Source organism: Nycticebus coucang, chromosome 16 (genome assembly GCF_027406575.1).
Source record: "Nycticebus coucang isolate mNycCou1 chromosome 16, mNycCou1.pri, whole genome shotgun sequence".
Taxonomy (NCBI): Eukaryota; Metazoa; Chordata; class Mammalia; order Primates; family Lorisidae; genus Nycticebus; species Nycticebus coucang.
The window spans coordinates 46,442,680-46,731,037 of NC_069795.1; the positions used below are offsets into that span (position 1 = coordinate 46,442,680).

The 288,358-nt window shown below is 38.1% G+C and overlaps 4 protein-coding genes and 2 pseudogenes across 9 annotated transcripts; 4 read left to right on the forward strand and 2 right to left on the reverse strand.

The window, feature by feature from the left end:
- The first annotated feature begins 22,801 nt into the window (after positions 1–22,801).
- CRYBG3 (crystallin beta-gamma domain containing 3) lies at positions 22,802–129,012 on the forward strand. The gene is made up of 22 exons (XM_053565001.1): positions 22,802–23,090; positions 43,393–43,459; positions 55,878–56,308; positions 64,156–70,327; positions 71,646–71,690; positions 71,929–72,044; positions 72,995–73,142; positions 77,980–78,116; positions 79,425–79,539; positions 80,667–80,702; positions 83,113–83,246; positions 86,269–86,395; positions 93,342–93,484; positions 93,592–93,718; positions 95,186–95,218; positions 102,451–102,560; positions 106,912–107,038; positions 118,873–119,012; positions 122,722–122,845; positions 126,847–127,005; positions 127,966–128,125; positions 128,879–129,012. The coding sequence occupies exons 1-22, from the start codon at positions 22,942–22,944 to the stop codon at positions 128,965–128,967; spliced, it is 8,889 nt and encodes a 2,962-aa protein (XP_053420976.1). The 5' UTR covers positions 22,802–22,941; the 3' UTR covers positions 128,968–129,012.
- A 10-nt stretch (positions 129,013–129,022) lies between these two features.
- On the reverse strand, positions 129,023–156,715 carry RIOX2 (ribosomal oxygenase 2). Of its 6 annotated transcripts, none has more exons than XM_053565007.1 (11): positions 156,107–156,618; positions 152,359–152,454; positions 151,070–151,540; positions 146,616–146,735; positions 144,058–144,186; positions 139,368–139,471; positions 136,076–136,178; positions 135,142–135,313; positions 132,890–132,978; positions 131,388–131,477; positions 129,027–130,920 (listed from the first exon to the last, which is right to left on the reverse strand). In XM_053565007.1, exons 3-11 carry the CDS (start codon positions 151,499–151,501, stop codon positions 130,762–130,764), a joined length of 1,398 nt encoding a protein of 465 aa, XP_053420982.1. In that variant the 5' UTR covers positions 151,502–151,540; positions 152,359–152,454; positions 156,107–156,618; the 3' UTR covers positions 129,027–130,761. The 6 variants fall into 6 exon arrangements, with proteins under 6 accessions (XP_053420983.1, XP_053420982.1, XP_053420981.1 ...); XM_053565006.1 differs by having other exon boundaries at positions 152,359–152,497; XM_053565008.1 differs by lacking the exon at positions 156,107–156,618 and having other exon boundaries at positions 129,023–130,920; positions 135,142–135,310; positions 152,359–156,097.
- A 24,064-nt stretch (positions 156,716–180,779) lies between these two features.
- Positions 180,780–227,843, reverse strand: GABRR3 (gamma-aminobutyric acid type A receptor subunit rho3). Its single transcript, XM_053565534.1, has 9 exons — positions 227,719–227,843; positions 217,194–217,306; positions 209,900–209,967; positions 205,470–205,693; positions 202,377–202,459; positions 201,227–201,367; positions 195,249–195,401; positions 185,749–185,945; positions 180,780–181,073 (listed from the first exon to the last, which is right to left on the reverse strand). Exons 1-9 carry the CDS (start codon positions 227,841–227,843, stop codon positions 180,780–180,782), a joined length of 1,398 nt encoding a protein of 465 aa, XP_053421509.1.
- An 8,194-nt stretch (positions 227,844–236,037) lies between these two features.
- LOC128567413 (casein kinase I-like) lies at positions 236,038–242,914 on the forward strand (annotated as a pseudogene).
- A 17,421-nt stretch (positions 242,915–260,335) lies between these two features.
- LOC128567191 (olfactory receptor 5AC1-like) lies at positions 260,336–261,202 on the forward strand (annotated as a pseudogene).
- A 19,733-nt stretch (positions 261,203–280,935) lies between these two features.
- On the forward strand, positions 280,936–281,886 carry LOC128567913 (olfactory receptor 5H8-like). Its single transcript, XM_053565526.1, has one exon. It carries the CDS (start codon positions 280,957–280,959, stop codon positions 281,884–281,886), a length of 930 nt encoding a protein of 309 aa, XP_053421501.1. The 5' UTR covers positions 280,936–280,956.
- The last annotated feature ends 6,472 nt before the right edge of the window (positions 281,887–288,358 follow it).

The following is a 288,358-nucleotide window of genomic DNA, read 5'->3' on the forward strand; positions in this document are numbered from 1 at the left end:
GGTGTAATCCCACCAATCACCCTCCCTCTGCCCATCCTCCCCCTTCCCTTCCCTCCCTCTCCCCCTTCCCCCTATTCTTAGGTTATAAGTGGGTTATAGCTTTCATGTGAAACCCATAAATAAGTTTCATACTGGGGCTGAGTACATTGGATACTTTTTCTTCCATTCTTGAGACACTTTACTAAGAAGAATATGTTCCAGCTCCATCCATGTAAACATGAAAGAGGTAAAGTCTCCATCTTTCTTTAATGCTGCATAATATTCCATGGTGTACAAATACCACAATTTATTAATCCATTCGTGGATCAATGGGCACTTGGGCTTTATCCATGACTTAGCAATTATGCATGGGCTGCAATAAACATTCTGGTACAAATATCTTTGTTATGATGTGATTTGTGGTCTTCTGGGTATATACCTAGTAGAGGAATTATAGGATTGAATGGCAGATCTATATTTAGATCTCTAAGTGTTCTCCAAACATCTTTCCAAATGGAATGTATTAATTTGCATTCCCACCAGCAGTGTAGAAGTGTTCCCTTTTCTCCACATCCACGCCAACATCTCTGGTCTTGGGATTTTATGATATGGGCTAATCTTATTGGAGTTAGATGATATCTCAAAGTAGTTTTGGTTTGCATTTCTCTGATGATTAAAGATGATGAGCAGTTTTTCATATGTCTGTAGGCCGAGTGCCTGTCTTCTTCAGAGAAGTTTCCCTTCAAGTCCCTTGCCCAGCCTGAGATGGGATCACTTGTTCTTTTCTTGCTTATATGTTTGAGTTCTCCTTGGATTCTGGTTATTAAACCTTTGTCGGAGACATAACCTGCAAATATCTTCTCCCATTCTGAGGGCTGTTTGCTTGTTTTACTTACTGTGTTCTTGGCTGTGCAAAAGCTTTTTGGTTTTATCAGGTCCCAGTAGTGTATTTTTGAAGCTGCTTCAATTGCCCAGGGCGTCCTCCTCATAAAATACTCGTCCAGACCGATTTCTTCAAGGGTTTTCCCTGCACTCTCTTCTAGTATTTTTATAGTTTGGTGTCTTAAGTTTAAATCTTTAATCCAGTGAGAGTCTATCTTAGTTAATGGTGAAAGGTGTGGGTCCAGTTTCAGTCTTCTACAGGTTGCCAGCCAGTTCACCCAGCACCATTTGTTAAATAGGGAATCTTTTCCCCACTGAATGTTTTTAACTGGATTGTCAAAGATCAAATAATGGTAAGTACCTGGGTTCATCTCTTGATTATCTATTCTGTTCCAGACATCCACTTCTCTGTTTTTGTGCCAGTACCATGCTGTTTTGATCACTATCGATTTATAGTATAGTCTGAGGTCTGGTAGTGTGATTCCTCCTGCTTTGTTTTTATTTCTGAGTAATGTCTTGTCTATTTGAATTTTTTTCTGATTCCATATAAAACGAAGTATTATTTTTTCAAGATCTTTACAGTATGACAGTGGAGCTTTAATAGGAATTGCATTAAAATTTTATATTGCTTTGGGTAGTATGGACATTTTAACAATGTTGAGTCTTCCCAGCCATGAGCATGGTATGTTTGTCCCTTTGTTAACATCTTCGGCTATTTCTTTTCTTAGAGTTTCATAGTTCTCTTTATAGAGATCTTTCACGTCATTTGTGCGATAAACTCCCAAATATTTCATCTTCTTTGGCACTACTGTGAATGGAATAGAGTCCTTACCTGTTTTTTCAGCTTGACCATTGTTGGTATATATAAAGGTGACCGATTTATGAATGTTGATTTTGTAAACTGAGATGCTGCTGTATTCCTTGATCACTTCCAAGAGTTTTGTAGTAGAATCCCTGGTGTTTTCCAGATATACAGTCGTATCATCTGCAAAGAATGAAAGTTTGAACACTTCTGACCCCTATAGGGATACACTTGACGGCCTTTTCTTCCCTAATTGGGGTGGCTAAAACTTCCATTACGTAGTTAAAGAGCAGTGGAGACAATGGGCAGCCTTGTCTGGTTTCTGATCTGAGTGGAAATGATTTCAATTTAACTCCATTCAATACGATATTGGCTGTGGGTTTGCTGTCGATTGCCTTTATCAGTTTAAGAAATGTCTCTTCTATACCAATTTTCTTAAGTGTTCTGGTCATGAAGGGATGCTGGATATTATCAAAAGCTTTTTCTGCATCAATTGAGAGAATAATATGGTTTTTGTTTTTTAATTTGTTTATGTGCTGAATTATACTTATCGATTTATGTATATTGAACCAGCCTTGAGACCCTGAGATAAAACCAACTTGGTCATGATGTATAATTTGTTTGATATGTTGCTGGATTCTGTTTGTTAGGATCTTGTTGAATATTTTTGCATCTATATTCATTAGTGATACTGGTCTATAATTTTCTTTTCTTGTTGGGTCTTTTCCAGGTTTGGGGATCAGGGTGATGTTTGCTTCATAGAACATGTTGGGTAGTCTTCCTTCTTTTTCTGTATTTTGGAGCAGGTTGAATAATATAGGTTCTAGTTCCTCTTTAAAGGTTTGGTAGAATTCTGACGTGAAGCCATCTGGTCCCGGGCTTTTCTTTTTAAGGAGATTTTGTATGGTTGATGCTATTTCAGAACTTGATATAGGCCTGTTCAACATTTCCACTTGATTCTGGCTAAGTCTTGCAAGGTGACGTGCTTCCACGTATTGGTCATTTTTCTTCAGATTTTCATATTTCTGAGAATACAGTTTCTTGTAATATTTATTAAGGATTTTTTGAATTTCTGAGGAGTCTTTTGTTATTTTGTCTTTGTCATTTCTGATTGATGAGATTAGAGATTTTACTCTTTTTTTCCTGGTTAGGTTAGCCAAAGGTTTATCTATTTTATTGACCTTTTCAAAAAACCAACTTTTTGATTAATTGATCTGTTGTATAATTCTTTTGTTTTCAATTTCATTTAATTCTGCTCTAATTTTAATTCAACTCCAATTTAATTCAACTCTAATCAAGTGGCTCATGTCTGTTATTTCTTTTCTTTTACTTGGTTTGGGGTTGGAATCTTCTTCCTTTACCAGTTGCTTGAGATGTCCCGTTAACTTGTTAACTTTCTCTCTTTCCATTCTCTTGAGGAAGGCTTGCAGTGCTGTAAATTTCCCTCTTAGGACTGACTTTGTGGTATCCCAGAGGTTCTGATAATTTGTGTGTTCATTGTCATTTTGTTCCAAAAATCTGGCAATTTCCTTCTTAATCTCATCTCTGACCCAGCTATCATTCAGCATAAGGTTATTTAACTTCTATGTTTTTGTATGAGTATGCAGATTCCTGTTGTTACTGAGTTCAACTTTTATGCTATGGTGGTCCGAGAAGATGCAAGGAATAATTTCTATTCCTTTAAATTTACTGAGGTTAGACTTGTGACCTAAGATGTGATCAATTTTGGAGTGTGTTCCATGGGCTAATGAGAAGTATGTGTATTCAGTTTTGTTTGGATGAAATGTTCTGTAAATGTCTTTTAAATCCAAATGTTGGATGGTTATGTTTAAATCAAAAATTTCTTTGCTCAGCTTCTTATTGGAGGATCTATCCAAGACAGCAAAAGGAGTCCTAAAATCTTCGACTATTATGGAGCTGGAGGAAATCAAGTTGCTCATGTCTGCTAAAGTTTCTCTTATAAATTGAAGTGCATTCTGGTTGGGTGCATAAATATTAATAATTGAAATCTCATCATATTGAGTATTACCCTTAACAAATATGAAGTGACCATTCTTATGCTTCTTTACTTTTGTTGGTTTAAACCCTATTGTGTCTGCAAATAGAATTGCAACACCTGCTTTTTTCTGATTACCATTTGCCTGAAATATAGTCGACCATCCTTTCACCCTAAGTTTATATTTATCTTTTAAGGTAAAATGTGACTCTTGTATGCAGCAAATATCTGGCCTGAGTTTTTATATCCAGTCAGCTAACCTTTGCCTCTTTAGAGGACAGTTGAAGCTGTTCACATTAATGGAGAATATTGATAAGTTTGGTAACATTTTGGCTATCAGGTTTTTTGAAATTCCAGTGGACATTTTTAATCCTTTTGCCACTGTGGAAGTTGGAGTTTGATCGAAAGTTTCTGAGTGAGTTTACTTTTGTGGTAGAGGATTAGTCTGGTCATTATGGAAGATCGTTCTGAGACTATCCTGAAGAGCTGCTTTGGTTATGACAAATTTCTTCGACATATGAATGTCATTAAAGTACTTAATTTCTCCATCATATATGAAACTCAGTTTAGCTGGATACAGGATCTGGGGTTGATAGTTATTTTGCTTTAGGAGATTAAAAGTCAATGACCACACTCTTCGGGCTTGAAAAGTTTCAGCAGAGAGTCTGCAGTCATTCTAATATTCTTCCCTTTGTAGGTAATGGATTTCTTACGTCTGGCTGCTTTCAGAATTTTCTCCTTCATATTAACTTTAGTAAAGTTAATTGTGATATGAGTGGGGGATATCTTATTCGGATTAAGTCATGCTGGGGTTTTGAAACTGTCTGCTATCTAAATTTCAGAATCTCTTGGCATGTCTGAAAATTCTCTTTCATAATTTCATGATGAAGGGCCTCTGTGCCTTGCGAGGCAACTTCATCACTTTCAGGGATTCCAATGAGGCAGATATTAGCCTTCTTCAAATTATCGCAGAGCTCTCTGAGGGACTGATCCATTTTTGCTCTCCATTTCTCTTCCTCTTTAAGAGTTTGGGAGCATTCAAAGGCTTTGTCTTCAATGTCATAAATCCTTTCTTCTGCTTGCTCCACTCTGTTACTGAGGGATTCTGCTGTATTTTTCAGATCTTTGAGGGCTGCAAATTCTTGCTTCATTGCGTCAAAATCTTTGGTGGTTTGATCTTTAAATTCGTTAAATTCTTGAGACAACTTTTGAATTTCTAATTCCGAATTTTGAATTGCTCCTTGAATTTCTAATTCCAAATTTTCCTCCATTCTATTAATCTTGTTTGCAATCCAAATTCTGAATTTGATTTCTGACATCTCGGTCAGTTGTTTATGAATGGGATCTTCAGTTACATCTGCTATATCTTTCCTTAGGGGTGGGGGGTGATCTATTCTGGTTATTCATGTTACCAGAATTTTTCTACTGATTCCGCCCCATGATTGTTTTACACCATTTGATTTTTCCCCTGGAGCTTTGTTGAGGACCCATACAGTGCTATGTCCTGAGAAACTGGGGTCCTGTTTGGTGTGGTGGAGCTAAGTGGTTCTGTCTTGTTTTCAGCTGGTCTCTGTTTGACCCTAGTGAAACGGTTACTCCGGGTTGAAGTCTCAGCTGTGGAGAAATACCAGCAATTAAGTCGCCCCCGCCCCCCCCCCCCCACAGGCACCAGTTGGAAAAGTTATATCAAACCTTCTTACAACCACACACCCAGGGCACCGCGTGAATATTCCACAGGCAATTGGCTCAGTTCTAAAGGTCCAAATCAATTTTCTCAGTCAGCACCTGTCTCAGTTGGGAGAGTTTAAAAGGTCTCTGGCAACTGGATCGCAGGGGTCTCCTGACAACTCAGATATGGCTTGCTCTGGTGCTCTGTGGAGTTAGGAGGACCCACCCAGCAAATAGATTTGTCTGGGAAGGTTGATGCCTCCTTCTCGACCTTGCACCTCTGTCACACACAGTCACTGATTTCCCGGCCAGGCTGTGACCTAGTTGCCTATAGTGAACAGATATTCCAGGGGTTTGCACCTGCCTGGATCACAAGGAAATCCATTTCTGCTCAGCCAGGCTGCTGTGCTCTGCCTCTATCCAGCAGGGTGAGGTGAGGCCTGACAACCTCGTGCACTTGATGAAGGCTGGGGATGTTCACTCAGTTCCTGCCCTGCCCCAGATAGATGTTACAGACAGAAGAGAACAGAACAACTTTGGGGGAATTTTTTCTGTCCCTGCAAAATTCCCCTGCAGAAGAGAAGCTGTTTTTAGTTCCCAGAGCCTGCTCCTCAGGCCCTGTCTTTGCTCCTGCAGGTTTGTGTTCGGTTAGCTGTCAGTTCTAGCCTCCTGCCTTCCTTTGTCTATAGGCTGATGATCCACTGAAGGCCGGGTACGTCTTAGGCTCAGTAAAGCAGTCAGCAGTCATCTGGGTCAACCCCGCCCTGGGAACTTCCCGGCTCTGCACTTGCGTTTCTAGTCCTCACCCTCCACCCAGGCCAGTACCGCCTCAGGCAAACCCTTTACTCACGGGACCTGCATTTCCGTCCCAGGTCTGTTCTGCGGTGGTTGCCTCCTGATTAGATGCCCGGCCTTCTCTGGTTGCCTAGGGATACAGGTGTGTGGCTTCAGAATATCTGGGAGTGAGCCCTATTATTGCCAAAAATGGCTGCTGCTCTGTGCCTCGGGGCACCGCTGCTCTGGTGTGATTCCCTCTCAGCCGATGACTGTCCTCTCCTCCTGTGCCGCAGAATCAGCACTGACCATCTACAGTCTAGGCCCTGTCCAGGGGGTGACCCCTCAAGAAATCACCCAAGAATCTGGACTCCTGTGGGACAGGCCTCCAGACCTCAGAGTGAGAGTTGAGGGGAGTGCTGGGAGCTCAGAATTGCAGGTAGAGAATATGTACAGTTTTGTACAGTTTTATGCCTCACAGGAGAACGTCATGGCACCCTAGTAGGGGAGGTAGGTCCAGTTTTTAGGGTCTGTCCTGTGGAGTGTAGTGGGAGGACCTTTGAACTCTGCTCGTTTGTTTGTGGGTCACTGTGAGCCGTTGTCATGGTGGAGGGGATCCTGTCCGCTTGGTGATGGATTTTGTATCTTTTGTTTGTATCCTTGGGGTCTCAGCTCACCTCAGCAGGGTTGATATGCGTTCTTCAACCTTCTCTCTTGGTGCAGCTCTAATCCACCAGGTTACTTGCTAAATTTCTGTCCTTTAACTGTACTTCTGGATGGGAGCCTCTTTAACTTGCTCAGAACACCGCTCTCTGGCCTTTTCTCTCATCATTTTAGGGATAGAAACATCTTTTTGACATGTCTAAGATGCTGGTCTGCGGGGTCAAGGGCCATCTCAGCCGGCAGAGAACAAGGAAACCAGTGGCAACTCTGGGACAGGGGGCGGGGAGAGGTGGAATAAGTTTTAAAAACCGGGTTCAAACCCAGCCCCTGCCAAACTGCAACAAAAAAAAATAGTCGGGTGTTGTGGCGGGCTCCTGTGGTCCCAGCTGCTCGGGAGGCTGAGGCAAGAGAATCGCTTAAGCCCAGAAGTTGGAGGTTGCTGTGAGCCGTGTGACGTATGTCATGGCACTCTCCCCAAGGGCAGTACAGTGAGACTCTTGTCTCTACAAAAAAAAAAAAAAAAACCCAACCTCCTACAAATGTTAGCTGTTAACTCCAGAAAACAACAAAAGATTCAACTACCTGAAGGATCTTCAGATTGAACAAAAACAGTCATATTTTCGAGGGGAGCTGAAACTTGGTTGGAGTTATAGAATAGAGTTGGTTTTCCAATTCTGAGCCTGTAGCTTGAAGGCAGACCACAGTCCTAGCACAGGGGCTAAAATCTGACACTGAACCTATTTCTTTTTCCTGAAGAGAAAAGGACAGTTCATGGAACACGCAAAGCCACTGGAGAGTGAAGTGAGGTGGATACACTAAAGAAGAGAGCCAAAGAATGTAAATGGTAAGTATAAACATCCTGAGTCTCTGGCCGAGGCACAAACAGTGTACAGACAGGGCAGACTCAAAGGAGTTTTCAGCTAAGAGTTAACAAACTCAGGTTTCACTGATGTCTACTACTGGCAAAGTGAAATTTTTAGTTTGAATTTAACCAGTTTAATTTCCTTATGAAACAAAATAGCAATACTCTTTGAAGTTATATAATCCACACTCTCCAGAGCTTAATAATCAAAATGCCCAAGATACAACCTAAAAATACTTGAAATAGGAAAGAAAACCCATTTTTGAAGGAAAAAATAATTAATGGAAGCTAACACTGAGAGAATGTAATGAGGAACTGAGGGCTTTATGGCAGCTATCATAATTCTGATTAATGAGGTAAAGAGAAATATATTAAATTAGGAGGTAGGAATTCTCAGCAGAAAAACAGAAAATAAAATATAGAAAGAACCAAAAGGAAATTACAGAAGTGGAAACAATGATACCTGACATTATAGGTATAATAGAATGAAAATCAGTAGAAATTTTCCTATCTGGAGAAGAGAGAGAAATATTGAAAAAAAATGAACAGAACCTCGGGATTCTGTGTGATAATATAAAAAAAGGCATATGGCAGAATAAGTTCCTGAAGAAATAATGGCTGAAAACTTCCCAGATTGAATGAAAGTCATAATTTATAGATTTAAAAAGCTTGAACTATAAATAAAGGAAATACAAAATAAATGTACATATATTAAAGTAAATTGCTGAAAATCAAAGGAAATAAGAAAAACATCCAGGGGAAATAACCTTATATACAGAATAACAGTGATAAAATATGTAGATTTTTTATCAGAAACTATGCCGATACAGCAGCATAGCATTTATTTAAAAAAAAAAAATCTGAAAGATAAAATAAAAATCTCTAAATAAATATAGTCCAGAATTCTAAGATAAAAAAATTCTGCAGTCTAAAGGGAAATGACACTAAATGGAAAAAATAATTTTCAAGAGGCAATGAAATGATAAATACCTGGGTAAATACAAAAGACTTTTTTCTTTAACACCCACAAAATACATGTAAATGTGTATGCAAAAAGCACAACATACTTTAAAAAAAAAAGTCTTTAACATTATAAAAAAAAATACAGCATACTCTTGTGGGGTTTATAATGCATGTAGATGTAATATAAGTGACATATGACAATTACAATAAAATGGATAAAGGAGGTGATAAAGGTGATAAAGGACCTGCCTAAATAGTTGTATAACTTCTACATTTTATAAGAAGTGATACAATATTAACTTTAATAGTGTAAATTAAAATATATAATCCCCAGAGCAACTATTAAAAGGTATGTAGGAAGTATATTAGAAAGCCAACAAATTAAAATGGAATTTAAGAAATATTCAAACAATCCACATAATAATGAAAGGAGGAACAAAGAGACAAAATACCAAAGGGAAAAATACCCTGTTTCCCTGAAAATAAGATATCCTCCGAAAATAAGACCTACTTACAGGAAAGATAAGACGTCCCCTGAAAATAAGACCTAACGCATCTTTGGGAGCACACTGTCTTATTTTCGGGGAAACAGGGTAGCTCTCAATACTACTATAGCAATATTCAGAATTTATGTAATTAAATTCTCCAATTAAAAACAGAAATAATCAGAATGGATTTTTTTAAAAAGCATGACTCTACCTGCTTTCTATAAGAAATGCCTTTCATATATAAAGATACAGCTAGTTTTAAGCAAATGTGTATCAAAGGGTGTTTTGTGGAAGCAGCAAGTGTAAGAAGGTTTGAGTGTCTATCGTAATATAAAATAAAATAGACTTCAAGACAAAGAGCATTAATAGAAATAAAAAATATTTTATTATGATTCATTAAGGAGCACAGATGTGTGTGCACCCAAAAACAAAGTTTCAGAATAGATAAAGCAAAAACTGACAGATGAAAGGAGAAATATATAAATCCACAGTTGTGGCAGATTTTAATACCTTTTTCTTAGCAATTGATAAAATAATGACAACAAAAATTAGGAGACACAGACGATCTGAATCTAAACAGTCAACAAAATTGACCCTACTGATTTATAGAACACTTCTCCCAACAACTTCAGATTCTTCCAAGTGTATGACAATCCAATTTTTAAAAATGGAAAACAAGCTACAAATATTTACAATACATACTCATCAATGAACATATTCATCAATTCTAACAATGAACTTGTGTCAATAAAAAGCCAACAACAATAAAAAAAATGAGTGAAACACTTGACATGCTCAATACAGGAAAAGACGCTCAACATCATTAGTCATGGGAATGATGCTAATTAAAACTGTGATTAGTTACCACTGTACACCCACTAAAATCGTTACAATTTTTTTAATAAGAGAACTATTTATTTCCAAATACCATGTGCATGGGGAGAATCACAAGAGTGACTACCCAATATCTCAAGGATCATCAGATATTTTTGAAGGGAGGAGGAAGATAAGGAGTATAGCTGCAATAAGTGGTTGCTAGTGTTTACAAAACTAGCAATACCCAGTGTTTGGCAAGAATACAAAACCATTGGAATTCTCATACAGTGCTGGTGGATAATGTAAAATGATATAATCATTAAAAAAACTGTTCTATAGTTCTGTAAAAAGTTAAATTTACAACTACCATACGACTCAGCCTTTCTATTCCTATTTATTCGTTGAAGAGAAATAAATATATCACTTGTACAAACATGTTCATATCAACTTTACTCACAGTCATCAAAGACTGGAAACAACTCAAATGTCCATCTACTGGTGAATAGATAAACAAATTCTGGAACATCCATATAAAAGAATGATACTCAGCAACAGAAAACAATGAACTATTGATACAGCCACATGGGTGAATTCCAAAATTATAGAATTGGAAGAAGGCAGGCACAAAAAAATACATACTGTAGAATGCCACGTATATAAAATCAAGGAAACGCTAATGTAGACTGGGAGAAAGCAGGTAAGTTGTTGCCTGAAAGGTAAGGATAGAAGGACTGCAAAATGGCCTGAGAAAACTGTTTGGGGAACAGGCGTTGCTATGGCATTGTCTTTTACTAGTAAATGGCTTTGTCAAAATTAATCAAATTTACCCTTTAAATGGTTACCATTCATTAATTTGTTCATTAAAAAGTAAGTATGGTTTTTGCCTACCTGCTGGCTTTCCTTTCTGAACATATCAGTTCAAAAGCCATTTTGTGGGACCAGACAAGGTAGGCATCCTTGCAGGGAGGCATTGGTAGAGCAGCAGGTAGCTTAGCACCAATTGTTGGAACCCAAGTAGAATGATGAAGGTGTCCACACCGGGTGGGATGGGATGTTGGAGTTCAAGAAGGGTGTGGAGGACTTCTGCACCAGATGTCAAGGGATGCAGTAGTGGTGAAAAGAGATCAATAACATATAGCAGGGTAATCATCCAATAAGTTAACATTATGAATAATGGGAGCCAACTTTCTTAATGTAAGAGAAGGGAGTTACAGCTATGGAAAGAAAGAAAACAAACTAGAGGGTACCCGAGATTCTTGAATTACAACTGGAGATATTGTTGTGAGCTCAGAGTTTATATGTGTGTATATGTTTTTTATGTTATATACATACACACACATATATATGGGGGGAGAAAGAGACTCCAATAACAATGAGCACAGCTGGCACCCAGATATCAGTATTTGGCTCTATTCTCCACTAAAAAGAACAAAGTCTCTTTGGGAAAATGGCTGATTTCAAGACTGAGCAGATAAAATACAAAGTGAGCCTGGAACATTTTCTTTCTCTAGAAAGAAAGAATATTCTCAAAGATCAATGTAGTTTATGAAAAACAGACAAGAGAGCTTGAAGGGGCTTTTAACTGGCCACATCTGTGACATTTTGAACATCAAAATGAATAAAAATAGTAATGGATTATAACTCATTGAATAAAAATTAATGCATGCATATTATATATTAAATGAATAAATGGGGAGATAACAGTAGACTACCTATAAATAAATGTAGAAAGTGATGAAATAAAAAATTTTTAAACTATCATACTAATAAATTCAGTCTAGAACCATCAAAATAATGATGAAATGTTGTCAAGGAAAGGGATATTTACATGCTTTCAAACTACCTCTCCAGAAAATACTCATTAATTACAGAGAGGGAAAAAAAGAACTTTACAATGGAGAAAGCTTGCAGACATCCCCGTAATCAAATGATCCAATTTAGCATCATTCATAATGGGGCAAATCAAAATCATGTACCACCTGACACAATGGGAATATACATTACTTTTGGGATATTTTTGCCAAAAATGCATAGCCTGAATATATCCATAAGAAAACACCAAAAATACTCAAATAGTGGGACATCCTGCTTCCCCCAAAATGTAGCTTGTACCATTCAAAAGTATCACAGTCATGAAAGCCAAGGAAAGAGGAATTTTTACACAATGTGGAGACTAAAGTGATATGACAATTCTGGACTGGACCAACTTATACAGGGCATTAACAAAACAACTGACAAAACTTAAAAAGGGTCTGAGGATAAAATGGTAAAATGTGTCAAAATTAGTTTCTTGATTATGAGAGTTGTATTACAGTTAGGATTTTAGGGGAATGGTCATGCTTCAAAAGCCACACATCAAAGTAATCAGGTGTGTTAGAACATTATTTTTACAACATACATTCAAATGGCTCAGGGAATAAAGGAGATTATTTTTCTCTTCTTGTAATTTTTCACTAAATTTGATACAATTACAAACTGAAAATTATATTTACATAAGAAAATTTATATGAAAGAGTAATATGGAGAAAATAGTATTTTATATATTGAAGAACTAGAATAGTATACAATAAATAAATAATTTATCTTCAAAGAAAAATGCATAATTTATTTTCAGAAAAGCAATTTATTTTCAAAAGAGAATATTTGCATGCTATACATCTGATAAAGGGCTAATAACAGAATCTACAAAAAACTCATGCAAATCAGCAAGAAGACGTCAAACAACCCCATTAAAATTAAAAAGAATGCCAAACACACAGAAGCTTTTCAAAAGAAAATACACATGAAAAAATGGTCAATGTCTCGAAATATCAGGGAAATCCAAATCAAACCACAATGAGAAAGATATCACCTAACTCCAGCCAAAAAGGCTTTTATATGAAAGTCCCAAAACAACAAATGTTGATGTGGAGGCAGAGAGAAAGAAGCACATATACACTGTTGTTGGGCCCACAAACTACTACAACCACTATGGAAAGTAGTATAAAGAAACCTTAAAGAGCTAAAAGTAGATCTACCATTTGATTCAGCAACTGCTGGGAAAAAAAATTCTATAAAAAAGGATACTTGGCCCAAAGGAAAAAAAGACATTCTATAAAAAAGGACACTTGGCCCTAAATGTTCAAAACAGCACCATTCACCGTCACAAAGATGTGGAATTAACCCAACTCTTCATCAATACATAAGTGAACTAATAAAATGTGGTATAATGTATACCATGGAGTATTAGCCATAAAAATGATGAGTTACTACCTTTTGTAACAACCTAAATGGAACTGGACACGTCCTCCTAAGTGAAGTACCACAGGGACGGAAAACAAAGACTACATGTGCTCACCTTTACATTGGGACTGAATGATCAAATGCATGTGTACAAATGGTAATAAAATTAAATGGAAACCAAGCAGGTGGGATGGGGAGGTGGGAATGGTTAAATTCACACTTAACAGGTATAATGTGCATTATCTGGGGGATGGACACAATTATTACTTTGACTCAAACTGTACAAATAATGCATGTAACCCAAACATTTGTACCCCTGTAACCTTCTGAAATAAAATTTAAAAAAAGAAAAAGGATGTCTGAAATAGTAAAACTCATTAAAAAAATCAAATGCCTGAATATGTTGATAATTTTAACCAATATGGGAATGCGAGTATAACTATATGAATTGCAGAACTCTTGAAATTTGTAGATATAATAATAGGAAGTACAGTACTGCTACTGATTTTTTAAAAACCCACTTTTACAACTTATTATAAACATGGACTAAGTGCCTTTCTGGATTTCACAATAGTAATACTGTCAACTTGCGTTCCAGGCAATAACTGTGAGAAAGCAATTCATATAATGCCAAATAGCTGTCAAACTGTTTGATTCTTGTGTATACTTGATTTTAGCTCTAAATTAGATATGTGGCTATTAGTAAGACTTCTGCCTGATTCACTGGTCTAACCTGTCTCAAGAAATAATTGGCAGCTGTAAACTCAAATTATGCAGGGTGCAACAGTTTCTCTATCTGCATATTTCTCATACCTTATCGTTGTCATTTACTTTATAATTATGCAATTATTTTGAAGGAGGTCAAAAAGAATGTAGCAAAGAGTTCACTTAAAGGTAGTTTCATATTAACATTCCAAAGTCCTTGTATGTCCTTGTGTTATACATAGTATTTGATGATTCATAGTGTGGTAGCATTCATTTACCATCATATTTCCTCACAAAATCAGACAGCAAGCAAATATTAATTGTATGTATATGGTTGGCCTAGTATTGTGTGCTCTCCTATTGATCCTTGATACTGCTTTTTGAATAGTGTGACATTCCTAATATAAATCTGTTACAATGATTCAAAATCTGGTAGTGTTTTTGTTTTTGTCTCACTTTCTTGCACCCAGTAAAGTGCTGTGACGTCACAGCTCATAGCAACCTCAAACTCTTAGGCTCAAGTGATCCTCCTGCCTCAGCCTCCCAAGTAGCTGGGTCTACTGGCACCTGCCACAATGCCCAGCTATTTTTTTTAGAGATGGGCTCTTGCTATTGCTCAGGCTGGTCTCAAACTAATGAACTCAAGCAATCTACCCGCCTCGGCCTCCCAGAGTGTTGGGATTACAGGTGTGAGCCACTGTGCCTGGCCCCATCAAAATCTGGTAGTGTTTTAACTGGGTTCTAGTTGTAAGAGTTTTCCACTCATGCTTCTACAGCTGTGATTTATGAGATCTGTCCCAGAACCTAAGCACAGTTTCCTAAATCATACAACTAGTGACTCTCTGCTCCCTGTTTTCACGTACAGGCATACCTTGGAGATATGGATTCAGCTCCAGGCCGCCACAGTAAAATGAACATAAACATAAATAAGCCACATGAATTTCTGATTTCCCAATGAATACAAAAGTTATATTTATACAATGCTGTAGTCTGTTAAATGTGCATTATCATTATTTATTTTTAAAAAGTACATACCTTAATTTAAAAATTTCTTATTGCTAAAAAAACTTTAATGATCATCTGAGACTTCAGTTAGTTGTAATAATTTTGTGAGGGAAAGGTCTCGCCTTCATGTTGATGGCCGCTGACTGATCAGGGTGCTAAAGGTTGGGGTGGCTGTGGCCATTTCTTAAAATAAGACCACAGTGAAGTTTGCCACATCTTACTTTTGCTGCTGCTTGATAGCATTTTAACCACAGTAGAATTTCTTTCCAAATATAGGGTCAATTATCCCAAACCCTGCCACTGTATTGTTAATTAAATTTATGTAATATTCTAAATTTTTTGATGTCATTTCAGTAGTTTTCTCACAGCATCAAAAACAAGACTAGATTCCATCTCAAATAACCACTTTTTCTTGCTCAATCATGAAAAGCAACTCCTCATCCATTTTAGTTTTATTGTGAGATTGCAACTGTTGAGTCACTTCTTCAGGCTCTGCTTTTAATTGTAGTTCTCATGCTATTTTCTGCCACAATGGCAGTAACTTCCTCCGCTGGAGTCTTAAACCACCCAAAGTCATCCCATGAGGATTGGAATCAACTTATTCCAAATTCCTGCTAATGTTTATATTTTGACCTTCTCACATGAGTCACGAATATTCTTAATGGCATCTAGTATGGTGAATCCTTTCCAGGTTTTTGATTACTTCACCCAGCTCTATCACAGAATTCACAACTGTTGCAGCCGTAGCCTTAAAAATGTATTTCTTAAATAAAAAGACTTGAAAGTTGGAATTAGTCATTTATCCAGGAGCTGCAGAATGAATATTTTATTAGCAGGCATGAAAACAACAATCATCACCTTGTACAATTAGAGCTTCAACTTAAAGTTGCCAGGTGCATTAGCTCCTAGCAAGAGAGTTAACTTATCCTTTGAAGCTTTGAAGCCAGACATTGACTTTTCCTCTCTAGTTATAAAGGTCTTAAATGTCATCTTTTTCCGGTGTAGGACTGTTGAATCCACATTTAAAATCTGTTGTTTAATGGCGACTTTCATCAGTGAGCTTAGCTAGATCTTCTGGAACATTTGCTGCAGCTTCCACATCAGGACTGGCTGCTTCACCATGAATTATGTTATGGAGAGGGCATCTTTCCTTAAACCTTATTAACTAACCTAAACTTTAGCCTCCAACCAAGCTAATTAAGCTAGTTTCAAACTTTTCTTCTGTAGCTTCCTCACCTCTCTTAGCTTTCATAGAATTAAAGAGAGTTAAAATCTTGTTCTGGATTTAGGGTTTCACCTAGAGGAATGTTGTGGCTGGTTTGATCTTATATTAGGACCACTAAAAAAAAAAAATTCTCCCCATCATCAGTAAAGCTGTTTCACTTTCTTATCATTCATGTATTCACTGAAATAGCACTTCAGAACTCAAAAAGTTTGTTTCCATTTCCCTCTGGCTGCATTATGGCTGACATTTTTACAGAGACAGATCTACTGTGATGTGGTCTGCTACTTCGTTTGATGATGTACCCAACTGATCATTGAAGTGGAGTTCCTGTTAAACCAGAGGAATAAGTAATCATCATTCTAATTTTTTGAATTATTTAAAGTTAATAGTAGCTGTGAAGTTTATAAAAAACAATTTGTACATTTAATTGTATTCCAGACTTGTTAATTCAAAGTAATATGTGAATACATTAATGTATAAGAAGTAAACCAAATGAGCTATTTGGAAACCGACTACCTAGAAGTACTTATTTGGAGAAATCCAAATAAAAATAAAATAGAACATAGAAATAAATGAAAGTTTTAGAGTCCTTATTAATATGAAATCAATTGAGAATTATCTTTTTACTTTGATATTTGAGTCAAAATATTTCTATTGAAAGTTTAGGAAAAATATTATTCCTTTTGCATATTGTCTTTTGCTAAACAGAATGCTTCTGCAGCACATAATCAAATCTCATCATCATGGGGTTTTCAATAAAATTACTATCCTCTAGGAGTCAAGTTCCCAATATCTTTCCCAGTCATTTTAAAGTGAGAAATAATTGTGAAAGGTGTGTAAAGTAACATTAAGTGATATTTATTGCCTATTTTCATGTTGATTAGAAAAATTTGTTTGATATTAACAAAATGCATTTTAGTATCCCCAGCCTCATTCATGAAATTTCAGAGGGCAAGAGGGCAGAAATGTCCACTAACGGGCAAAACTTTCCATTAGGGAAAAAACCATAGAACCTAACTTCTCGTCCTCCATTTCTCTTGATAGTTAACTTCTTTTTTCCTTTACCAATGAAAAGCTCACTAGAAGAGAAGTGAGGAAATAATTCAATTGGTAGGATAGAATGATGAAAATATTTGATGTCTGGTGCTTTTTTCATTATTTCCAAAGCCAGTTAGGTTATAGTTAAATTTTCTAAAAAGAAAACAGAATGAGAAATGTAGTTGCCACATTTCTTTTAAAATCCAAAATTATATCATCCACTATTAGCACTTGGAATTATAAACTCCATATTAATTTATTGTTACTAAATTTAGCTGTATTTCAAAATGAAACTTTCTGAAAGTTTGTTAATGATACTAAGAATGGAATAATATTTCCATAAGTAAGTCTGTCAAGAATATATTCACCATTATATTCATTACTTCATCGCTCCAGATTATAATCAAAATGAGTAGATTTCTATTCTATGCAAAGAAAGCTCATGTAAGGGAAATAATGTTAATCTCGATTTTGATTAGGTAGGATCCCCATATGAAAACAGTAGTTTGTCTTCTATGACAGCATGTAGCATTTCCAGCTGCCTTCTCTCCCTAATCAAAACATTTGCTTATAATAGCAGCTGCTTCTATGCTTTGTTTTTAAACAATTTGCAACAAATCAAATTGGGAACAAAGTGTCCATAAAAGGGATCTCGGGCTTCTGGGACACGCATGTTATAAAATGTCAAATTAAGGTAGGAAAAGGAAGCCAATTCACAAGCCAGTTTTAAATTTTTACTGTAAAGCTTTGTTTTCTGAAACCCTAAGAAACAAAATTTATAATCAACACTAAGATAGTACAGTTAAAAATTTATAAATAATTATTCTTTATAGAGTAGATCTATTTAAAGTTGTATGTTAGAAATTCATAACACAGTTCATAGCCTACATATTCAGATGAAATATTTTGGGGAAAAAAAGAGGCCAAATTTCTCATCTAATAGTAAATTATAATTTGTAATCTTTATGTCACACTTATGAAGCTACATGAATAAAAGTTAATATTGTGCATGTGACTTTATATGTCAGGTTGCATTTGGCTTAGATGAAAGACACACCAAACTGAATTAGTGTGAACAACTATTTTGGAATATATTTTATAATATGTGCTTGCCTAAGACATCCTACTACTATGTATATACTTTTAAGAGCACATTTCAATATTAGTAAATTTTGCACTATTTGAAAAGTATATATAATTTTTAATGTTAATGTTATATCTTTTTAAAGAATTTATTTCTCTTTGTATCATATAGTGAAGGGAGAAAAGTGTGTAAGTGTAATTTAGGTCAGACTAGCACATCTTACTTAATTTAAGCACTGAAAATGTATATTTGAAAGATCTTAATCTCCACATGTTCTGCAGATAAAACCAGAAAAACAATGCAATAAAACGTCATGCATCTCATAGAAGTTGGAATAACCATTTACTTAAAAATTTACCATCTGTTCTCATTGAAGCAAAAAGACAGCCATTTATTACCCTGCCTTATAAACCCTGATGATCAGAAAGTAACAGAAATAAATGCTAATATCATTTTCCCCTTTTCTTATTTGCTATAGTGGTTCTTAATGAAAATTTGGGTATACAAAGGAAAGGGGAGGCTATTCCCCCACCCATCTCTTAATTGAGTGGCTATATTCAGTAATAGCTTTTTTCTGCCCTAGGCAGCATGACATTACCTCATTTGGCTACCACAGCTATTATTCTAGGAGGCAGCTAGTGAAGTGCCCCAGTCCATCTGCTTGGTTTTTCTCGGGCTGGTGCTTTCCTTGATGTTGACAGCTGTCTTAATATTCCTGGGCCACCTGCCACACAATAAATACTCTCCTCTAAGATATATACAGAAGTTATCCCTCTACTGGACTTTTCAAAACAGAAAAACTTAACATTTCTTTTTTTTTTTTTTGAGACAGAGTCTCACTTTATCACCCTGGGTAGAATGCCATGGCATCATTATAGCTCACTGCAGCCTCAAGCTCTTGGGTTCAAACAATTTTCTTGCTTCAGCTTTTCTATTTTTAATAGAGACAGGTTCTCGTTCATGCTAAGGCTGGTCTCTGAACTCTTTTTTTTTTTAAATTTATTTTTATTGTTAAATCATAGGTGTGTACATTAGCGCAATCAAGGGGTACAATGTGCTGGTTTCATATACAATCTGAAATATTCTCATCAAACTGTTCAACGTAGCCTTCATGGCATTTTCTTAGTTACTGTATGTAGGCATTTGTATTCTGCATTTAGTAAGTTTCGCCTGTACCCATTCTAAGATGCATGGTAGGTGTGGCCCCACCCAGAACCCTCCCTCCACCCTGACCTCCCCCCTCCCTTCCCCTTCCTCAGATTGGGCAATCCACCTGCCCCAGCCTCCCAGAGTGCTAGGATTACAGGCATGAGCCCCTGTGCTAGGCCAAAACTTAGCATTTCTATATCATATTTGCATTCTAGTTTAAATGCTTTAAGGCTCGGCACTTTCAGTTTATTCTCATACTTTTGAAGAATATAGTACTTATGCTTGGGGAATGGCAATTCAGTTACAGTGTTGACCAACTTAAAGTTTTTTCATATATCACATAAATTATTGAATTATAGTCTTTTTGTGGAAGTCAGGTGGTCACAAGAGGCAGAGAAAAGAACATATTGACAATTATCTCCTCTAGTGAGCTCTCCAGGAAACTTAGTCTAGATTACGTTGAGGATATTTGCCAGTAAATGCCCCTGTCTAACCTTATTTGCACATCTGTTTCCTCCATCAGACTTACTCTTTGAGGGCAAACACTTGGTTCTTATCGATCACTGGATTACTACTTGTGAGAATGAGCATGTAACTGATACACAGCGGGTACCTGAGGACAGAACCAGATTTTGTAGGTTCTGAAGTTTTATAATCTGTGGGGACCCTATTTAAAGAAAAAGGATTTAATAATGGGAATAACAAGTAGATTAAAATTAATATTTATATAGAGTGAAAACATAAATCATGCATATCACCATTTTCAAAGATTGACTACTATAAATGTTACAGTCTAGAAAAACAATATATTTTTTATTAACAGTCTGGCTCTGGTTTACTTGATCTTTATTACCACATACAGTTTGTGGTACTGCTACAGGTTTGTTCCCTACAAACAGGACTTCTGATATATTCCATTTTATGCAGTTTACATCAAAAAGAAAGAAACGTTTGGTGCATTTACACTTATAAAAATAATATATACTACATTATTGAACTCATATTACTGTTATGAGAGAAATCACATCAATCAGAGATAATTCCTCCTCTTGCAACTTCCTCTGCTGTACATTGCAAATCTTGTTTTACCTCTGCTACCTACATATTTTCAGAGTCACGAGTTACAGAATATGTTCATGTCCTGACCTGAAAATCTCTGGCCCTGCATCATGGGTGTAATGAATGCTTAGTGAGTTGCACAATGGAAAAAAAATGAAATTTAAGAAATAACTTAATTATACTTTAGAGAGGCCGAAAATCACACAAATATATCCCACAATCCAAACTAAATGTATTCCCAACTTCAATTCCCCAGCAGGTTCCCAAATTTTCCCAACTCTAACACCAATTAACTGGAAAAGTGTCATGGAGGAAAACTATGAATGAAAAGAGATTGTGATATTAATCATCTTAATTGCATTAAATATTTACTTTTCGTAAATGCTGTAAAACATGTGACCATGGATCACATTGCTGAGTTCACCCTGGAAGAGACTGTGCCAATGAGGAGCTGTGAAACATGAGCTTCCTCAACGTCACAGTAAATGTGCTTCTCCTGTAGGCACTCCCCAAATGTCCAGGAGATAACTGGATGAACTAAAGAATAAAGACAACATGCTAAATTAGCATTTCTAAGATCCTTATAACTCCAAAATTTAACATTTTTATGGTCTTCCTCATGAAATCTTGGAATTTAGTACAATAGAGCCTCCATGTTGACCACCTTTCTGTATTAACCATCTCCTTATGTTGACTTTATTTTCTCTTTTAAAAAAATTTATTTGTTATTTTCGCTTAGTATGAGGGTACACACATTAGGTCGCATTGTTTGCATTTGTAAAGTCCAAGTTGCAGTGAGTCCTTCACCCAGGAAGTGTGCCATATACCCTTATATTGTACCTGTTAGGAACTTATCACACTCCCTCCCCACAACTCCCCTTCTTGAATTTGTGTTTTCTCTCATGTGGGCCAGTAGTTGTTGATCTGCTAGTTTCAGATTGGTACTGAGTACATGGTATGTTTACTTTGCTATTCTTGAGATGCTTTGCTTAGGAGAATGTTCTCCAAATCCATCCGGGTAACTACAAAAGATGCAATTTCCATCTTTTTATGGCTGAATAGTATTCCATGGTATACATATACCATAGTGTATTAATCCATTCACGGTTTATGGGCACTTGGGTGGGCACTTTGCTTTCTTATTCTAGTATATTATCCTACCCTTTTCTTAAATTTGCAGACCTACAGAGAAGTAGGAAATTTTTGGAAACAAGTAAAAAAGGGTTAATCTTGAGGGATAGTCTAAGATGAACCCACCTGAAGAAAACTGAGCAAATTGAACTTTGATGGGTTCAATACAGCCAGAACAGATAGAATGCCTTGGCTCTGATGCAATTAGTGGGAGCTGGAGGTTGTAGGAGGAGGCCTGGGGTGGCAGGGAGACTGAACAATCAGTCACCAGCTGGTGCTGCCCTGGGTCTGTAGGGGCACAATCCACTTATGAGCAACTGTCTCCTCCAGCGCCCCAAAGCCAGAAGGAAATAACGCCTCCAAGATTCCCCTCTATCTAGGACGTTTCATTTTTTAGCTTGTTTACTTGTATAACATTTTTAGTGACCAAAGGCCATTTCACTTCCTTGATTTCTAGGGATAGCTCAGCTTTAAACAAGCAAAAGCTAAACACCTTGGTGAACAGGCCTCTCCATGTTTTCTACACCAGCTGCTAGGGGATAAACAACTAAGAAAATGCATATTATTGTGTTCAGACACTTATTTAAAGCAAGCTTTAAGGACCTTTTGGTTTCCGTATTTCAGTCATGTCCATGTAACGGCTACAGAACATCTGTTGCGGCCTTTTCAAGTTTGAATGATACTTGTTTTTTATCGGTGTCATTTTTTAAAGAGCTGGAGGAGCCATGTGTAGAGTGTGAGTTCAGAGCATGGCTGAGCTGGGAAAACGTACTCGCAGGAAAGCAGAACAAGACCCGGGTTGGCGACCACTTGTCAGGTACCAGCTCCCACTCCCTCCGCCTCGGAATCTCCGACCCGACCCGGGGTAAACGCGTCTCCCGGTTAAAGCCGTCTAGGCTGGCTGTTAGCAAAGCAGTCCAGGGCGCCCCGTACTGCAGTTTACGAGGTATATTCACAAACCTTAGTTTGTAAACCTTTTCAAAAGTTTGAAAACTTTTTCTGTGCCTTGACTGTAGAATAGAAAACAATAACAAAGTACTTGAAAGCCAAAGCCAAAGCCTGGAGCCCCGCGTGGCTCTCAGAGAGGTCGTCCCCACGCCCTGCGACCCGCACCTCGCGGGGACCCGCACCCGGCCACGGTGGCGGCGGCGCGGTGCTGGGGGCGGGGCGGCGGCCGCTGGCTCCTCCCGGGGGCGGGCCGCGCCGGGCCAGGGCAGGAGGAGGAGCGGCCCCCGCGGCGCGAGGGGCAGTCGCTCGGGGAGGGAGCGCGTAGCCCCCGCGCCTCTCCGGCTCGGGATGGACTGAGCCGCGTTGGCGGCTCGCGCCCTGTCAGTCCTGCCTTCGCCGGGATCCGCGGCGCCCGGCCGGGCTTCGTGTCCTGAGCACCACCTAGTCCGCTTCCCGCGGGCTGCCCCTGCCGCGCCAGGGAGATGTCCGGCGGCCGCAGGAAGGGCAGCGCCCCTTGGCACAGCTTCTCCCGGTTCTTCGCTCCCCGAAGCCCTTCCCGGGACAAGGAAGAGGAAGAGGAGGAGAGGCCGGGGACGAGCCAGCCTCCCGCCCCCGGCCGGGGCGATGCCAGGTGGGAGCCTCGGGCGGGGGCGTCGGGGACCCTGCGCGCACCCGCCGGACGGGGCTCCGGGCCCGCGGCGAGCCGCAGTCGGGCCGGGCTGCAGTTCCCTCGCTACTTTCTTTTCTCCCTCCTCCATTGCTGAAGTTTCTTCCTTGTCGCCCAGTCACCCGTGCCTCATCGCTCCCTTTCCCTGGCGCGTTAAGTCCGGACGAAGTTCCAGCGCGGGGGCCGGGTGCATTCCCGAGCCCAGCCTCGCTCCCACCTCCCCTGGGCCGACGTGATTCGGTTCCCGTCCCACATGCGCTCTGCTCTACAAGCGCTGTGCAAAAGCAACTCCCCGGCTTTCCGCCGCGGTAATGGGAAACACTTGTGAGCCCAGCGGAACCGTCGGCCTGGGGGACGAGGGCGCGATCCAAAACAAGACCACTTACGCGGCAGTAGATGGTGCCAAAGTGGAGAAAGGTAAAGCTTGGGGCGTCACCGATTTCTCTTGAGATGCGAATGGCGCAAGTTCCCAGAGTCTGGAAAGGAAGATTCCAGCTGTCTTGGTTTCAGTAACCAAAACATGCCCTTTCTCCTCCGTCACCTCCACCGGACCAAAAAGTAATTTTTAAAAAGATATCTTATTAAAACGACTATTTCTGAGGTTTTTCCTCCATTCTGAAGGAAATAGAGGGGTTAAATGAAATGCAACTCGTCTTGAATTTTTCACGAGAAGTGCTCTCTAGCTCTTTAGTTGCACTAGAAGCGTGTTACCCTGTCATTGGAAGGATGCGCTCCAGAAAATGGTGTTTACTTCAAACACAAGAGTTCCTGGTGGGATTCAAGGAAAACACGGATAAGAAACTATGACTGAGCTGATTCCATTACTATTCAGGTTTTGACATTTGATTTTAATCACACGTGTTCCTCAGTTTCCCTACTTGTGAAATATTTCCATTTCCACCATCTGTTAAGATGACCACATTTTTCCAAGAAAGTTTTTACTATAATTAACTGGTTATTTTCCTGGGGTGCTTCAGCTATTATTGCCCTGACTGTTGAACGTTTAAAATTCAAAGTTGCACGGAAGTTAAAAATAGTTTTGAAGTCTGACAGATCTCAACCAGGATGTCAGATAGTTCTGCTGGTGTGGACAGACAGCTTACAATTCCTGCCGTTACTGGAACAGCACTTACAGTCTTGGATAAAGTGAAAGCAGTCTGTAAAAAAAAATCCCATGTGTAGACTTAGCAGAAGTTGGTAACTTGAGAGTCAGTGTTAGAAGGAGTAAGCAGGCCAATTTCAGGTTTCTGTCAGTATTGTCCTGAAATCATGCCTCCCTCTCTGCCCTATTTTGGCTTTTGAAAGCACTTCTCATTTCTGATTTCTTTTATGACTGGGAACTGACCACTCTAGCAGCTAGTTCCTTGTCTACCTAGCACTTCTCTATTCTGGTCATACCCAGTTAGTCATAGACTGCAACTTTTTGACAATGAAAATTTTAATTGTGCTTATGTGAACACTAATTTTGTCTTTATCTTTTTTTGAACTTGCCAGATGTTAAGGGGATAACAGATAATCCTTTGTGTGGGTGTTCTACTGTTTTAAATGAGCTTAAATCTTTCATTTCAAGGGTATAAACAAACACAAAGCCTTTATTGAAAGTTTAATGAAACAAATGGAAACGCTTAGTAGTACCGAATGTCCTAGTAACACTACACCCTGGTGTTAACATGATTGGAAACAGAATTACAATTTGTCACTGTGATCTTATTTCAAGATGGAGGGCTTTTTTGGGCTGTTTTTCTCTAGCTGTAAAAACTTTCAGTCTTAATGAGAACCCACTTTACCTTTTGTAGTGGTGGTTTTAGATTCAGAGGAGTCAATTCATTGGCCAGATGGGCTTGGGTGTGATAGGGTTGTAAAGATGAGTGAGAAAAGGGCTATGAGAGGCTGAGAAAACCACGTGAAAACAGTAATATGAGCACCTATTATATGTCTACTACTTACCAAGTACCTTCAATAATGTTATTGACAAACCCATATTATCAGTAACCCTATTTTACTGTAAAAAAACAGGGTTAAAGAAACTTGCCCAAAGTCACATAGCTAGCTTTTACTCAGTGAACATATGGCGAGTCCTGCCCTGTGCCTGTAGCTCTGAACATACAGTAAGGGTTACTGTCAGAATTCTGGTTTTTCAGCATCCTTAAAATGAAATGCATTCCCTCAAATGCGTCCTATACAGTCTTCTCTTCTGCCCTCCCAATGTAAATTTACATGAATTTTATCATATAGCTTACACATGTACAAATAGAAAGTGGGACTTAAAGTTCTGTTAAAATCAGAATTCCTTAACAATTTGTTAAGGACAGAATTAAAAATTAAACTCATGTAATTAGGAGACCAATAAAAGGCAAATTTATAGCATGATCTGTTCAATTGTATTTTGGCTACTAACAAAACGCAGGGTCTTCAAGGGAGTGGCCATGACTGCACTTCTGTGCCTCATGCCCTGATGCAGGTCTTCTGATATTTCCCTATTTTGAATCACAGGAAAGCTTTTGTTTTTAGGGTGTGCTGTGAGTTATGTGAGCTTCACTTGGTGTGAACATATCATTGGTGTATTGAGTTTGCTGCAGTTCTGATCTCATTAACCTTCCATAATTAAAAAAAACTCGTGTCCACATCACAACACTGGTGTATATTCAGACTTAGGCGTAGACAGTCAAATTGCTTGACAGCACTCCTGACTACTACCAGGAAATTCTTACATTAATTTATTTTGCTTTATATAGAAACAAAAACTGCAATTGAAGTTTTCATAGGATACTCAAGAACTCCCAGAGAATCATTGCAGCAGTGTTAAGCCCAGTTTATGAACACACAGTAATAGAGTCATTGGAAGTGTGGGAGATGGAAGGGGGACCAGGGCAGACTTCACAGTGGAAGTGATTTTATTTAATAATTGACCTTCAAAGGATGGGTGGTATTTCTGTAGGCAGAGACCTTAGCCAGGAAGAGCGGAGCAGGGAATTGGTATTCTAGGCTGAATAAAGGCCTGAAGGGGTCTATAATCTATTAGGAGCTGTATACATTAGAGGGACAGAGTAAAAGGGGCAGTAAGAAAATTAGGTTAGAGCTGGGTCTCTAGACAAAAGGTTTGGCTATTGATTTAAAGTTCAGAAAATTTTTGCAAAAGTCTGTTAAACCGATACCGCTGAAATGTGAAACTTGGAGGGAGGGATATCTTATTTTTATCTGATTTGAGACAGTGATTGCTCAACTTTTTTTTTTTTTTTTTTGCTGTATTATGCACGATAGACCTGTTTAAAATGAGCGGGATAAAAGGTTTGTAATTTGGAAGGGAGATAGTAAGGTGGGAGCAGCCTTTACCAAGGGCTGACTGTATACTCCTGGGCTAGGTGCTTTTATTTGCAGCATTTTATTTAAACTTCACACTCAGCCTGAAAAGTTGGTACACTTACCACCATCTGCAATTGAGGAAACTGATGGCAGGGGAGTGCTTAGTAGTGGATGCTATAGACATTTTTGGTGCAACAGTTCCTTGAACTGGAATTTTTTATCTATTGCAAGAATTTTGGTGTCCACGACCTCACCTATTAATTGCTAGTAGCCTTCACTGGTCACTGGGATAACTTAAAATACCTACTCCCTGGTGGTTGGGGGAGACAGTGGTACCACTCTCAGTGGAGAATGATTTACCCAAATCATGGTTTGGAGGAATAAGAGGAATCATGAGAGGAATAAGTTTTAGGGGTGAGGTTTGAACTTAGGTCTCTAACTGCCTCCAACGCTCTGCTTCTTTCTTTCGACATCACCTGTCCACCACCCTTCTGAACTCTGTTCCTTCAAACACTTTTGAATATGCAAGTCAATGGGACCATTCCTTCCTCTGTTCCATAATGGGTGACAGTTTGGCTCATTTCAGGTATATTTCTTTTGGCTGTTACCTAGAGTGACCCAATATAGTGTCATTTATAGAAAGAAGGTAAGACTGGATCACTAGACACAAAGGCGTGGGCTGTGTCTTATTCATCTTTGTATCCCCTTTACTTAATTCAGATGAAGACTGAATCTGTGTTTCATGATTGGAACATTAAAGTGCTTATCAGTGACTTTTGGCTAAGAGTAGTCCACTCCCCTGCTAGTGGGCTTTTAGAAACATGAGGATTGTTTTGCTTGTCACCATGGCTGGAAGTGTTGAGAGGTTGGGGCGAGAGTGCTAATGGGTTGTAGTATGGGAGGTCCTCTCATAAAAACTGTCAATAGTACCCCTGATGACAAGCAGGAGAGCTGTTGGTCTTCAGGTTAAACCACCAGAGTTGATCATAGCATCCATTATGTGAGGAAAGGGAGCTTTATTCTCTTAATTGTCATGGTGATTTTATTTGTACTGATTTGAAGCACTATTGAAGATGATTGGTAATTAGTTTGTTGAATAGGAGATTCCTGTGCCACACTGACACTTTGTACTTACAGTAGTAAAGATAACTGGCAAGTTCCAAAAGTCCTCGGTGGCGTGTATTTCATCCGAATTTTGGATTCCCAGGTTAACTCAAAGCAAGAATAGAAGTATTCTTTGGTAGTGTAGAAATATAAGCTGTTTTAAGGTGTCAAAACCCTATGTTTTTCGAGTGATTTCATCTCTTGGGTTTAACAGAGTGTCTACCACATGGCTAATTTTGGGAATTCTATTTCTTGCCGTGTACATTATTGGGAAATGGACTAAAAATTGTGATTGCAGGCCAACTACCACAAATTGACCTGCAACAAATTTACATAATCTGAAATTTGAACTTTACTGAAGAGTGATAACATTATATAGAATGTAACATTGTAAACAATTTCGAAGTTCTGATGAAATGCACTGAAGCCCAGACATAGCAGAAATGCAAGATAAAACTAAGGTAACAAGAAACTAGAGGTTGATGTAAATTTAAACTAAGGAAAATAGTCCAGACTATATGCTGAAAAGAGAGACTCAATATAAAATAAAAATTAAAGAATTAATACTTACTTTGAATCTGTTCAGTCCATAAATTGAGCAGCTAATATACGTCCAGCGGATGTGCTCTCAAAGAGTTCATAAATAATGCAGGAGATAAATGTGTACATCGACATTCTTAAAATGAGCTTACTTAAGCTGAACATGTCTTTGGAATATGTGTCGTATGTTATATGAGAACTTTCATTGGGCTGCCGAATATCTTTTCGTATTATTCACTTTTCTCTGAGCATGATTTGGTTAGGATTCTTCCCAAGCCAGCCCAGTGGGCAGATGTGATGGTAGCTGGACCAGCAAGGTGAATAGAAATGCTTTTCCTCGGTGCCTTTTCTTCCCTAAAGGCTCGCCAGAAAGCGCATCCTTTCAGGAAGCAACATTGCAAATGAGTGGAAAAGGGCTTGCTGTTGATAGGGAACAAGTTGAAATTTTACAACCAGAAATAATTCATTCTTAATATTTATTTGGCAGTTTTAAATGGCCAAGTAATGGTACAATTATGTTTAACTCTCGGAATTATTTAACTGAAATATCCTAAAGCATTGAAATAACTGTTTGCTTAGCCAACTTTTTTTTTTTTTTTTCTTTTTTCCTCAACCAGATTAGTGTTGACAAAACTGAGGCCCTACTCAGACCTAAGCCCTGTGCTTGGGACTACTTTAAATGTATAAATTCACTTAATCCTCAGAGCACATTTGTAGGGATCTTTACTCCATCCTACAGATGTGTAAGTTAAGGCTTTGGAAGTTCGGTAGCTAATCTGTGTAGTGAAATTCTCCAGCTTGAATTCAAAGCCTGCAGCATTATGTGACAGTTTTCTCTATTTAAATTGGGAAGACCATAAAAGAAGGCTGGCCTTAGAAAGTGGTTTTGAATGGAAATAAAAGACAAAGGCATGCAGCTGGACGTCTGCCTGGTTGGGCAGGGTCAGTGCTTTGTACAGTCAAGAATTTGTAATCCTGACAATAGAGAAGAAAATAAATGTGTACATTTATATAAATTATAAATTTATATTTAAATGAATAAAAATGGGTCAATTTCCTTCACAAGTGAGATTCAAATTAAACCCATAAAAAGATACCATTTCTACCTATTTGATAAATAAAACTCCAGTTCTATGTGGGGAAACTGGAAGTCTTGTACATTATTGGTGGGAGCATAAGTTGATACAGTACTTTGGAGGAAAATTTGACAAATCCTGTCAAGATTACAGATTAACATATTCAGCAGTTCCCCTCTGGGAATTGCAGCAGAAACATAAAGTTTGCAAACAGGCCAAAAGTTGCCTACACAGATTCAGTCATTACAGCATTGTTTTAATGGAAATGATGAAAAATTAGTTCAATTGTAGACTAATTGATAAATTATTGTATATCTATATAATGAAATATTATGTACCTGTCAAAACAATGAGAAAGCTGTTTATGTACTGACAAGGAAATATCTCCAGGATACATAAAGTAAAAAAAAAAAGGTGCTGACCATTGTATGTTATAGTAGGTTCCTACTTGTCTATTTGTCTACAGTAGACTGTCTACTGTCTTCCTGTTCCTATTTGTCTACTATATATGTGTAGTATGTTCCTATTTGTCTATAGAAGGGAGAGTATGAAGTAAATCTGTTACTAATGTTGTATTACCTGTTTTAGGGGTGATGGGGACTGAGGGAAGGGATGAGGGGCAGGAAGGAAACTCTTCATCTTATACCTTTTACACTTAAAACATGTGAAATATCTATTTTTGAGATAAAGACAAAAAATGGATTAAAACGGTAAAGGAAAAGGAAAAAAATGGATTAAAATGATAAAGAAAAAGGAAAAAAGCCAACAGAATTTGTGATCTCAAGTTCGTAAAAGGTCTCCAAATGGAGTATGGACTACATTAACTTGTTCAAGTGAGAAAAGTTGTGATTAATAAATGTTCTTAATAAAACATAATACAAAATTCTTAAAAATGTAGTATTTATTATAAACAGTGATTTCATATTTTGACTTTTTTTATAAATATGGCTGAGGCTGATATATAATTAATCTGTAATGTGAAATTGGGTGGAGTTAACAGTTAAAGCAACAGAATTTTATCAACTCATTTTTATAAAGTCACTTACCATCCAGGGTGACCTGCTGTGTGACTCCGGACAGACTTTACCTTCTCAGTTTTTAGTTATAAAGTGAGAGGCAGGTTCTCATCTCTAAGGTCTCTCCCTGCTTTTGCTTACCTGCCAGAACTCCAGGGGATATGAAGTATTTACAGTATGAATATACCTTATAGATTAGGAAGACTTAGATTTTATTAGAAAAGACTTTGCTCTTGACCTCTGGGGCTTCCTTTAATTTGTATAACCTGAAAGTTCTTGAGTTTGCTGCATTGATCTCTTCTACTCAACCCTGTAGTAGAGCCCCTATTTCTGGATGTCACGTAGTCTTCTTTCTTAGTTAACGCCTTTTTTTTTTTTTTTGTATATCCAATAAGAAAGAGTGCATGTGAGATAATCTTTTTTCAGTCTTTGCATTTCTGAAAGTACCTTTTTCTACTCTTTTAAATGATAGTTTGGGTATAAATTTATAGGGTCAAAATTATTTGCTCTCAAGGTTTTGAAGACATTTCTCTCTCCCTCTCTTTCTTTTTTCTTTTTTTTTTTCATTTTGTATGGTTGAGAAGTCTGATGCTAGTCTCATCTCTGGACCTGTTTCTGTGATACATTCATTCTTTGTGAATTTTGAGAGTATTAAAATCACGTTTTAATCCAGACTCAACTGCACAGTAATAGGCCGTACGTGGACCTTTCTCCTTCATTTTGCTGAGCAGTTGGCAGAATTTTTCATTTGCATGACTTACATCTTCCATTTAGGGGGGAGAGTTTTGCTCAAGCTCCCTGTTTGTGGTCCGTGCTTTGTATACTTCTAATATTCTTGGTATTCCAGGTAATTCTTTCTAAAAAATTTTCAGTCTCCTGTGAAATGTCTGTCTAATTATTTAATTTGGGGGTATGAGTTGGGGTGTGGGTTAACAGACATTCTACTAGTCCCCATTTCCAGCCACGTGCCTCATTACCTACTTGGGCCTCCAAGTCTGACATTTTTCTGGAGTTGTGTCAGGATACCCTGGAATGACAGTTTCCTCTTTTGCATCAGTTTACATTTCAATTTTATCTATTATTTTTTATTGATCCATATAATTGTACATATTTATGGGGTACATGTGATATTTTTGTTACATGTGTGTGCACTGGGCAAGGGAAAACTTCCCTTTCGCTTTCTGTAGGTTTGCAGAAAAATCAACTGATGTAAGGCAGATTAATGGGAGAAACGACATCTTCTGGGGGATCACAGAGTGATAATCCATTATCCCAGAAGGGTAGAGATGTTTCTATACTCTACTTCATAGTAGAAAGGGAGATGGGGAAATGTGAATGATTTAGTAAATGATTTTTAGGGGAATTCTGTGAACTTCAAGAATTACAATGGCCTGGAACGAAGTCCACTGGGCCTGTACAGCAAGCAGTGATTTGTGACAGAAGTCTGTTGAAGTGTGTGGACAGACTTTAGTCTTTCTTCTTTGTGATATGAGTTCAGATAATTGAAAACTCAAGAAACCAGGTATAATTGTTGCCTTCTTTGGCAGGTGCAGACTTTAGGGAAGATAAAGGAACTTGGGAGAAGAACCTCATTCTGTTCTTTATGAGAGGCACAGGGTTGGAGAGGGGACTGTCCCCTGCTTCTTCAGTTCAGCATGTCAGAGCACCATATTTTGGTGTATTGGTTTCTGAGTTTTATCTACTTTTAAAAATGTTTATTGATACATAATTATACATATTTATGGGGTACATGTGGTATTTTATTACATGCATACACTATGTAATGATCAAATCAGGGTATTTAAGATATCCATTACGTGGTGCTTGATAGAACAACAGCAGGGTGACTATAGTTAAAAATAGTATATTATATATTTAAAGATGAGTAGAAGATTTGAAATGTTCCCAGCACAAATCAATGAGGACAGTTTTATCTATTCCAAATCATTCTTCTGCCCGCTTCTCTCTTCAGAAATCTATCACGTGAGTGCTTTTACTCTTCTTGTTACATAGTAGCTCAGTTCTTCCTACTTCCTGCTTTATTGTCATTTTAGTGAGATTTTTTGATGCAAAGGAGGTAAACATGTTTAACTCCTCTGCTTTTTCCTGAACTAGCTGAAAATCATTCCAAATATCATTGTTGCCAAACTTTGTATTCTTTGAAGACAAATTTATTCTATAACCTAATCTCTCCACAGTGGCTATTAGTGCATAATTGCTGAAAGATTATAAAACAGAGGTTTCTTCCTCTCTTATTCTGTTTTCTGTCTTTATAAAGGAATGCCAGAGGCTGAGTAATTTATAAATAAAAAGAGTTTATTAGGCTATGATTTTGATGGCTGGAAAGTTAAGATTGGTGTCTGCGTCTGATGGAGAGCCTCAGGGAAGGCAAAGGGGAGCTGGCATATGCAGAGATCACATAGCAAGAAAGGAAACAGAGGTGTGTGTGTGTGTGTGTGTGTGTGTGTGTCTTTTTAATAGCCAATTCTGGAGGAACTAATAGAATGAAAAAGCACCACTGCCCCATGGAGGTCTTTAATCTATTTGTGGGGGGTCCACTCCCATGATCTAAATACCTCCCACTAGACCCCACCTCTAAAATTGGGAATTTTGTTTCAACATAGGGTTAAGAGGGGGCAAACATCCAAACCATAGCACATGCATATTTATAAAATCAGGTATTATGCTGTGTGTGCTAATATCAAATAGTCTGTTGGAACAAAAATATAACCCACTGTGACAGGCAGAGTTTGAAGATGGACCCCAACATATTTATAAAAAAGATTTGTTTGTTTGTTTGAGACAGAGTCTCATTCTTTCACCCTGGGTAGAGTGCTATGGCATCATAGCTCACAGCAACTTCAAATTCTTGGGCTTGAGCAATTCTCTTGCCTCAGCCTCCTGAGGAGCTAGGACTACAGGCGTGCAGATGGGGTCTTACTTTTATTCAGTGTAGTCCTTATTAAAGCACCAAGGAGCATACCTGGGCTGGGAGAGTGGCTTCCTGCTATTTGTTCGTCAAAGTTGAAAAGGTGAACTGTAGTAATTCTGTTTCCTTGTTCTGTGGAGACAACAAAGACTCGTATTTGGCAATGCTGTATATATTATGATACAAAGAAATTACCATTATGAAATACTTGTCCTATTAGTATTTTGTTATTTAAATTTATTGTTTGCATTTTTTTCCCTCACTTTCTTTTACAAATCAACTTCACTTCTTTGTACTTCTTTGTCTTTATGATAGCAGTATGTGCTTTTGCAAAACAGATAGGGAATTATAAGAGAATCAAAAAGAAAAAGCACTCATGACTCTGCCCACTCAGAGACATGTACAGTTCTTTCAAACCATTTCCTCTGTGTATGTATAAATATGCTCATGTCACATGTCTAAATGTTTTTTACAAAAAGTGAAAGTTCTCTTCAGAATTTTTAAACTTGAATTTTTTCACTTAACAATAGTGCTTTATACAAATTATAAAAGATGGAAAATTTAACTATTTTTTTGTTATTGTTGTTTTGTGTGGTCCTGGGTAGAGTGCTATGGCATCATAGCTCACAGCAACTTCAAACTCCTGAGATCCTCTTGCCTCAGAGTCTCAAGTAGCTGGGACTACAGACACCCACCACAACGCCCGACTAGTTTTTCTATTTTTTTTTCTTTGTAGTACAGATGGGGTCTTGCTCTTGCTCAGGTTGGTCTTAAACTCCTGAACTCAAGCAATCCACCTGCCTCAGCCTCCCAGAGTGCTAGGCTTACAGGTGTGAGCCATTGCACCCAGCTGTAAAATTTAATACTTTTTAAAAAAATTAGGTGTGTCATCACCTTTCTGCATCTGGTTTGAATATCTAATGTGTCTCTGCTTACATAATCCTTATATTCTAATGTTGGAGGGCAGAAAATAAATGATATAAATGAATATGTAACATGCTTCAAAGTAAAAATAAAAGCAGGGTGAGAGAGTGGGACACAAGGGAAGTGGTGAGTCTAGGCAGGTTACGGTGTAGACAAGATAGTCATAAAAGGCCTCTCTATTAAGTAACGTTTCAGCAGTGAACTGGATGATATCTGGGAGTGTGGTATGAACTCACCCAGGGAGGGAGCTTTCCAAGCACAGGTAACGAGCATTTCAAAATCTAAGGGCAGGATCATGTGGCACAAATGCCAGTGTGCACAGAGAAAGAGTGGAAGGAAGAGCAGGTCTCTGTGATGTGGGAAAGGGAGCTGGCACTAGATGGGTGGGACCGGGTGGGCCATAGAAAAGAGTTGAAATGGTGAATTTACTTTTTGAAAGTATCACTTGGGCATAGGTTTATATGTATGTGTGTGTATCTTTCTTAAACTCACATGTATGTTATCTTTGTCTGGAAGAATGTGCAGAGGAGGAAGGATTTGAGCTGGAGATGAGGTCAGCCAAGGTCAATATCTGGGGAACTCTGGGGAGGCAGGATCTTGAGTGTCTCCAGTGCCTTTTGCTCAGGACAGTTTGTTGAATGATGCACGAATGAATGTCGCATTGTAGAAAGCAGCTGGGATACCTTTTTGGGTTCACATCCCAGCAAAATATTCAGGGCATTGATTCTTGTGAGGTGGGTCATAAACATTCAGAAGCTGAAGGGCATGAGTTGCATGGAGGACTTTGGGGCGGGTAGAGCAGTCACTCATGACATGTATATGGTAGACAGCTCGGACACATCAGACATACTGAGATTGTCACTTTGTAGCCTGAGATTGAACTGTAATTATGGGTCTTGTTTTGGGGATGTGAGATGGGAGAACAGGAAATGTAGCTTCAAGGTGGATACATAAATTACAGAAGAGGGCTGACATTATGGAGAAAGGAGTGTCATAAGTCTTTGATTGCAAAGCCACAGAACCACATAATTATGTCTTCCATTCCCTTCTCCTCCTGATTTTTCTCCAGAGTTTTGAAATCATTCAAATGCCAGATGTTTGAACTAAAGTACATGCTGTTTGAATGCCTGAAATTGCAGCTTGTAGTTACCTTTTAATTTGAAGCCCAGAAATAGTGCCATACCACCTGTTTTATATTCTGTTAATGGTCATTAAAAAATGCAAGTACCACTCTTTTGCTTATAGTCATTGCTTATGAATGGACAGCTTTCCAGATGGTTGTTTGTAAATCGTTGGTGTGGAACTCTGTCTTTTTCCCCATAGCATTGTACCTACTGGGTGGGGCTGGTGCAAAGTCAATTTAATCCATAACATAATTACAGCATAACATCAAATAAAGAGAACTACAGAGCTTGTCATGTGAAGTGTTTCTAAGGAAAATATCCCATCGGTAATGTATGTGACCCCCATGGTGTGAGTGAGAGCTGTGAGGATGGAGTCCAAGGAATAAAGGGCAGCCCCCAGAAGGAACACCAGCGACTTTGAAATAAGGGACAGTAGACAGTTTTGTCCTGTTATAATGGTAACGGTAATGGTAATGGTAATGGTCTTTCTCTTGGTAATGGTCTTTCTCTTCCTTTGCCACAGAAGCCTCAGGGTTAGTCTGTCTGTTCCTTTTCCCACTCATCCTCCTATTATAGATCACAGCAGCATGGGACTTCACATCTGGCAGAGGTCTCATATCAACTGGTCTGACCTTCCTATTTACATAATTGTAAATTCAGGTCCAGAAAGAAGGTGCATTTTGACTAGAGTGTATTTTGTCCCTACTGGCTATCCTTGAAATAGACAAATGTCCATTCTGAGTTTTTGCAAAGCATTTTATTTACTGACAGTGGGAGAAGGATTAGGTAGGTAAAGATCCCTTCTTGATGTTCTGTATTTTTTCATTTAATCCCAGGGAAAGTCTCACCTGGAGGACTGAAATGTGGTTTGATCACATTTCAAGGAGAGGCAGGATTCTGGCTGCTACAAGGGTTTCACAATAGGAGTTGGGGCAGGTGGGCTCTGAAATGGGCACAACATTCCAGGAAGGGAAGGCCGAATGAAGTTTTGGTAAAGGTGGAGATGCTGCTTAGTGGACTAGGCTTCTGGAACAAGCAGAGTTTTATATTAGTGGGGGAAGAAAAAAATGGAGAGATTTGCCCTGATTCTCTGTCCCTGTCGTCAACAATAGTGCTGGTTCCTGTACTGTAGACAGCACCTTGTGCAGTGGAAGTGAAAGTCTCGAGCAGGAAGATAATTTCAGGTAGCATCAGGCTGAATAACGTGGAGAGGAAGGAGAGAAGGGATATCTTCCGTGGAGGACCCAGAAAATGGTGAAATGTCTTCAGCCATTTGAGGTGTCGTTTAGATATAAGGGCATTCTAATACCAGGAACTACCTTATGTCACGTGACCTTGTGTTTGGGGACGCTCTGAATTACCGTCAGTGATGTCATTAGCACCAAAGATTGCCTCATCTCTGCAAACGGCAAGCAGTCGTCCACTCCAGCATCCAGGGAGGAGTAGGCAAGGTTCTGGAAGGTGGTGATGGAAGCTATTCAGGTCTTTAACATTTCTAGATTTTTCTGATGAAGCCATGGTTTTGGGAAGTATGAGAAAAAAGGCATAGGAGGAGGAGGCACCCAAGGTGTGTTTTGCAGGCGGGGGAGGAGTGAATAGCTTGACTCTCCCTCACGGGGCCTTTGCAGCTCTCCACCCCAGTGTTCCTGTGAGCCCATCCGGCTGGCCGGGAAGTTGCTTTCTTACTACGTGAGGAGCTGGGAAGGGCCCAGCAGTTCCCATGTTAGTACAGACTGAAAGGGGGAATTACTTTCCTGACCGTGTGTTTCCAGTGCTTCACGTGCTCATTAGGTCGTCTTACTGTGTGCCTCCAATGCTTCACGTGTTCATTAAGGCTCTTTTCCAGGGCCGGGAGCTCTGCTGAGCAGTAATGTGGAAAGTAGATAGTGTCCCATGTGAGTCAGTTTCTAAATAATTGTTACCTACGCTTTAAGTATCAATACCTGATACATTCAAATAATGTTAAATGGAGATCCTCCTATCCCAATTTTTCACTTCTTTATAAAACTCTCAGTTGTTGGTTTCAGCAGAATGTATAGAGAGTCACTTACATATTGTTTATCAAAAATGTGGTCAAGGGATGACCTGCATTGGAACAACCTGGGAAGGGGGTTGGTACCTGAAAATGGTAGTAGATTCCTCCCCTCCACTCCAATTGGATTCCTTGACAGGTCAAGAAGTGTTTTAGAAACAGTTTGCCCAGTTCCAAATCTACATCTACTCTCATGCATGTAGATGTAGATTTGGAAGGAGTGAGGGCAAGGACTTTGTCTGGTTCACTCATTGCTCACACCCAGCACCAGGAAGGGTGCCTCATGAAGTGTGAACGGCACAGCTGTTCAGTGGGTGAGTTCTTATCTCCTATTGGTTAGGGAATCTTGTTAGGATATATCATGCTTATTAGTATCAAATTCTAAGTGACAGGTGAGGAAGTCATCTCTATGTAAATCACTTGAAATTTGGAATGTTAAAGTGACCTATTTTGTTCAGGGTCCAGAGGTTTGTTTTATTTTCTCTCTGGTACCAAGTACATAAATGCTAAGTGGCTATAAGTTGGATTTCTCCTTTTCAGCAATGGTCAAAATAAAGTTGCTTAAAAAATGAGGCTTCTGGGCTCAGCGCCTGTAGCTCAAGTCGCTAAGGCGCCAGCCACATACACCAGAGCTGGTGGGTTCGAACCCAGCCCACCCTGCCAAACAACAATGACAGCTACAACCAAAAAATGGCGGAACATTGTGGTGGGTGCCTGTAGTCTCAGCTACTTGGGAGGCTGAGGCAAGAGAATTGCTTGAGCCAGAGTTGGGGGTTGTTGTGAGTGAGCTATGATGCCAGGGCACTCTACCCAGGGTGACTGCTTGAGGCTGTCTCAAAAAAATAAATAAATAAAAAGATGAGGATTTGTGTTATATTGACCTTCACATTTGAACTATTTTGAAAGATTAATCCCCAAATTTCTCTTAGCTAAGTAAGCTGAGGTTGTTTAGAACAAGGTAGTTTTATTTGTGCCTATGTGTGATTGTGATGCCTGCCCCTCACCCCCTGCTGTGAGAAAAATGTGGGCTTTCTAAAAATACTCCTATTGAAATTTCCCTGGGTCCCAGGGGGTTAAATTGTAAGCAAACAATAGGAAAGGACTGCTGTTTTTCATGAAGTTTGAGACGAACACGTTTCTCTTTCCCCCATTTATTTTTGAGTCTGAAAGTATAGTTATAAACCTTTTGAGTCTTTTCTGTTATTTATTTTTTTACTAAGTAGACATCTATGTAAATGTGCAGTGTTTTAAGTACTTTTAGCTACTGTGTTCTCATTTTTTTGTTTTATTCTTAAATCAATAGAAAATGATCTTGTTCGTATTAAGTCATTTTTTCCCACCAGCCCCACTCCCTGCTTTGTCTTTAGAGAAAAATGATTCATAATAGCAATGGCTGGCATATTCTTTCAAGAGACTTATATACTATCTTTTAAGCAAAAAAGATGAATGTGTATTATTACATTGTTCCAATGAAACAGTGTTTTCTGATGAAGCTGAGTAGGCACAAGTAGAAATCAATTACAGATTTATTCCTTTTAAAAATGATAACAACATGAACAGAAACTTTTCAAAAGAAGATAGTCTAATAGACAACAAACACATGAAAAATGCTCAATGTCTCTAATCATCAGAGAAATGTAAATCAAAACCACAATGAGATATCACCTAATTTGGGTGAGAGTGGCTCTAATCAAAAAGACCAAAAATCACTTTATAAAAAATATTTGCACCAGAATGTTTATTGCAGCCCAATTCATAATTGCTAAGTCATGGAAGAAGCCCAAGTGCCCATTGACCCATGAATGGGTTAATGAATTGTGGTATATGTACACCATGGAATATTATGCAGCCTTAAAAAAGATGGAGACTTTACCTCTTTCATGTTTACATGGATGGAGCTGAAACAGTCTCTTCTCAGCAAAGTATCTCAAGAATGGAAGAAAAAGTATCCAATGTACTCTGCCCTAGTATGAAACCAATTTATAAACACCCACACTTCCATATGAAAACTATAACCCAACTACAGCCCAAGATGAAAGGGACAGAGAAGGGGGAAGGGAAGGGAGAGGGGAGGATGGGTGGAGGGAGGGTACCTTACGGTGCATTTCACAAGGGTACAGGTTAAATCTACTAAGCATAGAATATAAATGTCTTAACACAATAACTAAGAAAATGAGGTGAAGGCTATGTTAACCAGTTTGATGAAACTATTTCAAAATGTATATAAAACCAGCACATTGTACCCCATAAATGTATTAATGTACACAGCTATGATTCAATTTTTAAAAAAAAGCAAAAAAAAGAAACAAACAAAAAAGTTCCAAAACAGCAAGTGCTGGTGTGGATGCAGAGAAAAAGAAATACTTAACACATTGATTGTAGGACCTCAAACTAATACAATCTGTGTGGAAAGCCCGATGGAGATCCCTCAGAGAACTGAATGTAGACCTACCATTTGATCCAACAGTCCTACTACTAGGTATTTATCCAAAGGAAAAAAAGACCTTTTGTGAAAAAAAGACCTTTGCACTAGAATGTTTGTAAGCACATAATTCACTATTGCAAAGATGTGGAAACAACCCAAGTGTCCATCAATACATGAGTAGATGAATAAATGTAGTATTGGTATACCATGGAGTACTACTCAGCCATAAAAATGATGATCTACTATCTTTTGTAACAACCTGAATGGAACTGGAAGCCATTCTTCTAAGTGAAATGTGGCAAAAATGGAAACAACGAACACCACATTACATAATACTAAATTGGAACTAGTTTGTCAACACTTATGTGTCCATGTGGAAGTAAAAGTCATCGAAAATCAAAGGTGGGAGAGGGGGAGGTGGGGTTGGGCAATTTCACACCTAAATGGTACAATGCACACTATCTGGGTGAAGGGCATACTTAAAACTTTACGTAAAATGTACAAAAGCAAATTATACAGCCAAAATGTGTGTACTCCAGTAATATTCTTAAATGATTTTTAAAAATGATATTTGAGTGCCTTTACAGGGCCAGGCATAGTGGTAGGCTTTGGGACACAGACATGAATTTTAAACAGCAGTCAATGTAGGAGAAGAATTGCTGGGTGTAGTGGGAGCACACACAGGCACACACACACATACCACAGTAAAGCTAGAACTCAGTGGTAAAGGATGAAGAGTTGGTTAGGGTGCAGAAGGATGTTTTTTAGGCAGGAGAACAAAGTGGCTTGCTGGACTGTGAAACTGGCATGTATTTGCATTGTCAAGTGGTTCTATGTGACAAGTGCATCTGGATCCAGAGTAACTGGTCATATTTATGCTGAGCACTCCTCATTCTATTCATCAACTGACAAAGATTTGCTGAAGGATTTTTGAACCCAGGATTATCCTGATTATGTTATGTCTGGCTTTGACAGCCACTTGGAGAATGGAGGGAAGTAGGGCAATTTCAAAGATAGTTAAGACCAGTTAAGAAGGGAGTCTAATGATGTAGAAAAAAGTGTTGAAATTGTTATTTAGGAATTATTTTTATCACTAAACCAAAATTACAAAATGTGTTGTTTTGCTTTAAAACTGAACACATTTAAAACTTTTGGTTTAGCAAATAATAATCATGGAACTTAAACATAGTTTCAAAGTTTTAAGTGTCAGTGTTTCTTTTGGTGATTTTTAGCTTTAAATTCCTTTATTGTTAAATACTTATGTGCTAATTTACTACTATGTTTTTTTCTGGAATTTTTCTTTTTTTCCCCAGATATTGTCTCTGCTGCTCTAGCTAGAGTGTAGTGGTGTCAGCCTGTATCTCATAGCAACCTCCTGCCTCAGCATTCCCCATAGGTAGGACTACAGGCACCTGCCACAAAGCCTTGCTACTTTTTTCTATTTTTAGTAGAGACGGGGTCTCACTCTTGCTCAGACGGTTGTCGAACTCCTGAGCTCCAGCAATCCACCTGCCTCTGCCTCCCAGCATGCTAGGATTATAGGTGTGAGCCATTTTTCTGGAATTTTTGGTGGGTTTGTAGTGTGTACTTGGAAGTAATTATAGCTTCTGGAAGAGACTGAGTTGTGCCTTAATTCCATGAACTCAGCTGCATTTTCTGCAGAGCTTTTAACATTTTACCATTTTCATTTACAATCTCTGGCAGTATGTTTATAGAAAGCTCTGGGAACACCTTAAATGAAGTAGAATTTTGGGAATCTTGAAGCAAGATTCTACTCGTAAACTAAAATTAAATGGTGGTTGTATGTTTGCATTGTTTTTAGGTAGATTATTCAAAGTAGATTGTAGTTAGGGAATTCACTTATGAAGTTTTCAAGGTCAGTATTATTCTTAAATAAGCTTAAATAGACCAGTATCAATTCACATTTAATTTTCAAAAAAGCTGAAATTGTAGACAACATTGTGGCAAAAGACAAGTAAAATGGAAATAAAAAAAAAAGAACCCACTCATTTCTAAAATAGCAACCACTAAGATATTCATGTGTGTGTATGTATGGGTTATAATACTATATTGTACAGTATGGTTTTTACTTTTGTCCTCTGATTTTTTCCTGTTGAATTTTTCCTGTGTTTATTTGTTCTTACATGCTTGCTTTTCCTATTGACATTTGAGAAGTGTTAGGGCCTAGCCCTCTGTCATTGGTCCATATGTTTCTACATAAAGTCTGACAGTTAATGACATCTTAATCCATTGTGTTCTCCTTGTCTACATGATTTGTCTTCTGCTCCTATCTTTTTTTTTTTTTTATTGTTGGGGATTCATTGAGGGTACAATAAGCCAGGTTACACTGATTGCATTTGTTGGTAAAGTCCCTCTTGCAATCATGTCTTGCCCCCAGAAGGTGTGGCACACACCAAGGCCCCTCCCCTCTCCTTCCTTCCCTCTCTTCTACTCCTATCTTGATGCTCTGAATAATAGCAGTGGACCTTCTGGATTGAAGATCTAAGTACCATAAGTCCTGTCCTCTCTTTCCATCCCATCTGCTTTGGACTTTCCCTGATTTGAGCTGTGGACATTTCCTTCTTTACAGTCCGTCACCACCAGTGAGCACAACTCCACATCTTGTCCGTTCTCAGTCACCTTCCTGCTCATGCTTGTCCCTTGCCTGAAGACTTTGAAGGTTTCCCCACTGCCTGTTGGACAAAGATCAGATACTGTAATGGGTCGAACTGGTTTTTTGTAATCTGGCACCTGCTAACCTCTGGTCTCGTTCTCATCTCTTGCAGGGTTACCTTTGCTTGTCACAAGTTCTATGCTCCACTCTTACGTTAAAAACAAAATCTGGTTTTACAAAAATGCCATACTTTCCATTGCCCCTTGCCTTACCCTCCCTTGGGGGCACTTGACTGGGTAGGCAAAATCATTTGTTCCTTATTTCTTCTACGCTCCACAGTATTTTAGTCATTCAGCAGTTATAAGTCATACCAAACAATATCATTAAAAGTTTGTGTATCAGTTTCCCCAGCTAGATTTAGTTTTGGAAAGACCCTGACCTACTCACTTTTATGTTCTTAAGGCCAATCACAGTCCATGACACGTGGTAGACAGTCAGGATAGTGTAGAGTTCTTCGTGTATCCTGGATCATGAAAGCATGAAAATGAGGTAACATATAAACACAGAGTAAATATTTAGATATAAAATGAGTTATGTGCCAATTAGCAAAATAGTTTATGATGACATATCATAAGGCATCTGTGAATGCATTCCAGACAAAGTATAATTAAAAGTCACTATCTGGGAATCAGATTTTTAAATTTCCATCTGGAACACACTTAAGGATAGATACGCCTGCATCTATTTTTGACTATTCCCCAAAACTTACTAGTTGAACCTGTATGTTCATAATGATTTATGAATAACACTCAACTTTTTTAAGCCATTAAAAAAGTTCAGGCTGTGGAGAACTTTAAATAAAATCTCAGAGTGCTAGCATTTTCCGTATGATAATCATACGCTTGTGTTTCTTTGTTCAGATGCATCTGACTGTAATGCTAATTATCAATATGGTAAAATGTGAGGAATAATGATTTCACAAAAATTTCTAATGCCTGGATAAGCATTTTTGAATGTGCTTTTCAATTTTAGAGATTCAGATCAATATATGCTTAATTTTCTTTATGAATCTTTGGGCATTTTTGCCAATAATGGGCCTTTAAATTTTTTGTTTACAGGAACTGTGAGTTTAGTAATTCCTTTTTAATTTCAAAAGAAAATGTGGTTTTTATTTTTCAGTGTTGAAAATGAACCCATGAGCACAAGTCAGAAAAAGGAAAATGTACTTTCATCAGAAACAATAAAGGTACAGTTTTAAGTTAATATATATTAATATCATTTATGCAAAGTAAATATCTTTAATTTTTGTTCATTCTTCATTTCAGATTCCATTATCTTATTTTACATTTCAAAAAGAACACCGTATTATTACTTTATGTGGAAATCTAGCCCAGCTCTTTGGGATACTTGCATCATGAGGTGGGGAGAGGGCAAAAGGGAGACGGGCGTGTGCCGAGCGGGCTCCTTGGCTCTGCCATTTACCAGCGGTGTGATGTTTAACTTCTTTGTGCCTTGGTTTTCTAATCCGTGAATGGATCCCCCGACCCCACAGTCTTTCCCCTGCTGAGTTCCACCATTTATGTCCTATTTTCTGAAATGCTTTAGATAGCTAATAGTAGTTCACAGGGGGTGGAAGTTAATAACATGTTCCCATATGTCCCTGCTGTGTTGGATGTGTTTGGTCAGCTCACATATAAAGTGTCCTTGGCTTCTATAGGACAAGCATATAAAGTGTATAATCTACACACCTACCTAGACAATTATCCCCAAGTAGTTGAAAATTCTTGAAAATCACTAAACCGGGCTGGGCGTGGTGTCTCACACCTGTAATCCCAGCACTTGGGAGGCCGAGGGGGTTCCACGGGTTCAAGACCACCTGAGCCAGAGCAAGACTTCCTCTCTAAAAATAGCCAGGCGTTGTGGTGGCACCTGTAGTCTCAGCTACTTGGGACGCTGAGGCAAGAGAATCGCATAGCTCAAGAGTTGGAAGTTGCTGTGAGCTATGATGCCATAGCACTCTACCAAGGGTAAGAAAGTGAGACTCAGTCGCAAAAAAAAAAAAAAAAAAAAAAAAAGGCAAAATCACCAAGCCTTGCAAGCTCTTTTTTTATTCGTACGTGGTTTTCTAGAAATTGGATGTTTCCAATTTCTAGGTAAGGTTTCTAGAATCTGATTGTGTAAAAGCCCGTAATTGTGGCTTTTTGTCTCACCTGCTTTCTTGTAACATGATTTGTGACAACCAGGCAAGGAGAAACTTTGTACTTGTTACGGATTTCAGGGTAAATTAGCTTGATCAGTGGAAAGACCAAAAAATCATCTGAATTTTTCACTACTGATATGGCCACTTATTAAACCAAATAAAGTCTTTATTAAACCAAATAAAGTCTAAGTGCATTAAATGTGGTAAAGATAAAGTTGTTTTCATTCTTTTTTTTTTTTCTGCCTTTCCCATCATAGTAAAACATATAACATTTACTTTACTTAGAGAAAAAAAAAAAACCAAGGATCACCTTACTTCCTTCTCCTTTGTCAGGGAGGCTTCTAAATTCTGTTACCAGTGGTTTTGTATCTCTCACCTCCTCTTTTGCAGCCGGATTGTTGGCCAGCCTGCTGGTTTATCGTTGTGTAGGCTCCACAGCTCCTTCCTCATCTTCAGTTTTTGTTTGCCTTGAGTTGTGCAATATTTTTCACTTCTAATGTTTTGTATGAAACTTTGCCCTTGGGTTGTTTCGAGGGAAGGCTGCTACTTCTGAGATCTCAGACTCGGATGTTTCCTTGGTTAATAGTTTCTGTCATTCTATCTCTTAATCCTTTATTGCCTTTCAGCTCATTCTTGACCTTCCCCAAACCTTCCTGCTTTCCTTGCTCCCTTATCTTGGTCTCTGCTTGTTTCCCTCGTCAGCACAAACCTACTATTCTACTGTTTTAACTATACTTTCTCTAAAAATAAATAAATAAATAAAAAGCTTCAGTCTTCAAAGTTGGATGAATTCAACCTCTTATTTCTAAAAGTCATATTTTTTACCTACAGAGATTTGCTTCAGAAGGTCAGATCTTTGTGGATTCAGGAAATACACATGTAGTAGCAAATACAGTGGTTGGGCTGTCATGCTAACAGTCTTCCTTATCCATTCTTAGTATCTTGGTCTTGACAATAACCTTTTCTTTTTCTTCCTTTTTTTTTTAGAGACTGAGTCTCACTTTGTCACCCTTGGTAGAGTGCTGTGGTATCACAGCTCACAGCAACCTCCAGCTCTTGGGCTTAGGCGATTCTCTTGCCTTAGCCTCCCGAGTAGCTGGGACTACAGGTGCCCACCACAACGCCTGGCTATTTTTTTTTTTTAATTGCAGTTTGTCCAGGGCCGGGTTCAAACCTGCCACCCTCAGTATATGAGGCCGGCGCCCTACTCACTGAGCCACAGGCACCATCCGATAACAACCTTTTCTATTCATTCTGAGTATCTTAGTTCTGAGTATCCAGGATAATTTCATTTAGGGGTTTCAGACCCTACATATTAATAAATACTACCCACAGTCATAAGATTGTTTCTCTTATGTTTGGACATACAGACTTATAGATACATGGACACTCTGGTTAGCCCGTAATAGAAAGGGCACCATGGCACTCTCTTGAGGGGTAGCATGAGCATTTGGCCCATATATGTTTTTCTTCCTCAGTGTTCTAAAAATGACTAGAATGATTTCTTCGACCTAGCCATGCAGAAGCAGTTGTTCAGGGATGGCTGCTACCACGCATCAAAACAAGTGTGTACTTTGGTAATGCCAACATTCAGCCCCATGCCCTTTAAAAAAAAAATATGTTAGCAATAACTCTTATTATTCTTGCTATTTTGAACAATCTCAATTGAAGAGTTTTCATGTAGCAAGTGGTGTAAAGCATGCCATTTATTTTCTTTCTAATGAAGAGTTTTCTGAGACAACATTTTAGTCCAATTTGACATTTATCAGCATGCTTCTTGTTAACCTGAATTTTATATGCTTTCTGTGATAAGAAGGAAAAAAAATGCAGCATTTTCCCTCTCGAGTCTCTATCATAGCAGATTTATTTATAATAAATGCATCCTTTTGTATTTGACCTTGCAATACTAAATCCAGATGTCAGAGTTGTTGGTTGTAAGTTTGAGCTACAAAAATTAATAGTCTTCTTAAATAATTAGAAACTAATTTTATATTCTTTGGACATCACCAAATTCTTGATTATTAAAATACTACCTATATGCTACACAAATTTTGCTGTTTTGCTAAGATTGGTGGCTACTTTTTTTTGAATGCTTAGATCGGTTTTTCTAACGGAGTATATATTAGGTTTTTATTTCAAGCTGGAGAAGCTTCCAAATCGTTAGTCCACATTCTGTCCTTGTCCTACAGCTTTAGACTCTTGCTGCATTCACATTCACTTTTATTTAAAAGTGAGGGAAAAGGGAAGACATGTTGTTACGTCCTGCTCTTTTTTACACATTTCAGAGAAACATTTATCTCTTTCTTCTTTCCGAGTCTTAACTCTCTGATGCCCCAACCCCAGCCTCCCCTGTACCAGCGGCGTTGGTGTCCTTACTTCCGGCCTCCCCTCACGCCTTGCTTTAACTGCTCCCATCCTTCCATCTTCACTGGCGTCTTCCCATTTGCCTCAGAGCTACCTGTTTCTCTCACTATATAATATTAAAATCAATGTTTTCTTTTCTTTTTGTGGGTCTGATTTCCTTTCCTTTCAGTCCTTCATTCCACTTCACTGCTTTTACCCAAAAATTTCTTACGAAAATCTGTCTTAAGCACTGTTCAATTCTAATGCTTTCTGATGTGATTCCTGTTTCTCTCTAGTTCCCTCTGACGTGGGAAGCCTAGAACGGTGCCTGGCACACGTGTCATGGTCGCTCAATAAATAGTCATTGAATGAATGAAAGCCAACCATGAATCCAGTACATTCAAGGTCACCAGTGACCTCTTGCTGACCACATTAAGTGGCCTTGCCTTAATTCTTATCCCATTTAACCAGTTGAAACACTTTATCTCCCAAGTCTCACTCTGTCTTTCAACAACTTTCCTTCTTACCTCTGGCTATTTCCTGCTCTGTTTCCTTCATTGATTGTCTTCTGGATAAACAAATTACCATGTAAATGTGGCAAAGTTGCACACTAATTTCCAGTTTGGGGAGTCTATTTACAGACCTAGGCTAGAAATCATGAATTGTTGGTGTGTGAATCTGCACAGCTCTGCAAACATCTGCAGATTTTTAAAACAAGACCCATTGACCTACGTGGAAAAAAATAAACTGGAGTTTTTCTAGGGTGGGATGACTCAGGATTAGAAAAAGAAACTTGGAGATTATTGGCCATATTTGAGAGATGGATCAAGAAGATAGGAACATTTTGGGAACTGAGAGGACAGTAAGAATCGGAGGACAGAAGATATGAAGAGGTGGGAGAACTGGTATGATGGGTAACCTGGGACAGTGGGGTGGAGGAGCTGGAAAGAGGAGCAGGTTTGAACTCTGAAAAATGACTGAAATTCAGAGTCATAGGTGAGGCAGTTAGGAGTAAAGGCCAAGGCCAGGGTTAGCCAACAGTGAGAATAGGGTGCAAGGGGAGGTCATTGGAGATGAGGGTGCTAAGGAACCAGGGTGTGGGGAGTCAGGGTGTTCTCAAGAATTGTCCTTGTTATGCACAGTGGAGGCAGCACCTGGGGCAGAAAGGCGGAACAAGCCCGGTGCTGGAGACCTAGAGTCGCCTGACCTTTCCCTGTTTTCCATTTAGACTCCTTTAAAATTTTTTTTAAAATTGATGCATAATAATTGTACATATTTCAGGTGGTGCCTGTGGCTCAAAGGAGTAGGGCGCCAGCCCCATATGCCAGAGGTGGCGGGTTCAAACCCAGCCCCAGCCAGAAACTGAAAAAAAAAAAAAAAAAAAAAGTTGACTGTCTTAATTTTGATCAGTTTATTTTGTGGCATTGTATTTAGTCATACACATTGTAATTGGTGCTACTGTAATTTAGAAACTATTCTGAAAAAAAAAATTGTATATATTTGTATGTTATAGAGTGATAACCAATTCGGGTCTATGTGATAATCCAATCAGGATAATTAGTATATCCATCATCTCAAACATATTTCTTTTTGTTGGGAGTATTCAAAATCATCTCTTCCAGCTATTTAAAAATATATAATAAATTTTTGTTAACTGTAGTGACCCTAAAGTGCTATAGAACATTAGAATATATTCTTCCTATGTAGCTGTAATAGTGTATCCATTAACCAACATCTCCTTTTTTCTCCCCCCACCCTTCCCAGCTTCTGGTAATCATTATTCTAATACCTACTTCTGTGAGTTCAACTTTTTTAGCTTTCACACATAAATAAGAACATTAAGTGTTTACTTTTTTATGCCTGGCTTATTTCACTCAATGGAATATTCCAGTCTCATTCATATCACTGTGAAATGAAAGGGTTTCATTATTTTTTATGGCTGAGTAGTATCTCATTATTTTTATATATATGATATATATACTTACACCACACTTTACCTCTTCATCTCTCGGACACTTAGGTTAATTCTATATCTTGGCTATTTTGCAATAAACATAAGAGTACAGGTGTCTCTTTGACATACTCATTTCTTTCCTTTGGATATAGACCTAGTGGGGAGATTGCTGCGTCATATGGTAGTTTTATTTTTAGATCTTTGAGGAAGTTCCATACTGTTTTCCATAATGGCTGTGCCAATTTACATTCACATTAACAGTGTATAAGAGTTCCCTTTTCTCCTCATCCTTACTATCATTCATTATTTTTTATCTTTTTTTTGAGGCAGAGTTTTACTATGTCACCCTCGGTAGAGTGCTGGCATCACAGCTCACAGCAACCTCAAACTCTTGGGCTTAAGTGATTCTCTTGCCTCAGCCTCCCAAGTAGTTGGGACTATAGGTGCCCACCACAACACCTGGCTATTTTTTGGTTGCAATTGTTATTATTGTTTAGCAGGCCCAGGCTGGGCTTATTAATAAGTGAAGACTCAATCTTGTCATTTTATTGTTTTCTGGTTGTTTTGTATATCCCTTTTCCTTTCTTCCTCTCTTATTTTTTATCTTTGGGGGTTTTCTGTTGTGGTGAGGTTTAATTACTTTGTCTTATTTGTGTTTTTGCTTTATCAGTGAGTTTTATACTTTTGCAGTTTCATGGTGGTATTTATTGTCATCTTGTTTCTAGATGTAGGGTACCCTTAAGCATGTCTTTAAAGTCTGTCTAATGATGATGGATTCTTTCCATTTTTTCTGTCTGAGACTTTATTTTACCTTCATTTATAGCATCCCATTCTCTGGCCACTAAGGTTTCAGCTGAGGTACCTGCTGTTAGTCTGATGGAGATCCTCTTATATGTAACTTAATACTTTTCCTGTTTTCTTTGTCATTGACATCTAACAGTTTGACTATAATGTGACTTAAAAAAGATCTTGAGTTGAATCCATTTGGGTACCTTTAAGCTTGCTTAATCAATATTCATATTAGTTCTAAGACTTGGAAAGTTTTTAGCTATTATTTTATTAAATAGGGTTCCTGTGGCTTTTCCCATCTTTTTTCCTTCTGAAACTTTCAAAATGCTTACATAGGTGAACCTCTGTAAATTGACTACCCAAGGGACTGTAACAAACTGGTCAACATATAGGAGATGTCAACGTAAAGAACTAGGTCCACTGTACTGATACTTGTGTGTGATGTATGTGTGGTTTATGAAAATTAGTTCATAACCAGGTGTTGTGGTGGGTGCCTGTAGACCCAGCTAATGAGGACACTGAGGCAAGAGAGTCACCTAAGCCCAAGAGCTGGAAGTTGCTGTGAGCTGTGATGCCACGGCAGTCTACCGAGGGCGGCAAAATGAATCTCTGTCTCTTAAAAAAAAAAAAAAAAGAAAGAAAGAAAATTAGTTCAACTTAAGGAGAAGGTCAATGTAGGGAGGTGGTCAACTATGGAGGTTCTACTGTATTTGTTCTTTTAATGGTATTCCATAGGTTCCATGGGTTTTATTTTTCTTTCTTACTTGCTTTCTTTTTTTGTTCTGACTGGGTTATTTCAAAAGACCTATCTTCAAGTTCAGAATCCTTTCTTTGGCTTGATCTACTCTATTGTTGAAACTCTCGATTATATTTTTAATTTTATTCATTGAACTTTTCAGCCCCAAGACTTTTGTTTGGTTCTTTGTATCTGTCTCTTTAGGTTTCTCATTTGTATCTTTTTGATTTTTATTCCATTGAATTGTCTATATTCTTTCATATCTTACTGAATTTCTTGAGATTATTATTTTGAATTCCTTTTTAGGCATTTCACAAGTTTTTTTTTCCTTTGGGTCTTATAGCTGGAGAATTTTTGTTTTCCTTGGAAGTGTCTTGTTTCCTTTTTCATGTTACTTGTGTGCCTGCATTGATGTCTGCACACCTGGTGGAACCTCTTCTAAATTTATGAAGTAGCATTCACAGGGACTTTTTCTTGTATATGTGATCTATAGTGCTAGTTAGTTAGGGTGCTTTGGCTTTGGTTCTGGATGAGAACCTAGTGGAGTCTCCGTGTGATTTCACTGGCTGAAATCAACACTTATGAGTACCCCAGTGCCCAAGATTGCATGTTTGTTGAGGCAGTGGTGTGGCTTTACTGCGGTGACGTTGCTGGTTGTGATGGGCATTGGTGGCTGTCCTTGGGTGCTGGGGAGGGGCATACATGACAGCAATAGTGTCATGCTAAGGCAGAGGGGGCAAGGCAAAATTCTCTACACCTTGACCTTGTTCACTAAGCTAATCATCACATTGGTACAGCACCTATCACTTCTTACAGGCCGCTCGAAGAAGTGACAAAATTATGCTGATTAGTTTTGTAAACCAAAGTTCTTACATCACTAGACTGTAGGTTCCATGAAAACCAGGACTTGGCTGTATTTTTCTCTGTTGCATCTAAACCCCTAGAAGAGTGTCTTGAGTTCATTATTTATTGAATGAATACTTTAAGGTTTGCATTGACCCTGACCGCTACTTATCTTACATGGTTTTAGCCTATTGCTGATTTGGGGTTGATTCCTCAGAAATAGTCATCCGGATTTTCTCTAATTTTGGAACCCTATATCCCAGATCCACCTCTGTATTTCCCCTTCAGCTTATTAAATAAATCCTCTCATTTTATTGATCTCAGATCCCCTTACTGGACCTTACTTATTGTTTTGTCACTTACAGAATTTTCAGACATTAGCCACTCTTCTTCCCACTTTACTTGAAAGAAGAAATGTCCTTACTTCTCTCCAAGGCTAATATCTTCCCTTTAATAGAAGTATTAATGACTGTATTTGTCACTGTAGCTTATCTTCTGCCTTTCCTTTTAGAACCTATCATCCATTTCTCTTATAAAGTAGTCACTCCCTTTCTAGCAAGTGTATAGCTGATCTTAAAACATGGATAAAAACTATTTCTTCTGTCTTGGAACTTAAAACGTCATCTTTTGTATTTACTTCTTTCTGGTTAAAGATCGCTCAGAAGGGTTCCTTTCTATTTGTGACCATTCCTGTTTCCTTGTGACCTACTTACTGCTTAACCCCTTGAGTTTGGAATGGGACTTAATGAATTTCTAAACTGTTCTAACTATTTTTCATGCATTCCCAGGGCTTTTCTATTGTCCTCATTTCTTCATTTATTAATATCACAAATACTGCAATGAATACAGCAAGGAAAGTCTCTGTCCTTGGGGATTTTACATTCTAAACTGGGAAGAAACAGACAATAAATGTTTCAGAGGTGGTGTAGGGGTGTGTGCATGTATGTGTGTATTTACACACATGTATGTATGAAAGGAGAAAAATAAAACAGAAGGAGAATAGGCAGCTTTAGAAAGCTCGCTATTTTAGATAGCGACGAGAATTTTCAGTGAGGAGATGATTTTTATGTAGAAGTCTGAAGGAGGTGAAGGGGGTGTAAGTCACATAGCTATCTAGGGGAAGAATATTCTAAGCAGAGAGAAGAGCAAATCCAAAATTCCCAGGGTAGGAGTCCACCTAATGGTCCTGAGGACCGGTGAGGACGATAATCTTCAGCTCACAATGGCTTGTGACATTCTTTAATCCCTTCTACTTTTGGGCGTGCTCTTTTTATCTTTGTCTTTGAGACCAGTATTCTGAAGGGAATGACCTGATCTGACTTTTGCCTTTTCCATCTCTTTCCCTGATTTCCTCTCTCCTTTGTGTTTGCTTTTTAATCACTTTTACCTTAGGAATCTTTTGTTAGTCTTTCTTTTTCCCCTGCATGTGCCGTTTGTTGCCAGTTTGCATTTTTTAGAGCTTCTGACTGCCTCTCAGATACCTCAGTTGTATGCCACCAAGGAAGCAAGAATTGAACGTGTTTGACATCTAAATATTTTGTTATTCTACTTCCTTCTTCTCTTCCCCACACCCTAATCCTTTCTTATTTCTCCTAACCATTTTTGGCTTGGCTACCCAAATTGTGGCTCACTTTAAAGAACCTAGTTACCTATGCCTATTATTCTTTACTCTCTACTTCTAACTGGTCATCTTATGAACCTCTTTTTCTATGGGTGCTCTGGTGTTCTCCGGCCACACTCCTGCCATAGTAAGCATCACGCTTGCTCGTCTTTGTGCATACCACACCTCAATCGAGAATGCTCTTCTCAGCCTAGGAGCAAGCTCCAATGTCACCTCCTCTTTGCAGTGGTTTCTTGCCATCCCTAGTCTAGTTAATCGTGTCTTCCATTGTGTACATTCCTCTTCTGAGTCCCACTCTGTGATATAATAATGAGGATCTTGATAGACCGCAAGCCCCTTGAAGGCTGCAGCTAAATCTTATCCGTGTGCATAATGCATTCCTGTGTGTCCCTGTATTGGGCGCATAACAAAGAGAGGAGACAGATGAATGAATTTGGTCTCAGCATACTGCATTACATATGGAATGTGAAGGGAAAAAACTGAAAATTCCTATGATAACAAATGCCTTTGTTATGTTATATGCAGAGTATCAACATCTTTGAGGGCAACTGAGATTAGTATTTTGTTAGTGCTTGCTTGAGTCCTGAGTGCGTTTGTTCTGCTGCCTTGTTGGCAGGCAGACACAGGCACCCAGTGAGGGCCTGCAGCAGGCTGAACTTGCTCGTGTGTAGGCCTAGGGTGAAGAACAGCTGCTTTAGAGTGAACATAAAATTTTAATTATATAAATGCATAATTTATTGTAGGTGTTTACTTTGTATAGTAGTGTTCTTTTCTGTTAGTTTTTGTTTCTAAATTCAGAAACATTTTCTTTTCCTTGTTGAAGGTATTTTAATTACTGGTATAAGTTTCTGATAAGATTACAGAAACTAAGACACTTAAGGAAACTAAAAACTGCTCTTCAGTAAATTTATGACATAGGTTTTCTGAAATAGCAAAGAAGCTGACAATTGAGGGGAAAGGTAGTAAGTGATTTTTTAAAAAAATATATAGCTTTGAGAGGCTGAGGGAGGAGCATTACTTGAGGTCAGAAGTTCAAGATAAGTCTGGGCAGGATAGTGAGATCTCATCTCTACCAAAAATATAAAAAAATAGCTAGGCACAGTGGGGTGCACCTGTATTCCTAGCTATGCGGGAGGACTGCTTCAGCCCAGGAGTTTGAGGTTGTAGTGAGTTATGATTGGCCACTCCTCTCTATCACAGACAACAGAGTGAGACCTTGTCTCTGGAGAAAAAAAATATATATAGAAGAGAGAGAGAGAGAGGAAAAGAAAGAAAAGAATTGTATAGAAGTTAAAGTTTAAATATAAAGGCTTTTATTAGTTTAGTAAATGTGTCTTTTTCATTTGAGAAGCAACCTATTATGCTTTGAAAGGAATGGTCAAGTAAAAGTAGTAATTAAGTCAGTGCAATAAGTACTATTTGGACAAAAATTATTTTAAAGTTATTTAAAAATTATGTCAAAACTGTGATCTCCTTTTTCTCTTGATTTGCCTTCTTTTATATCATTGCCCCAATTTTATGAGTCTCTAAAGCATTTTAAGGACATGTATGATGATTTAATGAGTGGCCCATGGTTCATTTTCTTCTTGTGATTATGTAAGGTGAGGTTCATTTATTTTAGCTATAGAAGAGAATTAATCACTATTCTTCTCATGTTACAGTGGTAGTTCATTTTGACCCAGGGAGAAATACTGTGGCTAGAAATTACAGCATGGACTAAAGAACAAAAAAGGCATGTCTTTTATAAAAGTGAGCATTTTCAAATAGTCCACTAGCATGTCTTCTACTACCAAACTGAGAAGCCACTTATGCTGTGTACGTGAGGAGGGGGCACAGGAACTCCCAGTGCCACTCTCAGAATGAGCAGAAGGTTGGACGGGAGAAGTGGAGACAGGTGGAATCAAGGTGCAGTTGAAACCCGTGAAAGGTGAGACTTATAGTGACCCTGGAAGGCTAGTGATGGTCTAGCTGTAGAAGTTCACACATTATATTAATTAAGTTCTAGTATGTAGAAAAATGCTCTTTCGCATCTAAAATCGAACAAACCTATGAGTATTGTTTGCTTGCAGTCAGTTTTCTGGGTTAATAGGTTCTAAACATTTTCTCAACCTTTCATATGCTAAATTTTCTTAGCAGTTAGTGAAATGTTCCTGTAAACTACTTTGAACTTAGATTAAAACATGGAATGTAGTGAACAATTGAAATAAGTGTGATGCTCTTGCTTTCTGGGGGATCAGCTTCTTACAAAACTTTGTCGTGTGAATCTAAAGTGCCTGGAGGTGGTTTTGCCTTTGTGTTCTGATCCTTTCTGACTCACTGGAGCTTTCTTTTTATATGGGCGAGTGAGCAGAACAGATGACAGATCCTGTCAGACGTGCATTCCTTTTACAAGTACCCAGGCAAGCGTGTTTGGAAGGCAGGGTGAGTTGGCACATTGGCCTAAAGTTTTGGAATCTTGGAAGTGGGTGAGCTGGACTGCCAGCTCATACACAGAGAATGAATGAATGTGAGTTTGCTTTACCAGTAATTTATTTATGAGCAAGTAAAATGCACCTGGGGAAGCGTTTAATGTCTGTCCAGTTTCCATGTATGCGTTAGGACATCGTGTTTCACCAGGAAGGGGTTATGGTGGGATATTGCTGAATGGAAGGACCATGTGACTCTCTTTCCTCTTGTACTTGAGGAATAGTTTTACATGGTGTGACAGCTTCATGGTTTAATGTAGTGCTCAAATAATGTGTTTTATTTAGGAGGGTTCAACCTGCTACTTGCGGCTGCATGCAGATTATTTGAAGACTGTCATCTTAATTCCCTTAGGAGCTGAGACCTCGATCAGCACACACATACACAGAGATGCATAAACGTCATGTAGTTACTTTTTCTGCCCCCTCTCAGAAGCACCACGCTACGTCTCCTCTGCTGGCCCAATCTGGACTAATTACTCCCATTCTGGGTTCCAATATGTTCTGAACATCTCCCCTCACAAGCGTTAGCTCCCAGACAGCTTTGTTGAGGCCACGCTGTGTTCTTTAGTAGATTAACTGCCCAAAGGAACAGAAGCCATCAGCCTTATTCACATGTCTCCCTGGTGTCCAGCACAGCGTCTGTCTTGTAACAGCTTATCAATCTATTTTACTTTTTAAATGATGATGCTTATTTTTCTGTTTTGTTTTCAAAGATCCCCCAAAGCGAGAACAAAAGGAACCACAGTGAGAAGCCAATAACTTTTCCAACACAAGAAGATCTCAAAAAGCCAAATGATTTTTCCAGTGCTTCTTCAGAAACCAAAACTGGAGAAAGTGATAGACAGCCAAAAGAAAGCTTTTTTCACTTTCTCGGTAACCTATTCAATATCTCTGGAAAATCATCTTTAGTGGAACCTAAACATTGTTCTTTCAAAGATGACCATGATAAAACTGAGAAGGATTTACAGCATCCCAGTGCCCATCACAAGGAATCCACCAAAAGGGGGAGGGAGGTGCCCCCTGGCTCCCTGGGAACACAGACACTTGCAGCAGAAGACCAAGAGTCCAGCTCAACCGAACTCTCAGATGCACTTCCTCTGGACACAACACAGGACAGTGAGCAGGAAGCCAGTGATGAGCTAAAGTAAGTTTAAAACTTAATTGAGCCAGAAAAAAATTGAGCTTTGGGATCTAGCTTTTGAGCCTCAGTTCTAGTCCTGTTAATTGAGGGGTTGGATAAAGTATTCTCTATTGTTCCTACTAGTAGATAAAAAGCTATATTCTGTGTACCATATAGGTAATCTTGGGCCTATTGAGCTATTTTAGGGGGTGGTGCTAAGATTTTTTAGGTGCTATATTTATCTTAGTATAAGATTTATTTCTTCCTTGCCTGGGAGTGTTTTTTGTTGTCTGAATTCCTCTTATATTAGTACAGGCTATGTCTTCAATATGTGCATGTCATGATCCAAAGTGGTAGTAAAATATGTGTTCCCATTCTAGCAATATCTTTTCTTTGTGGAATCCAATTAAATGGGTCAAGAAAGCAATTAAATAGACTGTATTCATGAAACTGGCTTTATGAACCTTTTACACAGATCTGAGAAACTAAAATCTTACACAAATTTAAGGAGGATTTTACTACCCTCTTTTTCTTTCTTTGATTAATGAACACATATCGATTTGTTTTTCCTTTAAGTGAGCTAGAAGGAGTGTTTTCTCTCCAAGAAATGTTTGCAAGTGTTGAATTCACTAGACATCTTTTGTAATATAAAAGTTTTCATTTGTAACTAATAAGGTTGTGTTGAATTCATTTTAATTTTACCTCTACCTGAGAATTTATTTGATGAAGAGGTCACTGATCATACTGTAGTCAGATATAAAGGGTAATTTCTCGTTCCATAGTTCTGTGTAGTTTCACATTTTATGCATATGGATGCTTTCCGTTAAATCCTCTTAGCAGCTGTATGAGATAGGCACAGACCCATCTTAGATTTTGAGAACTGAGAACCAAACAGATTATAGTTTGCCCATCAAGAGTGATGTGGTGGGACTTGCTCTCCCAGGTGTTAAAGTGTACTGATAAAGTGATGGCATTTGATGTAATATGTGCTAGATATTTAAGTGGAACAGGATAGACAATACACATAGTGGACCTTCAGCTTTGTGATTTGAACCCTTGAATGTGATGGCATCGCCTATTCTGGAAGAAAAGAAGTGTCGTTGGGGAAAATTTGTAAAAAAAAAAAAAAATGAAACATTTCTTGGATAGAAAATACTCCTTCTAGCTCATTTAAATTAAAGGAAAAACAAGTTGGTACTTGTTTATTAATTGAAGAAATAAAAAAAGGGCAGTAAAATCTTCCTTAAATTCATGCAAGATACTTACCTCATTTTTATATTAAAATAACATATATTTATATCATATGTTTTATAGACCAAAAAATTAAAAAAACAACATCAGTAAATGTGAATTATTTATGTGAGAAATGACTTTGTAAGCTTAATAGCAATGGAAGGTATTAGGCAAGAGCTGGATAGATTAGATTCCTCCCAGTTTTCAAAATCCTTTATGTCAAATAACATAAACAATAATAAACTTAACTGACAAATGAGAAAATTATATGCAAAATTTATGACAGAGAATGCTTTAACCAGTAAGCAGTTTGAACCAATTGGCAATATATATCAAGAGCCTTAAAAGCCTTAAAAAGCAGCTGCTCAGGAGGCTGAGGCAAGAGAATCGCGTAAGCCCAGAAGTTAGAGGTTGCTGTGAGCTGTGTGACCTCATGGTACTCTACCCGAGGGCGGTACAGTAGAGACTCAAAACAAAAAGTCCTAAAAAGATTATACATTGTTTCTGATGATGTACAAAGGTATTTATTGAAACATTATCGATAGGAACATATATTTGGAAACAGATGTTCAGTAGCAGAAAAGTCGTAAATTGTGGTGCATTTATAATACAAGATTGTCAAAGGGAGGGCTGTTAGTCATAACGTGGTCCTTGCAGCAGAGACAGCACCTGGGAGCTCATGAGAAAGGCAGCCTACCTGCTTCTCATCCACTGAATCGGAATCTCTGGTAGTGGAGCCCAGCAATCTTCTGCTTGTATCTGAGATCCAGCATTTTAAAGTAAATTAAAATGGTGGGAATTTTGAAGCTGTTATGCAGGAATTGGGTAGAAAGGAAAGTTGGTCCTTTTTATCCTTTGGTTTTAATTGGTTTGGTCAGGTTTATTTCTTTGTTAACTAGACAAAAAAAAAAAAAAAAAAGAGAAAATACTGTTCCCCTTATTTCTTGTTTCTGAAGCTCTCCTATGAATAGAATAATTGCTTCAGGCAATTCTTCAGAACCACCTCAGCAAAGAATGGTGATTCTTGATTTAGAAGGAGAAAAAAAGACCACTGGACTCACAGTTTGACTGAGATACTGGTTTCTTTCAGGCGTGGCTTTGGAAATCTAACAGTTTATCAGGCTTACAATTATATAGTTTTAGTAACTTTCCATTAACAATTGTCTATTTGCCTAAGAATTATAATTTAGAAGTTGAATACCATTTGGTAATAGTTTGACAGTATGATTAAGGACTCCTCACAACAGATTTTAGATGTTATTTAAATAATAGGTATATCTAGATAATTATTTGCCAATAATTTTTAGTGTCTCTGTGATATGAGTTTATTAAAAGCAAGAATATATTTAATGTGTTTATTCAGATCATGAGAATATTTCAAATACAAAATGTTACTTTAAAAGCCTATATGGAGAGGATGGTTAATGGATACAAAATTTCAGCGAGATAGGAGGAATACATTTTAGTGCTTGGTAGCATTATAGGATGACTGTAGTTAGCAATCATTTATTGTATATTTTCAAACAGAAGATAAGATTTTGAATGTTCCTAACACAAACGAATTATAAATGTTTGTGTTACATTGATTATTACACATGTATATATGTATCAAAATATCACTGTACCCCATAAATTTGTACAATTATTACATGTCAGTTAAAATAAATACTTTTTTAAAATAAAGAGCCTATACTTTTGAACATGCTAGGAGTTTTTAGTTTCACTTAGAAAAATTGCAATTTTATTTTTGTATAGAGAGGAATAACTTAACTGAAGGTTTTACATTGCCTTTATCATGCAGAAATGCTTTTTTTTTTAAATACATCATGATAATCAGGGTGCATTAATAGTCCCAAATTAATGGGGATATGAGAGTAGGGGGGTAGGAGGATAAGGGATATGTGAAAACAAACCATCCTTGAGGCGTCCCCTGCCCATTAGTAGGTGTATAGAAGAAAGAATTAATGGCTCCATTTAGACAATTTTATAACTTACTATACTACTAAACATACTTTTGATGATTGCCATTAGTACAGTTTTCAAAGTTTAGACATGTTATTACAGGTTGAGTATTTCGTTTCCAAACTTCTTAGGACTGGAAGTATTTTGAATGTTTTTATGATTTTGGAATATTTGCATATACACAATGAGATATTTTGGGATAGGACTCAAGTCTAAAAATGAAATTTATTTATGTTTTCTATGTACCTTACATACATGGCCTGAAGATAATTTTATACAATATTTTTATTAATTTTGTGCATGAAACAAAGCTTGTGTACATCGAACCATCACAAAGCAAGGTGTCAGGTGTTAATTTTCAACTTGGGGTGTCTTGTTGACATTCAATAAGTTTTACATTTGGGAGCGTTTTAGATTTCAGATTTTCAGATTAGGGACACTCAACCTGTAAATATTATGTAAAGTAAATTAAAGAAAATCTTCATCAAAAGACACTGTAAATGCTGTCATTTTCACTTAATTAAAAATAACAAACAGCTCTGTAATTGTTTTTACAAAGTTGACTGTTCAAATTTTATTTTCGACATAAAACTATTAGGAAAACCTGTTGGCAATAGGTAACATTTTTAAGATTGTTTTCTGTACTTTACTTGTGCTTCTGGTGTACTTTATGTAGGAAGTTACTTTATTATTGGGTTAAATTTTTTTTCAAGTTCTGTTATAATTCTTACATTTTTGACATGTTATATTCATCATAATGAGAAATTCTTCTGAGCTCTTGTGTACTTTTTTTTTAATTTGCTGGTTTTGCAGTTTTTTGGTTTTTTTTTTACATAGAAAACTTAAATACTTGTGCATTATGAGAGAAGGTACTATATAGTTTGAAAGAAAATAAATCCTATTGGTAAAAAAGTAGGTCAGTCAAATTTGAATACGTAATTGAGTACATAATTGAATTAAGTTCTTTTGCTATAAGGTAGCTTTTATGTTTAGGCTGCTATTACAGAATTTTCTTTGTGGAATGATGCATCTTTGGTTGACTTTGTAGTATGGACTGTTTCACATTCACTCAGAATAGAGTATAGCCAGATGTAGTGCATAGAGATTTAATAAACCTTCCTTTGCTGAGTAATGTCATGGGCTGAAATCCATAAGACCTTTCAAATTTTAATACATATACCTATTAAATATTGAAAATTTCAAGACATTTTACTTTTTTCTGAGTATTATTTGGATTACATACCTTTAGTATATAGCATAAGGTATAAATCCCATGTACAATTACATACTCCATAAAATCAGTACTTGCTTTTTCCTGTTCAGCTTGTGATGATACACCTTTGTAATTTTCCATCTTCAGCTTACCTTTAAAGTTTTATGTTTTGGGCATTTCTATTTTATTTAGTAGGAAAAAAATTAAAAACTTAGGACAGTTTTAAGTTGTTAATATTATCCAATTTGGGTACTTAACTGCAACCCAAGAAAGAATGAAGCATAAAATAGACAATGTGGAAATGACCAGTCTATTAAACAGTAGGATTGTATTTCATCAGTACCTGAAGGACTAGTAGTAATACCTGGAGCTCAGCTTGCAACGTCCATGTTCTGTGCTTTAAACATGATAATGACAATATAGCTGTTTAATATAAAGATATGTATTTTAGCTATAAGTATATAAATATATGACATTTCCACCACAAGTGCTGTAGGAGTTTAAGATAATGCATACAAATCAATTTAATTATTTTAGTTGAAAATACTCAGAAGTCTTAAAAAAAAAGTCAAATAGCAGCAGCACCTGTGGCTCAAAGGAGTAGGGCGCTGGCCCCATATGCCTGAGGTTAGAACCTGGTCAGAACCTGCAAAAAAAAAAAAAAAAAGAAAGTCAAATAGCAATCCTCCAAAAGGCTCTAAAACTATCAAAAGTCTTTGTTATAAGTAGTTAAAAGATAGTGGTCTTTTCTCCGTGGTTTATTTTAGTAGAAGTCCTTTCAGACTCAAAGCTTCATTGATCCAGGATGAAATGTTCTCAGATCTCTTTAGATACTCGGTAGTTACTGAGAGGACCTAAGTTTATCATGTTTAAAAAAAAAAAAGTCTCGTCCTTTTTCTCTTCTTATTTCTGTTGACATCATGAACATTTCTTTGAATATTCATTTATTCAAAATTCTTTTAGTAATCTTTTGGGGGAAAAAAACATGGCAGCCCCTTGATAGTAGGTAGTAGGTTTTAGGTGTTGTAAATATTAAAACTTAAAAAAAATTCTGTTATTTATTGACACCACTGGATCTTCCTATGTTGTTCTGATAGGCTTTTATAGTTTATGAATAACTTATGTATTTTGATATGAGATTTCAAAAATAACATTAATTTACCCGTGTGTATTTTTCTCATGTATAGCTTTATGGACAGGTTGACTTACTCAACTTATTCGTCATTATTTATTTTTTAATTTTTTTCATTATTTGTTTTATATATCCATTTATTCATTTGTTTTTTTTTTTTTTTGGAACTTACAAATTAAATCTGTAATCTTATTACCATGTGTACTTTGAGTAAAACATGACAAATTATCAAAAGTGGCATGAAATATCACCACATAATTGGGTACAAAACCTTTCACAAATTTTGCATAACCATCAGAGGATTTAATGGACACATTGCACTTAGTTTTTTGACACATACAAGTTGTTCCATTTTTATTAAATATTTGTATCATGAAGTTGCCTCTTTATAAAATGCTTACATAGATTAATAAAACAATCCACTGTACCTTGCCCTCAAAAGGATTAGATTTTTTAAAAATATCAATAAACAAAGATCCAAATGCCAAATGATAGTGCCTCATCCAACTTTTGTCTTTGCTCTAACCTGAAACTCTGATCTAACCAGCAACTAAAACCATTTTTATAAGGCAGAGGTTTTCTCTGCATCTCTCCTTTAGCTGCTTTATGATGGACACTGAAAATAAATGAACATAACTAACACAATAGTGGTATGTTAGTATTTTAGGGCCCAGCGGTTATACAGGTTGAGATGATCTATTTCTGATAAAATTAAGGAAGTAGGTAAGAGTCATGGTTGATGACATTTTTGTGCATCAAAGTACATTTACTGTCTGTTTTTATGATTTAGAAAAATCTAGCATTCTTAAATGTTATTGCTCTAAAGTTGGTGATAAAATGTTTTTTTTTTTTTAGATATATCCTGATAAATGGATTTCTTATTGGTTCATATGGACTCCATAGTAATGTTTTGGTTAACAACATGTTTAATCTGAAATCAAGTAGAACACACATTGGATTTTTCTACCATATGTTTTTATAGTTAGAACATTAAAATGTAATTAGAGTTCAGAATTGAAAACACTGTGATATCATGGGTAAGAATTAAAATATTAGTCTGAAATAGATTACTTAGCATTTAGGATCATTGCTTTACTTGGTGCTTCATAATTCACAAAAGGATATTATACCACTTGCCAAGTCTTGTGTGGGAAACTTAAAAATACAAAGATGATTACGGTTGGTTGGGAAAATAAATAAATGAATAAATATTATTTAAAAAGGCAAGTGCTGTCTGTGTATCTACAGATCAGAAGCCATCTAGCTGTCTTAGTAGTAGAGGGATTGATGTGCAGTGGGGTTGATTTGTGAGCTGCGTCTTAGAGGACAGCACAGCTTCTCTCTGATGCTGGAATTGAAGGACAGAGAATGGTGTGTGAAGGGCCACAGGGCAGCGTGACATGGCATGAGAACTCCCAGGAGTAGATTCTCCAGAGGAAGTTGGGTGCTGAGATCATAGGAACTTTGGACTGGGGGTAGTTGTCTCCTTTTTCCTAGAAATTCTTTTTGATTTCTACATTTACCAAGAAGTTTAATACTCACTACACTAATTGAATATTTGAAGAACTGAACACAAGAGAGAAATTTAAAGGCAATTCTGTCATTTATTGAATTAACAAGTACACAGCAAGTGCTTACTGTGAGCTAGACAGACCTCTTGCCATGTGTTTTCCTGTAAAACTTGAAATTCCCATCTAAGAGTATAGCCATAGAAGCTAGCTATGATGCTCTGATGTGGAGAAATCAGAGATGTATCCATAAACTTGTGCCCATGTGAGGCACAAAGTCCCTCCTCAGAGACTCCTTTGAGGTTAGAAGTAGCACTCAAGCCATGGGCTCGTCACGCCATTGTCCTCTTTGTTAACCGTGGTCAGAGACAAGTGTGTAATCAGGTAAGAAGGAGCAGTTCTAAGGAACACAGACTTTCTTTATGCTGCCCTGACATCCATGGGCTGCTCATCAGTCTATTATTATTTTTAATCAAGATTAGGTTACCCAGCCCCAGCCAAACTGCAACAAAAAAAATAGCCGGGCATTGGGGCGCGCGCCTGTAGTCCCAGCTGCTCAGGAGGCTGAGGCAAGTGAATCACGTAAGCCCAAGAGTTAGAGGTTGCTGTGAGCTGTGTGATGTCATGGCACTCTACCCGAGGGCGGTACAGTGAGACTCTGTCTCTACAAAAAAAAAAAAAAAAGATTAGGTTAAAGCATTCTCGTCAAATTAGTATATATTAAGAGAAGTGGTGTTTGAACGACATGTTTTACCACAGTGGCTGGGACTGCTAATATAGGTCTTTATATTTCCTGATATTCTCATGCTGTTTCTTTTTACAGACAAATTGATGGCAAAGCAGAGAGGCCCTCAGTAACATATGCAACATATCGAGGCCCCAGACAAATTAAGAAATATTTAAGGCAGCAGACCGTGTTGGCACTTGTGAACTCTGACTCCAGTTCACACACACACACTGGCCCTGTAAGTGAGACTGAGGCTGGGGAGTTGCCATCATCGTCATCTACCAGCACAGACTCGTCTACAAAAGGATATTTGTCTGGAGGCCCACTAGAAGATGCAGCTAGTAGCAAAATAAGTCTCAACACAGAAAGCCCCCACACAGACAACCCAGAACTGCAGAATACTGAGTCTTCCCAGGGTCGTTTAAATCTGCACGATCCCGGGGGCCCTGAGGGGAGTAGATCATCCCCTTCCTCCGCGACTGACTCCAGCTGTGCCATTGAAGAATCTTTCTCACAGCAGACGTTAAGTTGTGGACCAGTTTCTCAGTCTGACATAAATTTGGTATATTCCACACTGTTTACGGGAAGTAACAGTAGCAAAGTCCCTGGTAGTCCAGACTTGGACAGGCAAATTACAACTGAAAATGTGATAAAAGAAAGCAGCCCTGTGATGAATAGCAGGGCATTGGTGCAGACTGAAGAGCACGGTAAGCCCCAGAGCTTGACTGTTTCTGACTTCTATTCTAGTAAATCTGATGGGATTGACACTACTGAACAAGAAAACACAAATTTGCCAAGTCCAAATAAATCAATTAGGCAAGAAGATCTGCACTTGCCAGAGAGTGAGTGTTCTGACAAGCAAACTGTAGATAACTCATCAAGGCAGTCTGCCAATCACACCAGTGCCATTTCTCTTCAGAGACATGCTGTGACAGACACAGAACTTGTAAATGAAAGAAAGAGGTTGTCTGCCCTAGACTTAAAGAAAAATTTAGCTGTTACAGAAATCAGGCAAGAAACAAAAAGTGCCTCTGCTAGTAAACCTGTAACTTCAAGTCACGTAAAAGAAGGTAGAATTGAGTTATCAGCCAAAGATACTGACCAATTGTTTAAAACAGAAGCCAAAAATCTTGATTTGAGGCCATGTGACAAAAATTCACACATTATTAAGAAGAATCAAAAGGACCCAGCCTCTGTAAAATACATCAGTGAATCGACAGCGGCAGCATGCTTAGAAAGTAAAATAGCACCTGCGTTGAATTTTGAACTAAGTAGAATTCACATTTCAGAATCTCCTCTTGACTCTGAGAGTTTTCAACAAGCCAAAATATCACCTGATGTGAAAACACCTCTTACCCTGGATTGTAAGAAATCAAATTTCCATACTTCACTTCCTACCTTTGTTTCTGGAGTTGGGATGTTGAGCAAGTTAGATATTCCTGTTTTAAAGAATGAGGGTTCTTCTGTGTTCAGTGAAACTGGGGATGTCAACACTGTAGGCATTTCCTGTCAGCCTACTGAGTGTCAAGAAGAAAATGTGACAAATCCAGGGAAGAGCCCTCCTCCTCTGCTTCACCGGGAGCGTGCATCTGCAATTCTTGATTCTGAAGAAGTTCTTGATAGTGAAAAATGCCAGGTTCCTCTAGGCCTTCAAGCCAGTGGCACTTACTTAATTGGGACGGACCCACTGAACTTCGAGTCTGGAAGCCTCTCTAAGGATCATAGTTCTACATCATCTCAAGATGCTAAGAAGACAGAGTTATTGCCTTCAAACATTAACGCAAGTAAGAACACAATAGAGAAGTTGGATTCTTTGTCCTTGGAAACCCAAACTGATAACATTGTTGAAATTTTATCAAAAACTGAAGTTGATGGTCAGAAGGGTGTTCCTATTGAATCTCAGTCTGGAAAAGGAAAAATGATACCCTTGTCTAAGACATCTGTTTCCCAAAAAGAGCCCAAAGATATTTCTCAGGATAAATTTTTTTCTTCTCCATTTGAAATTGCAGATGATCCACAAAAACCTATTTTATCAGAATTAGCTTCCCTAGAGGTTGAAAAGTGCAAAAGTTTCCAACCAATGTATGATAAGGGGATTAAAGAGAAATCTTCAAGTTCTAGCTTTAAAGAGAATTGCCAAGCTGAAGTTCCCCCTCTTGCCTCCAAATATCAAGGTATGCAGGAAACAGAGGTAGGCACCTTAACCTGTCCTCCTGCTGTCCTTGAAAATAGTATATCTGGGATTTTATCACCTGTTCATGATGCGAAAATCATTAAGCATATAGCACAGAATTGTGCTAACACTTGTACAATTCATCAATCTTCGGATATTTGTGGGACTAAAACAATTTCTGGATGCTCAGAAATGGCAGAACTCAGCTTAACTAATATTTTCCCCAAATTCCAGGAAACTGACAGCATAAAAGTAAATTTCCCTTTTCTAAGTTCTGGTATCAGTTTGGAAAATAATGCTTTTGCACCTGAGGATTCAGGCTTTCTTAATGTACCTTCTGCATTGAGATCAGAAAAGAAAGACTCATCTCACGGAGAGAGCGAGAATACTCATTTTCTGAGTAGTGGTGTTGACAGTGTGTCTTCTTCCTCCAGTCACTCTGAAGAAGTTAATATGGTTATAAATTCACATAAACCCCCAAATAATTTTGATTCTGTACAAGTCACCAAAGATCTCACACGTGAAGGTACCTCTTTAACTAACCTCCTGTATCCTAACAGCTCTTATTTAGAATTTGAAACACCTGTCTCGGTAGGGGCAGATGTAGCCCCATTTCAGGAACGTTTTGGGATTTGTACTGGGAAGGTGTCTCTTGATTTCCCCACCATGGCCCAGTTTGACAATCCCATAGAAGCAAAGACAGGAGCAGTTGCTGGGGCTCCAGTGTCAGTTAACAGCTCAAGCCAGCAGTGTTCTGAAGCATCTGCTGAATGCATAGAAGCTAGGAGAGGAGCACATGACCAGCTTTTGTACCTCCAAAGTGGTTTACTCAAAAAGGCTAATACATTGATTGATGAGATTTTCACTTCTGTCAGAGAAGAACTAAAATCCAAGTACACAGTTGATACCTGCCAGGAGCAAATAGCCACAGACGGTATAATGAATCCAGACACCCTGAAAGAAGGCGTCCCTGAGAAAAAGCCATCAGAAGTGATGCTCAGAGGGGTCCAACTGACAGAGAGTTTGGAAGGGCAGGCCATGGAGAACGTGTCAGGAGTCAAGGAGGAGAAGGCCTGTGTTTCATCTACAGCTGGTGAGAAAACGCTCCTTTTTGATTCTGATCGAATGAATGTATCTTGTTTGTTAGAAGATCAAGCAAGGGAATTAGTCAATGAGATTATTTATGCAGCCCAAGAAAATTTGATAAGTGATGATTTTGAAGATATGGAGGATACCTGGGATTCTGAACTTCAAGCTCATACTTCAAAAATTCTGAATAGTGATAGTGTTAAGCCACATGGTATAGTTAGGAAATTATTGGTATCAGAACAGGCAGTAAATCAAAGCACACATGAAATTAGTGAAAATAAAATATTAACTAGACTCTTCTCTGTAAGTAACTTAGTTAGTGGCCCAGAGTCAATTAAAGGAAGAGAAATTGTTCTCTACCAAAAATTCCCAATTTCAGGGAATGAAGCTGGACAGTCTGATAGTATAAATTTGCAGAAATCAGAGACTGTTTTACTAGCTAAAGACATGCCACATAAGGGGATAGATGATAGGGTAAAAACACATTTGTTTTGCCGTGAGGATTCTAAAGAAACAATGGGAGTAGAGTATGTGGATAATCACAAAACTCGGACAGAGGATGCGAGAACTCTTCTATTAAATTTCAAATGGCCTCCTTTGGTGAATGATGACATCCATGTACCCAGTACATCCAAAAGCAGTTTTTCTGACAGTCTTGTGTGTATATCTGATAAAAGCTCGCCAGGACATAGTAAAAACACACCTCTTGCAGTATCAGAAATAGGGAAAGTACACAAAAAGGATAATGAAGCAAATATAGGAAAAATTAAACTTATACCTCCCATGTTAGAAATGGGAAAAACAAGTAAGAAGGATGGTGAATTGAATCCTATGAAATATAAGACCACCCCTCTGATGTTAGAGATGGGGAAAGCACACAAAACAAATGTGGAATTAAATATCACAAAAACTGAGCCAAGAGCTGATGTTTTTAAGATGGGAAAACCACATCAAATGGATGCTGAGAGGTGCATTGAAAAAACTGAGGAATTACTTGGTAGTTTAGAGAAGGAAAAGGCTTATAACATGAAGGCTATTGAAGGGGATATTGGCAAAACGGAGTTGATGCCTGTTACGTCAGAAGTGAAAAATACCTACCAAAAGGATGCTGAAGGGGATATTGCAAAGAAGGAGGTGACATCCCTTACAGTTGAAATGGAAAGTACTTACCAAAAGCACGCTGAAGGGGATGTTGGCAAGACTGGGGTGACAGTCATGTCAGAAGCAGAACATTTCTACCAAAAAGATGGTGAGGGAATTACTGAAAACATTGACATGCTGCCTCTTCCATTAGAGATGGAAGATACTTATCAACATGATGCTGAAGGGGATGGTGCAAAGACAGAAGTGACACCTGTGAACTTAGAAATGGAAACTACTTACCCAAATTATACTAAAAGAGATAGTGACAAAACTGAGATGCTGCCTGTTAGGTTAGAAGTGGTAAGCATTTACCCCCCAAATGCTAAAGGGATTACAGGAAAGACTGGGAGACCTATGTTGGAAATGCAAACTGCCCACCAGAAGGATGCTGGGGTGGTCATTAGGAATACTGAAGTGGGACCATTTGTGGTAGAAGTGAAAGAATCACACAAGAAGGCAACACCCTCCTCCATAGAAATGGGAAAACCATGCAAGAAGAATGCAAAAATGACTATTGGAACGGTTCCGTCCATGTCCTCCTCTATGATAGAAATGGAAAGAACATCCCCAGAAGATTCTGGTGGGAATACTGAGAAGCACAGTGTGTTACCCACAGGGGTAGATGTTGAGAAAACACAAAGAACAAGATTGGAATTGGCCATTACACAAGCAGAGGCCCTACCACCCACACTGGGAACTGAAAAGGCAGCCCCAGGGGATGCTGAAGATAGCGTTGGAGAAAAGAAGGAAGAACCCACTGACGTAAAGGAAGGCATGATAGCTCATGACAGTAGACTCGCTTCCCATTTCAGGGGGTACGAGCCACCCACATTGAGTAAGGACTATGAGGGCTATCCAGCCCTGGCAGTGCCCAGTTTCCAACCTGAGGGTACTGTCATAAGACTAGACAAGAAAATGCCTGTTCCTGCAGTACATGACAAGAGAGATCTAGATGACGGTGATGAAAAAGAACATGATCTCGCTTTCGTTTGTCAGGATGAACAAGAGCATCCTTCCTTTACTATATTATACGAAGAGCCCCTTCAAGAGGAGGACAGGTATGCTTCTGCAGAAGTGAGACGGGCACCGTCTGCCTCGGATCCCAATGCGTCCCCTGACAGCATGCCTGTTCTGGCATGCGAGAGGTCAGAGAGTAGAACCGACCTTGTCCATCACTTTGAAAAAGATGCTAAATTAGGCGAGATGTTTGACAGTGATAGTTCAGAAATGTTCTTATCCGTGGAGGCCAAAAGGTACAAAATTTACCCTTTAGCTTTGTCTCCCATTTATGAGGATGACAGCTCACAGGAGGACATTCTGTCCAGCGAGGTCTCACCTGGTCACCATGGCTCCACGAAATCCAGAGAGAGTGAAAACCAGTCATCTTCTGTTTTATCACTTCTCCAGTCTGTGTCAGAGCGTTTAAAGATGAATTTTGATGAGGACGACAGACAGGCAGCTGAGGAGGAGGACGAGGTTGAGACAGCATTGCATAAAGGCGGCCTGAGAGCTCGAAGGAGGGAACATGTCGCCTTCCAGTTGCCGGATCCTGCCAGCCCATTTTACCTTGAGGAAGACCAAGAAAGCACTGGGGTTTCTAAGAATTTATATGTTACGTCAAATGAACCTACTACCTCCAGTCTACAGGTTGGTCTGTGGCCAGAAAAGACCTTATTTCTGCAAAAATCTGACCTTTCTTCTAAACTACATTCTTCTTTAAAAAGTGCTTATCACCAGTATTTGCAGATGGCCAAAACTCATTCCTCAGAAAAAGGAGCCAGATTTGGTGGGATTTTTCAGGAACCAGTGTCAAAGTATTTCCGTGTTCAAGACAACTCAGGAGGATTGAGCCCATTTATAGAGGTAAGTTATTCTGTTTATTAACAAGTGAAGCAAAGCTTTGAGTCTTGAAGTTATATGAAAGCTTATTAAGACAATCAGTGTTTTGAGGTTGTACAAAGTTTATTTTTTAAAAAATACTAGATACATTTTTTGTTGACGTATATTGTAATTCATGCATGTTAGTGGGCTGTTACATTGGGCAAACAAAATTGGTCAGAATTTAACAAGTGTAATAGACAAGCAAGTTCTTTTACAATCCATTGCTAATTTTTTGCGAACTAAATTATATGACAACATCCTGAATTTCTCAAAGTATTCGTGTGGGAAAATTGTCAATTTCCAGTTAGCTTATGTGTCTCTTGAAAGTATTTCTGCTGCAATTTTTTTAAACTGGAAATTGTCAATTTATATATCTCTTGAAAGTGTTTCTGCTGTAAAATTTGTAAGCATGTAGTAGTTGCTGTAGTTGCTGATACTTTTTTGTTCATGCAAAAACAGGATAGTAAACTGCTTAATCTGAACAAAAGGTTGAAAACACTATATAATTGTGTTCTAACACTATGAATGTTTAGAAATTTATTTACTTTTTTAAGAAATGTAAATGTTTAATATAGCATATATATTGAACTTGGTATTTCCGAGATCATGGTACCTTTTGGAGAATTCTCAAGGTCTGTATCTTTACCTTGAATAGTCTTAGTAGCAAATAGTAATACTTGAATACCAACCAGGACCGTGCAAAGCAAAGTCATTTTAGAAGAAATGATGGGATGTGAAGAAACGTTTCTTTTATGGTTCCCCATTGCCTACCAAATCAAGTGGAATGTAAGTCCTCATCTCCCCCAGGATGCAGTTACGTACTCTGCTTCCTACAACTGTACTTTTCCCCAGGATGGTGGTTCTCTTCCTGGAATTTCTTTATCTGCTATCCCCACCAGATTTTTTTCACTCACTGAAATCCTGTTATTTAAGATTTTCTCAATACCCCTTCGTCAGAAAAGCCCCCTCTGAAGCTCCTCTTGCCATTGCCTCTCCTCCAGGCAGATGCCATTTCCATAACCTAACATCTCCTTTGTATTTTACCTGCGGGTACCCCACTTAGAAGAATCACACGAGTTGTGATCATTTATTTCCCTTTTCCAAGCTATACACTTCTTGAAGACAAAGATAGCATTTTCCTGTATATTAGCATTTATATTCCTTGTATCTAGAGAAACACCTTGCTCATAATGGTCATAGGTAAATACGTGATGAATTGGATTTATGACTGATAAGAAAATGAATTATGTATCTTTCCACCGATGTTCTTAAGTCTTCCTTTCTACTTTTATTATTCCAGCATGTTGACAAACAAACTCTCAGATGTAACCCAAGACCTGGGAAGGTAAGCATCACTTTCTCAGGTAGACTAAGATAAAAGGTGAAAAGTGATTACTTTGGGGCTTGGTGAGTTTAAAATAAATACATGCAGCTGACTTAGTCTTCATTTTACTCAAGGATTTAACATCTAAAGTAATATTTACTTTTATGTATTCAGGATATTTTTCTATATTGTAGGACATTTTAGAATTTACGATATATTCTGAAAATTAGTTATTGTGCCTACTTGCTGTATGTTGCAGATGGTTATCTATGATCTACATCGAAGTAAATATAAACAAGAGATTTACTGTAATATTCCTGATGCTACATCATGGTCCTTTCCGAATGGGGTTCTAATAAAAGTTGTAAGGGGCTGGTAAGAAATCTCTTAAAATTTTATAGCATATTTTCTGAAATTAAGTTTGTCTTCTTGCTGTTTATGCTTTTTGTATTTTTTAAAATTAAACTCATATTATCTTTCCTCTAGTTTTTGAAACAACATTGCTGTTTTATAACTTAATTGTTCTCTTGTTTTACTATGGCAGAAACTATTTTTAGTGCATAAAGTCAGCAGTTAAGTTGTGAGATGTTAGTATATGCAATCTGTACAATTGATACCATTGTGTAAATGCATTATTAGTAGGATAAATTTGACAGGACAAGTTGGTTGCTTCCATTGAATGAAACATAGCTTTGAAGATGACTTGAGAATGTGTGGGATTCTAAGGGATGTGGCAGCCACACAGCTAAAGTCACTTGTACGGTTGACATGCTCCAGAAGTGAAGGAGCCTTTTTATGGCTAACAGTGAGGGGAAAATGTTATTTATTATTATGGACCATCTCTCTTGGACATGCTGGAGCCAGAATTTCCTTATCCAATGTTTAGGTTACCCCGTGGTCAGTGTGGTGTAGGGTTGTCTTTGTATAATAAAATGCGGTATATGTCTGTATTATCCAGCATTAGAAAGATTAGGGCAGGAGTGTAATTTGGAATTATTACTGTTGTTTTAATATAAATGTACAGCTTTGTGTATGTAGTATCTGTGACGAACATGTATACATATAGACACAGGCATGTATTGTGGTACTATGTTCAGAAAGTATTTTTATTTCCAGTCGTATGTGCTTTCATTTTTTTCATTACTTTTACTTTTTGTCTATTCCTCTATCGTTTCAAAAACAGGATTATATGCTAATAGTGGAACCTAACTCAGCTTTTAAAAACTTAACTAGATAAAATGGTCTGTGATCCTAGGAATCATTTGTTTTATGCCTCATTTCTTAGAAGTTAGATGTAACTGATCACTGCATTTATATTTGTTTAGCTGGATTTTATATGAGAAACCTCATTTCCAAGGTCAGAAATGTGTGTTAGAAGAAGGGGAAAAGGTGCTAAATCGTGACTGGGTTCTTCAGAACAGAAGGCATCCACAAAGAAACTTTGTATTAGGTTCTATCAAACGTGTGTTAAAGGTAACAGCTATTGATTTCTTCCATGTTTTTTATTTTATTTTGTCATATAGTAAAGTTATGCTATGGCCTAGCAGGGTTTAGAAGTGGTTGCTAACATTTATGCTGATGTTATTAATTTTCATTATCATTGATAATCTTTTGATTTATATATATAAAGTGTAAGAGTGAATGCTAGTTAAAATACTATAATCTGGTTCATAAAATGGTATGTGAAGTATTATATATTTTTAAAAAATAAAATTAAGAGTTTACCATTCAGGAATCTTTAGGAAAAAATTGATATTTCCAAATTTATCTTTGGTGTAGAGTGCTACCTCTTGGTGTGTGTGTGTGTGTATTAGGGAAAGTTAAAGGAGGATGAGGAGAGGAAGGGAAGATACTGGTTTTTATTTTCTATTTAGAAAATATTTATTTTCTTTTTTGAAGCTTATATTCATCACAAAAAATCACCTTCACACACATAAGAAAGGACTTCCAATATAGAACTTTTCGTAAGAAGTTCTGTGATTTAGAAGAGAGGTGCATTTGTGTCAAGGACAGAATTTTCCCACGTATTCTCAAAACTTCCTTCAGCAATGATGCAATGCGTGCATGGAGCAGTGCAATTGCTCATGTGATAGTCATGGATATATATATTTTTCAAGTTAGGGAGATTTTGTTTATATACTTAAAAAATATAAGTGGAGGTGGCCCTTATTATAATGGTTTGGACCAACATTATTAAACTCTTGATAGTAGCACATAGCATACAGGAAAACTCAAGTTATCATAAAAGATTACCTGCACGTAGTTTATGTGAGTTAATACTTTCTGAAAAACTGTAAATATTTGTATATCTAACAAATATTTGGTCTGCTTTTGGACCCAATACTGTAGTTAGCACTGTGAGGTATGGTCCTTCAGGTTGCTTAATAATAGTCACATACCAATGCAGGGGTCAGGGACATGTGAAAGTGAATGGTCCCTACTCTCCCTCTCCACTGGTATGCGACTGTGAAGTCTGGGGGAGAAAGCTGAGTCACATGACCAGATGATGTGAGAAGTGCTCTACAGGCACTTCTATGTGCTTCTGTGTGCACATAGAAGAGGCACCTCATTTGGAGGAGGGGACACCTGATTGGAATCTTGCAAGGATAAACAGAAGTAAGGCAGCTGGAGAGATAGGAGGGGGAGTTCCTGGCAGATCAGAGGTGAGCACTGATGGCTTGGTTATACTTCAAGAAGAATGAAGCAGAGAGAACAGTATCCATTTTCATGGAAAGCTTTAACTGTAGCCAGTTCAATTCTGCCAGCAGCATTCACTTAGCTAACTCATTGGAAATTTCTTGAAATGAATAGTTTGTCACTTCAGTCCCCTGAGGTTACTATGACTTGTGGTTTTGTGCCTTCCTTGTGAATTCAAGCACCACACCAGGCCTAGGGGGGAAAAATGAATAATATATAGTAAACAATCACTTCCCTAATCCCCCCAAAATCAACAGTAAAATCATATTTAATCCAGTGAGCATGAATGTTTGTACATCCACCATTTGCTCAGAATGTATTGTGAGAGAGAATAAATCATGCTTGCACTTTTTTCCTCCTTCCATTGTTCTTAGAATCATTTATTATTTGCAGTGTTAACACCCATGTGTGTTGGACAGGCTAGCAACTTTTAGTGAGGAAGGAAAATAAAACTATTGAATGTTGAACAGAAAAGACAGTAACATTGTTCTAAGTATTTTACAAAGCAGTAATCGGACATCAAACTGCTTCCTTTTCCCAAACTGGTCAAAAATTCTGCCTTTTGATAGTTTCACTTCCATGGTGGTTGTTTCCGTGCTACATTGACCCAGGCCTGTGCCAACTTTATCTTGTTTCATCATCTTAACTTCAGTTGCTCTCATCTGTGCAGTCAAAACTTCAATGTCTTTTAAAGATAATTCTTTCATGATGTCTTTATTTGTTGTGAACAGGTAACAGCAGATATGCTCAGTTATCAGCAATTGTAGATTCCACTCAAAGGTCACCTTTGTCCCCAGTGAGGGGACATTAAGGGTGAGGGTAGGAATGCAGTGAATCTTCACCGACGTGCTTTGTTTCTCAAATTAGAATTAACGAGTCTTGTAAATTACTATGTTCACTATGTATTTAATACTCTTTTTTAAAGGGATGACATTTTTCTTATGGTCAGAAGTTACTTAGGTTATGTTCTTGTTCATGAGCCAAGAAGAGAGAGATCTGTTGTTAGATCCGGGAGTGAAGGTATCTTTTATGTAGGGTAGAGATAAATTGATTTTCTTACTTATTTTATTAACTGTAGATCATTGCTACCCTATTTCTCTCCTATAACTTTCTCCCCACTCCAACTAATTGCCATAGTAGTCTAAGCTTACAAATTTCACAAGTATATTTGAAAAGTGTAGCCTGACTAGAAAAGTCTGGGAGGAAGCCATGTAAACTGTTGTTGCTAGGTTACTATGAGGCACCCCCAAACTTCTAGTGTTTGACTGCTTCTGTTTGTTAAGAACCTAACAATTGCAATCAGTGTAACCTGGCTTATTGTACCCTCAATGAATCCCCAACAATAAAAAAAGAAAAAGAAAAAAAAAAGAATTATACAAATCTTATAATAATGCTATTTCTGGGAATAGCCACCATGAAGAAGATAGAACTTATTAGTGAAATCTTTTTCAGTCAACTAGAGCAAAAAATTAGGTTTCTGGTAAAGATAGCTGAGAACATATGCCTTCTCATTTTTGTTTATTTTCATTTTTTTTTTTTTAGCAATCATACTTTTGCTGTTTCCTTTTGTGTTGTTGTAGACTTGAATGCTTTTTCCTTTTAGTGTACACCACCCAAAACATTGTTTGTATAATACAATGCAAAGGAAATTTGTTTGTGTGAGACACTTAGTTATGTATTCTGTTACTGAACCTCATATCCCTAGGGGAACATTAATATGGCAGTATTTGAAATAATGTTGTTATTATTTCAAGGCATGCAAAAGGGCCCTGAAGATTGACAGATGATGGTTCTGGACATTTTTTGGCTATTCTTGAGCTAAAACTTAGTAGAAAATATACTATTATACTTTAAAGAATATTTTAGATTATTCTTTTTTAGCATATTGCGTTTTAGAACTAATTTTCTGAAAATGAGACATATGAATTTTCTTGATTTTACATGTTAATAAGAATAAAAATTCACTTTAGGGAAAGGTTGAAAAGTCAGAACATTTTAGTTTTAGAAATATAAAACTTATAATAAAAAATACAGTTGTTCTTCAATAAATGTCACTTCTGTTTGTAATTGCATTTACCTATTTTATTAAAGCATATTCATTGGAATTTCACAATTTCATAAGTGAGAAATGTTACTAAAGTTTAAATTGTGTATTTAAGCACCCAGGAATAGATTGTGTGTTTAGACAGAAGCGAGTCTGTGATTTCAGAGAATAGAAAAATAATCGTGATTTTTCATTCCCTAAAAAAGAATGAGTCTTTTTTGAGTTAGAACTCAACTGTCGTAAGAAATTTTTATAAATGAGATTACAGGTAATTCTTCAGTTGGGCTGGGAGAAACATGTGTGAAGCTTACAGAGGCCAGAGTGGGAGTGTAGATAGCATCAGGACCAGTATGACTACATAACTGTGGTCCGTTAGTATGGATCTCTGGTTTGGTTCCATGTCGTAGAAAGATAAAAAGAAGTATGAGTTTGATGTGACTGGGTCTTAAGCCAAGGAGTGTCATAAGGAAAGTGGCATTAGATTTCAAAGTCTAATGAACTCAGCTGTTGAAAGAGTAGCCAGTGCTTCACTGGCGGTTGTGGGTAGGCCCATAAGCAAAGCCTGGGCCTGATCAAGGGCTGTGATGGTGGATGTAAATAAGTGTTAATACACAAGTGAGCTTTTTAAAGGAAGATTGAGAAGACCTGGTGACAGTAGGTGCATAATTTTTTAAACGTTTAAAGGAGTGTAGGTCAAATTTCATAATGCTTTTTTTTTTTTTTTATTGTTGGGGATTCATTGAGGGTACAATAAGCCAGGTTACACTGATTGCAATTGTTAAGTCCCTCTTGCAATCATGTCTTGCCCCCATAAAGTGTGACACACACCAAGGCCCCACCCACCTCCCTCCTTCCCTCATAATGCTTTTCTTTTTCAAACCAACTTGCACTAACAAAAAAAAAAAAAAAATAGAATCCTACAAGTAGGAAAACAGATTTCCTTTACCCTCACCTCTAATTCCTACTTCTTTTGTCAATGTAAATTAGATAAACACACTGAAGGGGCTAGCGCCACTCTATTTATTTTTTATGTTCCCCGTGAGATCAACTTTTATTTAACTCCCTTCCTCCTTTATGGCTTTGTTATGTTTCTAAGAAGGAAGGCTTACAGACCTTTGGCACTCAAATAGTAGTTTGGTAAATCTGAACATTGCTTAATGGAATAAGCCTTTAAAAAAACAAAGTAGAAAAGTTGGGACAATAATTTTTCTATTAATAACATTTATAATTTTTATATTATTAACAAAATTCCTTAGGAAAACCTATTTTTTAAAAATAGGCAAGGAAAAACAGTATTTCCTTGATTTTTATGCAGAAATTCAACTGAGCAATGAGAATAATTGTAACTGTGTGTCCAGGACATTGAGAATACTACCCTGTTTCCCCGAAAATAAGACATCCTCCGAAAATAAGACCTACTCACAGGAAAGATAGGACGTCCCTAGAAAATAAGACCTAGCGCATCTTTGGGAGCACACCTTAATATAAGACACTGTCTTATTTTCGGGGAAACAGGGTAGACAGTGTGTCTCTAGATGATTTCAAAGCCAAAACAATTGTTTTTTCCAGGATTGTGGCATTCCAGAGATAGAGCTTTGCCTGCAGTCTGACCCAGCATGTTGTCCTGTCTACATACAGCGGGCGGTCCCTAATTTGGAAGAACTGAATGTCCCCAAATCTGTGTCCTTCACTGTGAAGTCAGGAGTGTACGTATTAATTTTTCTTTATGATAGTGATTGGCAGCCACCAAAGTTAACTTTTTGTTTTATATTTCAGTAGCTAACGTATGTATTTTGGAAGTTTTTAGTTAATTTTGTTTATACTCCCAGATATCCAAGAAAAACTACTATAGGGATTAAAATTGATTCTGTCTTTGGATCCAGTTAAGGCTTTGATGTATGACTCACAGGAGCAGATATGGAATTCTCAGGTGTGGTTCTCAAGAGATGGATCCATTCGTTAACTTTTCATCCAACACTTTTTGCAATTGAGAAATAAAAACATATTCTTGGCTACATTCTGAGAAATGTTATTAGGAAAAAATAAAAAACAACAAACAAAACAGAACCAAAGCATGTCCCTGGCCTAAAACTTGAGAAGAGCCTGACCTGTTTCTGGAAGATCTACATGCTAATAGCTTTTGCATGCCCCTGCTTTTCATTACTCCTCTATTCCTGCAAAGCAGGTAATGTTACCCTCCTGTTATAAATGAGTTATTTGTCCCAGGCTCCTTTGTGGTAAGCATGGATTTAATATAAGTCCTCTCTGAATCCAAGGTATCAGTAGGACTGTAGGGCCTGAGTTCAGTCTAAATTCAATCCCAGATTGGCTTGAGTCACAAAAGCCCACAGATAACCGGCTGCATGTAGATTCTTCTTCTCTCCTTCACTGTTTTTATTTATTCAGATGATGGTTGGTGTACAATTTGGGGATTGCTGTATGACATCATTTTTTGTCCTCCACTCCCCAACCATGAATTAGAACTCTTGAGCTAGCCCAGTAATTGGCCCTGTCCATGAGAAATGTCTGTAATTATCAAGTTTAGCTGGAAGATAAGGTGGGTGTTTTAGGAATCTTATTTCAAATACTATTCCTTAGGCTGCTGATAGAACTGATATCAATTCTAAAAATGTGGATCAAATGTAAAATGCCTGTTGTAATCTCTGTCTCTTGTTGCCTCAGTTTAAAATAGAATGAGATATAGTTGAATGGTTTTGGTTTTTTAATTATATCCTGCTAGAATTAAAGGTACCACAACCACATGGTTTAGATGTTGGAAAATTATAAGAAAATTAGGGCCTAGCACTTGAAAAATATGTTAGACTTATTATAATGTGTGAAGGTAAATACCTAATAACATGTTAACTCTTGTTATATACGCCCTGTGTAATCACTTTGAGTGAGGTTTACTTGGGTACCTCTGTGAAGAAGAGTCTTTTTTTGGTAGCCCTTTTTATAGAAACAGACTGAGGTATTACTTTTATCCTTTAACTGACCACCTATTTTTTATTTAGTTGGCTTGCCTACCCGGATATTAATTTTAAGGGGCAAGCTACAGTTTTGGAGGAAGACCATGGGCTCTTTGAGATTTCTGCAGCAGAAATGAAATCATTGCATCCACTTCAAATGGTAAGAACATTTAAAAATAAGTGTTCCTTTTCCCCAGTATCAATGTGTCCAAAATTAAACAGCCGTGATGATTGCTTATGCATCTCAATCTCAAGAAATGAATTAGTCCTATCAAATTGGCAAACTATTCACATGTTGTTTTTCTGTTTCTTTATATTGTTAAGAATGCATTGAACGTGTCTGGATTTACTTTGTATTGTACCAAGTTTATCAAAATACATGTAGTTTCTTTACGAATATTCTGTGAAAATTCTGAGTATTTAACAAAGCTCTGAATTTGCTTTGTAGATGATTATTAGAAAATTGTAGTAAATTAAACTATTTCACTGCAATGTTGAAGGATAACACTCAGCATTAATAATAAACGGGCAGTCCCGTCAATGTTACTTTCTCAAAAATAATTTCCTACAGCATTTGTATTCTTTTTGTTGCAGATATTTTTATTCAAGGGGCAATTATTCATTGTGATAAACCATTTCTGGTTGTTCTTTGCCCTTTTAAAAATTAGAAACCAAGGCAAATTGAAAAATTTTAATAAATATCACAATGTAGCATAGCATTTGATACTAGAATATTACATAATTATAATTTTTGTAAGAAGGGGGTTACTTTTTATGCTGTACAACATTGAGGTCCCAAGGACATTTTAATAAAAACTATTGGTAGACGTTAGAAGAGGAAATGTGCTTATTGAGCTCAATGCTCTAACATTGAGTAAGCCCAATTTAGTAGGGAAGACATTTGGATTAATTGGCTAAGAAATCTGCTCTGCCAAATGAGATTCTAAATCTACTAGCATTTCCATTCTTCTTTTTGGGACACTCTATGGTGGAATTAAATCTTAACTGGTCATGTGTGCTCAAGGACTAAAGCGCAATTTCCTTCCTCGCACTAGTAATTATCTGGAAAGCAGCTCTTAAGATTTCTTGCCTCTTGATATAGAAGCAGTTTAACTTGGTTTTGCATTCTGCACTTAAAATTTTAAAGTTACCACAACCTAAATTTGACTGGGATGTCATATTTACTGATCAGATTTTTAGGTGACCTACATATGTCACTTTCAATTGTTGTTTTTAAATATTTTAAATATTTACATATCTAAAATTAAAATATCTTATTTTATTAAGGGTGGACTGAAAGTGGAAATGCCTATGAACTTAAAGGTAAGTCTGGAACAGACTTTTGTGATAGGCTGAAAAGTCTGAGTATTAATCTTTAAGTCTTCTGAACTATTAGACTAAAACAATTACCTCAGTATATGATAATCCCTAGCTAATGGATGTTGTGTGGGAATGAGTATGCAGAATGTTTGCTGAGGGCACACCTGGGCTGTGAATGTGGACTGGGGTTAGTCTACAACGATGGAAGTCTGTAGTTACAACCCCGTCACACCCACTGTGTGTCTACTACAGCATGGAAAGACGATAGGCTCAATTTTTGTTTGGCAGGTCTTGAGAGAGCAGCTAGATATTCAGGTAGAGATATCTAGCAGGTATTTGGAAGCGATGTTCAGGAAAGGAGATGAAGGGTGATCAGAAGAAGATACAGGTAGCTCTGATTAGGTAGATGTCAGTTTATAGGTATGAGTATTTGAAGGAGAGAATAGAGAGCAGTGAACAGTGAGGTTGCAGTGGTGCCAGGATCAAGCAGATGTGGGGAAAGAAAGGAGGAAATACAATTACAAAAAATGTGTGTGAATTAAAAATAGGAGGAAAACTGGTGCAGTGATCCAAGATGCAAATAGACCTTGTAAAGAGGCTACAGCGCCTCCAGAGACACGTGTGGAAATAGAGATTCATCCATCCTTTTCCTCTCCTCCAAAACAAGACACAACTCCTCCAACCCTCCCATTTTTGGGTGCCCTAACTTGTGGAATTGACTACCATTCTCTTGATCACATAGATGGAGTCTGAAGAATCATACCTATTAAAGTTTTTAAAAATAGTTAGGTCTGGGTTTCACTCTCTGAGATACTATTTTGATTTAGGGTGTGGCCAACATTTTTCAAAAATCTCTAGGTGATTCTAGCATACAGTCAAGGTTGCATCTCTTAGATCTCTATTGATCTGAGAGGTGTAGAATTAGCTGTCACACTCAGTAACTGCTGTCTTAGTCTCCCAGTGTGGTGAATTGCAACTTCATTTGTGATCGGCTGAGTCTTCCTTTTAGGGTGTAGGAGTATTTGAATGGATTGATTATCATAGAAAAATCACAATTTGCAAGTTGTTAGATATCATTTTATGGCTTGTAAAATAATTATTACTTCTTAGTTTGGATATTGTCAGCATACAAAATGTGTCTTATATAAACCCAATTAAAACTTGATCACTTCAAATACAGCATGCAATGAAAATGTAATCTGTAGAAAACAGTGGGAACAGTACTATGTATTTTTTTTTTTTTTTTTTGTAGAGACAGAGTCTCACTTTATGGCCCTCAGTAGAGTGCCATGGCATCACACAGCTCACAGCAACTTCCAACTCCTTAAGCGATTCTCGCTTAAGCGATTCTCTTGCCTCAGCCTTCCGAGTAGCTGGGACTACAGGTGCCCGCCACAACTCCCGGCTATTTTTTGGTTGCAGTTTGGCCGGGGCCGGGTTTGAACCTGCCACCCTCGGTATATGGGGCCGGCACCTTACCAACTGAGCCAAAGGTGCCACCCCTATGTATTTTTTTTAGTCTGTGTAATGTTACCTGTTTTTAGAAATGGAGAAGCTGTAACTTTTTGATTTAGTGTGTTTAAATGTGGGGTCTTATTTACCAAGTTCTTGGGTTGCCAGTTGTGCACAAATTATTTCACGTACTACAAGTAGGCCCGAGTGACAGAGTGTGGATGGGTTAATGCTGTTAGCACTTCATCACTTCCCCATAGTTAGGGCAGCTGGTACTTGAGAAGTAAAGAGCAAAGGAGAAGAAAAATACTGTTCCCTGCAACACTCCCTAGAAATTTGTTCCCTACAACACTCATTGCTCCTCCCCCTAGTTTGAATCAAATATCCAATGTTAAAAATCATAACTTTTCAATTATTTCTTGTTTTTGGAAACTCTTTTATTCAAAAATTTGCATGTCTCTTTTTGTCCCTCAATGAATAGTAAAGACCATAGGAACAGTTAGTGTTGTGAGAAACAGTTATTTATTTTTTCAAATCAATAGGTAATTTATTGTTATATTCTGGGATCTCAAGGAAGTGTTTTTTTTATAGAGGATATTCAGTGATTAGAAGGCAGGTCTGTATTAAATTCCAAGCACAGGGGTGAACTTATAAGATATTTCAAGCATAAGAGATAAGATAGTTTATGAGATGACCCTAGGATTTGGGTGACCAGAACAATGTAATCATACTCAAGTGTATTAATATGAGAGGAACATATTATTAACATATCATTTTATCTTTATGATGATAAGGACTCACATACTCCTTGTGAATGTCAGACACTGTGCTATGTTCTAAGTATGTATTAATGAAAAAACAGTGATCCCTATTCATGTGGTAGTCTTAAGTGGCTCTTACGTGTCAGTGTGTATGTGTTCTAAAATATGGGCATGTTAAATAATTTTTTCATATTTTTCAGGTTATTATTTATGAAAAACCTCACTTCTATGGACAGGCCAAAGAGTTCAGTGAACATATAGATTCTGTCCCTAATTTTTTAAAACATACCGAAGACTTCCATGGAATCGGCTCAATCCGTGTCATCGGTGGAGTGTGAGTATCGTATTTGCAATATTTGATATAGTACTCTATTTTTAAAGATCATCAGAAAAAAAAAATGCACTAAGAAGAGAAAAAGCAACCTCCCTGTTTAAATCTAAAAATATATATACCTTCTGTAATGTGGAAAGTAAAAAATGAGAGTTACTAACAGCTTTCTGTAAACTCTGGTTGGTATTAAAGATTTTAAGATAGATTAAATGTAGGAAATGGTTTCTCAAACTTCAACACTTAGTATTTCTCGAATACCATATAGAACACAACAACTGCAAGGTGAAATTATGTTTTCTCGGGTTACAAACATGAATGAGAGCTCCAGTTTTTATTGTCTATTCTCTTGGTCTTAGTTTATGTGCCAAAAACCTTGGCAATGAGCCCTCACTGATTGAAGTAGTAGTCTGGGTTAAGCGTTTTCAAAGTCAAGGGTTTTTGACATCGGTTGCCCTCTGGCCCTAACCTGCTTTTGAGGAGCTCTGGGCATAAACCCAATTGTAACCATCATTGCTACCATACCAGTCTCAGTCAGCAGTTACTGGGACAGAAACCCCAGGAAATCTGTGACCAGGCTAAATTGTACCTTTATATTAAAACCATGGAGGAGAAACATTGTTACCAGAATTCCTCCAGGAACATTCTGTGTCTCTATTGATACATTGGTTATTTTAGGATGTTTGTTTAATTTAGGCATCAGTCTCTCTCCTTTTCTTTTACTTTAATTTTTAAATTTCAAAATATTAAGGGAATACAAATGTTTCTGTTACATGGGTAGCTTTGTAATCCTTTAGGCAGGGCTACACACGTGCCCATCATCTGAATATTGTTCGTCGTGCTTGTTAGGTAGGTTTTTACCCTCCCCTTTCTCTTCTGTCCCTCCTCCTTGATTTCCAATGATTTTTACTTCTTTCTGTACCCTTGCCTGCCCACCAATTAGTTCAAAATTATTAGTATCTCTTAGTGTTCTCAGTAGCATCATGTAACTTATTAATACTATTCTAGCAAGAGATGTTACTAAAATATTTTATTCACAGAAGTTAAATAACTTGTCTAAGATCACTCAAGGGTCTATTTTTAGTGACGTAGACTTTGCAATTTCTGTCAATAAATTAAGTGATAGCCATACCAGCCTAAATGTAAATGTAAGAGAATGCAATAGACTAGATATGTAGGTCCTATTAATTATTAGTCTGACATACTGATAATCATATAATTCCTTGTCTTTGAATTTTGAAAATTTATCTGAGGTTTGAAGAATAAATATGGTTTGGATAAAGACATTTTTATTGTGTTTATTTACATAATTGTGTTGTTTGTGAACACACATGCTTCTTGTTAATCCTGCTGTAAAATATTTTTGCCTTTTCCTCTTTTGGGGATCTAAATGTTTTTCGTATTAACGAAATAGATTTAAAACTACTTTTCTGCTTCGTAAGAAATCATCTGCCAAAATTCAGTGTGATGTACACATTTGTACCCTATTTTTACAGCTATTTCATAAAAATCTCAAGAAAATATGGTTTGTAATGCAACATAACACCCTTTTGTTTTATATGACATTGTGGGGAAAAATGCATTGTCCCCATTTAAAGATAAACAGATGACTTCATTACTTTTTTCACCATTTCTACCATGTTTTAGGTTAGCTGTTTAATTTTATCTTTAGGTAGCATGGACTCTTCCTCCTTCCTGTCTCAGCTCAGGGAATCTGAGGAAAGTGAAGTTGATGTTTCTTGATTTTTCTCAAATAATAACTATTTTAAAATATCACAGATGAATATATAAACTGAATCTTAATCAAAAATTAATATATCAATAAAAACTGGGCAGGTTTTTGAACTGTCCTTATGGAATAGATATGCTTATCATAATCTGCCCCTAGCAGTAAGATCTTCCATACCTTTTGTTCTTTTTCTCCTTTGGGTATAATTAGAAGCACATTTTGAGTAGCCATATTTATACAAAAGAAAGCTTAGTATTTGAAAGTTGTTTTTTGAAACGTATTAATGTTTCTTTACATTATTATATGCTAAGATGTATAAATGGGTTTATAGATTTATTTCAACTTTTGTAGGTCCCCCACCCCCGTCATAAATACACATGGAACCAAGGAGGGATTAATGATTATTGAATGGCTAGCTGTTACTTTGTGTCATTATAAAAATAATTTTTTTTAGAATGATTTTTATGTTTTTACAACTGTTGTAGAAAAAACAGTAGTAGGCAGTCCTCATAGGCTTTATTTCGTGGAGCTCCTGGATTCCAGTCTCCAACCCTGGATCTCAGAATACTCATCCTTGGACTTTGCCCAATTGGAGGGGGCCTTCCCTAACTATGCAGTGCAGCTAAAGGCAGATTTAAGCATGTTGCCTTATTTTATGAACGATCTTTGCCCACATTGCATTACATACTATGGACTGCTCCGTACAAAAATAAGTTTCATCGAAGAGCTTAACAACTGTAATTTTTAGGTTAGAAGTCAAGGTGGTGGGACTACATTTCCTACCCGTAAGTGTTTACAGCATTGCCCAGTTCTGTTTTGCTGATCTGAAGCCTGGTGAGAGGTTCCCTTAGTTTAAATACTGAATAAATATTTAATATAAAAGTCATTATCTGGCTCCAGAAGGGCTTAATCAGTAAAATAAAACTGTCTATCTTTGGATCTCAGTGTGGCTTTGTAACCATTGTCATTGGCTACGTATGCTTTCTGTTATTTGTACTTGGAAAACCATCCTGTAAGCACATTGAGCTATAGTTGCAAGTCACACCACGAACATTTGATAAACATTGCTCTATTTCACTTCAGCAATTAACCTTTTATTGGGCAACCCTTTAAACTATAAAAACTTATGATACACAAAGCATACATCAATTGTCTATGTTTGTAAATGGTAGCAAAACATAAGTGTTGCTTTTTAGACTATGGAGAAGAGACACTAAGAGCTGTATCACTATTTTCTCTCTTTTCCTTCCTTGCTTAAGTTTTATAAATGGCTCAGTTGGGTGTCCTCTGTATTTCTAGGTGGGTTGCCTATGAAAAAGAACATTTTAAAGGTCAGCAATTCCTGCTTGAAGAAGGAGACTTTGAAGATAGTAACGCTTGTGGGGCATTAAGTGGCCCCATCTTGTCTTTCCGGTACTTACAAGCTGTGAGTTCTTTTCTTTTTCTTGATTTTCTCCCTGTTTTACCTGTTCATGAAAATTGATAGTTTATGAGGCTATAAAATGTTTCTAACACCCAAGAACATTAACCTGAAGTGCCTATAAGACTTGCCTGGCATTGTTTTTTGTTTTTGTTTTTCCTTGTTTAGCTGCTGTATTAGAGAATATTTATTTTTACTTTTCATCCATTGTCATTTTTTAGTACTTGTTTTGTTAGGTGTATTGTGGTAGGTCAGGAGATGTACTGGCCAGAGGCTTAGTCCCAACAGTCACAGAGCAGGCAGTCTGGTAGGGAAAATAGTACTTATATGAACGTTTGGTATCATTTGACTATGATTGGATTAAGTATAGAGCACTCAGGTATCCAGAGAAAGGTCAATTGGCTATTTACTCCCACTTAGAGTAGAGAGGGCTTTGCGGAAAAGATGACAGTTTCATATAAATATCACGTTCAAGAAAGGGTTAACCCAAGTGGAAAATTCCAAGCACAGGGTGAAGGAAAAAATTAGGCTCTGTTTGGCAAGAAATTAACACATGTTAAGGTGTGAAGTAGGGCTCTAACCCATTGATTCTCAGCTGGGCATGGTTTTACCCATAGGGGGCATTTGTCAGTATCTGGAGACATTTTGGATCCTCAAGTCTGGGGGGTGCTGTGCTACTGACTTCTGGCCAGTGGAGGCAAAGGATTCTTCTACAAGGTGAAGAACAGCATCCAAGAACAAAGAAAACAGTTCAAAATGCTAAGAGTGCTAAGGTTGAGAAAGCCGCCTATAGATAAAACTGTGGTGTGATTGGGGTAGTATGGTTAAGTTGGAAGGTTGGGGAGAACTTTGAGAAGATGGGTCCAGAGCCAGATAATAAAGGGCACTGTGCCACGTTAAGGAGATTTGGAACTGTTGATGGATTTGGGGGGGCCCCTGAGTATGATTACATTAATGGTTTAGAAAGGTCTTTTTGGCACCTATATCAAGTGAGTTAGCCCACAGAAAATTAGGCACTGGGATTGATGAGCAATGTATAAATAACTTTTGAAATGTTTAGTCCATAATCCTGCTACACAAGGCTGCAGATTTTCTTTACTTAGCCATGTCTTACTTGACCACTAAACAAGAAAAACAAGACAAAATAAGAGACTTCTTTATTTTTTAGGTCATTTTGGCCACATTCATTGAGGAAACCTCGGGTCATGATTCAAAAGTATTGTCCTCCCTAGTACTCATTAACTTAAACATTTTCTCATATTTTAAAAATAGACTTGTGTGGGGGCATGGCTGATGCTAGAAAGGTTTAGCAACCAGTGTGTGATGGTATCTCCCAAAGATGATTGTGACTAAAAACAAGTAAACAAAACACAAAACTCCAAGTCCCTGGTTGGAATCTCCCAGTAGAAGAAAATGTGAAAAGTTGTAAATATTGTTACTACATAGCTAAATAATTAGGAGATATTTGATATAGAATATAGCCAGGGTTGCTAATATACAGTAGAAAAATTGGCATGTTAATTACTGCTACACACAAAAGTTTTGGCATGACAAAAGTGGTACAATTTTGTTAGATATAAGTAAAAATGCCTTCCAAAGAAAATCTTCTATTCTCTTTAGATTTTTAAAAAATTAAAATATTGGTTGTTAGTTTGTAGTTAATGATTTATCATAGTTCTTATTATAATAATACTGACATTTGGAAGGTGCTTACTGTTGGCTTTACATGTGTATTTGCAGTGACCTTCCCAAAGACTGTGAAGATCTAAGAGGTTAGGTACTGTGCTCAAGCGTGAAGCTGTGATTTCAGGGCAAGTCTGCCTTACTCTCACGTCATAATAACCATTTTCCATTGCTGCAAAATGCTTAGACTAAAAAGTACCTTAACAGTGGAAAACTGGATTTTAATCAGTTGAAGGCATATGAGCATTCTGTTTATAGCTATAAATACAGGATCACATTATAGACCAGTGTACACACATAACAAATAAGTGCTTGTTTTTTCAGACACTTTATCATTTAAATTTAAATTTCTGTTCACTGACATATTTTCAGGTGAAATATGCTAAAAAAGCTATACATATTTAGGAAATATAAAATATATGTATGTATTCTGAAAATGCTTTACAAACTTGCTTATCAAGTTATACTTAGAAAAATTCCATCTGCCCAGACATGGCGTGTAATTGGGAAGGAGTTCTTAAAGCTCATGTGATGGTGGCAGCCCTGCATGAGTTAATTGGCACAGCTGATGGGAGATATCGTTTCCCCAGACTCTCAGATGTCTCCCACCTGGGAAAAAATGAAGTACTACATTTAAGATCGCCATGGAAACAACATAAAATAAGTAGGAGGATAGAGAAAAGAGCTGCAGAATATGATGAAAGTTGCAAATATCCTGGCTCCAGTGTCCAGAACGCCATGGATCTCCTCAGGTCAAATACCGGACATGTTCCTTAGGGATAACGTGATCTGTGTCCTGGAGTGCTTTGGAGAGGACAACCAGAAATGTGTTCCTAATTCCAAATGAGTCACTCAGATACACAGACTTGGAGTTTATTATTATTATTATTTTTTAAGGAGAGGACCAAAAGGAATGTACCATACTTAGGCTCCAAGGATTAAGGAATTTTTATTCCTTGGCTTCCTGTGTAGAGCCTTCCTAGTGTGCTCATTTTGCCCTCAGTTTTATAGGAGCTTAACTTTTAGGTTTGCTTTTGTTATGACTTTCAGACTGTAGGATTCTTTTCAGACCTCCAAAACCAGGCAGTATACAGTGGAGGCCATTATTTCTCCTAAGTTAATGGATATATCGGGTCTCCAGTGGTGTCTCATATCACTATACCCACTGGGGACTATGATGCAAAAACTTAGTAGAGTGCTGTTATGGCACTGAAAAGTATTCAAATTACTGATCCTTAAAAATTATCTTTGGGCATAAACCAATTGCTTATTAGTTTTCTCTAAAGTAGGGAGTATTATATCTGAGACTCTACTAACCTGTCCAAGTGCTTTAGAATATAAAATGCAATACCGTTTATCAGATTGTTCCAGCATTGTTCATTCTTCTCAGGCAGAAGTGCTCCACTTTTTACTCTGTGTGACTTTCAAAGTTACTTAAATATGCCTAGAAAAGTAGGGATGATAGTAACCTGGTAACCTCATAGGGCTTCCTCTTGACATGACTTGAGTACCTATTCTGGTTACTTCCTCAGAGAGGTAGTTAGAAGTTTTTTGTTTTGTGATTTTTTTTTTTTTTTGCATATTTTTTCCCCATGCATTGTACCTGTGACCCCGGGAGTTTTTATTCCTGGGCAATTAGACCCAGAGCTGGCCTGTGACCCTGAGCACAGCAGTTGGCTTAGAGTGAGAGCTCTGCCCAGCAGGGACACCATATTGAGGGCAACTAATTAACTAGATTAGCTATGGTATATATGTAGGCTTGAGAGAAAAATACAGAGAGGGACAAAACCAGGAGCATGGCTCAGAAGGGTAGAGGTATATGGAAAAAGATGGAAGGCAAAAGCCAAAAGGCTGAAGAGCCATGACTAAACCAACATGGAAGATGGAAAGAGCAGGGTGATGCCACTTTGGAGAATCCATGACCCTTGGCCAGGTCCCTCCCTATGCTAGACAGTGTAGGAAGAACACAAACTCCAGCCACGTGAGTAAATTTACTCGTGAACCCATATGCTGCCTGCACCTGTCTTTTGGCAGCGGGCCCAGTGCCAACAGGCCCGTCCTGCTCTGCTTCTCTCCAGCTGCCTTGTTGCCGGTGGCCCGGACCTCCAGCCTGTTTGTCAGCTCAGCGTCCTCAGTGCGCTTCTCCCTGACAACCCACACAATGTGATTTATGCCAATCACTGCTCAAGGAAGGTACATCTCAGTGTAACCTAAGTTAAATGATGGGGTACACACAGCACACGGGCCTCTATCTGTATTTATATTGCTCCATCCATGTCCTGTTTTACTCCAGCATACAACAGTGATGATGACATATGTCGCCTTATCCCTGCTCTTACATTCTCACAAATCTAGCAGGAAGTAGGAACAAGTAGATGCCAAGGACACAGAAGCGGAGACAGTTCATTTGAGAATCACCAGAGTGGAAGAGGCGAGGTCCCTGTAATTGAGAGCTGTTGAGGGGCCTTCCCTTTATGGCTGGGTCTGACTTTGTTGGTGATTGATACTGGTCCTGACCAGGACCCAAACTGTGCTCCCGTGAGGCATCCTCATCACATCATATCCTCACAGTGACCTTGAGCTTGTTAATATACTTATAGATTGCAAGAAACCGAGAGGCATGTTCAGGTTCCCAGGCTGGTAGAGGCTTATGTTGTCAATATATATAATCAAGTTTGTTGATGGTGGCCCCCATGTTGTAAATCATAGACCAATCGGGAAGCTGGTTTGGGGGATCTCAAGGCTATTAACACCCCAATTTCCTCATCTGGAAAATGGCATATTGTATGTGTGTGTGTGTAAAATCAGAAATTAGGAGAGCTCAAAAAAGGGCTCAACTACAATTTGAACTTTACCTTAGCAATGAAAACAATATAATCTAAACATTTGTACCATCATATTCATCTGAAATTAAAAAAAATAAAAACAAATGTGAAAGGGTTATGAAAACAAAGTGTTATCTTAATAAAAAGGGTGGATGGTGATAATGATCAAGCATAAATCTGTGAGCTCACAGTTTTTAAGGACCATGTGAAAGTAAGGAAGGGGGCAAGTATAGTTAGGTTCCAAAGGTTTATTTTCAAGAAGGCATTCAGAACACAGTTACGGTTAGAAAGTATTTTATAATAAAAATCTCGGGTAAAAAAGACGTTACCTTTTATCCTTAAAGTTTCAAGTGAAATTTGACCCAACTATGTCAGCAATCTTAAAGTTTATGAAAAGTGACAAGTCGTATATGCAAGAGAATTTTTTAAAACACATTTCTCTCTCTCCTTATAGATGCCGTTCTTTTTTTGGATTCTATTTCGCTTATTCATATAAGATGTGTTTACCTAGAAGTCTCATATACTGAGATTATAATGTATAATTATAATGTATAGCTGTTAATATTTCCTATTGGTCTAAGATTTGATTTATGAACAGTGAAGTGGGGGGAGAGGTTTTTGAAAAAAATGTATTCTATATTCTATCATTTTAATATACATGATATAAATTAGAAAAATATGTAGGGTAAAATTGTTTAACTTTCCTGTACCCCCAAATAGCCACTTTTGATTTTTAAAAATTTCTTAATCTTATTTTTGTGGATAAACATTTTTTTTACATCTTTCTAATCTTACAAGTTTGAATTTTTGTTCTGTTCTTTCATCCTCGCGTTATATCTGACAGTGATTAAAAGCTTAGAGTAGATAAATAGATAGCCTTGGACTTGAATTGAGTCTTTGCCCCTCACTAGTTATGTGACCTCTGGCAAATTGCTCGATTTCCTTCGCTGTAAAATAGGATTGATAGGACGAGGTGGTTCATGTCTGTAATCCTAGCACTCTGGGAGATCCACATGGGAGGATCACTTAAGGGTCAGAGTTTGGGAAATGAGGCAGAGAAAGAGCCCCTTCCAAAAATAGATGAATTGGCCAGTTGTGGTGGAGTGCACCTGTAGACCCAGCTACTTAGCTGGCTGAGGCAGGAGAATCTCTTGGGCCCGGTAGTCTGAGGCTATGGTGAGCTGTGGTGACACCATTGCTTTCTAGCCAAGGCAACAGAGTGAGACTCTGTCTCAAAACAAAAACAAAACCAAAAAACAACCAAAACCAGTAGGATTGATAGTGGTATAATCTTGTGTGGTAGCAATTTTGAAAGGAATGCGCATAAAGCTCTGATTGGTAGTAAATGTGTTGAACATATTTAATTATTGGGTTGTTAAATACTCAATTATATTTAGTGGCTATCAAATAATCTTTTGGACATTTGTGTTGTTTATAGTTTTTCACTATTCTGACCAATGTATCCTTGCATATAAATTACAAACCATGTATTTCCTTTAGGAAAAAACATTATAAAAATTTATCTTCTTAATTGAATTTTAAAAAGCGCAAATTTTATCTAATTGTTTTCATTTGAATTTAATTTCCTAGTGAAATTAGATATTTGCATTTTTGTTTTTATTATTATTTTTGTTATTATTTTCTTTTCTGAACTGTCTGTGCCTTTTGCTAATTTATCTATTTGGGTCTTAGCAGCATTTTTCTAAGATATTTTTGTTAAAAATGTTGACCCACTATAAATTTTTTTTTTTTTCTGCAGTTTTTGTCCAGAGCCGGGTTTGAACCCACCACCTGAGGTATATGGGGCCAGTGCCCTACTCCTTGAGCCACGAGTGCCGCCCTTTTTTTTTTTTTTTTGTGGTTTTTGGCCAGGGCTGGGTTTGAACCCACCACCTTTGGTATATGGGGCCGGCACCCTACTCCTTGAGCCACAGACACCACCCTATAAAATTATTTTTAATTTCCTATCCTATTTTGTTTTTTTAGTAAACAGTTTTTTTGGTGAGCAGATTGTATCTGTTTTTTTTTTTTTTGTTTGTTTGTGACATTTAAGCTCATAGAATCTTCTTCCACATTGTCCACAGAACATTGAGTATTCACTTTGTTTTATATAGTTTCTGTTCCTTCGGCACACATGAGATTAGTTTCTGTAACAATTAGTGTTGTGAGTATAATAGCCTATAATGCTCAATAGTTTACCAATATTTGGCTAATTTCCATTTATATAAAAATGTTTCATCTTCCTGATTTAATTCAGGCATATTTTTTCCTTTAAACTACATGGGAGTGGTGACTATAAAACTGTTTCCTCTGCCATTTAAAATTCTTTCTGGAATTATTTGAGTGAAAATAATCCCACAAGTATGTGAACTTGTGCTAAGATAATAGCAGTCCCTAAAACAAAATGCGTGTTTTCCTAAACTTTCCTCTCTTCCTTTTTTTAGAATTTTATAGAATCTTCTATCACATTGTTTGAGTCTGACCTAGAAAGTGGGAAGTTTATTGACATTACAAATCAGGAAATTTCTGACTTGGAAGAAATTGGCTTTGGCAGTGAAACAAGATCCATTCATGTTAAAAGTGGAGTGTAAGTTGTCCCCTAATCTAAGAATCTTGAGAGATTTTTTGGTGATTAAAATTGTTGTTTGCTTCATTGTACATCACCTCTGTTCTTTTCTCTTTCTCCCCCACTAGATGGGTAGCCTACCAGCAGAAGTTCTTCTGTGGAGAACAATACATTTTAGAGAAAGGGACATACAAATGCTTTTTTGACTGGGGAGGATCAAATAATATAATCATGTCCATACGACCTGTCCAACTGGTGAGTGGAATGTGAAGATGACCAGTGCCAGTGGCCTGTAATAATATGTAACTGAACAAGTGAGGAGCACCTTTTTTTTTTTTTTTACCATTTACCTCAGCAATTTTTTTAATTGACAAGTAGTAATTGTACATATTCATGGGGTACATAGTGATGTTTTGATACCCATAATGGATAGGATCAGGTAATTAGCATACCCATCATTGTAAATATTTGTTATTTCATTGTGCTGGGAACATTCAATGTCCCCCTCTTACCCATTTGAAACCATAAAATATTGTTAATTACAGCTGTTCTACTGTGGTGAGGAACATTGGAACTTATTCCAAGTATAAAAAAACAGCTTTTTTTTTTTTTTTTACCATTTACCATGACAATTTTTTTTTTTTTTTTTTTTGCAGTTTCTGGCTGGGGCTGGGTTTGAACCTACCACCTCCAGCATATGGGGCCAGCACCCTACCCCTTTGAGCCACAGGCGCTGCCCACCATGACAATTTTTTTTAATTGACAGTAATAATTATATATATTCATGGGGTACATAGTGATGTTTTGATACACATAATGGATAGTAATCAGATCGGGGTAATTAGCATACCCATCATTGTAAATATTTGTCATTTCTTATTCCTCCTATCGAGCTATAATTGGGTATCTTTTCACACTTTTTTAGAGTGCAATTTTTTCATTATGTGTGTGTACGTAGAGAATAAAACAGCACATGAATTTCTATAGACTGCGTAGGGGACTAGTGGATACTAACACATGAATGAGATGACTCCATGATTTGATCAGTTCACTTATTCAACAGAGTTTATTTAGGGCCTCTGGTATGTTGGACATTATGTTGATCACTGGAGATAAAAGATGAATAAGACTGGCCTGATGGGTATCGGTCTCTCAGGGCAGTTAGATGTTGGGGCAGTTAATTATAGTACCATGAGTGAGAAAATTAAGTGTGTAGGCTGTGTTGGGGGCAGAGGAAGAGAGCAATCAATGCCTGGGGATTTAGGGACCTTTCCACAGAAGAGGATGTGTTGAATGATAGCTTAAGGGATAAAAGCAATTTTTCCAGACAGTAAGGGCATTTCACAAAGAAGGAATAATCTCCTTGTGTGCAAAGTCATGAAGTTGATGAAAGAATGTGGCCAGTTTGGATAATAACCAAGATCACAGCACAGTAAGAGTCTCCGTGAAACAATGGCCAGAGATTCACACTTTATCTTTGTAATGGACATTGGGGCACAATTTTCTTTCAGCTACAGTATCATTCAAAATGAATTAGTTATAGATACTAAAATTTTTATAAGAAAATTCAATAGCTTATATGAAGATGTTATAGCCAGTTCAAATAATCTAGTAAATTGGCCAATTAAATTTTTTTTTCCCAAAGGATATTTTCAACACATTCAAATAGGCAACTAAGATTATGTGATTACATATTAAAACGTGTTTTAATATATTTTTCAGGAACCACTTGGGATAAATGAACCTCCACATTTGGTATGTTTAAAAATATTCTTAACTTGTAATTGTTAAATTATTTGCTGAAAATGTTAGTTTTTCTTCTCTCAAACCCATCTGTTTCCCTCAGATAACTTTTCTGTGTCTGTAAGGCTGAGCAGTTTACATTGCACTTGGTACCTGGGGGCAGAAGAGCACCCATTTTTGTTAGTGATTGTTTTGGCCTGGGTTTGTCTCCATTTCTTTCATTTCAGCTGACAGAGCTGCAACTCTGACCTTTTTAGGGTCATTTTGAATCTCTGCCTTCTTTCTTTCCTATTGCCCACTCTTTCTTCAGTATTATGTTTTTATTCAGCCCAGCAAATTAAGTTGTCTTGAGAGGGGCAGACCTATCTTGGAGAAAACACTGTCTTGCCATGTTTATTATGTACATGTGTTTCTCTTACTTACATCAGATGTTTTTTAAAATGAGCTAGTGAAGTTGAAACCCTACATTTTCATTTCTAGTGTGTTAATTATTTGAAACATCTGGAGCCTGATGTTTGCCTAATATCTATTGAGGCCTAGAAATCATGGCTTCAAATTACTCTGCGAGGTCACTATTGATCGTATTTACAGACAAGAAAGTCAAGATTCAGAATTTCGTAAGTTCCATATCATATAACTAGAAGTAGAAATATAGACATTTCTGGCATCTGGCTCCAGTTGACAAAACCACATTTTCGGGGTTTTACATCAAAGAATATAATGATATGACCAGTGCAACTGTAGAAGGAAGGGGGAGGTAAGAGACTTTGCTTTCTTTGTTTCAATTTAAATAACAAATTTTTAAAAATTGCTATCAAAAAGCCCATTATAGTGGTTGATTTTTTTTTTTTTTTTTTTGGCCCTGGCCAGGTTTGAACCACCACCTCTGGTACATGGGGCCGGCACCTTACTCCTTAAGCCACAGGCGCCGCCCTATAGTAATTGATTTTATATAGTTAGCACTCAGTACCTTTATGTAACGTGTCATCATTTTTTCTGAATGTGTATGTTTTTCCTATTCATGTCAATGTTTATATATTTTATACCAGCTGGTTTAACCATGTTGTCATTCACAGTGCTTTCAGGTTTTATTATTCTATTTTCTGATTACCTCAGGCCTGTTGGGAACATTTCCTTTCTGAATATAATTGGTTGTTGTGCTTAAGAGATGCTTCCTGCCAGATCTTTATTTTGAGTTTCTGAAAACACTCAACTGTGGGTTTTTAAAGCATTCTTTGAATCACGAATCAAAATAACATGAGTTGATTAAAAGTTAAGCAGGAGTAATTTCAAACTGTACATTTTCGGGATTTTAATTACAGATAAAAAAATCCCATTCTTTTAAACTGTTTCTTACCTGCTCCTGCTCACTGTTCCTTTTTTTTTATGGACTCCCTTGTTTGGGGCAGATTGCTGGGAGGATTTTCTTGATAGTATTTCCAGTACAACTCGAAAAGAGAACAAGCCGCAGAAAGCGCCCAGTGAAATCAGCCCTACTTCATTTTGCTGGGTATGGCTCAGTTACTGCGTTGTGAAATAAATGTTTTTGACAGGTATATGATAGCTGGATATTTACTAACACATGAACAAAGGCTTCTTTGTTCACCCAGTGTCAAAGCTCTTGTTATTTTCAGTGGACCAAATTTGGGGGCATTTTTCTTATTTATACTTACCTAAACATAAACGGTCTTGGCTGACATACTGGTTCTAGAGAGTTACTAGGAAGCATTTTCTCCTTCACAGATAGTTATGATGGAGTGGCAACATGGATGCTGTGTTCAGATGGAATACTTATGTGCTTATTGTCCCTGTCTGAGGAATAAGGAAGAAATTACATCTCAGAGTTTAAATCAAAGAGGAATTATTATTATTTTTTTTTTATGCTGGGAGTTTTAAGGGATACTCAACTTAAAAGAGGAAAAGCCAGAAAATATATGTGTATGAGATTAATATACATATGTATCATGACAGTTATAATAATAAAATATGGTTGCTGATTGCTCGGTAAGCAAGTTACGATGAGGCATGCCTTATTTGGGATGCTTGTAGAAAACCACCTTTTCTAGAGAAGATTGTTTTTCTCCTAAGGCTGAAGTTCAGTCACTAAGTCCAGTCACCAACTCAGGATATACAGGATCATTGTGGAGATTTTCATTATTAGCAGGAGGTATTTTATTTTTAAAATTGCTTCCTCAAACAAAATAAAAACTGAAGAGAATGTGGATTATCCTCCTAGTGTCATCATTATCATCATCTCTCTCTCTTAGCAAGTCCTGAATATCAGAAATCTGACTAGGTTGAATCTTTTGAAAGTAAATTTAATTTTTAGCTCATGTGGTAGTCAGGCATGATTCTCTAGCAGTGCTAATGAGTTACCCCCTTTAACTCAGCCATGTACCTGTGTTTATGGAATCTTTTTTATAATTAAAAGCCTGGATTTCTTTAAATATTGAGCCACTGTTCCATTTTATCCATGAGTCTAGCCAAGAAAAGCAACTGGATAGTTTCTTATATTAGATAAGTTAGCCTCACTCAGTGAATTTTAAAATAGTCACAGGTTCTGTAATAGTTGTGCTTATAGGAAAATCACTGTCTTAGGCAACTATCAGTAAGATTCAAGCGCAATAAAGAGAAACTACATCTTTGTGGCACTAATTTCAAATCATTTTTATCTGACCCACACCACAGAAGTACTTTGGAGGAGTTATTTAAGCAAGTGAAATCTTTTATGATTGATAAGGGAAATAAAATTATTATAGAAAATGTAATTGTGTGAGAAGTACGTAACACAACATGAGAAAGGTGTAATGTAACAGAAGAATGGAAATAAGACTTTTCTTTAACAATCGGTGTGTTTGTATGAGGACGGTCCAAGGGGCTGGATAGAGGCTGATTTAGACATGGAAAAAATTTCTTCAGGGAAATCATTTTAGTATTAGAGTAAAAAAAATTACATTAAAAATAATTTATAGAATAAATTAAGTGAGCACAACTTCTGTGTTTGGTCAGTAGTTAAGTGTGTGCATTTTTAGTTTGTCATATTAAAGACCTATTGCCACATATTATTCACGTATGTCACAAGTCAAGTTTTACATAGAAAAAAGCATTTCTACAAAACCTTCCATCATAAAGTGGTAATAATTTCTTCCTCAAAGGGTAGTTCTAATGAAGAAATACAATAATATACATATATGGAAAACCAGCCGTGTGCTTTTTTTCCCCCCTACTTCCATACACTTCCCTGTGTGGAGCGGAGAGGGATTGGGGCGTGCCCACATGGCACAGAGGGATGGGGGCAGTTTGAAAAAAACTTGTCTCTTGTTCATCTGTTTGTCTAGGTTCTAAGCATCTGTCTAAGGTATGTGTTTATTTTCTGTTGATCAGGAAAGGAAACCCACATAGCGATTTATCCAGCTGGTTTTCCTCAGGACTTAATTTCTGCAAGGCTTAATTTCACCAAGAGTAGAAACCACAATTTAATTACAGTAGAACCTCTCTAAGTTGACCACCCAGGGGACTGTAACAAAGTGGTCAACATACAGAGGTGTTCAACATAAGGAACTAGGTCTGCTGTACTGATACATACGTGTAGTGCATATCCAATCTATGGAAATTAGGTCAACTTGAGGTCAGTGTAGGGAGATGGTCAAGTATGGAGGTTCTATTGTAATTATATGCAGATTTGGTTTCTGTATGGACGATGCTCAGAATATGATTATGAGAGTTGTCCTGTTCTGAGGCATTTATAAGGTGATCAAAATGAGGTATTACTTTGGTAGGAATGGTCTAATTGGGTGAACCATATATGATATCATTTTTTGGATTAAAAATAAACTCTGATAAGCATTGAACCCAATTTTTTAAGTTTGGCCAGGGAATATTTTAACCCATCAAATTAAAAGGATGTTTAATGAAAGATTATTTCTCTGTATATTAATGAACTTTAATTAATTTTGGGGGGTGTAAAGACTGAGACAAAAAAAGTAGAGGTGTGGCTCGGTGCCTGTAGCTCAGCAGCTAGGACTCCAGCTATATACACCAGAGCTAGTGGGTTTGAATCCAGCCCGGGCCTGCCAAACAGCAATGACAACTACAACTGAAAAATAGCCAGGTGTTGTGGCGGGTGCCTGTAGTCCCAACTACTAGGGAGGCTGAGGCAAGAGAATCGCTTAAGCCCAAGAGTTGGAGGTTGTTGTGAGCTGTGACACCATGGCATTCTTCTGAGGGCAATAAAGTGAGACTCTGTCTCAAAAAAAAAAAAAGAGAGGTGGCCGCTATGTGCGCATATGCTCAGCTTGCATTGTCAGTAGTCTAGGATGTGATGTTTCATGGTAAAATGTTGAAGTGTAAATCTTAAACTTAGTAATATGAAATTAATTTGTTCAACAAGCTGAAAATAAAGTAATAAGACAGTAATGTTCTCTGTTCTCATGTGGCTTTTCTTATTTTTAATATGAACTAAGATAATATTTGCATGCAGGAGAAATTTCTCTACATTTTTGGAGGTTAAACATGATTTGATGTTTTAGCTTCATGTTTTTGAAATATTTAAATGTAAAAAGCATAAGTCTGGGGTGGCGCCTGTGGCTCAAAGGAGTAGGGCGCTGACCCCATATGCTGGAGGTGGTGGGTTCAAACCCAGCCCCGGCCAAAAAAAAAAAAAAAAAGCATAAGTCTGTCTTGTTTTGGACTTTTTTCTTGTTATGGACTCTATCTATGAAAAGTCTGATAGAAAGTTGCAGAAACTTATCTCAAAACTTGCTGTTTTTGATGGGTGAACTGGCTGGCAACCTGTAGAAGACTGAAACTGGACCCACACCTCTCACCATTAACTAAGATAGACTCTCACTGGATAAAAGATTTAAACTTAAGACATGAAACTATAAAAATACTAGAAGAAAGTGCAGGGAAAACTCTTGAAGGAATCGGCCTGGGTGAATATTTTATGAGGAGGACTCCCTAGGCAATTGAAGCAGTATCAAAAATACACTACTGGGACCTGATCAAACTAAAAAGCTTCTGCACAGCCAAGAACATAGTAAGTAAAGCAAGCAAACAGCCCTCAGAAGGGGAGAAGATATTTGCAGGTTATACCTCCAACAAACGTTTAATAACCAGAATCCACGGAGAACTCAAATGTATTAGCAAGAAAAGAACAAGTGATCCCATCTCCGGCTGGGCAAAGGACTTGAGGAGAAACTTCTCTAAAGAAGACAGGTGCACAGCCTACAGACACATGAAAAAATGCTCATCATCCTTAATCATCAGAGAAATGCAAATCAAAACTATTTTGATATATCACCTAACTCCACTAAGATTAGCCCACATAACAAAATCCCAAAACCAGAGATGTTGGCGTGGATGTGGAGGAAAGGGCACACTTCTACACTGCTGGTGAGAATGCACACTAAGACATTCCTTTTGGAAGGATGTTTGGAGAATACTTAGAGATATAAAAATAGACCTGCCATTCAATCCTATAATTCCTTTACTAGGTTTATACCCGGAAGACCAAAAATCACAATATAACAAAGACATCTGTACCAGAATGTTTATTGCAGCCCAATTCATAATTGCTAAGTCATGGAAGAAGCCCAAGTGCCCATTGACCCACGAATGGATTAATAAATTGTGGTACATGTACACCATGGAATATTATGCAGCCTTAAAGAAAGATGGAGACTTTACCTCTTTCATGTTTACATGGATGGAGCTGGAACATATTCTTCTTAGCACAGTATCTCAAGAATGGAAGAAAAAGTATCCAATGTACTCAGCCCTACTATGAAGCTAATTTATAGCTTTCATATGAAGGCTATAACCCAACCTATAGCACAAGAATATGGGGAAAGGGCCAAGGGATGGGAGGGGAGGGGGAAGGTTGGGGTGCAGGGAGGGTAACTGGTGAGGCCACACCTATGGTGCATCTTAGAATGGGTACAGGTGAAACTTACTAAATGTCTTCATACAACAACTAAGAAAATGCCATGAAGGCTATATTAAACAGTTTGATGAAAAAAAAAAAAACTTGCTGTTTTAATGCTCCAGATATCACGTGATATCACAGTTGGAAGGATGTCGTACAAGCCACAGTTGGTCTGGGGGGAATTGGTTCCCTCACGTCCCTGTTTTTGGGTGATCTTTGATATCAGAACAAGTAAGGTCAGAGCAGAATGATACAGCCAGTAATGATACAGCCTCTCTTCCAAGAGAGGACCCCTGGGAGGACAAAGGAGGTGAATCAATGTTGGCTGCTCAGAGATTCCTTTTTCTGGAAGACAGCATTAGCAGAGCAAAGGGTGATGCTGGGGAGTGTTCATTAGGATGCATCCGCTGCCCCCGCGCAGGCCCGTCAGAGCTGGGTGGACCTATGGGCCATGCTATGTCAAGTCTCCAGTGTATTGTGAAATATTTATAGGGCTCATTAATTTTTTTCTTTCTTATTATAGATCCAAGGCCACTAGAGTTGCTGATTATTATATCTCTGGTCTGAAGGGAATTATAGTTGAGATTTCATGGATTTTTCTTGACAAAAAAAGACTAAAATAGAAATGTAGTTGTATGCAATTGTAAGCTATACGTTTAAGGTCTTCTTATCAGAAAACTGAAGCCTATAAGCTGAAATACCTGACACAAACATCTCTCTTCCCTCACCATAAATCTTCCACTAATCCCATCGTTATCATCTTCTCTGCCATCTGCTCTGGTGCTGGCCAGGCGTTCTCCTGGGCATGTGCACATTCTCTCTTCTCTCCTTTATTAACTGTGGATCAGGAAGGGGAGAGAACAGGCGTTACCATCTATCCCCATTCTAATCTGAACCCCTTTCATGTTTAGCACTCAATTGCTTGTTGTTTTATATATCTGTGCTCACCAGAGGGCCTAATAAATGTTTGATATAATGGACAAGGACCACATTTTTGTGGGGGAGAGATTCTCATTTACTCTTACTAGAAAAGTTGTTTTCTAAGCTTCTGTGACCATAATTTGGTGCAAAAGATAGATGAACATGGTAAATACATGGTGACATTTCATTCTTAGAAAGATGTTTTTTAAAAAACTAGTTTAAGGAGAATGTTGTCATTCTTAACATGAATTTAGTGATAATGGATAAAACACAAATCTAATGTTTTGTTGAATGTTGAATGTTTAAATATGTGAAATTAAAGGTTTTTATTTGCTTGCAATGACGTCCAACAGTTGTTCTCTGTTTAATTATTGTTGTGTTATTATTGTTCTTATAGCTCAAAGCATTCAGTAAATCAGGTTTCCAAGGCGAATGTATAGATTTTACAAAAGAAATATGTAATTTGACTTCATTCATGCCATCTTCTTTTAAAGTTCTTCGGGGATGGTAAGTATGCTTGTTGAGTGTTTTCTGTTGTTATTTAAAGACTGAATTTTTTCTAGGTTTACAGAGATTTAGCTCATTTTTATTTTTTGCATGCACAATAAATTTTTAAGATTTTTCATTTAAAAATGAATTTGTTAGCTGTTAACTAGGAGATATTAATTTTGCTGATTTTTTTTTTGAATTTTTATAGAATACAGAAAAACAGAGCACTGGTTAATAAACTTTGGGAACCTCTTGTGGTTTGTTTCTCACTGTTAGGTTGTTTTCCAAATATTTTTAATGTTTCTATTGTATTTTTACTAAATAGCACAACAGAATGCTATAAAAAATAACTAGTGTTTTTATTCACGTACGGTGTATTACTCCTAAATTTATTTTGTTTACTTTTTGTTTGTTTAGGTATTTATTATCCTCATTTCACAGGTGAGGAAACCAATTAAAAGTTAGGGTTTCCAAGAGTTTGAAGTTTCTGTGAGTTATGATGATACCATGGCACTCTACCCAGGGCAACAGAGTGAGGCTGTGTCTCGAAATCAAAATTAAACTAGATTAGATTAGATTAAGATGAAAATATACATCATGAATGTCTTAGATTCATCTTAAGTTTCAATGGTGCACTTAAAAAGTAAACAGTGCCCAACCTAACGGTCCAAACTTAAAAAAAAAAAGTTTCCCAAGCCAAGATCACATATCAAATGTCAGACCCAGGTTTGCTATAGTCATTTTTTGAACCATTTTTGTTTTTGCTTTGAATCTTATATTCTTCTAACTGCAACAACATGCTGGATCTTTCTCATAGGTCTATGAAATTGTATGTAATTTTGAAAGCTAAAATATATTCTGTCATTTTTTTTATTGTGGTAAAATGTACATAACAAGTTTATCATTTAACATTTTTAAGTGTACAGTTCAGTGGCATCTCTGTGTACCATATGTCTGCTTAACAAGCGATCATAAAGTCTGTCTATTCTTTCTTCAGAATGTCTTATGTTTTCTTTCTTGTACTCTGAGAGAACTAGATCTTCTGTTTTTCATTGGGGGAACATCAGTCTCTTCATCATCCCCTGTTCTCTTTATTTTCTTATTTCCAGTGCTTACTGGCAACCATAGGCCAATTATTTGTCCTCAAATCCAGTTTAGTATTTTTAGGGATTTAGTATTGGTAGGGATCTGATTTGATCCCTACCATCATTCTCTGGTATCAGTCCAGTCAAGTTCAAACTCTTTTTCCAGGTTTTCCCGTCAACTGGTCTCATTCCCTGTCCCTCTCCAGCCTGTCCTCATACGGTCCCCTCTCTTCCCTTGCCCTCTGCTCACATTTGCTCAGCCATTTGTGTTCTTCACCCTCTCTACCAGGGGTCAGCAAACTATATAAAGGGCCTGATGGTCAATTTTCGATTTTGCTAGTGAATAAGTCAAGCAGGTTTTTCCCCCTCACATTTCCTAAGCCCTTCTGAAGTTCACAATTACAAAGCTGTCATTGTTTTGTTGTTATTGGACTGCCATTGTGTATAGCTCTGTAAAAAAGCAGCTGTAGACAGAGCACAGACGAGCAGGCATGGCTGTGTTCCAATGCAACATTATTTGTGGACATTGAAATTTGAATTGTATGTATATATGTGTGTATGTGTGTGTATACATAAATATATATATATATTTTTTTTTTTTTGGGAGGGGGGACAGAGTCTCACTCTGTTGCCCCAGGCTAGAATGCTGTGATGTTGTAGCTCACAGCAACCTTACACTTCTAGGCTCAGGTTATCCTCTTGCTTCAGCCTTCTGAGTAGCTGGGACTACAGATGTGCACCACCACATTCAGCTAGTTTGTTCTATGTTTATTTTTATTTATTTATTTTTTTAAGACAGAGTCTCACTTCGTCACCCTCAGTAGAGTGTCTTTATTTTTAGAGACAGGTCTCCCTCTGGTTCAGGCTGAGCTCAAGCAATCCACCTGCCTTGGCCTCCCAAGTGCTAGGATTACAGGCGCAAGCCACTGCACTTGGCATGCATATATTTACATGTCATGAGACAGTCTTAATTTTTTGAAACCCTTTAAAAAATGTGAAAACCAGCTTTAGATTATGGGCATGTGAAAATAGGCAGTGGGGCAGCTTTGGCCCACATGCTGTAGTTTGCTAACCTCTGCTTCATACCAAAGGTCACAGGTCTAATCTACATCTAGCCAGCAGATGTCATTTGTTTGACCTATGTGCTGAGTTAAAAAAAAATTTGTATCGATACTTACTTTTAGGATATATTCCAGGAGAATCTGTTTTTACCTTCCCTTTAAAAATCAGTAAATTGGAAGACTTTTGGAAAGCTTTTGCCTTTGTCAGTAATTACTGAATTGAGCAGAGCATGGACGTTCTCCCCAGTGTACCTGGTCACTGCCATTCCCAGTTCTTTTTACCCGGTACACAACTCATTTGTATCACCTGTCTGGTCTCCTGTGGTTATGTAGGCTTGTGAGCCCTGCTTAATACTAATCCAGTTATATCCTTTAAGATTCCCTCTACCCTCATTCTTTCTGTTAACCTTCTTGATCCTAAATCAAGCAGTCTTTTCCCTCCCATATTTTCTGTAGCTTTTCAAGCCTCTTTGTATTTGTTAAGTGTTTGAATACTTACCTCCAAAAAGGATATGAAAGTTTATAACATTAAAACAGGTCACCAAAGTTAAATAGATTGTTTCCAAGTCTTTGGTAAGAGAGAAATACATGTGTCAAGGACCTTTTGTTACCGTTAACTTGGCTCTGAGTTTCTCTCCACTAAGATAAAAGAAAGTATTTTGCAAGATTTAGATTCATTTGTTTTAATATGAAGCATTGAAATTTTTCTGGAGGAAAATATGTTTCTCCTAATACTTAAGTCTAGGACAAATTAGTCACAGATGTCTTATACAACTAATGTTTAATAAAACAATACAAGAACCTCGGAGAATGTGTAAACACCTGGAATGCTCCAGAGACCTGAATCTGAGCCCACCATTTCCTAGCTGTGTAACTGAGGCTGATTGGGTCGTCTCTCTGAACCTCAGCTTCCTCATCTGGAGAGGAGGATAATAGGACCTACCTCAAAGGATTCTTTTAACAACTAAGTACAATAGTATACGTGAAGGGCTTAGCTTCATGCCTGGCACTTTGAAAACATTTGATAATTATTGGCTATAAAATGCTTATTACATGAAATACATGTCAGTAAATTATAATGTCACAGAGCATTTCTCTGGTTATCCAAAGTTAAGCTGGTATAGCTAGTGTACAGTCCCAGTGATCTTAAATTATAGAACTAGAACTTAAATACCCCAAAACTAAAGTAACAGTAGCCAATTAATTTCTCCTTTTGGTTCCTTTTCAAAAGGGCATTTTTTTTTTTTTTTTATTTTGAGACAGTTGCACTCTTGTCTCCCTGGGTACAGTGACATGGCATCAGAGGTCACAGCAACCCCAAATCCTTGGACTCAAGCAATCCTCTGACCTCAGCTTGCCATGTAGCTGGGACTATAGGCACCTGCCACAATGCCTGGTTAGTTTTTCTGTTTTTAATAGAGAGATGGGATGGGGTCTCACTCTTGCTCAGGCTCGTCCTGAACTCCTGAGCTCAAGTAATCCTCTCATCTTGGCCTCCTAGAGTATTAAGATTACAGGAGTGAGCCACCGCACCTGGCCTTAAAAGGACATTTATTAACTGAGCTTTAGTTGAATGCTTTATTGAGCTTAACTCACCATCAAAGATTTCTAAAAGACTTTTAAAAACTTTCCATTAGTTAGTGGATGTCAGGTGACAGATTTTATATGCCCTCCTGTGATTTAAAAATCCACCTCCTATTACCCAGACTGAATACAAGCTCATCATTAAATAAGGGTATAAACTATTATTGGGGGGTTCTTGTAGAGGTTCCCAAAAAGGACTTCTAATCGTTCAAGTACTTAATAATCACCATAATTTGATCCCAAAGGTTTATAATTAAAGACACTAGAAGAAAGAATGTCTTTAACTTAAAGCGGATGTCTTCTTATTTTTAATTTCAGCTCTATCGTTTAATAGTTGGGGGAACCTTGGGCAAATCACTGCATCTTTCTAGTCCTTAGTTGTGTTACCTGTGAAAAGGATACACTTTTCTGACTCCCAGAATTATTGACAGCACAGTGAAATAGTGTATGTGAAGGGCCTTGCCTGATGCCTGACGCCTGGTGGGCGGGCAGTGAATGACAGCAGCAGCTGTTTTTTGCTGGTGTTGGTCAGCATCACGTCTTCTATGCCCCGCGCCCACCTGGGTTCCACAGCACGATGATGACCCTGCACTGCCAACTGAATGCGATTGACCGACTGTCTTACTGCTTGGCTTTTAGCTGGCTCCTGTTTTACCAAGAGAACATTTCTGACAACCAGTGTGTATTAGAAGAAGGCCTCTATTCTGACCTTACTTCCTGTGGCTGCCCAGCGTCTAGAGTCAAATCTCTCAAGCCCATTGATTATGTGAGTACTTGGCTCAGAGCATGTTTGCGATTCTTTTTCTTGTCCAGTTTAATTACCACAGATGATGATGTAAAGTTGGAAGAAATGATACAAAGGGAAATGTTAAACTATCAAAAATAGGAATAACCTATTTATCAGTTGTAAAATTGAGGTTCACTCACCATATCCAACCAAAATATAAGACTGCTATTTTTCTTTTCCTTTTTGTAATTAGAGGTACAGACTCAACACCTAGAGTAATGTAGGTTTTGGCTTAAATCCCAGTTTGATACTTCAACCAACTCAGCGAAGTTACTTGGTTTCCTTACCAAGTAATTTATACAATTTATCGGTAGCCATTGTGTGGGTTTTTCACAAGAAGATTAATAAAGACTTTTCATGTGGGAAAAAAAAGAAAAGAAATACATTCATTTGTGATTAAAAATGAAGAGAAAGGAAAAGGTTATGCTGAAAAAGAAAAAATAAAGTACTTAGAAAGTAGAAAGTACTACTTGTAAGGCTACTGGGACATTAAATAAGATGATGTTTGTAAAATGTCCAACATGTGGTGAGCATTCAATCATATGAGCTGTTAATACTATGGATATTACTGTCATAGCTTCTAAAATACAAAAATAATAACTTGACCATCATATAATTCTATTAGATAAGTCACATAACAATTTATCTGCTACTCAGGTTTACAGTGTCATTTTAAGTCATGGATCACCTCTGGTATTGATTTCAAACCTTGTTTGGGGGAACCAAGGCTTTCTTCCTGGTGTGTGCAGAATTATCTGGGTTACCTTGGAGGCCCATGTTTATAAAGGAAGTATGTTCTCCGTTTCAACACATTTATTCAGAATTTTACACGTAAGAAAAATAGGATCACTGCTCTAGGACATCAGTTCTGAGCTCCTGATGAATTGGGTCTATGCAGAAGAAGGAGCGAAGATCTAGGGTATTTCCAAGATATCTAGTTATGGCAGTTTTCTAGGGACATGTTTGGTCAAAGCCTGAGTTTTACACAGAGCCGATAAGAGGTCCTCCGTAATACTAGGAACGACTCAGACTTTTTGGCCAGAGCTGACTCCAGGGATTATGGTAACACCCAGGGTCTTTGATCTCAACCTAAGCAATGTATTCTTGTTGTCAAAAGCACAAGGGTATTTTGGTCTATGTCCAGTTGCTCATCACAAAAAATCCAATTACTAAGACAATGAGGATGGCCAAGGAAGAACAGAATCTTCAATATGACAGATGTCTTGTTGGGAGAATAAGGGAAGCTGCCTCAAATCTGTCTCTCCAACTTAGGGATATCACGGACTTTGAAAGGAGGCAGAATGTAGAGCATCTCGCAAGGGGTTACATGCATTGGTGACAGCTTATGGGGAATGGTGAATCTTGGCATCAGGAAGTCTACCCTGGCACCTTCAGAATCGCAGCTTCTTTGTCTTACAGCAAATCTATCATTTTAGGCTGAGTATGGTGGCTCATGCCTATAATCCCAGCACTTTGGGAGGCTGAGGTGGAATGATAACTTGAGGCCAGGAGTTTAAGTCTATGGTTTCTGAGAAACAACTCAAAGGCTCAAGTAGTTAAGGGAGATAAAATCATATAGGGGTTCATTAAGCTGGTTACAGTACTATTTCACAAGGCATTCCTGGGTAAAGTATTCTTGGTATCAGGCTAAGAATAGAGTCTTGGCTGAGGAACAGGAATAGAAATAGAGTCCTGGGTCTCTCTCAGTAGCTTTATAGATACCAACTTGGAAAAAATAAGTGGCTACCGATGGTTTCTGTCTGTAGGAGGAAAACTGGTTAAAAAAAAGAAAAGAATGTGGTTGGTAAGTCTCACAGGTTTTGATGATGCTGAAAAAAAGGCTTTGAAAAATAGTCCACATTTTCTGGGAAGGGAATTTTCTTAGCAATTTTTGTGGCTAAATCAACAGATGATATTTGTTTGGTATTAAACAAAAGATATAGGTCTAAATATGAAAGTATATGTAGGACTCTTGAAAGGATTTTGTAGGACTCTTACTTCAATAAACTAAACTAACCAATTTTTTAGGGAGGGCATTTTAGAAACAGGGTCAAAAGTAATGAGCATTATTATTTTTCTTCGAAGAGTTCTAATTTCTTTATATTCATGAAGTATGAAATGAATAGTTATGACCAGAAGTGAAAATGTGCAGAAGGAAAGATCTTTGTTGAAGACATGTTAGGGCAACAAGTTTGGTGTTGGAGTGGAAGTCGCATGAGATAAGGTTAGGTAACCCAGCAAACATCCAGATTGACCATGAAGAGGCCTCAGCAGGCAGTGCCTTGGTGCATCACCTGGGAGGCCCCAAGGTTCTGAGTTGACAGGACCTAGAAAGAATACGTAAACCAGTGGTCAATTTAGTAATTTGTACTTAGTAGATTCTGGTGATTGGAATGCTTCACAGTTCTGTCCTGAGCATTTTTTTGCCTCTCTGGAAGAATGGAAGAAACTGAATTATTCATTAGAAGGTTATTTATTGAGCCTAATAATTGGGTAAAATAAGATATACATCTTGAACATTCCATGCTCTTTCTACCCGTTGCGAAAGAGTCTCCTGCCACTCTCCAGGCCCGGTCACTCATGTGCTCCAGATTCTGGATGTCCTTTCCCCATGCAGTGCTAGACACGCTGTGCCTGTTCTGCATCTGTGATTCCTTCTGCATCCTCTCTCCCCTCACTCTTTTCTTACTCAGGGATTGATATGCCTTTTTCTATAGGTTTGTTAATACTATTGCCTATGCCACTATCTAGTGGGATTCTGGATTTGTTCTAGGAAATGTTTCTGTCAACTGGAGTTTGACTTCATGTATGTATGAGCTGATCTTTTGATTTTAGTAAAAACTGAAGAATTCTAAAGGAGCTTCCTATAGTTTACATCCCAAGACATGCAGGGAGTTGTGCTTAAGTGTCAATGTGGTATAATATTAAGGAGTCTTAAGACTTTAACTTCATACAAGATCAGTTATATCTTGCAAGTGATCGGTTGTTCCAGGCTGACTTCTGTTGGTGCAAATTGCTGTTACATTCAGGAGGTCCATGGGTGCATGATTTGCAGTCTTGCAGTCAATTCCTGTGAAAGGAGCTGAGAGCATAGTTTATAGTTCTGCTTCTCACTAATATGACCTTGGAAAAATCTTTTAATTTATTTGGGCTTTGATTAACTCATCTGTAAAGAAACTGTTTTGTAATAGGTATTTCCAAATTATGGACAACCTTCATTTCTGTTATAAATAAGTGGCCTAGTCATATTTCTAACTTGACGTGAAAAAGAATCCATCTAGCCTGAAGATTCACATGCTCAGAGGGAATGAGATCATGTGTAAGCATTTACAGTGGTCCCCAGAATCTCAGTGGTTTGTAACAAAAGATGCTTTTTTTTTCCATATCTTGTCTCAGCAACTGCAGGATGGTTGCTTGGCCTCCATTCTGGGAGGAGTGGGCTGTAAGTTAGTTTCAGATACACTTTTGGTACATATTTTGTTTTGGCACCAGGCTATTGAGCACCTTAGGTGGAGACATGCCTGTTTTCATGATAGTGAAAAGGAGGAATAGAGGCCCTAGCTGCCGAATCACATTTGAAGCTTCTGCTTGGCTATGACACCACTGTTCCCCTTCACATTCTATTGCTAAAAGCAAGTCATGAGACCAAGCACAGCATCAGTGGGGTGCATAAGTGATCAGATTCCTCATCCTCCTCCATGGGCAGGAGTGCAGTTGACAGAGTAAATATATTCAAACAATAATGCAAACTACCAGAGATGTATCATCTCACAGAAGTGTTCCCTGTTACTAGATTTTTGGGGAAATCAAATTTGAATAATTTTGTGTATATTATTCTCTCTGTCATCATAACAGACCTGGTTTCCTTTAAAAAAAAAAAAAAGGTTATTGTTCAGGTTCATTTTTAGTGACAGACTGGAGGTGGTTTAGTGGCTGTCAAATGAAGGGTATGGTAGACAAGTAGAAACTACCTCAAAATATGGTCCCAAGGTCCCTTTTAGAATTCATTTAGAATTCTAAAATCATAGGTAATTTAATATTGAGAAATCTAATTTAACCACACCAAGATGATTCTGTTTAAGCATTTGAAAAAAATAGGTGGCCTAGTGTTGGGAAAGTGAAGCAATGCCCAGGACTTTCATCAGGTTCTTTATAAGATGTATTTCTGAAAAAACTGTGTGTCTGATAATACATGTGAATATCTATTTCAAACCATAATGAATGAGTTTCTATTGATTTGTTTCTTGTTATGATTTTCTGCAACCTTGTTTGGTAAGTTTGATTGTTCAACTGTGATTACAAAACCTTTTCAGATGAAAGGGATTGATATAAGGCTTAACAGAGCTTAAGTGTTATGCTGGGGCTTCTATATTTAGAAATAGTCATAAGGTGTGAAAGAGCAACAAGATGACAAAAAGGCTAAAGCTGATGATTGGGGCACTAGGTGTTGGTTCTATGAATACAAAACACAACTGATAAGAAATTTTGTATAAGAAAGCTGAAAAGTATTCTATTTCACTTTGATCAAAGAAAAAGACGTAAAGTAGCTGAGTTGTTGTGCAGTGTTTGTAATTATATAATGTGTGGCATTTGTGACATTTCACAGTGTTGCTGAATATGCATTTTAGATTTATTTATTCGACATAAATGTTTAACACTTAACTATGTACCAAATATCATGCTAAGTACTGAATATGAATGAAAAAAAAAATTAGATAACATAGCAAACTTTTGTCAACAAATTCAAATGTCATTTTCCTCCTGGCCCCTCAAGTGTGGATGTTTCCCAGAGATCTGTCTCTTGTCCTTGGAATTTTCCATTGTCATAACTTCAGGCTCTCACCTCCATCAATGAAGATGATTCCCAAATCTTTAGAGTAAGCAGGAGTGTATTATTCCCTGAGTTCCATTCCCAGATTCCACATGGGCCTTTGTCAGCGTGCTCCACCAGCAACACCTTTCTCCTCCTAGACTTGTTCTTCTTTTATTCCCAATTGATTTATGCTGAAAGATATCATCATTAACCCCTGTCATCTAGTCTTACAAATAGTCTTTAGCTTTGATTTTCCTTCATGATTTCCAATATTCAGTCACTATTAGCTATTTTACCCTATGACATATCTTTATTTCTTTTTTATTTGTACATATTCATGGAGTACAAACATAATTTTGCTACATTGACACACTGCATTGTGGTGAAAACAGGGCCTTCTTTGAATCTATCACTGAAGCAACAATACACACTGTACTCACCAAAAACATCTCCTGACCTCCTTCCAATTCCCCAGCACTCTACGTCTCCAATGTCTATTATTTCACACTCTTCTTTCATGTGAACATATACTTAGCTCCTACTTATAAGCCAGAATATGGGGTATTTGTCTTTGAATATCTGAGTGGCTTCACTTAGGATAATGGCCTCCAGTTCCGTTCATGTTGCTGACAAAGATATGATTTCATTCCTTTTTCTGGCTGAATAGTATTCCATTGTGTATGTATACCACATTGTCTTGAACCCTCTGCTGATGGAAATTTAGGTTGATATCATATATTTGCTATTGTGAATAGTGCTTTGATACATGAGTGCAAATAATTTTTTTATATAGGTATTTCTTTTCCTTTGAGTAAGATACTGAGAAGTGGGATTGCTATGGTAGTTCTATTTTTAGTCCTTTGAGAGATATCCATGCTGGTTTTCATAGAGTTTGTACTGTTTACATTTCCACTGATAGTGTATAAGCTTTGCCTTTTCTCTGCATCCTCACCAATAGATCTGTTAATTTTTGTCTTTTCAATAATAGCCATTCTGATTGGTGTAAGATATCTCACTGTGGTTTTAATTTGCATTTACCTGATGATTTATGATGTTGAACATTTTTATATGCTTTTCTTTGCCATTTGTTTGTCATCTTGAAATATCTACTCATGTGCTTAGCCCACTTTTTAATAAGGTTAATTGCTTTTTCATTGTTGTTGAGTTCATTTCCTCCTAAATATTAGATACTAGTTCCCTGTTGGATGTACAGTTTGCAAATACTTTCTCTCATTCTGTACCTTGTTTGTTCACTCCGTTGGTTATTTCTTTTGCTGTGCAGAAGCTTTGTAGCTTAATTAAGTCCCATTTGTTTATTGTTTGTTTTGTTGCCTGTGCTTTTGAGGTCTCAGCCATGAATTCTTTGCCTAGATAAAATCCAGAAGAGTAGTATTTTTATGGTGTCAGCTATGTTATGTCCTCAATTTTTCTTGTCATTTCCCTCCCACTTCTATGACCAAGCTTAGAGCTTCATTCTGTCTTTCCCAAACTATAGTGATGATCATTTAAATGATTTTCTTTTTTTGGCTCTTTCTTCTTTCTCTCTTATTTGTAACTTTGAGCAAGTGACCTCAGTACCTTAAAGTCCAGACTCTAAGCTACTGTCTGATCTACTTTTCCAATGTTGTTGCTCAGTCATCATGTATCCTGTTCACAAGGGAGGTCTTCCTTTCCAATATCTTCCTTCAACTTTATTTATGTTGTTCACGTGGCAATTTAACCCCGTGTCTTTCTTCAGCTTTCTCTATTTCTGTTGTTCATCTGGCATCTTGGCAACTTAAAATGTACTTTCTCTTTCCCCTATTTAAATACTGTAAGATCTACGTTAAAGGACCCTGATTTTAGGAAGCATTGAATGATGTTCATTTCTTGTCGTGTATTTTCCTCTGCCATGAATATTCTTTCTCTGTGTCTCAAGGTGCTTTCATTTGCTACCTTTCATCACACCTATTGAACCAGTAAAACCACTGAGGGCAGGAGCTATACTTATTTTAGCTTTGAATGCTTTCACCTCTATGTCCCGTCTGTTTAGCAAGAGTATGATAAAAATATCAAGAATCCATTACCTAGTAATATACTTAACTAATTCATTCAGGCCTAAATTGCAAGCAGTACTTATATATATAAACTTTGTTCTTCCATTTCTGTTCATCCTATAGGAGAAGTTGTACTTTGGACTTATCACAGGCTCGTGAGTTATCCACTTACAATGTTGTAATAATAGCTTTAGAAGTAGGGGGTGGGTGGGGAACATAATTTAGAAAACAGTAATTTACAATGGTCAGCTACTGATGAAATGTCTTAAAATCACTGGATATTAAAAAAAAATGGTAAATATGGACGAGAGTAGGACACGTGAGTGAATGTTGGTTGACCTAAGAAGGAGGAAACTGTGAGTTTCAGACTACTTCGGAAGACACTGACGCACTGGCCGACTCATGACGTGGAGTGGGCACTGCTGTTACTACATTTCCATGGGGGCAGTAGTCTGCTCCTTCTGTAATGTCTCCGCGGCAGTTGACGTGGGAGTTTGGCCTTTGAAATAATAATCCAGTGCTAGCAGCTACAAACTGGCCAGGCCAAAGAAATATTATAACCACAGGCTGTAGATAAACTTCAGATGAATAAGACTGTGATGACATAAATGATGTTAAAAGGGTAGAGTAAGAATTGGCAAGACAATGATCCATTCTGTGTGAGGATACTGAAGAGGCACAACTATAAATAGAGGAAGACTATAAATCCAGCGTCACAATGAAAGGAAGCAATGATTTTATGAAGTGTAGGAGAATTTGGTTACTATTAAACTTTTTAGCAGAACTTGTACATAGTGAATGGTATTAACTATCATGCACACTGAAACCAAAGGCTAACACAAACCTTTCGTAAACATCACACTTCCTAGTGAGACATTTGAGGCGGTTCTCTTTAAATTGAGGCAGAAAACAAAGACCTCTACTATCATTACTCCATTCCATGCTATTCTGGAGTCCTAGCCAATAAAAAAATCCAAAAAAAAAAAAAAATGAGAATAAAACAAAAAAGAATATAAAGGAAGAAACCAAACTGGCAAGAGCATCTAACTGGAGTGTCCAAACTTTTTTCTTCTCTGCTACTAATTGGAAGAATAAGAGTTGATTTGGGCCACATATTAAATACACAAACACTGATGAAAGCTGATTAGCAAAAAAGAAAGTTCCCATGCATACTTTTTAGGATATCAGACACCACTGATAAGCAAAATAGTCCTCAAATACTCAGCACATGGGCCACGGTTGGACACCTCTGAACAGTTTAAATTATAAATTATTAGGATTATTGGGAATCTAATACATGGAAGTAAGCTTTTCTGAGCAAAACTACAAAAACCTTATTGAAGGACATAAAGTAGCGCTTCTCAACCTGTGGGTCCCGACCCCACTGGGGGTCAAACGACCCTTTCACAGGGGTCACCTAAGACCATCCTGCATATCAGATATTTACATTACGATTCATAACAGTAGCAAAATTACAGTTATGAAGTAGCAACTAAAATAATTTTATGGTTGGGGTTATTAAAGGGTCACAGCATTAGGAGGGTTGAGAACCCCTGACAATAAAGGATGAAGAGATATATAACCCGACTGGGCGCGGTGACTCACGCCTTTAATCCTAGCACTTTGGGAAGCCAAGGCAGTGGATTTCCTGATCTTAGAAGTTGGAGAGCAGCCTGAGCAAGAGTGAGACTGCATCTCTACTAAAAATGGATGAACCAGCTGGGCATTGTGGCAGGCGCCTGTAGTCCCAGTTACTTGGGAAGCTGAGGCAAGAGGATCACTTCAGCCCAAGAGTTTGAGGTTGCTGTGAACTATGATGCCATGGCACTCTACCCAGGGTGACAGAGTAAGACTCTGTCTCAAAAAAAAAAAAAAAAAAAGAGATATAACTTCTTAGAGATAAAATGATTCAGTATTATAAAGATATGGTTATTAATTTGGGAAAGTTATGGGTCCGCAATAGCCAGGATAATTTTTAAGAACAACAGGCAGGGCAAATTTCTCTAAGGAATAGTCTGTGTAGCCTGCCTACCATTTCTCACCACTTGTTCCTCAGTCGTTATAATATAGATTCTACCCCTTTTCTCTGACCCATCCTGGAACCAGCTCTTATAAGGTTTATCAGCTGCTTCCTCATTGCCAAAACTTTTCCTCAGTGTGAGGAAGAGGGGAAGAGTTTGCTAGTGTGGGACAAACCCTTCTTAGCATTTTCTCCCCCCTTTACTTCCATAATGTAAAGGTGGTCCTGTTTTGGCTCTTCTGTCCTGGTTCATTTCTTCTGTCACCTCCCTTTCTATCTTTCATCCCTACGCACAGTCCCTGTGTGTGTCCCTGCAGTCCTGTGTACTCCTTCCATTTCCGTTTTTTCACATGTATTTCCAGTTGTTACCCACATTCTGGAGTTCCTGAACTGAACCTTTCTAGGCCTAGTCTTCTCCCTGAATTCCAAATGAGAAGGGACAGTGTATGGTGGGCATCTCTGTTAAGACCCTGCCTCTCCCTCAACGTTAAAATATCTCGTTCTAAATATAAAATCTCGGCTCCTGGGCATGCTTTTCCTCCTGACTTTCTTATGTATGACCAATCATACCACTTCCTCCCAGCTGGAACTTTTCATGCCTCTTCCCCCCAAGGACTCATTTCATTCTGTGGCCTTGGTGTGTCCATCTGACCACCACGATGGCTTATCCTGACCATCCCTTATTCTCTGGTTCTCTTTTTCTTTGGTTTCAATTATTCTACCCATACAGTGGTGCTATTATTTTCATTTTCTTTATTCTTTACTCAAGTTGTTCCCAAATAAATTTCCTGAAGGCTGTTAAAAAATGCATACACAAAATGCAAATTGTATGCATAACAATCATCAATTAATTTTTTTTAATTTTTTCATGAAAAATGCTTTTTTTTTTTGAGACGAAAATCTCACTTTGTCACCCTCGGTAAAGTGCCATGGCATCATGACTCACATCAACCTCAAACTCTTGGACTTAAGCAATTCTCTAGCCTCAGCCTCCCAAGTAGCGGAGACCATAGGCGCCCACCACCACTCCCGGCTATTTTCGGAGACAAGGTCTCACTCTGGCTCCAGCTGGTCTCGAACCTGTGAGCTCAGGCAATCCACCCGCCTCAGCATCTCAGACTGCTGGGGTTACAGGCGTAAGCCACCATGCCTGGCCCGAGAATACATCCTTTTTTTCTATTATTCTTTGGGATTCATTGAGGGTACAAAGAATTAGGTTACACTGATTGCATTTTAAAATTTTTGAATAATATATTTTCATGGTTTAAAAAAATCAAAAAGTACCAAAAGACATGCAGCTCAAAACTCTGTGCCCATTTGCACCCTTTATCTTCTCAGATGCTATTTTCCCAACAGGTAGTCATGGTTACTGGTTTTCTATTTATTTTTTTAGAAATTTTATAATGTGTATGCAAGTACATGTGTGTGCATAAATTTTCCTTTTCTACAAAATGATAACATATGAAATATGCTATTTTATGCTGTTCTTTACTTTGTATTTGTCTCTAATGAGCATATCCTGGTTATCTTTCTACAAACAGCTCCTTGTTCTTTTTTTTTTTTTTTTACAGCTGTATAGGATTCTTCTGTGAATGTATCCTCATTTATTCAACCAGTCCCCTCTTAATGAACATTTAAATCATTTCCCATCTTTCACTATTTCAAGCACTGCTACAAGGAATAACTTTTTGATAGTCATTTTGCTCTTTTGTGGGGTCACTTGTGAGAGCCAGTTGCTGTCAGACTCTTATTCACTTTCCTTTGACCCTCCACAGTCCCTGCTCCTCATGCTCTGCTTCTCATGTGCCAAGTGCAAATACCTCTTTGCCCACCCTCAGTCCTTAGTTCAGAAGCTTCAAGGACTTCCCATTGTCAGTAAGTTTACCTCTGCCTTGTCAGTGTGGAAGGGGAAGTGGGCAGCTCCATGCACGGTCACAGTGGGGGCAACGTGGCACCATTTCCTCTTGGACCCTGTCTTCTGGCAAAATGGTCTACTTTCCATTCCTCCATGTCCCATGCATTTCCGTCTCCCTTGCTTTGCATACAGAGGCTTCCCTCTACTCTCTGTCTGCCTTCCAAGTCCATTGCTTGCATTGAGATTGAGCTTGCATGCTTCCACATCCATGAACCTGCCTTGGTTCCTGCTCCTTTCTGCTAAAAGTAATTTAGCTTTCTTCTGAGTAACTGTTAAAGTGCATATCCTGTTCCACCTTGAGTTATGGTGCAATATCCGTGCAATTCTCTTAATTTGGCTGCTTGTTAGTAATACAAGGATACAAGGATGGTGCCTTGTTTCTATGTATTATCCCCCAAAAGTCTGTTAGCATGGTGTCTTACATATACTGATGAATGAAAAGAACAATATTAAATCTATTCTCATCTAATATGAAGGGTTAAGGGAATATTTACTTTTAATGCAGGAATTACCACTGTTCCTGTGCATTCTAGCTATTTTTTTTTTTTAATTAAGGATGCCTTTTTACTCCATCCTAGGAATGTTTTTTAAGAGGTTAAAGCCATAAAGTCTTACATTCCCAGTGATTGCTCCTGTGACCTCCTGGGAAATCAGGGTTCCGTTCCATTCCGTGTTTATTCTCTTATCAACTAAAAGCATTGACAGGACCGGTTTTTGGTTCATAGTAAAGCATCACAAGACCATAATATGATATTTGGAACCAGGTATCACTTTTTATGGTGTCATTTTTATTATGAGATTGATTGCTTTTCTGATAGCTTCAATTTTTATTTATAAAATAAATTAAAATTATTAATAGAATCTTATCTTGGCAGTACAGTTTTGACTATAATGTCCTTAAGCGAGAGAGAGCAGTGAACTGTGTGCATTTGAGAGCACAGTGATCCAGAGGACCCTGTGTTCACACTGAGATGTCAGGGAGGTCTGGCTGCCACATGTGGTGATGCTTTCTCTTTTCTGTGCTATTAGGTGTTTGAAGAACCCTCCATCAGCCTTTTTGCTCAGGAACATTGTGAGGGAAGAGAGTTACATCTAGAAGAGGCTGTGAACTCTGTTTTGAACAAGGATCTGCACTTCTACACACAGTCTGTGTGGGTTAAAAGTGGACTGTAAGTATGGGAGAAGGGCTTGCTCTTACTTGGTCACAGTTTGGGGACAGAGCTGGGCAGTTGGTTTTTATTTGCCCAGTGCTACTGGTTTGGTCTAATGGTGCTCTCACTCTTTTTATCCATCTATGTAATAGTTCTATTTAAGTTAAGAGAAGACCTCAGACCCTGTCTGGTCTGTGGTAGTTTTCTGTGGCCTGGGGGGAAGAGGTCATGGGGGAAGAAAGGCCCTCTCATGGTCAGAACATGTGTCCTAGAGTAGCTCAACCAGATGACTTTACCCCACTGAGCCAACTGTCCTTGTAGGAGAAATTTCAGTAAGTCAGCAACTTTGGTTAAAGCCATTGCCTGCTTAAGGCAAGTGACTGTTGGCAAGACTTAGAGTGTTTTGTTTAAGAGTGCTTGTGTTTTTGTTTGACAGAATGTTTATTTTAGAGCAGTTCCCTCCAGGGTACTCGTTTTCATGTGACTACACTAGTTGACCTGCCTCTCACCATTCACTTAGGCTGTCCATAAGAGAGGATCCAAGTTGTGTGGGGCCTGCGCAAGCTGGAACATATTCTTCTTAGTAAAGGATCTCAAGGATGGAAGAAAAAGCACCCAATGTACTCAGTACTATTATGAAACCAATATATAATCACCCATACTTCCATATGAAATATAAAATACAGCTATAGCCCAGTATGAAGGGGAGAAGAGGAGGGGGAGGGGAGGGGACGGGGAAGGTCAGATGGAGGGAGGGTAATTGGTGGAAACACACCTATGGTGCATTTTGCAAGGGTACATGTCAAATCTATTAAGTGTAGACTATAAAATGTCTTAATACAATAATTAAGAAAGTGACGTGAAGGCTATGTTAACCAGTTTGATGCAAGCATTCCAAACTGTAGACAAAATCAACACATTGTACCCCATAAATGCATTAATGTATACAGCTATGATTTAATTTAAAAAACCCAATAAATTATAGATATAAAAATTAGGTCTCAATGTTTCCATTAATTAAGAACAAAAATGGTGAGAAGCCCGCAAGTGAGGGGCTCTGGACTTGAAGCTCTATCTGCTTCCTGGAAAATCTGCCTCTCAGGCCATTTGTGAAGAGTTTGTCATATAAGCCAGCCCTTACTCCTGCACTATTAGGGTTTTGGTACCAAAAGTCCTAACAAAACATGCAGTGCTCAATGGTTGTTTTAAAAATAGCTTTTTAAAAATTTCTTATGGCTTTTAAATTGTTATGTTAATCAGCTCTGCTTGTTTAAATATCTGAGATAATGAAAGAAGTCAAGAATATAAGTTGATTATGTTAAGTCAACTTAATTAAGTCAACTGTTATGATAAGTGGCTTTTACATATTCACATATGTAGTAGCTTAAATTTTCTTCTGTGAAATAGAGAAAATTCACACATAGCCTGATGTTTATTGTAACAAATTCATTTACTGTAGGCAAAATGTTCTAATATGTTATTTATTTATCAATAAACTGGTATTTGAATTTAATTTTATATTCTTGTGACATAAGACCTTCACAGCATTTTACATATTTCTTTAGAGTTTCAAGTAAAACTTATTTTTGACTCACCTCTGAAAATTCCTCACTTTCTAGTTTTACACTTTTTTCTGGAACACTGGTGGCATTTTAGACTGGCATTCTGATTTCTTCTCTTTGACTTATGATCCACCTACTCTCACTATTCCAGATTCTCTAAAAGAGAACCAGTACTCAGAGTAAGGAAGTAGTGAAGGCTGTCCCAAGAATTTCCACATGGCTCTTTGGACACCACTGCATGCAAAGCCAGCCACCCTCAGTGACAAATATTTATTTTTTTAATCCCAACATTATCTCTTATCTTTGATCTATGATGGTGACAAGGGGCATAGTTTAATGCACCACACCCTTTTTCCAACTGTGGCATTCATTTAGGTCAATATATAATTAGGTGCAGTTTCTTAAAATACTGCCTAGGTATTATAACTAAAAATTCCACATCTGTTTAAAGAATCTGTGAAGCTAGATAGGTGACTAGGTGACTAAGTCCTCCCTGTGGTCATGCTGACCTGCTTCTGAACTGGTTTAATTGTTTAGAATTCTGTAGGTAAGAAGGGGTTGAGGAAGGGCCAACCATATTATTTTTTTATCCATAATTTGGCTAAGCTTGATTTCTGTTGCAGGGAACAGGGAGGCCTTTTCCTAGTAGTGGTCAGTTTAGGTGAGTCTCTACCCAAGCTTCCACGGTTTTTTTTTTTTTTTTTTTTTTGTAGAGACAGAGTCTCACTGTACCGCCCTCGGGTAGAGTGCCGTGGCATCACACGGCTCACAGCAACCTCTAACTCCTGGGCTTAGGCGATTCTCCTGCCTCAGCCTCCCGAGTAGCTGGGACTACAGGCATCCGCCACAATGCCCGGCTATTTTTTTGTTGCAGTTTGGCCGGGGCTGGGTTTGAACCCGCCACCCTCGGCATATGGGGCCGGCGCCCTACTCACTGAGCCACAGGCGCCGCCCGCTTTCACGGGTTTAATACATAAGGCTTTCCTAAGTTCCTCTGCTCTCCCGACAAATTATGTACAAAGTGTTGTCTTTTCCTGCAGTAATGGAGGTACAACTCCTTAAGGAATATGGACCTTTGTAAGCCATAGGTGTTTCTATCTGGACAAACGAGGGGCCAAAGGCACTGCCCAGGCAGCACAGCGGCAGCTCTTTGCAACATGAGTCCCGAGCCCTGGCTGGCCCATAGCAGAGCACCTCTCCTGCTGCTGGTGCTCTATACCCCATCTCCAAGGTTATCCCTCCCTGGGGCCAAGGCAGCACAGCCCCTGCCTGCTGCACTTGCACTGTCACCTTAAACCCTCCTGAGAATTTAAGGTTCTCTTGGCACTTGCACCTCCCTCTCCTTTGCCACCCAGCTTGGTAGCCATCTAAGGCAAGGCCTGGCAAACTTTCCATAAAGGGTCAGATAGTCATTGCAGTTCGTGGGCCATCTGCATCTGTCCACAACTTCTGAAGTTGCTGTGGTAGTGCGAGAGCAGCCAGAGCCAGTCCATAAAGGAAAAGGCACGACTGTGTTTCACTGAATAAGTCTTGAGAATCCAGACGCTCACCTAGAGGTCCCATGCACTTGTATACACTTTTAACACAGCCAGAGTAGAAGGCAGGGGTTTGGGGGAGGATTTGCAAGGAAGCAAGGCCTTGACGTAAAAGTGTGAGATGGAGGACTTCTGTGCATAATTGTCTAAGTTGTCCTCTGTGGCCTTGAAGTTGTAGAAGAAGGTATGGCTAGGATGGCCACTGGAGCCACCCTAGAGGTCCTGAAGGGCATGTGGCAGTGGCCCCAAAGGCAGGAGAATGCTCTTATCTCCTGAAATGGGAGGTTGTGGTCTATCTTTTATTGTTAAAATACTATGGAAAAAGACTTAGTGTTATCAAAGGAATATAGAATTTTGGAGATGGCAGGAACCTTCTATTCACGAGGTATGGACACCCACATCCTAATCGGAATCCAAATATTCTGGCTCCAATCCAGTGGGTCTTCTCCTAGACCTCCCTGATTTTTTTGGTAGGAAAAAAATGCCTGTTTCTATTTTTTTTTTTTTTTTTAAAGAATCTACAAATCTCAAAGTGTAAGAGCCTGTAACATATGATAGGTATTTTTGATCTGAAATTGCTTTTTTGTTTCGAAGTACCCATTTTTTTTTTCTTTCCGTCTTGGCTTATAGATGGATAGCTTATGAAGGATCCAATTTCTTGGGAAGACAGATCCTACTCGAGCCCAATGAGATTCCAAATTGGACAGCATTCAGTGGCTGGAAAACGATCGGTTCCCTCCGTCCTATGAAGCAGGTAAGGAGAAAAGAACTGTAAGATCCCAAGTAGCTTGATTTTCTGGTAGAAATGTCACAAACTCCAACATCGGAATGTCAATTTAGTTTGCCTTTTACGTACCCAGGCGCATGGGATTAGGATGGTGGAATCTTGTCGATTTGAACCAATTTATAAAATTGTATCTAAAGTCAACATTGGATTTCAGCTTTGAGTGCAAAGTCTTATGGGACGTAATTACTCTTCAGGGCAAACAAAGATGTAAGCTCCGTGGAAAACCATAGAGAGAAGAATGAACTTTGATGCTGTAGTAGTTTTACTTTCTAAGTGTTTAGATGTTTTCCCCACATAGCACAGAGGATAGATCCTGGCAATTTAATTAAAAGAGTATTCATTGCACACCTACTGCTTGTCAGTCTTCTGTTCAAAGGCTTCCCAGTGCACCCGGGATACCTTCTACTCTCCAGTGCAGCTTCACACATGGCCGTGTCCTCGGTGTCAAGTGTCTTTCCCTCGTGCTTTTCTTTTTTTTTTAGGATATAAAAGTATATATTTATTTTATATAAAGGGGAGGGGGGGGAAGAGATGAGAACAAGAGAAGGGAGCAGAAAGCACGGAGTGAGAGAAGGGACTGTGGAGGCGGGGAAAACGGAGGGAGAGAATCCCTTCCCTCCTCCTTTATGTGGCTAATCAGCCCTCTGCATTCAGCTTAAGTGTCTGGTCCTCAAGGATGCCTCTCCCCTGCTCTTTTCCAGTCTAAATTAGATCCTGAAACATCTGGTTCTTTTTTCTATAAGACACCGTGTGTGGTTTGTAACCGTATATTTAGGTTAGACGGAAGACAAGGGCTATGCACATTTTGCTTTATTGCTCTATCCCTCATGCCTGTCACATCTGGCACATTGTAGGAGCTCAGGGCCTGTTTGTGTAACGAAAGAATGAATATATAAATGGATGACAGAATATTTGATATTATGCAACATACAATGGAAGATACAAAGATAGATGTGTCATCTGTCTTACTAGAGCTTACATTTTTCTTGGGTAATACATGTCCAACTCAAAGCAGTAACATAAAACTCAGAAACAATGTATGGTCATCACAAGGCCACTGGCAGTGCCTCTGTGGAGAAAGGGGAGTATCCAAGTGAGTGCTGGGGAGATTTCCCTATAGTGCGAACCCAACTGAGGCTGCTGAGGGTGTGAAGGTCACTGGCCAGTGGGTTTACCCATTGAACTTCTCCCTAATGTCTGTAGAAACACTTTCTCACCTGACTCTTTCAGTAGTCCTTTGAGGTAGGAATTATCATCCCCATTTTCTAGGTCAAAAAACAAGGCTCATAAGGGTAAACCACATTGCAAAAGTCATCGAACTGTCATACCAGGATTTGAACCCAAATTTATTACGCTCTAAAACCTGTGTTCTCTTGGAGCCCCACACGGCTTGCCTCCAGGATGAGATCATTTATAGGGTGCCACCGTATATTTCAGTCTCTAAGCTGAGTATAGCACGGTGGATATAAATATTCCAACACTTATTTAAATGGAAGCCAATAGAAAATTACCCTTCAATCTTCCCTCATCCCCTTCTTTCTCTCTCCCTCTCCCCACTCAGACACGCCCACACCCACACACCATGCTCATTCCCACCACTCTTAGGTTCTGTTGGTTCAAATCTTATCTCTGCCATTTATCAGCTGCGCAACTTCCTTTCTTGACACCTCAGGTTCCTCACTGGTGAAACAATGATAACCATTGAAAAAACAAGGGGGAAGTGGAAATTCAGTCTAGCTTTTACCAACTGCGTTATTTCTAATCCTATGTTGTTAGGAATTGTAGTAAGCCAAGTTTAACATTGAAAATGTTTCCCTAATTTCAGAATGTTGTTTCCTTGTTGGGGAAAGAGGATGTCTCTTCAGGTCCTGAGGCTTCTACTAGAATAATGGCTTCTACTTTTTCAAGGAAGTTTTTTTGACAATAAAAAAGATATACAATATCTTCTTCCCTTGTACTTTAGGAACTAACTACGTGACTCCTATTCTTATTAAACATTTAATTTAAAAATAATATTTTAATAGATTATTTTCCCTGTTGCTAATTTAGGCCATAGCTTTGAAACCCAGCAAAGGGATTCTGAGTTTCTAAAACAGTAGTTTGTGGGTCACATTTAACTTTTTTGGTAAGGCTGTTGGTACTGCTTTAGTTCATATTCTTGTTTTGAAATTCAGGACTAATTAACATGTGATCCTCTTTGAGGTTGGGAATTAGGAAGTCACTAAGGTACTTATAATGTATATCAGTGTTTTTAAGTATAATTACAGAGGAGTCAGACTACAAATGTGTAATAAGGGTAATTAGTACCTTGCTTGAGTTAATTGATTAAAACTGTGATGTTTGGTCCTAAAGTAATTGGAATTCTGTCATCTGTGAAGGTCACGTCTGTTTTCTTATCTGTACACGGTAATGAAAATGTAATAAAGATATACTGAAGCCTCAAGAATTAATAATTGCAGTGGGACACCAGGCTGGATTATAGAAATTTAAGTATATTACTGCTGCATTATGAATGGGGGTCTGAAGCATTTAAAACATTTTGCCAAGTAGAGGTCTTTTCATCTGCTTTAATGGCCAGAGAATTTACCCTTTATTGGTTTATTTAAGTGCTCAGAATGTTCATTTCCTTAGGAAGGCTAAACATGGCAGAGGTTGATCAGAATTCACCTGGCCTCACCTAGATCTATTGTAAGTTTCAGAAATAGCAAACTGGTCGTTGTTGGTCTTACCGTGAGACCATGTTGCATCTGCCTACCACGTAGTTTTCTCTTAGTAAAAGTGCTCTCTTATTAAGAACAAACCATTGTTACTATGACTTAGCCATGATTCTAATCGGGACCTGACACCCAGAGGAAGGTGATGATGTTGGGTATCCTGTATTTTATTAAATTAAGGCTACACATCTAAGTAATGGGACCGGAAGAATGGTTTCTGTGGCGCTTGAGCATGTGCCTCACCCTTTCATTATCAGACACTGCCATCTTTGGAGTTGGTCTCTCACTTCCTGGGCCTAAGAGTAACTAGCGCATGTCACCAGGGGCCAAGAGCATCTGGTTAAGAGCAAGGGTTGTGGTGCAGACAGAGGTGGCTTCTCCACATCTTTGCTCACCTTATTCAGGAAACCAGGGTCGTAACTTTCTTAAAGGTTGTTCTGGTTATTCTAACAAATAATATAATGGCACATGAAGCATTTAGTATGGTGTTTGACATATACTAAGCACTTAATGTTAGCTATTATCCTTAGAGGCAAGTCCCAGATTAATATTTTAAAACTTCCTGCATATATTTTAAAGCTTCCAGGCCAAGGGAATTAAAATTAAGTCCTTTGTTTTATTCAATTTTTGAATAGCTCAATAGTGATTAAGCATACATAGTCCCTTCCTTTGCAGAAATATAAAGGTCTTATGTAAACAAAGAGATTACCACAGCTGCAAGGTCCCTCAGCTATCTGGGTTTTTTCAGGAACCCCCTAAAAGCTGACTTTTGGCATTTAATCATAGCTCAAGACAGCATGTCTGCTTACTGTAGGTGTGTTTGTGAAGTTGTAAGATCCTTCTAGGTAGTATCTTGCCCTTGTTCCCACTCACTGCTCTAGCCCCTTCAGCCCAGCTAGGACACAGTTACTGAAAGAAACTGATGAGCTCTCCAATTCTTCACCACCCACCTCACCCATTGCCATATACTGTTCAATGAACTAAACCATTACTTTATAATCTTTCAAAAAAAAGGGCACTTTTCTGAAAGTATAATAGAGAATGTACCATTTAAGCCTTGTGTTGTATACTTTAAGGATTTATCAATGGAAAATATGTCTTAATTTATAACATATCTGCTAAAAGGAATAAGAGTGAAACTGATACAAATAAGCTAGTTATCTCTCACTTCCCCTCCCAGCTTTCCTGCTTTGGAGGAGTTGCTTTGCAGATTCAAAAGTTTATTTGTAAATGGCTCTGTTCCTCCCATCATAGCCCGCAGTGTACATCAGAATAAAGAACCGGGCCCAGGACGAGTATCTGACCGTCACTGGAAATCTGGCAGACACAAGGGCAACATCGGTATGCGTCTCTCCCTACAATGGAAAGAACACTCAGGTCTGGCACTACTGTCGAGGACTTTTTAAATCCAAGGTAAACTACCCCACCGACACTGCTTTCTGGTCTTTGGTCTCTTCTTTTGGAAAGAAAGAATCTTGTTGAATCAACTAGAATGATAAAATAATGCAGCTTTTTAGAAACAGTTCATTGCATGATCATAAGAACACTGTCATATATATTACTAAAGCATTTAAGTAAAGTGGACTTAGAGAACTTTTTTAAACTAAGAAATCCAGTTTCAATTTTTAGGTAAAAACTAAGCATATCACATACTACAGATACATCTGAGTGATTATTTTAAACTAGTGATAGAAATCACTGGATCGAAAGTGGACAATGTGCTTTCCCAAGGTGTCCGTTGCTTGATGGCCCAGGTAAAATCAGCTGTCTGTGTGAGTCCATGTCTGTGGAAACCCTTTCATTTTCAAAATATACAATGAAGTCTTAATATAAGAAAAAAGGTATAATTGACAGAAGCTTAGAAAATAAAATTTAGGTTTTTTTCTGTGACCTCCATCATATTTAATGCTGAAGAGGATAGTGCAGTAGCTTAAAAACATTAATATGTTTTCCTGTAACACCAATAGATTATCTACTTTTCCTCATGCTTTAAAAATGAAAAGCATTTAAAATTATTGCCTGGATACCACCCAGAGTTTTTGTAAGAAAACAAAACTCAACACAATACATTTTAAACAAACACGGATGTAACATTTAATTCCCATTCAATAAACCTTTACTGAGCATCTGTTGTCAGATGCACACATCCTATTAAAAACTTGTACTTGCCTTTCAGTAGGTTTATTTCTATACCACCTCTTCCCCTGGTCATAAAGAAGACGTACACAAAGGTTTACTGAAATTGGTGTGATTTTTTTTTTTTTATTGATAAAACATAGCCACTTCATGTCTATGATTTGTTCACCTGAAGGGGAAAGGACCCAATTGCATTTATTTTAGCAAACAGTACTGATTGTTTCTTAACCCTTTTAGGCCAGTTATACATGTCTTGATGTGATTGGTGGCCGGGACACACCTGGAGCTAAAGTAGCCCTATGGACTGAACATGGGCAACTAAGGCAGAAATGGAGATTGAATAGAAATGGAACGATCAGCTCTTATCTCAGTGATCAACTTGTTCTTGATGTTCAAGGTGGGCCTTTGGTGATACCCAGTGTTTTTTGTCCCTGGATATCGGTTTTAGTTCTAAATCTCTTTCTTCTGGGTAAAGAATAGCCTCAGGTAAAAGAGAAATGTTAAGTCATTCCTGAGTGTGGCATCTGAGACCACTCAGTCATCCTGACACTCAAAGTTATTCTTAATTATGTTTGAAAGCAGATAGCATATGAACAAAACAATTAGCTATATATGGATCAAACAGGAAAAGCCTTGCAACAAAGTTTAAGAAGGTATTTATTCATTAGTACAGTTGTAAAACTTTGCTTTATGAACTGAACTTCTAAGCTTGAAGCATCATAAGCCTTAAAACGAATGTCATCTATAAACATCTCTAACTTTTTGCTGTGAATTGCTACAGCCCTTAAAAGCTCTCAGCCAAAATTTACAATATGTATCAATTAACCTTGCTCTAACTGGATTAGTCACTTACTATTTGTATATAAACAAAAACACAGTACCTGACATTCAGCCAGAATTCTCAGAGTACTTTGTTCTGAAGAATCACATTGTTTGAAGAACTAAAAACCTTTTGGTTTTTCAATTCAAGTCATAATAAGGTCCAATTTGAGGTGAATAATGGTTAAACCTGTTGAAATTTCCTATTTTAGATGGCTTTGTAAATGACATAATAATCCACCCAAACAGTGAGCTAAAGCTTGTGAAAACTGTGAGATTGCTAAGCACCTGCGTGAACAAATAATCCTTTCTTTTGGAATTTCTATTTCAGGAGGAAATTATTGTGACAAGACTCACGTAATTGTAAACCAGCCCCTGGAGGGAGAAGAAACACAGAAATGGGACATTGAAATATTGTGAGAGATTCACTATGCCCCTAGCAAGGGCGGAGGAAGACAGAAACCCACATCCCTTGTACAGGTGAAGAGGAAGCTACTGCCCTCACCCTCCTGGATCAGAGCAGAAAGGGCCTTTCCCCCAAGCTCTGAGACTATTGCTCTTAACCTTGGAAAAGGTAAAAACATTCTTTCCAGTTACTTGATGTTCCTATGGAGAAAATCTTGTGATTTCTGGGAAAGGGTCTATTCCTGATCGATCTCCAAGTGTGGTGAGCAAGTTGCCTGAAGTTTGTTTTCTCTCCTATCCACCAAACATGACAGACTCCTATTCCTGATACTGGTGATGCTGTCACCCTGTATTAGTGATTAATATCCTACTAGATTCCTGTATGAATGCAAAGCACTGGGAAACAGATTCCTTCCTATAGGTCAAGGAAAGGTCTTTTGCAAAAAACAGATGAATAATTTTTTAGCAATATCTGAAAATGTATATAATAAAACTTTTTATTAAGCTGCTGTATTAGATAAACCTTAAAGTTTTTATATTGAGGCTTTTATAACTGGAGCATCCTTTACAAATATATACTTGTAACTGACCCCAGGGAAGGAGCTCAGCTTTGTTAGGAAAAAGGCCACAGTACTGGAGTGTTTTCCTTGGTCCTTAACAAAAAAATGGCCAACTTTGCACTCTGAAGTGTTATAAAAAAACATTTCTTTAGGCAGCAATACTCTAACAATAGCTGCCTAGCACCATGCATGCTGAAACTTCACCCTAAATTTTGCCTGATACAGCGTCAAGGAGGCATATTTATAATGACTATGCCACTTAAATATAAGAACACTCAAATATTTCTTTGACATAAAAAGAAATTTCAACTGTATTTGAATTTTGACCTTACCTTATTTCTTTTTAAGTTGATTTTTCTACTGAATGACAGAAAATTCAGTTTTTAAGGAAGCTATCACTTAAGTAAGGTAGGACATCATCTTTACCACCTTTAACTGCACAATTCACAAGAATTTTTCCCCCCTCAGTTGGATTGAGACAACTATTCTTTCAACCCCAACTTTTGCCAGAAAGCAGAAAAATGCTCTATTTTTATATAGAAAGATTAAATTCTCCAGTGATATTTTTAAAAATATCAACCTATGTGCACTTTAGAACACATGAATAGTTTAAACTCAAAGACCCACTCTTCTGGGTATTTTTTATAGACCTGGTCTTTCCATGTAAATATTATGTTTTTTTCCCCCTTCAGTCTCAGGCTTTTCCTGCTCATCTTTGAAGCAGAATCTGTCAAACTCCCTTATGTCCATAGGTGTTGAGTGCCTCTCACTGGTGTGGCAGTATTATTTAATAAAATTTATGTTATAGGAATAACTTTATTTTAATGGGGGGGTACTTGTGTCTACACAAAGGTATATATATTTTAATTGTAAAAAACCAAGTTAAAATTTTTTCTTCTGTTGTTTAAAATTTTTCTAGGGCTAAGGAAGCTCTTTAAAGAAGTTGTTTCTTCCAAAGAACAAAGATAAAGCCAGGTTAACAACATTTATTTCTAAATGACACATTTATTGGAGTTGTGCCTTTTTTCTACCACACTGGATTAAATAAATTTGTCAAAAGTGTAGTTTTATCACTTTGTGGGACACTTCTTCCCTGTGGCCTTGTGCATGGGCCCAGAGGACCCCCTGTAGGGGACCTGCATTCATCTTCTCTTGGCTCATAAGTGTAGCCATTCCCCCCACCCAATCTGATGCTTCACTTTTCTGCCATGTGCATATAAAATAGTCCATGTTTGATTCTACAAAGGCACTAGACGACTTGGATTAAACATTCTGTCCAGAGGGATAATACCAGGCTTTCCTTTTCCTCATCTGTAGTAAGTTTCAGGTCCTTTACAGAAATAGCTGAACTGTTCCAAATTTGCTTCAGTGCATCCAAATGTGATAAAGGAAAGCGAAGTCCATGAGACTGAAAAAGGATAAATCGGTCAAAAGGAAAATACTGCATATGTCAATCAAGGGGAAACTCCTACATTCTCAAAACAGGGTTATTCTTGTTCAGATAAGGTATTTAGAATAAACTATAATTAGATAACTTATTAAAGGTACCAACTCCTGTATGAAAGCTTGACTTTATAGAAGGTGTTCTAATTCATGTGGTCAGTGATACGAGTCATCTCAGATGCTTCACATTTATGACATTATACCTTTTCTAGGAGACTAGAGGTCCCCAGCTAGCATGTTTTGAAACTAGTGTATGTGTATCAAATTGACCGACTTCATCATCCCCCATGCAAGGCTTCTATCAAATGGGTGAAATGGTTAAGTCTGCACTGCAGCCATAAAAAGCATATTACCTATATATCAAAGATAGCAGTTGTCCCCTGCCACCACCCAAATCACAGGAAAAGACTTTAGTTTTCAGTTGAAACAAACCTCTGTTTCCTCCTCATTTCCCATCATGTGGGTCTCTCTCCTGTTCTTTAAAGAATGATAGATGTAAACCATCTTTTCTCGAGCTTCGTCCTTTAGGGGGAGGAAAAAATGTTAGGTCATCAACCATAGAACCTTAAGGGCTTCAATACTAGGAGGATTTTCCTATCGGTCATCTCAAAAGCCTCAGAGCTCAAGTGAAATTTATTGAATACTATAAAGAATCCTTCTGGCAAAAAGGTATATAGGCATTATGTGTGCAAACACAATGTCTATACTTCATTAGTCACTGCAGATTACTGTGTGTACATGGCAATTAGAAGGTACTCTAGGTCACTTTGTTAAAGATAAAACAGAGTGCTACCTAGCAGAGCCTCTTCAGGAACTTGATTTAATGACAAAGCAATGATTTATATATCAATTTTTAATGAAACACTCAGTTTCTTCTATTAATCACACCGGCATAGTCTTTTTTCATCCAAAAAAAAAAAAAAATGGCAATTTGTGAACACCATGGAGTGATTAACTCTTGAGATACACTAGCTGTGTGATCTGTCAAAAACTCCATTTTAATTACAGTAGTCCCCTAGAATGGTCCTTAATTCATTCCTACACAGTGAAGTTTGTTATCTATCACCTCCGGGATAAAGACCAAAAACCCTGGCCTGACATAAAATGTCTCAAACTGACCAGGGATCAAAATCACTTTTTTTTTTTTTTTAAAATAGAGATGTCAGAGTTTGTGCTTCTGAGGTTTTATATATATTATAAATCAGTCCTCTCCAGGTCCGGCTCTGACAGCTGGACCAATCTAGTCATGCAGACATGTAAGTGCCCCCTCATCCCGCTTGATCTTTCATGGGATACTCCCAAGAGAACTGATTAGGAGCAACTGGGTGAAGCCATATGGTATATAATAGTTCCCAAGGGCCTGAGGATTGTACAGGGAGCTTTACAAATGCAGAGGTTGCAGGAACAAATGAAGCCCAGAAAATTATAATTTTTAAAAAGCTTTCCAGTTGATTTCATAATCAGTTTTGGGAATCACTGGACTAGGTGGCAAGGTTACAGAGCACAGATAGGTTTTGTTCCTCATGATTTACAGAAGAGTTCAAGGAGAAGAAGCATCAACAAATCCACAAATAAAAACAGATCAGTGTAGTGTACAGGACTGGAGAGGGAGTGATGCAGGAAGACTCAGAATAGGGGTCTGTGGCTGTCCCTGCACGAGCAACCTGGCCTTGAAGTAGGATGGGAAGCAAGGAACAGACATTAACACTCACATAAGGGAATGAGGGCAAACTCTCAAATACCCAAGAGGAAGGAAAGTGTGGAACTGGAACAGTGGTATATGGGTATTATCCGACCTAAAGAGATAGCATTCCACTGAACACAGATAGCTTCCCAAAGGAGAAGGGCAGTGGCCAATAGTTAATCTGATGACCTGAGACCTGTGATGGAAATACCCTGAGAAGAGAGGAGTCGCTTCCCTTCTAGATACTCACAGATGGATCCTGATCCGGCCCTACTGTGAGGACAATGTGATCTTTCATGTGAAGTCTTATTATGCTGTCCAACCTCGGTAACTTCCCACCTAAAAAACCCAAAAGAGAGAAAGACAGTCTTCAAAAAAGGAACCAGCAGATGCCAACTTGCTTGCATGTGCAATTATACAGGAAGACATCATTAACAATCGGAGGTGATTCCAAACATGGGCACCCCCTCCAACTCAAGTATTTGTTTATATCAACATTACAATGATGTTAAAAGACAGCCATACAATTAGTTAAAAAAAAAAGACAAGTTAATAAGTACATTAATAGACATAAATAATACTGAAGCACAGCAGATGTTGCACCAGATATAGGGTCATGGTGCCTTCTGCAAAGAACACACTGCCAGTTTCTATCCTCTATAAGCTGCTTCCTCTACACATGGACTATGGAAGGACTGCCTGCATTAAAATTCCACATCTCCACCAATTACTAGTTGTGTCACCTGGCAAATTATTCTATCTATGTAGGTCCAACACAGTTTCCTATAGAAGCCATCTAATAAAGGTTACAGGAAAGTATTTTCTAAAGAGGATTTAACTTATTGGAAAAGCAGCCACTAAAAACAGACCAGCCACACAGGGTTATCTGTGTGGGGAAAAACAGTCTTGAAGGATACTTTAACATTTTCCCTGTCTTAGCCACTATTATATTCAATGAAGTATTCTGGGCCATAAATTGATATTCAGCAAACTCTGTACTGCTAAATTAAAACATGTGCTAGTAACACACTTGCTATTTTGAATAGATGCAGTCCAAAACAAATTCTAAAGTTCTTCCAAAGACTATAATAAAAATGTTTACAGAATCAAGGGCTATTTCAGAATTAGAGGGCTCTTAGACTGTAAATTGTTCTTCTTTTCAATTGTTCTTACCTGGTGACAAATAAAACTCTTATAAAATTTACTAAAAATATTCCTCTTACTTAACCCTACCGAGAAAGAACAGCAGCCCTAGAGTGAGACTAGCAGTCACAGCTAGACCTTAGTGTTCTCTGGTTGAACACAGACAATTTCATATGTTCTTTCGTTGAACACAGACAATTTCACACAACACCAATGTTAGACTAATACCATCTGTAACCACGATAGTACAAGACTGAAACACCACCACCATAACTCGAGTCTGAACTCAGGCAAGAACAGGTGCGTTGTCCAAAACACAATAATGACCAAACATACTCCTGTAGCCTGGCTAACATGAGTGACAGCTGTTGCTTTACCATTGATAACTTTAGCATCATACGTTCTTCCTGCATACTTTTAGAAGTGACCTTGTGATAGATCCCATCTATTTCTTCACAGCATTCAATCCAGAGCAAAGACCTACTTCCTTGTACCCTCTTCCAAAACCACGTAATTCAAGCCCAAATCCTATAAATCCTTCCTAACATCATTTTACCGAGGTGCCCGACAGGTGTGTGGTCTTCCTGCTGCAACAGGTCAGTAGGTCCAACTTTTATCTGAATTCAGGAGTTATATTCTTGGTGGGAATATAACTACAGAATATAACTATTCTGCTACAGGATATTGACAGCATCCACAAGTTTGTTATTATATCATTTGTAGCCTAATACTGTAATAAATCATTACCTATGACTTCGAGAAGGTCAGGGACAACCCTGGGGAGTCCTATATTTCACCTGTTGATGACAACCATTTTACCCATTCCTGACTTGATTCTAACAAAGATTATTTCAATTTCTTAAAACTTCTGAAGATAATAAATACCAGGGTACACAGAAATGCACTTACTTCTCACCCTAAGGACAGGGCTCTTATTTCTCATCACACTGAGATACAGTTCTTTGCAAATGACTTCTGAGATGCAGGATACTCACTAAAGGTTGAGCACAGCACATCTCACTCAGCCACCACGCTAAGGATGGATTTGGGTCCACATTAATGCTGAAGTGCTCATATTTTCCATCTGCTCAAAGGAGCCTCCCCAGGAAAGCCTGCATTAGGCCCTAACCCAGCGATTTCCAACTGTTGTGCCATGAAAATTTTTAAAGATCATTAATTGAATTATTTTCAAAAGAAGTTCAAAGCACAGTAAATATATATATATTTTTACTTTTTGTTTTTGATCAACATAATTTAAGTGTGCCACAAAAGTTTAACTATAGGTTCAAGTGTGCTGTGAGATTAAAAAAGATTGAAAAACACTACCCCAACCACTCAGAAGGAAATAGCAAGCTCCACCTGGTGTTGACAGCTCTGTTCCATCTCCCACATAGTAAGGGGGGAGTCTGTGCATAACAAAATCCTTCTTCATGTCTGATGAAAGCAGTTCTTTGGTGCCCTCTAGCCGGTCTGCAAGTGTCCTCAGAAAGCCACTTAATTGTCGCCTTGTAACAGCTGTGGTTTCCACCTGCTAGAAACACAGAAGTGAGTTGTGGCCCGGACCCTGACCGAACTTCCAGGTCCCGGTCTCCACAGTAGTACGCATAACCGCCAACCACCCAGGATAGCCATAAATCCATGTCACTCCAAAGGAGGAGGGGCACCCTGAGCTCCTAAATACAATATCCCATTGTTTCCTGGTAAACACTGTTCATCTTAAGCTCCTCTATTGTTTTCAAAAAAAGGTCAATTTTCAAGAAAATGCATGGAAATGGAATCTTTGGAAGTATAGTGCGGTTTGGGCTCTGTGTTTAGGAAAGCAAGTCATTGTCCTAAGATGACTGCTTCACACGGTGAAAGCAACCTTTGCTCAACTCAGCATGAATCCACTTATCTTCTGGAAACTAACAAAATAGTACTCCTGTTTCAAAATGTAAAAAATAGGAAAGCCAGGGGACAAACCCGGGCCTGTATCTCCTAACTTCAGTTTCTCTTAATAATCTGATGTATGCTGAATCTACAATTCTCCTGGCCACGTTATTCACTGATTCCATTAACATTCCCACGGTGCCTGCTACTGCCACTGTGAAAGACCTGTCTGTGCAACGCCTGTGGTTTTTGGATCACATGACACGCAGCCCTTCATTCATTCTGTAGATCATATGGCTCAGCGGAGTAGCATAGAGACAGGCGTGGCTCATCCTAGAAGGATTCAAGGGTCCCTAGGGGCAGGGCTTCGGCTGATCTGGGCTGCGGCTACCACCCTTCATTCCCACTTGCCTTTATCCCTTACCAAGAGCAGCTGCCGGGGTATGCCAGCCCGTAGAGCCACATCTTCCTTTGCAGTATCAAACACAAGCCCCGAGATGGTATCCAAAAGGAAATCTCCCCATGTACTAGAACACGCACCAATTAAAAAAAAAGAAGAAGAAACTAGTGAATGCATACAAGATATACATAAAATACTGCTAGTAAAGCCAAAATATACAGACTGGGTTCCAACTTCTCTTTCAAGGTATTCTAAGTTCAATCTCTTGGACGTGACTCAGACCTTCATCAATTACCTCCTTTCTCCCCCTGCCAGACACTCACTTACAAAGCTACAGGTAGCAAGGTAGGCTTCATTTGTAATTTCCTTCAGAGGTATCAGAAAATTAATCACAGATTGTCAGAAAATAGGAAGTTCAAGGGACCCAATTTTTAACCAGTGTCTATGATGAGAACTTTGTAGGAAATTTTAACATTTATTATAGGACCTGCACTTTTATGTGCAGTAAATCCAACAGAAATATACTTAGGGTAACAGCAAGATCTCTGGCCTGTGTAATTATTTGAACAGTTAAATGTCACATTTTCCTTGTCACTTAGGAGAGGGAAGCAATTCCTGAAATACCAACCAACATCAATAATTCAAAAAAAAAAAAAAAATGATTTAATGGGGTAGCAAGTAGAAGCCAGTAGTTACAAATAACATCTAGGGACAAGCGTCCAGGTTGAATTACCTTTGCTTTCTCTGGGGCTTTTAGAATTGGCTTATTCCTAAGTGTGTGAAGTATAAGAAACACGCTCTGCGGGGTTGCTCTCTTTAAACATTTCTGAGTTGTTTAAATTTCCTGTGTCACCAGCAGATTTCAAATTGCTGGCTATGTGCAAAATGGAAATTCACAGTATGACTTTTGCTTCTCACTCAGTAAGCAAAATTAACACTTTTATGCTTCCCACCCAGAAATGTAGCAAAAGAAGACAAAAGCTGTATGAAAGACACTTTCCCCAAAATGTCCACGGCCTGGCAGCCTCACTGTTGGTGACTTAATATTACATCCAACTCTGTGTCTTTCTTGAACCTCCGCCTCGAGGCCACATGCAGATCTCTCAGCAGCGTGAGGTCGCAGCTTCCTTTGCAGGTTACGCGTGGAAGTCATGAGGGACGCGCTGCTAGAGGAATTTAATTGCAGGGAGATAGGGCTCTGTGCTCTTCTAAGAATCAGAAAAGATCCTGGGACTTTTCAAAATTTAGAAACACACCTTTAGAGTAACTCACTTTGGTCAAAAAGCCCAATCAATCCACTGTTGTCCCACACGGGAGGCCCAAATGCTTCAATAAGTGCTAACTTGAGAGGTCAGGAAAAGGCCCCAAATCTTCACCCTGCCACGCTAGCTGAAGAAGCACCAGCACAGAACATCTCAGGGGAGCAGTGATCCTTCAGTCCTATTTTCCCATTCTGGCTCCATCTGTCTAAGACACAGGTCAAAATCCAGCCTGGACACATTGGTCGCTGTGCTCACCCGTAAGCTCTGGACAGGCAACTTTGGTAACATGAAAGGCTCTTCCCCAGCCCTAACTGACTGGGAAAAGGTGTAAGTGGGACCCAGGAGCAGCAGCCTACCAGGTCTTCACTTTTGGGACTGGGAAAAATAAAGTCAAAAGCTACCAGGGTCAATGAGATGGAGGTCAGAGAAGTAACTGGTGATGCTGGTTAGTTGATGTTATGAGTAAAAAGAAAGAGGAGAAAAAAAGAAGGAGCAAAAACTGACGGGAAACCAGTTGGTGGCAGTAAGAGAAATGAAAAAGAATTTGGGGAGAAGGAGCAGCTGAGCATGTTCATGATAAGACCACAAAGATGCTCAGATGTTCACAAGGCCAAACTCTGTGTCTGCCATGGTCCAGAGCTGCTCTGGATCCGAAATGAACTTGACCCCAGCCCTCGTAGCCCAGCCCTTCCACAGTCCCTGTGACTCACTCCCTCAAGTGTTCCTGTTCTTCTTGAGCTGTACTTGGTGACTTTCTGTCCCTTATTATGCAGGGAACCTATCTATCCACAGTGACAAGGACGTGTTTCGAAGTGGGAGCCTGATATATGCTTGGCGTTCTGCTTGTGGGCAAAGGTGGCACCCCCAGGCTGGACTCCGGCTAGCTCCTCCAGTAAGTCCCTTAAACCACAAGGAGGACTTCACAGGAAGTAGCAGAGGTATGCTTACTAACTTGTTTTGCAAGCTATGGCTTTGAAGGTAGGAGGAGATTTGCTGTCCCCTGGGCCTGGAATGTCCTCTCCTACTCTGATCTTCTGACCCACCCTACTTACTCATCCTTTAAGACTCACTCAGCTTTGGTGTCAAGTTGTTTCTGAGGCCTTCTCTGACACCCCCGCTTAGCGAAATGCACTCCACGCCTGCAGACAGTTCTACAAACCTACCGCAGAACTCAGCACACTGTCTGGCTGCTATTTACACGTCTGTCTCCCCGCCCACCACTTCCAAAGCATAAGCTTTCTCAAAGCCCCTTCCATACAAGGCTTGCATTCCCAGCAGCTAGCGGTGTCTAGCACATGCTTGCTGAATAAATTAACTAATGACTGCTGTTTTTAGATGTGATTTGGACCGGCAGGGTTGCTTTTTGGACGTAACACACACAAGCGCTGCCACCAGTTCCTCTCTTGTGAGGAGACATTTGCCGAAATGAAACAGGATTTTAGTGGGAGCAGTTGCCAGCACCTGAGCTTTCAGTTCCCACTGTTCCAGACTTCCCACTTTAGCTTCATGGGTTGCACGGAGTAAAAGCCTTAGAGACCAGGAGGTTTTAATGTACTATGGACTTTCTGCTGAAGGCATCAAAAATGTTTCAGAAACACAGTAGTTGACAGTTGACCAACAGTGTCAATGTAATTAATGCCAACATACTGTTCACTTAAAAAAGGCATATTTTATGTTTTATATTTTACCATAATAAAATAAAAGTCTATAAATCCAGCCTGACATCACTAACATTGAAATATCCACAGCTATGGTTTTTTTCTTTCCACTATTAGCCCTGGTATATGGGTGATCACCAGGGTCCTATACAGAGTCAGATTCACAATGTTCCCAGGACACCCTGATGGGCCAGTTATACATATGGGACTTATGCTGTGTGCTTTGCTGGGATATGCACACAGCACACTTCTTATTCAAAAGAATAAGCACATGGAAGTCATCCAGGGTCTGGATGAGAGGTGGTGGCCAACTGCCTCATGACCCTCCTGGAGGTGGCTGCTGCAGGCCACACCTGGAGCTGTGCTAGGGCGCTGGGTGGGAAGCAGAGCATTTACTTGTTCTGGTAGGTGCTGATGGTCACGTGAGTAGAATGGGCCAGTCCTGGAGGAGTGTCCGCTTGATGAATGGTCCCTCTGGGAAAGTACAGCAGGTCACCTGCCTACAGGAGAAAACAGATGAGGAGAGAAGTTAATTAAGTACAACTTCTCAGGCCTCTTTGCTTCAGGGAAATAAACAGGAGCTTTGAGTCTCAGTTCTCCATTCTAGAAACCACTACTTCAAGGGGCAGGCTGAATGCTGGGCTCATGTGTGTCCAGCTAGGCTAGCTTCTCTGTGTCCACGAGCCTGTCACTGGAAACCACTGTCCACAAGAGGCTTCCAGGGCCTAAAGTCACTTGTCTCAAACTGAGACAAGATACACCTGAAACCATCCCACCTCAATTCCAGGATCAAGCAGGGTGACATCCAGTGCCTAGGAAACCTGCTCCTTCCTTTTCACATTCTGCAGTGGTTGAGAGGAGAAGCCTTAATTTAGAGTCAAATAGGCACTGTCAGTTACTGGCTGATAACCTGGCGATTAACTGCCCAAAGCCTCAGTTCTTTATCTGTAAAACAGAGATAATAGCCCCAAACCTCTCAGGATTATTTTGAGGATTAAGGAGATGGTGTTTCCAGGCGTCGCCTGCGGCTCAGTGAGTAGGGCGCCAGCCCCATATGCCGAGGGTAGTGGGTTCAAGCCCAGCCCCGGCCAAACTGCAACAAAAAATAGCCGGGCGTTGTGGCCGGTGCCTGTAGTCCCAGCTGCTCGGGAGGCTAAGGCAAGAGAATCGCGTAAGCCCAAGAGTTAGAGGTTGCTGTGAGCCGTGTGACCCCATGGCACTCTACCCGAGGGCAGTATAGTGAGACTCTGTCTCTACAAAAAAAAAAAAAAAAATGGAGATGGTGTTTCCAATGCTCCAGGGGCAGTCATGGGCAGATGGTTTCACGATTTTACCTGATGGTCCTCCACCCTGTGAATTTTTGAGCTCTTGCAGACAAGGTTTGTACCTTACCCATCCCCCAGAGCATATCCCAGCAAAGCACACAGCACACAACGCGGGCTCAACAAATGCTTGGATGAATGGATGAAAAATGATACAACCCTTCTGGGAACCCCCAAAAGACATGTCAGTCATTTTCACAGGCAGTTGAGCCTCCTTCATCTTAGCCCTTTTCTCTACCAAACAAGTGAACAGAAATATTCTCCCCAAAGTACTACTTCCCTGAGCGACTACCTCTCTAATCCCACCTGGACCCAAGCATTGTGTACGGTGGTTGTCTACAGAGAATAAAAGTATTCTTGAGGGCTGTTTTTCCCCATCTCTGCACTAAAGGAAACTGTCTACTATGTGCTTTACTGAGTACAGTTCTAACTATCATTTACTGAGCATTTCTGGGCCAGAAATGTATATATGCTCTCGGTGAAAACCTCACATATACAGTTACACGTCACTTAATGAGGAAGACACATTCTGAGAAATGTGTTGTCATGCAATTTTGTCATCATACAAACGTCAGAGTGTAACAAACCCAAATGGGATAACCTATTACACTCCCAGGCTATACGATATAGCCTATAGGGCTTAGGCTACAAACCTATACAGCATGTCACTGCACTAAATACTGTAGGAAACTGGAATACAATGCTGACGATTTGTGCATTTAAATCTATCTAGAAAAGGTACAGTAAAAATACGGTATAGCCAGGCTCATTGGCTCGCACCTGTAATCCTAGCACTCTGGGAGGCCAAGGCTGGTGCATTTCCTGAGTTCTGGAGTTCGAGACCAGCCTGGCAAGAGCAAGACTCCATCTCTAAAAGTAGCAGGGCATTATGGCAGGCGCCTGTAGTCCCAGCTACTTGGGAAGCCGAGGCAAGAGGATCACTTAAGCCCAAGAGTTTGAGGTTGCTGTGATCTGTGATGTCACCACACTCTACTGAGGGGAACAAAGTGAGGCTGTGTCAAATATATATATATATATACGGTATAAAAGATTTAAAAAAAAGTATACCTATATAGGGCATACACAATGAATGGGGAGCTGGCAGAACTGGAAACTGCTCTGTGTGAGTCAGGAGTGAGTGGTGAGAGGCTGTGACACCTAGGCCACTGCTGTATACCTTCACACAACGGCTCTGCAGCAGGTTTGTTTATGCCAGCATCCCCACAAATGCATGAGTAATGCACCACACTACAATGTTTTACAACAGCCACACATCACTGGCAACAGAAGTTTTTAGCTACATTATAATCTACGGGAGCACTGTCATACATGCTTCCATCTGTCACTGACTGAGATGTCGCTGTGCAGCACACGACCACGTATTTCATTCAATCCAGAAACATTTGCTCCATGCCTCCCCTGCCTTGCTGGAAAAGGCAAGGGAAGATTCTCCCCTAGAGCCTCCAGGCCTGATGACTCCAGTAAGACCCCTTTTGTTCTTCTGACCTTCAGAACTATAAGGTAATAAAAATTTATGTTGTTTTAAATCATGGAGTTAGTGGTAATTTGATAAGCAGCAACAGGAAAACTAATACGGACATAAAGATATCTCCTGCAAGGAATTTTATTGTAAAGGAGGCATCAAAATAATACTTTCCTGTGGCTCAAGGAGTAGGGCGCCGGTCCCATATGCCGGAGGTGGCGGGTTCAAACCCAGCCCCGGCCAAAAAAAAAAAAGAGAACTTCTCTCTTAGGCAGCTACTAATCTTATTTGAAAAACACAAGATTGTTCCATAAAAAAAAAATAATAATAATAATAATAATAATACTTTCCAATCCTTCCAGCCTGCGAGGTAAATATTAATTATATCCATTTTAGAAAAGAAGCAGAGACTTAGATAAATGACTTGCCCCAAGACACGCAGTTAATCAGTGACAGCTGCTGAATTCAAACCCAGATCGGTCAGACCCACAAGCCACAGAGTGGTGTTTCCATGGCAGGGTTGGTCTTTACCCTGCCAGTCAGGTTTGGCAGGTGTATCGCACAGGCTGCCCCTGGAGTACGGGGAAGGCAGCTGACAAGAGTTCTGGGACTCTCGCTGTAGCTCCCATGCCCATCCCCAACCAGGGAACCTCAGCTTTTCAACTTCACCTATTGGGCATTGACACAAGATTTCACATGAAGAGGCTCACTGGTTAAAACCTTATGTGTATATAAACTTACACACTTGGGAAACCCTGCCCTGTACAATGCAGGCTTTCTCCTGCCAGGTGACCATGACTTCCCTTAATGAGCCGAGTATTCAGAGTGTTTAATAGGCACCTGTTCCATCACCTCCGAGTCCCACGGCAAAAATACAAACAACACACACCCTCTACACCTGAAGGTGACTAGGAAGCTCAACCTTTTTGGGCAGGGCAAATAGCCAGGTTGTTAGCCTGAGTAACTCATCCTTAGCCTGAGACCACAGATAGCTTAGTCTTTAGCTTAAAAATAACTAACCAAGAGTCTACATAAACATGGTTCACCAAAAGCAGAAGCTGACAAACTTGTGAAGGGCCAAATGTAACCACAGTAAACATTTCTTGTTTGTAGGTCACATGGTCTCCATGGCAACTGACTTTGCTGGTCAAACCTGAACACAGTCACAGACAGCTTATTAAGAAATGGGTGTGCAATAAACTTTATTTACAAAAACAGGCAGCATGCCAGATTTGGGGACCCATGGACTATAGTTTGGTGACCACTAGGAACATAAAAACCAAGAACGTTACCTTTATTGTCATTTATTTATTTAAGTCCCCTGTAACATAGGCACCTACCCTAAAAAGGAAGATTGTATCCCCCAGGTATTGGCACACAAAGATTTTAAAATCAAGAAAGACACAGGCACTGAGTAAGAATTAGACACTAATTTTAACTTCAAGATGCAAGAAATACAAAAACAGTAACTATATGCAAATATGCCAGGTTGACAGAATCTCTGGAATCCTTTGAACTGACTATTGTTCTACTGCCACTAAAGGAAATTAAAGTTACGTGCTTTACTAAGTGCATACAGTTTAATTACGGAGCTATTCCTATTCCTCTAAGCCTTTTACTCAACAACCCCTCCCGCTGGGGACTGGCTATGCTCCCACCCAGGCTGACTGCTCTAGGACAGATTTTTCTCAGCAGCAAGAAGCCAAGGAACCAGCACGTGATCAAGCCACCTGCTCCCTGGAGGAGGAAGCCTCAAGAACCTCCATAATTATTACTCTTTGGTAACTATGTGCAGAGGAATGGGGGGGCGGCGGGGGTACAGGGATCGTCTACTTTATAGTAAGAAGGAAAATGGGTTACAGTGGAATTTTAGCAAGAGAACAACTGAGTGATTCCTGGCTGTGCTCTAAGCACTTTACAGCACCATACTGCCAGTTGTTTTTAGATGTGGGGCAGCTGTCCAAGGCCAGACGTTCCACTTTTATTCCAGAGGTTGGTGGATGACAGAATTCACATTACTCCTGCTGAACTTGGATCATACACAGAAACCGGTTATTAGGAAAATGAAGTTAATACTTCTTCTCTCACTTCTCCAAATACTGACCACCAAGACTCTTGCAGAAGTTCATGTGCTGGCTGACAGCAACAACAGACTCCCTGCTCTGAGACCCAGGGTTTTGTTCCCCCAGGGACCATCACCAAATCTAAGCCCCAAACCAGAATTTGTCTCAGCAACACAGAAAAGCAGCAGAGGAGAGGTGCCCACTGGGTCAGTCCATACCTTCAGTGTAAACTCATACGTCGGCCTGCTGATCCTGTCCTCCGGCTCCACGCTGTACTCCTGTGCCAGGGGCACAGTGGGATGGTAGAGGCGCCAGTGTTTCTCTCCCTCCAGCTGCAGGATGAAAACCTACAGAGACCCAAAGGCCCAGGAGCATCAGAGAACTTCCTGACAAGTCTCATAGGAAAGTACTTCCAGAATATCAGCCCTTTAAGGGCTTAATTGCAGTTGACCCCTGACCAACAAGGGTTTGAGCTGTGCAGGGCCACTTACCTGTGGGTTTTTATCCAATAAATATATTAGAATGTTTCTTGGAGATTTGCAATCATTTGAAAAAATAAGAAAAATTAAAAAAAAAATTTTAAAGGTATGTCATAAATGCATAAAATGTATTTAAATGCTAGTCTGTTTTACCATTTATTACTACAAAATATATACAAATCTATTATAAAAAGTTAAAATTTATCAAAACTGACACAAAAACTTGCAGAGAATACATGGCACCACTTGCAGTCAAGAGAAACATGAACAAGCTTAAAGATGAAGTACTAAATCATAACAGCATAAAATTAACTGAGGTGCACGCAAACTGTACGACCTTAATAATGTTATAGTTCCCTTCCATTGCTATTGCCAGAGCTCGGAGGTTGCCAAGTAATGCTTAAAACAAGGTGTGATGCTGCTACCCATTGCCACGTGAGCAGTCTGCTTCGCCAGTAAATTCTGTATTGCAGTAAAAAGTGATCTCTCATGTTTTTCATTATGTTTAGTCCAATAATACTGTATACCTTGAATAACAACACAGGACCCATATGAAGGGCCACTAGTGGTGCTACATTCTCTCAAGAAGCAGAAAAAAGTCATGACAGTACAAGAAATAGTTGAATTACTTGATATGTACCATATATTGAGGTGGTAGCTGACATCACCCACTGTTTCAGACAGATGATCTATCTTATAAACAGATGACATAAGCTTATGACATTCATGAATACAGAGAGTACTGGAAAGACATTTTCTCCTTATGATTTTCTTAATAACATTTTCTTTTCTCTAGCTTACTTTATTATAAAAATACTGTACATAGCACATATAACATACAAAAGTGTTGCATTATTGGTAAGGCTTCTGATCAGCAGTAGTGGTTAACTTTTGGAGGAGTCAAAATTTACACTCAGATTTTCTTTTCTTTTTTGACTTTTTTTATTATTATATTATAGCTGTGTACATTAATGCGATCACGCGGCACCATACACTTGTTTTATAGACCATTTGACACATTTTCATCACTCTGGTTAACATAGCCTTCCTGGCATTTTCTTAGTTATTGTGTTAAGACATTTTCTACATTTACTAAGTTTCGCATGTACCCTTGTAAGATGCACCACAGGTGTGAGGTCACTTCCCCTACACTCCTTGTTGTCCAAGAGTCAACTGTACAAGTTTCAGATAAAAAATAAGAATGAAAGATCAGAAACACATGTCACTCCACACTTAAAGTTGCTACTCCTGGTTTTCATTTTTAAAAACAGGTAGGTAATCATGAATCCTGATACTAGAAAGTCACTCTTTTCACTTTCTTAGTGCCTTACTGAGTTCTTTATATCCCACTATCTCATTCCTTTAAATCTCCTAGCAGACAGCCGAAAGCCCATAATCTCTGATGGAAAAGCCAAGCTTCAGATATTACTGAGTATCTAAAATCCTGAATATTGAAAGGGCCTTGGCAGACAGGAAAACTTCAAGTCTTTTATTCTTTCTTCAGCCAAAAGTATTTCAATGCTCTATGAAAAATATTAAAAGTTAACACTTTCAGAAAAGGTATTGATATCAGATTTCTCCGCAAGGGGATAAAGGGGACTTTTAACTAATAATTTTGTGTTCACACCTTATATTAGCACAAAAATAAAACCATAAAATACCTAAGCCAAAGAGTTAACTTTTTGGAAGTCACATGAGAGTGAAATCAACACTAGTCAAGGTGCCAATGCTTAAGTGAAATCATGAGCCTTGTTCAAACTGCCCCAGGATTCTCGCCAATGGAAAAAAATATACATACTTTTGGCAGCTACTGAAAAAGAACAAAATGCAAGCAGATGTAAGGATTGCTTGCCTAATTAAAGAGCATACTTTCTGAAAGTAAAGGCCAATCACACTTCTCTGTAGATAAATCAATACCTGTTTTTTTTTTTTTTTTTTTTTTGGTTTTTGGCTGGGGCTGGGTTTGAACCCACCACCTCTGGCATATGGGACCGGCACCCTCCTCCTTGAGCCACAGGCGCCACCCCAATACCTGTTTTATAGGAATGTATGGCTCTTTAAATTAGTAACGTTGGAAATAATCTCTCCCTTTGAGAAAGAGCAGGAAACCAGTGTAGTGGGATTTATTTTGGCCCAAGCTTTAGATGAGATCAAGATCTCCAGACACTACACAGAAAGAGTGAACACAGATCTGGCCGACGAGCCTTGGAGAATGTGAACTAACCCTGACAGCTACCCTAGCCCAGGCTCTCAGCAACTTGTTCTTGCACACGTGTGAACCTTTCTTCCTCTCTTACCTCGACATCATCGTAATGGGGCGGGAGGCCCTGAGATCCAGCAGGGGTTAGGTACACATTGGAGCCAACCAAGGAGCCAAAGTAACATTCCAGCTTCTCCTGGATCCTCCAAAGCTCATCCTTCACAAAAAGAAAAAAAAAAAAAAAGGAAGTGAAAAATATATTAGCAATAAGGGTAAGGACATGTTCTTGTTCACTTAGGAGGTCTTTACTGTGCAACTCATATGCCAGACACTGGGAATTGAACAGGGAAAGAAATCCTCATGTCAAGAGTCTTCATCCAGTGCAGAAACACCACTGCCAAGAAAAGACTTGAGCAGACAGACAAGAAACTGGCAAGGCTCACAACTGGGAGTCAGGAAGGGCTTTAAGTAGGAGAACGACACAACCCAATTTATATTTTCACCAGCTCAGCTGGCTGTTGCGTGGAGAACGGATTGTTGAAAAGAGTAGAGGCCAGAGAGTCCGCTCGGAAGTCACACAGGCAGCAGCCCAGGTGAGAAGCCAGCAGGACAGTTGGACAGGGACTGGACGAAGCGGAAAAGTCACATGTGCGCTGGGGGCAACACTGACAGGACCTGCTGGTGGACTGAACATAAAGAGGCAAAATAAAAACGGAAATGGAAGGAGTAAAAAAAAAAAAAAATAATAAATACTACTGGGTTTTTGACTTGGGCAATTAGCTCCCAGTTCTATTTACTGAAAGACTTGCTAAAAAACAAACAAACAAAAAAAACAAAAAACATGTTTTCAGAAGAGAAAAAAAAAAAGGTTCTACATTAGAAATGTTAAATTTGGGATGTCAAGACACCCATGTGGAGATGTTAAAGTCCTGACAGGAAGTAAGAGCTGGGAACTACACTCCACTCGGGAACTGGCTACACAAAATGGGTTTGTAAAGCAATGGGAACAGGATGGTGAGCTAGGAAGAAGGTACAGGCAGAGAAGGAATCGTAGGGACAAGTAATGTGGCCTCTCTCCAGTCACTGGTCAACTCTTCACAGCACAAAAGAGACTGCGGGGCCTAGCCATAAGCCATATATCCTATGAGAAAGAAAGAAAGCTGATTTTTCCCAAGGCTGATGAGGAAAGGGGAGGCAGCATTTAGGCTTACGTGGATATTAGTACTTCCTGTGCACCAGGGGCTGTCTCTACGTGCTTACACATATTAGTTATATAACTCTTCCGACAACCCTGTCTCATAAGAGGGAAGGGTATCAGCATTACCTTCAGTTTACAGAGGAGGAAACTACTGCAGAAGAATATACAACTAGTAAATAATGGAGTCAGAATTCAAATTCAAGGTTTAAATTACCTGTATAATGCCTGGCACATGAAATACTCTTAAAATACAAAACATACTAAAATACCTGCTGAGTAAACCAATGAACACAGCTGGGGAGTCAATTCTACTACAGATCTGAAAAAGGATTTATAGTATTAAAAGATAAAGTGCTAAAGAATTGGGTCAGTTTGAAAAATGCTTGGGGAGATAGCTTTATTCAGACTACCCAGCTTCTCTACATATAGATCTCAGAAGTTCTACATAACACATGAAAAAATTAACTTTATGGCCTCTGAATAGCTCCTAAGGGTTAACAGAGCTCCCAGGGAGGCTAATTTATTTCAGCAAAAGGTCAGCAGGACCTGGCTGCATTATTTATATAGTAAATGGAGCCACAATAAAGATATTGCCACTCCCACCCTAAGACTGTGAGCGAACAGCATAAAACAACTTATCTCAAATCCTACTGAAATGGTAAAGCAGTGTTACCACAAATGCAAGTGTTACTGCTTCACCAACACTGACAGCTCCTGAAATCTGTCTTCTCCTTTCCCACGCGACTCCCAGTGAGGCCCAGAGAGGCTGAAGAGGACTTTGGGAGTCTCCCTCCTGGCTGGGTACAACCTCCTCTCTCCGCTAACCTATCCACAGACTCAAAAGTGAACACCAGGCCTAGGAAGAGAAGTCCACGAATATGCCTAAAGACAGGCAAAAACACACACGCAAAAGCACTACTACATCTCAGTCAACATCTTTCCAAGCATGGCGGAAAGTGCCTTTAATGTGGAGTCAGAAACCAGTCCAGCTCAGAAAAGCAATGGAAAAGGCACGTCTGTGAACTCCAGTTTCTTCACATAGTAAATAGAAACCACCATGGCTATCTGAAGACAGATTTCAAATGTCTGTTGGAAGGGTCAAAAGTTAACACGTGAAAGTATTTGGTGAACTCTAACCTGCTATGCAAAATGCAAAGAATTGTGATAATATGGATAATCCAAAGCCAGTGAGAAAGCACTTATTATGGCTCTCTGGCTAGCTCCTTTCTTATTTTTAGACCAAGCAGACAAGTAAACTGTACGCAGTCTGAGAACCATAAACAAAGGGCTAAAAGTCCACTCCAATCGTCTCTCAACCTAGCTGGTGATGAGCTGCTTCTAGACTTTTTCTACTGTGATGTTAACATACCTATTCCTATAGACACACACACGCAACACTAAGCCTACTCATAATATGGTATCATATATTGTATTAGTGTAGTATAGTATAGTAGACCCTCCATAGATGACCAGGTCCCTACATTGACCACCTCCATAAGTTGACCTGATTTTCATAGACTGAACCTGTATCACATGTACATACCAGTACAGCAGGCCTAGTTCCTTCCTTATGGTGACCACCTCCATGTGTTGACCAGTTACAGTCCCTTGGATGGTCAACTTACAGGGGTTCTACTATATTTAAAGCCCAGCTTCTAGTGTAGGAGGGTGAGCTCTTATAGTTTATGGTTTCTCGAATATGGGTGGTGGAAAGAAAACAGAAATACCACAAGGCATACTATTTTAGCCTGAGGGCCAGATTTGGGCTGAGAAAGCTTATCCCTCCCGCTTTAATAAAGGGGGGCCAAAGAGCAGAGTTAACAGGGCAAAGGAAATAGGTTCTTGGCCACCTGGAATCCCAGATGAGAATGTGCAGAGCTTAAGTGGACAAGCAGAGAAAAGCCCCGGGGGAGATGACTCTACAGCACAGAAATGGCAGCCACGGAGGACACCACACACGTGCCAAATAACAACTCTCTGCTGGTCTATGACCAAATCACATGCAGTCAACTTTGCTGAATTCATTTACGTCCACGGTTCTTAGGTTTCTAAAAATCACTCTTAAAAGTGCTACTTCTAGTCTGGTAAAGAGTCAAGGACCAACCATCTTAGAGAGAACCATTTTATCCAGGGTGTCCATATTTTCTGATACAAAATCTCGACTTGGTCTGGAAAATGATCTGTAAATTCTTTTTGAGTGCTAGGGCCAAAAGTTGGCATTTCAGAGACATTTCAACTTTTTATGATTGCTTGAGATGGAAAAACTAGAATCAGGATTTGTTCTGAAAAATCCAACAATACTTATACTTTGTCCAGACTATGACTGGGTTCAAGATCCTTTAGACAAGAAAGGAAAAGGTGTTCACCAGATGAGGCTTAATCGGACCTAGCAAGCCAACTCTTAAGTTAAATCATGGAAACACTATTAGTACCTGTTGACAGTGCCCGAGAAGCCACCAATATAGCCAGAATCCACTCCTACCCATGTGGAAATCAGGATCCCCTCTCATTCTCCTCCTATTCTGCCAATTTGATTTGGCCATGGGTCACAGAAGGGGGATTCTGAATGGGGATTAAACTCTTTCCAAAACTCAGAGCAGCCCCTCAACTGTTCTGGGCCATCTGTCATGAGATGACATAATGATCTCAAACCTCCAGTAAAGCAGATTAGCTTGTTCTAAATCTGCATTTTATACACGCAAAAACTGAGCACAGAGAAGGCAACATTATCTATCAATGTCACTTGCTGATGTAGAATGAAAGTTAACCAGTCCTCTGGGATATCCTCTATCTACAACTGCCTCTCCTGGACCTCGCACTTCAATTGGGCTGTTAATAATGGTAAAGTCTCTTTTCTTAATCATGAATCTGGTATGTGATCTGGTCATGGCCTTGAAGTTTCCACTTAGATAGATGTAGTCAGTAAAGGGAGGCAACTTCAAGGAAAATGATCATCTTGATGCTTTCATGTCTTAAATTATAGTGACAGGACATACCAAACAGAAGGTCTATCATTTAGAAAAACACAACCAGCCCACAGAACATGCTCCTGGAGGCACAGTGCTACTTCAGTAACTTTATAAACGTGTATTGTAACTAAGTTTTTCAGCTCAATGCTATGTAACAAAATTCACCTACCCTGAGTTGTTAAGAGTTTGAAACCAAAAGATAACATAGTTAAAATGTCTAAGTTAGAATGCATTTAAAAAACATACATGGGCCATCCCTTCTCAAACTGACAGGAGACTAATCCTCATGGTACCACATATTCACCCAGATTCACAGAGCTGATCTGTAGCCAAATGTTAGCACTTTAATATGTATGAGGACTGTGTGTTGGGGAAACCTGTTACCTTAAATCTCTGAGGTTGGTGAAACTGAATGGTTGCCCTTTTCTGATCAAAATCCTTTCTCAGCTGAAGAAAGTGTGCTTTGCCATCTTTATTTAAAACTTTCTTCTTCCCACTGACACAACGGCAGACATTCACGTCTCTTCCATAGTATATACCCTGGCTGCACAGACTCTTCAGATCTGTTAGCCGGAACAGGGACTGGTAATATGTGGCCAGTGCAGGGTCATCTCTCTGAATGAGAAGGGGCTTCTGTTCCCAGAATTCCTTGAAGAACGTCTCCGTCTTGATAGGTGAGATTAAACTTTCAAAGAGACCACCGGGGCTGTCAAAGTTTAAAGTGGAAGACCCTCCAGCTGCCTCCACCTTTACCTGCTTACAGGGAACAGGCCCCTCCTCCCTCCCATTCCCTGCAGGCTTCGCTTTCTTTGGCATAGTTCTGTCTTCAAGACAAAGCAGTAAGGAAATCCAAACCTACCAAAAGAACAAAACATGCGTGGTCAGGTTTACAAGGATGGAGAGTACCAGTGTTGGTGTCAGTGTTCATACAAACACGACTTGCGTGACCATGAAGCCTCCAAGAGAACTCTCTGCAACTCAATGCTGCTTCCCCCAGGGATATGCAACAGCCTTAAGGCACTGCCACTTCTTCCAAGATGTGATACTGCCTCAAACACCAGATTACATATTCATCTAAAAGAAAACACTTTTTGTTTTGTTTTGGTTTTGTACACAAGCATTGTCATGGAATTCATTATTAGGCAGTATAATTATCCCAAATTAAACCATTTGACTGTCTGGACAGTTCCTACTCATAGGTTTAGCCTGTAGCCATTGTCACAGAGAAGTAAAAAGATCTTCAATTTGCCTGCAACCAGCCCCAGGGCCTTAATCTAAGTAGATGTCCTGTGGGTCCCACACACTTGTCTGGAGAACAAGCAGCAGCCACCCACTACCAGGTGCTCTTCACTCCAGCACCACTCCCAACTGCTGTTCCCAAGGGCAACTGGTCCAGTGGGGCCGCCTGGTGGCTAGGGCAAGCAGCTATCTGCTCCTCAGTTCCAAATCTGAGTTTATTCCTGAAAATTGCCACTTTATCAGAAACTCCCATACATTAAAAAAAAAAAAAAAAAAAAGCCCAATAGGGGCTGAAAGATGAAGGCAAAAAGGAGCTGCATACCAAATCTTTAAAAAGCTGTATAACTTGTTAACTGAAGTAAGACATAATAAACCAGCAACATCATTAAACTTTAACACAGCCCTTCTCCAACTTTAATGTGCACACAGATTACCTGGGCATCTGGCTCAAACGTAGGTCATGATTCATTGGTTCTGAGGTGGGGGGCCTGAGAGTCTGCATTTGGACACGCTCCCGGGAGCTGATGCTGCTGTTGGACCATGGTACACTTCTAAGTAGCAAGAGAAACAACCCTCCCAAGAACAGTTGAGCGTCCCTCAGAACTGCCCCCAAATCAAACTATTGTTACACTTATAATGAAGGTCTCCCACATCTGCTTGCAAGAACTGTAATGCAATTTGTATAAATTTCCTGAGACTGCAAATTATAAAGTAGGTTTTTTTCCAAGAAGGGAGTATACTGCTTTCACCAGATTCTTAAAGGAATCCCTGTCCCCCCAAAAGGGTAAGAACCACTGTGCTTACAAAAGCCAAACTTGGGAAAGACCAGTAATGTATTTATAAATATTACGGGTTTTGCTGAGTTACCAGAATTTCAAGAATACCATTTTCTGCTCCTTTGTCCTTATAAACAAGCAGTATTTCAGCTATACTGTAGACTGAGTAGAATTAGAGTTGTGGCCTGGGGCATAAACATCCTGGAACCATATGTTACATATCATAACAAATGATTTATAAAAGAACATTCAGAATGCAACCCAGATGTAAAATGACCAAATTAAGAAGTAGAAACGTCAAAATACAGAACTCTTCTCACGGTTTCTCTTAGTTTCTATGTTCTGAGCCCTCAAATAGGTCAGTTCCTCAAGAGATCAAATTCCAGTAAGGAAACACAGGAGCACGGTGGAAAGAGAATATGAAAGCCCACAATAGAGAGGTAAGGGCTTAAGCTTGGAAAAAAATATGTTTTAGGATAGGTAGTCAAGGTGATACATTCTCTAAAAATGTTTTCCATCCCTTTTAAGTCAAACAGACCAGCTTAAATTCCCAAGAATAAAGGCTTCAGTGAGACAAACCATCACTAATACTTGGAACCCTTAGTGATAAAAAATACAAGGAGATATGAAAACAGATTGAGTAAGGAGGACTTCTGGTGCAGAAAGGAGCTACCAGACCAGGCCTGACTGCTATTCTTTGAAAGTCCAGCTTGTGATTGACATCTGGGAACTTAGATTTTGGAAGGGTTCCCACCACTAATAACTGATGAGGGTGGCTCATGATGCCTAAACTGCACAAACAATATGGTTTACACTGAACACCTACTTTCCTTCTGGGAGTCTAGAATTTGGGTCTGTGCCAGGTAGAGGCTGCCTACGTGATCAGCCTCCAATAAAAACCCCAGGGAACTGAGTCTCTCATGAGCTTCCCTGGTTGCCAACATTTCACAAGCCTTGACACAACTAACTGTTGGTGCAACTGAGCACATCCAGCATGACTCCACTGGGTAGAAGACGCTTGGAACCTTGTGCTTGGTCGCCCCAGGACACCCCATGTGCCTCTTCCCTTTGCCAATTGTGCCTGGTATCCGTTCGATAAAGTAAATCAGCCCAGAGTGCTCCTAGCAAATTGCTCAATTAAGGATGGCCTTGGGAACCCTGAAGCATTGCTCACATTTAATTTTTTAAAACTGTTTATTAGATTTGCATCACTAAAGGTTACCCAATAAAGCAATTTTATGTTCAACTATACACCTTTTATCTCTCACAACTGATCAGTCTAAAATTTATTTAAGGGGAGGGAGCAGGAAATGCAGGTGAAAGGCTTGTTTTAAGCATAATCCATGAATACCGTGTAAGCACATTCACCGGAAAGTGGGGCTAAACAGGGTGCAAAATTCTTAACCCAAAATGAAATCACTAAAGGAATTTTTCCCATCTACAATCACTAACAAAATTAACCTCAATACTACACAAGTGCTTTTGTGAGGATATAAATTTCACTACTTATGCTGCCAAAAGTTACATCATTTATTATTTCTCTATGTTCATGCTGAAATGATTTCAGGCTACGTTAAATGCAAGCTAGCTTAGAGGTTACTGGACAAATATACTATTTCTCTGATTTTTTTTGAATACTAAATATCTTTAAATATTTAATGATTCCAGAAAACGAATTACTTTTAACTGATGTACACCCTAATATGAAGATCTCAATTGCTAGACATGCTGATTGGTTGATAGGAATGAACTTGTTCTAGCATGTATAGGCTTCAGGCATCTTCCTAGACTATTACATTTCCTCCCATGTGAAAACTTTCCCTATCACCTCCCAAACTTCCATATTAAGTTCCCTTTTTCACCTCATTATGGTACATATGCCAAAAACACCTAATACATTGACAGATGCTTCCTTTTGTGCCCAATTTTTGAGAACCTTCTCTACATTCAATCCAAGGTCTGCTGGAGTTGGGCTCTTGCTGCTGTAGGCCGACTCCAGCCTAAAACCCACTACATAGCAGCTTGGATCAGTCCCCAACTGTGTGGGACAAACAGCCATTTCTCTGATTTTTACATTACTTACATTGTAAAACAATCATTCCTTTTAAAAGCTTTTGGAAGATGCACGGGAGAAGAGATGACATATCCTACCACATTAAACATATAAAAATTGTAAGGTACATTATAATTTCAGAAACAGTAATAGTACAAAAGAATGTTTTAAACCCAAGAATATAGTAATTAAACAAGAGAATGCTTTGTCTAGAATAGTAAAGCCAACAAAAGCCTGCCTATAAACCTCACAGACCACCCAAATAGAAATTAAAGTAATTCCTACAAAGCTACATAAAAAGATTTTTGAAAAGCAATTGCTTTCGAATTGAATTGACTATAAGCATTAAAATGTAAAACAATTAAGTCAAAAGAAAAGATTCATGGTTCATATTTTGGTAACGTCCCCACAGATAAATCCTACAAGAAAATCAATATTGATGCAACTATTGTAGCAAAGAAATACAGTCACTGTATTTTTAAGGTGTCCTAACCTCCTCTTCTATAGAAATAGTTAATGACATGAAGACATGTCAGAGTCTAGCCAAGTATGGGACATAAGCGATCCTCAAGAAATGTTTGCTGAGTTTTGTTTCACTTTTTCATCTTCTGTCTGTATAGAATTTTAGACAAAAACCTTACACCAAATACAGTTGTGGGAAACAGAGGGCCTGTGAAGTGAGGATTATTTTTCTGATGGCAGCTGTCACTTGGATATTCAACTATAAGAACCAAAAGCACCTTTCTATATACATCCATGGTTACCACCAAGGTGTCTTTACATCCTAGGAGCACAGTGTACTCCAGAGTCACCTGCAATACTTGTTACCATGTAAACTGCTATGCTCCCTATCAGGCCACTTCCGAAGGCTGGAGCCCAGAAATCCAAGTAATGAACTCTCCTGATGAATTTTAAATCTACTACCAGAGGACGATAGTCAAAATCGGCTCATTTAAACACACACGTACCTGTCAGAAATTATATATTACCTGGGTACCAAGTGCTGACCTACAACATTTCTTCCAGGCTCACAGGCACTATCAACCTAGAGATAAGTGGTTCTTCTGGTGACCCAAAGAGGTGATTGACAGTTACTGCTTTAATTTTATTTTAGAGAGAAAATGAATTGTATTTCGATGTAGTTTAGTGACCATGAGGTTACAAAGGATAAGGCCCAAGGGGCAAAAAACAAGTGATGATGGCAAAAGCTAGATAAATCAGGTTCCTCCAAAGACAGTCCCAGGGAAACGAAACTCCTGGCCCTGAATTTACAGCTGGTAAGTGATGAAATAAAATCCTCTGACTCCCAGGCCTAGCTTTCCGGAAAACAGTGATTAACCTGGTCTTACTAACCTGTTGGGCAGCAGCTGTAGAACTGTATGTTGATAAATGAATTGGAAGCGTAGGCTGTAATTTTAAAGTCAGAAGAAAAAAGAAAAAAAAAAATGCAACTTCCCTCTCCCCACGCCCGAACTTCAGTTTCCGGGCGGCAAAGCGTGTCTCTTAGGCCCGACGCGCCGCGCTGGCGGCGCAGCACACGTGGGGGCTGCCGGCACCACCCTCCCTGCCAAGCTTCAAACTTTCCGCGCTCGTCCCGCACCTCGAGCCCACGGGAAGAGCACGTGAACTACTCTCGGTGCTCAAGACATTAGCGATCCCTAGAGCCGGGCCATGGGGGACACTGCCTCCTTCTTCGGGGGCGTGAAGGGCGCGCGTCCCCGGCCCCACAACTACAGCTCCCGCCACCAAAACTCCCCGCCCGGGCTCCAAAGTCCCCCGGACCGACACCCCTGCCCTGGGTCTGCAGCAGCGTCGGGTGCAACCGTCAGATTCCGCACTACCCCGGGTACAGTGGCGCCGGAAAGCCGGCGAAATGGTGCCACTCACCCAGCACGGCCTGTTGCGCGCGGCCACGAGCCGATTGGGCGGGGCGGGGCGGGGCGGGGGCGGGGCGGCGTGGGCACGCTCGGGGGCGGGGCGCTCCTGCTCCCGCGCCCGCCCCCGCCCCCGACGCGCCGGGCCGGCACGTGATGGGTGTTCTGTGCCTCCGGGTTACCTAGGAGTGTGTGGTGTTCTTGCTGGGACGTCCCTTTTTGTTTTTCCTCCGTGGGGAGGGAGAAAAATGCTTTCTTCTTGTTGGGGACTGGATTTGGGAAAGTATTCTGATATAGTATGTTTATTTTTTATTTATTTATTTATTTTTGTAGAGACAGAGTCTCACTTTATGGCCCTTGGTAGAGTGCCATGGCATCACAGCTCACAACAACCTCCAACTCCTGGGCTTAAGCGATTCTCCTGCCTCAGCTTCCCGAGCAGCTGGGACTACAGGCGCCCGCCACAACACCCAGCTATTTTTTGGTTGCAGTTCAGCCGGGGCTGGGTTTGAACCCGCTACCCTGGGTATATGGGGCCGGCGCCTTACTGAGCCACAGGCGCCGCCTCAGTATGTTTCTTGATTCTTTTATGAATGGGGAAACGGAGGCCTGGGAACGGAAAGTGAACTACCCAAGTTTAGGGAGCTGGCAGTCCAGGTTCCCCCATCAACTTTTCTTTTTTTTTTTTTTTCTACACAGTCTCACATTGTTGCCCCTGGTAGAGTGCTCTGGCGTCATAGCTCACTTCAACCTCAAACTCGTGGACTTAAGCGATTCTCTTGCCTCAGCCTCCAGAGTAGCTGTAACTACAGGCGCCCGCCCGTCTATTTTTAGAGACGGGGGGTCTCGCTCTTGCTCAGGCTGGTCTCGAACCTGTGAGCTCAGGCAGTCCACCCGCTTGAGCCTCCCAAAGTGCTAGGTACCCCTGTCAACTTCATATGGCTCTATGACTCTGCCTGGCTTTGTACCAAGTCAACTGTAATTTATGTCATCTTGCTACAGGAGAAAAAAATTAATCATGGTTTTAAAAGATAACTGGAAGTTCTTTGTGTCTGTGGCTATAAAACAAAAGCAATTATGTAAGTAATTTTGCCCTCACAGCTTCTCCTGTTGACTTTCTCCCTGGAGGTAAGGAGGTGTTAAGCAGTGGCCAGGGGCCTCAGTGGCATGTCACCTGTGACTTTCTTGTTCTAACCCAGAGGAAGGTGTCATTTCATTCTCCCCAGGTGATTGAGCCCAGAGGCTATTTCTGATGGCCCAGTGACACATGAACAAATGGGAGCAAAGTACACCCTTGTGGAAAATTTGTCCTAAACTACTAGTAATAACAAGCTTTGAATTGAGTTCTTACTGCCTGTAGGCACCATACTAGGTGTTGTGTGGATGCCTCACTTCATACTCACCACAACCTTGTCATTACTTCCATTTTACAGTTAAGGAAACTGAGTCAAAGAAGTGAAGTAACTTGCGCAAGGTCACAGCTTAAGTTGCAGAAACAAGATTGGAGCTGCCAAGCCAATCAACTGTTGGCGCTTTGTTACTGTGTTACTGCCTCCCCCTATACCCAGCAAGCTTCCTGTCGAGTTCCAGTTAGAAAACCTCAGGATTCATGTCAAATTTAGCCCTTTCAGAAAAATCTATAAAGAAAACAAAAAAAAAAAAAGTAGTTGACAGGGTACCAGTAATGTACTTTGCTCTTTGACTTCAAAACTAATAGAGATAATACAGAACAACATTGATGTTAGGGGATTTTAGAAAATGGTAATTCTCACATAGGCTGTAAGAGCGGTGCTTTGTGTTGCATGAAAAAAATTCCAGTGTCAACACAAAAGACCATTTTCTATCATACAGAATAGCCCTAGAGGTCTAACAGAACAAAAGTACACACTGAAGTCAGCTCTGCTGTGGGAAATCATTGTATAGAGGTTCCTCTGATGCAAAATTAGTTTTTCAATATGTTCTCTCTGATATTTTCATTATAATTCAGATTTCTTAGGATACGAAGCAAAAAATGTCACCATCATTCCTCTCAGATCTAAACACTACCTATCATGTCTGTAAAGAAAAAAAGAAGGAAGAAAGATCAGGATAGGGTGGGAGTGGGAAATGCACATTTTCTTGCCCAGGAGGCTTCTAGAATCCATGTTCCTACTGTATTTTTCCGGTACTTAAGTTTGCTGGGGTGTTTTGGGTTTGGGTTTTATAGGAGATTTCGGGGGAGGGAGGTTGTTTGTTTTTGTTTTTTTCTTTTGCTTTTAGTTTTAAAGTATTTCCAGAGGACAAAAGCAGACTGCTCTCCAGTCTCCACTTATTCCAAAATTGCATTAAAATTCGGTTATTTTGTTTCTGCAATTAGTCTTCTCATGAAAACAATGTCATGGATGGCAGCTCTCAAAACTGCCCTGAAAGCCTGCAAGAGCCTCCAGATTTCTGAATAAATCTAGTGACTAGTGATCCTACTCTGGATCCTAGAAAAAAGATGCCCAGGAGACAGGAGAGAGGAGTGAGTTCCCTCCACATTGTGTCTTTAGCATAAACCCTGAAATAGATTCTTTTAGAAATAAATTACACTCCTACAGTAGTATTTGATGTTCATACCCTTGGATTAGTTTGTTCAAAGACTCTTTTCAAAGCCAAGTTGGTCTTTCTCTTCTGTGATCTTGCAGAGCTTTTGGTTTTTAGCCACCTCATGGTGGCTCCTCACCAGACCTGCCCAGGCAGGTGTCAGTCTGCTGAAATGTACCCCTGTCCTATCCCCTCCTCCATTCAGAATGATACTGAGTGCAGAGAACCTAAGAATGATAGGTTCTCTAATTCTGGAGGGACCAAGTGTTTGAATTTGGAAAACTATGTCCTGGCTAACACTTGGTTTCCTCATTTATAAAGTGACATTGCACCAGATGTACTGTGATGTCCTTATTGGCTCTCAAATTTCATAAACATAGTACACCAATTTCCACAGGGTATTTTCAGAAGAAAAATGTGTCTGGTTAGAATCGTTTATTTATTCTATAAACATTAAAGTGCTTGTAAAATGATTAATAAGTGTAATTTTGTTTTAAACTCCCTTTTATTTTATAGTACTACCCTGTCACACAACTCCAGGAAACTCAAGCATCGTATTGAACTATAATATGTGAATGGTCGGTGCCCCCTGTGTATTTGGATGCACTTTGATCCAGAAAAGACCTAAGTAATTTCTTTCTTACATATGACTTTTAATATTTGTACCATTATTTTTAGCCTGACTTTTTAATATAAGGAAACTGAGGCATATTGTGGTGCAATAACTTGCTCAAAATGACAAAGCCTCTGGACAACAGAACCGACACCTACATCAAAAGCCTTTGTCTCCATTTGAGCCACTATAAGGAAATACCGTAGCCTGGGTGTCTTATAAACAATAACAATTTATTTCTCACATTTCTGGAGGCTGGGAATTCCAAGATCAAGATGCCAGCAGATTCTGGACTTCACTGTGTGGGTGAGGGCTCACCCTGTAGTTCACAGATGACACCTTCTAGCTGTGTCTTGGTGAAAGGGACAAGGCAGCTCTCTGAGCCTTTTATAAGAGCACTAATTCCATTAATAAAGCTTTCGCCTTCAGACCTAATCTCCTCCCAAAGGCCCCACTTCCTAATCACATTAGTGATTCTGTTCAGCATATGAATTTTGGTAGGACACAAACATTCAGACCATAGCATCCATGCTGCTCATCAATTAATACTCTCATCAGACCTCTGTTTCTGCATCTTTAAAAGTGGTTAATTTTCCCTAACTCAGAAAGCTGCTGTGAGCCTCAGGTGACATCAAGTAAGCAAAAGAGCTTCCAACTATAAAAAGCTATTTATCGGGCGGCGCCTGTGGCTCAGTGAGTAGGGCACCAGCCCCATATGCCGAGGGTGGCGGGTTCAAACCCAGCCCCGGCCAAACTGCAACAACAAAAAAAAATAGCCGGGCGTTGTGGCGGGCGCCTGTAGTCCCAGCTACTCAGGAGGCTGAGGCAAGAGAATCACGTAAGCCCAAGAGTTAGAGGTTGCTGTGAGCCGTGTGACGCCACGGCACTCTACCCGAGGGTGGTACAGTGAGACTCTGTCTCTACAAAAAAAAAAAAAGCTATTTATCTCAGAAGCCTAGGAGTATATCATCTTGTACATAATTCCATAGAATGAATTAAATGCAACTGGACCTTCTATACATGTATACTTTACTTAATTTATGATGTGCATCAATCAAGACACTTTAAAATTGACATAGTAATATTACCATGGAATAATCTTGGGGTTTTAGTATAATTTCAGAAAAGCCAAATTTGTTTAAGAATAACACAGACTGAAATCTTCTAAGATTGTACTACTCATGACAGATCTCTTGGAACTCAGTATATATTTAACTTGATAACAAACATACCATCACTATTTCAAATTATATCTTACATATTTCTTAACTCCTTGAGGGCAAGAAATTGTGCTTTCTTTAATTCTGAGAACTTGAACAGAGCTCTGTATGTTGTATTTACTCAGTGTTTGTGAAATTGAATTGGATTAACATTCCCACTTTTTTTCTTTTGTGCAGTCTAATTTGTTTTAGCACCTATGCATGACTTTTTAAAAAAATTTAATAGTGCTGCAGACCTTCTTCCCCAAAAGTCCAGCATTTCTAGGTGAAAATACATTTCAGGATTTTCCAATGACTTTTCTTATAGGGGTGTCCAACCCATGTTCCGCTTGTTCTGCGTGTGGATTATGTAAAGACTCATTTGCTTATCTGTGCGCAGACCCTTTTCTTGTTGTTGTTATCAGCTTTCATTAGTGTTTAATATGTAGCCCAAGACAACTCTTCTTCTTCCAGAGTGGTGCAGAGAAGCCAAAAGTTTGGACATACCTGCAAGTTGTACAGAGATATTTTGTTACTTGTTCCTCCAAAACATACTTGCCCATGATTCTTATAAAAACAAGATATAGTCTTGTGGAGGTGCTTTCTGGTTATACTCTTTGGCTTGCTTTGTTAAAAGGTCAACACCCTCCAGTTGAAAATATCTCCTAGGAAACTAACAGAATGTATACGTGGTATCATCATAGTACATTTATTTACTTATTTCGCTTTTAAAATAAAAATGACAAACTAAGTTATCAATCCCCCAAATGGTACTAGTCTGATTAATGATTTTTTAAACTTTCAAAAAAAAAAAAAATAGCCGGGCATTGTGGCGGGCGCCTGTAGTCACAGCTACTCGGGAGGCTGAGGCAAGAGAATCGCTTAAGCCCAGGAGTTGGAGGTTGCTGTGAGCTGTGTGAGGCCACGGCACTCTACCAAGGGCCATAAAGTGAGACTCTGTCTCTACAAAAAAAAAAAAAAAAATAGATCTTATATAAACTGATTTTGAAGATAGAAAGGGAAAATATTGTGAAAAACTGTAGACTTATTTTTAATTGGATGGATAAATTTTAGTGAAATAACTTCTATAAGTGTATACCACATGGGTTTTTGACCAGAAATTTCAGTTGAACCTGCAAACTGGAGACAGTAATATTGATTAATAATATTTGCTAGGCACTTACTTTTTCTAGGCCTTTTTTAAAAAACCTAGTTCTCAAATTTATTAATCCACACAAAAACCTATCAGGAAGATACTGATTCCATGATTCGCATGTGAGGAAACTGAGGCACCAAGAGACTAAGTTGTTTGTTAAAGGGCACAGAGTAGTAAGAGATAGAACCAAGATTTTAGTGCAGGCAGCCTGGCTTTAGAATACTGACATTTGTAGTCAGCATTCTTCATGTGGGAGGCTTGCCTGTGCACTGTAGGATGTAGAGCAGCATGCCTGGCCTCCATCCACTAGATGTCAGTAGTGCTTACACATTATGTATTACCAAATTTCTCCTGGAGGTACTCCCTGCCCCAGCTTTTAACCTCACATTCTAGTGCAGGTAGGTACTACACATTCTCAAGAGGAGAGCTAGACACTGCCCTGAGGATTTACTAGGGCCCAAACTGGTCACTCCTATGACCAGTCTCCACATTCAGGCTAGGTAAAGAGAAGACTGATTTAAGAGAAATTTGTGGAATTAGGGAATTTTGAGGAATTGACACATTATCAGCCTGGTGGAAATTTCTGTAGCATGTCCCTTCCTCCCCCAGGCAAAGTGACCAGGACTCCAGAGTCCATGCAGTGAGGTTCGGGTCCTCTGTAGGAGGGTATTTGATGAGTACTTGCTGAGCTGCAGGCTCTGCTGCTCTGCTCTGGGGCTGCTGTCAGAGAAGTTCTTGCACCACCTGAGATATACCCCTGGGAGTGTGGAGATGGGGTGTGAACAGAGATAAGCAGCTGCATCTTTTCTGGAGGGATCCTAAGGAAGGAGTTGGCTGGTGCCCTTACCACAGCACACGGAGGCAAAAAGGCAGTGTGCAGGGCAGCTGCCCAGACGTGGACTGTCACTGTCATGTCAAGGACCCTTGAGTATCCTCTGGGCTGAGCGGTTGCTAAGGAAAGTAGTTAGTGATTAGGGATAGAAAGGGGCTATGGGGCAGCAGGAAACAAGTTGGCTTCCTAGATAAGAAAGTTAGAAAGAGCCCTGCAGCAAACAAGGAGTTTTGGGAACCTTGTGCCTCTGTTAACCAAGTATGTCCTGTTCTCTACAAAATGCATTTTCTAGCTTGTGACATAAAGTGGAGTAATGGCCACAGTCCTTGAACAGTGCTCACAGCAAATGTCACAAACATCACAGGACTCAGAGACACCACCGTACAACTGTCAGGAAAAAAGCAGATAATAATTATGACTTAAAAGAGAAGGAAAATGGGCACATGTGGCAACTGAGGTAACCAATAACCAACAAAAAATAGACAAGAACACCTAAGGACCTCAGGTGATGGTATTTTAATGGGGATGGCATTGAATCTGCAAATTGCTTAGGGAGTATACAAATTTCGATAATGTTGATTATTCCCAGCCATGAGCATGGTATGTTCTTCCATTTGTTAATATCTTCGCTATTTCTTTCCTTAAGGTTTTGCAATTTTCTTTGTAGAGGTCCTTCACCCCTTTTGTTAGTTATATTCCTAGGTATTTCATTTGTTTTTTGAAGCTGCTATGAAGGGAATTGTGATCCTTGCTAATCCTTGATTAGCTTCTTATCTTGGCTGTTATTGGCATACACAACCAACAAAAACCCTTTTAGAGAATTATAGGGGGAGCTACAATGAGATACTATATCCTACCTTTGTATGGTATCTTCTCTCATTTGCAAGGGGGACCCTTTTCTAGTCTCTGAAAAACTTTATTCTTGTCTATGCTTTACTTTAAATAAAATGTGCTCTTTTTCTTTACTTTAAATAAACCATACTCATTTTCTACTGCATTGGTGTCTCAGCTGCTTTATTGCTACCTCCCGCACCTTACTTTTCACTTTGACTCAGAGAACGTGCCAGCTCTGCTGAGTAAATCAGACTGAAAAACTCGTGAGTCTTGGAGACCCCTAACAGGCTTGGATGATCTGGAAGGTCCCCAGCTGAAAAGAGGGGAATAGTGGCTAAGAAGGAGGTTCACTGGCCCAGTCAGGACAACTGTAAGACTCCTGGAAGTGATCAAAAAATACAGTAATGTTTCAGGATATAAAATCAATGTCCACAAATCAGTAGCCCTTGTGTATGCCAATAACAGCCAAGATAAGAAGCTAATCAAGGATTAGCAAGGATCACAATTCCCTTCATAGCAGCTTCAAAAAACAAATGAAATACCTAGGAATATAACTAACAAAAGGGGTGAAGGACCTCTACAAAGAAAATTACAAAACCTTAAGGAAAGAAATAGCGAAGATATTAACAAATGGAAGAACATACCATGCTCATGGCTGGGAATAATCAACATTATCGAAATTTGTATACTCCCTAAGCAATTTGCAGATTCAATGCCATCCCCATTAAAATACCATCATCATACTTTCAAGATTTGAAAAAAAATGATTTTTCATTTTGTATGGAACCAGAAGAAGCCCTGTATTGCCAAGGAAATTCTTAGCAATAAAAATAAAGCTGGGGGTATTACCCTACCAGACTTTCAGCTATACTACAAGGCCATAGTGATCAAAACAGCATGGTATTGCACAAAAATAGAGACATTGACATTGGAACCAAATAGAAAACCATGAAATGAAACTAACATCTTAGAGCTACCTGATATTTGATAAACCAAACAAGAACATAGACTGGGAGAAAGAATCCCATTCAATAAATGGTGTTAGGAGAACTGAATAACCACATGTAAAAGACTGGAACTGGACCCATACTTCTCATCACTTATAAAAATTGATTCAAGATGGGTAAAAGATTTAAATCTAAAACATGAAACAATAAAAATCCTCCAAGAAAGTCTGGGGAAAACCCTTTAAGATATTGGCCTATGGAACAATTTTATGCCGAAGACTTCTGTGGCAATTGGAAGAACAACAAAAATAAACAAATAGGACTTAATTAAACTGAAAAGCTTCTCTATAGCTAAGGAAATAACACCAAAGCAAATAGACAACCCTCAGAACAGGAAAAGATACTTGCATATTATGAATTGAACAAAAGCTTGATAACTAGAATCTTCAGAGAACTCAAATTAATCAATAAAAAAAGACCAAACAATCCCGTATATCACTGGGCAAGAGACATGAATAGAACCTTCTCTAAAGAAGCCAGATGAATGGCTGACAAATATATGAAAAAATGCTCAGCATACCTAATCTTCAAAGAACTGGAAATCAAAACTATCCTGAGATATCACCTAATCCCAGTGAGAATGGCCCACATCACAAATTCTCAAAACTGCAGATGCTGGCATGGAGGTGGAGAGAAGAGAACATTTTTATACTGCTGGTGGGACTGCAAACTAATACAACCTTTTTGGAAAGAAGTATGGAAAATCCTCAAAGAACTCAAATCAGACCTCTCATTTGATCTTGTAATCCCACGACTAGGCATCTACCCAGAAGAGAAAAAAAAACACCTTTTATCATAAGGACATTTGCACTAGACTGTTTATTGCAGCTCAATTTACAATTACCAAAATGTGAAAACAGCCTAAATGCCCACCAATCCAGGAACGGATTAACAATCTGTGGTATATGTATACCATAGAACACTATTCAGCCATAAAAAGGATGGAGATGTTACACTTTTTGTACCCGGATGGAGGTGGCACACATTCTTCCTAGTAAAGCATCACAATAATGGAGAAATAAGAACCCAGTGTATTCAATTCTAATATGAAGACAGTAGATGAACTAACACAAAATGTATGGTAGGGGAGTGAGGGAGCAAGGAGAGGGGAGGGAGACGGGGGTCACGGTGTATGGCACACCTCCTGGGGGAGGGACACAATTATAAGAGGGACTTTATCTAACAAATGTAATCAGTGCAGCCTAATTCTTTGTACCCTCAATGAATGCCAAACAATAAAATATTTTTTAAAAAAGACATGGTTTTGCAATATAATAAATGTATATTCCATATTAACCAAATTGAACTCACTAGGAATTCCATCATAGTCACTACATAAAAGGGGTGAGTGGTGATATTTTGATAGAATCAAGTTATGTAAATAACCTGAATAATTTGAAATTATTATTATGATTAATGATTATTGCAGTCAAAATAGCATGTTGTATTGATTACTTGGTGACCAACTTGCAATTAATTGCTCTAATAGCCCTGAGGTACACCCTCTTTTACACAAATGAGCAGTAATCATCTGATTATATTAATCTAGACCAGAACATTATCCAAAATAATGAAATATAATTTATTCTACATTCAACTCCAAATCTGCCTGCTAGGCACACACTATGGGAATTTTAAAGAGGCGATTTTGTGGGCTAAGTACATTTTTAGCTTCTGCCCTTTTCTTTTCTTTATTACCTTTTTTTACTTCCAATTCATGTTATCTTTATGAATCACATTCAATTATTAGAGCTGATTTTCACAAAACCTGGTATTTTTTCCGGTCCACCTGAACTGCATATTTATTTAAAAGCTGGTCCTGAGGCTACTTTACCATTATTTCATTATTTAATTTCAAGATGACTTCACCTGAGATACAACCTAATTAGCAAAAAATATTTTAAGCTATTTTAGGGTAGTATAATTGCTCCAAGTGTATTTGATGTGTGGGTTTGTGTTTTTGGCACTTCTTAGAAGTGCAAAATACTTAAAGCACCTGCTTTAATGTTTTCTGATGAAGTAGAAGACATGAATGGATTCAATGCAATTCCCATTAAAATACCATGAACGTGAGGGCAAGTACTTTCTTTTTTTCTAAGGATGCCTTGTTAAGTTACCTGGTTTTGGAAATACTGGAACCTATAGGACACTTTTAAAGGACACAGGCTTGTATACCATCCTTCAGAAAGTCTTATTTCACAATAGAAAATGTATTTAAAAATTTTTGCTAATGACAGTACAATTTCATCTACTTTTGAATGTCTAATGAGAGGAGTGAGCAACCAGCAGCACAATTTTGTAGAAAGCCTTCGAAACACTGCTGTAGTGGTGGAGGTCCAAGATGGTAGACTTGGCAGCCTGTACTTGCTGCTCAAGAAGAGGATCAAAGGTCTAAGGTAAGGTTCATCCATGGGTGGACCATCTTGGAGGGAGCATTGTGAATCAAAGGTTAGGGGAAAGATCTCTGGGGCTCACAAAAATTCTAGAAGAAAATGTAGAAAAAATTCTCCCAGACATTTGCTTAGGCAGCATTCCCCAATGTTTTTGGCACCAAGGACTGGTTTTATAGAAGACAATTTTTCCATGGATAGGATTGGAAGCGGGTTGTATGATTCAAGCGCATTACATCTCCACCTGAGATTATCAGGCATTAGAGTCTAAAAAGGAGCTTACTACCTAGATCTCTCACATGCGCAATTTACAGTAGGGTTTGGGCTCCTGTAAGAATCTAATGCTACTACTTATATGACATGAGGTGGTGCTTAGGCAGTTATGTGAGCAATGGGAGGCAGCTGCAAATACAGAGGAAGCTTTGCTCCATCATTACTCATCTCCTGCTGTGCGGCCCATTTCCTAAAAGACCACGGACTGTTACAGGTCACAGCTTGGGGGTTGGGGACCACTGAGCTTAGTCATGCCCACTGTCATTACTTCTGTTCACCATAGTGCTAGAAGTCCTACCAATCAGGCAAGAGAAAGAAACAAAGAGTTTACAAATTGGGAAAGAGGAGATCAAATTATTCCTAATAACTGATGATTTGATCTTGTATTAATAAAACCCTGAAGCCTCCACCAAAAGACTCTTAGAATTGATAAATACATTTAGCAAAGTCTAAGTTTTCAAAATCAGTGTAAACAAATCAGTAGCTTTTCTATATACAAATAATAGTCAAGCTGAGAGTCAAATTCAGGACTCAATGCCATTCATAATAGCTACAAAGAAAATAAAAATGAGGCAAAAGCTATGTTGATTAGTTGGATGTAAGCACTCCAATTTGTACAAATAATCAACACATTGAATCCCATAATGGCATAAATGTATTTATGATCTATGTACAAATGACTTAATAAAAAAATTAAAGAAAAAAATACCTAAGAATGTTCTCAACTAAGGAGGTGAAAGATCTCTACAAGGACAACTATAAAAATCACTGATTAAAGAAATCACAGATGATACAAACAAATGGAAAAATATTCCTTGTTTGTGCATTACGAGAATCAACATTGTGAAACTGTCCATAGTCCCCAAAGTGATTTACACATTCAACATGATTCCCATTAAAATACCCTTCTACTTCACAGATATAGAAATAATAATCTTAAACTTCATTTGGTACAAAAGAAGAGCCTATTAGTCAAAGAAATATTAAGCAAAATGAACAAATCTGGTGGATTCACATTACCTGACTTCAAGTTATATTAGAGTATGGCATTGGTATACAAGTAGAGACATAGACCAATGGAACAGAGTAGAGAATTCAGAAATAAAACCAACTACACCCTACTGATCTTTCACAAAGCAGACAATAGTATACCCTGGTGAAAGGAAGCTCTAGTCAGTAAGTGGTGCTGGGAAAACTGGATAGCCATGTGTAGAAGAATGAAGCAGAATGCCTACTTCTCACCGTATACAAAAACTAATTCAAGATGAGTTAGGGACTTAAATGTAAGGCATGAAACCATAAAAATTCTAGAAGAAAACAGAGGAAAAACTCTTCTAGACATTGGCCTAGCCAAAGACATTATGACTAAGACCCCAAAGGCAAATACAGCAACAACCACAAAAAATAAATATGACTTAATTAAATTAAAAATTTGCACAGCCAAGGAGATATTCATAAGGATGAATAGACAATTTATAGAATGGGATAAAATATTTACAAATTATACATCTGATAAAAGGACTACTATCTAAATCCACCAAGAACTCAAACAAATCAGCAAGAAAAAAATAAATAACCCCATCAAGAAGTAGGAAAAAAACATGAGCAGAAGTTTTTGAAAAGAAGATAGAAAAATGACCTACAAACACATGAATAAAATGCTTAACATCACTAATCACCAGGGAAATACAAATAAAAAATAATGAGATACCACATTGCTCTTATTAGAATGGCCATTATTAAAAAAAAAAAAAAAAAACTGGCATGGATGCAGAGAGATAGAAATGTTCTTAGACTGTTTGTGGGACTCCAAACTAGTACTACTTCCATAGAAAACAGTATGGAGATTTCTTAAAGACATAACTGTAGACTATATAACTATATGACTATATAACTTAGATCTATATAACCAAATAACTGTAGATCATTGGTTCTAGCAATCTCACTGCTGGATATCTACCCAAAGGAAAAGAAGCAATTTTATAAAAAACACACTTTTACTCAAATTTTTATCACAGCACAATTCACAATTGCAAAGATATGGAATCAACCTGAGTACCCATCAATATGTAAATGGATTAAAAAATGTGATATATGTACTGTATATATACACACAAACACCATAGAGTACTACACAGATGCAAAAAGAAATGAAAAAACGTTATTCATAGCAACTCGGATAATCCTGGAGAGCATTATCCTAAGTGAAGTATCTCAGGAATAGAAAACCAAATGCCGTATATTGTCACTAAAGTGAGAGCTAAACAATGTGTATGCACAGGCACAGGAGATATAAAGAACATTGGAAACCAAGAGCAGAAGGAAGAAAGGGAGGTGTGAGATAGAAAATGGGGACAATTAACACTATTCTGGTGACACACACACCGAAAGCCTGGTGTTAAGGATTAAATGAGGTATTTGTGTAGCAAAAACATTTGTACCCCATCAATATTTGTAAACATGTATAAATGAAAAAAAGAAAAAAAAGTACTCTTATATAAAGTAAGTTTTTATATTGAATTATACTAATCCTAGGATTAAAAGTAATATCACATCCATCAACTGACCTGGTAATAAAATGTAGTTCACTATTTTCTGTAACAAATTAAATATCAATCTATTGAAAAGAAAACTATTGGGGTGGCGCCTGTAGCTCAAGGAGTAGGGCACCTGTCCCATATGCCGGAGGTGGTGGGTTCAAACCCAACCCCAGCCAAAAAAAAAAACCCACAAAAAATAATAAAAAAAGAAAAGAAAACTATTGTAATTTTTCTCTGTGAGTTTGTGAACTCTCTCTTCTACATTTGTGCTATCATTAACCAAAAAAAAAAAAAAAAATCATGATTCAGTAGGGGGTTCACATCAAAGTACAACTGACAATGTTGTTTTGACAATGTTGAATTTCATGAGTCCTTGTGTTTCTGTAAAGTAGCAAAAATCTGGAAACCTCTCCAACATTTTGTATTCTGAGAAAAGACCACCCTACTCTTTTAAGATAAGATCCACCTCTGTTGTTCCTCAGTGAATATGACTCACTTGGATATCTGCCTCTGTGACTCTCTCAGCCTCCTTTCTTTGAGATGTTCCTTATTAACGAACATCCTTCCTATTGCAATAGTCTAAATAAAATCATCTCCTTAAATATCCAGTGTGTTTTGTCCTGACAGGTTCTTTAAAAGAGAAAAAAAAAAAAAAAACAAACATGGAGGAAAGTCAAACTGCAGCTGGAAAGTGAAATGACTTTCCAAGGAAGCAGGACATTACAGGATGATAGTGTTTTAAAGCAGTGTTTATAGGGAAAGAGTAGGTTGGCTCCATTCCAAAAATGAGATAGTAGGAAGGTAATGTTGCTTTGCCAAAAGCCTTGCCAGGAAATAACAGCAGCACCAGGTACAAAACTGTAATTGAAATACTAATTTCCTTACCACTTCTTTTTCTTGATTCTGTGAGGCTGTTGTTTGATCTCATTGGACTTTCTATCTTAAGAATGATTAGAGAATTAGGTGTAATTCCTTTCTTCATTCATTTCCATATTTAAAAAATTATATATTTAGGTGTGTGTGTGGTAGTGTGTGTGTGCATGAGTACAGGAGTGCAAGAGGAGAGAGAGAGATTGAGAATGAACAGGCTTATGAGCGGTGCAATAAGGAATAATAGACCCCACCGATGAAGACTCACCCACTTGCAAGTTGTAAGACGATAGAGTCACAAGTTATGATTCTGTGGCAACTCATATAAAAGAAAACTCCGCTTCAGGGGAAAAAATGAACTAAAAATAAAAAAGTTTTTTTCAGTTACAGTGATCTACATTAATCTATACCCCAGAGCTTCTGGACAGATGAGTGATCTGACATGGCAGGTTCTAGTGACAAACAAAAATTCTAAAGGAAATAAGTGCTGGAATTTGAATAGGGCTAGAAATTTCATTTGTTCCTAAAATAAATTTTCTTCTAAATATTCTTTACAGGATCAGCGCCTGGACCTCCGTAAGACCTGTGCCGGGATCAACGATCTGCCCCCGCCCAGATCCTGGTAAGAGCTGCGACCGCTGGGCCTCTGCACGCCCTGACCAGGAACTCCTGCAACCCATGTCCTCCCTTCTGTACCCTCCCTGCCTCCACACTGGCCTGCTCATCTGGCCAGGGACACTGTTAGCCACGTGTCCTCTGGAGCCTTGGGCTCTCTGAGCCAAAGTCACTGGGCACCAGGCACTCCCAGAACCATGTGCACCACCCCCCGCCCTGTTGCTGACTCTGGGTGTGTCACACTCTGGAGCTGCTCCCACAACCAGAAATCCCTGGCTGGGGCAGCCCCAGAGGAGCTACACAGGGTCACTCCCTACAAAGATACAGCAACAATAGAGTGATCTCACTGGGGTCTAATCTTGGAGAGGCACCTCCCCAACTCTGAGGACAGCTAGAGGCAACAGTGAAAAAACAATCATGAGGTGAAATCAACGGATAAACTCTGGCAATATGAATAGTCAGAGTAGATCAACTCCCCCAAGGATCAATGGGGCAGACACAACACAAGATCCCATGCACAAACAAATAGCTGAGATGTCAGAAATTGAATTCAGAATCTGGATAGCAAATAAGATTGAATTGCAATTCCAAGCAGTAACCCAAAAGATATCTCAAGAATTCAACGAATTCAAAGACCAAATGACCAAAGATTTTGACACATTGAGTCAAGAAGTTGCAGCCCTCAAAAATCTGAGAAATACAGTCGAATCCCTCAATAACAGAATGGAGCAAGCAGAAGAAAGGATTTCTGACATTGAAGACAAAGCTTTAAACACTCCCAAACTCTCAAAGAGGAAGAGAAATGGAGGGCAAAAACAGATCACTCTCTCAGAGAGCTCTGGGATAATTAGAAGAAAACCAATATTTGTCTTATAGGGATCACTGAAAGTGATGAAGTGGCTTCACAAGGCACAGAGTCTCTTCTCTATGAGATTATGAAAGAGAACTTTCCAGACATGCCAAGAGATTCTGAAATTCAGATAGCAGACAGTTTCAAACTCCAGCATGACTCATCCCAAATAAGACATCCCCCAGACACATCATAATCAATTTCACTAAAGTTAATATGAAGGACAAAATTGTGAAAGCAGCCAGATGAAAGAAAACCATCACCTACAAGGGGAAGAATATTAGAATAACTGCAAATCTCTCTGCTGAAACCTTTCAAGCTAGAAAAGGATGGTCATCGACTTTTAATCTCCTAAAACAAAATAACTTTCAAAAAAGGATCCTGTAACAAGCTAAACTGAGTTTCAGTTATGAAGGTGAAATTAAATACTTTAATGACATTCACATGTTGAACAAATTTGCCATAACTAAACCAGCTCTCCAGAATATTCTCTGACCTATCCTCCATAAAGACCAGCAAAATCCTTCACCACAAAAGTAAATCCACCCAGAAAATTTTGATCAAATTCCAACTTCCACAGTCACAAAAGGATTAAAAATGTCCACCAGACCTCGAAAGGCTTATCAATATTCTCAATTAATGCGAATGGTTTAAATTGTCCTCTAAAAAGGCACAGGTTGGCTGACTGGATACAAAAACTCAAGCCAGGGAGGTGCCTATGGCTCAGTGAGCAGGGCGCCGGCCCCATATACCAAGGGTGATGGGTTCAAACCCGGCCCTGGCCAAACTGCAACAAAAAAATAGCCGGGCGTTGTGGCAGGTGCCTGTAGTTCCAGCTACTTGGGAGGCTGAGGCAGGAGAATCGCCTAAGCCTAGGAGTTGGAGGTTACTGTGAGCTGTGTGATGCCACGGCGCTCTACCAAGGGCGATAAAGTGAAACTCTGTCTCTACAAAAAAAGAAAAAAAAACAAAAACAAAAACTCAAGCCAGATATCTGCTGCATACAAGAATCTCATCTAACATTAAAAGACAAATATAGGTTCAAGGTGAAGGGATGGTCATCTATATTCCAGGCAAATGGAAAGCAGAAGAAAGCAGGCGTTGCAATCCTATTTGCAGAAGCAATAGGCTTTAAACCAACCAAAATAAGGAAGGATAAGGATGGACACTTCATATTTGTTAAAGGTAATACTCAATATGATGAGATTTCAATTATTAATATTTATGCACCCAACCAAAACACACCTCAATTTATAAGAGAAACTCTAACAGACATGAGCAACTTGATTTCCTCCAGTTCCATAGTAGTTGGAGATTTTAACATCCCTCTAGCAGTGCTGGATAGATCCTCCAAAAAGAAGCTAAGCAAAGAAATTTTAGATTTAAACTCAACTATTCAACATCTGGACTTCACAGACATCTACAGAACATTTCATCCCAACAAATCTGAAGACACAGTCTTCTCATCAGCCCACAGAACATACTCCAAAATCGACCACATCCTAGGCCACAAATCTAACCTCAGCAAATTTTTAAAAATAGAAATTATTCCTTGCATCTTCTCAGACCATCATGGAATAAAAGTTCAACTCAATAACAACAGGAATCTGCATACCCATACAAAAACATGGAAGCTAAATAACATTATGCTGAAGGAGATAGATGGGTTATAGACGAGATTAAGAAGGAAATCACCAAATTTTTGGAACATAACAACAAAGAAGACAAAAATTATCAGAACCTCTGGGATACTGCAAAGGGAGTCCTAAGAGGGAAATTTATAGCACCACAAGCCTTCCTCAAGAAAATGAAAAGAGAGGAAATTAATAACTTAATGGGACATCTCAAGCAACTAGAGAAGGAAGAACATTCCAACCCCAAACCCAGCAGAAGAAAAGAAATAACTAAAATAAGAGCAGAATTAAATGAAATTCAAAACAAAAGAATTATATAACAGATCAATAAATCCAAAAGTTGGTTTTTTGAAAAGATCAATAAAATAGATAAACCATTGGCCAACCTAATCAGGAAAAAAAGAGTAAAATCTCTAATCTCATCAATCAGAAATGACAAAGACGAAATAACAACAGACCCCTCAGAAATTCAAAAAATCCTTAACGAATATTACAAGAAACTCTACTCTCAGAAATATGAAAATCTGAAAGAAATCGACGAATACTTGGAAGTGCGCCACCTACCAAGACTTAGTCAGAATGAAGTGGAAATGTTGAACAGGCCTATATCGAATTCTGAAATAGCATCAGGTCTACAAAATCTCCCTAAAAAGAAAAGCCCAGGACCAAATGGCTTTACGTCAGAATTCTACCAAACCTTTAAAGAAGAACTAGTACCTATATTACTAAACCTGTTCCAAAATACAGAAAAAGAAGGAACACTACCCAACACATTCTATGAAACTAACATCACCTTGATCCCCAAACCAGGGAAAGACCCAACAAGAAAAGAAAATTATAGACCAATATCACTAATGAATATTGATGCAAAAATACTCAATAAGATCCTAACAAACAGAATCCAACAACATATCAAAAAAGTTATACACTATGACCCAGTGGAATTTATCCCAGGGTCTCAAGGCTGGTTCACATACGTAAATCTATAAATGTAATTCAGCACATAAACAAACTAAAAAATAAAGACCATATGATTCTCTCAATTGATGCAGAAAAAGCTTTTGATAATATCCGGCATCCCTTCATGATCAGAACACTTAAGAAAATCGGTATAGAAGGGACATTTCTTAAACTAATAGAGGCCACCTACAGCAAACCCACAGCCAATATCGTATTGAATGGAGTTAAATTGAAATCATTTCCACTTAGATCAGGAACCAGGCTAGGTTGCCCATTGTCTCCATTGCTCTTTAACATTGTAATGGAAGTTTTAGGCATTGCAATTAGGGAAGAAAAGGCCATTAAGGGTATCCACATAGGGTCAGAAGAGATCAAACTTTCACTCTTCACAGATGATATGATTGTATATCTGGAAAACACTAGAAATTCTACTTCAAAACTTTTAGAAGTGATCAAGGAGTACAGCAACGTCTCAGGCTACAAAATCAACACCCATAAATCTGTAGCCTTTATATATACTAACAAAAACCAAGCCAAAAAAATAGTCAAGGACTCTATTCCTTTCACAGTAGTGCCAAACAAGATGAAATATTTGGGAGTATACCTAACAAAGGACATGATAGATCTCTATAAAGAGAACTATGAAACTCTAAGAAAAGCAATAGCTGAAGATGTTAACAAATAGAAAAACATACCATGCTCATGGCTGGGAAGAATCAACATTGTTAAAATGTCTATACTACCCAAAGCAATATAAAATTTTAATGCAATTCCTATTAAAGCTCCATTGTCATATTTTAAAGACCTTGAAAAAATAATACTTCATTTTATATGGAATCATAAAAAACCTCGAATAGCCAAAACATTACTCAGCAATAAAAACAAAGCAGGAGGAATCACGCTACCAGACCCGAGACTGTACTATAAATCGATAGTGATCGAAACAGCATGGTACTGGCACAAAAACAGAGAAGTAGATGTCTGGAACAGAATAGAGAACTAAGAGATGAATCCAGCCACTTACCATTATTTGATCTTTGACAAGCCAATTAAAAACATTCAGTGGGGAAAAGATTCCCTATTTAACAAATGGTGCTGGGTGAACTGGCTGGCGATCTGTAAAAGCCTGAAACTGGACCCACACTTTTCACCATTAACTAAGATAGACTCTCACAGGATTAAAGATTTAAACTTAAGACATGAAACTAAAAATACTTGAAGAAAGTGCAGGGAAAACTCTTGAAGGAATCGGTCTGGGTGAATACTTTATGAGGAGGACTCCCCAGGCAATTGAAGCAGTATCAAAAATACATTACTGGGACCTGATAAAACTAAAAAGATTCTGCACAGCCCAAAACATAGTAAGTAAAGCAAGCAGACAGCCCTCAGAAGGGGAGAAAATATTTGCAGATTATACCTCCGATAAAGGTTTAATAACCAGAACCCACAGAGAACTCAAACATATTAGCAAGAAAAGAACACGTGATCCCATCACAGGGTGGGCAAAGGACTTGAAGAGAAACTTCTCTAAAGAAGACAGACTCACGATCTACAAACACATGAAAAAAAGCTCATCATCCTTAATTATCAGAGAAATACAAATCAAAACTAGTTTGAGATATCACATAACCCCAGTAAGAGTAGCCCGCATCACAAAATCCCAAAACCAGAGATGTTGGCGTGGATGTGGAGAAAGGGCACACTTCTACACTGCTGGTGGGAATGTAAACTAATACATTCCTTTTGGAAGGATGTTTGGAGAATACTTAGAGATCTAAAAATAGGCCTGCCATTCGATCCCATAATTCCTTTACTAGGTATATATCCAGAAGACCAAAAATCACAATATAACAAAGACATCTGTACCAGAATGTTTATTGCAGCCCAATTCATAATTGCTTCTTTTTTTTTTTTTTTTTTTTGTAGAGACAGAGTCTCACTTTATGGGCCCTCGGTAGAGTGCCGTGGCCTCACACAGCTCACAGCAACCTCCAATTCCTGGGCTTAAGTGATTCTCTTGCCTCAGCCTCCCGAGTAGCTGGGACTACAGGCGCTAGCCACAACGCCCGGCTATTTTTTGGTTGCAGTTTGGCCAGGGCCGGGTTTGAACCCGCCACCCTCGGTATATGGGGCCGGCGCCCTACCGACTGAGCCACAGGTGCCGCCCCCAATTCATAATTGCTAAGTCATGGAAGAAGCCCAAGTGCCCATCGACCCACGAATGGACTAGCAAATTGTGGTACATGTTATACCATGGAATATTATGCAGCCTTAAAGAAAGATGGAGACTTTACCTCTTTCATGTTTACATGATGGAGCTGGAACATATTCTTCTTAGCAAAGTATCTCAGGAATGGAAGAAAAAGTATCCAATGTACTCAGCCCTACTATGAAGCTAATTTATAGGTTTCACATGAAGACTATAACCCAACTATAGCACAAGAATATGGGGAAAGGGCCAAGGGAGGGCAAAGGAGGGGGGAGGTTAGCGTGGAGGGAAGGTAATAGGTGGGGCCACACTTACAGTGCATCTTAGAATGGGTACAGGTGAAGCTTAACTAAATGCAGAATACAAATGTCTACATACAATAACTAAGAAAATGCCATGAAGGCTATGTTGAACAGTTTGATGAGATTATTTCAGATTGTATATGAAACCAGCACATTGTACCCCTTGATTGCACTAAGGAACATAGCTATGATTTAACGATAAAAAAATTAAAAATTAAAATAAATAAATAAATATTCTTTACATTGCTAATTGAAATCTTTGTAAAAGCATACAATAGGAAACAAGGCTAATGTCCCATTGGTGGTGATGGGGTAAGTAAACTATGGTGCATATGTTCAGTGGACTACTCTGAAGCATACAAAATTTAGTTTGCAGGAAAAAAAGCATCAAAAGTTGTTTACAATTTAGGGAAGAAAATCTGGCTACAAATGATATAATTTAGACACTCTCTCAAGTGAAATATAAGTTCAGTAATGACAGGAACCATGTCCATCTTTGGTTACTGTATCCCTAGCAGATAGTACAATGTTTGGTACAAAGTAAGTGCTTACATTAATTAATGCAAGTATGTACAAAATGGTTACATTAGAAAAATATAAGTTATGTGTAGAAAACTCCTAAGATATACATTAAAATGTTAATTGATTAATTCTGAGTGGTTGGAGTTTTTTTGCCAATTAGTATTATTAATTTTTTTTATAATGAAATTATTTTCTAAACAGAACAAAAGGTTCTTTCAATAGATTTTCCAGAGCAATCCCTATAAAATAGCCCATTTCTATATTTAGGAGTTTACAGAGCTAGCTGGCTTTTTCTTAATCTTAGAAAGCGGCTTATTTTCTGAAATCCTCACATTTTATCCAGGCTTATTCTTCAGCGAACAGTCATGCAGTCTGTTCGGGATTGTGATGAGTAAATGAAGTGAAAATCAAAATGAGGTAACTATTATATGCTGTCTGTCACTCATGTATTTTTCCAGTAAACTGTGGTTTCATTATGCTTGAAATAAGAATCAAGCCAAAGCATTGATGCTCCTTAGTAGAAACGAGGCTGCCAGGAACAGCGCTGTCTTCACAGTCTTCACTCAAAGCCACCGATTTGAGGAGAGGAAAACTTGCTAAAACCATGGGAGCTCATTCTGAATGCTCTAATGATTCCCATGAGCAGCAAACATATTTTATTTTCCAGCACTGGGTATTTATTACCGAAGAATGCAATGTCTCTATTTCTAGACATTAACAAAAGTTATGTTTGGCCAATAATTGTGTGTTAATATTCCTCAAGAGGAATGTTGAGAGTATGTGTAGTGTGATAGAAACCCATTCTTCTAGCCTAGATTTCCCGATACATCCAATGATGCATTTGGTTTAAGATAGTAAAATGAATATGCCCAGTGGAAGCATTAGATATCTTGAATGTCATAGTTCAATATATATGAAAAACAGCAATGTCTGAATAACCTGAGAATTGGAAGAAGGGAATGGTGTAGATTTGTTCTGTCCGTTTGTAGATTTGTTCCCCCTCCCCCATTTTTGGTTACATTGACTATATACAGAATTTGTCAAAATCAGAAATGTAATATAACTACAGTACACTGCTAAATAATAGCTACAAATTCCCGGCCATCTAGGACATTAACCTGGGATGTATTTTGAAAATATAATCTTACCAAAACACTACCCCTATAATATCAAGCTTAATAACCATTAAATGAATAGTTTTTAAAGTTTATTTTTACGGCCTATCTGTAGTGAAACGGAGAAAGGTTTAAATAAATGATATTCATTTGATTTTGGAGACTATCCTAGAAAAATATAATCCTTAGGAATTTTTGAAAGAATTGGAAAATTTATGTTCAGAAAATAGAAGGCAGTATCCCAGAATTAGTCTGCCTGTGAGGGAAGGCATATTTTGAAAAAAAAAAAAAAAAAGAATTTTCCTTTTAATCTATTGCATCCAGGAGGAAGATAACTTTTCTTGAAGACTCTGTGGTTCACAACAGAGAATCAAAAACAAGCAGGAAATTATTGTTATCAGTAAACAAGCAGGAAATTATTTGTTTCTTCACTTGACATAAAATAATTCAAATCATTTTGGCTTACTTTATGGTGAAATAAAATGAAATACAACGAAAGCAATACACTATTTAATTTATTTCTATGTTCAATTCCAGCAATCAGAATAGGAAGGGGAATATTTTATATTTCCTGCCAAGGGCTTTTCTCTAAATTGAATCGTTTTCACAAAATATTCAACACAAAAGCCTGTGCTGATCTGCAAAATGAAGGTTAATCATTGGGGGAGTTTCTACTTGACAAATGTTTAATTACTACCCACTTGACCTGATTTACTTGGTTCCACCAAGTTACTAAAGATTACTCTGGGATATATGGCATATAAATGTCATGTCATTTTTTGACTTGATAAGCTATCTGCAAGCATTTCTAGTTGTTTATAAACTGAGGGTCCCTATCCCTTCACGGGTATGCTTTTCCCTCTTTCGGTATACCTCTTCACCACTCACCCAGCACAGTGGATGTACTCCTATTTCAACCTTCATTACTTTTATCATAGCCACCGGTTCACTCCTGCCAGGCAGTGCAATCAGAGATGGCACCCATGCTGTCTCACATTTGTTTTTTGGTATGTAACATTTAATAAAGTGCCTGGCATAGGTAGGTCAGTAAACACTGGACAAAGTAATTAAATATCTCCAACAAGCTATACCTCATCTACAAAATGCGAGATATTATTGTTGAAGATTAATGTATTAACTCAACATTAGGAGGGGAACATTGAGTGAAGTTTAGGCTTTTTCCTCACTTAAACTCCTTAACTTTTATGAAAAAATATTTTAAAAGACAAAAGACATAATTAGAGATAGAGAAGGAGGCTTTTCATAGGATGTTCTTTCCGGCAAGTAATCTGATACTAGGCTAGCACTATGAAACAAAATACTCTTGAATCCTTATCATAGTTCAGCTGTATTGCCTAGTTACATATGGAATATTTTCATTAAGATAGAAGGAGGGTCCAGATAGTTACAAAGCCCTTCCTTATGGAAAAAAAAAAAAATTTCTCCGTAATACACATTCTTGTGACTCTTAACTTGTGGAGTCAGATTCTCCTAGGACGTTAAACTTTTCTAGATGTAAACCATTCAGCTTTCACGTTTTCTTTAGGACAGGGACTCTGCTGGCTCTTTCTCAGTTTAATCTAGTACTGTTCAACTCACATTCAAGAGTTGTTTTTCAAAAAACTATCTGACATTAATACAAGCTTTATACATCGGAAATTCCTCTTCATACATATACACCCCAATACAACAAATTAAATATAATATACATAATGGGAAATAAAATTCTAGAATAGGTGTCAATGACATGATTGTTTTCCAGAATGATTCTGCCGACATGTCCTCCCAGGGATTTTCTTCTCTTTATCCGAGATGAATCTGTGCTGGGGCTTCCTGTAGATTTTCCTTTAATGGAGTCTTCTGAGTGTAGAGAAAAGGAAGTCTGGTCTATGTCAGTGTCATGATAACAACCATCGAGGGCCATGGCTTGAACTGCATTAATATTGTACATTCCAGAAATCTGTCGAAAAGACTATTTTTAGTAGGTCATGAATATGGTTTTGTGGAATAGGAATTACAGTAAAAATGTGAATAATCAGCTTTTTAGAATGGGTAATTTCAATAAAGGCTAAGAATGTTTTGCTTAAAGAACAGAATTCTGGTTTTGCTTCCATTGTGTACAAGTTTCTAATACGGATTTAATAAATAAATGTTTCTAATAGGGATTTGGCAAGGAGATTTATGTTTATTTCCATCGAGATATTTTATCTTCATAAAAGTAAACGTTACACAACTATGATGTCAATATTTTCTAATTTAGCACTGGCCTAATAGAATATTACACTCCGTGCATGTTTTCTGCTTTGTTTCTGAGTGGTGTGAATGGCTTGCGCTAAGTTTGAGAGGTGAAGTCGAATATGATTTATCTAAATAGCAGTATAAGTCAATTGGATTTGTGCTGCAATGTATTTTTCTTTTTTTAGAGAGAATATAGTAGTATGCCCACTCAGTCAGTGTATTTTATTGTTCCAAAAACAGAACAATATGATCTGGTGATTCATTTATGCTTAAATTGGGGATGGGTTAGGGAAAGATCTTAGCTGCTCCATTTAAATGCAAATTGACCAGGTCTTCTTGTTTTTTTGTTTAAAAGGAACTATAAATGATGCTAACATAGTCCAATCAAAGAACATGAAATTCATTTCTTTTTCAGAAGAAGCAAATTATCAATGCTTTCTGGCTCGTGTGTCTGACAGGATCAAAACTAAATTTTTCTTTAAGGTTTTGCCCGGAGGGAGAATGGTTCTCACTGGTTTAGAGCAGCATCTACAACGCAGCTGTTACTAATTGCTTTTGAAGAAAACAAAATCACTTCTAGATCTACAGGGAAGTTCAAAAGTGAACACATATGGAGAGGCTACCACTGGATGAAATGATTCAGAATTCAAATTGGAGGCACAGAATAAGTGCTGCCAACATGCATATTTGGTTCATAATGATTTTAAAACCTAACATTTTACTGAGTTCAAAAGACATGGAGATTATTTTGTGCAGTCAATGAATTAATCAGGGACCCATATTTGAGTTACGCTGACCCTCTGGCTTTTTTTTTTAGTTGTGGAAATTTTGCATAATAAAATAAAAATAGACAAAATAAACATAAAATGAGATCAAGATTGAACAACCTCAGACAGCCAACTGTATCACCAATCTATCTGATCCTGGGTGTGAGGATAGAATAACGAGATGTTGTCTCTTTGGTGGTTTCCATAACCACCCAGAGCACTGCTGAGCTGTTCTATCACCTGACCACTTATATTAACAAAAATGTCATCAGTGTGTTAAAGAAGACATATGTTCTTTCAAGAGCAAGGGTGCCATTTTCTTTCTCCATTCTGATAATCTAGAACTATCTACATAATTGATCAAATATTTCAGTCCATAGTTGCTGCTCTTTTCCACAAGCTTATTAGTCGGTTTTCAATAGAAATAGCTTTAAAATGGTTCCTTAATTTTTCATTCCAGCCCATAAATAAGCACCAAAGCCATTACATACTATATCTTAGCTAGGATTGGTGGTTTTGACTGAATTCTGGGTCATCTTGAAATTAGGAAAATACTTGGATAAATGGATAAGAAAATGGCTACCTTTCTTGCCTTTGAGTAATTGTCAGCACTAGGGATAGGTTTTCCACAACCTTTGTTGTTCTTCTGGCTCTTAGTATCTGGGCAGTGGTTGGAGTGTGTGTGTGTTAGTGGTGGGTGGTGCTGGCGGGTCATGGTGGCGGTGGTGGTGGGTAGCAGTACAGTGGTGTAAACAAGTTTTCCCTGACTTTATGTTTTCACAGGGAGGAACTCCATAGGGCGGCCCAGCATTGCAGGCCCTTCTCACCATCCCACAATCACTCAACCCAAGCAATTTGGAAGAAAAATCCCGACATGAGTTTTGGTCCCTTTTCAGTAGTCACTCTGTCATCTTTAGTGGTGTTCAGCAATGTTCTCTGAAATGAGGTGCAAAGAAACTGTCCTTTCAGCGAAAGCCTGGAATTTCCTAGCTTTGTTATGACCAACTAAGTACATTTAAGCTAATGATGAATTATTAATGAGCCCACCTGCTCACAGATCTAAGCAACTTTCTCCAAAGGTGAAATTGCTGTATCTGTATCCCTATCTGGCTCTCGCATCTGACTCTCTCTCTAAAACTGGCTTCCAATTCAGGTATATATAGAGAGAAGTGTCATTGATCAGCCCCAAAGCCACAGATATGTCATTCACCCTGCCCCTCGCTGGGAAAGGCCATCCCTCCCACAGCTGCTCAGCTCAGTCAGCCTATTCCCACTATCCCTGTTAATACTTCTTTTCTCAGAGTGAATGCCCTGGGCATTAATTACTATAATAACTTATATTTATGTAGCACTTTATATTTTCAAAAGTTTGAGACCCATTTATTATGTTATTTGATCTTCACAATAGCCCCTGTGAGGTAAATAGGGAAAAGAGATGACACCATTTGCAAGTTGAGGATGAAGTTTAGCAGATTTAGCCAGGAACACAAAACTGGGATGTGGTGGAGTTCTGCTTGGCATCATTTCTTCTGACTCCAAATCATTTCTTCATTTTGTCCCACAGATACAGGAATAGCAAGCAGGATAGTTCTTTGAAATAATTGCATTTCCTTTAACTAACTGAGGATGTTTAGAATGGTGGTTTCTAAGGGCTGAGGGGAGAGGGAAATGGGGGGTTGTTTCACGGGTAAGCACTTTTAGTTTTGCAAGATGAAAATAACTGGAGATTGTACAATAATGAGAATATACTTAATGCCACTGAACTGCACACTGAAAAATAGATGATAACAACTCTAAATTATGGGTATTTCACCACAATTAAAAATAAAAAAAATTACAAAAGAATAGTGCTTATTAACTCAAAAGAATCTCTTCATAGTGGTATACAAGAAGATTGAATATAACTTCATCAAGTGAAAAGAACATCAAGCTCTGTGAACATGTGTTGTATGGCAGGTAGAGCAGAGAAAAGGAAGTATTTAGAGTCAGCACTGGATGGAAGTGAGCTAAAATTACTGCAGTGGCCGTGTCTTGTGTTGACCACGAACTGCATTAAAAAAAACATAAAATAAGAACAAGATTCTTTTCCTCCTTCGACACTTTTTTTCTGTCTCTTACTTCACAGTTTATCTAAATCATTGCTATTCCTTGTAGTAATGGGCCAAGGGCATCGGCATCCCCTGAAACTCATCCTAAGTGCAGTCTTAATGCACCCCAAGTCAGGGTCTTGAGGACCAGCGTGACTCACACACACCATTGCCGCTAGTTTAAAATGGCCTGGCTTCCTCACACCTGCGGAGCTGTCACACTGTGGGTGTTTATGTGACAGGCGCATAGAGCCACACGCTGTCAAGAAAAGGAATGGGAGTATCTGCAATAAAACCAAATCAGCTCCTGTTAAAGCTTTGACTCAAAGTGTATAAAATTAAAAAATGAAGTTGGCATTCCAGGAGACATGAATTGCAATTGCAGCTCTGTTGGCTGTGAGTCTTTTGGCAAATCACTTTACTTCAGTAAAACTCTGCTTATTCATTTATGAAATACGGATAACAGGCTCTGCTCAACTTGCATCATAGAAGTGAAGTAAAGATTCAGTAGAGAAGAGGATATAAAAACACTCTGGAACTATGAAAAACTCTCCCTAGAAGTATAAAAAATATTAAGTAATGTTTTGGGTGTGTACAAATAAATGCTCACGTAAGAATTTCTTTAATCAATGTGAATATACGTCATTGAAATTATGTGTGTGTGTGCATATGTAGTATTTGGATGAATATGCTACATATACTCACATACATGTATGTGAATATGTGTGTGTGTATAATCTTTAAATGCAGGCAAACTAATGAATGACTTATCAGTTAGGTTCCCAAAGTACAATTTCAAGTCAGTTCTTGTAAGAACAGAGAATTGGTGCCCACATTCTTTGTGAAATGAAGCAGGCAGACAGAGATTGATCTACTTATTAAGCAATGTCACAAAAAAGATGTGATAATATTTGATGCCTATAAGGCATCTTTGTCCCAGGATATTGCCGGGAGAAGAACCTCTTTTGTGTTCTACCACTCTGCTGAGTGGCACGGGAAAAATAAATCCTGGCTCTTTGGTGAGAAATTTATCATTTATTGGTGGAGAGCACAGCCTTTGAAGTCAAGGAGGCCTAGGTGCAAACCCTGATCTCTCTTTAGCCGTGTGACCTTGGCCAAGTTACCACCTGTCTGTACTTAGAGGGTGATAAAATACCTATCTCTCAGTGTTGCTATGAAAATTAAATGGCATAATATGTTAGGCATTTGGCATGATGCCAACACGTAATAAGCACCTATTGCACTATGCTGTTATCATCCTCACCATGCTCCACATGAAAGGATGTAGTTAGCATCAACCCCTACTATTCAAGGGGTACAGTTAAGGGAGATGAGCATACTGAGAGAAATTATCCACCCCTAAAACCTCCTTGTGAAAGTGGATGAGGAAGCTGAGAAACCAGCCAGCACAGAGCAAGGATGAAAGTTCACTATGAAATTACCACCATCCTATAAATTCTCATCTTGCCAAGGCATGTGGACTTATTCCAGGGCTTATTCTTCACATTACATAAGGGATCTGACAGGCAAAACGAGGCTGTACCTTTCCTCTCTTCTTGAATCGGTTCTGTTCTTCCACGGTGGTGAGATAATTCACGGCTGCGTACTCGATGACTGACAGGAACACGAAGGTGGAGCTGACCCATAAGTACACGTCCACAGCCTTGACGTAGGACACCTGGGGCATGGAGGCGCTCACACTGGTGGTGATGGTGGACATAGTGAGCACTGTGGTGATTCCTGCCATTCAAGAGTAATGACAAGCTCAGTGACAGGACCATTCATTTCAGGGATCTGGTGCTGGATCACGCCAGCTGATGCATGCTCTCACCGGAAGTGAGAATACTATCGGCTTGGTGATCCGAGATGAGGGATGGTCTCTGCATGGTACCCACCTATACATCTTGAGTCTAAGGAAGAAGCTCTCTTTGGACTTTTCTTTTTACCTTTTTCTCTTGCACTCATCCCTATTGTCCATAATGTTTCCTTTCCTCCATTTAAAGATCTCGCATGGGGGGGGAGGTGGCACCTGTGGCTTAAGGAGTAGGGTGCCGGCCCCATATACCAGGGGTGGCAGGTGCGGGTTTAAGCCCAGCCCTGGACAAAACTGAAAAAAAAAAAAAAAATCTCACAGGGTCCAGAAACTGCCATTTTACTACCTGCCCTCTGATGAGCCTCTTCTTAGAAGGGGAAGCATGGGTTCAATTTTTTTCTTCTGGGAAAGAAATTCCAAAATCATTTTCACTAACCTTTTCCACCATTTTACAACTTTCACAGTTAAGAAACTGCCTTTGTGTCTACCTTTAATCTTCCATGCTTCAGGGGAGCTTATTGCTTCTTGAGTGATCTTTAGTAGCATTAAAGATTGCTATCTTCTATGTTATCCTTTCATAGAGAATACTTAAAAGCCATCGTTACTCTCTTTGATCATTGTTAATGTAACTACCGTTCCACTGAGATTCAGAGCTGAGTGGAGACCCCACTCATTGTGAGCATTTACAGAGCAACCGCTAAACGTCATGACTTGCCCCCTTTCTCTTCCCTTCTCTATCCTTTCCCTCTCCGGCCTCTCTTTCTCTTCTCTTCCTCTCTTCCTTTCGCAGCCTTCCCCTTCCATTTTCTTTTTTACTTTTTTTTTTTTCTTTTCTATTATCTTCTTTGTTCTCTGGCATGAACATCAGAAGTAAGATCAGGATTCTGGGGAACAATGGAGGAAGAAGTGACTCTGAGATTTCCTTAATAAAATGCTGGCCTTGGGGAGGGCCATTCAATGTCTACACTAATTTCTCAGAGGGATACTGCAAAAGTACTGCCTGGAGAGAAACTATACTATAGTAAATATTTGAAATGTACACAGTCTGGCATGGTTTTATTTCTTAACTTCCCACCAGGGAAGTGCAAATGGAATCCTTAATGATTTTTATAAGTTGTAAGAACATTTTAATGTCAACAGACAGAGTTCCAAACAGCAGGAAGAGCACCATGATTTACTCCTAAATGTACAAACACAGCATGTGGACTGCTTTCATCAACCCATCTATATCCCTTCTGTGATAATTGTGCAAGGTTCTCATCAGAGGGAGCCCCATATCAAACACAACTTGGTAGAACCATTCTATTTCCAAATGAAGTTTTTAGTTTGTATGATAAAGACCAAAACAAGGTGGCAATTCACCAGTACCTAGGGAAGATTCAGAATCTCACCTTCACACTGATTTGAACTCCAGGCTAAAAAACCAAAATGCTGTTCTGGGGCTCTTAACATTAAACACAGGCCACTGTCTCATGGGTCCTAGGTTTCCCTCAATAATGTTAATATTACCAATCTGCATGTCAGTGATGCTGTTTGCATTCCTTGGCTCCAAAACACACTTGCTGCATAAACACAGAGATGTGGGATTTTTATTAATATGACAGGCACAACTGAAGCCAAGATTATTAAATAAAACCTGCTTACTTTTGGGCGGTGCCTGTGGCTCAGTCGGTAAGGCGCTGGCCCCAAATACCGAGGGTGGCAGGTTCAAACCCGGCCCCGGCCGAACTGCAACAAAAAAATAGCCGGGCGTTGTGGCGGGCACCTGTAGTTCCAGCTACTTGGGAGGCTGAGGCAAGAGAATCGCTTAAGCCCAGGAGTTGGAGGTTGCTGTGAGCTGTGTGATGCCACAGCACTCTACCAAGGGCCATAAAGTGAAACTCTGTCTCTACAAAAAAAAAAAAAAAAAGCCTGCTTACTTTCATTGAGTATTTACTCAACATACCTAGGTAAATGATTATTAGCCACATGTTACAGAAAAGAAATATAAGCTCGAGTGGCTAAGTAATTAGCCCAAATTTTGTGAGGAGCAGGATTCAAACTTTTCCCTCTGACTGTGGAACCTGTGATTTTTATATGCAAACCTGCTCTCTCTCATTCTGGACCTCTAAAATGAATTTCTTTTTTGTTTTTAAAACTATAGACCAGCGGTGCTCAACCCATAGGTCGCAACCCCTTTGGGGGTCGAATGTCCCTTTCACAGGGGTCACCTAAATACATCCTGCATATCAGATATTTACATTATGATTCATAACAGTAGCAAAATTACAGTTATGAAGTAGCAACAAAATTAATTTTATGGTTGGGGGTCACCACAACATGAGGAACTGTATTAAAGGGTTGCAGCATTAGGAAGGTTGAAAACCATGCTATAGACCAATGTCTGGAGGATCAGACATATGGAGGATCTCTGAGATAAGTAGCTAAAAAATTGTGTGTAGAATTAGGTAAAGAGGCACAAAGAAACCACCGTATGCTTTTCCATTGGCCTAATGTCTTATTCCCTTCAAGATTCCACTAGTAGGAACTAAAGGAATCCTGAATTAACATTCTTCTTATTTAGTAGCTTACCTCATTAGTTCAAAAATTTTAAAATGTCTTATCTTACTGGTTTTCTAAGATATAGAAGATAAAACAATATTTTTTTCCATAAACAGTAATATAGGGCTTAATGGACAAAATAAGGGTTTCAGACATACAAGTGTACATGCCGGAAGAGTCTTATCATGTGTTTGAAATTGATGACTACTGGGCTAATAAAAAGGAATTGAATTATCTATATTTTCCAGAGAGCAATAAACTATCAGTCATTTTCTTTAACAGGGTACTTAGTCCAACTAATTTACTACAGCTTCATTTATTTTAAAACCAGCATTCTAGACTTTCCTTGTTCAAAATGAACAATAAAAAAAAGAATTAGAGAATGGGGAGGAGGGATTGTTGGGTTGGGGAGGAGTGAATGATGAGAAAACTGATATATAAATTCCTAAAGCAATAGAACTTGAAGGCAGGAGTATTATAGCTACATTAAGCACACTTATTATGTCTTGAGCCATCCCTCAGAAATACATTAATCTTGACAAATAGTAATCCTCCCAAACCCATTAAAGTTAACATCCCAATAAAGGAGTTTTAAATTATATGAAGCGACCATTTAGTCAAAGGAAGGTCATGTGTTGGGATTAGAAAATTACCTTCCCACCTACTGATGTTGCTATGCATAGTTAGGAAAATGTGATGAGAAAATGTTTACTCTGGCCTTTTGACTCAACTCCCCAAAGCCCTTGCAGCTTCACCATATTAACTTTTAAGGACATGTAAGGGTCCTAAGACTCCTATAGTCTAGGGATAATTATTCATTTTTGTGTTTCACTGGCCATTTTTTTTTGCCACACATGGTGAAGAGGTTCATTAACCAGTGTCACAGCAGTAGGGCAGACAGGCATCACTTATAAACTTATGGAGTTTGTTCACCTCTGCAGTAACTGTCTTACGGGTTGTTCTTTTGAAGGGAGGAGGCATTTACATTCACCTCCAAATGAGTAAGAATATTTTCCCTGTAGGCCTAGGCAGAAAGAAAATATTACATGATATGAAAGAAAGGAAGGTGCGTTGGATATCCTAACACTGCTCTCTGGCCAAACCCTGACGACCATTCTCCCTCATAGGTGGTGCTAGGGTTCACTGATGATCATCAGAAATTGTGCTAATCTCTATGATGGTAAAATGAATCACTCTTACCCAGTTACCTTCAGGCATATGGCATTTCCTCTGTTAGGAGACACTTTTTCTCTATGAGTGACTACAAGCCTGAAGCTTTGGTTACCTTCCTCTGCCCTCTCTGATTCCCAGTAAACATCTCCATTAATGTGTCGTGTAGGGAAAGGTATAACCAGGCACAGAGGCCAAACAAGAATGATAGAGGCAAAGAAAGCTGAAAGTAGGCAGAAGTGAGTGTTAAAACACTCTTGAGCAACTTTAATAATTGTCTCAGTTTTTCCACAACAAATGAAATGGAGAGCTGTAATAGTATTTTTGAACCATCACACATTCCAAGCTACGATAGCTATTATCTCTTGTAAGAATCAGTACTTCATGCTACTCATCCTCTATTGCTGTTTTACCTGAAACATGGCACATGGGGGAGAGTCTTACAAGCACATGAACCATTTTTTATTGTTTCCAGTTAGTAACTAAAAGCAGCCAGTAAAACACGTTGAGTTAAACACTGGCAATGTAACAACAAGTGTATTAGAGCATAAATTATGTGCAGGAGGGCACTAGTCTAGTCGCTGTGAGAAAAAAATGGCAGTAAATGTCTTTGTTCTTAAGAAGCTCACATTCTAATAGAAGAGACAGGAAAAGCTACCCTTGCCTCTGAGCTAAATATGAAACAGAGGAAGGTGTTACTTTAGGAAGCATACAAGATGCTGTGTGGTTTGAAGATGAGCAAGACCACATGTCCTTGGAAGCCAAGTAAGTTTCTGGCTGTTCAAAGATGGTGTGATTTTGACAAACCCAGGTAAAGAGCGGGAACTAATCATAAGCCCAAAGATACAATCCCAAATACCATAATCCCAATCATTGGAATCCCCCAAATTTAAAATCTCTAAAGTCTAATAACTCTGAAAATCACAATCTTGAAAGATCAAAAGCCCAAAAATAGAATTTTGGAAAAAACAATTTAAAAATTCTTTAGAAGATACTTATTTGCAAAGGGAAATTTCCTTATTTAAAAAGGGAATTTATTGGGCAGCAACTGTGGCTCAGTCGGTAGGGCACCGGCCCCATATACCAAGAGTGGTGGGTTCGAACCTGGCCCCGGCCGAACTGCAACAAAAAAAATAGCCGGGTGTTGTGGCGGGTGCCTGTAGTCCCAGCTGCTCGGGAGGCTGAGGCGAGAGAATCGCTTAGGCCCAGGAGTTGGAGGTTGCTGTGAGCTGTGTGATGCCACGGCACTCTACCCAAGGGCCATAAGGTGAAACTCTGTCTCTACAAAATAAATAAATAAATAAATAAAAATTAAAAAAAAGGGAATTTATTTCAGAAACCACAAAACACATGACAGTACACTTCATAGGCCACTTTACACAGTGAAATAGAAAATAGCATACGTATTTTTGTAAGAATAAACACTCAACCATACTAGTGACAGCTGCATTGGGATAACAGTTATAAGCAGATTAACTGTATTGGTAAAGGGATCGGTGCAAAAGGGAAATGTATACCACAGTCATCACTATAGCTGGTAACTGTGTGCACCCAACTTTATAACTGTGGTCATCTGAAATAGCATGGCAAACAATACAAATCTTCTGAGGAGACTGATCAAAACCTATAACGCATCACCACACATGGGCAATCTCTCACAGAGCCGAGATCTTGAGAAAGTTTATCTTTCACAGATTCCCCTGTACAGAAGGACGTTGTTTTCAACATTTTTACACACACAGTGGTAATGCACTTTAGTGGACTTCAATTTGGAAAAAATGCATAAAATGAATTAGAACTCTTCAAAAGTCTCTGCACAATTTATACCTTCAGTATTGGAAATGTTGCAAAGATGAAATACATGGCATAGCAAGTTGAAGACAATAAGGTTGACAATTTTCCATACTGAGTGGAAAAAAAAAACTAAGAAAAGAAAAAACAAAAACAAAATAACTAAAAAGAAAATTGGGCTTGGCGCCCATAGCACAGTGGTTATGGCACTAGCCACGTACACTGAAGCTGGTGGCTTTGAACCTGGCCTGGGCCAGGTAAACAACAAGGATAACTGCAACAAAACAACAGGCGTTGGGGCAGGTACCTGTAGTCCCAGTTATTGGGAGGCTGAGATAAGAGAATCTCTTAAGCCCAGGAGTTTGAGGTTGCTGTAAGCTGTGATGCCACTGCATTCTACCAAGGGCAGCATAGTGAGACTCTGTCTCAAAAAAGAAAAAAAAAAAGAAGAAAATAAAACAAATTAAAAAAAAATGCACACATGAGAAGTGTATCACAGGGATAGACTGTGGGCACAGATAGACCATAGAGCTAGGATGCAACTAGCCTGTGACTGTGATTTCCGAATTTAAAATAATAGTGATTACAGACTTTAGGGATTTAAACTTCAAGGACTTTGACCTTTTGAGATTCAACACTCGGATTATGGCCTTTGGTATTGTGTCTTTTGAGATTATGATCCACACTGGTATCATGAATTATGTAAATATTTGAAAGATCTGTCTAACTCAGTGAACCAATGTTTGGTAAATGATTGATCAATTTAGTGGTAGGGATTTTAATCTAACAGAATAGAAAGAAAATTGTTGAGATGGTTTCAGATTCCACATTAAAACTAACCTTTAATATAAAACCAGCACATTGTACCCCATAATTGCATTAATGTACACAGCTATGATTTAATTAAAAAAAAAAAAAAACCTTTAAGAAACTATTGCTTACTGAGTTTTGGTGTACTATGAATAATGACTACCTGTAATCATCTGCAAAAACTATTAAAATATATTAAAATGTTAAAAATTTTAATTACCTATCTGGTAAAGTTAGATATCTCCTTATATTTCAACCCAAACCTACTAGAACAGACTGAACGAAGAAACAAAGAGTCCAGCTGCCCTCTATAAAGCTCTATATTAAAAGTTTGCAAAAATATAAAAAAACCTTTCTTCTCCTATGTTTCCTACAATACATTATCATGTTAACTTGTACTGAGTTCATGATTGCTAGTTTTAAGTGAATTAACAAATGTCTTAAAATTCTGTTTCAACATCCAACATGACTAATAACAATAGACATAACCCACAAAAGCAAAAGCTCTTTGGCGTCTTCAATAATTTTTAAGAATGTAAAACTCTAAGACCAGAGTTTGAGAACAACCACGGGAGACAAAGAAGGAAACTGGGGTTTCAGATCGGAAAGACTCCATAAACTGGGGTTAGGGGTAGCTAAGTTGAATAGGGAAAGTAGAAACAGTAAGTGGGGTGAGAGTGGGAGGAGGCAGTGGAGTGCTCCGCTTTGCACATGCTGAGCGTTTGTAGTACCCGCCCCGGGAAGACCAGCCTCCAACTGGAAACACCCACAGGGAACGTGAGAGGAAGAGAGGAGCTAAGAACCCTGATCTGTGACTTACTTTCATAAGGACAGTAGTTGGAACCAGGAAGTTTGCTCCATTTGATGAAAGAATCAAAAGTGAGCAGAACTTGGGATTCATTCATTTTTAAGGTGTGGAAGGAAAAAGTAGAAAGTAGAAAGTAGGAAAGAGAAAAGAAAGAAAAAAATCCAAAGGACGATAATAACTAGACTAGCACCGAGTAACAGGAAGCAAAGCACTGTGTGTGTGGTTGGTTTTATCAAATATGAAAAGCTGTCAAGTTCAGCATTTGATGTGAATTCTCCCATTTCATGCTCATAGTGACCTTTGGAAAGTAGTATTAGTCCTTGCATTTTGTTGATGAGGAAGATGATTCTGGACTCTTGACAATTCCCCTTGGTTCTGGATTTGGAGAGGATGCTTAATAATGTCACGTTTTGGAGAAGGTGAAGGGAGGGGAAGAGCTGAAAAAAGGCAAGTGGGAAAGGTGAAAAGGTGTTCATTGGGAACTTCTAGAGAATTGGTGGCACAGCATTTGGGACTAGTGACTTTAAGCAGAGGACAAAGTATCTTTTGAAGAAAGATGAGAGTGGTAGGGAGCAAAGCCTGAGAGGATAGCCATGTTATAGGAACACTACTGTTCTCCTTATTTAAAAAACATGGGGGTGAGGGACTCTTCTGATTTGCATATCATTTTGCATAAATCTGCATGGCAATTTCCTAACCCTAAGAAGTCAGATGTAGATATAAGAAGCACAGAATTTCAGTGACTTAAATGTATTTCAGTATTCTCTATTCACTCCCAAACTGCCATGGAGTCATTACCGTTGTCATTTTTACAGTGTAAGAGCAGAGATCAACTTCAGGAATCTGAATGAAAATCATGTTCATAAACCTTTATAAACCGAGTGCCTTTCTCATCCTGTCTCAAGGGCCAGAAATGTGTCCTCGGTCTCCTGTTTGGGTCTGTGCTGCTGCACTGCAGTGCTGAGGTCAGGGCACAAATGCTTGGATGTAAAGCAACGGTCACAATAATTGAATTATTCATTCAGATTGTATTTTTTCTCGAAGATATTTAAGCCTCAAATACTTGTAGATTGAAGCTTTTAATAGGGGAAAGAGGTGAACAAATTATTAATATTAATAATTTATGTCTTTCAAATGATCTTTTGAAGTATGCATGTAATTTGTGAGCATTAACTTAGGAACCACCCTTTCTAGAATGAATTGTGAGATAATTACAATAATTGTGAACCGCTTATACCAATCTTCTCTCTGTAGAGAGCATCACAAATGAAAGAGCAAAATCAGATGAAGTGAGGGAGCTCTGCTCTGACCAGCCAGGAAAACAAGTGGGGTTATCTCTTGGGTTCTCATTTAGGAATATGTCATCGAAGTGCTTAGCTTGGCATCGTCCACTTTGTAAGGATTCAATAACTGCTAAGTGGGTGTGAACTGGTCCACATAAATCAATGTGTGTGACAGGAATATAATATGCTAGATGGAGTAGATAATCACTCTGTGTGGTGACTTAATGTGGCTGCCAATGTCCCTCCAACTAAAAGCATTTGCCAACTGACCTACCGCAGTACCTAAAATTCCATTGTGGTAGATTCTAAGGTTGGCTTCTGGGTTAAGCCCTAATTTGTAATTAGCACTCACGTTTCCAAATTCAAGCATGCCCCACCCCACCACCCACCCACCAAACTAATTTATTATTAAGACACCAACAATATCATGTGGATTTGTTTGAAGCTTCTTCCTTCAGTGATGTAAGGGTTTCTCATGCAAGGCTAAGTGGACTTGGATAATGCACAGGAAATTTCCTTGAAATGGAAAAGATACATTTTTAAAATGAGCCTGTTCATGCTTCATAATCTCTCTCTCTTTCCTTACTACCTTCCAGCTGTGGGTCAGCCAGCATAGTCTTCATCCCTAAAGTCTGTGTTCCCAAGGAAAGAGCTCAATCATGATTTTTCCTTGAACCTGTCAAGATAATGATTTAAACTGAATGTGCATCCCTAACTTTCCCTGCTGAACCACCACTCTCTTTTCTTTCCCATGTACCAAGCATTTTTATTTACCTCCCTTGACCTTCTCCCTTGTTAACATTTTACAAAGGTGGGAAAGGATTTACCCAGGGAAACTCTTGCAGGAACAGCTCTTCGGTCAATCCAAAATGAAACCCAGGAAAGCATCACCATCAGCATGGCTGGGAAATAGGTTTGCAGCACAAAGAAGAAAATATGCCTCCTTAGCACAAAGTTGATGAAAAGCCTATTGTACCAACCTATGAGAAAAAGCAAAGTTTTTAGTAGAACAAGATTCCTCTTGCAAACACTACACTTAGTGACACAACATGCTTCTTTAGAGTCCAAGCTCTTAGGAGACATGGAACTTGACATACTCATCTCTGCTTGGCCAGGTCTTACCCTTCATCAATGTTTGTTCAACCAACTGAACTGCAGGCTGCTTAATTATTTGGCTCAAAGATCCCTGTAACTTGCATGCCTGCAGTTTAGGGATGAATAGTAATTACATTCTGTGGGATGGCCTCTAAAGACCTTTCTCCACAATATTTTGTGTTTGCAGTGTTTCTGCAAGAGGGAAACTTTAATATATGACTGATGTCTGCATGAAATAGCCAATCAACCATTTATTAGCAACAAATGAATAAAAGCATTTTATGTGAAGGGAAATATTCACAGTAGGTAGTAGGTCATTGGATTTCAGTCTGGGATTGAGACAGTCAAAGGAGAAGGGGAAGAGTACCTATAAACTATTTTTATTATTTTAAACTTAAAGTTTTTTTGGCACCATAATTTGTAGATTTGATAAATCTACAAAAAGGTAACCAAATAATGATGTTCCTTTGTATCTGCTGGACTAAATAAACTCATGTTGGTCATGGTGGTGACTCGCGCTGATTAGGAGCACCAGTCGTAGTCACATTCACAATGATGACAAGGAAGCTTCAAGCCGCATTTTCAGACCATTTACTGGACTTCTCTGAGGGCCGTTCTGTAGCAAGCAGAAGACCACGTTACATAGAATACCTTGCCCATGGTTTTCATTTTTCTGTTTCATGCATTTCTAATAACTGAGATGTCAATATTAGCAATTTTTACTAAAATAATGAACAATGAAATAAATAAATATGAAAATAAATTTTGTTTAATCTTATCTTTACTTAAGAAGTGGTAAAATTACTTTTTTTATAATAAATACTACCTATTTTGAGATAAAATAATACAAAGCAGGGACTTCAGGTTAAGAATTATAAAATAAAATCAGAGGTATTGCAAAGGTACAGAACCCTTCTACTAGTCTCAGGAGTAATTTCTTAAAAACCCAAGGTGGCAAACCTATTAGATGGATCAGATAAATGCTCTATCATCTTGGCCTAAGGAATACACCTAGCCAACCCACACTAAATTAGCAGACTCTGCTCGGAGCTTCCTATTCTCAGTTAAGTGCTCACTCCCTTTTCTTCCTTACCTGGTTCTGAGGTTTTGGGGATGTGGCAGGTAGAGAGGAGTAACCACAAAGAACAGTGCTGCTCTGTCTCCTGGTTCCTCAGGGAGGGAAGACTAAGGGTGGTGGTGTGATTAAAGGTACAGATCAGAAGGCCTCCCTTTACCTACCAGGGAAGGTGGTACTGTCTTGGGAAGATGTGGAGCCCTCAATTTGAGCAGATATTAGAAATAAAGAGTCTGATTCTGTTTTTTGATGTTTGACTGCTGATATCTCTTAAGCCCCACTTCCTCTTCTTTTTCTGCCACACATCTACACACGCTAATAAATAAGGCTGGCTCTCCCTCTTTTGTCACCTGGGAGATGTTCAATCCATGCAAGTCCTGCCCCACTAAAGGGAATCTTCACTCTTTTTACACCACAAAAACCCAGGCCAGTCACCCCTTCTTTTTCACTCAAACCATTTCAGACCTCCTTGGGAGCCTGCCCCATGCTCTCTAGAAAGCTTCATTATGTGAATAATAAACTTCTTTATACCTTTTTTTCATGGGGAAGGCATCATTTTGGGCATCAGAATAAAATTTGGGTAGAGGAGGGTCCGTCTGCCTCCATTAGGAGAGGAATTAATAAAAGAGAGACAGGGATTGGAGAATTGGCCTTTGGGGAAATGCAGGAGAGAGGCAGAACTGGGGACTTGGTCCCCAGACAAAACTGAAGAAGGTTTTTACACCTAGTCTGTCACCTTCAATGTCCGCTCGATATGAAAGCCTCCATCTGCATTGAAAGAAATCAGGATCACATTGTTGTTGAAAATGGTGATGACCAAAGCCACTAACTAATATTTATTAACCATCTACATGCAGTAGATAGTTATTTGTGGCAGATAATAGACTAACTTATTTATATGTATTAAATCATGGATCCTATGAGATAGAGGGTATTATGAAATCTATTTAAAGATAAGGAAATTGAGAGAGAAATCAAGCATCTTGTTCAAGTTACATTGCTAATAAATTCTAGGATCAGGGTTTGAACTTATGCAATCTTTCTCTAGTACTTATACTTTTAGCCATTAGATCATGCTGTGATAAAGAATAATTATTCAATTCATCCCTTAGTGGTAAGAGTCATTCCTTTTTTCTTTTTATATCAGTACATGATTTTGAGGAGTACTGGCAGAGCTGAGGGGGCAGAGCCCTCACCTGCTTCTTGATATTGCTGTGGTAGTGATGGTTTCTGAATAGTGGCAATGGTAGTGGGGAAGGTGATGCCAAGAAAAAAAAAATGACAGTATTGTTCAACTATAAAATGGAAATTAAGGTTCTATAACTAAACTTCTCACTCTTATAATAATAAAAAAATAAAACATTAAAAGAAATCAGAGCTAGATGTATGGTTTTTCTGTAAAGCTGATTTGGGAGTGCTGGTGGTTATGATTGGTAGCTGTAATGAAAGGAATGAAGAAAAAACATTGAAAATTATTTCTGATGAAGCTAATATAGTTTAAAGGGATGCTAATCTGAGAAAGACACTTCAGTTTGATTGACAAGAGACCATGTTTAATAACTCATGATTAATATAAGGCAAAACTATCACATACTTATGAACTAAAATAAATTTTCAAATAAGATCTTTGTGAAGCCTATGGAATGGCTAAATGGACTCAGGTATGATTATTAATTTGGTATGTGAATACAACTCCCCAAATGCTTTATTCTTGCATTTTTCCTATTCTTAGAGCACATTTTAATCTTTCTCATTAAAAGATGTATATAATGTGACAAGTTCAAAAATGCTGAAATAAAATTGAAAATCTCTGTAATCTATACTCATTTCTCAGAGGCATCTTTTGTTAATATTTCTCAACTCTTATACATTAATAAGTACGTATATCTCACAAATACACATACATGAACACACATATATATGAATCCTTTATACTTACATGTATGAATCCTTTATAGTTATACATATAAATAATAATTTTTTCAATAAAAATATGGGATTATATTTTATATATTTTATAAGTTTAAAAAATGTTAATTTATTTTAGATAACTCTGCATCTCATGCTGTACAAAATATGTTCGCTTGAACCTAATTCTATGTTTTCCCCTTTTTTATTAAGAAACAAGATATTATTTCTTAAAAATGTAACTACACTTGAATATTAAGGATTTGTAGTTCATTTTTAAACACTTAAAATCATCTTTTTGAGAGTAAGTTTTTCCATATTAGTATTCTATTTGGCTTTAGAGAGACTCTAAAATGTGACTAGCAAAAATCAACTAGAGTTAGAACCGGGTAGTAGGGCTGAAAAGGCCGACAAGCACAAGTAAAAAGTTAGTGGGGCCAGTGCAATGACTTATGAGTGAAGTTAGAATTTAGAAGTGGAATTTAACTTTTTTTTTTAAGAGGATAACTGGATGTAGACTACTGGATACTTGTGCTTCAAAATTTGAAAAAATGGCATTGCCATTATTATGATGTATGTTATATATATTGTGTGCAGGAAGTAATACTTTTGGATTTCTCTGTTTCAAATGTGTCACATTGTCCTTGCATTAAACATTGCACAGTTCTAGGCATAATTTACACATGCCAGTTATTCATCATAGTTATAGTGAAATGAAAAAAACTATAAATTACACTTCATATATATCATTGTTCATTGCATCCATTCCTTTTTTTAAATATTAACTTCATTGAGTTTAGGATTAACTAAGAACATTAAAAATCCTGATAAAAACATACCTATATTTATTTATGTAGAGAAAGGCAAAGAAACAAAATAAGGAGAAGAAGGAAGAGGTGCAGAAAAATATATCAAAATAAAGAGTTTATCTCTATGAGGCAAGATTACAAAGAGTTTTTTCTTTACACTTTTCCGAGTTTTTTCACATTATCTACCATTTATTCATTTATTCAACAATTAACCTTTGAGTGTCTGCGATGAGCCAGGGGTAGATCAATGATCTAAACAAATAAATGTGTGATTTAAAACACATGATTTAAATTAATAGAATTAATTCATTTGCTGAATCCCAAGCAATACAGACAAATAATGGGGTGAAATAGAACATTTCTTCTTGTTCTAAATGGCTAAATAGCTGTTGGTCCTAGCAAGTCATTTAGCTTCTTTGTGATGTAAATCTCGGTTTCTCTCTTAAAGATATAGGCTTCTTTGGCTCCGTGCCTATAGCTCAAGTGGCTAAGGCGCCAGCCACATACACCAGAGCTGGTGGGTTCCAATCCAGCCTGGGCCTGCCAGACAACACAACAGCAAACAAAAAATAGCCAGGTGTTGTGGCAGGCACCTCTAGTCCCAGCTACTGGAGGCTGAGGCAAGAGAATCGCTTAAGCCCAGGAGTTGGAGGTTGCTGTGAGCTATGATGCCATGGCCCGCTACACAGGGCCACAGCTTGAGGCTCTGTCTAAAAAAATAAAAATAAAAAAAATACAGGATTTCAGAGGAAAACTTGATAACTATTCTCTAAGGTCTAAGGAAAGAGTGAAGAACCCTTGGGGAGAGAAGCCACCTCCATTAAAAAAGAGTAGGAAAAAGGATTCTAGCCAGGACAGCTCTGACCCTCAGGGGCAGCTGTCGGCATACTTTCTCGGCCTGAACATGGCTTCATTGAATCTGAAAAGACATTCTATATCGATTCTGCCTCAAATGACCCAGAATGGTAATATCCAGCAGGGGAATGACAGGGGGTGGGAGGCTTAGTCTTGAGGGGAGTAGAGAAGGCTACTTCTAGTCAACAGAGATCAAGTACAACATTTAAACAGTGCCCTGGATAAGTGTTGCAAACTCCGAAATGCATCTGTCATAGCAAAGAGTATATAATAGAGGTCCAATTTTGGATGGACTTTATGCTTGGAGCAATGATGCAACTATCAATTGATTCATTCATTTGATTGTTATGGAGCATCTATTATGTGCCTGGCACATTCCAAGTGCTGGGAAAGAAACGGTGAACAAAGCAGACAGAGTCCCTGCCGTCTCTCTAGTGTAGCACTCAGACAACAAAGCAGACAAATAAATACATATTTCAGGTAGTGATAAGTCCTATGAAGACACATAGAGATAAGGGATGAGGAGGAAGGAGGCTTATTTCGGACAGGATGGTTAAGGACAGCACTGTGGAGGAGCTATTTGAACCAAGTTCGGATGGACGTGAAGGAGCGGGTCTTGAGAAGATGGGCCTGGGGAGCATTCCAGGCAGAGGCCCTGCAGGCCCAAGGAGAGGAGCAAACAGTCCGGCCAGCGGGGAGGCGGGCAGGGGTGGTGGAAGGTAAGGTGAGTGGCTGAGGGCAGGGCATTCGGCAGGAAATCACGTTCAGAAGCTTGACTTCCGTCCTAAGTGTGATGGAAAAAACACTGGAGGGTTTTTAACAGGAAAAAATTGTGATCTTTGTATTTCAAAATATCGCTCTGTCTGCTGTCTTGAAACTGGAGGGGCCCAAAGTGGGCAAGACGTCACGGAGACGGTTGCGCCAGGGGGAGAGAAATGATGGATCAGAAAGGGGGAGGTGGTCGCTTGTAAAAAGCGAGGGAGGACACCATTTGCCAAATTAACACTCGTTTGAAATCAGGTTTCTTCACTGCGGGGCTCTCTCCGCACGGTCGACGCCCTACCTGTGCTGCTGTAGAAGGCGAATCCGCTGGAGGCGCTGAATTCCTCCACGAAGAACTGAGAAAGGGGAATGTGCTCTTCCGTGTTTAAGGACTGGTTTCCCTGTTTCCAGTATAGCATTAGGTCCTCCTCATTGTAGGCATCTAAAACAAGGAAATAACCGTCTTGTAACCAGAATAAGCTTCGTATAGACCATGAGGTTTATACCTCGGTTTATGTAGGTCGATAGATCCCCAGTGCCTGGTCCACTGACATGCACAAATTAAATGCTGGGAAATCTGTTTGCAAATAGACTGATCATATCCACGTCTGCGAAAAAGAGGGGGAAAAAAATAAAAGAACCTCCAAAGGTTAGACCCCGATGATTTCTTACAGTGTGGATCTTTTGTTGTGCCCACATACAGAGTTAAAACGCTCCACATTGCTGCTTCCACATCTGTGTGCGTCCTCTTAAAAGAGCGAGCCAGGCCTCAGAGCCACACCACAGCACTGCTTCCTGGGCACACGCTAACTCCAGGCCATTAGTCTCCCTTAGTTTTGCAGTTTTATTGGATAAAATTCCAATACGGGCCTCTCTTACAAGGGATTTTCTATCTAAAGTGAAACAGTGGTATAGCTAAGTTGCTAATGGATTTTGGGAGGGACATCTGTGGAGGAGACATCCACTGAGATTCCAGCATTTTAGACACATTATGAAAAATTGCGGTTAGCTTTTAAGAAGTTATATCAAAAATAGCTGAAGGGTCAATGTGATTGACAGGCAGCCAGCTGAGATGCCCTGTGACAGGGCTTTGATTCGGGGTTCTATGTCTGGAGCTGGGTTTTTCTGGGGGAATCCAAGCATATTTAATGGAGGATTGTGATTCCTCTGGGAACAGGAATTGCAGAGCTTTCCAAATGTGAAAAGTCTGTGTCAGTCTACCTAATAACATCGGCAAGAATGCACCTTCTCAGGGAGCTTGCTCTTTATAACAAATGTTCTCATCTGAGTCACAAACTATCTTCATCTTTGGCAAAGAGCCATAAAACCCACAACTGTTTTGTTTTAAGATAATGTGTCAAGATTGTAAAAGGCGTGTTAAGAGCATACATGCGAGCATGTGATGGTGTGTTCAAGTGACGCATACTCACTCCATCGGAAGTCAGACTTACAGCTTTCCAGTTCAAGAGAACAATTTTGAGTGTCAAGGGGAAACCTGCTGAAATCCATAAAGCACATGGCCGAAACCGTTATCCTATAAGATGAATGAGACAAAGAACATTGCAGATCATTTAACCATCTGGCCAAATAAGCAGGCAACAATGAAGCTTTCTTACTGTCTGCACGTTCGGTGTGCTTTCTGAGAATAATGCAAAAGAGGCATTACTGTCTTCTGTCCAAATACCCTACAAGGAAGCAAACCCAGAAGAGTGGGTGATTTGCTGAAGACACAGAATGAACAAGTGAATTCCGGCTCTCGTAATTGCTTCTGATCTCACCATTTCTGGGTTAGACCTCTCTGCATTTTCTGGCTCTAATGTCTCCAGAAAAACACACTGCAAATTGAGAAGACTCTTCAAATAGATTTAAATATTTTCTGCTTTTTGGAAGATCCAAACTTAGTTTCTAGTAATAAAGGGCTGAGAAGGCAATAAAAATCTGTAGGTAAAGGTTTTCTTCACAAGGTAGGTTTACCTGAGGAAATTCTCTTTCCAATCGTGAGGGGAAAACCTAGAACATTTTTAGTCATAGATCTATGTGCACAATGCATAATTCAACAATAAGTTTCCAGGTGCTATTAAATCAACAGGGTTGCATACTAATGAGGACTGTTTTTGCAAATTTTCTGTCCTCCTAAATTTTCCTGGCTTCAGGCAGAAGCTTTGTACTATGATCTTGTTACTTTGTACTATGATATTGTTACTCACAATAGCAGATCAGAGATTCATAAAAGGGCCCTGAGCAGGTCTGCAAAAAACAAAGGCAACCGATGCTCCCACCCATGTGCCCTTGAACTAATAAGAGGAGTGGAGCCATTTGATCTTTTATAGGCTGAATTCTGCTGTCAGTAATCATGCAGAGAAACGTCAGGCCAGGGAAGAATCTCGATGTATCAGAAAACTTATTCATTTTTGTATTCCTAATACTTCAAAGCTTCAAGGAACCTTTGAGGTCATTCAGTCCACTTCCTTTATAGCACATCTGGAGAAATTAATGAACAATGTGATTAGGTGTCTAGATGGTGTCAGAACCAATCCTGGAACCCGGTGTCCTGGATCTGGACTTGGACTGGCTCTGCTGTTGGCTGGATGAGCTTGTGCTGGCAATAATTTTGATTTCCTCCTATGTTTGAGGATCTGTGAAATCATCTTTAGGGTCCATGGTTCCCTAGAAAGACTCATAGAACCCAGCAAAGCTGCTCTACTCATGGTTACCTTTATTAGAATGAAAGGATACAGATTAAAATCAACAGTGGAAATGGAGTACAGGAGAGACCAGGAATAAGTTTTCAGTTGTCCTCTCCTAGTGGAGTTGTATGAACAGGGTTTAATTCTCTCAGCAATACTATGTGACAACACCCATGGAGGATGTCATCTAGGGAAGCTCACCCAGGTCTTGGTGTCCACCACTTTAATTGAGAGTCTTCACATAGTAATGGCTGAACACCCATCTGATTGACCTTGGTCTCCAGCCCCTCAAGAGGTCAAGTTGATATGCTTGGGTCAAGGTCTCTACCATAAATCACATAGTTAGCATAGACTATATGGCCTCAAGGCCCCCAGGGAAACAAAGACATCCTTAATAGGCTAGATATTCCTAGGGGTTAGAGGTTACCTCCCAGGAGCCAGCAAGGACCAAATTTTTTTGGAGCATGCAGATTAAGGAACACCTACTGGCTCAATGCTTGACTGGACATTACCTCACCAAAATCATTTAAAATAGTTGATCTTTTGGCAGACATTTCCATTCTGCTTTGGATTCTAAATGAGGCTTGACTCCCAGTGCTTATGAGTCTGTTACTACTGATTTAAAAGTCATGTTGAAAACAGCACCTGACTTTAATTGCATTTTTAAAAAACATTGATAGACTTTCTGAAATGAGTGGCAATGACTCTTTTGTACTGAAGTGAGCAAGATATTTTTATTTTGTTATTAATTTATTTATTTTTATTGTTAAATCATAGCTGTGTACATTAGTGCAACCAAGGGGTACAATGTGCTGGTTTCATATACAATCTGAAATGTTCTCATCAAACTGTTCAACATAGCCTTCAAGATATTTTTAATGAGAAAAATAAACAGTATTAGCTTCCTATTGCTGCTGTAACAAATTACCACAAACTTAGTGGGAAAGTTTTAGGGGGAAAATCTGTTCATTTTATAGCTCTGGTCCCCACTGACTTTTCTTGGCTTGTGGTCTCATTGCCTCGTCTGTGTATATCAAATTTTCTCTACCTTTCTATTTTAAGGATGTTTGTTATTACATTTAAGTTCCAATCAGATAATCCAGGATAATCTCTCCATTTCAAGATCCTTAACTCAACCATATCTGATTATGTCAGATATGATTTTTTTGTCATATGTGTATTACATATAAGGCAATTTTCACAGATTCCAGGGACTAGGATGGGGATATCTTTGGGGGGAACATTTTTTATCAGCCTACTTTATAATCTTTCCGAGACTTCTAAGACATGTAAAAAAAGTTGATTTTCTTGGATTTATCAAACATTTTTAGAATTATCTATGATAAGCCACTCATTGTGCATAGGACTAATTAGGTTAAAAGAAAACAGTGTTAGGACATGTTTTAAACTAAAAAATATGTATATATATATGTGAGTAAATTAATAGTAGTTTGGATGATGACTATGCCTCCTCCTGATAGTTAAAAAATTATTTAGCTAATTTAGTATTCTAAAACTGCTTTGTAGGGTACAGGGGTAGGGAGGAGTTGGTGAGGAGGAAAAGCCAGTTTGTGTACCTGTAAAGTTGTGTGCCAGACAATTCCATATCTCAGGATTTCCATAATCTAGCTCCTATCCATCTAACCAACCAGATTCTATCTTTAAACAGATTTTAAAGAATGGTTTCCTATTCTAACTCTACTGAGTCTGGGTATATGTTACCATAAAGAATGTTAGAACCAGGCACAATCACATCTTCTGTCTATAAAACAGACAGCAATGTTGTGAGTTTAGTCCCAAGTAAGACCCACTGCTTTTGGTGTAGACCAGCTGTGGTCCACAGAGAGCTCTCCTCACCTGAGACTGAAGAGGATGTTCCCATCAGGGTACACACGCAGCATGATGTTCTCCATAGTTGTATCATGGATGAAGGATCTTTTAGAATGGACAAAAAAGACATCAGGCACCCAAATCTTTTGTATCAATCTGTGATCAAATGTCATGCTTTTGTTTGTTGTGCTAGGGAAGGAGAGCCTCTCATCTTTCCAGTAATGCCTGAGATAAAATGTCATTGTAAAATCCTAGACAGAGAGAAAAAGAAACCAGTTAAAACCAGTAGGAATTTGATTCAAAATGACCACTTATCTATTAGTCCCAGGACTAACTGTCATGGGTGCTGAAGACTTACGAGTGAAGGGCTCATATTACATTTTCGGGTAGATTTAGGATAAAGCTAATAAGCCTAAGTTTTGGGCTTCTCCTTCACATGGACTTTGGTGAATGTTGACAGTCTCTGGGAGTGATGGAGCATTCAAATTGGGGAAGAGAAGTGTTGGTGTGAATGCCAATGCTGCAGAAAGACAGCCTTGCAGCCTTCAGGGATAAGCTCACTCCTGCAATGTTAAGAAATGAGGGCAAGAAACAGACTACATAGCATGGAATGGCGTGTAGCAAAGTTCTTTATTCGGGGGTCTGATTTTTAAACTCACACTGAGTTCACTTTGTGTGCTTGATGTAGGATATGTTTATTTCTAAATATTATCCTACAAGAAGTGAAGTTATAACTGAAAGCATTTCTATATAAACATTCTGGTAAATTACCTAAAGAGATCTCAGAAGAAAGGGACCTGAAATTCCACTATTTTGTTATCCATTATTTCATTGTGATTTCTTTTCTAATTCTGAGTAAATATTCACTTTTAAAATTGATTTTTTTATTCATAATTTTGTACGATTTTTATTAAAGACTCTCAAGCTGAACAAACTATAGCCCCACAGAAACCCCGCATTTATTAGAGCTATTTGTAGAAAGCAAGTTGTCAGAGGTTCTGGGACAGAGATAATGTTCATCTCAATTATAAGGAAATAAGAATAGGAGGGAAAAAACTATACTAACATTATATTAGAAAAAAATATTTTGTTAATACATTGAGTTTAATTTGCTCGCAGATATTACATTTAATGTTTGGTTCTTTGAATAGAAATTCAGCCAGTTTCATCCAAGTCAATGGGTGTGGACTATGACAATGGGTTTCACTTTTTATAATTGTTTGTTACTTACTATCTTTTATTTCCCAATAATAATTGATTTTTTTGAACAAGTGCATACAATAGAACTTTGGCATTTATTATACAAAGGATACATCTCAGTAAATGCCAAGGAAGTCACCAATTACTTATGAGCTAGGTTTCTCCTAGATTTAGAACAGAGGTACATTGTATTATTGCTCTAGCTTAATCTGGGAGCATTAGCCTGTGGGTGATTTTTTTATTAGGGTGAAAGCGAAGAAATAGAATGATTCATTAACATAACAGTACAAGGAATTGTACAGGTTACTGCACCTTCATGGATTTCTTTAATAAACATATATTTAGAATCAGACTTTCAGTCTGATCTGAAGGTCATGGGGTAAACACTGAACTCATGAAGAAAGAGCAGACCATGGGTGTGTGCCAAGGATACAAGTACATCGAGTCACTGCCGGCTGGTGATAGCGTCAGAAGCAGAGTAGGCAGTGGCTGGAAGTAGGACAAAAGACAAAACTTACATGGATTGAAAGTGAATTTTGGATGGGACAAAAGAAGGTAGGAAGATGGTAAATGAGAAGTAAAAAAAGCCAACCCGAGGGAAGAGGGTCGCTGATAGGAAGCATTTTCAAATTGGACATGGTGAACCCAATAGGGTTTTACCTGATACCTATTAGCCAAGCTAACCTTATTTTGGGGGGAAGATGATGCCCAGTTTTGGATGCTACATGTTCAAAATAACAATTTTAGATGCAGACTGGGTTATTCAGAAATGATGTGGATATTATGCCTCAAGAGAGGAAACAAGAGCTTGTTCCAGGAGTACAGCAAGTTCCAAGAAGTACCAATAAGAGCACTATCTGGGGAGGGAAGGCCCCAGGTCTTCTGAACCAGGCCTTTTTGTATAGGGGATTGTGTTGCTGCTATTTCCTTAGGGCCCCGGGTGGCAACATGAAGGAAGTTTAATATAAGGCTTGTATCAAACTGCAATAAGAATTGACTTAGATAATGACAAGAACCAGAAGGACCACTGGCTGAGCAGTTTACAGACTGAAACAGGATCCAATGGGTCAGAAGATTTAGTTTAGAATTTTTCAGAATTTTTGTGTAACCCAAACATTTCTTTCAGTTATTGAATTAGAAAAACCACTGTAAATATAAATATTAAATATATATATGAAAAGATTATGTGACCTCAGTAATTTATGTTTTCTAAGCCCTGCTTTGAGATCCCTGTTTACTTTCTCTCTTTCTCTTTTTATCTTTTTTTTTGTGGTTTTTGGTCGGGGCTGGGTTTGAACCGGCCACCTCCGGCATATGGGGCCAGTGCCCTACCCCTTTGAGCCAGAGGCACTGCCCTTTCTCTTTTTATATTTAATTGTGGTGTCTGTATATTACAAAAATAATATACAGACTCTAAATTTCAAAACTTAATTCTATAAAAGTCACTTTGCTAGAAGTTTATGTATTAAGAATAATTTTATTCCAAAGAGTATATAAAACCAACTTTTGAAAAATCATAAGAACACAGATTTACAAGATTCCAGAAAAAAAGGAATGCAATGCATGGATTAGTATACACATAAAAAATGTCCATTAAGTGAATAAATTGGATAAACAACAAATATATTTTCAGATGGAGAACGGAGTTTGAAAAGAAAGTAGTTTATCTTTTCCCTATTCTTGGTTTTATAACATTATACAATATTTCCTTAGTTTTATAAAATAAAAACACAAGAAAATCAGCCTGCCAAATTTAAAGCAGAAAACGAAGGGTGATAAGCATCTTGCTAAGGGCTGTGATCTCAAATGACTCCAAGGACGCAGGTGGGCAACTTCAATGGAAGAGGCAGGCTGAATCTAAAGAAAGCAAGGCACCAGTTTCAGAGCAATCCGGAGGACACAGGTCCCATCTAAAGTATTCAAAAATTAAATCGTTTTGTACTCTGGGTTGGGGGTCAGAGAACAAAATTGAAATTCAAACCCAATCCAAAATTGCAACCAAACCAAAACCTGTTTGTAAGCTGGATCTTACTAGTGAGTAGTTGTTAAGGCCCTTGCCATCAGCAGTTACATGGAGCATAGTGCTGATGGGAAACAAAAGAAATAAGTCTAAAAGGGATGATGGAAAAGACAGCACAACTGAGGAGACTGAAATGAGAAAGTGTGATTCAGATGTAAGAATGCACAGCAGTTAGGTAGGAAAAAGGAAAAACATTGAAATTTTGAAACTAAAGGCATTCTTGATTTGGCATATAAAAGTGAACTAAAGGGGGCTAAACAAAACTCTAAGACTACATTAACAAATTAACAGGAGTAGGTAAAAAGGAAATACTATATATCTGAAAACAAATATGTAGGTGTTTGCACACGAGTTAGCCATGGTATTGACTAAATATTGCAAAACTGAATATGACTTAAATGAAAATGGGTCTGGTAATTATTTAGACAAAGAAGAGGATTCTAAATTGGGAATAGAGCAAATAAAATGGAAAAGGTAGGGTAGATGGTATTGAAATGTAAAAATAGCTAAAGTAAAATCAGTTCCAGGGAAAAGAAGAAGAAACGAAAACACCAATGTAAGCAAAAGGCATAGAAGACAGAAAATGTTATGAGGAAGGTTGAAGATAATAACAAGTGATCAGTTTCAAGTTTAATGAACATTGGTTTGTGAATAATAAATAGTCCATGAAAATACAGATGTTTCTTTGCAAAATAAAATAGTGGCAGTCCCTTCAAGATTTCTAAAAACTATAAGGGAATATATTAATACAATTTTTTTTAGTTTTCTTTTTAGTCCCATGAATTAAAAAAAAAAAAATCCTTTATCTTCTGCTACTCATTGTTTACAGACAGATAAGCCAAACTGATATCAATTGACATATTTGGAAACAGTCCATTCATCCTTGTTCAATTATTTATCTTGTTATGTATAAGGACTCATCGTTGTGATTTTACATTGTACCTGTATTATAACTGTTCCCCGTTCATGTTACGTAGTTAAATATATCATGATGTTCCCACTGAAAACCATTAGAAGGAAAAGAGAGATGTAGGATAGGAATGAAAATTTTAATTAAGGGCAGAAATAACTCGAGTACAGCAACCACAGTTCTATTATTCAGAAAAGCAGCAAAAATAAATAACATACATAATTAAATGAGTTAGTAAAACTAATCAGTGATTCTGATGCTGTTGATTTCTAATATTTTCCAATCTTTTCAGAAAAAGATAAATCAATATCCCACAGAGAAACTTACCATGTTAACCTCTGAAATGCTGTCAATGCTTTCCACCTGGACATCTATTGCCACGGGTACTGGGGACCCTTCAGAAAGAAGAATGGGTAATACGTTGATAAATGCATTGCAATTATTTCAGAAACATTCAAAGAAGAGCAATGTTCCTAGGTTGTAAATGGATTAAGTTTTTTAAAACAAGTATCTCCATTATCTATAGAATCAGAAATTATACACTCCAACAATAATTACAAAGGCATATGTGCAAATAAATGGTATTCCAATAATCATTACTCATTAGTTTGAGAAGAGCTCAATGTTATCCTTCTGTACTACAGAAATGGTATCTCCAGGTTTTTAATTTTTATTTCTTTTTAGCTAATAGTAATTTAAAAAAGAACAATGTCAAAAATCCTGAAAAGATGTCTTAGGGTATGCGTACGTATGTATTCTGTATTGTAATGGTCATGTTGGGGATTTAATAAGGGAATGTCATAGAGTCCTTGAGCAATGTTGGAACCTTTTCTCTCCTGCCAAAAAAATTATTCTTTTCCACTTGTGCAAGTGGTTGGTAGACTAGACAAACACATATAACAGTACCACATTACACACGGACACCACAGATTCAGAAGTGTTCCTTTGCTGAGCACTGGTAACCACAGGCTGCGTTTGGAAAGAAGCAGGCATCCTTAGAAGTGCATTTAGTGGGAAGATACTGAAAGTCAGAATTGGAGCAATTTCAGACAGAGAAAAATGGCTGAGATCTGTTTGCACTTGGGGCTCCCAGAATCAGGTGCAAGGGCCCAGACAACCTGACTGACATCATAAGAGAATCCAGACTAGACTGAGACTATGACATTTCCTGTTTATATCTAATGAAGGATTTCTCCACTTCCAGTGTGATGAAAAAGTGATGTTAATTATTCATCGTTTTGTTTTGTGTATGAAGTTTAATGCACATATATGTTAAATAATTTGTATATTTATATATGGTCTTTATGTGTTTTCATTCTATAATAAGCCACCCTCAATCAAACCTTATTGCCTATATAGTCCTGAGTTAAAAGAAAATGTTTTAAACTATTGTTCAAAGAATATAAATCTGTTTTAGTTAAAATTAGGGGATTTATAGGAATCAGGCCTAAAAAGCTTCCCTACTGAGGTTAAGTAATGCCTGTCCGTGCCGTATGCTATGTGTGCATGCATGTAATTCTACAGCCTTTTATAAACGCACAATACAATATAAAACAAAGTAGGTCTTGCCAGTCCCTGTATCTCTTTTGTAACTCCTCAATTAATTGGCTGATATTAATTTATTAACTCATTGATTAACATCAGATTCCCTTTTTTGGGTTCCTTAAGTCCATACCCTCAATATTATTTTGGGCTGTGAAAGGTTTCAGCTCACCAGGCCTGGGGTTGGTCACACAAATATATTCCTTTATCAGGTTCCCCCAATACCTCACTTACATCTTAACTACAATCTTCTTCCTGCCATTTTAGATCATTTAACATGTAGCCTTTAACATTAATTATGACAGTACTATAAATAACATTGCTTAATGATAATTATGAGGAAGGATTAACTTGGGAACATCTCATTATTATTCCTTAATAGGAATAAATAGGGTTAAGCTCTGGTGAGTTTTTTTTTGTGTGTGAGTGCACACATACACTTTTTTTCTTCAATTAATAGTTATCAAAATAAAGCTTCATAAAAATATCTTGTCCATGGCTCTACTTGGCACTTTATGATGAGTATATCTTCTTGTTAATTCCAGTACTCCAAGGGAATAAAATATTTGGAAAGGTCTTGGAGGAGTGGTAAAATGTCTTGGATAAAGTTCTCAGAAACACTGTCTTCCTGGTTCTTGAATGTGGCCTACAGACTGAATCCAAATTTTATATAATATATCCTTTTATTAAAAGCGGAAAAATGGGCAGCACCTGTGGCTCAGTTGGTAGGGTGCCAGCCCCCATATGCTGAAGGTGGTGGGTTCAAACTCAGCCCTGGCCAAACTATAACAACAACAACAAAAAACAAACAAACAAACAAACAAAAAAAAAAAACAGGGGAAAAGAAGAGAACTTCCTTGGTGCCTTCCATGGTGCTTAAAAAAGAACAACCTTGAAATCAGAAGGTTACAGATTCCCCTACCCTCAGGGAAGTCCACCACTGGTAAGAGATCTGGAATAACTAATGTCACTAAGCCTAGTTTCTCCAAATCTGAGTAGTAATACTCACTCTGGAGACTCATTTAACAACTAAAAATAATACAGTTATTAAACTTACTTGGTACTCAATAAATGGCACAAAATAAATGTCACTACTACAGCAGCTTACAGTTTTTGTAAACCTGCCCCTTAGGAACATAAGCCACTATTCCCAGCACAGACATTTAGATCATTAGTCCACTCTTCACTAAAATAGTGATCCAGTGCTTCTCATCACTTATTTTCTGAACAAAACCAACAACTTGGATTTAGTATGTCATAACTTACACATAGATCCTAGGTGCTTATGCATATCTCTGCAAGCCTGGGGACAGACATATTCAGGCCCCTGCTGCCCAAGCACTGGAGTCTCAGGCTGTCTGAAGGCCATTCTAATAATGGAGCTAAAGTATGGCTTGTCCATCAGGAGCAGATTCCTGGAAACATCTTAGGTTTCCTCTTCCCTCCCTCCAGATTTGCTTTGCTCTGGTGAGGATGAGCTCTTCTGTTTGCAGGGAAGGTGTGTGCCCTCTGGTACTGTCTGCCTCATTCCTGTCTCTTTTGAGCTCCATGTCACATGCACCTTACTCCTGGATTGAAGAATCTGTACTGTGCTCTGGCATTCTTGAAGATAGAATGGAGAGTGAGGGGCATGGAAAGGCAAGATGCAGCATCAATTTTGGATCTGGATAAAACCTTCAAAGAACAATTTTTTGGGGACTGAGTCACAGAGATAAGGTGGCAAAAAAGCAGAAGGATTAAAAATCATGGAACTTGTACAGTCATATAAACCTGAGTTACAGTCAGACTTCTGTAAATTCCTCAACTTCTCCTATCTTAGTTTGCTGATCTGTAAAATAGGAGAAATAAATATCTCATACCTACCTTACAGTGTTGCTGGGAGACTATGTGAAAGAATGCTTGTTAAGTCCTTAGCCTAACCCCTTTCAAATGTCTTAACCACCAACTTATCCATTACTATTGGATCTGTTGTAAATAAACAGCATAAATAATAATTTTATACCTTTATTAATTAAGCATATAAAGCATAGACGATACAGTAAACATTAAATATCAATCATTATGATTATGGTGTTGATTTCCCAGAATCATTAACTTTTATATACATAAAGATACATGTGTGTAGCATCAACCTGGTTTTTATGCAGGTTGGAACAATGAGGGTTAAATAAAAGTTATCCATCAAATTTGTATGATGTATTTAAAATTTATTCTTTAATATATTATCCCATCTTATCATTATGGCTACACTTTGTGAGCTGGATAGAACTGATTTAGTTCCACTTAACGTACTAGGAAACCCATATTCAGGTTACAATATTTGCCTGAAACCCAAAGGTAATTAATGATTGGAAAATGTCCAGGTCCTTTTTAATCCCAGTGTGGTACTCTTGTTTGACAAGCAAAGACTGTACATGGCAGCTTTTATAACTTTAGCTTTTGTCTTGACTCAGTAACCAGTATCTAGATGCTGAATTGATTTCACATCGAAGAAACAAAGAAATTGTCATCTATAGGACTAAAACAATAAAGGCCTTAGTTATGGGAGATGCAAAGGGTAGGGGATGCATAAATGAAGAAAATGAGCTGCAATTTATAACCCAAGTTAAACAAAAAGCTCCCCTAAATTTATATCCTCCTGTTCTCACATAATGAGTCAATTAATCTTCTAATGTTTTATAAAAGTAAAAAACACTGCAGTAGCAGCTGGTTTTAATGTTAAAGCTAATTAGGAAAACACATTAAGGCAAGAGAAGTGCTGAGGTTACATTTAGCTGAAGAGGAAAGAAGTATGTTGGTGTGTTTGTGTTACAGACAAGTATAAAAAAAAAAGAAGATAAATTAAAGCTTGTCTAATTTCCTCAAGGAAGTCTAATTTCCTCAAGGAAGGCATGAAAAGAGAAATGGGTCATTGGTAAAAGAAGTTGTTCTGATCAAGACAGGCGCGAGAAGGTGAAGTACTATACTTCGCAGAGCTACCAGACTGACACTTCTGACTGAATTTATGAATTTTTCTGCCTGAACTGACTGAACACAAGCCATTTGGACACCATTTAGCCCCAGTCTATGATTGTCAGAAAAATTTCTTCATCATGGCACGATTTGTCACCTGCCACTAAGTAGCACGTTTCAATTGAATTTCTAATAACCCCACAAAGTTCCCTCAGGAAAAAAAAATTAAAAATAAAAAAAATCTTAACATGTTATCTTTAACAGATTAAGCAAATTGGGAATTTAAGGTTGATTTCATGTTTTTTCTGGGGGCTTAGGCTGATACAAGGCATGGGGGACAAAGCCAGAAATGTTTTAAAGATAGAAGAAGAAGATACAGCTCTTAGTAATCTATAGCAGTGTTTTGTAAACTGTAAAGTGTATGGGAATCACCTGGGGAGCTTGTTAAAAATGCAGATTTTTATTCAGAAATCCTGGGATGGGGGCTGAGCTTCTGCAGTGCTAACTCACTCTCAAGTGATTCTGCTGCTAGTCTTTTTTGGGCCATTTTGAGTGACAAGACCTCTCTAGACTGCTTGTTTCAAGGTCTACATTCAAGGACATTTTTCTCTCAATCTTTCTGGTTCTCAATGGCCTACAATAATCTCCCTAAAAACTCTTTCTGCTAGGATCGGAATTAATTTAATTGTGGAATCTAACCTGACAGGAATTAAGGCAGCTTTCTGAATTGGTGTTGAAGAGTGCATCGTAATGAACTTCACATTGAACGGCTGGAGATGCCGTATCAGACCATTCCCGTGTGGCTGGCGCCCCCTAGTGGCTCAAAAGCCCAATTGTCGGGCAGGATTCCCATTACAGGGGAATTTGTAGTTTTGTTTTTTTTTTTAATTTCAGATTAATATGAGGGTACAGACGATTAGGTTACACTGTTTGCATTTGTTAGGTAAAGTCCAAGTTGCTCTTGAGCCCTTCACCCAGGAGGTGTGCTGTATACCCTTACTCTGTGCCCATTAGGTGACAGCTTGCCAATACTCCCCCCCTTTTCCCCCTTCTCCCCTTACCTTCTCCCCCACCCTGAATTTAATTGTTTTTCTTTCCTTGTGTGGGTGTGTAGTTGTTTATCTATTGGTTTCATATTATTATTGGGTATGTTCGATACTTGTTCTTCCATTCTTGTGATACTTTACTAAGGAGGATGTTCTTCACCTCCATACTCAGGGGTATCATCCTTATGGCAATTCTAACAAGTCTTGAACCACTACCATTCTCAATGGACTATTTCTTCCTCCAACAAAATTTGCCCAAATTTGGATAATATGCTATACAGCTGCCTCGCAATATTCTGAGCCTTGGTCTCTATGTCTTTATAAAAGTTTGTGCGATCCCTGACAAATTCCAACATTGCATAGATCTTCAGAGAGAACTAAATCTCCAGACAGAACTACAAAACCCCAGAATTTGTAGAAAAAATTACAAACATTTTTATAGAGTTATAGAGATCAAGGATCAGAATATCTGCAAGGTAGCTGTATAGCATATTATCTGAATTTTGGCAAATTTTGTTGGGGGAAGAAATAGTCTATTGAGAATGGTAGTTAGTAGCTCAAGCATTGTGAGGAGAATTCCATAGGATAATACCACTGAGTAGTGAAGTAAAGGAAAAAAGATAAAGAAATAGTCTTAGAAGTTATTGAAGTTAATGTCAAAGCTTCTATATCTTAAATTAGGATTCAATAAGTGTGAAAGTTGCTTTGGTAAAAAAATTAAATTCACCAAGATTTAATCTGAAACTGATAATCTAATGCAGTGGTTCTCAAAATGTGATTCTCATACCAGTAGCATCAGCATCAGTATCACCAGGAATTTATTAGAAACGCAGATCACTAGCTCAGCCCAGATCATTGTGAATCAGAGCTCTGGAGTGGGGCTCAGTAATCTGAGTCTTCAGAATCCTTCTGTTGATTCTGACACCTGGCATAGTTTGAGTCACTGATCTAATGACATCAGGTCAGAGCCTTAGAATTTTAACCTATTGTTTTCAGGAAGTTTAAAAAAAGAAACGAAAAAACCAAAGACAAACACGAAACCCTAATCCTCAGCATAATAACTACCAGACATACTTTTCCTTATCTGTTAACAATTGGTTCCCCATAGTATCTCCCCTTGGTCACAGTATAGTATTAGAAGAGTATCTCCCCTCCCCACCCTGAATATGTCAAGTGTTAGTCATTTATCAAAAAGGTGGACATGTCCTACTGCCAGAGGATCCTGCTTCTTTCCTTCATCCCTACTTCCCTCATCTTCACATATCTAGAATCCTGAAAAGTTATCAGTTCAGGAACTGTGGGAGTGAGAAACTTTGAGTCAATGAAAGAAGAGTCAGGATGGATTTAGTACAATTTATCAAGTTGATTTCACCACACCCTGTGTATTGCTGGACCACTTGGGTTGCAACTTGGTTCTACCACTTACTGCTTTAAGGGTCTAGGGCAAAGCTCTTAATCTCTCTAAGCAAAATTAGAGAGGGCAGGATTCCCATTACGGAAGCCCAGAATTTGTAGGGAATTTTACAAACATTTAACATCATGACAGTGTCTATTTCATAGGGTCACTGTTAGGGTGGAATAAGATAGTGCATTAAAGAGCTTAGTACAATATCTCATAGTCCAACATTTTGATCAATTTTAATTGTTAGAAGTGATAAAAGTTAAAAAAAAAAAAAAAACCACTCAGCAGAGAGGGAGCTGTGGCATTTGACATGTGAGTTTTTCCACGAAAGCCCAGCATTTCAGCTCATAACAATATTCAGTAAGGTTTTATGAATAACATGTAATCTAACTTACAGATTTTAGTTAAAACAGTAAGTTGGTATATAGGAAGGGTATGTCCGCTCACTATTAATTGAACACATACTATTTATGACAGTGTGCATAGTAGAAAAATAAGTTTTTTGGTCTAATTACAATAGATAAAAATATCAATTGTTCTCATTCAAGAGAAGATAATTGTTACATTTTTTTTTAACTGATGTTTTTAGCTGTGTTTTGGTCTCAACTGCTTCATAATTTCACCTCAACTTTGATGGTACAATGGGTTTTGACATGCATTTTGTAGATACAATACTCACCTCCAAACCCAGGTCTCATAGCGAAATCATGGTCTTCGATATGGAGAAGTTGCTCATGTTTCAGGGGCCATACTTTGGTAATGTCATCTTTCCTCTTTCTAGTTTCTTGTTTGCTGTTCCTCCAAAGGGGAAAAAAAATACTTTTGAGATACATATTTTGATTTAGGTTAGCCATCTGTGCTCAACATGTTCTGAAATACATACATAAAAGCTCATTTTCTCAGTTCATATTAAGCCAAAGATCTGTCAACATTTGCTCTTTATTATATAAATGTGGAGCAGATAAGGTAAACTAAATTTTGGAGCACCTTGAATGGCAAACTGAGTTTGGATTTAATGTATGAACTGGCACCATTTCTCAGAGTACAATTTTTAGACCTAGAATAGCCCAATTACCTGAGTGGAGGTAAAATTCAGGATCAAAATTTAGATTCATGGACCTCTGTCCCAAATCAATTAAGCCGCCAAGGAAACAGGGCCTAGGAATTTTCATTTAAACAAGTTGCCTAAGTGATTCTTGGGATCACTGAGGTTGAACAATCTCGGCACTAAGACAACGAAAAAATAAAAACACTGCAAAATTGAAAACTGATGAAAATAGTATTTTACTAAGACAAAATGAGTAAAAAACATGAGAACAGGTTGAGAGACGGAATCCCTCTCAAAGGTTCTAGAACCTGATGGATTGTAACGTTTGAACATGATGCCAGTTCAAATTGCGCAGTGGGTGACAGAGTACGTCTTCACCTACGGTTCTCTAGGGCAAAGGGAAAATAGGGTGTGGCTTCTCTGCCATTGGTGTCCTGAGACGTGGGAATAAAGCATGTCTCTCCCTGGGTCTGTGAACTTGGGCACGTGGCTCACATCTCCTTTCCAGAAATCTTGCCTGTGTGGAGGGAGCTTATCTGTGAGAGCAAGGTTCCTTTGTGAGTGACGCACAGCAGCTCTTCCTGATGGAGGCCTTGCTCAGCTCCTCTTAACAGAAAACTGCCTGTCTTCCTCACTGTCATCAAGCTCAGTAGCACCATTAACTGAAGACCCTGAGGGCTCTGCTAAGTATATCCTCCTCATTTGGAATACCTGAAGTACTTTTGTATTAATAAATATCTTCTCTGGGAAACAGATGTGAATTTTAACATAACACTTGGAGATGCAATTTCTCAACTCAATAAAGTGACTTTCATGGGGAGAATTTCAGATCCCAAAGCAGCTGGCAGAAGAAATACCTCCACATTTATGAGCACCTGAGATTGAGCAGGGTGGGCTTTCAACAAGGCAGTTTCTGGCTGAAACCTTCAGAGGCTTATAGATACATTTTCGCCATTGTTAACAATGGGGAAGTTGGGAGAAGAAATCTGTTTTGGGTGGAAGGCAATGAGTTTGATTTTAAAAAGGTTAAGCCATTGTATTCTACAAATAAACAAACACATATAACTATTTCTTCCAAGGAGCTAGAATTAACTAGAAAACTTCTTCCAAGGAGGTAAACTATTGATTAAAGTAATAGCAGCTAGGTTTATTAAATGCCTACTATGTTCAAGGCACCATGCCAGATATTTTGAAAATATTATTATTTTTTTTTTGGTATGCATTCAAATGATGACTTCCTGAGCCCCATGCCCACAGCTTAATAGGTTTGGGGTATAAGAATTTACATTTAAGACAACTTGTCAGGAGAATTAATGGCCTAGAAAATAGTAGAAATTTAATAAAAGCTAGCTACTTGTCATTATTTTAAGAAAAATTGAAATGTAACTTTGGGTGGAAACTTTTTTTTTTTGGTTCACCTTTATTACCCGGAATTGGATGGACTTTAATGGCAATTTCAAAACAGATTGATTGGTATTGTTTGAAATAAAAGAAAAGTAAATGACTTATGCACCATCATTTGTCATTTTCATTAGAAATTACAATCAAAAGATGGGCTGTCTTAGCTCAGTGAGTAAGGGGCCGGCCACATAAATCAAGGCTCATGGTTCAAGCCCAGCCCAGGCCTGCTAAACAACAATGACAGCTGCAACAAAAAACAGCCAGGCACTGTAGTGGATGCCTGTAGTGGCAGCTACTTGGGAGGCTGAGGCAAGAATATAGCTCAAACCCAAGAGTTTGAGGTTGCTGTGAGCTGTGATGCCAAGGTACTCTGCTGAGGGTGACAAAGAGATACACCGTCACAAGAAGAAAAAAAAAAAGAAATTTCAATCATAATCATTTACGTCTTCAACAGTTTCCATACTATATGAATAACTACTACGAGAAAAGAAATCATGATTTTCATCAGCACATGCTGAGAGTTGTGAAAAGATTTCTGGGCTTGGCACCCATAGCACAATGGTTAAGGTGCCAGCCACATGCACCGAGGCTGGTGGGGGTTCAAATCCTGCCCTGGCGAGCCAAGACAATATGAGAACTGCAAGAAAAAATTATCAGGTATTGTGGTGGACACATACAGTCCCACCCACTTGGGCGGCTTAGGCAAGAGAATCCCACAAAGCCAAGAGTTTGAGGATGCTGTGAGCCATGTCCCTGAGGCACTCTGCTATGGGTGACAGAATGAGACTCTGTCTCAAAAAAGAAAAAAAAAGATTTCTGGTTTAATTGCAGTTTCTTCTGCACTATTATTTCCAAAAAGCTTTCTATTTTCAAAAGTTCTCAGTATGCCTACCTTACAATTTAATTTTTGTTTGCGTGTTTGTTTGTTTTTTGGGACAGAGTCTCACTATGTCACTCTTGTTAGAATGCCGTGGCATCATAGCTCACTGCAACCTCAAACTCTTAAGCGATTCTTTCCTTAGCCTCCCAAGTAGCTGAGACCTCAGGTGCCTGCCACAGTGCCCTAATATTTTTTTCTTGAAGTTGTCATAGTTGTTTAGCTGGCCCAGGATGGGTTCAAACCCACCAGCCTTGGTGCATGCGGCTGGCACCCGACTCACTGTTATGAACGCCAAGCCTACAATTTGTTTTTAAAATTATTCATTTTTAGAATTACTTCCAGCAAATCAAACACTTTAGCATTTTAATAGTATCTAATGTTCTTTGTTTGTTTATTTACTTACAGACAGATTCTCACTCTGCTGCCCCTGGCTAGAGTGCCATGGTGTCATAGTTCCCAACAATTTCAAACTCCTGAGTTCAAGCAGTTCTCCTCTTTTAGCCTCCCAAGTAGCTGGGATTACAGGTGCCCACCATCACCTTAAACTAATTTTTTTTTTTTTTTTTTTGTAGAGACAGAGTTTCACTTTATCACCCATGGTAGAGTGCTATGGCATCACACAGCTGACAGCAACCTTCAGCTCTTGGGCCTAGGCGATTCTCCTGCATCAGCCTCCCAGTAGCTGAGACTACAGGCACCCACCACAGTGCCCAGCTATTTTTTTGTTGGAGTTTGGCTGGGGCCGGGTTTTAACCTGCCACCCTCAGTATATGGGGCTGGTGCCCCACCCACCGAGCCACAAATGTGGGTGGAAACTTTTGAAAATGTGTGAATCCCTTTGGCAATAGTATTCTTTGACTATAACTGAATGGCCCATCACTTACGGATAAATCTTAAGAGTTATTGGAATTGGAAAGGATAAATCTTAAGAGTCCCAAGAACATTGAAAAGAGAGCCTGCAATGAAATGCTCTCTTGGCAGTACATGTTAGAACATGCACCAGCTCTTCCTTGAGGGTTATTCAGCTACCCAGTGATACGTTCCATAGCCATCAGTTTTTACTTTTTTATACCTCATCTATCTCCTCCCCTGTTTGTTGTTTATACACTCCCTAAAAGAATTTTGAAAATCAGTGTACTCCCTCACACATATTTAAAAAGACATTGACAATTCTTTCATCATAAATTTTAAAATTAAATATTGATGACTTAAAATAAAACATGCTCCTTTTTAAAATGCATCCAATGAATCTAAATACCCCCATTATACATTTAAAAAAATACATGACAAATTTTTCTTTAAAAATTGGAAATAGAATCCCATTCCTTTTTTAAAAACATGTAATTTATTTTGTCCCTAGAATTTCATCACTCCATTATATAGATTTGAAAGAAACAAGGGTACACATTAAAATTAACTTTATTTTCTATGAACATTACAAATGGAGCAAACATATCTCATCAGTATCCATACTTTTAAAAATTAAGAGCAAAATGTCTTAATAAAGTGATGGTACATTTTTCCCAATTATTTTATGTAATCAGTAAATGGATGTTACTCATTGCTAGAATGAAACAGTGTTTTGCATAAATTTTATTCCTATTTTCTATTTGTATAGATGAAATTGTCAAAAAACTGTATTCTTATTTATGTAAGCACATAGTACTTGAAGAAATTTTTAGTATTGTTTTAGCAATGTAACAATGTTTTAAATTCCTTCTTATTTTTCAAAAGTCATGTTGCATGATCTCTCATCAACAATTACAGTTTCAGTGATTTACAATCTGACAAATTACTAAAGTTCAGTTTTGTTAAAAGTGAAAAATAGGAATTTGCCCAATTGGGAAAAGGATGTGCAATTTTGATTAGAGCCATCCACCACGTCAGTGATAATACTTATACCCAGGAATGTTTTACATGCTGGTTAACACATATAGTTGGGTCCAGGAAGAGAGAGAAAGATGCAATCATTACAGGGAGACTGTGGGCAAGCTTTCAGGTCGATCAAATCAGGAAAGAAGTCATAAGGAAGGTAAAGATCTAGAAATTGAGAGTTTTGAAACTGAATTATGTCCAGATGTCCCTGAGACAGCTTTCGTGTACCTATATAGGGGTCCATTATATCCTATATGTACCATATAGGGGAGTGTAGGTGCACTGGTTTGAAATCCCCTGGTTTATAGAATAATTTTAAAGGGCATTCAAAAAAGATTGCTGACATGAAGACAAATAAAACAAAGGAGACAAGCAAATATACTTAATGAAGAAGTTACCATGTGATAGAGCATCAGATCCAGCTCTCAGCTTTCTGATCCGATTCCATACATGTGTCATTTTAAACCACTTCGTGTCTTTTGCCCACTCCCCTATTTTAGTAGTAGTGCTTTCATTTTCAGTAGTTACTTGGATAACTTCTAAGAGGATCATTCTTTTTTTTTTTTTTATTGTTGGGGATTCATTGAGGGTTCACAGAACAAGGTTATATGGATTGCTTTTATTAGATAAGGACCCTCTTATATTTGTGTCCGATACCCCTTGTCCCCCAACCCCCCCTTCCCTTTCTCAGCTCTCCCCACCCCCAAGCCCCCAGTGGGTACTAGGACCTGAATTGTCCTCATATCAATTTGAGCACATAGGATTCTTATTTCTCCATTCTTGTGATGCTTTACTAAGAATAACGTGTTCCTTAAGCTTTGTCTTTACCACAAATTATTATAAGTATGGGAGTTTGAGAAACAGTAGGACTAAGTCTTGGTAACAGTTGTGGTTTTTCTCTTTGAGTTAGGGCGTGAAACAGAGGAAACATATTTCTATCTTCTTCCTCTCCTCAGGGTCAGAAACTCTACTACAATTTTATGACTGAGAAAGTGAGAGTGCAGAGGGCAGGAGAGGCTGGATTTTTGAGTGTTCTCAGCAGGGAGACAAGGGTCTTTCAGGAAGACATATTAGACAAAGAAATGAAAAAAATACTAGAACTGGTTGAGGAAAAATATATCCAACTCATTCTGATATATTGGAGTTTTGTTAGTGAAATGACAAAAACTCATTTTAATTGCGTCACACTCAGTTGGCTGCTGTACAGAACCGCTTTCCTGAGGACTTGGAAGCCTGTGTATTTGATTAGTTAACTAGGATTAGAACTTGAAAACAACTATCCCTGACATGCATAAACTATTTACCAGGGGGAGAATACCATTAGTAAGCATGTTTTAAAATATTTTATATACCAATTTAAGCTATAACTACCATTTTATGCCTATTAAATGAGCAAAAGACAAAAATAAATGTTCATGCTCCACACTAATAAGGATATGATGAAGTGGGAACATTTATACTTTTCAGGTGGGAGTATAAATATTGCTAAAATCTTTTTAGAAATTCATCTCAGGAACTATAAAGGTATTTCATAGGCTTTGACTCGGTAATTCAATTCCAGGAAAATTACAATTTTTATTGGTAAAGGAAAAAATTACATGAGTGAAAATATTTATTGCTATTATCTGTAACAGTGCAGGGTTGAAAAGAAATGTTCAAAAACAAAGAAGGTAATTCTTGTCCATTAATTCAAATTAATTATGTGGACTGATTAAAAATACCAAAGTGATGTCTACGAAGCAATGTGGAAAATGCTTAAGGAAAGAAATTATGAAATAGTTTCTATGCTATAATTTTAAACATGAAAAAATCACGTAGGTGAATGAATAAGAATTAGAACTTGGACTTGGAAAAGAGAAAGTGTATTTGAGATTCTTGGTGTTTTTTCAATGTAAAAATCCATTATTGCTCTGGTGTTATTTTTATAATAAATACTTCATAAATTATCTAAAATAAGTTGAACTTGCCAGCTATAATCTTTTCTTGATAAGGATCTATAGGTCATAGCTCTCCAACTTATCCTTCCTTTCTTCTAGGTTACCTCTACAGTCTCCATACATAGGGAAAATGGGAAATTGTGGCTAACTTTACTGTTTACAAAATATTCATAAAATATTCATTAGAATATTTTACAAAGAGGTGGCCAACAGGTAGAGAATATTCATCTTGTAATGAATACTTTGTAAATAAAGGTGCATTTGGCTACAAGTTCCCACTCCCTGTGTATGGTGCGTTTAGTGGCGACCTTCGGGACACCTGTGGAAGCATGCACTCCTGCTAGCATGGGAAGTTCATAATAAGGTAAAGTGTTATTACAGACTGTAATTTTGTACAGTGTTATTTGAGCGTTATCTCAAATAATGTGGACAAAATTTTAAAAAGGTATTTGTAGGCTTATTGTTTTTCTTTAAAGAAATACAAAATGAATAAAAAATATTCTATGAGGCTACATAGAAATAAATCTAAGGAATAAGGTAAAAAGCAGTGAGAAAACCAGTTGTTCCAATTTTTGACCACTAAGAAAACCTGCAGGATTTTGGATCCAATGCTTATTTCCAGGTCCCTGATGCTTTTGAGATATCTTAAAGAGGACTTGGTGAATTAGATGGAGAAAATCTTGCGGCTTTGATTGAATTGCTCCTAATCCCTGAACTCTGGGGATCCATACCTGACTTTAATCAACAGCCTGTCTCTTTTAAAGGAAAAACCTAAGCATATGAGCATTTCTGTGGAAGAGCCAGCGAGAGAGTGGTCCCATTTGGGTCTCTGTCCAGTCCTGAGGCTCGTAATGAGGCCTTAGTTTTCTCATCTGTGAAATTAAATTGAACCAGATTAGGAGCAGACATTTTTGGAGAACCTACATGGTGTATTAAATTGGAACGTTTCACATGAAAGTCTGGATTTCCTGCTTCTTTTGGAAAAAAAAACAAACAAACCAGAAATCTGGCAATACTAGGTTCAAGTTTTCTTGTAGCAAGAAGAGGCTGGACCTGCCCAGCAAGTACCCTATAGTTGGAGTCTTTGCCACTCTGTCTTCTTGCAGTAGCATTGAATTTGCAATTCCTTACATGGTCCTGGCTTTTACATTAGGTTCTGGGTAATGTTTAACAAGGTGGATCTCCAGGAAGAAGAAGCCCTAATTTATAATGTTTGCTTATTACCATGGTGTAAATACTCCCACACGGCTGACTTCAAGCTCCTGACATGCACGGGATGTGTGCAGCCTGTGGTAGAGTGTGGTCTGATATGTGGTCTGACAGTAAGCACAGTACAGTGTAGCAGACGATAGTATGTTGGAGTATTTCTTCCATGCAGATGTGATAGGCTAAATGATCTTAAGAGCAAGAGGTGATAGTAAGATGCAGTGAAAGAACTAGAAGTCGTGTTTTAAGTACTTAATGCGTTTTTTTAAAAAAATAATTTATTTAATTGTAAGTTTATATCATTTAATTTTTAATAATGTTTGTTTTTAACAGCTAGCTCATAAATTTCCTATAAATTTAACTATTGGCTCTTGCAAACCATTTTGAGCAGATTCTAACCCTCTGCTGATTATTCCTAAGGCCAGAGTCAATAGGTTGCTCCTCCAGGATCCTTAGCCCCCAGTAAGGATTCATTACGCACAATTATTGAAAGAATGCAGAGAAGTCAGTGAGTCTATATGCCTACTTCTCTTTGCATTACCAGGGAACCAAATTTCTTCTCCTTAGGCGAACGAGGGACATTTTAGCCTGTTATTACTCACTTTATTCATGCCCCTCTAGTCTGTATTTTTTAGAAATAAAGGAAATATTTCAATAAAAGATTTTTAAAGACTTGGATTAAAAAAAAAAAAGAGAATCTTTGGATAAAAAATGTGTTTCTATCCTGAATAAAAACAATTAATAGCAAAGCATTTAAAGACCCGATTGTATGAAAACTGGCCCCAAATATTGCATATAAATATGAGGTAATTATAAATACTCTTTATAATTTTCAGAGACAGACCATGTCTTCCCTTCATGTTTACTCTATTCATTCTCTTCCATTATGAAAGAGCATATTATTGATTAATTAGTTCATTACTTATTTACTGACTGATAATCAAGCCCGTGTGGGGCAAAGAACCTCACAGTATTTGTCGACATACTAAGGTAGGAAGCCTCCTCGGCTCCTTTCTCTAGAAACTGCCCTCTACAGTAATTTATGTATTTTTGTCAAATGCCTTAAAATTTTCATGAAAGAGTGTTTGAGTGACAGCTCAGAAATTGGCTGGCTGGATTACTCTAATTCACTCAGGGAGTATACCTGTGTTTCATTCTAAGTGGGTACTTCTGAACCAGCGTGATGGTTTACTCAGTCTCTAGTGCCCTAGAGGATTTGTCTTCAAAGAACAAAAGAGCAGATATAAATTTTAATGAGTCCTATTCTAGCTTGCGGCTCAGAGGGGTACCTCACTTAGGACATACAGAAATAAAACAAATATGTTTGGCCCTATGTAGTAAAAATCCCGGGTTCCCTATGGAGGAAATCTGCTTTGGGTAGTCTCTAAAATCTTCTCTTCCTTTAGATAGGAAGAGATAGGATCTAAAAATAAGGCATTTAACAAAACAAAAACATTCCTATAGACAACAAAGAACTGACAGTCTCCTCTTGCCCCTTAAATGACACCTAAGAAATACATATGGTAAATTGTTCTGCAGCAAAGCTGTCACTGACAGTGAGCCCAGCCGGTGTGATGAATTGGCTGCTGTGACAATCTCTCTTTTCTTCCAAACTTCCAGCAAATAGACTGAACAAATCTACTGTTTGTATGGTAGATGAAATTTTTAGCAGTCTTCATTTATTTTAAAATAAAAGAATGATATAAGAAATCTAAAAACGGCACATAGTCTGGTGGCATAACCCTACATTTCCCAACATTTCCTTGCCTAATTACCTTGAAGTCTCAGAAAGCTGTTAAACTGAACAAGACTAGCGTCACCTCAGGGCTGGGGGCTGTGAGCAGCGCGGAAGGAGAGTGTGAAAGGTAGTCCTTGACTGTTAATTGCAGAGCAGGAATCTGAAATCCAGTAACCCCTAACCCCCATCACATCTTTTGTTTTGGATCATTAAATCTGAGACTTCAGAAGCTATTTATTAAAAGGTTATGTTCTCTTTCCTGGTCTTGTGGTGAATGCTTAATAAATATTCAAGATGTGAGGGCATCTTGAATGCTGAAACATCTGTCACCCCATTTTCGGCTAGGGTTGACTGGTTGCTATTACCCATCTTCATCCCTCAATTTCTCCTCCTTGGTCTTTTTGCAAATCTTGTGTTTGGTAAAAAGGGAAGACTTTCTATAAGGCATTCTCTGTTTATTAAAGGAGCGTCGATAGTAGGCTGACCAATCGTTCAAATTTGCTTTCAGTGCTGAAACCTGTTTAAAGTCTCAGGCAAGTTGGAATAAATAGTCACTCAAATGTGACTGTGGTCACATTTGATAATTGTCTCCCTTACTAGCATGTCTAAACATGCTCTTGGTTATTAATGGGAAGATAATAGTAATAATGTATTGATATTCAGGATATTTCAAACACATGGAAACTATTTTTGCAAGCAAATGGCTTTAATGCCGTTTGGTATTATCTCATCAATATATGAAATTATATACCCTACAAGTATTTGACAGTAAAGAAGTTGGTGCTTATATTCATTTCTACTAAAAGAAATTTGAAGAAACATTAGACAAAGGTATTACTTATTGATGAAATATATTCCTTGAAAGAGTATTCCTACAAGAACGCTTTAACTGTTTTCTCCCAAATAAAGACCCAAATGCTTGCAGAGTTCTAAATCCTGCTCTTTCCGATGTCAACCAGAGGTGATTTATTATTATGAGATAACGATGTCCCTAGAGACACACACAGCCTCAAAGATGTTCTATCACTAAAGAAAGGTTTCTAGGTTTGCGATAGGTCTGAAGCAGCTGGTGAGAGAAACCGGGCAATAATTTCATGAACTGTACTGTGAGTATCTTACCGGGTTTGTTTCATGGAAGAGACACACCACTCTTGTGTCTTCTTGATGTCAGAAGAAGCAAAAGCATTTGGCATCAATACGAACCAGATGTATGCAAAGGAGACCAACTGAGGCGCCAGATTCATCTCTTCCAAAAGAAAGGAATGCAGGTGGATACAACCAAGACTGTTATCACAGTTTCTTCATGTGGCTTTTTAAAAATAAATAGCATGCCGGGTAGAAGGTTTGAAGAAAAATGCTGTTTTTCAATGCTGTTTCTTGTTTTAGTAGACTAAATAGGTTCACATCATTTACAGGAAAATATTGGACTGGATCATTGGAAATTTAAGAAAAACAAAGCAGATTTGACAATTTTCAGTTTACATCTGCTAATCCCTTTTTCCAGGAAAGGTTCTTAGTATGTGATGCTTGATCCATTCTCAATAAACTCTCAGCTGTAGTTCTAGGCAAACAAAGAAGTGAGGTTAGGCATTAATCCTCTTAATCCAATGCAATATCATTTAAATGTATTTAATGACTGCAAAATAATATGCTTAATGAGAAAAAAGATGATTAATTCAATCTTAATTATACATTTGAAGATGTTTTCCTTTATCCCATGGTTCTTTTTAATGCTAAAAGGAATCTTTTCTTCCCCAAACACATACTGACTGCCACAGCATGAACACAAAATCAAATGATTATTTTTGTCAGGTAAAGAGTCATATTTTAAGATGATGGTTTATTCAGTTGATAACAAAAGTGGTTTAATTTAAGGTTTAATTTAGAAAGCATAACTTATGAACACATAGTCTCCTAAAGGTACTTTGCATACACAGAGTAGGAATTTTCCTGGAAATACTCCTTCTCTGTATGCAAAGCACACGAATGGACATGTCAGTGAAATTAAATTTTTTCAGCTACACTATCGAAAGGTGAGCAAGACAGCAACAACTGACCTGTTTACTAGGCTTAGGAAGAATGCCATTTTCTTGCCCCAAACAGAGTTTTATGAAGGAAATTCTTAAATTTCCTCAAAACGATTTGTATCCTTGACACCCTGAATCCTCTGATATTGCTTTATCACATGAATTTGAGTTGGTTCATGGCCTTTTTTCGCCCAGGCATTAAAGCTTCTCAGGTTTCTTAAGCATCTTTTTCATCTTTAAAATATATTTTTAATATAAATTTTACAAATATACAGAGTACTATAATAAAAATTTCCTTCTCTTTTGATTCTCGAGTTAGTGTATATAATTATATACAGTTATACTATTATTGTGTATGTATGTTTGCATTAAAATATACATTTTGAGCCTATATCACAAAATCTCAAGACCAGAGATGTTGGCGTGGATGCGGAGAAAAGGGAACACTTCTGCACTGCTGGTGGGAATGCAAATTAATACATTCCTTTTGGAAAGATATATGGAGAACACTCAGAGATCTAAAAATAGATCTGCCATTCAATCCTGTAATTCCTCTGCTGGGCATATACCCAGAAGACCAAAAATCACAACATAACAAAGATATTTGTACCAGAATGTTTATTGCAGCCCAATTCATAATAGCTAAGTCATGGAAAAAGCCCAAGTGCCCATCGATCCACGAATGGATTAATAAATTGTGGTATATGTATACCATGGAATACTATGCAGCCTTAAAGAAAGATGGAGACTTTACCTCTTTCATGTTTACATGGATGGAGCTGGAACATATTCTTCTTAGTAAAGTATCCCAAGAATGGAAGAAAAAATACCCAATGTACACAGCCCTACTATGAAACTAATTTGGGACTCTCACATGAAAGCTATAACCCAGCTACAACTTAACAATAGGGGGAAGTGGGAAAGGGGGGGGTGGTTAGAGGGAGGGGAATCGGTGGGATCACACCTGTGGTGCATATTACAGGGGTATTTGCGAAACTTGGTAAATGTAGAATGTAAATGTTTTGGCACAGTAACTGAGATAACGCCGGAAAGGATATGTTAATCACTGTGATAAAAATGTGTCAAATGGTTTATGAAGTGAGTGTATGATGCCCCATAATCATATCATTGTATACAGTTATGATTTAATAAAAAAATTAAAAGTAAAAATAAAATAAAATAAAATAAAATATACATTTTGCATTTTTTAAAGCTTTACATAAATGGTGTAATATTTTACTTCTGCCTGATTAATATTTCTTCTTGGATGTCTGATAAGTGTGTCAGGTTAAACATGTCCAATGTTGAAGCTGTCAATATTTTCCCCCAATCCATTGCAGCCTTCTCCATGTCAACAGACGTAGTACTGACCTTTCCTGACTCCTGTCTTTCTCTCACACTCTGTATTCAATCTGCCTAAAACAATGTATCCAGGAACCAGGTGCTTCTCACCATTGCCTCAGCTATAACCCTGGTCTTAGTCATCATCATCTCTTGCTTGCAAGAGTACCCTGACTGGCCTCTCTGCTTCTTCCCTTGCCTTGTTTCAGTTAACTCTCAACACAACAGTCAGTGATCTTTTAAAATACCAGATCAAGTTACTCCTCTGTTCAATACTCTGCCATGGCTTCTCATTTTTCTCGATGTAAAGTCTTTATAATGGTTAGAAAGGCCCTACATAATCAGCAACTTCTCCTTGCCTCTCTTTTCATCCTACTATGCTCCACTCCAACCCTAGCAACTTGTTTCAGACACACTGGCGTCATTGAAGGCCTTCCAACGTACCTAACGTGCCCCCACCTGAGGGCCTGGCAACCTTGTCTGACATACTCTTCATCCAGGTACCTATATGACTAAGTTTCTTAACAAATTTAAATATTTGTTCAAATGTCATTTATTCATGAAACATACCCTGAAAGCTCTTTAAAAAAATATATAATACACTTTCTTTCCTCCAAAAACCTGTGTTATCAATCTACCTTATATCTCACTTAGCATATTTTATATAATTTACATATTATGTTTGTTGTTTATAATCTGCCTAATCCTACTAGGATATAAGTGCTACAAGAAAGTGATCTTTGTTTTCTTCCCTGGGGGATCTCAACCACTTATATGTTTGGCATATAGTTGGTATTAATAAATATTTGTTACCTGATAAATGGATATCAACACATCAATAGTTTCAGTAAAAACATCCATTTAGTTCTGTTGAATTCTATTTCTCAAACTTATTTGACTTCAGATCCCTCTTTAAGAAAACTTCACAATACTTACTAATATGCCTCAAAAAAAGTACTCCTCCAGGACAGCTAGTTTGGGAAATTCTGATTTATAAATAAATCCATGCTTTATACATCCTTCTTGCCAAAATTCTATGTTCTATAATCTCAATACTACCTTTGATGATGCCAAAATTCTGAGTCCACAATGATGTATTGGTAGCTGATAAAGAATAGGAGGGGACTCCTTGAACCGTCATTGGCCTGAAGGAATGAAGCACTACAGTAGAAGTTGTCCACTTTGTAGGACTCAGTGGAAATGCCTGGGGGCACTTGTTCCTCATAAATATCTGTCAGATCATATGCCTCCTTGCTGTCATTTAAATCATGTTCAGATGTCCTGGGTGTCTCCTGTTACATTGTAGGGATGCATCAAATATCATAATCCATTTATTATAGATTGAATAGACCATATTGTAATGTCTTTATTGAATAGACCAACTATCTGTAACAATATTAGCATTGAGGAAAAAATAAAAGCAGTTCATCTTTTTCTTTGGTGATTAATTTTAAGTGGGAAATGGTTTGTATAAAAATAAAAATAAGGCAATAGCTTAGACTGGAAAGAGTTGGCTTATAGAAGGTCTAAGGGTTTTAGCTCAATTACAACAAGGCATCTGTCTCTGTCCAAGCTGAGTCGGCTCCTTAACCTTATCCCTTTAGAGCTTTCCTTTGGAAGCCTGGTAAGCTTCTTAAGAAAAAAAATAAAGCAGAAAAGCACATATGTCAATATTAGAAAGTGGTAACTATCAGGAAAGAAAATGATTCACAGGGTCCCTGGAAAATTTTGTAATAGTTCAAGCTCTCCATGGCATAAACTTTCCTGTTCACTCTTCTTCCACTGTGATCATGTCAGCTAGTTTCTTTTCCTTTGACAGTGGGTCAGAGAGAAAACTTGGATAGCATGGTTGTGTTCCCAATATTCATCTTGAGATATGCAGTAATTATTTTACCTACCAAGAGAAAACAAAAGAAAAAATTCAGGTTTTATTTTGACTGGATCAAGTACATCTAACAATAACAACAAAGTCCATGCTTCTAGGAATTTCTAAAGGTATCTGTAGGATGTCATGTAGGCAAAATATCTTAAGGAGGAAGTTATAGAGTCATCAAATGTTGACATGAAAAGACCTTTGGAGATCATTTAGACTATCCCTACTTCCTTCCTTCTGTCTTTCATGTATGAGGAAGCTAGGACTAGCAAGATTAAGGGATCAATTCATTTGCTTTGGTTTTCTGATTGATAATCACGTACCACATGACATTTCGTTCAATATAGACTACATATACTACATCTGTCATACAGTAAGCTAAGGCAAATTTATTATTTAAGAAAGAAAATATTGAGAAATAAATTTAGTGTAGTCTACGTGTATACAGTGTTCATAAAGTCAGCAATGGTTTATAGTCATGTACCAGATCTTCACTTTCATTCACCCAGAGCAACTCTTACCTAGAGCAATTCCTATCCTATTAGCTCCATTAATGCTATATGCCCTGTATAAGTGTATCATTTTTAATCTTTTATACTGTATTTTGACTGCATCTGTTCTATGTTTATATATATTTAGATACACAAATACTTACCATTGTGTAACAATTGCCTATAATATTCAGTATGGTAACACGCTGTACAGGTTGTAGCCTAGGATCAATATCTATACCAGTTAGCCTAGGTGTGTAGCTATACTAGTTAGCCTAGGCTAGTAGGCCAGATGGGTGGTCTCCAACCTATCTGGCTCCAGGGACCAGTTTCATGAAAGAAAATTTTTCCTGCGACTGAAGAATGGGGGTGGGATGGGATGATTCAAATGCATTACATTTATTGTGTGCTTTATTTCTATTATTATTACATTGTAATATATAATAAAATAATTATACACTCACCATGTTGCAGAATCAGTGGTAACGGTGAGCTTGTCCTGTAACTACACGATCCCATCTGAGAGTGATGAGAGACAGTGACAGATGAAGCTTCTCTTGCTTGCCCACCACTCACGTCCTGCTGTGCAGCAGTGTTCCCTACAGGTCGTGGGCAGGAAATGGTCTGTGGCCCAGGGGTTGGGGACTTTAGTGCTAGAACATCTAAATGTGTGTAAATACAATCTAAGATGTTTTCACAATGATGAAATCATCAGATGACACATTTCTCAGGATTTATCCCTGATATTTAGCGACGCATGATCGTATTTTGCTTCGACAAACTGAAAAATGTGTCAAAGCCAATGAAATATATGAAATCAAATATAATCGGCCATGCCTAGAGCAGCCAGTAGGGGGCATATGCTCTCCCTCCCCAAAACCTCGCCCTCACTGAGAAATCCCGTTTTCTGCACTGCTTTTATTCCCTTTTCTCATTCTTCCTGGGATACAAAACAGACTATGATAAAAATGGGGACACTGAAGAATCTTGATCTGTTTTAGAGAAAAGTGCGTGCCACTAAAGCAGAGCAGCCTTCATCATAGTGTAATAGGGCAATATGACCACTAGATGGAAGCATAGGACACACATTCCTATTCAGACCACACTATTGTCTTCCCCAGGAAAGGAAAGATCACAAACTGAATGCTGAATAATTTGTACTCACCAATATAGGTAAAATGAAATAAAAAGATTAATGATACGATGCCAAATGATTCAGGCAAAACAAAAAGCATTAAAAAAGCAAACAAAACCTAAATCTTTTTATTAAAAATAATTCAGTTATTAACCTTTAATGATTGACTAATGAGGATGATAGGTTTCTGTTTGAACATTAAGCATATTTTAAAGATTTAATCTTTAATTAGACCCAAGAAAAGCATTTTATTTCTTGGAATGCTAAGTGATAGGTGTGAACACCATGGAAAAATAAACTTTCTATCAAAATAAAGTGTTGTAAGTCATGTTTTGAAAAGTAACAAGGAGACCAGACTCTGGGACTGTATGTGGCACCTATTATATGATGTTTAGAAACCATCTGAGATTTCCTGGACTTCAGTTTTCTCTTCTGTTTTCATTAAGCAGATTTATGTAGATAACTTTTCAGATCCCTGAAGAGGCTAAGAATGTGATCTTTTCATGTGTGCAAACCCTAATTTTTCCACTTACTACTTGTGTGAACGCCAACAATTGCCTAAGCATAATAATATTAGGACATATTTCTTAGGATCATAGTCAGAATTGATGAGACTAATTGTTTGGCACAATAACTGCTACATTGAAAATACAATAATTAACATAGCTAATATTAGCTACCAATCTCATTCCCCTGTATTAATGTCACATGGTCTTCTGACATCATGATTTTGATCAAAATTACCACCATTGTCTCTGTTTCCCAGGTTTAAATTTTAGGTCATTTTTATTTATTTGTTTATTTTTTTCCCCACAAGAATTATAAGGTGGTATTTATTTTGTCCCAAATTCAATTGGAGATTTTTTTTTTACTCAGTAGTATTAATATTTTAATTATAAATTGAGTATATTTTTCTGATTTATTTCCTTTTTTCTTTACTAACATTGAAATGATATACATATTTTTGTCCCTTTAGCACAGTATTTTTCAACCTTTTTTTATTTCATGGTTTGGGTTATTTTTAATCTCTTCCTTTTTAAGTCTCTTGTTTGTTAGTTTGGTTTTTGCTTCAAAACCTCTTTTTCTTATCCTTTGTATTTCCATTGTGACTACACTTTTTTTTTTTTTTGGTCTCTAACAGTAATATATCTCCCTGGGCCCTAGCAGTACCACTGCTGCACATGTACCCACTCCCTGGATCTCGGTGCCACTGTGGCATGTGCTGGCTGGTGAACCTCTAGTCTCAAATAAGATTTCCCCGTGAAGGAAAAGGGAAGCAGAAAGACTTTAGCAGTTCTCACTGCCTCCATGGACACCTTCAATCTTTGCTATCCAGTTATCCAATCAGGTGTGCTCTCCCATAAAGACCCATGGTCTTTTTTTGACAGAGACCTCAGCTTATGCAGCTGCCAGGAGTTCATATCAATGTACCCCCGGATAGTAGGACCTACTGCACCCCACTTGGCTAACTTCCTCACATACATTATGAGTGAAAGTCTTTATCTCTTTAAAGTCAGTCTGTAATGTCTGGAAGAAGTATCTCTTTCTTCAGATATGCAAACATCAATGTAAGAAATATGAAAACTCAAGGAAACACGACACCACTGATATCTATGAACTAACCCCAAAGAAATGCAGATATAAAAATTGCCTGACAATTATAACGGTTTTAAAGAAGCTCAGTAAGCTACAAGGAAATACAATTGGCAATTTAGTGGATTCAAGAAAATAATACATAAAGTGAGAAGTTCAATGAAGAGATGAAAATCATGAACAAGGACAAAATAGCAATTTTAGAGCTGAAAAAAATACAATCAATGGAATGAAAGATGCAATAGAGATAGCACAGTCAATCAAGCAAAAGAAAGAATCTGCAGAATCAAAGACAGACTAAGTTATCCAATCAGGTGTGCTCTCCCATAAGGGTTACACCTCCTGGGTGAAGGGCTGAAGGACCCAGTGATGCTGTGATGTCATTTTGTTTTTTTTGGCTTTCATCCTCCACTTGAAAAAAACCCTGAAAGCTCCTAGTTTCGTTTCTTAGTGAACCACACCCCTCCCTATCTCCCAGAATGTGTCACTATCTCCCGGAGTGCATCCACCCCCTCCTCACTTAAGATTGGCGGGACCCTATCAGCTTTGCTTCCCACAACCCTCACCCCATACCCCCCTCATAAAAACCCCGCAGGCAGTGAGCATAGGGCTCTCAGTCCCAGCTGCATCTGGGGGTGCCGACAGCCCAGGCTCCAGCTTGAATAAATGCCCTGTGTGGTCATTGGGGACCCCATTCCATTCTTGGGTGTAAGGGGGGGAGGGCTCAACTACAACTTGGACTTTAGCAAACAAATGCAAACAATGCAACCTAATCATCTGTACCCTCATATCAATTTAAAAAAAAATTTAAAAAAGATAATCCAATCATAGGAGAAAAAAGAAAGAAAAATAGTGGCGAAGTCTGTGGGATTTATGGGATACCATCAAGGCAATTTCCATTATGGAATTTTCAGAAGAAAAGAGAGGAAAAGGAGGCAGACAGCTTATTTAAAGAAAGAATAGCTAAAAATGTCCTAAATGGTGTTGGAGGAAGCTGGAGTAACAAGATGGCAGGTCAGCGGAGTGACAGGGTCCCTCCAAGGGGAGCCGGGCGGTGGGGGCAGCGATGTCGCCTCTTCCCAGCCGGCAACACGCTGCCAAGGCGAAGAAGCTGCAGCTCAGGAAACAGGGGCCCAGCCTGGTGACCGCAAGAACATCTCACAAACTGCCGCCTGGCAAAAAAGAAGCCCACTGAGCCGTGGCGGTCAGGTTCCCCTTAACGGATTCCGGGCCCTAGAGTGCCTGGAAGGCCTCCTTGTTCCACTTCCTGCCCCTTTCTCCAAGTCCCTGTCCCGGGAAGAGCCCCAGAGGCCTCAGTAGTCCTCTCAGAAGAGTCAGGCTTGGCCCCAGCGTCCACCTTCGTCTCTCAGGTTGGCGAGCAGCAGTGACTCCAAAGCCAAATTCATTGTCAGAGGGAAATACAAACTGGTACAGAAGATTGGGTCCCTACAGAACATTTATCTGGCGATCAACATCACCAACAGTGAGGAAGTGGCAGTGAAGCTAGAATCTGGGAAGGCCAGGCACCTCCAGTTGCTGTATGAAAGAAAACTCTGTAAGATTCTTCATGGTGGGGTTGGCATCCCCCACATATGGTGGTATGATCAGGAAAAAGACCATAATGTACTAGTCCTGGATCTTTCTGGGACCCAGCCTTGAAGACCTCTTCAATTTCTGTTCAAGAAGATTTACAAGGAAAACTGTACCTACATTAGCTGACCAGATGATCAATAGATTTGAATATGTGCATACAAAGAATTTTATACACAGAGACACCAAACCAGATAACTTCCTATTGGGTATTATGTGTCCCTGTAATAAGTTATTCCTTATTGATTTTGATTTGGTCAAAAAGCACAGAGACAACAGGGCAAAGCAACACAAACCATACAGAGAAGATAACCTCACTAGCACTGCTCAATATGCTAGCATCAATGCACATCTTGGTATTGAGCAGAGTTGCGAGATGACATGGAATCATTAGGATATGTTTTGTATTTTAATAGGACCAGCCTGCCATGGCAAAGACTAAGGGCTGCAAAAAAGAAACAAAAATATGAAAAGATTAGTGAAAAGACGATGTCTACTTCTGTTGAAGTTTTATGTAAGGGGTTTCTTGCAGAATTTGCCATGTATTCTAACTATTGTCCCGGGCTGTGCTTTGAAGAAGCCCCCGATTACTGTATCTGAGGCAGCTATTCCTCGCTCTTTTCAGGACAGGGTCCTGACTACAAATGTGATTGGACAATGTTAAAATAGAAAGCACAGCAGGTGGCTTCTTCCAGCTGGCAGGGTCAGCAGGGCCAAATCCCTTCAGGTTTCTAAGCAGGAATTGAGAAACAGAAGAAGCAGAGCAGATGATTGGAGCAGCATATGTTTCTCCCCAAATTTAGTAATTTTAATTCATATGTACACTAGCCAGTTGTGTGGACACCGGTTTACTTGGTGAAAAGAACTTAATTTCAGCATAAACTGACTCTGGGCAGCCTTGGTAATGCTGTATCCTGAGTTGTAGCCACTGTAATTGTGAATATTAACTGAGATAGTGCAACACGGTGTCTGGTTTTCTATTGTATCTTTTCAAGTGGAAAAGTTAACTAAATGGTTAACACACACAAATTAGTGGGGAAAATGTGCATATGCCAATTTTTTTTTTTTATTATTGTTGGGGATTCATTGAGGGTACAATAAGCCAGTTACACTGATTGCAATTGTTAGGTAAAATCTCTCTTGCAGTCATGTCTTGCCCCCATAAAGTGTGACACGCACTAAGGCCCCATCCCCCTCCCTCCATCCCTCTTTCTGCTTCCCCCCCATAACCTTAATTGTCATTAATTGTCCTCATATCAAAATTGAGTACATAGGATTCATGCTTCTCCATTCTTGTGATGCTTTACTAAGAATAATGTCTTCCACGTCCATCCAGGTTAATACGAAGGATGTAAAGTCTCCATTTTTTTTAATGGCTGAATAGTATCCCATGGTATACATATACCACAGCTTGTTAATCCATTCCTGGGTTGGTAGGCATTTAGGCTGTTTCCACATTTTGGCGATTGTAAATTGAGCTGCAATAAACAGTCTAGTACAAGTGTCCTTATGATAAAAGGATTTTTTTCCTTCTAGGTAGATGCCCAGTAATGGGATTGCAGGATCGAACGGGAGGTCTAGGTTGAGTGCTTTGAGGTTTCTCCATACTTCCTTCCAGAAAGGTTGTACTAGTTTGCAGTCCCACCAGCAGTGTAAAAGTGTTCCCTTCTCTCCACATCCACACCGGCATCTGCAGTTTTGAGATTTTTGTGATGTGGGCCATTCTCACTGGGGTTAGATGATATCTCAGGGTTGTTTTGATTTGCATTTCTCTAATATATAGAGATGATGAACATTTTTTCATGTGTTTCTTAGCCATTCGTCTGTCATCTTTAGAGAAGGTTCTATTCATGTCTCTTGCCCATTGATATATGGGATTGTTGGCTTTTTTCATGTGGATTAATTTGAGTTCTCTATAGATCCTAGTTATCAAGCTTTTGTCTGAAAATATGCAAATATCCTTTCCCATTGTGTAGGTTGTCTCTTTGCTTTGGTTATTGTCTCCTTAGCTGTACAGAAGCTTTTTAGTTTAATGAAGTCCCATTTGTTTATTTTTGTTGTTGTTGCAATTGCCATTGCCGTCTTCTTCATGAAGTCTTCCCCCAGGCCAATATCTTCCAGTGTTTATCCTATGCTTTCTTTGAGGATTTTTATTGTTTCATGCCTTAAATTTAAGTCCTTTATCCATCTTGAATCAATTTTTGTGAGTGGGGAAAGGTGTGGGTCCAGTTTCAGTCTTTTACATGTAGACATCCAGTTCTCCCAACACCATTTATTGAATAGGTAGTCTTTCCCCCAAGGTAAGTTCTTGTTTGGTTTATCAAAGATTAGGTGGTTGTAAGATGTTAGTTTCATTTCTTGGTGTTCAATTCGATTCCAAGTGTCTTTATCTCTGTTTTTGTGCCAGTACCATGCTGTCTTGAGCACTATGGCTTTGTAGTACAGACTAAAATCTGGTATGCTGATGCCCCCAGCTTTATTTTTGTTACTAAGAACTGCCTTAGCTATACGGGTTTTTTTCCGGTTCCATACAAAACGCAGAATCATTTTTTCCAAATCTTGAAAGTACGATGTAGGTACTTTGATAGGAATGGCATTCAATAGGTAGATTGCTTTGGGAAGTATAGACATTTTAACAATGTTGATTCTTCCCGTCCATGAGCATGGTATGTTCTTCCATTTGTTAATATCCTCTGCTATTTCCTTTCTGAGGATTTCATAGTTTTCTTTATAGAGGTCCTTCACCTCCTTCGTTAGGTATATTCCTAGGTATTTCATTTTCTTTGAAACTATGGTGAAGGGAGTTGTGTCCTTAATTAGCTTCTCATCTTGACTGTTATTGGTGTATACAAAGGCTACTGACTTGTGGACATTGATTTTATATCCTGAAACATTACTGTACTTTTTGATGACTTCTAGGAGTCTTGTGGTTGAGTCTTTGGGGTTCTCTAAGTATAAGATCATGTCGTCAGCAAAGAGGGAGAGTTTGACCTCCTCTGCTCCCATTTGGATTCCCTTTATTTCCTTGTCTTGCCTAATTGTATTGGCTAGAACTTCCAGCACTATGTTGAATAGTAAAGGTGACAGAGGACAACCTTGTCTGGTTCCAGTTCTAAGAGGAAAAGCTTTCAGTTTTACTCCATTCAGTAAAATATTGGCTGTGGGTTTGTCATAGATAGCTTCAATCAGTTTTAGAAATGTGCCACCTATGCCTATACTCTTCAGTGTTCTAATTAGAAAAGGATGCTGGATTTTATCAAATGCTTTTTCTGCATCTATTGAGAGGATCATGTGATCTTTATTTTTGCCTCTGTTAATATGGTGGATAACGTTTATGGACTTGCGTATGTTAAACCAGCCTTGCATCCCTGGGATGAAGCCTACTTGATCATGATGAATGACTTTTTTGATGATAAGCTGTAATCTATTGGCTAGGATTTTGTTGAGAATTTTTGCGTCTATATTCATGAGTGAGATTGGTCTGAAATTCTCCTTTTTGTTTGGGTCTTTTCCTGGTTTTGGTATCAGGGTGATGTTTGCTTCATAGAATGTGTTGGGGAAGATTCCTTCTTCCTCAATTTTTTGGAATAATTTCTGCAGTACAGCAATAAGCTCTTCCTTGAAGGTTTGATAGAATTCTGGTGTGAAGCCATCTGGACCAGGGCATTTTTTGGTTGGAAGCTTTTTTGTTGTTTCTTTGATCTCAGTGCTTGAAATTGGTCTGTTCCGGAGCTCTATTTCTTCCTGGCTGAGTCTAGGGAGAGGATGTGATTCCAAATATTGATCCATTTCTTTCACATTGTCAAATTTCTGGGCATAGAGTTTCTGGTAGTATTCGGAGATGATCTCTTGTATCTCTGTGGGATCAGTTGTTATTTCCCCTTTATCGTTTCTGATTGAGGTTACTAGAGATTTTACTCTTCTATTTCTAGTTAGTCTGGCCAATGGTTTATCGATTTTATTTATTTTTTCAAAAAACCAACTCCTTGTTTCATTAATTTTCTGAATGATTCTTTTGTTTTCAATTTCATTGATCTCTGATTTGATTTTGGAGATTTCTTTTCTTCTACTGAGTTTAGGCTTAGATTGTTCTTCTTTTTCCAATTCCATTAAGATCTCTTGTGAGATTGTTGATGTGCTCTCTTTCTGTTTTTCGAATGTAGGCATCTAAAGCGATGAATTTTCCTCTCAAAACTGCTTTTGCAGTATCCCACAGGTTTTGGTAGCTTGTGTCTTCATTGTTGTTATGCTCAAGGAAGTTAATGATTTCCTGTTTTATTTCTTCCTGCACCCATCTGTTATTCAACAGAAGATTGTTTAATTTCCATGCCTTTGGGTGGGGTTGAGCATTTTTGTTAGAGTTGAGTTCCACCTTTAGTGCCTTATGGTCTGAAAAGATACAAGGTAAAATTTCAATTCTTTTGATTCTGTTGATATTTGTTTTGTGTCCCAGGATATGATCAATTTTGGAGAATGTTCCATGGAGTGATGGGAAGAATATATATTCTTTATCTTTGGGGTGGAGTGTTCTATATGCATCTATCAAGCATAGTTGTTCTAGGGTCTCATTTAAATCTCTTATATCTTTGTTTAATTTCTGTTTAGAGGATCTGTCCAGCTCTGTAAGAGGTGTGTTAAAGTCCCCTGTTATGATGGTATTATCAGATATCATATTGCTCAGACTGATTAAGGTCTGCTTCAAGAATCTGGGAGCATTTAAATTGGGTGCATAAATATTTAGAATTGAAATGTCTTCTTGTTGTAGTTTTCCCTTGACCAATATAAAGTGACCATCTTTGTCTTTTTTGACTTTAGTTGCTTTAAATCCACATGTATCTGAAAATAAGATTGCAACTCCTCTTTTCTTCTGAATTCCATTTGCCTGAAAAATTGTCTTCCAACCCTTGACTCGGAGCTTTAATTTGTCTTTTGAAGCCAGGTGTGTTTCTTGCAGACAGCAAATGGATGGCTTGTGTTTTTTAATCCAGTCAGCCAATCTATGTCTCTTCCATGGGGAATTCAAGCCATTAACATTTATTGAGATAATTGATAAGTGTGGTAGTATTCTATTCGTCTTATTTTGTGAGAGTCCATTGCTTAGTTTTATCTTTTGCATCAGTGTGGAGGTTAGGTTCTGTCCTTTGATTTCTGAGTTCTTACTTTGCTGCTGACCCATTGTGGTGGTCAGTGTGCAGAACAGGTTGAAGTATTTCCTGTAGAGCTGGTCTTGTTGTGGCGAATTTCCTCAATGTTTGTATATCCGTAAATGATTTGATTTGTCCGTCAATTCTGAAGCTTAGCTTAGCAGGGTACAGAATTCTGGGCTGAAAATTGTTCTGTTTAAGTAGGTTAAAGGTAGATGACCATTGTCTTCTTGCTTGGAAAGTTTCATTAGAGAAGTCTGCGGTCACTCTGATGGATTTGCCCCTGTAGGTCAACTGGCGCTTACTTCTGGCAGCTTGCAGAATCTTTTCTTTTGTCTTGACTTTGGACAGGTTCATCACAATGTGTCTTGGAGAAGCTCGGTTAGAGTTGAGGCGACCTGGGGTCCGATAGCCCTCTGAAAGCAGTGTGTCAGACTCTTTGGTTATGTTTGGGAAATTTTCTTTTATAATATTCTCTAGTATGGCTTCCATTCCTCTGGGGCATTCTTCTTCCCCTTCTGTAATTCCTATAACTCGTATGTTGGAACGCTTCATAAAGTCCCATAATTCTGACAGTGAACGTTCTGCTTTCTCTCTCTTCTTTTCTGCCTCTTTTACTGTCTGAGTTATCTCAAGAACTTTGTCTTCTATCTCTGAAATTGTTTCTTCTGCATGGTCTAATCTATTGCTGATACTTTCCATTGCATCTTTAAGTTCCCTAATTGACTGTTTCAGTTCCTTCAGGTCTGCTATATCCTTTTTATATTCTTCATATCGTTCATCTCTGATTTGATTCTGTTTTTGTATCTCCTTTTGGTTATTTTCCACTTTATTAGCAATTTCCTTCATTGTTTCCATCATTTCTTTCATTGTTTTCAACATGTGTATTCTAAATTCCCTTTCTGTCATTCCTAACATTTCTTTACAGGTGGAATCATCTGCAGTAGCTACCTCATGGTCCCTTGGTGGGGTTGTTCTAGACTGGTTCTTCATGTTGCCTGGAGTTTTCTGCTGATTCTTCCTCATGAGTGATTTCTTTTATCTGTTTCCTTGCCCTAATTTTCCTTTCACTTCCTCTTGCTCTTTAAGTTCTTGTGCCTGTGGACTAAGGGTTACAGAACCAGAAGGGTGAGAAGGTTGAAGAGCAAAAAAGAGATGAAAGAAAGGAGGACCGAGTGATAAGAAAAAAAAAGAAAGATGGAGAAAGGACAGGGGGTGGGGATAAGGCATATTGACAAAAAGCAGAGAGGCACAGAAAGAGGGAGACAGGGAAATATAGGTGTACAGTAGGGTACTTTGACACAACCTTAAAAAACCCCACCTTCTGGGGGTGCCCAGTTGGGTGGTTCCCTTGAGGTCAGCGGCTCTTTGCTAACCTGATCAGACACAGTACCCCACCTCCACCAGGTAGAGAGGAAAGACAAAAATGGTATAAATCAAACCAAAACAAGCAAACAGAAAACTTTACGGGGATAAAATTGGGTGAAAAACCAAATGATAGCAGTAGAAACACTAGCAAAAATGAAGTTCTAGTTATTATAAAAGGCAGCAATGGGAAATTATAATTAAACTAGAATAATTGAGAAAGAAAAAGGGATCTGTATGGAAAAGATTGAAATTAAAAAACAAAAGAACATCAACAACGTCAAAATAAACAAAAAAAAAACAACCAAACAAAAAAAAAAGATAAAAATACACAACCAAAAACAAAGCAGTTTGTATATGTTATTGAATATTGTCTGGGCAACACGTCGTCTTCTGGGGTATGAGATGTTAATCACAGTTCTGATACAACTGGAGGCTGCTGATTTCTCAAACCCCAGCAGGTAGACACCCTACATCTCTCTTCAGCCCACTTAAAAGGCACTTTGAAGTTGTAAACTTGCTGAGCAGAAGCTTTCCCAGCTTTCTCACTGGAATCACTGCTGAAGTGGCTATCCACTTACCCAGTGTGCCAAAACCTGTCTCACTCTGCCCCTGAGGGTTAGGGCTGCAAGGTGGCTCAGACCCCACCCTTAGGCTACTTGGTTGCTGGGTTACCAGCTCCCACCCGTTTCTAGCTCTGCGACCCTGAGGGCGGAGCTTGCCGGGGCAGATCACTGACAATGGTTCCGTGTGACCCACCACCAAACACTATTAGCTCCGTCTGGCTCAGCGGCTCAGACTGGGGCCCTAGACAATGGCCAAAGTTCTCCGCACTCCCGCTCAGGCCTTCCCCAAGGCAGTTCAACTCAGTGCCAAGTCCAAGGACATCAAAACAGTTCACAGGTAAGGCCTTTCTGGTTTGCAGTCTCGCTGCTACTGAACTTACAGTTGTGGGCGGGTTTAGACGGATTGAACACACGCGACCACTAGCCGGTTTTCCACTGTTTTAGTCCTCCTTTTGGGGTCCAGAAGTCTCTCGCTGACTCCTTGTATCTTCATAGGAGTGATGATAGGCAGTTCCCACCAGCCAGAGATGCCTGGAGTCCTATGTCCCCAGACTCACGGTGCCCAGATGCAAGGAAGCTGTTACTCGGCCGCCATCTTGCTCCGCCTCGACTGATAAAAGGCGCATATGCCAATTTTTAAAAAACCTTTTATCTTGAGCTATACTGCTTTGAGATCTCATTTCAGAAGAATGGCATGAACAGTCTTCAGTCACAATTGTGATGATTGTAAATGCTCACAATTGTGCATTCTTAGAGTTTTTCTATCCCTGGGGTTTACAAGTTGTTCACTTAAAACATTCTTAAACTGGTTGGCTTCTTGTTTGCATGCCAGCTGATGTGGTAGCAACCAAAGATTTCAGTGTTTGAACGTATCAAAGACTCTGCCTGCTTAGCTGTGCTGGAAATAACAGCAATTATTTTATTTTATTTTTTTAATTTTTTAAATTTTTTATTAAATCATAGCTGTGTACATTGATATGATCATGGGACATCATTCACTAGCTTCACAGACTGTTTACCAAGTTTCACATATACCCTTGTAAGATGCACCGCTGGTGTAATCCCACCAATCCCCCTCCCTCCAACCACATCCCCCCTCCCTCCCCTCCCTTTCCCCCTTCCCCCTATTCTTAGGTTGTAACTGGGTTATAGCTTTCATGTGAAAACCCTAAATTAGTTTCATAGTAGGGCTGAGTACATTGGGTACTTTTTCTTCCATTCTTGAGATAAGTGAAGACTTAAGAAAAACTTAGTGACTCTAAGTGACTCCACATTATCCTTAGGACTCTATATTAACTCCATAATGTTCTTGGTATTTTTTAAAAAAACATAGTTGTCACAGAAATTTAGTTAACATCTTACAAATGAACATGTATGTATGTTGCATGCATAAACGTAATCACTGTAAACATCTATATGATCTGGGATTTTGTTTTTATTTTGAAATGGGAATTTTTTTGTTTATAAGTTCATTAAAAACCAAAAACTGTTTCTGTAAGGAAATGAGATTTTTTTTTAAGCAACAAAAATGCCTTGCTGATTCACTATGAAATACAAATCTCCCCCAGCTTTTTAATAGACTATGTCAAGCCATTTGTTACATGATATTCCTTTGCAAGTCAGGTTAGATAGTGTGATAACTTTTCCTCAATTTTTTAATTTTGAAAATAATTTTTCTTTTTTTTGTCTGAAGGGGAAAGGCATTCCTACATTTTTCTTTTCTTAATGAACTTGCAGGCACAATATCTAGTCCTGCAACAGCCCGAACTTGGTGTTGTCACTCCTGCCCACTGACTAGCAGCTGGACTGATTTTGAATAGGAATGAAAGTATTAAAGGATTTGGCCACAAAATGTTTCTCTTTAAGATACCTTTAAAATGGCTATGAGCAGTTGACTGTCTTCTTGGAGAGTATGACTGTGTGTGAGGTGTAGTGATTGTTGACCTTCCCTAACCCCTTCTGCTTCTCTGAGTTATCTGTGTGCTTGTGCTTCCTTTCATTCTTATTTGCATGAGCTTTTCTTTTTCTTTGACCCAGAGGAAAGGAAAATTTAACTGATGATAATTCTTTAGATAGTGTAATTACTCATTTATAAATTAAATGAGTCAGGATAAATTAAAAGAACATTTTTCTTGAAATGCTGCCAAGAGCCTATTGTGTAAATGTAGGTATTTTGTAAAATAACCTTGAAATTGTAAATTGACATGTGTTTGGTCAGATTGTGTCAGGTTTAATTTGTTCTTGTTTTATTTTATTTCCATTTCTTTTAATTTGACAACTACTTTAGCAATAATTAATTCCATGATTATCACATTCTGCTATTAAGGGATATATTAATACTGTAATACTAAAGAAATGTCTTAAGTCTGTTATTTTGGGGTAGGCAGCTTCTTTGTTTCTTTCCTATCCACCCTTGTCAGTTAAGGTATTTGTTTCTTGACTAATAATCCCTTTGATACTTTTAGTCAGAAAAATAAATAAATAAATAAAAATTTCCTAGGTCTTGGATGACTGGGAATTATGAATCCATATTCAGTAGGGCCAAAAGTTCTCAAATAGGATCAACCCAAAAGAAACTATACTAATACACGTTATAATAAAATTATCAAAAGTCAAGGACAAAGAGACTTATAAAAACAACAAAACAACTCATTCAATTAAAACTATTAATAGATTTCTCACCAGAAATCTTGCAGACATACAGAAAGATGACATATTCATAGTTCTGAGAGAAAAAGACTGACAAACAAAAATACTATACCTAGTAACATTATTCTTTAGAAATGAAGGAGCATCATCCTGGAAAAAAAAATGAAGGAAAGTCTTTCGTAGACAAAAACTGAAGGAGTTTATTAATATTAGACCTGCCATGCAAAAAATGCTAGATTGACTTCTTTAAATTGAAATAAGAACACATGCATACAACTTACAAAGATTGAATCAAGAAGATATAGGCTAATAACAAATAAGGGGATTGAATCAGTAATCGGAAACCTCCCAACAGCAACAACAATAAAGCCCAGTCTTAGGTTGCACTATAGATAAATTCTCCCAAACATTTAAAGAAAAAATAATACAAATCATTCTTAAATTCCTTCAAAAATAAAAGAAGAAAGAACTTTTCCAAACTCAATTTATGAGGCTAGCATCACATCAAAACCAAATAAATACACCACAAGAAAACCACAAGCCAATATACCTGAAGACTATAGTTGCAAAAAATCCTTAACTAGCAAACTGACTTCAACAGTAAATTCAGTGGATCAGCCAGTCACCTTGACTAAATAGAACTTATTTGTGAAATCCAAATATGGCTCAGCATATGCAAATCAGTCAATGTGGTAGACCACAGTGACAGAATGAAAGATAAAAACCACACAATAATCTTAACCGATGCAGAAAAAGCAGATCCACATCATTATAAACCATGGGGAAAACAGAAAGTTTTTTCTAATGTCTGGTACAAGCCCAAGACTTGTACCACTCTTGTATCACTCTTACCACTTTTATCAACACAGTCCTAGAAGTACTATTCAAAATTATTATACAAGGAAAAGAAATAAAAGGCATCCACCTAGGAAAGAAAGAAGTATAATTATATCTATTTGCAGAAGATATAATCATATGGTAGAAAAACTTAAGTATCAACAAAAAACCTGTTAAAACTAAGAAACAAAATCAATAAAATAATAAGATACAAAATCAACATATAATGAACTATCTGAAAAAAATTGATAAAACTATCTTGTTTGTAATAGCAAGAAAATGTATAAAATACTTAGGAATGTACTTAACCAACGTGTGAAAGACTTGTGTGACAATTATAGGACGCTGATGAAGAAAATTAAAGAAGACACAGATAAATGCCAAGACATCCTGTGACTTTGGATTAGAAGAATTAATATTATTAAATGTCCATATGCCCCAAATGATTCTACAAATTCCATACACTCCATATCAAAATCCCAATAGAATTCTTTATAGAAATAGAAAAGAACAACGTTAAAATTCAGATGGATCCACAAAATACCCTGAACAGGTAAAACTATCTTGAGTAAGGAAGAATTAAATCAGAGGGATCACATTTCCTGATTTCAAAATATACTGAAAAACTATAGTAATCAAGACAGTTATGACATAAAAATAGAACAGAATAGTGAGCTTAGAAATAAATCTACACATATATGGCTCACTGATCTTCCACAAAAGTATCATGAGAAAAGGATACTCTCTTTAATAAATAGCTCTGGGAAAACTGGATGCCCACATGCAGAGGAATAAAATTGGAGCCTTATCGCACTTGATACATAAAAATCAACTCAAAATGGATTAAATATTTAAACATAAGACCTGAAACCATAAAACCGTTATAAGAAAACATAGGGAAAAAACTATTTGACCCTGGCCCTGGCAAAGATTTTTTTGCTTGTGATCCCAAAAGCACAGGCAACAAAAGCAAAAATAGACAAGTGGGATTGCACCAAACTAAAAAACTCTGCATACTGAAGAAAGCAATCAACAGAGTTAAAAAACAACTTACAGAATGGGAGAACATATTTGCAAACCATATATCTGAATGGCATTGATATCCCAAACATATCAGGAACTCATGCAACTCAGTAACAAAAAAAAAGCAAATAACTTAAAACTAACAATTCACTATCTTCAATACAGTTGAACCCCTTTGCAAACTCAATGACCCAAGTAAAAAAATTGACATTTCTCAAAAGAAGACATACAAATGACCAACAGATACACTAAAAAATGCCCACTATCACTAACCATAATCATCAGGAAAATGCACAGGTTTTCCTGTTTATCAATTTTTTACTTGGTCTGCTTTGTTTCTCATTGTCAGCCAACAGTTTAGAAGCAGCATTTGATGAATTTTTGCAATGTTTTTGTCCATTCAGCTCAGTTCTGGCTCCCCTGACCTCTCTTCTTCAGTGACATTTTCTCTCCCCTCAGAAAAGGAAAAATGTTTAATCCATTTGTACACTGCCATTTTCTTCAGGGGATTATTCTCATAAACTTGGACTAACATGTTCTTGATTTTACTTCCACTTTTGTCAGGTTTAACGAGAAGTTTAATGTTTGCTTGTTGCTCTAATTCAAGCACCAACATTCTTACAATGGCACACAACAACACACAACAGTGAATGCTACTCAGCAAGACACTTCCCTACATTGACAGGAACACTACGATGAGACATACACCGAGGTTATGAAACCTTACTGAGCTGTTTGTACTCTGTTTCCCCGAAAATAAGACAGTGTCTTATTTTAAGGTGTGCTCCCAAAGATGCACTAGGTTTTATTTTCAGGGGACATCTTATCTTTCCTATAAGTTGGTCTTATTTTCAGAGGATGTCTTATTTTTGGGGAAACAGGGTAATCTGCTGCCAATGTAAGTGTACTGTGGCCAAGTCCTCAAACTTAATTAAGACCTCATTATACAGTATTTTCTTTTTGTGACTGGCATATTTCGCTTAGCATGTCCTCAAAGTTCATCCATGTTGTAGCATATGTCATAGTTTCCTTCCTTTTTAAGGTTGAATAATATTTCATCGTATGCATATAGCACATTTTCTTTATCCATTTCTCTATTGATGGACACCTGGGTTTCTTCTACCTTTTAACCATTGGGATAAATGGTTACACAAATGAACATGGCATACAAATACCTCTTCAAGCTTCTAATTTCAGTTGTTTTGTGTATGTTCAGAATTTCTGGATCTTATGATAATTATAGTTATTTTCTTTAAGATAGGTTCTCACTCTGTCACCAGGACTAGAGTGCAGTGATAAAATCATAGCTCACTGCCACCACAAATTCCTGGGCTCAAGATGCTCCTACTTCTACCTCTAGAGAAGCTACAGACATATGCCATCGTGCCTGGCTAATCTATAAATATTTTTTAGAGATGAAGTCTCACTCTATTGTTCAGGCTTGTCTTGAACACAGGGCCTCCCCAAATGCCAGAACTATAGGCATTAGTTATGGTGTCCAGCTGTAATTCTACCTTTAATTTTTTTGAGAAACTTCCATGCTGTTTTCCATAGTGGCTACACCATTTTGTATCCTCATCCATAGGGTGGAAGTGTGAAAAGGGTAAGGGTTCCAATTTCTTCACCAATACCTAAATTTTGCTCTCTATAGTAACCTTCCTAATGGATGTGAGGTAGTATCTCACTGCGATATTGACTTTCATTTCCTTAATGATTAGTGTTGTTGAGCATCCTTTTATGTACTTATTTATCATCTGTGTATGTTCTTTGGTGGGGTGCCTCTTCAATTTTTTGCCCACTTTTGAATCTGGTTGTTGATTTTACTTGTTGTTAAATCTCAGAAGTTTTCTTTACATTCTAGATAGTAAGCCCTTATCACAGATATGATTTACAAATATTTTCTCCCATTGTATAAGTTCCCTTATTATTCTGTTGGTACTGTCTTTTTATACACAAAGTTTATAATTTTCTAATGTCCAGTTTGGTATTTTGTTGCTTGTGCTTTTGTTGTAATTCAATTGATTTTTTGTGCATTGGCATTATATACTGAAATTTGCTAAGTTCATTTGTAGGTTTTATTTTCTGGGATAACTGGAAATGTATGTAAATCTAATATAGCAAAAGACACTATCAACAGAGTAAAAACACAACCTACAGAATGGGAGAAAATATTTGCAAACTACTCATTTTACAGGGTATCAATATGCAGAATGCATAGAGAACTCAAACATTTCAACTACAAAAAACAAGCAATCCCATTAAAAAATGGGCCAATAATCTGAAAGGATATTTCTCAAGAGAAGACATATAAATAGCTCAGAAATCCATGACAGAATCCCCAACTTTCCTCATGCAATTAAAACTACAATGAGATTTAACTTCAGCACATTTAAGATGGCAATTATCACAAGGACAAAATAATGACAAATGCTGGAGAGCATAAGGAGAGAAGTGAACTCCTATATGCTATTGGTGGGAATGCAAACTGTACCAGCCACTATGGAGCACAGTATGGAGGTCCCTCAGAAAACTACAAATAGACCTACCATGTGATACAGAAATCCCATCATTGGGATTTATCCAAAGGAAATCATTATATTGGAGAGACTTCTGCACCCTCATGCTTACTGCAATACTATTCACAGCAGCCAGGATATGGGATCAATCAAAGTCCAACAGCAGATAAATGAATAAAGAAAATTCGATACACATATACCATGAAATACTATTCAGCCATAAAAAGAATAAAGCCCTGTCATTTATAACAACATGGATGGAACTGGAGGGCATTATGTTAACAGAAAGTTAAACCCTGCATATTCTCATTCATATAGCAGCTAAAAAAGTTGATCTCATAGAAATAGAAAGTAGAAGAGAGAGTATGAGAGGCCGAGAAGGGAAAGATTTATTAAAGGATACAAAAATGTAGCTAGATAGGAGAGATAAGTTCTAATATTCAATAGCATAGTTGAACAACTATAGTTAGCAACAATATAGTATCTAGTTTCAAACAGTTTGAAGGAGGAAATTGAATGTTCCCAACACAAAGAAAGGAAAAATATTTGAGATGATGGATGTGTTAGTGACCCTGATCTGCTCACCATGTATTATATGTATTGAAGCATTATGATGTACTGCATGGATATGTGCAATTAATAAAAGAAAATAATTTTTAAAAAGAAAATTTTAGCTATTATCCTATGTGCAATGAGAAGTTATTGATACATTTTAAGTGAGGGAATGTGTTTTTGCTGTGGTGGTTAAAAAGCATATAGTCTGATGTCAGAGTGGAAAATGGACAGGATGAGTGTGTTAGCAGATGGAGATAATATAGTTAGGAGGCTATTTAATAGGTCTAGGCCAGAGATGAATGCATATTGGCTTTTGAGGGCAAAGGTGTAAATTGGAAGGAATAACTGGATTTAAGACATCTTTACCAGATATAATCTGGAGGTCACGGCAATGGTTGAAACGACCAAATTGAGAATTAAGTTAGTGTTAAAGATGTGTCACTGGCTTGTGGCTTGCATAAATGCTCATTTGGCGACCCTATTACCTGAGACAGAGAACATTGGAAGAATTCCAGGTTTGGGGCGGAATAGAGGAATGCCAATCTCAGATTTGGACATGTTACCTAATTTAAGGCATCTTTGGGATTTCCGAATGGAATCAAGTTAATTAGGTGTTGGGTTGTGGCAGAAACAAAAGATAAAGAGAAAAAAACATTGTTATTATAAACTCTACTTAATGATATTTTATGAACATGTCCCCACAGTGAACCTTAAGGACACAATGTGTAGTTTTAATTGGTATGAATAGTTGTGCATGAAGGGTTTGGTGATTAGCAGACAGTGCCCAGTAGAACAACTTTGACTTCCTTCTATTGGGAATCCCTTAGAAACATTAAGGGAATTAAAAAAAAAATTAAGTAGCTTTGAAAATAGAAGAAAGAAATGCTATCTCGCTCCAGTTTGGAATGTGCACGGAATTATGTACTATGAGGAAGCACACGATTAATACTGCTTCATTTCTCTTCCTTTTATGTTAAGCATATCTCCAGTTTCCCAATGTTTTATAGGAACTGGGTGAGAGTGCAAAGATTTTCATAATTTTTATTATTAGAGCTTTGTAATTTGTCTGTAAGATAATAAAATATCTAAGTAAGAAATTAAAAATCTAGAAAAAAAATCTGTCTAAATTTTGCTTGCTGATTTTTTTTTTTAAAAGTAAACACTTGTCTGAACATACATATTTCAGTCAGAAGTTTTAGAGTGGAGTTAACACCATCGTTCAGAAGTATTTAAATAAGCTTTGGTTAGTGGAAGAATGAAAAATGAAAAACTTGAGTAATAATGATAAAAATCCAACATATTGAGAGTTTATTTTGTATGTGAAAAGTTCTTAACTGAGAGATAAGATATGCTGCTCCAATCTCACTTATTGTAATTTTTCAGAATGTGAAATTCTCACTTGAGGTTTGTTTAACTAATATTATAAACATTTCTTAACTTCATGAAATCATGGGGATATGGGCGAAAATCACTGAAGGTAACTGCAACAGATTTCTTGTGTTTCCTTGTGTCTCATGTAATTTGAGAAAAAATTCACAAAGATTATTAACACTTGGCTAAACTATACCTTTTAGAAACTGAAACTAGGAATATAAATAATTCAGTTATTTGAGGTTATAAAGATATTTGGCCCAAGGCCAAAATCTCTTATCCTTAATTTTTAATTATATTTTTGGCCTATTGTATATACTAGGGCTCTGTGTGGGCATATATTTAAAAGCAAAAATTTGAAAACTCAGTTATTCTTTATTTATTTTTAGTGATGATAAACTAATTATCTTGCAATTTTTACTTATGTTGACATATATATATATTTTAGAAAAATGATATTTTATTATAACCCCCATGGTAATAATTGGCTCAGTAAAACATTTTCAGAAAGAAGTCTTAAGTTGTGACTCCACAGGTTACTTTTTTTTTTTTTTTTTTTGGTGATACTTCTTTTTTCTTTTTTTTTTTAATTGTTGAGGATTCATTGAGGGTACAAGAAATGAGGTAACACTGATTGCATTTGTTAGGTAAAGTCCCTCTTACAATCCTGTCTTGCCCCCAAAAGGTGTGGCACATACCAAGGCCCCACCCCCTCCCTCCTTCCCTCTCTCTGCTCTTCCTTTCTCCCAGCCCCACTGTGTCCTTAATTGTCCTCATATCAAAATTGAGTACATAGGATTCATGCTTCTCCATTCTTGTGATGCTTTACTAAGAATAACGTCTTCCACTTCCATCCAGGTTAATACGAAGGATGTAAAGTCTCCATTTTTTTTTAATGGCTGAATAGTATTCCATGGTATACATATACCACAGCTTGTTAATCCATTCCTGGGTTGGTGGGCATTTAGGCTGTTTCCACATTTTGGCAATGGTAAATTGAGCTGCAATAAACAGTCTAGTACAAGTGTCCTTATGATAAAAGGATTTTTTTCCTTCTGGGCAGATGCCCAGTAATGGGATTGTGGGATCGAATGGGAGGTCTAGCTTGAGTGCTTTGAGGTTTCTCCATACTTCCTTCCAGAAAGGTTGTACTAGTTTGCAGTCCCACCAGCAGTGTAAAAGTGTTCCCTTCTCTCCACATCCACGCCAGCATCTGCAGTTTTGAGATTTTGTGATGTGGGCCATTCTTTCTGGGGTTAGATGATATCTCAGGGTTGTTTTGATTTGCATTTCTCTAATATATAGAGATGATGAACATTTTTTCATAGGTTTGTTAGCCATTTGTCTGTCATCTTGGTATTTTAATAGGAATGGCATTGAATAGGTAGAGTGCTTTGGGAAGTATAGGCATTTTAACAATGTTGATTCTTCCCAGCCATGAGCATGGAATGTTTTTCCATTTGTTAATATCCTTTGCTATTTCCTTTCTGAGGATTTCATAATTTTCTTTATAGAGGGCCTTCAACTCCTTTGTTAGGTATATTCCTAGGTATTTCATTTTCTTCGAAGCCATGGTGAAGGGAGTTGTGTCCTTAATTAGCCTCTCATCTTGACTATTGTTGGCGTATACAAAGGCAACTGATTTGTAGACATTGATTTTATATCCTGAGACATTACTGTATTTTTTAATGACTTCCAGGAGTCTTGTGGTTGAGTCTTTGGTCTCTTAAGTATAAGATCATATCATTAGCAAAGAGGGAGAGTTTGACCTCCTCTGCTCCCATTTGGATTCCCTTTATTTCCTTGTCTTGACTAATTGTATTGGCTAGAACTTCCAGAACTATGTTGAAAAGTAATGGTGACAGAGAACAACCTTGTCTGGTTCCAGTTCTAAGAGGAAAAGCTTTCAGTTTTACTCCATTCAGTAAAGTATTAGCTGTGGATTTGTCATAGATAGCCTCAATCAGTTTCAGAAATGTGCCACTTATGCCTATACTCTTGAGTGTTCTAATTAGAAAAGGATGCTGGATTTTATCGAAAGCTTTTTCTGCATCTATTGGGAGGATCATATGGTCTCTATTTTTGCTTCTGTTAATATGGTGGATAATGTTTATGGACTTGTGTATGTTAAACCAGCCTTGCATCTCTGGGATGAAACCTAGTTGAACATGATGTACGAATTTTGATGATAAGCTGTAATCCATTGGCTAGGATTTTGTTGAGAATCTTTGCATCTATATTCAATAATGAAATTAGTCTGAAATTCTCCTTTTTAGTTGGGTCTTTTCCTGGTTTTGGTATCAAGGTGATGTTTGCTTCATAAAACGTGTTGGGGAAGATTCCTTCCTCCTCAATTTTTTGGAATGATTTCTGCAATACGGAAATAAGCTCTTCCTTGAAGGTTTGATAGAATTCTGGTGTGAAGCCATCTGAAGCAGGGCATTTTTTTGTTGTAAGCTTTTTTATTGTTTCTTTAATCTCAGTGCATGAAATTTGTTTGTTCAGGAGGTCTATTTCTTCCTGACTAAGTCTAGGGAGAGCGCATGATTCCAAATAGTGATCCATTTCCTTCACATTGTCAAATTTCTATGGGCATAGAGTTTTGGGTAGTATTCAGAGATGATCTCTTGTATATCTGTGGCATCAGTTGTTATTTCCCCTTTATAATTTCTGATTAAGTTTACTAGAGATTTTACTTTTCTCTGTCTAGTTAGCCTGGCCAATGGTTTATCTATTTTATTTATTTTTCAAAAACTCTACTCCTTGTTTCATTAATTTTCTGAATGATTCTTTTGTTTTCAATTTCATTAATCTCTGATTTAATTTTGGAGATTTCTTTTCTTCTACTGGGTTTAGGCTTAGATTGTTCTTCTTTTTCCAATACCATAAGATGTCTTGTGAGTTTGTTGATGCGCTCTCTTTCTGTTTTTGAATGTAGGCATCTAAAGCAATAAATATTCCTTTCAAAACTGCTTTTGCAGTATCCCACAGGTTTTGGTAGCTTGTGTCATAATTGTTGTTATGCTCAAGGAAGTTAGTGACTTCCTGTTTTATTTCTTCTTGCACCCAAGTGTCATTCAACAGAAGGTTGTTTAATTTCCATGCCTCTGTGTGGGGTTGAACATTTTTGTTGGAGTTGAGATCCACCTTTAGTGCCTTGTGATCTGAGAAGATACATGGTAAAATTTCAATTCTTTTGATTCTGGTGAGTTTTGTTTTGAATCCTAGGATATGATTAATTTTGTAGAATGTTCCATGGGGGGATGAGAAGAATGTATATTCTTTATCTTTGGGAGGGAGTGTTCTATATGCGTCTATCATGCACAGTTGTTTTAGGGTCTTATTTAAGTCCCTATATCTTTATTTAATTTCTATTTAGAGGATCTGTCCAGCACTGTAAGAAGAGTGTTAAAGTCCCCTGTTATTATGGTATTATAGTATATCATATTGTTCAGACTAAGTAAGGTGTATTTCAAGAATCTGGGAGCATTTAAATTGGGTGGATAAATATTTAGAATTGAAATGTCTTTTTTAATTTTTCCCTTGACCAATATAAAGTGACCATTTTTATCCTTTTTGACTTTAGTTGCTTTAAATCCATAAGTATCTGAAAATGAGATTGCAACTCCTCTCTTCTTCTGAATTCCGTTTGCCTGGAAAATTGTCTTCCAACCCTTAACTTGGAGTTTTAATTTGTCTTTTGAAGCTAGGTGTGTTTCCTGAAGACAACAAATGGATGGCTTGTGTTTTTTAATCCAGTCAGTCAATCTATGCCTCTCTAGTGGGGAATTCAAGCCATTAACATTTATTAAGATAATTAATAAGTATGGTAGTATTCTATTCATCATATTTTGTGACAGTCCATTGCTTAGTTTTATCTTTTGCATCAGTGTGGAAGTTAGAATCTGTCCTTTAATTGCTGAGTTCTTACTTTGCTGCTGATCCATTGTGATGGTCAGCGTATAGAACAGGTTGAAGTATTTTCTGTAGAGCTGGTCTTGTTGTGATGAATTTCCTCAATGTTTGTATATTGGTAAATGATTTGATTTCTCTGTCAATTTTAAAATTTAGCTTAGCAGGATATAGAATTCTGGGCTGGAAATTGTTCTGTTTAAATAGATTAAAGGTAGATGACCATTGTCTCCTTGTGTGGGAAGTTTCATTAGTGAAGTCTGCAGTCACCCTGATGGATTTGCCTCTATAGGTCAACTGGCGCTTACTCCTGGCAGCTTGAAAAATCTTATCTTTAATCTTGACTTTGGTGAGGTTCATCACAATGTGATTTGGAGAGGCTAGGTTAGAGTTGAGGCCACTTGGCATCAGATATCCCTCTGAGAGGAGTGTGTCAGAATCTTTGGTGATATTTGGGAAATTTTCATTTATAATATTCTCTAGCATGGCTTTCATTCCCCTGGGGCATTCTTCTCCCCCTTCTGGGATTCCTATCACTCGTATGTTTGAATGCTTCATAAAGTCCCATAATTCTGTCAGCGAACATTCTGCTTTCTCTATCTTCTTTTCTGCCTCTTTAACTATCTGAGTTATCTCAAGAGCTTTGTCCCCTGCCTCTGAGATTCTTTCTTCCGCATGGTCTAATTTGTTGTGGATACTTTCTATTGCATCTTTAAGTTCCCTAATTGAGTGCTTCAGTTGCTTCAGCTCTGCCGTATCCTTTCTATATTCTTCATATCTTTCATCTCTTATTTGATTCTCTTTTTGGATTTCCTGTTGGTTATTTTCCACTTTATCAGCAGTTTGCTTCATTGTTTCCATCATTTTCTTCATTGTTTTCATCATGTGTATTCTAAATTCCCTTTCTGTCATGTCTAACATTTCTTTATAGGTGGAATCTTCTGCAGTAGCTACCTCATGGTCCTGTGGAGGGATTGCTCTGGACTGTTTTTTCATGTTGCCAGAATTTTTCTGCTGATTCTTCCACATGAGTGATTTCTTTTTATCTGTTTCCTTGCCCTAATTTTCCTTTCACTTTCTCTTGCTCTTTAAGTTGCCATGCCTCTGGACCGGGTTTTGATAAGTCATCTGCCGGTGGCATTAGACTGAACAAACACACGCAACCACTTGCCAGTTTTCCACTGCTTTTGTCCTCCTCCTGGGGTCCAGAAGTTTCTCACTGACTTCCTATGTCCTCAAAGGGATGTTTATGGGCAGATTCCACCAGCCAGAGATGCCTGGAGTCTTGTCTCCCCAGACTCACTGTGCTCAGTTGCAAGGAAGCTGTTATTTGGTCGCCATCTTGCTGATTCGAATTCACTTATGTTGATATTTAATATTCAGAACAAAGCTTTCATTTATATTTGTAAATTAAACAAACCAAGTTTCTAAAAAATATTTTCCTAAAAAGTTTCACTTTTTGTTCCTGATGTATTGAGAGGTATGACTATGCAATTTAAGGTATGCTGAAATAAATTTAAAAAGAACATTACTGAAATTCCACAAAAACTCTAAAACCCTGTTACTCTATTTGGATCCCTATTTTTATATACAACTATAGATAACTTTGAAGTATTATAATAAATCACATTGACTCTCAATGCTCAGAAGTCTTTCCCATTGGTAATATTCAAAGTAACATCTTTATTTTTCTGAAGGCCATTTTTGCATTTAACAGATATTTAAGCTCAGATTATTACCCTTTAATTTGATACCAGAATTTTCGGTGCCATAAAATCTCCTTAGAAAGGCAACAGAAATTCATTGTTCCACCATTACATGTTAGAGACTATTCTTTCACACATCACTTTACATAAATATATGTACATACATGTAATTATATTATATTATTTTATGTAAAAGAGATCACAAGGTACATCCTTTTCTTGTGGAATTTTTGTTTTGATTTATTTCCTTTCCCTGTCCAAAACTTCCTCCATTTCTGTCACTTCTCCCATAGCACTCTAAAACCAGTGTTACAAACTTAATGTCTATTATTCACATTTTTCTCCCAGAAAAGAAAGACTTAAAAGTGTATTGCTTTGGGAGGTTGAGGCAGGAGGATTGGTTAAGGCTGGGAGTTTGAGACCTCCATATGCAGTATAGTGAGACCCTATCTTTACAAAAAAATAGAAAAATTACCAACCTATGGTTGTAGCACTTATAGGCCCAGCTACGTAGGAGGCTGAGGTAGAAGAATTGCTTGAGCCTAGGAGTTTGAGGTTGCTGTAAGTTCTGATGATGCCACTGCACTCTACCCAGGGCAATAAAATGAGATCCTATTTAAAAAAAAAATGCATTGCTTATTTTACAATAATGAGGTCATGTTATTCACTTTTATATTTATCTTACTTTTCTCAGATAGCTATACATTGTGGTAATCTCAATTCAATTGACATAACCTTTTTGCATGGTTGAATTTTATTCCAATATGAATGGTGACTTATACAACCATTTCACTGTGGATGTGTCTGATATGTGACACCTTGAACAATAATTCATTGGATATTTTTTGTATATTTATCTTTGAGTTGTGGTGCTTTTCTTTCTAGTATGTGTGTATGTATGTATATGTATATGTGTGTGTATAAGGAAATGGTAGATCATAGGGTTTATGTCATTTTTGAAAAAAATTAATGACATTACATAAAATAGCTTTTCTCAGAGGCTGTTGCTTTTAGACTATATATGAGAATGTCACTTTTCTCATCTCAGCCAGCAGTGGGCATTGTTATTCATTCTAATTTCTACTATGATACATGAAAAGAGCTAGCTGTGTGTGCATGTGCACGTGTGTGTGTGTATGTGTGAAATTTGGGCATCTTCTCATTTCATTTATTGGTCTTTTTGATTTGTCTATAAACATGCTTATTTATATTCTTTACCCATTCTTCTTTAAGATTATATACCTTTTCTTGTCTATTTTAAGTTATTTTTATATTATAGATATACATCTATATTGTTTACATACAGATATATGGTAAAATATATCTTCTATTAAATGTCTTTGGACTCTGTTGGATAGTCTTTTGCTATGCATCAAAATCATATATAGCTGCTTTTCAATAATCCCTATGTTACATTATCATCTTCTGTTTCTATGAAAATATTTATGGTGAGAGGTAGGAGCCTAGTTTTATTTACTTCCAGCCAAATAGACAACAGTGCCAGCACAATTCCTTAGATGAATCTTCCTTTTTCTACTAAATTGAAATACCATATTTGTCTTAGGCCACATTTCTGTTTACATTGGAATCTATTTCTGAGCTCTTTATTCTATTGCACTGATCCTCTTATCTCTGTTGTAAAATTGCCTTACTGTTTTGATTATTATGCCTTTTTGCTATAGCTTAACGTCAGTTAAGGTGCTATTGACTCTTACTGTTTATGTTCTTCTTGGGGAAAACTGGAAATTTTTAAAAATGTAAACTTTAAGTTGAGTATATGCAGTCTAACTATTAGATTGAAAAAAGATTTGTATTAAATTAACATGTCACTTTCGGTGAATTATCATTTTAAGGCTTTTTTATTAAGGAGAGTTTTGATATTTAAAAATAGACAAATGAAAGTAAATATTTAAAGCTACTAATAAAAATGAGAAGCACTTTTTGGGAACATGTTAGTCATACAAATATGGGACCAAATTTATGACTCTTTTGTGACTATTTCCTCACTTCTTCTTTCATTTTAGTGATTGGCCAGGTCACATATGGCAGAAGAAGATAGGACTCTGGTGACTGAGTTTGTCCTCCCTGGACTTATGGATCGACCCGGGCTGCAGGTGCCCCTGTTCCTGGTGTTCTTGCTGATCTACCTCATCACCATAGTGGGCAACCTGGGCCTGATTGCTCTCATCTGGAAGGACGCCCGCCTGCACACCCGTGACTCCTCAGATGCTTATCAATTTTTTATCGAAGAATCATGTGATATCCCTCTTTGACTGTATGGCCCAATTTTATTTTTTTGGTTCCAGTGCAACCACAGAGTGTTTCCTTCTGATAGTCATGGCCTATGACTGCTATGTAGCCATATGTAGCCCCTTATCTTATCCAGTGCTTATGTCCAAAAGCCTCTGTACTTAGTGTATAGGTGTTTCATATTTCATTGGTTTTCTGCATTCAGTGGTTCATATGGTTTTTTTAGGTAGATTAACTTTCTGCAAGTCCAACATCATATATTATTTCTACTGTGAAATTTTACAACTGTTCAAAATTTCTTGCATCCATCCTGCAGTTAATATGCTTCTGCTTTAATCTTTTCCGCTTTTATACAAGTCTTCACTTTTATGGCTATCATAATCTCTTACTCCTGCATACTCTTTGCCATCCTGAAAAAGAGGTCTGAGAAAGGCAGAAGCAAAGCCTTCTCCACGTGCAGCGCCCACCTGCTCTCAGTCTCTCTGTTTTATGGCACTCTCTTCTGCATGTGCATATGTCCTGGATCTGGACCAGCTGAAGATCGGGGCAACATGTATTTCTTATTTTACACAATAATAATTCCCCTGCTAAATCCTTTTATGTATAGCCCAAGGAACAAAGAGGTTATAGGTGCCTTAAGGAGAATAAAAAATAAATAATTTTTAAGGCAAATTTCAAACTTTGTAAAAATAGGGAGCCTTAAGTTATTCAAATTAGGCTTGGTGTTTTTGTGTGGACACATTTATTACTTGATTCATTTTTTAAAATCACAGACTTCAATATATTTCAAAAAAATTTTAATGGTAGCTTTTTAACAAAAGTATAAGTGAAACAGATTATCATAGAGATAAAATGGTATTTTAAATATGATGTGTCATTATGTATCTGGTTTCCATATTTGTAACTTTATTTGAATATTTACACATAATCCCTATGTATCAATTTAGGGGAAGTAATGCCTATTGCTCACTTCTTATGCAGTGCTAATTATACCTATATTTATCTTATATTAAGCACTTAACCTATTGTGTTTTCCTTTTTTGTTGTTTTTTCTACCTTTTTTCTTTAATCCTAAAATATTATGGGGATACAAATAAGTTTTGTTAAATGTATCAATTTTTTTATAGGTTATAAGTGTGCACATCACCCAGATAATGTTCACTGTACCCATTATATAGGTACATCCCCTTTCCTCCACTCTCCCTGCTTGATATCCACTGAATTTTACTTACCTCTGTACACATGTGTGCTCACTGGTGGTTTCCAGTTTAATAGCAAGTTTGTGTGGTGTTTGTTTTTCCATGCTTTAGATACTTCACTTAGGATAATGGTCGCTAGCTCTATTCAAATTATTGCAAAGGCCTTAATTCATTCTGACCTAGTAGTATTTTATGGTATACATACACTACATTTTGTTAATCCACTCATGAATTGATGGGAACTAGGGTTGATTCCAAATGTTTGCAATTGCGAATTATGATGCAAAAAATATTAGAGTATGCCCGGGTATGGTGGCTCAAGCCTGTAATCCTAGGACTCTAGGCCTAGGTGGGTGGATAGCTTGAGCTCACGAGTTTGAGACCAGCCTGAGCAAAAGCAAGACCCCATCTCTACTAAAAATAGAAAAAAACTGAGACTAGAGGATCACTTGAGCCAGAGAGTTGGAGGTTGTGAGCTAGGATGTCACTGCACTCTATCAAGAGTGATGGCATGAGACTCTGTCTCAAAAAAAAAAAAAATGAGTACAGGTGTTTTTTTTCTTCTTTCCTTTGGGTAGATAGCCAGTAGTGAGATCACTGGATCAAATGATAGGTCCACTTTTAGCTCTTTGAGGGATTTCCATACTGTTTTCCATAGAGGTTGTACTAATTTGCAACCTCACCAAAAGTGTATAAAAGTTCCATTCTCTCTGCATCCAGGACAGTATATATTGTTTTTTGACTAATAAAAACCATTCTAACTGGGATAAGGTAATATCTCATTGTCGTTTTAATTTGCATTTTCCTGGTAATTGTTGATGTTGAGCATTTTTCACGTTTATTGGCCATATGTCTATCTTCTTTTGAAAAGCGTCAATTTATGTCTTTTACCCATTTTTAAATGGGGTTGTTTGATTGTTTCTTGTTGATTTGCTTGAGTACTTTGTAGAATAAAAATCATCCACATCACAAAGATCATCTTACAGCAAATCCTAGAGAGGAGAAGGTGAGCACTGAGAACCAGGCAACTGAGATTAAGAAGTACTCTTTTTTTGTTGATTAATTTGAGTCCTCTGTAGATCCTAATTATCAAGACTTTGTCAGATTTGCTTTTTTTTCCTCCCAGTGGTAAGATAGGATTTTTATTAGAAGTTAGAAAGGAATACAGAAAAGCACTAGAGCTTCTGGAAGGGGGAAAGAACTGAAGAACTCTCTCTCTCTGGAGTCTCCATGTGGGCTCTTTTATCTAGGGGTCTTAAGTCTAGAGGATTACAAGTGGTTACCACTTGGTAGATGGAAAAACATCTCTTCTAAGTGAGTGCATTAACAAAAGAATGAATGTAGTTCCTCCTCCATTAGGGTAAGGTTGTCAGGTCCTTTACAGTCTTTGTCCCTGAGAAAGGATTTGGGTGTGTACTCCTACCTAAGGTGGAACCACCCAAAAAACCATCACAGGCTGCTTTGTTCATGATCTTATCAGAGTTTAGAGGGTGTGTCCCGAAAAAGGCAGTCTGTTTGTGCCTGGAAATGGGGGTCTGACTTCTGAGCTCACCTGGGCCTAGAGAATGGAGGGAGGCTCCCTGTTTGGCCCTGAGTGGTGGAATCCTGTATCAATCCTCCCTCTCTGAATAGACGCTGTAACTGCTGTTAGAAAAAAGGGGCTCTGACTGCTCCAAACTTCTTCCTGCTGAAGATGGATGGTGATATGGTGAAGCAGTTAGAGGTTTCTCAGAGGAGGTTGATCCAGGATTCACAGTAAATGGAAATTTAGGTTGATTCTTCTAGCTTGGGATAAAATGTTAATGTATTCTCTTCATGAAATTTCCCAGGCCCAGAAAATTGGGATCCCTTGTCCAGGCTGGAATGAGGGAACCCTGTATCAATAGAAGGGGACAGTTATGGTCTCTTCAGATGATTGGTGATCCAGAGGTTCACAACAGAGTCAGGTCTAGGCTGGAACCCTTTCCACTGTTTGTGGTTTGATGATACTATCTCTGAAAGACATAAATCTTATTAGTACATTACAAGGCAAGGTTAGAACAGTGAAAAGAGGGGGTTGGTTGAGAGAAAACTGCATTAACACTTTTCTTGCTGTCTTCTAAATAATAATTTCAAATCTTCTTTAGGCTCACAACTGTAGGTGGACTGTAGTTGATTCTCTTCTGGGTCTGCTTCCATAGAAGGTGGTGGGTTCCAGGATTTTACTCATGAATGATGTATCCAGGAATCCATTCCCATAACTTTAACAGCTGTAGAAGACAAGATAGCAGAAAAGGGACCTTCCCAAGTTGGGGCTAGGGAAGGTGAATTAGAGGGAAGAGTCATGTGAGCTCCAGACTTGCGCACATGTTAGATTTCTAACACATGTGCTTGTGCTCCACCTCCTCTGCACGGCGGGCAAGACAGGCCAGTGGTGTGCCCTCAGCAGACTAGAAAGGCCTCACGATCTTCCCCTCAGCTGGGGAGAGCACCAGCCTTCACCTTCATTGTGCCACGGCAGCTTTCCAGAGTCTGTAAAAGCCTGTAATTCCTAAAATGACTTGAAGCTGTTTGAGAGCTTGAAGTTTAGGGTGAACCAATGTTGGTCTTATTCTTTCTTTGCCCAAGGCTCTCTTCCTCTATGATAACTGGAAACCTGAACAGTGAACTTCAGGTACACATAATTGTACTTTAGCCTTGGAAACTCTGTACCCACAATCAGCTAGAAAGTTTAATAGAGCTTGGGTAGCTTTGTGACATTCCTCTGCATCTGGCACTCCTAAAAGAATGTCATCTATTTACTGAACAAGAGTTGCTGTAGGATATGAAAAAATGACTTAAGTCTTTGGCCAGGGCTTGTCCAAATAAGTGACAGCTATTCCTAAATCCTTGGGGTAACACAGTACATGTGAACTGGATGTTAGAGTCAGAGAGGTCTTCAAAAGAAAAATGGTATTGGGGATTTTATTTTGCTCTTCCCACCTGTCCCTTGGTAGTCCACACTTCTGGGTTAATTTTTGTCTCTAATATGTCTCTTCCCAAAAGGGAAGCAGGACTTTCAGGCATGATTAGGAAGGTGTGAGACAACAGCCAGTCACCCCAATGGCAGCTTAAAGGCTGAAAGAAAAATTTGGTAACCAGCTTTCTAGACACCCCCTGTGTAGCTATAGATTTGGGAGATAAAAGACCAGGCTTAGAGAGGAGTATGGAAAAGGTTGCTCCAGTGTCCAGAAGACATTCTGCCTCCTGGCACTCCACTGTGAGGCAAACCTGGGGCTCTTGAGGGGTGAAGACACAAGCTGGAACCATGAGAATATGCCTCAGGCCCCCTCACTCCAGTTTGGGCACTGATGGGATCACTGTCCCAGGAGGCCTTTGCCTATGGGGACAGGCTACCCTTCAGTGATCACCCTTACACTCTGGACAGGGGCCCCGTGGCTTGCCTAACAGGCGGTTCTGCCAGAAGCTGTCTTTTCCTGAAGTGGCCAGTCTGACCACATTGGAAACACTTGTTCTTAGCTCCTCTGGCTTCCCTCTGCCCCTGAATGGTGCCTGTTTGTTGGAGTGCCATTACTAGAGCTGTCATTCTTTTTTATCCCTTCTCTCTTTTTTCCTTCTCTTCCTCCTGATCTTGATTATAAAAGACCACAGTAGCCATTTAAAGAAAATTCTCCAGGTTATGCTCTGGGCCTAGAGCCAATTTCTGGAGTTTCCTTTGAATGTCTGGGGCTGCCTGAGTGATAAATTTATCTTTTAAAATAATTTGGCCCTCTAAGGTGTCAGGTGTTAACTGGGTGTGTTTTCTCATCACCTCCCTAAGCCACTCAAGAAAAACTGAGGGACTCTCATTTTGTTCCTGGTAAATGGTAGACAACTTAGAATAGTTCATAGGTTTTTTTTTTTTCTTGAATCAATGTAAACCTTCTAGGATACATATTAGAAAATGTTTACACCACCAGTCACCTTGTTTCTCAGGGTCCCATTCAGGATCCTCAAAGGGAACTACCTGTCTTCCTGTAGGGTATCTGTCCCTTTCCTCAGGAGACATACTGCCATCGGTATTGGACATAAACCACAAATCACCCCACTTCCTAGCTTCATCTAAGACTTTATTTTTCCCATTAAAAGTTAAAGTTTGATCTAGTAGTATTGTTACATCTCTCCAAGAGAGGTCAAAACTTTCTCCTAACCCCTGGAGAACATCTATGTACTTATCAGGGTCATCAGCAAACTTTCCCAAATCAACCTTAATTTACTTCAAATTTGCTGGAGAAAATGGAGTGTATATTCACTCACTTCCCCTTTTCACCACCAGCAGTCTCCACTAAGGGACACAAAGATGGATATGGTTGCCTTCTGGGGGTCCCACTAGGACCAGAAAGAACTCTTGGTGCAGCCTCCCTCCTGGGGTTTTCAGAACACGTGGAGGAAGGTGTGGGAGAAGTAGATGATGGGTTTGAACTAAGTGGTGACAGCGACTTTCTCAAGAATCCCTGACCATTAGGGGAAGTCACTACAGCCAGGAGAGCTGAATCTATCTGACAGGTCTTACACGGATGGGGGTTGTCCCTGAGGAAAAAGAAAGCTTGCACACATGGCACTTCAGACCCCTTTTCTTCTTGTTTACAACAAGTATCTAACTGAAAAATGGCATGGTAATTTAAAGGACCCTCTGGGGGGCCATTGTTCACCAGTGGAGAGTTGATACTGAGGCCAGGCCTGGGTGCAGAAGAAAACCACACATTCTTTTCAGCCTCTGGGGATCAAACATGTCCCAATGCTTCAGAATACAGCCCAGCGGAGTGTTTCGGCAGCACAGGCTGAAATATCAGGTATCCAGGAGCCTGGTCCCACCTGATGACAGTTCTCTTGGCAAGAGAACTTGTTACCTGGGTGTTCTCAGAGAACATTACCCATATGTGGGAAAGAACAAAGGTCTAGCATCTTAATCAATCCCACCTTGTATTCCTAGGTTGTCAAAGTGTCCTCTGACCAACCCAAGAATCCTTCCTGCCAAACAAAAGGAAGCATCCTTCCAATGCTTGGGGAAGAGTATCTGAGAAGAGTGGCCTCCTCAGCCCCTGCGCTTATCTGGAATTAGCCACTCTTACCAGTGTAGTGCTTAGTACCCGCTGGTTCTCCTGTGCTCATTACTTGCCGGCAGCACAGCCAGAGAAATCAGGTATCAGACAGCCTGTTCCCACCTGATGCAAGTTCTGCCTCTTTCTGCGCCTATTCCAGAGTATAGAGCAAAGTGGGAATGAGCCCTGCCCTGGAGAAAACAGCTATGCGGTGTTTGCAAATTTAACCTTTCATTATTTCTACAAGCTTCTAAATTCCCAGTAAACAAAGGAAAATAGGTTTTTCTGGTTTTTTTTTTTTTTTTTATCACGAGCAGGTCTTAAATGCTGTGCTTGCCAACCTCCCTTTCTTTCCCCAAAAGTTGGAAAGGCAGCAATAATCAAACTCAGGGTTGAGAGACACTTTAAAATTTGCATTATAACCAGCTACAGCTAGGCAAAGTCTTAGAGAAATCCAGAAGGGCTTTGAACTCTTCCATTTATGCCAATAGACCAGGAAAAAAATCAAATAGCTGGGGTCATTTTTCCTGCCTTTCTTCATTTTCAAGAGATTGGACTGTAGCTGAGGGTTTAGAGCCAGTCTTGCCTTTGGGAGTCACCCCCAGGCTTCCATTCGTAGGCTCCTGGTCGCCCAGAGAAGCCATATAGAGGAGTTACTTTGCTCTTTGTTTGGAGCCAGCTTCTTGGCCTCTAACTGTTAACATAATTCAGGTTTTTTTCCGAATATACGAAGAGCCAATTGAATTTAATTATGCATTAAAAGGCAGTAAGAAAGACCTCATGACACATGTACAACATTCGAAGCACGCTTACAACATTTGAAAAGTACCAGAACGAGCCTCTACAAACTTAACTAGTATATAAAGCAACCCTTCACCAATGTTCAAACCAAGCATGTAAACTATCAGGAGAGAGAGAAGCAGAAGAGGTATATAGAGATAAGATAGGAAAAGTTTAGGACCGTGGAAGAGGAGAGAAGATAATTAGAGCTGGGAGAGCACAATTTTCTGAAGGCCCTCCCATGCCGTGGGGTAGGAACCATTGCTAGGTGCCCCAGGACCTCTGGGAGCTATTTCTATTTGTTAGGCTCTCAAGTCTTCTAACATTCCCTTCCACTCCTTTCTTTTGGAGCCCAGGGGGATTAGAAAGTTTGTTCCCCAACAGCCTCTCGCCTGTGATGTGGAGGTCAGCAGTCATGCTATGCACATTTACCAGCCAACAGGCATTAGTCTCCATTATTATAGCTACAGAGAAAAGCAGGATACAGGTAAGTGGTCCCATTGCTTACCACGCATCTTCAATCCTGGACGATGATACCCCAAATATGATACCAGAATTTCACTCTTCAGTAGGTCCTTGGTCTCAGGGATTTGAAGAATGAACCCATGGACCACAGATCAGTGATAAGATAGGACTTTTGTTAGAAGTTAGAAAGGAAAACAGAAAAGCACTAGAGCTTCTGGAAGAGGGAAAGAACTGAAGAACTCTGCTTTTGTCAGATTTGTAACATGCAAACACCTTTTCACATTCCAAAGGTTGTCTATTTGCTTTAATTGTTGTGTCCTTAGCTTTGCAGGAGTTTTTCAGTTTAATTAGATCCCTTTGTTTATTGTTGTTGTTGAGATTGCTACTGAAGATCTATCACTGGGCAAGAGACATGAACAGAACGTTCACTGAGGAAGACATAAATGGCTAACACACATGAAAAAAATGCTCATTATCCCTAATCATCAATCAAGAAATGCAAATCAAAACCTCCCTGAGATATAACCTAAATCTAGTGAGAAAGTCCACATCACAAAGTCCCAAAGCTGCAGATGCTGGCATGGTTGTGGATAAAGGGGAACACTTTTAGATTGTTGGTGGGACTGCAAACTAATACAGTCTCTTTGGAAAGAAGTAGGGAAAATCCTCAAGGAATTTAGACTATACCTCCTATTTGATCCTACAATCCTATTACTATGCATCTACCCAGAAGAAAAAAATCATATTACCATAAGGACATTTGCACTAGATTACTTATTGCATCTCAATTTACAATCATTAGGATGTGGAAACAAGCTAAACACTCATCAATGCAGGGATGGAGTAACAAACTGTGGTATATGTATACCATGAAATACTATTCAGCCACTAACAAAAATGGAGACTATATCTTTTGTATTAACCTGGATGCAGCTGAAACACATTCTTAGTAAACTATCATGAATGAAAAAGCAAATATCCAATGTACTCAATACGAATATGAAGCTAGTAGATGATCTTTTACATTCCCACAAAAGAGAAAAACTTATTTCAATTCAAGTTGGGTGGGGAACAAAGGAGAGAGGATGGGGAGGAGGGGAAGATGTGTGTGCTCCCATTTAATGGGCACAATGTAAGGGTATATAGCCCGTCTTTTGGGTGTGGGACACAGTTACAAGAGGGACTCTCCCTAAATGCAAATATTGTGACTTAGTTGTTTGTACTCTCATATTAAGCTGAAATAATAAAAAAAAAGATTAAAAGTACATGGTCTGAGTGTGGCTCTAAAATCAGTGTCAGAAAGGCAACTTGTCAAGGAATTACTATTTTCAATGAGAGGATTTAAGGTTGCTGAGTCTCCTTTCACAGTACCAATGTGTTTTCCTCTGGAAGGAAAGGGAAGGACCCTGTTTTGGTACTATAAACTATGAAGAAAATCACTTCAATACTCTGTACTCCTCAATTAATTTCAACCTTTAGGTCCAGATCATGACAATGGTCACTCCCATGCACTCAAACTCCTTAGAAAGGGAAGAAATCAGAATAGCAAAAGAGATAAGTTGAGTAACAAAATGCTAAGATTTAAACAGGGATTTTGGGATTAAGTTCTTGATTCATTAAAGAAGTTGGCAGCAAAAAGAAGGGAGTAGGGAGTTTGGAGGGGAGCTGGGTGGAAGGAAGGTGAAAGTCAATGTTTTTCTTGGATTTAATCCCAACATTAATCATCACTTTTTTAATTAAGGAAGCCTGGGAACTCGAGAAAAAATAATGCGAAATAAAAAACTTAAAAAAAATGCTGAGAAAACTCATTACCATCAGACATATAAGAAAGAAGAAAAAGTATGAAAGGAAGTTCTTCATGCAAAAGGAATTTGATGGCTACAGAAATTTGTTGGTACACAAACAAAGACGTCTGAAAACAGTAAAATGAAAATTCATATAGAAAAGATTACTCTAACTTTAAATTGATCTAAAAGTTAATTAAATATGCAAAAAGAAGAAATGTACACACATTTTTTTCTTTTTTAAAAAATTATTTATCTATTTATTTTTTGTATTGTTTGGGAGTCACTGAGGGTACAAAGAATTAGGTTACACTGATTGTATTTGTTAGATAAAGTCCCTCTTATAATTGCATCCCATCCCCAAGAGGTGTGCCATTCACCATGACCCCCCAATTCCTTTCCCTCCTTCCCTCTCTCCACTTGTTCATTTCCCTACCCCTACCTTGCGTTAGCTCATCTACTGTCTTCATATTAGAATAGAGTGCATTGGATTCTTTTTTCTCCATTCTTGTGATGCTTTACTAACAACAATCTATTCCACTTCCATCCAGGTTAATACAAAAGATGTAAAGTCTCCATCTATTTTAGTGGCTTAATAGTATTCCATGGTATATATATACCAGAGCTTGTTAATCCAGTCTTAGGTTGGTGGGTATTTAGGCTGTTTCCACATTTTGATGATTGTAAATTGAGCTGTGATAAACAGTCTAGTGCAAATGCCCTTCTGATAAAATGATTTTTTTCTCTTCCGGGTAGATACCTAGTAATGGGATTGCAGGATCAAATCGGAGGTCTAATTTGTGTTCTTTGAAGATTCTCCCTACTTCTTTCCAAAGAGATTTTGTTGGTTTGCAATACTATTTTTGATACTTTCTACTGCATATTTATGTTCCCTGCTTGTCTCCTTCATTTCTTTAAGCCCCTCCATATACTTTCTATATTCTACATATCTCTCATCTGACTTTTGGTTATGTCTTTCCATTTCCTCATCCATTCCTCTTAGATCTTTGTCAACCACATTTTCAATTCCCTTCTGTCAAATCCATCAATTCTTTATAGGTAGAGTCCTCTGCAGTAGCTTCTTCATGGTCCCTTGGGGGAGTTCATCTGTTTTGGTTTTTCATGTTGCCCAAATTTTGTCTGTTGGTTCCTCCTCATATGTTCTTTCTTTTTGTTCACCTCCTTGTCCTCCTTTTTCCTTCTCACTGACTCCTTTACTTCAAATTACCTAGTCTCAGAGCTTAGGTCCTGAAGTAACTTTAGCCTGAGAAAAGCTAAACTCTTCCTCATGGCCAAATAAACAGAACTCCTTGCTTATGATAACAGTACATTGTAATATGTTGCCCAGACATCAGGTGGTGCTGTGTTGTTTTTAGGAAACAGAGAGGACAGAAACCTCTATGGTCCTTATTCCAAACTTAGTTGCCCTCTGTGATTGCCTGATTATTTCATCAGCAATCTGACCCTGTTAGGTTGTAATCTAAAAGCTTATAATTATCCTTCAGGGGCAGGTCTCACAGTTCCCCCTGACTCCAGTTCCAATGAGGTGAGAGAGTCCCTCAGCCTGTCTCAAAAGTGAAGTTTCTGATCCTGGCAAGCTGAATTAAGATGACCATGTTTTAGGCCCCTAGTAAGACCTTCTCATGACCTTGCCACAATGGCTGCCCCCGGGACAACCAAGACCTTCTCACTATAGCTGCCTCACCAGCCACCCAACCTATGATAAGTCCACTCCAACTGATATTCAAATCTGCTTGCTGTATACTGTTCAAATCTGCCTACTCTTCCAAGTCTTCCTCTCAAAATGTATCTTCCCCTTAGCTACTGAAAACTACAAAAAGGCTTGGTCCTAACAAGGCCTTCATATCACTTGCCTAATTCATCAGATTTCCACCACCTGTATTCAGCTCATCACCTCCTCACCGTGGTCCCTGAGGTGTGACTCTGGGTAAGGTTCCCAAAGAGGTATGGCTGGGATCTCTTTGTTTCCCCATTCATTCTAGGAGGATCATTCTTCTGATCCACCATCTTCTTCTGCCCCCTCAGTAAACTTGCACACATATTTATCAGCAAATAATATCATAATTGCCAAGTCGTGGAAGCAACCTAAGTTCCCATCAATGCATGAATGGATCAACAAACTGTGGTATATGTATTCCATGGAATATTATTCAGTCATTAAAAAAGATGGAAACTTTACATCTTTTACATTTATTTGGATGTAATTGAAATACATTCTTCTCAGTAAAGTATCACAAGAATGGAAAACTAAATATCCAATGTATTCCATAGTAATATGAAATCAACATGTAAATAATTACATGCTCATAAGAACAATAAAACACTAATATAGTCCAGTTCAGGGGTAGAGAAAAGTGGAAGGATATTTGGCAGAAGGAGGGAGGGCATCAGGCAGGATCTCACTCACCTAATGTGAGGATGTATAATATCCCACCTGGGTGAGGGGCTTTTCTACAAATGGAACTTTACCCTGGAAGTGAGAACAATGTAACCTAAAACTTGTACTCTCATATTAATTTGAAAAAATAAAAAATAATACTCAAAAAAAAAAAAAAAAAGAAAAAGAAAAAAGAAAGAAAAAATTGGAGGAAGAAACTAACTGTGAGTATACAGTTGTTTAGGTTATTATACTACATATGTAGTGGTATAACATTATTTGAAGGTAGATTATGATTAATTGTGATTAAGTAATTAATCTGTTTAATAATTATTTTATCAATCTCTCATTATATAATTAACTCACATAAATTAATTAATCTATAGTTAAAGTGATATACTATATGCCCTCAGGAGACTACCAAATATAAATAATGTATAAGTAAGAAGACAAATTTTCTATTAATCCAGATTCAGGCAGGGAAAGGAGAAAAAAGGAACAAAGAACTGATAGATGGGCAAAAACTCCTAGAAAAATAATAGGTTTTATACAACGACATCAACATTCTTCTTAAATATAAATGGCATAAATACACCAAATAAATGACAGATTGTCAGGTAGAATTCAAAACCACGATCTAATATTGTTGAGATAAAAATTCACCTCATACATAAAGGCATACATCAATTAGAATTAAAACCATGGAGAAAGATTTACTGTGTAAACACTAACCAAAAGAAAACCAAAGCGCTGTCAAACAAAATAGACACCCACAAATAAGTAATATTACCAGGGATAATGAGAAACACTGCAAAATAATAAAGGTTCATTTCATTAGGAAGAAATAATAGTAATAATATAAATACTTATAAATAATAATTTGTACTCTTAACAATAGGAACTTGAAAATACTTGAAGCAAAAACTGATAGAATGGAAAAGAAAATAGAGAAATCCAAAATTATAATTGAAAAAGGTGATCGAGGGCGGCACCCGTGGCTCAAGGAGTAGGGCGCCAGTCCCATGTGCCAGAGGTGGTGGGTTCAAACCCAGCCCCGGCCAAAAAAAAAAGAAAAAGGTGATCGATATATGTAGGTCAGTCTTCCATTAAGTACATGTAGTGCATGTTCGGTGTATGAAAATTAGGTCAACATAAGGAAGTAGACAATGTAGGAAGGTAATCAACTCTGGAAGTTCTACTGTATTTACAGAAAAATGGAGCATGTTAATAGTTATTTATGTAGAAAGACCGTTTTCGCTCAATACTTTCGTTACACCAATTGATTATTTATAAAACCTAAAATGTAGTGATTAAAGAGAAGCTAAAATTGTAAAAAAAAAAGAAAGGCTATGCAAGACCCATATAGGGAAAAATTTAAGAAAATTCTGAGAGCAATTAAAGAAGTCGTAAACAAATACAAAGATGTATGGTGTTTAGGTCAAAAGACTCAATACTAAAGAATTGCATATTTTCCTAAAATGCATGTACAGGCTAATAAAATCTCAACCAAAATCCCAGCAGAATTTGTAGAAATTGACAAGATGAATGTAATATTCTGAAAATGCAAAAGATTCATAACAGCCAAAAACAACTTTGCAAAAGAAGAACAAATTTGGAGATCTACTGTTATCTGATTCTAAGACTAAATTTAGAACATCAGTATCAAGACAGTGTGGTATTGTTATGCAGATAGAAAAATGAAGGGAACAGAACAAAAAATATACAAGTTAACCTATCATGTATGGACAGCTGATTCTGGACAAAGCTGCAAAGGTAATTCAGGGCAGAAAAAAAGGCTTTATGAGAAATAATGTTGGAAAAATAGAATTTACATGAGAAAAAAAAAAGCCACTTCCGTTCTGATAACATGCAAAAATAGAATCAAACTAATCATAGACCTAAATATACAGCCTGGAAATACAACACTAAAACCATAAACTGCAAAAGGAAAATTGTTAAATTAACTCTATTCAAACTAAAACTTTCTACTTCTCAAAAACATCATAAAAAAGAAAAAAATAAAGAAAACCATAACTTACAACTCATAGATTTAAAGAAAATATTTGCAAACCATGTGTTTGGCGAAAAGTTTGTATCTAGAATATTAAAAGAGGTCTCAGAACTAAATAATAACAAAACATAATTTCAAAATGGGGAAAAGGTTTGAACAGACACTTAACCAGAGAAGAATTATAGATGACAAATAACTAGAAATATCACCCAACCCACCGTGTTCTTTATCTTTGTTTTTCCTTGGCTCTTTCCTCTTTGCCTAGTAGCATTTCTGAGCCTTTTTTTTTTTTTTTTTTGTAGAGACAGAGTCTCACTGTACTGCCCTCGGGTAGAGTGCCGTGGCGTCACACAGCTCACAGCAACCTCTAGCTCTTGGGCTTACACGATTCTCTTGCCTCAGCCTCCCGAGCAGCTGGGACTACAGGCACCCGCCACAACGCCCAGCTATTTTTTTGTTGCAGTTCGGCTGGGGCTGGGTTTGAACCCGCCACCCTCGGCAGATGGGGCCGGCGCCTTACTCAGTGAGCCACAGGCACCGCCCTGCCTAGTAGCATTTCTATCAGGTGAAAGCTGGGGATCTAGTATATGTCTGAATTTGAGCTGCAATTTGCATGAGGACAACTTTACTTGGTGTCCACTTCTCAGTGAAATCTAGATCTTTGGCCATATTCAAATTATTAATATGTTGGGCTGTGCCTGTGGCTCAGTGAGAATGGCGCCGGCCCCATATACCGAGGGTGGCAGATAAAAACCTGGCCCCGGCCAAACTGCAACATAAAAATAGCCAGGCGTTGTGGTGGGCACCTGTAGTCCCAGCTACTCCGGAGGCTGAGACAAGAGAATCAGTTAAGCCAAAGAGCCGGATGTTGCTGTGAGCTGTGATGCCTTAGCACTCTTCTGAGGGTGACAAAGTGAGACTCTATCTCTAAAAAAAAAAAAAAAAAAAAAAATTATTAATATGTTTTGATTAGCTTGGGGAAGAACATACTAATAAAGGTGCTCAGAGCAACAAACTTTCTTTCTTTCTTTTTCTTTTTTCCTTCCTTCCTTCCTTCCTTCCTTCCTTCCTACCTATCTATCATTTATCTATCTATCATCTATCTATTTATCTCAGCTGATGTTTGCCTAGACACATCTTAAGTATTACCTATGGAAAATAGTGGCATAAAGTGTAATTTCAGTTGTTAAAAGAACTGTATTTTAAAAGTTTTAGTTGTTAAAATTTTTAGTTGTTAAAATTTTTAGTTATTAAAAAAACTGTAGTTAATGGGTGCTTATCATTTCAAAGACTGTAATGACTTGTGGGACAATCTGTCCAAATCCACAGTGCCCAGTAGAAGAGCTTCACTTTAATCTTCCTATAGGAAATCCTCAGGTGCTCTCAGGGGAATTTCTCACTCCTTCCTTTTCTGGCAGAATCACCTTGTTGTATCATTGGTTGACTCTCATGTTGAAAGCAAATTTACATAAACCACATTATTCTGAGCTTGGGAAAGGAAGCTTACAAAATGAATCGCTGTGCAACAAATTGTTGTCTTTGTTATTGGCATTCCTGTGCTACTGTCCTTTGTGTGCGTTAGAAAGCCTAGCACTATTCGGGATCTCTACTTTCAGGATATGTGTAAGAGAGACGCAATTTCTATAATATTCACTGTCATATATGTATATGCATGTGTGTGTATATATATAGTTTAAATTGATGTTTAATGTATAATGATTTTAGATTGGATTTAGAAGATGGGTAAGAAATGGAGAGCAAATAGTAAATTTTCGATACATTTTGTTATCATGACTTAATCTGGATAAACAAAATAGCTATAAGATGGATTTTCCCCCTTTAACATTTTTTATCTTGTTAATTTAATTTAATGAATTTATAAGACAAATTCTGGTGAAATGAAAAATAAATAGTTAAAAACTAATTTAGAAATTCTGTCATAATGATTCTTATATAAACCATCTTTCTGATGATTGGAATATAAATCCTCCTTCTGTTGAATTAGATATAGGTTCCGAATAAAACTTTTTGGAAGTTTTATAGTCACTCCTATATTCCTTATAGTCACTCCTTATAGTCACTCCTATATTCTTTCACCCACCATGACAGTTATTAGTTTAGTTATCATAAATAAAGATACTAATAATTTATACATCATAGGAAAAATACAGAAAATATATTTCAATAATCAGTTTATTACTTCATAAATTCCAGCCTTTATGGTTTAATAAGTATCCACACACAAATTGAATTTGAAAATTTTCAGATATGTGGTGATTTGAAAATTTTCAAATTCAATTTGTGTCTATATACTTATTAAACCATAAATGCTGAAATTTATGAAATAATAAACTGATCCTTAGAAACATATTTTGGGATTACATCAAAGAAAACCATATCAAATAAAGGTGCATTTAATAATTGGAATTATTAGCTTTGCCAGTTATATAACCTGTATTAGTTTCCAGTCTTTGTTTTATTTAGGTTAAAAACATTGTGGACAAAAACCATGTTCTCAAGTAGTGAAATCAGTAAGATTCCCAGAGAGTATCAGGTATAATCATTGTATAAACAAAGATGAAACAACTTTTATTAATAAATATGTAAAGATGTTTCAGGAAATGCTGATATCTTTATGAATAAAATAAAGTTTGGAAAGTAAAATTTAAAATTAAATCTTTCTTTCATGTAAAAACATCATAATTTCAATTTTGAGTAACAGAAAAAGTAAAGAGTCCAGGCTTGACATCTTTTACTAAGTCCGGAGTTGACACAAACATTGACCCCTCAAGCCTCTGACCTTTCTCCTTTATTCAGTCTTCAGCCTTTCTCCAGGGCTTGCCTTCTCCAGTCCCTTTGCTTTGCCTTTTCTGATCCATATATGTGTCTGTCCTTCTCTACCTACTTTTCTTCTTCCTCTTGTTCTCTTTTCACCCAGCCAAGTTTCCCTTTCCACCTCTCTGTTCCCCTTCTCCTCACCAGCTCTTCCTCTTTTCTCTCTTTGAAATCTTTTATTAAAAGTTCCTTAGAAAATAATTTACATTTGTCTATGGCAGCAGAAAAATGCCAGCAGACAAATGCCAACTATTCTCCTCATTTCTGAGAGTGCTCCGTTTTATTTCACTTGCTGTTGTGCCACTTGTTACTCATTTAATTCTCATTATTCTCTCACCTTAATTCTATCATAAAATAGAAAGTGCTCCCAGGAAAGCCTCTAAACATTCTCTGATTTCCACACTCAGTGATCTCTGTTCACTCCTCCTTCTACTAAAGCATTTATTTTGGTATGTGACCCTGTCCTTCACTTTGTCCTTGAAAAGCTGTCCTCTCCTCGGGTCCACACACTCAGGTTTCAGCATTCCTCCTGCTTCCCTGATCACTCGGCCTGGTATCCTTTTCTGGTGTCTCTCTAGTCTTTCTTTTGTTTGAGTAAAGGCTTTGGTTGACAAAAGAAAGTAGTTTATTGAATAGATATTTTCTCTAACACAGAAAGGTTGCCACGGTTTGAAGAACAAACTGGAAAAATGGGTAATAGAAGGAAGCAGACCAGCAAGTCAATAGCAACGATCATGTACCAACATTAGCTCAATGGATGCTGCTCTTACTCCTGCTGACGTTCAGATGCCCGACAAGGTCAGTGTCATAGTAGTGAATGCAGGTATATTTGCTGGAGTCTTAATATTGCTGCTTTCACTGTTTTTTGCACCAAAGTTCTCTCTCTCTCTATCTCTCTCTCTTTTTGAGACAAAGTCTCAGTATGTCACTCTTGGTAGAGTGCCATGGTGTCACAGGTCACAGCAGCAAACTCAAACTCTTGGCCTCAAGAGATTCTCTTGCCTCAGACTCCCCAGTAGCTGGGACTACAGGTGCCCACCACAACACCCAGCTATTATTTTGTTGCAGTTGTCATTATTGATTTTAGCTGGCCCAGGCTATGTTCCAAACTGCCAGCCCCAGTGTACATGGCCGGCACCCTACCCACTGAGCTACAGGCACCACCACCCAAATTCTCTTTGACCTTGTAATTGTCTCTCTTTCTTTCTATATCCCCAATCTAATTTGGGCAGATTTGAAAGGACAGACATAGATCAAGTCCCTTAGTCTAGGTGTAAGAAGGATGGGAAAATATCTTCATAGCTTTGTTTGCTTCTAAAGTAAAAGGTAGTCTCTGCTCATCACGAAGAATTATGTGATAGAAAAGGGGATCATCTGTTGTCATCTAATAAATGACATAAGCAGTCATTCCCCCTTTTTGTGGGGCATACATTCCAAGACCCCCTGGTCAATGCCTGAAATGTTGAATAGTACTGAACCCCACATATTCTGTGCTATGTTTTCTCCTATACATACTACCTGTGACAAAGTTTAGTTTATAAGTTAGATATTAACAACAATTACTGATAACATAAAACAATTATTACAGTATGCTCTAATCAAAGTTATATCAATGTAACTTCTCTGTCTTACAATTTGAGATCTGACAATTAGTTCATGAGCTTGTCCTAGAAAAAGTGCTGCACACTTCATTGCAGAGAATTCATCCTAGAAAACGTGCTGCACCCCTCATTGCTGAGTATCACTATGGTCACCTTTGAAGTACTCTTCTGGGAAGCTATTCACTGATTCCAGTGCCTAGTCCACTCTTCAAAGCGTCAAAGCAATTTTGAAACTCTTTTTCAGGAGTGACCATCAGAGCTGCCATTGCGCAGCGCACAAAAACATGCAACAACAAGAGTAAATGTGGTTCAGCAAGACACTGCCACATGTTGACATGAACACAGCTGTGACACTGACGTACCAAGGTTATGAAACCTTACCAAGTTGTTTTTACAGTGCTGCCAGTGTAGGCACACAGTGGCAAGTTTGTGACCTGAACTGTCAGACCTTCATGCCGTGAGATCTCTGATGGCCATTTCAGAAAAGGAGCTTGACAATTGTTTTCAAAGGTGAACTAGGTGCTGGCGTTGGTACTTTGCTTCTCAAGAGCAGCACTTCAAAAGTGACTGTAGTGACATTTAGCAATGAAGTATGCAGAACGTTAGGATGAATTTGCAAACTAAATCACCTGACCCTGTATCATATTGTATGTAATATTTTAGAGTGCAGTTGATCATGGCTAAATAAAACCATGGCAAACAAAGCGGGACTACTCTATCCACTTTTTCACCTAATATAAGTTCAAGGTTTATCTGTTCTTCTTCCCTTGTTCTGTATACTCTCCAATAGGTGGTCTATAACTATGCTGTCAGCTACTCCCATGACTCAAAAGTCATCATGTCATCATTTTTTAAAAGATTGAATGGATTTATGCACTAATGCTGTTAAGTCATATCATCCTCCTTTTTTTTTTTGAATTTGGGATCAATATAAGGAGATATATGATTAGTTTACATTGTTCGCATTTGTTAGGGTAAGTTCAAGTTCTATTTGAGTCCTTCACTCCCGAAGTGTGCCATATTCCCCTACTTTGTATCTATTAGGTGGGGGCTACTGAGGACTCTTCCATATTTTGCCAATGGACCTAAGTTCTCAGTCTCAGTTTTGATGAACTTCTACCCAGTAACCAAGTGGCTCAACTCTCCTTCACTAACCATCCACTCCATATCTAATAGGTTACCAGTCCTAGTGACTGTATCTTTTGAGCTCCTTGAATCTATCCTTCTGTTCTCCTCATAGCTTGCAATGTCATATAATTCATGGTCTAAGCATTTGAATCAATTGGGAAACATTTTCAAAACGAAGATTCCTAGGTCCAATCCTGGTTCTACAGTGTTACTTTGCAATCAGTATTTCTCACAAAAAAACTCCCTCATACAATTCTGATCTGTAATCTGTTTTACAGGAATTCTTGGAAATAGCAGCAGCATCTTTTTTTTTTTTTGAGACAGAGTCTTACTCTGTAGCCCTCGGTAGAGTGCTGTGGGGTCATAGCTCACAGAAACATCAAAGTCTTGGGCTCAGGCAATTCTCTTGCCTCAGCCTCTCCAGTAGCTGGGACTACAGCACCCACCACAATGCCCAGCTATTTTTAGAGACAGGGTCTTGTTCTTGCTCAGTCTGGTCTCAAACCTGTGAGCTCAGGCAATCCACTTGCCTCCGCCTCTCAGAGGGCTGGGATTACAGGCATGAGCTACTGTGTCCCACCTATATGTTTGTTTGTTTGTTTTAGCAGCATCTTGATTAATATTTCTGACTCCATTTTCCACTACTTGCAGCCAGTTTTCTATGCTACCAAATATTTGATTTAAAAAATATTTCATAATGTGCTGTTCCCAATTTGAAAACTTTTCAGTGCATGACTATTGCTGGAGAATTAAAGTTCAAGATTTTTAAAATGGCATTTAATTCCTTTATGAATGTAGGTCTTTCTCTTGGCCTTGAGTTCCTGTCCCAGACATAGGATTTCTTTACCATATTCAACTGTGTCATCATAAATTTAGTAAATGCTCAGAATAGCTCTCATATTTTTTCTAATTCTGTTAAATCTTGTGTATATTTTCAATGGAAAGTAATTGTATTTTTGTTGCCTTCTTTTATTTCCTAAATATAGTTTCCTTCATTTTAGTGGTAATACATAAAATTAAAAGGCAGTCAATCTGAAACAGTTTGTTTTTTTCCCAACCTCCATCCCTGAATTTCCACTTGTAGTAATTACATAGGGAATATATATTTTTTGCATTTTCTGCATTTTATTTCACAGGACATGAAGTGAGGTCATGGAAGAGGAAAATGCAATGCTGCTGACACAGTTCATTCTCACAGGACTTACCCATCAACCACAGTGGAAAATCCCCCTGTTCCTGGTGTTCATGGTGATATATCTCATCACGATTGTGGGCAACCTGGGTCTGATTGCTCTCATCTGGAATGACCCTCACCTTCACATCCCCATGTACTTATTCCTTGGGAATTTAGCCTTTGTGGACACTTGGTTATCATCTACAGTGACTCCCAACATGCTGGTCGGCTTCTTAACTGAGAGTCAGATGATCTCTCTCTCTGAGTGCAAGATACAATTTTTTTCCTTTGCAGTCAGTTTAACCACAGAATGTTTTCTCCTGGCAGCAATGGCGTATGATCGCTATGTAGCCATATGCAAACCTTTACTCTACCCAGTGATTATGAACAACACACTGTGCATCCGGCTATTAGTCTTGTCATTTTTATGTGGCTTTCTTCATGCCATGATTCATGTGGGTTTTTTATTCAGATTAACCTTCTGTAATTCCAACATAATACATCACTTTTACTGTGACATTATGCCATTATTGAAGATTTCTTGTACCTACTCTTCTATTAATTATCAATTGGTTTTTATTTTTGCAGGTTCAATTCAAGCATTAACTATTGGAACAGTTCTTATCTCTTACACATTTGTTCTCTTTACAATCTTAAAAAAGAAATCCCTCAAAGGCATCAGGAAAGCCTTCTCCACCTGTGGGGCTCATCTCCTATCCGTGTCTTTATACTATGGCCCTCTGCTCTTCATGTATGTGCTTCCTGCATCTCCACAAGCTAGCAATCAAGATATGATAGACTCTCTGTTTTATACTGTTATAATTCCGTTTTTAAATCCCATTATCTATAGTCTGAGAAATAAGCAAGTCTTAGACTCATTGAAAAAAGCATTAAGGGGAAAAGTTTAGATCTTGTGTTAATATCTCTCCTCTTTTTAGTAAAATAATCACAAAATGATGTAGGTTGTGTGTGGGTATAATTTTGTACATGTTGAATATTTTTTGCAATTATAATTGTTCTAGATTTTTTATGACTTAAAATGTTAGAATTTAATAATTTAAAATACCTGTATTCAAAACCATACTTGATATTTTAATCTTATATTTCTCTAATTCTAGAATATTTAGGAAGAAAAAAATGAAAATATTTTATAGGTTATATGCTCTTAATATGACTTTATAAATACATGAAGTGATAAAATTTTGTTGCTCCTCAGAAAATAACTCAAGTAAGATAAACCATATAGTGAACAGAGGTTTATAGGATGGATACTAACATCACATATACCCTACAATGGGTTGCAGGTTTCTGTTTAGGTGAGCGGAGCAGAATCCCAGGAATTCTGCTATCAAGAAAATTTCAGTGGTTCCTGAGATAGACTGTTAAGTATCAGAGAGAAGCTATTCAATCTTATAAATTAAAGAATGTTAAATTGATGTACTTAAAAGAAATACCATTATTCTTTATTTGTGGAGGTCCGGTACATAAGATTGGATCACACAATTTGCTATTTTTTGTTTGTCTAAGAGATACCAGCACACCCAAGGGAAATGAGTACATGGATGATAATCCAGCTGCCCTTATTCTTTCACACTAGAGAATTAATATTATTGTATATATATTTAGTTTGTTCATTTTTATTACTGTGTGATATGTCCATTGTGCTAATGATTGCTTGTCAATTATCTAGAGTTTTGCTTATTCATTCACTGTTACGACCCAAAGACTAGATTGATACTATAAGCATTCAGTGTCTCTTTCTTCTGCCATTTTCAAGGTCTGTTTTTCTAACTGGCCTTTTCCTTGAATGAGAAAGTACATATGAAGCCATAATTATATGGGGCAGAGTATGTAAACTGTCAAGTCCTACTTTAGATTGGGTGAATTTGGAGGGGGAAGTTGGGAGCTTCTCAGAAACTCAGATGTCTTCTGCATCCTTCTCTTGTACATGTCTGGTCTACAGATGGCTCTTCTCTGCTTTGTTTTTCAGTACAATGACAAGTCTTCTAAACTTTACTGAAATTCAACAAAATATCTATTCCATCAGTGTGATCTCATTGTCACTTCTTTTATAGATTTATTCCCTTTAGTAAATATGTTTGTCACATAAGTTGGATGTTAGAAAAAGGTAATATATACACTTGTGCAAAGTCTGCATTTGGGACTAGACATTCTTCCTTCTTAAAAAAGAAACTATATATACAGTAGAACCTCTGTAAGTTGACCACCCAAGGGACTGAAATAGATTGGTCAAATGTAGAAGTGGTCAACATAAGGAACTAGGCCTACCATACTGGTATGTACATGTGGTGCATGTCCAGTCTATGAAAATTAGGTCAATATAAGGGTGGTCAATGTAGGGAAGTGAACAACTATGGAGATTCTACTGTAATTCTGTTTAAAAAGAAATGCAGAGCTGCAATTAAAATTTTATTGTATACTAGTAAAATATTGTCATATAGTATTTATCATAATGTGAAACAAAAGCGACTCTCATATGTTATGGGTGGAGTGTATCATGTAGTTAACTAATGAGGAAAGATGGTATTACCAGTAAAGTTCAACACAAATATGATGAAGAGCCCAACACTTTCAATTCAGGTAAATACAGTGCATAATCTCCTACATATGAATACAAGATACATGTACAACATTATTTGTAATGAAAAAAACATAGATATAGTCTAAAGGTCCAAATGCTAGAGCATGTAAAGTTACTACAATTTATCCAAGAAAATACTATCCCCATTAGTATAAACAATGGAACCACACAGTTAGCAAAACAACGTGAAGGAATATCACAAAAATAATATTGAGTGGGAGCAAGTGAGTTGCATTGGTGTATGTATAAACTGATGTTATAATTCAAAAGCTCACACAATTTATCAGAATTTGGCTCCTCCGTGTTGGCTCATTCTTAAGCTCCACAGGTTTGCAGGATGGCTGCAGCATCACTAATCTCTCTAAATTCTATCTTGTTCCTATCTAGTAGGAGCTGGAAAAGTTCTGTTTCCTTCCTATAAAACACCATAAATTAGTCACTAATTTGTCTAGTCTTGGGCCAGTACAAATATTGGCTTATGCTACTATGGACGGTGAAAAAAATCCCATAATCTGGAATCTTCACACATGACCCATGAAAGCAAAAAATTGAGAGCCATAGAATTGATGGTATAGATCACTGCCTAAATCTGAGGGCCTGAGAACTAGGAAAACCAAGAGCAAAAGAAGAGAGGAAGAATGTCCCAGTTCAATTATTCTAGAAGAGAGGAGTGAATTCAAACTTTATTTGCCTTTTTGTTTCAATTCATGGCCTCAGTGGATTGGATGACTCCCATCCACACTGGGGAGTTCCATCTACTTTACTCAGACCACCAATTCAAGTGTGATTTTCTTCTGGAAACAGGCTCAAGACACATCCAGAATGTCTAATCAGATATCCTGGCATTCCATGGCTAAGTCAAGGTGATGAATAAAAATATACATCAGAAGTCTCTCCTTTGTCAACTTGGCACTCATATACATCTACTTAAACCATAGTAAATGTTTGAAAATAAAACAAGTCATAATCTGACTAACATGATGTAACTATCCTGCATATATCTGTTAAATGGTGAACACTTTCTACATAAGAAGAGGTTAAGTGTTTTAGTAATGTTTAGTCTTCTCCTTTAAGTCTGGCAACTGTAGTACTATCTTGTAAAATGAACAGTGCTTAAAAACTATCTATGCTATAATGTGAACATACCTTACATGATGTGATAAAGCAATATGAAAGAAAACAAAAATATAAAAGAAACAAAAATATTTTCTTTGTGTGTGTGCACACATATGCACTGATTTAAAAAAATGAGGAAATGTTTGTGATAATGACAATCTTAATTTTGGCAACTGGTCACGTGGTCAATGTTTGTATTTATGACTTTTTTAAATTAAATCATAGATGTATACATTAATGCAATCATGGGGTACAATGTGCTGATTTTATATACAATTTGAAATATTTTCATCAAACTGGTTAGCATAGCCTTCTCTACACCTAGTAAATTTCACATGTACCCTTGTAAGATGCACGATAAGTGTGGTTCCCCCAATTATCCTCCTTCCACCCATCCTCCCCACACCCCTCCCATCCCACTCCGCTTTCCCCTTCTTCTTGGGCTATAATTGTGTTATAGCTTTCATAAGAAAGCTATAAATTGGTTTCATAGTAGGGCTGAGTACATTGGATACTTTTTCTTCCATTCTTAAGATACTTTACTAAGAAGAATATGTTCCAGCTCCATCCATGTTAACGTGAAAGAGGTAAAGTCTCCATCTTTCTTTAAGGCTGCATAATATTCCATGGTGTATATATACCACAATTTATTAATCCGCTTGTGGGTTGGTGGGCACTTGGCTTCTTCCATGACTTAGCAATTATGAATTTGGCTGCAATAAACATTCTGGCCAAATATCTTTGTTATAATGTGATTTTTGGTTTTCTGGATATATACCTAATAGAGGAATTGTAGAATAGAATGGCAGGTCTATTTTTAGATCTTTAAGTATTCTCCAAACATCTTTCCAAAAGGAACATTTTAGTTTGCATCCCCACCAGCAGTGTAGAAGTGTTCCCTTTTCTCCAGGTCCACGCCAACATCTCTGGTTTTGGGATTTTGTGATGTGGGGTAATCTTGCTGGACTTAGATGATATCTCAAAATAGTTTTGATTTGCATTTCTCTGATGATTAAGGATGATGAGCATTTTTTCATATGTCTGTAGGCTGTGCGCCTGTCTTCTTCAGATAAGTTTCTCTAAAGTCCCTTGTCTGAGATGGGATCCCTTGTTCTTTTCTTGCTAATACATTTGAGTTCTCTGTGGATTCTGGTTATTTCTGAGGGCTGTTTGCTTGCTTTACTTACTGTGTTCTTGGCTAGTGTAATTTTGATGCTGCTTCAATTGCCTTGGGGGTCCTCCTCATAAAATATTCACCCTGGCCGATTTCTTCAAGAGTTTTCCCTGCACTTAATGCTAGCATTTTTCTAGTTTCACGTCTTAAGTTTAAAATTTTAATCCAGTGAAAGTCTATCTTAGTTAATGGTGAAAGGTGTGGGTCCAGTTTGAGACTTCTACAGGCCATCAGCCAGTTCACCCAGCACCATTTGTTAAATAGGGAATCTTTTCCTCACTGAACATTTTTAATCTGCTTGTCAAAGATCAAGTAACGGTAAGTAGCTGGGTTCATCTCTTGGTTCTCTATTCTGCTCCATATATGTACCTCTCTGTTTTTCTGCCAGTACCATGCTGTTTTGATCACTATCGATTTGTAGTCTGAAGTCTGGTAGTGTAATTCCTCCTACTTTGTTTTTATTTCTGAGTAATGTTTTGGCTATTTGGGGCTTTTTTTGATTCCATATAAAATGATATTATTTTTTCGAGATCTTCAGAGTCTGATAGTGGAGCTTGTATAGGGATTACATTAAAATTGTATATTGCTTTGGGTATTATGGACATCTTAACAATGTTGATTCTTCCCAGCCACGAGCATGGTATGGTTTTCCATTTGTTAACCTCTTCAGCTCTTTCTTTTCTTAGAGTCATTGTTCTCGTTATAGAGTTCTTTCATGTCCTTTGTTAGGTAAACTCCCAAATATTTATCTTTTATGGCACTACTGTGAATGGAATAGAGTCCATGACTGTTTTTTCAGCTTGACTGTTGTTGGTATATATAAAGGCTACTGATTTATGAGTGTTGATTTTGTAACCTGAGATGGTACTGTATTTCTTGATCACTTCTAAGAGTTTTGTAGTAGAATCCCTGGTGTTTTCCAGATATATAATCATATCATCTATGAAGAGTGAAAGTTTCATCTCTTCTGACCCTATGTGGACACGCTTGATCATCTATTCTTTTCTAATTGTGATGGCTAAGACTTCCATTACAATGTTCTTTTTAACATTGTAGTGCCAGTGGAGACAATGTAGTGCCAGTGGAGACAATGGGCAGCCTTGCCTGGTTCCTGATCTGAGTAGAGATGATTTCAATTTAACTCCATTCTATGGAGTTTGCTATGGGTTTGTTGTAGATGGCCTCTATTAGTTTAAGAAATGTCCCTTCTATACCCTTTTCTTAAGTGTTCTGATCATGAAAGGATGCTAGATATTATCAAACTTTTTTTCTGCATCAATTGAGAGAATAATATGGTCTTTGGTTTGTAATTTGTTTATGTGATGAATTATATTTATAGATTTACATATATTGAACCAGCCTTGAGACTGTGGGATAAAACCCACTTGGTCATGGTACATAGTTTGTTTGACGTGGTGCTGGATTCTGTTTCCTAGAATCTTGTTGAATATTTTCGCATCAATATTCTTTGGTGATTTTGGTCTAAAATCTTTTCTTGTTGAGTTCTTTCCTGGTTTGGGGATCAAGGTGATGTTAGCTTCACAGAATGTCTTGGGTACTATTCCTTCTTTTTCTATGTTTTGGAAAAAGTTGAGTAATATAGGTACTAGTTCCTCTTTAAAGGTTTGGTAGAATTCTGATGTGAAGCCATCTGGTCCTGGGCTTTTCTTTTTAGGGACATTTTGTATAGTTGATGCTATTTCAGAACTTGGTATAGGCCTGTTCAACATTTCCACTTCATTCTGGCTAAGTCTAGAAGGTTGCATGCTTCCAAGTATTGGTCAATTTCCTTCAGCTTTTCGTATTTCTGAGAATAAAGTTTCTTGTAATATTCATTAAGAATTTTATGAATTTCTGAGGAGTCTGTGGTTATTTCATCATTACCATTTTTGATTGATGAAATTAGAGATTTTACTATTTTTGTCCAGTTAGGCTAGCCAAAGGTTTATCTATTTTATTGATCTTTTCAAAAAACTAACTTATTTATTTATTTTTTATTTTCATTTATTTATTTTTATGAAGCCTTTTGTACATAGATCATAGATATATTTATGATAATGGGATTCGATGTGTTGATTATTTGTACAAATTAGAGTGCTTACATACTACTAATCAACATAGCTTTCATTTATTGATCTGTTGTATAATTTTTTTTTTTAATTTCCAGTAATTCTGCTCTAATTTTCTTCTGATGGGTTTGGGGTTAGAATGGTCTTACTTTTTCAGTTGCTTGAGATGTCCCATTAAGGTGTTAACTTCCTCTCTTTCTATTCTCTTGAGGAAGGCTTGCAGTGCTATAAATTTCCCTGTTAAGACTGCCTTTACAGTATCACTGAATTATCCCTCTGAATTATCAGAGTTCTGGTAATTCATGTCTTCATTATCGTTTTTCTTTTTTTTTTTGGTAGCAATTTCTTTCCTTTTTTTTTTTTTTTTAATTGTTGGGGATTCATTGAGGGTACAATAAGCCAGGTTACATTGATCATAA

Bases quoted from the DNA above. Each gene is read 5' to 3' on its own strand.
- RIOX2 (XM_053565003.1), bottom strand. From the start codon at position 151,501: ATGCCAAAGAAAGCGAAGCCTGCAGGGAATGGGAGGGAGGAGGGGCCT. The intron at 146,736-151,069 runs GTAACAGGTTTC...CTTTTTGTGAAG, and splicing joins ACCAACCTCAGAGATTTAAG to GATGAGCTTTGGAGGATCCA. The intron at 131,478-132,889 runs GTGAGTATCTAG...CTCCCCCTAAAG, and splicing joins GGCCGGATCAGGATCCATCT to GACGAAGCTCGAGAAAAGAT.
- CRYBG3 (XM_053565001.1), top strand. From the start codon at position 22,942: ATGTCCGGCGGCCGCAGGAAGGGCAGCGCCCCTTGGCACAGCTTCTCC. The intron at 43,460-55,877 runs GTACAGTTTTAA...TTGTTTTCAAAG, and splicing joins TTTCATCAGAAACAATAAAG to ATCCCCCAAAGCGAGAACAA. The intron at 78,117-79,424 runs GTACGTATTAAT...TTTTTTATTTAG, and splicing joins TTCACTGTGAAGTCAGGAGT to TTGGCTTGCCTACCCGGATA.
- GABRR3 (XM_053565534.1), bottom strand. From the start codon at position 227,843: ATGAATCTGGCGCCTCAGTTGGTCTCCTTTGCATACATCTGGTTCGTA. The intron at 185,946-195,248 runs GTAAATCCTTTC...CTTGAATGGCAG, and splicing joins TCCTGCAAGAGTTTCCCTGG to GAATCACCACAGTGCTCACT. The intron at 181,074-185,748 runs GTACAGCCTCGT...TCTTTTCGACAG, and splicing joins GATTCAAGAAGAGAGGAAAG to ATTTCTGGAATGTACAATAT.
- LOC128567913 (XM_053565526.1), top strand. From the start codon at position 280,957: ATGGAAGAGGAAAATGCAATGCTGCTGACACAGTTCATTCTCACAGGA.